This window comes from Eretmochelys imbricata, chromosome 15 (assembly GCF_965152235.1).
Source record: "Eretmochelys imbricata isolate rEreImb1 chromosome 15, rEreImb1.hap1, whole genome shotgun sequence".
Lineage (NCBI taxonomy): Eukaryota > Metazoa > Chordata > Testudines > Cheloniidae > Eretmochelys > Eretmochelys imbricata.
Window position 1 is genome coordinate 30551129 of NC_135586.1, and position 217090 is coordinate 30768218.

The window sequence follows — 217090 nt, forward strand, 5'->3', positions numbered from 1 at the left end:
ACACACAAAGCATGAAAAAATGGGTGTTTACCACTACAAAAGGTTTTCTCTCCCTCCCCACCCCACTCTCCTGCTGGTAATAGCTTATCTAAAGTGATCACTCTCCTTACAATGTGTATGATGATCAAGTTGGACCATTTCCAGCACAAATCCAGGGTTTAACAAGAACGTCGGGGGGGGGGGGTGGGTAGGAAAAAACAAGGGGAAATAGGTTACCTTGCATAATGACTTAGCCACTCCCAGTCTCTATTCAAGCCTAAATTAATTGTATCCAATTTGCAAATGAATTCCAATTCAACAGTCTCTTGCTGGAGTCTGGTTTTGAAGTTTTTTTGCTGTAATATCGCAACTTTCATGTCTGTAATCGCGTGACCAGAGAGATTGAAGTGTTCTTTGACTGGTTTGTGAATGTTATAATTCTTGACATCTGATTTGTGTCCATTTATTCTTTTACGTAGAGACTGTCCAGTTTGACCAATGTACATGGCAGAGGGGCATTGCTGGCACATGATGGCATATATCACATTGGTGGATGTGCAGGTGAACGAGTCTCTGATAGTGTGGCTGATGTTATTAGGCCCTGTGATGGTGTCCCCTGAATAGATATGTGGGCACAGTTGGCAACGGGCTTTGTTGCAAGGATAGGTTCCTGGGTTAGTGGTTCTGTTGTGTGGTATGTGGTTGCTGGTGAGTATTTGCTTCAGGTTGGGGGGCTGTCTGTAGGCAAGGACTGGCCTGTCTCCCAAGATTTGTGAGAGTGTTGGGTCATCCTTCAGGATAGGTTGTAGATCCTTAATAATGCGTTGGAGGGGTTTTTGGGGTTCGCAGAATGTTACAGGGGGTTGGCCAGAAAAATTTCACTCATGGCAGCCAGAGGACCCCGGGTGTTGGAGGCAGCAGGTGGAACCCGGTTGCAGGGCAGACAGCCCGAGCACCAGGGAGAGCGGGGTTAGGGTGGTTGGGGCTGGCAGCCCGAGCCCCAGCAGTCAGCGGGACCTGCAGCCCGAGCTCAGTTGACCGGGGTGGTCAACGGAGTCCAGCAGCCTCTATTCCTAGATGCCCTGAATATGATATTTGGACATTGGACTATAAACTATGAATTATTTCTGAAAGAACTCTTTACAACTACAAAGCTCACCATCTCTGCTATGACTCTGAACCTCAATAAATCGAGCTCATGTCTATATATATATATTGATCTTTTAACCATGCTCTCTTCTGTTTTTTAATAAAATTTAGTTTAGTTAATAAGAATTGGCTGTAGCATGTATTTGGGCAAGATCTGAAACATTAATTAACCTGGGAGGTAATGTGTCCGATCCTTTGGGATTGGTAGAACCTTTTCTTTTATATGATGAAATAAGATTTACAGAAATTTTCAGCATATTTGACATGGGTACCTGGATATAGGCCTGAGGCTGGGCCACTTTAAGGGAACTGTGTTGTTTGGACTTCTGAATAACCAGTAAGGTAATAAAGCTGTCTTAGTCTGGCTTGGTAAATCTAAGTATTGGAATATTCACCAGCATTTTGGGGATTATCTGCCCCATTCTTTGCAGTTCACCCTAATTGGGTGACCACAGCTGGCTCCCCACTAGGACCCCAGTCACACCTTCCTACTGCAGAGCTTTTCTGGGAAAATGTCAACCTTTTTATTTTGAATTTCTGACTAAGACTTCTGTTTAATAATGTGTCCATCTAACTCCCAGCAGTGTTCCAGGGCTGCATTTTATTTTTGGGAGCGTCTCCCCAAATTACTTCCCCTTTTGAGATGGCAGAAGGGACTCTGGCAGAAGGGAAAGGAAAGACCTGTTATCTCCTACTTCTCTATTTATCAAATGTCTCACTGGGGTGCTCAGTTGGCTCTGTAAGCAGAGTGCATTTGCCCCCTGAGCTCCCCTTTCCCAGACAGGAATAGAGGTAGGCAGTAGTGGAATAGCCATCTTTAGGAGCAAACCTTCCTTTTCCCATTTGCGTGGCAGATGAGACCAGAAGGGCAGATGGAAAATCATGCCTAAGGGCCTAGCGGAGGGTTGTGGGCTCAATTGCTTTCTCCCCTGAGGTTGTGGATGGAGGGTACTGGACATGGGATGAAAATGGCCAGTGCCAGAGAGTGGTGGTAAGGGGCCTTTGGGCCAAAACTCTCTCCCTCTGCTTCCATATCCAAACCAGAGGATAGATTCTTCCAGGCAGAGTACTGTGAAACTATGCTTAAGAGGGTCTGCAGTTGCCCTAGTCAAGCTATAGCTATTTGCCCCTTCTTATCTTCCCTGAGAAGATATCATAATAGAGAAATGGGGATTTTCCTCCCGTATAGAAAAGATTAGGAAAGTATTGGGTTTTTGTCCCTTGATGCCACCATGGGTCACCAGACCCTAATGCCCAGGCTGTTGTTCCCAGCTGCTGCAGGTTGTCATGCCTCACCCTGTCCCTCCATCTCCACCCTACAGCAGCTGTCCATAGAGGGGACTGCCCAGTTGTGGAAGAACAAGAAGAGAGTAAGGGGTCTCTTGGACCACCATTTACTAGTTTCTAGCCTGCCTGGCTTTCATTTTATAACAACAGAATTCAACTTTGTGTCACTACTGAAGGCAAAGTGGCTGTCTTCTCTAGTGGTCAGGGAGAGGGCTTATTTGGGTACAAGAAAGAGGAAACCACAGCATCCACTGGTTGGAACATAGTGATTTATTGAGGTCTCAGAGCACTCTTCCTTCCATGGATAACAGGCTCGTTCTGGCTCTGACAGTCACTGTCTTATGGTATTTTCAAAATAAACCTAGGAAGAACGCCAACAGCCTGATCCCAGAGAGAAAATCAATGTATCCTATCCTGGATGGAGCAAAGTTTCCTATTTCTATACACGCTGCCCTTCCAGGATATGATGAACACCAGGCAGAAGTTGGATTAAGCAGAATGAAACCTGCCCCCAGAAGTATCTTCATTCATGGTAAATCAGTTTGGTGGGCTGGTGATAGACCTCTTTGCATCTCTGCACCAAAGCACCTTTGGCCTCTCCATATGTCAGGCCTCTGGATATGAGGTGATGGATGCTCTCTTGCAAAGGTGGGCGAGATTTCTATTTGCCTTCCCACTTTTTCCACTGCTTCCCAGGAATAATAGAGAACAGGAAGGAGAGAGTGCCAGTGATATTACAGATGACTGTATGGCTGAGGAGGCTGTGGTTCTCGGGCTGGATTAACGTAGTCCTTTCAATGTGCCTACCTTACAGAGAAGGTCTGTTGTTGCAATTCTCTATCCAGCATGAGGCAAATTGAAAATGGATACTTGGATGAAGTGATTATCACTCTCATTTTCCTAGTAAGAAGTCAACAAATAGAAGTTACTGGCAGAAGCAAAATCCATATTTTAACTGCCACGTTAAACAAGTGAAATATAGCCTTGAATCCTTCAGGATGGCTCTAATGTGGGTGTAAGAGAGTGTCCAAGGAAAGTGGTCAAGTCTCTGTAATATAATGTTCTCAGAAAGTTCAAGAAAAGGACATTTTGTATAAGCCCCAACATTAAAAGTATTCCTTGGGTAGCTACTCTGATTCTAGCTTTCCAAGGTGGTATAGATTAGAATACAGACTGAGAACCTTATTCTGGTTGTATAGGGGAAAGGACTTTGGGTTCATAGAACACTATGTAATACCTTTGAGTATTGGAGATGTTAATCTGATCATTTAGGAAGACTGGGAGGTCTTGTTAGACAGGCTTTAAACTAGTTAGGGCGTGGCAGGGGGAGTATTCTGTGCCACAACAACAACATAAAAACCCTCACAAAAAAGACATGCTCTGTAAACTGAAAGTATAATATAAGGCAGCAGCTGGAATTATGCAACTCAGAAAGTAGACAAATAGTATATTAAAACCTGTATAAACAAATTGAAGGATTACAGGAAAGAAGAAGTAGACGTGAAACTAAATAATGGAGATCTGTAAAATCTGTTGGGATGATTTCTATAAATGGAATGTCAACATTGATGATGAAATCTACATGGGACAGACAGATACAGTGGGAGGAGACACATGCGTTTTTTTTATATTATGTCATAAATAATTTCCACCAACTTTCTAATCTTTTTTGTCTCTTCTCTTAACTCTCTCTTGATTTGTGGATGCCCTTTTACAAGCTGTCTAAAGTATGTATTGTTTAATTACCTGTTTTGCTCATATATGCCTTTTAAGGAAAAGAAAGCTTCTCTCTCTCTCACGTTGTTGGTCACCCACCTTTTCTCTCTAATATCCTGGGACCAACACGGCTACAGCAACATGGCATATTTGAAGGAAAGGGTTTGTTCTGCAGTTTAGTGTTTTTAAATTAACTACAAATGTTTTCTTCAATGAATATTTAGTAGCTGTGATAAGCCTGCTGTAGCACGGTGGTCTCCAGATTGTTATTAATTTTACAGGCTCTGTCAGATGTGCTGCACTACCAGTGTGTGTAAGATGGTCTATCAACCTTAATTTTAAATGTTGTTGCATTTCTGGGACTAAGTTGGGCATTTAATGTTGCTTAGCTGTAGTGCTTTGTAGTTTTAATGTTACCTATTTAGCTATTTTACCTTTATAACTGTGGGTTAGAACATTTAAATGATTAAAACCCTGGGTATTAATAAGTAAAGTGTGAGGTTTTATTTGGGTAAGACTAGAGGTCTTATAACCAGAGGTCTAGTTGAACATAATCACATTCTTGTGTGTGTTTCTGAGTGATAGTTAAACAATGTACCATAGTTATAGATTTGCGCAGGCAATAGCAAGGGCAGATTTACAAGTGCTTGTAAAAGCTACTATTAATAGAACTGGCATGCTGTTTAACAAGACAATAATCTTGTTCCCCAGTGAGGGGAAACCTGAAGGTGGAGTAGTTTATCCTCATAACGGAACCAGATTATTGTCTTGTAAAACAGTACACCACCCTTTTTTATTGCTAGTAGATTCCATGTAGACATATGAGAAAAATAGAAGAAAACTGAAGCTTTCAAATTGTAGAAATACTTGGAAAAATTATTAGCAAACAATATTTAGCTGGCTGCCAGTGTTCTGTGGGATTTGGAATGTGACTTTTTTATAACAACCAGTTGTTACATTTTTACATGTGTGGTTATATTGAACTTGGTGCTATACATCTGACCATTTGGGACAATCCAGATTTTATTTACTCATGACTCATTACTAGGTGCTACTACTTTGTGGGTAAAGATTTTTGGGAATGATTTAAAATTAAGGCCAGTGCAAGAGTGACTTCATTCGCCCAATTCTTACCATGGGAGAGATCAGAACAGTTGATAATGCCAATTTTAGTATAATTGATGTATACTATTTCAGTGAATGAGTAATGTAATAACATGATTCAGGCTCAAATCTAAGTAGAAAATGCTTATATGTTTACTGACTTTCTTTGAATTGCCTGATTTAAATTAATTTGTGGAATGTTTATTTTGTCTGATTGCACTAATAATTTAGGCCACATGCTATAATGGTTTCACATTTTTGGCTTTAAAACTGTCCACACATTCTTAGATTGTTCTAAGAAAAGGAGTACTTGTGGCACCTTAGAGACTAACCAATTTATTTGAGCATGAGCTTTCGTGAGCTACAGCTCACTTCATCGGATGCTGTGAGCTGTAGCTCACGAAAGCTCATGCTCAAATAAATTGGTTAGTCTCTAAGGTGCCACAAGTACTCCTTTTCTTTTTGCGAATACAGACTAACACGGCTGTTACTCTGAAACCTTAGATTGTTCTGTCTTTTGTGTCTTTCACACATCTGTGGTGATTGGGCTAAATGAGAATAAACTGACTGGATCCCGTCAGCAATTTGCAGGAAGTGATGTAGAAAGCAATAAAAGGATGAGTTGCCAAAATAAAATAAAGAGATCCTAGAGACAGTATTTTTAACATTTCTTGTCTTTAAAGTGCGTGAAAAAGAAAACAACTGCTACTTTAAGAATGCTTAAGGTTAATGTATATTTAATGGTGCAAATCTTTCATAGAAAGAATGAAGAAAGTAAATCTATTTCATGTTTTGCCTTGGCTCATTTGTTACATTTGTTTTCATCAGATTAGCTTTAATGGTTACTCGGTTTTGAGAAGATTTTTACTTTTGTCCCTTTTCATTTTGAAATATTTTCTATTATAGGAGTGACATCTCAGTGACATCATCATCTTTCTCTGGGATTGTTATTTGATCACTCTTTCCACTTCAGATCCTTACAAAAATGAGCAGGACTTATATCTGCCATGAAATGCAGAGGCAGAATAAACCTTTTACTGCTTAGTATTCATCATATTAAGGGCCTACTTATTCAGAAATAAGGCAGGCAGCTGGCAATAACCATATCATTCATGATGGAAAAATTCTTGTGTAGTCTTATATTCCTATTGCCCACCAGCTGTGCACAGTGTTCCCGCTAATGTAAATGGGAGTTGTGTGTGAACAATGGGTAGTATATGACATGACGAATGTACCTTGTGGCAGGTTCCTCATAATACTTCCTCTGGTGCAAGGCCTTGATATGGCCCAAGGGCAGAGCTTGTAGTGTGCCAGTACATAGGTTACAAAAACAGTGCTGTTGAGTGAATAACTGTATTTTTATTTCTAATGAGCTATGCCAAAGTGCATTTTTGAAGATAAGTTACTAATATGAAAATATCTTACAGACTGTTTATTAAATCACCTAAGAGCTAGATTTATTACAGTTGCATGTTAATCGTTTGTGTGCATTTTAATTTGTGCATCATAAAACAGTTTATAATCTGAACTCTGGCAGAATTCAGACTTCAGTTTCTCATGTGTTCACTGTTAGGAGTTTGCATTTCGTGGCTTTGTGTTTGCTTTGGACTGGTGCTTGATAGTTGTATCAAGGGGATTAAAAAGTCACCAGAAAAAGAAGTAGAAACTTGAATGTGGAAGTGGAGGGTACATATTCTGTAAAAGTTTCCTGCATCCCACGTCTCCCATTGGCTGGGAACGACGAACCATGGCCACTGGGAGCTGTGGGCGGTCGTGCAAATTTAAACAAATGGTCTGGTGGCACGCCAGTGGATTACCCTGACAGGCCGCAGGTTGCCCACCATTGAGCAAGATAGCTTGTGGAGAGCAGTATAGTTCATGGAGGGCAATAAAGCTTTGCAAACCAAGTAACTAATTTCAAAATTAAGAAATAAATGCCAGTAAGAATCTCCTGTTTACATGTACAGTAGTTTTTATTTTAAAAAATCACGTCTGATAAACAGCTGTTGATCATGTTGCTTCTAAGTATAGGTGCCTTTTTCAGCCGCTGTTTCTCATTTTTTTCTAAATTGTAATAAGCCAAGTATCCCATCTGAGTAATAAGAATGTCAAACCGTGGAAATTGACTTGGCTAGATTAGGTTTATGGGCTTACACAAAGATCATGTTCTTCAGCATAAAGAGAACAAAAATAATCAGAGGAGTGAAATCCCAGTGTAAGAATGTTGGCTAGGGAATAGACCTAAACAATAATCATGAGCAGTATATTCTGCATGTGTGTTCCCTGCCAATCCACCTCTCCATCTGTTCTGGCGAGGATAAAGTACTAGTCCTTTCAAGAAGCAGTAACCACCCTCACTCCCAAGTAAAATACCCCGTGTATTATATATGCAATTCAGCATACATCAAACTATCAAACTGAGAGACAGCACTGTAAAAAGACCTTTTAATGTCACACTTGGAATATTCTTTTTCAAGTTCACCCTTATTTAGGAAATTATTACCTCTAAATTGACTTTAAATAATTCTATCGCTCTTCACATAATTTTTTCAATATTTGCATGTTGGAGACATATTAGACTTGAACTGTGTTCCTTAGAAAAAAGAACATGAATGATTTCACTGAGATCTCTAAGATCCTGAAAGGAACAGATTGATTCTGATAAGCTGCTTGAGACAGTTACTATTTTGAAAGCAAGAGGTCATGGACTCCAACCTGAGGAAGGGACTAGCATAGCATATAAATAGTTTAGGCAGAATTTCCTCATACACAAGCTGGTTGGAATAGGAAACAAACTGCCAAAGTTAACGGAGTAAACTAACTTGGCTGAGAGCTGAAGACATGTTTGGAATAGTAGGAAGTGCTGGATCTAGATACTAACTGGATTTTTGGGACACAATTTAATACTGGGTATATTTTATTTCCTAGTTCTTTAAACTTTTTCCCCTTTCTGTGTGTCCTACTTACAGGTGTTACGTTGCACTTGATAAAAGAACCAAAGTATCAAAGTTGCCAAGTAGTGGCTGAATGTGCTGTCATTTTATACGAGAGAGATCAGGCTCTTAAAGGAGGAGATTATCTCAGAATCTCACTGATATCAATGTGAAGGATTGTTACAGATCAAGGGTAGAATGTGGACTTGATGTACTAACTAAACTTTGAGCTATCATTATTTATTACCTGTTCTGCACTTTGACATATTCAGCATCGCACAGTGAGAAAATGTTTTCTCCATTAGGACCAGTGCTATTTCAGCCCTATATTTCCCTTTTTTCACAACCCTGCTTTTTTTTTTCTTGTCCCTATCTCTTTGCATGTGCCCTCTTTTCTTCCTTCTGCCCTTTATCCCCTGCAGCAACTCCCTCCTTGGCTTTATTCCTGTCCCCCTTCATCATCCATTCACTCTACTGGTGAGAGATGAAATGAGTAATGTTGTCATTTCACGTATTGTTGTTGGATTTTTGAGTTAACACTCAAATGAAGTTAATGGGGATAGAAGAGTTCACAGCTCTCTGTGTCATTGTTTCAAATTGTCTGCAGACTCAGGAAGCCAATGTTGTTTTAGGTACACTTTTGTTTCTCATTTTGCTTACATAACATTTTCAAGTGTTGCTTTGCCAAAAAAAAAAAAAAAAAAAAAAATTGCATTCTGCAGAATCTAAAAATACCACATGGGTCACAAAAATATATAAAATGTGTTGGTGACTGACACCTTTGCTGTAGATACTGTCTGACGGTTGATGGAAGAGAAACAGAGACTTCTTCACTCATGCCACTTTTTGCAGCTGGCAGTAGTCACTTTTCAGACACCTTTTGAAGAGGCAGAATTTGATGGCCTTAAGAGGAACAAAGAATTTTGCAGGGACTAAGTATGAACCTGCAGCCTTTGATCTGCTAAGTGTGTTTAAATACACAGTTTACTTTAGCTTAAAATGTCTTTAATATAAATAGAAAATGTATAAGTTACATGTTGCTACTAAAAAAATTCCCATTTACTGCTGATGGCTATATGTGTCAGCTTTACTAGCTGTAGAGTTGCCTTGTTAGGAGGTAACTTGGAAATAATACTCAAGCCAGTGGTTCCCAGTCTGTGCTCCCGCCATGGGTTATGCAGGGTCTGACCCTTGAGCCAGGGCCGGAACACAGCAGATGGCACTTCTGCTGGATGGAGGATGCCATTTTTTCTCTCAAAATGGCGTCCTCCATACAGCGTGACTGCACATGCACTGTGTGTGAGAGGTGACGCTAGCAGGGACATTCCCATGCTGCACGGGCGGGGTGTTCTGGTAGCCCTGGAAATGAAAGGGTCCAGGGCACTTTGTAAGATGCCAAAGGGATCCTGGGGAAAGAAGTTTGGGAATCACTGGTTAGGTTGTGGTTACACCACAAGCGCTACAGCAGCAGAGCTGCAGGGCTGCAACTGTGCCACTGTAATGCTCGTATCTTAGGTGCTTCCTTTGCTGATGGAAGGTGCTTTACAATGAGGTAGTTAATCTACCGCTTCCATCGACCTAGTTGGGTCCATGGTGAGGGCTCGCTCTTCCCCACCCTCACTCACTTTCACAGGGCAGGGGGTTGGGGTGTGGGCTCTGGGCTGGGGGGTGAGGCTGAGGGGTTCGGAGTATAGGAGGGGGCTTCAGGCTGAGCCTGGGGCAGGGGGTTGGGGTTCAGGAGGGGGTGCAGGCTCTGGGATTTTGGGTGTGGCAGGGAGCTCAGGTCTGAGGCAGGGAGCTCAGGTCTGGGGCAGGGAGTTGGTGTGCAGGAGGGAGTGCGGGCTCTGTGGGGGAGTTTGGGTGTGGGAGGTGGCTTAGGCCTGGAGTTTAGGGTTCAGGGGGGTGAGGGCTCTGGCTGGGGGTGCAGGCTCTGGGTTGGGGATGGGGATAAGGGGTTTGGAGTGCAGGAGGGGGCTCGGGGCTGGGGCAGGGGGTTGGGGTGTGGGACGAGTGTGGGATCTGGGAGGGAGTTCGGGTGAGGGAGGCGGCTCGGGGCTGGGGAAGGAGGTTGGGATGCGGGAGGGGGTGAGGGGTGTGGGCTCCAGCCGGCAGCACTTACATCAGGCAGCTCCCGGAAGCGACCAGCATGTCCAGCTCCTAGGCTCAGGGTCAGCCAGGTGGCTCTCACACCGCCCCCGCAGCTCCCTTTGGCTGCTATACCTGGCCAAGGGGAGCTGCATAGTCGGCACTCGGGGAAGGGGTAGAGTACAGAGACCCTTGACCGCCCTTGCCCCTAGGAGCTGCTGCTGGACACGCCAGCCCCTTCCGGAAGCCACACAGAGCCAGGGCAGGTAGGGAGCCTGCCTTAGCCCTGCTGCACTGCCAACCGGACTTTGGCATATTTTAGAATCTCCCAGATGGCTTTCAGTAGCCACCGGGAGATTGAAACCGATTCCGGAAGACTCCCGGCCAATCTGGGAGGGTTGGCAACCATAACTACGGCTCTCAGGGAGCAAAATTTTTCACAGCCCTGAGCAATGTAGCTAGGTCGATATAATTATTTAGAGTAGTCCGGGCCTTAGTTAAAGTAAAAAGTCACATTTTGATAAAAAATTAGCCTTTTGAGGAAAAGCGCTCACCCTGCAGACACCTTTTTTTTCACAGAAATGAGATTTACGATAGAAAGTAAATTACTATAATTGAGATGAGTAATTGAGAACACAACACTGAGAATCTGCAAGCAACACTCATAAGAATTGGGTTTTGGTCTAGCTTTAACCCAATATTCATCCTTATGTGGTCACCACATTGTTTCTATTTGTTCTGTTTCATATACTTAAAGCTTTAAAATATTGATGATATAATAAAATATTCTTGCTTTTACCTTCTATGTTTACTGTAATTTAGAGGTGCAGCTATTGAAATCAACAAATTATTTTAAATAAATTGGAAAATTGAATCTTGTTGCTTTGTATATTTAACCAGAAGTCAGCTTGTTAAATTGGAAAGCTGAAGCTTTTGACTGAGGATATGTCTACGCTAGAAATGTAGGTCAACCTATATTAGCTGACTTACATCCACAGCAGTAATTACTGATGGTGCATGTCCACACTACCCTCCTTGTGTCAGTAGTACACGTCTTCACCCTGAGCGCTTCCACTGACCTAATAGGGGCAGTGTGGGAAGCTGAGAGCCTGGTCTCTCAGCTCTGCTGGCAGCTCCTTACAAGGAGACTGGCTGTGTCACAGGCTCCCCCTCCCTCTGCTCCCCATTCCCTACCAAGATGTGGGGAAGCCGCCCTGGGCTTCTCATCTCCCATTTCCCTGCCGGGAATTGGGGGGAAGCTGGTTGGGGCTTCTCACCTCCCCGTTCCCCACTGGGAGCCAGGCAGCCTTTTCAATTTAAGGGCTCAGGGAGTGCAGTGGGGGTGGGGTGGGGGGACCACCTGAGTGTCTCCCCTGACTTCCAGCTCAGAGTGGGGTCCAGCTGCCGGGCTTCTTGCCCTAGCTCCCAGCCGGGAGCAGGGTCCAGCTTCTCAGCTCTCCAGGAGAGTGGGGTGCAGCTGGGCTTGGCTTCCCAGCTTTCTTGTCAATTTCAGGGTAGGAGCCTGCATGAAATTGACAAGACAGGATGTAAGTAACAGTGTGGATGCAGACACTGCATCATCCTAACTACACCGACATAAGCCATATGCCTCTTGTGGAGGTGGAGTTATGCTGATATAGTAAGGCACTTACATCAACTGGAGGAAGGCTGTAGTATAGACACTAACATAATTAGGTTGACTTAAATTGACTTACGTGAACCTAACTGTGTAGTGTAGACCTTGCCCTGAATGTACAGTATGTGCTGTGCCACATTAGATTCTGAATGTCCACTCTTTATTCACAGGTCAGGTGTAGTACAGATCACTGAAGTGATTATATGTCCATGTACTTCATGAGATCTAAGGAAACTGCTCTTCAGAATGAAAAGTGTTTCAGTTTACATGCTTCTTCAGTTATATATCTATATGCAGACAATGCAAACTAGGGTAAGTGCTTTCAGAACTTGCGGGCTTTGATGCAGAAAACATTTACTTCCTATATTTTAATTGTCAGTTCTCTTAACTAGTAACAGCCAAATAAAATTTTAAGAATACCTTCACTCTTGTGCTCGCTATCTTTTCTTTATGTTAAATATTATTTCCATGCTAACCTGAGAAGACTTAAGAAAATAAGGGTTGAAGCTGTGATAGTGGAATGCAGTTCCTTTTCAATCAAGTTTCCTGATGTAAATTAATTTTTCAACATTTGAAGACATTTACTTAATTTACAGGAATCTGTAGTGCTGTCTGGCTGCCCTTTTAGGATTAGCACTATGTTCTCTGATTTTTAGGATATCAATCACTGCCGTTGTTGTTCAGTTAAGACAAAAATATTAAAATACAGTACATTCTCTGTGTGGAAGCAGTTCATTTGATTGTATGATGCATACTATAAACTAGATAGCTGAAGTGCCCAACTATTTAGAAATTAAAATTTAAAATTCAAACTTTTTTAATATTTAAAATTATTATTCTATTATTATTTATTATTATTATTATTATTCTATAGAATTTGAGTGAATTTCTACTTTGGTGTCCATGCTGACTGCGTATATTAACACTTACGTTTGCTTTTTTTTATAGTTTGTTCTTCCTAATTGGATTTTTTCAGTTCTGTTGGATGTTTAACTATAGCTATGGCAACAAGAGTAGAGATCAACTCTGCTCTAGCACCCTTACCAACAATACCTGATTTAAATGAAATTACAAGTGAGGATAAAACACAACGCACCTACATCAACCCTCTCTTGGATGCAAGTAATAAGGCTGGTCTACCTTCTAATCCTTCAACACCAATAATTCTTGAAGAAAAAAACAAATTTGGGAGCACTTGGAGACCAGCAACTGTGCCTACTCCTGGATCAAGGCCAAGGCTTTCTCCAAAGCCATTTTCTAAGGATAAACCTTCAGATACTTTTGCGAATGTGAAACCTCCTGTTACAGCTCTCAAACCAAATCATTTTGTCCCCAAGTTCTCTGTGTATGGACAGCCTACTGAAGAAATGACATCTGCTAAGGTGTTAAGTGGAGATGTCCCTCTATTAGTAGATCAAAAACTAATTGAAAATGAAAGTAAAGGCAACAATGAATTAGTCACAAATGTGACCTTTTATTCCAGTCCCAGCAGAAATACTGTGATTCTTTTTGAAACAGCTAGCACTGAGAAATCCAAGGTAAATTTAACACGAGGTAAAATATCTGTTGAGGAGCATAGAACACTTGGCACTGTACAGACAAAAGAGCGGCAATGTAACGTAAAGCCTGAGATGATCTCTCAGCTATCTGTGACTTCCAGAAAACCTGAAGGTGGTCTGCATAGGCAAATATCTTTTTCATCAGACCCCAGACCAGTCTCCTGGAATCCTCACCAATCTGATGAAAAAAACGACACACATGAAGATCCTATAGGTGAGAGAACCAAGGACGTTGCAAAATATGCCAACAGCGAGGTTGGCTTATTAACTGAAGTGCAACGAAAGCTAAACCATAGGCCAGTATCTGCTGTTTTTCTGGAATCATTAAAAGATCAAAAGTGTAGCAATTTGGAAGTCTCCAAAGAAAAATCTCCAACAGAGAAATCATGGGTTAGAAAACCAAGGCCTTTGTCCATGGATCTAACTGCCAAATTTGAAAATAAAGACGTTTCTCTGTGCAGGAAAACTTGTCCATCTGATGCGATTAAGGAGAATTTACCAGGAATTCACTTCACTGACATAGACTCCCAAGAACAGTCTGAAATGAGGCCTAAAGTTGAAGAAATAGAACTGAATAAAGGTGATCCCTCTAAATCAAATCTGAAATGTAACAATGAGGACATCGACTTTCTTGATGTTAAAAACAAATCTAGTGAGCAAAACCAGAAAGTCTTTCCAGAAGATTTAGACTCATCCAGCCCAAACTATTCAAAAGACTTGATACAGATCTCTGCAAAAGATAAAAAATACCCTTGGGAAACTAAACAGAAATCTAAAGATGAACAAAATGAGAAAAAAATTGACATTGTAACTAACTTACATGGATCAGAAAAAAAGAAGGAGATGGCTAATAACAAAAGCAAAACAATTAAAGAAGTGGAAATATTGGATCAAAAGGAAACTTCCAGAGTTTTAGTCAGTGCAAACTCTACAGATTCCTCAAAAAAAGAAAACAAGACCTTGAGGGGGAGCGTTAAAAAACACATCCGTTTGTTTGCTGGCTCAGAAAGTAGCATTACTCCAATGGATACCGAGCCTCTCCCAGCAGCCACTGAGAGGGAAAACAGAAATGTGAACATCCAACAGAGAATCAGAGAACTGACAACAGAAAATACAGATGTTAAGCCAGGAAATCTACGCAGATCACTCAAGTCACGACCACTTTCTGCAGACTTAACAAAGAAGTAAGTTACAGAAGAGACGTTTAATACTCTATTCTTTTCAAGTTTTCAATTAGTACAAATAAAAAAAATCAGATATCACAGTTCCTCACTTGTAATCTTCAAACATACTTTTTCTTAGAATTCTGCTTAATCCGTTGCTCATAATTTATCTTGATAGTGGCTGCAAAAATACGCTGTCAGTAATATTAATTCTTGCATGCTATCTTAGCAGTCTCTCACTACTGCTTGAGTTTTATTTACATGTTTTGAAATCCAGGTATGAATAATATAGCTCACGCTGTCATGTATTTTCAAAGGTTCAAAATATAACCTGAGTTTTCATTTGTTTAATGTGCTCTTTTCACTTCCATTGTGTTAGCCTTACTATTTGCTTTTATTTTATTTTCAAAATACTTACAAATAATTTTTTGCATTTGGCACAAATTAGGGTAGATCTTTATCAGTGTCACCTCAGTGACACTATCTACTGTCAGATTTTGCGCCAGATAGGAATTTTATTTCACCTTCATATCAGGGTCTACAGATCCGTGATTCTGCATCTTTTTCTGGAGGAAGCAGGGAAGCAGATGAGAGCTGTCACTTGCAGGGCAGGGCTTAAGTGCCCTCCAGCTGATGTTTTGCCTTTTTAGAACAGGCAGACACTGCAGAGATCTGTGGTGTAGAATGCTGCAATGATGAGTGTGGGATAAGAGCCTGAACCGAATAGAATTCAACGTAACAGTAAAGTTTATGCAAGAGACAGTGGGAACTTTCAACCCGTTTTTCAGTAGTCTACTAACTAAATTATGTCTTAAATTCTAGAACATTTTTTTCCAAGATAGAAAATAAAGTATATCTAGCTTGTTAACTGTAGAGAAGGTTTGGGCTTTGTCTGCTAATAGTTCAGGCATACATAAATCACTGAATCAAGATAAGATTTGTGCTCTGAAATAAAGTGATTTCTCCAATCACATTTATAAGAAATTAATTGGAGCATTTTAAAATTATATGAAAAGAAATAGTCATATTTTGCATTTGAAAAAATGCATATTGGGCAACTAACTAAAGTTGTTTAATGTCATCCATACTTAAAAGAAATAACAAATTTTTGCAAATAGGTTTTCAAGCCCAGCATCAACCAATGAAATTAAACCTGAGAAACCTACTGAATTGAATAGTGATGTTACTAATGAAACACAAGAAAATCAAAAGGTAAGAAAGTGGTACTTACAGACTTGGTCTTCCAAACAGAATTGTAGCTATAATTTATATAGTACTATGCTGTGTCACATATGGCTATAGAAAGCAACGAGTTAGAAACTGCCATTGTGAGTATTAAGAATAGCATAATCTTAATAAGTTTACCTGGGTAATTCCTTCTTTAGGCCACCCTGGTAATGTACAGAAATCATGTACATGTTTGTCTATAGTTTTGCACACATATATATTAACCAATGACAATAGCCTTACACATATTAACTTCTTATGAAACTTCCAAAGTGTCCTGAATTAATTCAAGCTTTTATAATATATCATTATATTAAACATGCTTTGTGTTTTTTACCAACCCCTCCTGTAACATTTAATTCTAATGGTCTATGACAACACAGGGCTACATAAAGAATCTGGAGTGTCTTATTTGGCCACTTTTAAAAATTGATGAATATATAGATAACTTAGTTTCTAAGCATAATACTTAAGTCGTGCAAAATATAACTTTTCTGCTTAAAACTATAAAATTGTTGTGTATATGAAGATTTAATATTGTTATTTTAGGCATATTTTTCCTGAGTCTCTTGATGTTTGGGCCTGGGTTTTTTTCTTCTTATCTTATTCGGTCCTGTTTACAACACAGTAGTACTTGAAAGAAAAATGCCAATTTGATATAAGAGTCTAATGAGTTAATTTTGAAGAAGAGTAATTGAACAATGAACAAAAATCCAAACTTTACTTTAACTCTTTTGGTTAATGGGAAGCTACTCTCTTCACAAGTTGACCTAAAGTAGGACTGAATAAATTTGCTTTGCCAATTAAAAAAACTCAGGAAATCAGAAAGTTTAAAAGATTTATAAATAAATTCCACAGTATTAATTTTTTTAGTTCATTGAACTAAAACCTTTAAAAAAAGTTTAACTGAAAATTTTAGAACTAATTTCAATGCTTTCATAGGGCAGAAAGACTTCTTCTATTTATCATCATGTACTCCCATAGTGAAAATTACTAAAATGTAGCCTTTATTGCGACAATAGATACAATCACTGAATGTAGATATTGGAAGTGTCAGACCTCCCTAAAATTGTTTTGAAAATACATGTGTGCACCCCCAAATCTGTTTAACTTAGTTTTTCTTTAACGCTACTCCTCTTAAGTTGTGAAATGTGCTCAGAATTGCTTGCCCGCCCCTCCCCACAGCCAACAGCAGCTGTTCTTCATTATTTCCACAAACTGCAATTCCTGATTATTTTTTATTCCTAGTCATTATTAAAGTGCTTTTTGCCATAGTCTCTGTGTCTCTTGAACAAGAATGAATGAATCCTTGCCACATCTTGATGAAAGAATTATTATTTCCCTTTTTAAAAAGAAAAATTAAGATACAGAAAGATTATGTGATTTGACCATGGTTACACAGGAAGTCAGTGGCAGAACGGGAGATGGAAGTCAGATCTCCTGAGACCTATGCCTGTGGCTCAGGCAGACCATCTATCTTTCTCCTTACTACTTTCTACTAGCAAGTTCTGACAATCATTCATGAGCCTTCCATCCCTTACTGGTTTATACCCAAGATTACTGAGGTCTCTTGCATGGCAGTATGGAGTACTAATCATTTATTCATTTAGCTAGCCAGTAATATCATTTATTTTGGGAAAAGCTGGCTTTTACAAAATATGGTATAAATATTCATATTCTACTGTATTTTGTGTGGCAGTACCTTTTCCGGAGTATAACTTGACTTGAAGTAATCACTGCAGATTAAAATATACAATGAAAGTCTGAACCCAGGAATTCTTCATGCATTTAATTTTAATTTGTTATATTAAAAACAATCAAATGGTAAGATATTCTGATGTAAAGAGGACTTATCCTAGGGTTTGCAAGTTTACCTTACACCAATATTTGAATCTGTTTGTTAATTTTCTTAAGGAATTTGTGTGTGTGTGTGTGTGTGTGTGTGTGTGTAAAATACATACTAGGTACATAAATACATACTAGGTAGTATAATGTTCTTTTTTTTTTTTAAATAAACTTCTAACTGTTGAATTTTTTTGTTTAAGATTAAGGAGATGACGCCTCCTCCTGGAACAGATTGTAGTGAGACCTGTGGTATTGGGAATCAGTGGAAACCACGACAAACAGTACAAATATCAGAGAAAGCTGATCAGATAGAAAGAAAAGGAAGTTTTCTGAGAGAGAGGCAAAATGTATCTTTGCAGAGTGAAAACTCTGTGTCAGCCAAAAATAACTTTGAAAAAAAATTGAAACCCACCACTCCTGCAGAAAATGTACATGTAAAAACTGTCCGAGCCACCATGTTTGACCACAATGTCCAGAGGCATAATGTTGCTGCTGGTCACCCTGTAATTGATCCTACACGAAAGCTGACTAATGAATTTGAAGGCAAATATGATGTTGTGACTTTGCTAGCCCATAACAGAAGATCTGGGATGGAAAAAAAATTACAGGAGAAAACTAGTTCAAAGAGAGAGTGTCACGGTCAGTCTGGTGTATCAGGATATGTAGCAGATGCAGAAAAATGTGGAAAAACAACTTATCTAAATGAAGACAAGAAAATTGCTCATGCAGTTCCAGTGGAAAAACATTCTTCATGTGAGAAATGTGAAAAACCCACTCCTAAGCATGTAGAGGACTCTCTAATTTACCAACGAATAGAGCCAAGATATGAAATCCTTCAGACTTTTGGTGAAAGAGCACTTAGTGAAGCTATTACAGTAGTACCTGAAGATAAAGCTGTGACACTCAAAACTAGAAAATCTTCTGTGAAAGAGAAGAGAAAACCTGATGGGAATGTCTTACATCCTGATCACCTGTGTGAGCTAGATAATAAAACTGACCCCTTGAAAGAAAGTAGTTTTATTTCAGAAACTAAAGACATGTTGGACACTTCTACAAAAAAGTTTACTTTTAGAGAACCTAAAGATGTCTTCCACAGCAAATGTACTTTCCATGAACAGATAACAGAGTCCAATAAAAATCAGAGTGAACAGGTATTTATAACTGAGAAATCATCTTATGCTACAAACAAAAGTAAGGATTTAGGGATAGCAAATGAAAAAATGACACAACTGCATCCTGAAATGCAAAGAGAAAAGAATGATCTCTCTTGCATAAATAAAACAGAGAGTTCTAATGTGACCAAATACTTTTCTGAGAGAGCTGGTATAAAACCAGTTAGGACAGATGGCTATGAATCCAGAGCTGATTTAGGTCAAGACGTTATTTCAACCAGTGCCAATAAACATGGGAGTCATATTTCAGTGCCTGGAAATAACCAATTGTATAAACCCTCCGTGGACCCACATCCTAGCACAGAAGTAATAACTGCTGATAAACAGAAATCCAGAGTCTTTGGATTAAGGAAATATGCAGACTCAATTTGTGTAAGAAAAGATTTAGGGTTAGATGTTGCAGCCCTTGAAAATGAAAGAGACAAACTCAGATTAGTAGAACCAGAAGAAAAAGTCAGAAAAACTAGTAGTAGTGTTTCTGACCTTAAAATTTCAGAAAGGTGGCGAAGGAAGACCTTGCCTCAGGACTCCAGCAAGCAAGAAGAAGTTATCCCACTAACTCAAGAAAGTATCAAAAGGCTGAGTAGAACAGATTCATTGCAATTTGATGAAGGTGCAATAAAGAAGAAAAGTAAAAGAAACAAAGATGGGATAGAATCAAAGGAAGTGAACCAAACAGTTTCAATCAGTCCTGATGATTATTTGAAGAAGCAGGTTTCTCCCTTTGAACCAAAGGCAACCTATTTTGCAGTTACGTATCAGATTCCTGATAAAACAGAAAAAAGCTCTGTAAGTACTGTTAATGCAAATGAAAATAACCAAATTCCTACAGAGGTTGAAAGTGCACCAGTTACTCTGAACTCTGGTTCTTCCAGAAGGTCCAATCCTACATCTCAGCAATTCTATAAAAATGTACGGAGTATACATTGTAAAGATAAGTCCCTAGAAGCATGTGTTAACAAGCATTGGGTTAAAGAGGAAGAACAAGATATTCTAAGTTTAAAAAATATATATCCAGTGCTTGGAGAGGATGATAATAGGAGGTCTTGTGAGAGAGGGCTGGATCATGCTAAAGAGAAAATTATAGATGTTGATGCTTTCCTCTTAAAACAGGGCCTGAAAAATACTATTCAACCTGACCTAAAAGGTAGTGGAGGAAAAGTCTCCTCATACCATGAGCCAAAATCCACGCTACACTTCAGGCATTTGCACAAAGACAGTGAACTATTTACACAAAATATGTTTGGGGAAAACAGTCATGATGAGTTCAGAGTAAAGACTGAAGATAGGTATAGATCTAGAGTTCTTGATATTGATGCTCTTATGGCAGAATATAAAGAGGAATCCATAAAGACCAGTAACATTCAAGAAGAAAAAGATAACCAGTTCTCTGAAGATCCGAATATGTTTTATTGGGAGAAGTCAAAGTACAAAAAGAATGTGGCTGATAAAATTCCACACAGCTATAACTGGAAAGATTGGAAGAACTTGGATCAATCTGCTAGTATCACTAAACAAGGTATCTGTGCAGAAGAACACCGCAGGCCGGAGAACTTAACTCTCCATGAAAACAGCAAAGAGAAACTGGAGTCCTGTAGCCAAGAATGGAGTAAGCAAAAGTCCAAAGATAGAAAATTCAGTCCTCCCCACTGGGGAAAGCCTAGTTCACTTTCAGATAAACTTATAAATTCACCTGCTGACACTACTGGTACCAGAAAAAAGACGTTTATTATTGATGAGGATCAAGGGAAGAATTTAACATCTAGGCTCCAAAGTGCAAAATACACAAATAACAAGGTACTGCCTGCAAATCCTATTAGTGTGGACCAAAAACTGGAAGTCAGTTTAGCTTCTAATTTCTCCCCCGATGGTGGTGGTAGCAGCGGTGGCTTATTACAGAAGAAAGTGTTCACAAAACAGCAGTTCACAGAGATGTCTGTGGATGATGACCGGCACAAAAATGTAACGAGGAGCTCTGTAAATAAGAGCAAAGAGAGTGCAAACAAAACGTCACATGAGAGTGACTTTTCCAATATGAAGAGCAAAGCTGAGTGGAATGACCGTACATCTGGTTTTGGAAATGCACTGCCAGATTTAAAACGATCATACTCAGAAAAGAACCATCCTGCTAAAGCAAGAGGCAGCATGCCTCTGAGGGAAGAAGCAAAGGAAAGGAGGGACCAGCCCCAATTCAGGCAAAGCTTCCCATTGGAAAGTGAAGAAAACAGACTGAAAAAGAGGAGTGCATATCAACAAGAATCTTTCTGCCATGAAAATAAAAAGGTATTTACAAGGCAGTATTTGTTAGAGCACCTCTTATAACTGTGAAAGTGATGAAGATATTTTGTCATGATTGCTTTCAGTCTTGCTGTTTCTGTGTTAGAGCCAGACGCTTAGCTGGTGTAAACAGGGCTGGCCTTACCATGAGGCGAACTGAGGTGGCAGCCTCAGGTGCCAGACTGTGGGGGGGGGGGGTGCCACTAGGACCCAGAGTTTCAAAGTTTTGGCCAAAGCGAGGGGGCATGACGGGGTCATTTGAGCTCTCCGCCTCAGGTGCCAAAAATGTTGTGGGCCATCCCTGGGTGTAAATCAGCTTTGCTCCATTGATATTGGTACCAGCATAAGTGTATGCCAGGTGAGGATTTGGCTCTTTGATTCTTCTTTCTTTCTCTTTAATTTAAAAAATCATAGTATTATTCCTTACAGGGAATATGTCCTTTAAGAGTCAATACTGTAGCAGATATGTAGTATCCTTTAAAAAGTGGCAAATTACTGACTGACAATATTAAACTACAGCTTTATTTTGATGTAGAAGTATTGTTTATAAGTTGTATTCTTAATGCTGTAGGCACTATTTGTTAAATCTTTATATTCACAGCTTTATAAGTCAATAAATATAATGTGTTTTGAATCGGCATCTCAACTGGGCTTGGGTTTTTGCTTCAGTGAAGGGAAAAACTTATTTTATAGATGTGTTGGTACTTTCCCTCCCCCAATCTCCCATCCAGCTACCACTTTTGTGGTCTGTTGCTCTCTAAGTGCTGGCAGAGGGAAACCTACTGAGGGTTCTCCTAACAAAAGAATTAATGGTAGGTTTCAGAGTAACAGCCGTGTTAGTCTGTATTCGCAAAAAGAAAAGGAGTGCCTTGATGAAGTGAGCTGTAGCTCACAAAAGCTTATGCTCAAATAAATTGGTTAGTCTCTAAGGTGCCACAAGTACTCCTTTTTTTAAAAAGAATTAATGTGCATCACCCGTGCAGGGGTGCTGGAACTAGGTGTGCTGGGGGTCTGGCAGCACCCGCTGGCTTGAAGTGGTTTACATCATATACAGGGTTTACAGTTTTGTTCAATAGCTTTCAGCATACCCACTATAAAAATTTGTTCCAATGTCTCTGTGCCCATGTAAATGTTGCATAAAGTTCTTCTGCTTCAGTTAGCCTTCTTTGTTTTGTCTGCTTTGTGAACCAACTTTGAGCTTTCTCTGTAGTTCTCATATTTGAAGTAAACAAACATTTTAAAGTGGTATTTTTATGTACTCCTTTGAAACAGGACTCTGAAAAAGAATGGACCAAGCAGAATTCTGACAGATCAGGTGGGAAAGACTTGACTGTAGTTCCTATCCAGAGAAGAAGCCATAGCTTTTATAAGGACCGAAGAGCACATCACTGGACGGTAGGCTATTATTTCTTTGCATATTCCACTCATAATCAGTTGTCTTTTTTTTGTGACATTGAATTACCAACTACTCAGTATATCAGAACTTCACAGAAGCAGGAGCAAATACACTTGTAACTTCATGAGCAAAATTTTACTTCAGGGTAATGTTATTTTTCCCATGGGGTATCTTACTGCTTTCAGGTTTGTGTTAAATCACGCAATATATGTAAAGTGCATAATTAATTCCTTTCTAGATTTTAAAGGGACACTTTGCACTTTTACACCAATGTTTCATAAAACCTTGGATTATTAAAAGTAAATTGGATTTTTAAATTTTTTTCACCAGTTACTCTTTGTCCCTGCTTGCCTTTATTTCTTAGCATGGACAATGAAAATCAGTTAAGTAACTTTCACTTCTGTTTGTAGTCTGTTTTAATTTCACATTTTCAGTGATACAGTATTGGTTTTTAAACACTACAGTGGTGTTTTTGTTCAAAACTGTTTTGTTGAAATTTTAAAAACAAAAGTTGTGGAAACATTTCTGTTCTTAAGTTTTTAAAACCTGTTTTTACAAAATTAAATATTGGGCCATGTTGAAGTTGTGTCCATTTAAAATAAAATGTTGTTTGATGCATATAATGCTATCAATCTAAAATTATTATAAAGTACATGTAATATAACACAAAGTATCTGTATTCGTTTGTCAACCAACTCAAGAGCATCTTTTTAAGGACTACAATGATGAGAGGAGTTTGAATTAAGAATAAAAATTAGAATACAGCAAGAAGAATGTACACAATGTAAAAATCCAGCTGACTGCTAAATTTCTATTTCTATTGCTTCATAAATTATTTTTTTTACCAGTAAGTGACTCCTGCATCATTTTTAACATGGGAACTATGTTAAACAACTAACCCTCTAATAGCACTGACAGTATTTTTTTTTTATTACAAATCTGCTTTTTCCAGAGGTTTGACACTTGACTATCTTTTTAAATAACTGGCTAAAAAAAGTTGAGATGTTCTGCCTAAGGACATCATTGTGCAGTGTTCTGTTTGGCAAATGGACAGCTGTGGGTTCCCATGCGGTCAGATGCATCTTGCACCTACTTTCTTTTCTTGAATCATTTTCTGCTACCTTGTTGTGGGGACTTATCTACCTGCAGAACTAAGTAAAATGCCAGTTGACATGCAAAAATGAGAAATTCTGTCTTGCTAAGTTGGTCAAAATAGTTTTTAATTTTGAAATTCCCCTACATGTATTTACTCTGAATTTTGCTTTTTAATCATACTAGATGTTTAGAATTATCCTTCATAGTTTCTTATTGTATATTAAGAATATGTTCTTTTACATCTTTCTCTCCATGTTTCTTTGATAAATGTAATAAAAATGTCATGTCAGTTAAAAATTCCCATGTTTAATAACTGGAACAAAAATAGGTTGATTTTTAAAATGAGACACTTTTTTGAAAGCTGGATTAAGAAAATTAGAAATTATATACTGTGACAGGCTCAGGCCAGATGGCTACAGGACAGTAATAGAAGGCAGATATATTAGCCCCAGGTTAAGTAGGTCCCTTTTCCCTGGGTAAGGTAACAGGGAAGGTTCCAGAACAATCAGGAACCTTCTGGAGACAATTAAGATGACAGGCTGATTAGAACACCTGCAGCCAATCAAGAAGCTGCTAGAATCAATTAAGGCAGGCTAATCAGGGCACCTGGGTTTAAAAAGGATCTCACTTCAGTTTGTGGTGCGCATGTAAGGAGCTGGGAGCAAGAGGCTCTAGGAGCTGAGAGTGAGAATGCATACTTTTGGAGGACTGAGGAGTACAAGCATTATCAGACACCAGGAGGAAGGTCCTATGATGAGGATAAAGAAGGTGGTGGGAGGAGGCCATGGGGAAGTAGCCCAGTCAGTTGTTGCTGTCGCACAGCTGTTCCAGGATGCACTCTAAATAGCTGCATTCCATAGGGCCCTGGGCGGGCCCAAGTTCCCCCCAAACCTCCCAACTCCTGGTCAGACACAGGAGGAGTTGACCTGGACTATGGGTTCATGAAAGCAGCCAAACTGAGGGCTGCTGTGAAGCTCCAAGGTTAGCAAATCCGCCAATAAGCGCAAGACCCACCAAGGTAGAGGAGGAACTTTGTCGCAATACATATGGGTACATGGTACTCAGATTCTCCATGTGGCTAGTATTTGATGTTCTCATTATTCCTGTTAAGCTTCCCAATGTACACCAGGCCACCCACTACCTCTTAGTGCAACAAATGCAGGATCCATCAAGAAGACTGTAAATCCATCTGATTCCACAATTTTAGGGAGCTTAACCCTCTAACTATTCTTGGTCCCTATTATATTCTCCAAGATCTCATCTGTATCATCATGATGCAGCCCTTAATCCTTTTGTATGCAGTGTTGAAACCTTTTTTATAAAATTTAAGGTCTTTACAGTTTTTCCTTTGACTTTGGAAGTCCCTGTGGCTTCGAGTTTAGTTTCCACCTGATCAAAATGGAATTCCAGGTTATTTACATATTGGTGCAATTCACCCCATGCAGGTGGCCAGCACAAGGCCAATATACTGTTCATATCCTATTTAAGGGAATACCAAGATCTGAGAACTTCAGTATCCCAGCCAGAGGTTCTAGCCTATTGCAGAAGTGGGTGGGTGAGATTCTGTGGCCTGCAGTGTGCAGGAAGTCAGACTAGATAACCATAATGGTCCCTTTCTGTCCTTAAAGTCTGTGAGTCCAAGTTTTCTATAGGCCTTGTGCTGGCCCTTTGCAGAGAGTTGAGTTTCATTCATATGATACCAGATTATAAACTTTTGAGCATAGGGTTGCAGTAGTGCTGTGAACTTTACCAAAACGTCAGTTTCAGAGAAAAGTTCCTGAAAAAACTTGCTGTGTCCTTGTCAGATTGCTTAATCAGTTTTCTGTGTTTCTTCTAATGAAGATTGTTGTCCTTACACCTTTGTGCTTGGCATCTTTGTTAATCTTTGTCTTAATTAAGCTGATTCACCTTTTTCCTTGTTTTTAACGTGGTATTCTTGTCATGATAAGATCTGTTTTAAGGGTGAAATTCTTCCTTCTGCCCCCACCAAGCTCAAGTAAAAAAGGTGTTTGTCAAGATCTAAGTGTAAGTTTGGGGAGTGAATCTCCTCCTCATCTCTCCAGCTCCCAACACCACCACTTCAGGGGCAGGCAACAGGCTAAAGCACTTCTCTGTGCACATGATGTTGAAGGTAATCAGCTACTGAATTCAGATAACCGTGGATCCAGCATCTTTCCTTTGCTCAGAAATTCAGTGCTGCTTTCTGTAGCCTACGTGCAGCTGGCACAGAAGCAACTGCTGTGGCATGTAGGAGTAGCAGAGACTTGTGTTGGGATTGTTCAAGTATCTGATATCTCCTAAAATGTCTGGCTTTGTGAGTCTCTCCAGGAGTGAGGTTTTTACTATTTGGCTGTTGGCTCCATCCAGAGAAGTGGTTTTAAGATCACTTTGTAGCATTGCATTCTTCCCAAGTGAGTAAAAGCAGCCTTTTGATACCAAGATTGCCCTTTAAACTAAGATTATAAAAGGTATAATAAAATGTAATTACTTAGTTTATGAACTGTGACCTTGTCTACATTTCTCTTTAATGAAAAGTTGCTAATTGCAATTAAAAGAGGGGAAATTTCTTGGTTAGACACACTTTGCAATTTCAGATGTCTTGGATTTTTCATTAATGAAAATCTTAGATTTTCAGCCAGTTTACTTTTCTTGAACCACATGTTATTTCTTTTTCTTCTAAGAAAGTGCTTTCACTCTGAGAAATGACTCAGTAAACATGGTATAATGAGTCCATGTTTGTTCTCAATTCCATGTTAAATGTGCTTAGTTTAGAAATCAGTTTGTGATCACCAGCCCTGCAAACTCAATGCGTGATCTGAAAATGAAGCAGAGTTATTCCCTACTTGTGCTTAATTGCCTATTAGTAAAGGTTGTGCAGGACAAATTCCACCCTAAATGACACCTGCAAAATCCCATTGTCCTCAGTAAACTTGCACAAGTGTAACCAATCAGAACTTAATAAAGAATTCTGATATACAACAAGCGAAAGTCTACACAGTCTTTTATCTGTCTTGGGTCTTCAGGGCTAACAGGATTAAAAACTAACCAATCTATTTGAGCATAAGCTTTCGTGAGCTACAGCTCACTTCATCGGATGCATACTGTGGAAAATACAGAAGATGCTTTTATACATACAAACCATGAAAAAATGGGTGTTTACCACTACAAAAGGTTTTCTCTCTCCCCACCCCACTCTCCTGCTGGTAATAGCTTATCTAAAGTGATCACTCCCCTTACATCACTTTAGATAAGCTACTACCAGCAGGAGAGTGGGGTGGGGAGAGAGAAAACCTTTTGTAGTGGTAAACACCCATTTTTTCATGGTTTGTATGTATAAAAGCATCTTCTGTATTTTCCACAGTATGCATCCGATGAAGTGAGCTGTAGCTCACGAAAGCTTATGCTCAAATAAATTGGTTAGTCTCTAAGGTGCCACAAATGCTCCTTTTCTTTTTGCGAATACAGACTAACACGGCTGTTACTCTGAAAGGAGTAAAAACTGATTTTGGTATTGAAGTAAGGTAGAATTCAACTCTCCAGAAGCGGATCTGTTGAGTAGAAGTTCTTTTTACATTTCAGAGCAGAACTCTGCTTTAAATAACCTTATTCAGAGAATTGTAAGGACAAACTACCACCACTTCTAAAATAGGGGCTGAATGTTTGGTTTAATTTTTTTTTTTTTGCATAAATCATCTAGACTACTAGTTGTGTCAGGAATCACAACTGACTTAAGAATGCTTCTCCATAGTCTTACAGGGCCAAATTGTAAGTTCCTTTCTCAAGTAACCTCCCATTTAAAGTCAGTAGGAGTCTGTCTGCTGGGCTGGTAAGGACTTCTGGGGGCGAAATCCCCAGAATATACTTTATCTGGAAATAGCATCTGAGGGTATGTTTATATTGCAGTTAGACACTTTTGGTCAGCCCATGCCAGCTGATGCGGGTTCTTGGGGCTCACGCTAAGAGGCTGTTTAACTGCGGTGTAGATGCTTGGCTGCTGGTGGGTGCAGAGCACTCACTAATTTTTCCCTGTGGGTGCTCCAGCCCTGGATTCGGCGCCGATGGCTTTGGGTTTTTAATTGCAATGTAAGCATACCCATAAGGATCCTGATTACATCGTGAGGAAGGAGAAAGGTACACTTGTTCACATCCATCAGGAGGGTATTTATTTATTCAGTATCTTAAACCAGCAGTGTGTTCGTAGTGATACTTGCCTTTTACAACACAAACACAAAAGCCCAAGGTTCCTCCCCCACTCTGAACTCTAGGGTACAGATGTGGGGACCTGCATGAAAAACCTCCTAAGCTTATCTTTACCAGCTTAGGTCAAAACTTCCCCAAGGTACAAAGTATTCCACCCGTGGTCCTTGGAATGGCCGCTACCACCACCAAACTAATACTGGTTACTGGGGAAGAGCTGTTTGGACGCGTCTTTCCCCCCAAAATACTTCCCAAAACCCTGCACCCCACTTCCTGGACAAGGTTTGGTAAAAAGCCTCACCAATTTGCCTAGGTGACTACAGACCCAGACCCTTGGATCTTAAGAACAATGAACAATCCTCCCAACACTTGCACCCCCCCCTTTCCTGGGAAATGTTGGATAAAAAGCCTCAGCAATTTGCATAGGTGACCACAGACCCAAACCCTTGGATCTGAGAACAATGAAAAAACATTCAGTTTTTTACAAGAAGACTTTTAATAGAAAATAGAAGTAAATAGAAATGAAGAAATCCCCCCTGTAAAATCAGGATGGTAGATATCTTACAGGGTAATTAGATTCAAAAACATAGAGAACCCCTCTAGGCAAAACCTTAAGTTACAAAAAAGATACACAGACAGAAATAGTTATTCTATTCAGCACAATTCTTTTCTCAGCCATTTAAAGAAATCATAATCTAACACATACCTAGCTAGATTACTTACTAAAAGTTCTAAGACTCCATTCCTGTTCTGTCCCTGGCAAAAGCAGCATACAGACAGACACAGACCCTTTGTTTCTCTCCCTCCTCCCAGCTTTTGAAAGTATCTTGTCCCCTCATTGGTCATTTTGGTCAGGTGCCAGCGAGGTTACCTTTAGCTTCTTAACCCTTTACAGGTGAGAGCAGCTTTCCCCTGGCCAGGAGGGATTTCAAAGGGGTTTACCCTTCCCTTTATATTTATGACAGTTTGGTTTAATTTTTTTTTTTTGCATAAATCATCTAGACTACTAGTTGTGTCAGGAATCACAACTGACTTAAGAATGCTTCTCCATAGTCTTACAGGGCCAAATTGTAAGTTCCTTTCTCAAGTAACCTCCCATTTAAAGTCAGTAGGAGTCTGTCTGCTGGGCTGGTAAGGACTTCTGGGGGCGAAATCCCCAGAATATACTTTATCTGGAAATAGCATCTGAGGGTATGTTTATATTGCAGTTAGACACCTTTGGTCAGCCCATGCCAGCTGATGCGGGTTCTTGGGGCTCACGCTAAGAGGCTGTTTAACTGCGGTGTAGATGCTTGGCTGCTGGTGGGTGCAGAGCACTCACTAATTTTTCCCTGTGGGTGCTCCAGCCCTGGATTCGGCGCCGATGGCTTTGGGTTTTTAATTGCAATGTAAGCATACCCATAAGGATCCTGATTACATCGTGAGGAAGGAGAAAGGTACACTTGTTCACATCCATCAGGAGGGTATTTATTTATTCAGTATCTTAAACCAGCAGTGTGTTCGTAGTGATACTTGCCTTTTACAACACAAACACAAAAGCCCTTGGAATGTTTTCCCCATAAATTTCAAGTGTTCCACTGTATTCTGTGATAACAAAGGATTGGAAAAGTTTATAAATAATAACGAACCCCTTGCTTGCTTTTTAAAAAAAGATAATTGAATACAACACCGGAGCTTGAAAAATAGTATTAGTTATTGAACTTTTATAGTGTCCCCTTACTGTGAAAACATTTGGTTGAGTAACTGCAAATGATGTATTGAAAAATGTAAATAGCTTTTAATTCATTAAGTCAATAGACACAGGCTCTCTTTTTCTCAAAAAGTCACATCTCATGATCCTCTTTCATAATCTCATGTTTGCATACCTACACTCTGTGGTAAAGATGTGGGGAGACCCAGGCTTTTAAAGTTATACCAAAGTTATACTCATTTGATACTGTGAACCATACTACCATCAGAAGATTAGAGCTCAGTATTCATTGGTCCTGTTTGTATAATACCCCCTCATGTGGTGACTAAATGCATCACATCCATTGTAAGATCCTTGTTTGTTTGTGTAATTATTGGCAAATGCAATGCATAGCTATGGATCACAGAGATCTGTTTGACTCTTTTTGACCACTAAGACAACTAAAAATCATTATCTGGATTCTTTTATGTTGTATTTTTATCAAGAAAAAAGCCAAATTAAATTACTTCTAATTATGTCTTTGAAAAGGAACTTTTTAATATGAACTCCAGAAAACTAAAAAGTCAAGTCTTAAATATTACAATGCGAGTCTCAAACTGAACTTTATAGAATGGACAAGGAAGCATCTTCCATAATTGCTTTAGGCATTGCTTTTGAGAAGGGGGTTGGAAGGATGGTAGCTGGTATCTTAAAATGCTGAGAGGTGTGGAAGGGATGGTTAGGAGTAATAACTATATTAGGGAGGTTTCAGAGTAGCAGCCGTGTTAGTCTGTATCCGCAAAAAGAAAAGGAGTACTTGTGGCACCTTAGAGACTAACAAATTTATTTGAGCATAAGCTTTTGTGAGCTATAGCTTACTTCATCGGATGCATTCAGTGGAAAATACAGTGGGGAGATTTAAATACATAGAGAACATGAAACAATGGGTGTTACCATACACACTGTAAGGAGAGTGATCACTTAAGGTGAGCTATTATTGGGGGGGGACCTTTCGTAGTGATAATCAAGATGGGCCATTTCCAGCAGTTGACAAGACCGTCTGAGGAACAGCTGGGGGGGGGGGGACGACGACGATGACACATGACGATGACGACCTTTTGTAGTAATAATCAAGGTGGGCCGTTTCCAGCAGTTGACAAGAACACTTCAATCTCTTCGATCACTCGATTACAGACCTAAAAGTTGCAATTCTTCAACAAAAAAACTTCAAAAACAGACTCCAATGAGAGACTGCTGAATTGGAATTAATTTGCAAACTGGATACAATTAACTTAGGCTTGAATAGAGACTGGGAGTGGATGGGTCATTACACAAAGTAAAACTATTTCCCCATGTTTATTCCCCCCCCCCCCCCCATTCCTCAGACGGTCTTGTCAACTGCTGGAAATGGCCCACCTTGATTATCACTACAAAAGGCCTCCCCCACCCCACCACCCCTGCTGGTAATAGCTCACCTTAAGTGATCACTCTCCTTACAGTGTGTATGGTAACACCCATTGTTTCATGTTCTCTATGTATGTAAATCTCCCCACTGTATTTTCCACTGCATGAATCCAATGAATTGAGCTGTAGCTCACGAAAGCTTATGCTCAAATAAATTTGTTAGTCTCTAAGGTGCCACAAGTACTCCTTTTCTTTTTATATTAGGGAGGAAAATTTGCCAGGATTTTGGAAATACATATATTTAAACAAAAAAAGTAGGGCAAATTTTGGGCCTGCTAACCTTGGTAGCATCCTAATAGCCTTCCCATTTAAACTCTTAAAACATTTGTTTTTCGGGGTAATTGGGTGAAATATAATGGTCTGTGTCGGACTAGATGGTGTAATGGTCTCTGTCATAAATATAAAGGGAAGGGTAAACCCCTTTAAAATCCCTCCTGGCCAGAAGAAAAATCCTCTCACCTGTAAAGGGTTAAGAAGCTAAAGGTAACCTCGCTGGCACCTGACCAAAATGACCAATGAGGAGACAAGATACTTTCAAAAGCTGGGAGGAGGGAGAGAAACAAAGGGTCTGTGTCTGTCTGTATGCTGCTTTTGCCAGGGATAGAACAGGAATGGAGTCTTAGAACTTTTAGTAAGTAATCTAGCTAGGTATGTGTTAGATTATGATTTCTTTAAATGGCTGAGAAAAGAACTGTGCTGAATAGAATGACTTTTCCTGTCTGTCTTTTTTGTAACTTATGGTTTTGTCTAGAGGGATTCTCTATGTTTTGAATCTAATTACCCTGTAAGGTATCTACCATTCTCATTTTACAGAGGTGATTCCTTTACTTCTGTTAAAAAGTACTTCTTGTAAGAAAACTGAATGCTTTTTCATTGTTCTCAGATCCAAGGGTTTGGGTCTGTGGTCACCTGTGCAAATTGGTGAGGATTTTTACCAAACCTTCCCCAGGAAGTGGGGTGCAAGGTTTGGGAGGATTTTGGGGGGAAAGACGTGTCCAAACTACGTTTCCCAGTAAACCCAGTTAAAGTTTGGTGGTGGCAGGAAATCCAGGGTCAAAGGATAAAATTAATTTGTACCTTGGGGAAGTTTCAACCTAAGCTGGTGAAAGTAAGCTTAGGAGGTTTTCATGCAGGTCCCCACATCTGTACCCTAGAGTTCAGAGTGGGGAAGGAACCTTGACAGTCTCGTTTAGCATTAAACTTTATGAATATATTGTACATGGTTTTCACAACATTCTGCTACTGCTGCTTGAACCTGAGGAGCTTGCACTTACCTATACTAATTCGACTTCTGGACTCTCCTAAAGTGAGAAACTGTGAAGGTTTTTTGTTGTGCATTAGTTTTGTAATAGCTTTGAACTGCAATGAATAAGTAAAACTATTTCCCCTTGTTTATTTCACCTCCTACTGTTCTTGTCAACTGCTGGAAATGGCCCACCTTGATTATCACTACAAAAGGCCCCCCCCCCCCGCTCTCCTGCTGGTAAGAAGAAAAGAAGTACTTGTGGCACCTTAGAGACTAACCAATTTATTTGAGCATAAGCTTTTGTGTGAGCTGTAGCTCATGAAAGCTTATGCTCAAATAAATTGGTTAGTCTCTAAGGTGCCATAAGTACTCCCTTTTCTTTTTGCAAATACAGACTAACACAGCTGTTACGCTGAAACCTGCTGGTAATAGCTCACCTTTCCTGATCACTCTTGTTATAGTCTGTCTGGTGAGACCCATTGTCTCATGTTCTCTGCGTATATAAAATCTCCCCAGTGTATTTTCCATTGTATGCATCTGATGAAGTGAGCTGTAGCTCACGAAAGCTTATGCTGTAATAAATTTGTTAGTCTCTAAGGTGCCACAAGTCCTCCTTTTCTTTTTACAAGCTCTCCAGGGTTTGTGTGTGATCTTTTTCATCATGTCACCTCTGGTTCAAGTGCTGAGGAAATACATGTTTGCTAACTTTGTTGATAGTAACTTCTTCCTTGTTTTACTTAGCATTTCCATGGAGCTTTTCTCTCTGTATTTTTTCAGATATTTCTCTAAAATTATAGTTTGCATAATCTTTTATCTAAATCAGCTCTAGCGTCTACCTGTATAGTTAGAAAGGTATGGAACTTTGATTTGTTGATACATAAAATATAAAAATTATTTTGATAAAGATGTTGCTGGTTACTTTTGTCTTCATTTTTCTTTGATTTTTATTAGAATATATTGCTCAAATCAAGGGTGAATCTGAAGCAAAGTAATCTAATTTACGGGCCCTCTTCTTATCTGTAGTGTAAGAGGAGTAGTTTGTCTGTATTTAGTTTTTAATTTCAGCTTTGCATGTAACTTAATCATTGGCAAAACAGTTAATTGTAATCAGTGTAAGTTTTGCATCTGCCTATGAAATAAGGAAAGTGATTCATGCAGCAAATTATTACTTTTTAAAGAAGATTTAGTTTGTTAGAACTTCCATACTAGAGAATTACAGCAGTGGTCTGAGATCTACTGTTTTAATTTAGAAACTCCAGAGCAGAGTGTTTGTACCACTTTTGATTATCTGTATGGATTTCTAACCTCTGTTTTCTAGCATGACATCCTCTTGACATCCTCTTCTGAGCAAGGGTCAACTGTAAACAGCAGCAATTTACTGCAGTGAGAGTCACTTAGCTTGCAGAAAATTCAGTTTCTGATGAGATGTATATGTTGTATTGAGATGTATATGTTGTTTTATAGGGATTCCTCCAAGTTGCTTTATTTCTGGTAATTTAGTGTGTACAGTGCATAAACTACAAGGATTGAGATATGAAACAAAGCAAAATGTTTCCTTACAACTCTTGTACAGAATACTCTGAACCCTTGTCTTTTCATATTCTTTTGATGTCAGTATAGGTTTGTGATCCTTGCTGTAGAGCAACTTGTTGTTTTTGGGAAACAACTGTTACATACACAATCAGATCTTAAATACAGCCACTTACTGCAGTTTTCTTCGCACTAAAACTCCCATCTGTATTCTAACATAGAATGTTTTTTTCTTCCTTTTCCTCTTGAATCTATCTTGTAATTGGTAAATACAGAACAAATTTATTATATTGGAACAAATTAAATAATTTTAGGATTAAGAAAATTTCTACTAAGGGGATAAGGGAAAAGGTCTAATTTTAGTGGATAAACTAGTTTCCCATCTGTATTTCATTAGCAACTTCCCCCGCCCCGTTTTAAAGATTAAAAGAGCAGTTTGGATCAGTCTTGCAAAATCAGAACAATTTCCCAGCTCTGCCACAAAAATGCACTTGTTTGTTCTTATGGTGGTAATGCAAAAACTGGTGATATTTTACTCACCCATCCAAAATCCAAGTGTCTCAAGCAAAGAAGTAGATGTGAGTAGACGTTTGCAAGGCTGTCTCATGCCATGCTCAGTGATCCCTCTACTCCACCTCTCTGAATAATGGAGCATCAGTAACTCTTCCTGAAGAGGGCTTTGAAGGAAGTGTAAAGTAGAGCTGGGAATCCCCTCTTGTGCAGGCTCCTGTCTATTGGTTCCCCTCCCTACTTTAAAAAAGGGCATAAGACAGATATGTAGAAAATTGTTGGGAATTAATCGTTCCTGCTCTAGCTGTTCCTTGACTTAACTCAGCTTTAGTGAGGAGAAATGTGCTTACCATTTACGTTTGCATTTCTAGAACTACTGACTGAAAATGCTAATTAATAACTTCCAGTAGCCAATCTTTTTTTCCTTTTTTGGTAGCGTTGGCTTGCTGATGCTGGCAGTGATCCAGTAGTATGCAAAAAGATACATTGTGGAATCTGAGTGCCCATTTTCTCACTCAAAGGAGCATTTTTTATCTTAAAAGCATGGTCTTCTCTTACCTGCATTTCATACAGCACAGGGAAAATAAGGTCAGCTAGCAATCCAAACCACTACTGTGGCATTAATAGAATTATAGAACCTGAGCCTCTTAAACAGCATGCTTTTAGGTTTTTTCCCCCTTCAAAATGAAGTTTTTATTCTTGTGAGGAGAAATCCAAACTACTGTTACTAATTCTAGGCTAACACTTGTGCTGTGAGTTAACTATATCAGAAAAGTTCCAGCAGTTAGATGCTAATAACAAGTGATGAGTCATCTATCTGACTTCAGTAGCTCAGCTGCTGCTTAAAAGTAGCTGCTATGCTGGTTAAAGGCACAGTGCTCCATATGTACTTCATATCCTATTAAGCAGATCTTGTAAATTATTCATGTGGCCTTTAATGTGTTTGGTCTACTTTTAAGTTCTGTTGGAGGAAGGGGAAGCCTCACTCTCAGAGGAAAACAGAAACCAACAAAGATGGTGTTGCAGTAACTATGTGCTTTGAAAGAATGGAGTATTATTACTGTCCGAGTTTGTTAAAGTCACTTCGGTATCTGTGGGTGAGTGGATTCTTTAGTTTAATCATTTGGTGCTTAGTTTTGACAATTTAATTTCCAAAAACTTCCCCATCAAATACTAATTTGTAGAGAACAGTTACTCTCCAGTCTATCTGAAAAGTAACATTTCATGTTCTGGGGGAGATCTCTGTTTATTTTATTTGAAAATTTGGTTTCTTAATTGGAAATTAAAGGATAAAATAAGACATTATATGCATTAAATGCATTATATGCAGAATCATTACAATAAGACATTTTAATGCTTTAGTAATAGAATTTACCTCTTGTTTGTCTAAGATTGAAACTATCAATGAATATAGTTTTGCATATTGAATATAGTTTTGCATATTGAATATTCATAAACATTCCTCCCTACTTACTCAAAAGCTATACCTAAACACCTAAAATATTGCTTTCAAAAGTATTTTTTTCTAGCTGCCAAGCATGGCTACTGCCCAATATTTAAACATTATGGTATGGCGAGTGCTGCTGGGTGTAGAATTGCACGTGACCATTGTATTTTAACAGGTTTCTTCCCTATGAAGTCATTAAGGCCTAAATTCACTTTCTTTCTCCCATTAAACACCTATTCAATCAAATTTTAACGAGCTGTTTTTACTCTGGTATTCTACTTGCCTTAAATGGCTGCTTTTGCTCTTTGAATCTAACTGTTAATTGTTTTACCCTTTTACAAGTTTGACAGTTTTTGAATAAAAGGAGTTAATTATTGAGATACGTCTGGGTTACTCAATTTCAAAGGAATGCAAATTATAACATAACATTGAGGCGGTTTTTTAACTTATACCAATGTATTCTCAAACAGAATGGTACGTTTAATCAGAGAGCTAGTCCCTTAGAGCATCACCTTTCTCATTTATTTTTATAGATTGGTATACATGGCATTGTCTTTATTAACCTAATGATGTTAATAAAGATGCCGATTTGTTAAACCTCTGAATGTTTGTTGCTTATTGAGTTAAACTTTGTTTAGAAATTGGCAGCAGAGAATTTGTTTCCCTCATTTAAGGTTTAATTCAGCAATCCCTCTTATATATGCTGAGTAGTAGTTGCCCACATGAGTAGCTGAGTGGGGACTACCTTTTGTAAGGAAGCGCTTTGCAACTGAATAAACAAGTAAGGATGGCAAAAGTGGCCTTTTCTGTGTGAAGCACTAATTGCAAGCTTGTTTCTGGTAGGCATTGCTACACAATACAGCATGCAGACCTTCAAATATTTCTTTGGTTGTATAATTATAGATTCTTAAAAATCAAACATTCTTTAAATTGCATACTGCAAAATGTTGGAAGCCTATAATAGCCTTTTGTAAGTAGGAGGATATCCTTTATAATTATAATTTCTGGCAAGTTAACGGATTGTGTGAATGGCTTTGCTTTTTCAAATGTGTGGTGCGTCTCAAAATAGGCTAATAAATCTGATTTTTGGATAATCCAAAAATTGGGCGAGAGCTTTCAAAATATGTAACTTCAGTTTGCAGTAAAACAGACCTCCATTATATTTTCAGGGGATGTCTGTGTTACCATAGATATGAATTACTACTACTGATATGTGTTATAAAGACTGACTAAGCTGCTTTTTCATTATAGGAGGTCCAATCCCATAAAACAAACTTAGTTCTGTCACCTACATCCCTAGATGTCTGTTCTCTATTCTGCTGATCTACCATGTATCTGTCTCTCTCCTATCCGTCTTTTCTTTCACGTCACCCTGTCTCTTCACCTGATTGGGAAACCATTTTATCCAATGGGCATGCTTAAGAAAATATCAGCTCAGCTTTATGGCAAATCCATGACTTAGCAACAGCTGTGGTATACATATCCACAATGAGCCTCCCAAAGTGTGCAACTCATCCCTTCCCCCACTAAATTAGAAGAGAAGGCTTCTCATTCCCATAGGAATATGTGTATATGTGTATGTATATGTTCATATATTTACTGGCCCGACTTTGTACATGTTCTGATATTTAGATCACTCTTCAAAATTAAGGTGTTCATTTGGGCTGCCTACCGAATTTGTGGATCATTCTCCCTGTATTTGTGGCTGGTACAGTATAGAGCATATTGCCTCTGCTTAAACCTCAGTAACCTTGGATTCTCCTACAAGGGAGACAGTGTCTCTCCCTGTGCACAGCTGCTGCACTCGGGAGCAGAAGTCTTCATCTGGAGCTTTCTTGGTACATAAAAGGGAGTTGTTGGCAGAGTGTTCTCTGAGAGCCCCTTGACTTTGGAATTCATAGAATATCAGGGTTGGAAGGGACCTCAGGAGGTCATCTAGTCCAACCCCCTACTCAAAGTGGGACCAATCCCCAACTAAATCATCCCAGCCAGGGCTTTGTCAAGCCCAACCTTAAAACCTCTAAGGAGGAGATTCCACCACTGCCCTAGTTAACCCATTCCAGTGCTTCACCACCCTCCTAGTGAAAAAGTTTTTCCTAACTTCCAATTCACTCTCTTGTCCCTGTCCCCCACTTGTACAGAATAGTACAGATTTGTTGACCTTCTGGGCACACTGCCTAGCTCATCTCCTTAAAAAGCTGGGGCGGGGGATTGTGGGGGAGAAGCTACTGTAAGACTCTTAAGGGTGGGGGAGATTTTATTTTGCAGTTTTTTTTCTTGCTGGCTTATTGTTTCCTCTGGGTGTAGTTTTATTATTGTTAGCTGTACTTTTGATGGCAGGGTGACTGAAGGCTGAGATAGGAGACTCGCGTTTAAGTCTAATATAAAATTATCAATATCCATATAGCAAGGCAGTATCATTGGCATTAGTAAGATAATAGTGCCAACAGAGGTAAGCTTCCCCTCACATAAATATGATTAAATGAAGCACTGTCATGCAAACTAAATTTTAGGAGCTGTTTAATGGCAGCTGACTTTAATTTAAAATCCCTCTTCCAACACTTAGCTAGTGATTTAAATGGTGGCATGGAAGGAAGTGCAATCCTTGTAAAACATCCAAGTCACTGCTAAAAATAAAAATAGCCTTTTGTTTAGAACTTCTAATTATTAAGCAAAACCGTTTTCTGATTAGAACACAAGAGAGCGCTGTTACGCTACAGTAACTAATGTAATTTCTGGCAGGGTTTCACTCATTGCCTATTTTAATTGGAGAATTTGCATAAGTAAAAAAACTTTTTGCTATAATTGGGAACAATATTAAGTATAATTTCCTGTACACTTTTTAATAAAAGCAAATGTGAGAGTTTTGTGTAACTCAGTGACTGTATTTACATTAAAAAGAAAAGGAGGACTTGTGGCACATTAGAGACTAACAAATTTATTAGAGCATAAGCTTTCGTGATGAAGTGAGCTTTAGCTCACGAAAGCTTATGCTCTAATAAATTTGTTAGTCTCTAATGTGCCACAAGTCCTCCTTTTCTTTTTACGGATACAGACTAACACGGCTGCTACTCTGAAACTAGTTTTTACATTGAATAAGATAAATGTTTGTAAACTAGAAAGCTTAACAGAATGACCAAGAGGGGGCCAGAAAGTATGTGTGTCCTTGGTTTTTTTTTTTTTTTTCTCTTTTTTCAATGTTCTAGGATTGGAAAACAAAAAAATTAAGACCACACTTCTTATCCTGAAACAAATTTTTTAAAAATCAATTATTTAACCTGATTTCTATATTCAAAGTACAAAGGTAACTTAACTGTCTTCCTCAACTAAGACTTTGATCAAAACTTGTTTTGACTCTGTTTCTGCTTTCCCAGGCTGCTGTCTGTGCCATTAATGCTGGGAGACAGCCAAGTTCCCACTATTGTTTCTATTCTCTCAGCAGATTTGTGACTTGTTAATACAGCCAGTACATGTTTACTGTATGAAAGGAAATGGCATTTTAGAGAACTACTTGAGCATGGTGAAAGTAGTTCTTTGTATTAGACTTTCCTCAAAATATGACAAAAAAAGTCGTGCAAAGTTGCCATGAAAATGTACCTTCAGCCAGATCCTGGAACCTTGAGTGAAGTTTGCAAAAACAGGCTGGTTTATAAATAAATGAAACTGCACTTTTCATGAAGCATGGCAGAAGTTAATAAATATAAGCTATATTCCTGTAGAGATGGTATAGCTTGCTTGTAGAAAATTACAGTTCATAATAGGTAACCAAGTACTTAAGAAATTTCGTAAATATGGAATAGACATTAATGCAGCTGCATCTGAAGTAGCACATGGTATCTGTTTCGTAGTGCTTAACATGGCTGCCTTAGAGTTGAGGAAAGGAAATAAAACCTATTAAATTGAAAATGCTGGAAGAATTTCAGTAAGCAGAATAGCCTTCTAAACTGATATTGGGCCCAGACATCAGAGCAAACTATGTACTTATCCTAAAAGACATAAACTTTGATAACATTTTCAAAAGTGCCGATCTACCCCAGCTGGACTTTATTTCATATAATGAGTCTTTCTTTAAAATGTCTGTAATTATAAAACTTTTCCCCAGCAATGTTGGGCATTCCCTGGGCAGAGGCCGTATACGTGTATGAGAGAGTGATACCAAATTCTTCAGCCAGTTGGCAATAAAAAGTCCCACTACTTGTCTTGATAACAAGGAAGGTTTAATGCTTCTTAAGGAATGCAGTTTAAAAGTTTGGTGGTTTTTTTGGCTGACTGGTTTTCAGTAATTTACGTCCAAACCATCATATAACATATCTTGTGCCAATAAAATGTGCAAGATTATCTGTTATCCTTCACTGCTTGAGGTTAAGCCATGATTGTGTCATAGAAATAAACATGAATTGTCAATATTTCTTGAGGAAAACGGTAGGTAGGCTGTTTTCCAATACATTTGCTGTATGCACACTGGTACAGATTTGCAATATGATAAACAACTAGTAGTTAAAGCTGGGCAATAAATTGTATGAAACTTCACATTGAAGCTGTACATCCTATTGCTCCATGGAAAACAATTATTTGAAATAGATGGGAGGATTATGCAGGTTGCATGAGTTGTATTGGCTTTTTTTGTTCATTATTCAAGCTATAACTCTATCTGTTCAAAGGCCTGTTTAATACTTTTACATATGCATGTGTAGGCCAGGTCCTGGTCTCAACATCTGCTTATCTGTCTACAGTAAGGAATCCCCTTGGCATAGGGGAATTTCTAGTTGTTGTAGGGTGACTCTCAAATCACCTGCTCGCTACTTGTATTGACTGTTTCTGTGGTGAAATGCAGCAGTAGTTTAACAGTGCATACTAACACTACAAAACACTTCAGGTCAGGAAGTGATAACCTAGATACATCAAAACTGCATGATGGAATTTTAGGGAGACAGAGTGTAATAGTCCAAACTGGAATTTTCCCTGGATGCCAGATTTAATATCCCTTCAATTGCAAAAAATTGTCAAGGGATTTTTAATGACTGTTACTACATGGGCCTGAATTAGCAAATAATACTTGACTCATATCAATCAATTTGAGAATATGCTACTGTAATTTGAATTCCTGTCCTTCTTTTGCTAATTGAGGTGATTTGACCTTGAGCCTCTATGTATAGCAAATCATTTTAGTATTTTCTACGTTGTCTCCTGTTGTAGTTTTAAACAGAAGTAATTTATACTGCTGTTTCGTCTTTTCATTCATCATTAGCCTTCTTGAGATGGAGGAGGAAGAGGATTCTTTAATCTTAGTTCCACGTTCCGCCCTCCAAAAACATGCTCAGCCCCTGTTGTAATCCATGAGAATACTTTCATGTAGCTGAGGGCAGAATTTGGCCTTCAGCACTCCTTTGTATAGGTTCCTTATGTAAACCGCTCTTTCAATGCCTGTAAATCTTGTATTGTATTTCTTGTTGACGTGTGTTGATGTATATCAACCTGTGAGTTATTTATAATTTCCAGCGTAGTCTCTTTATGCTGAATCAAGATGAATTAATGCTGTGTGCATTTTCTGAATAATACAAAAGGGAGACCTTGAAAATGTTCAAATCTGATTGTTTTTTCTCCTTGCAGCTTCCATCCCACTATTGTGGGGAGAGATTGGATTTACCAAAGCAAAGTACTAATATAAAAAACTCCTACCTACGCAAACAGCAATAAAAACACTTGTAGATCTCTTTGAAAGTGTATTTCAAAATGTGTATCTAACGCTAGATCTCTTAAATATAAATGTTTCTGAAATTGTCCTATATTGCATTTACAGGTATGACATGTAAAGGAAATAAGGCCCAAAGTACCTGTTCACTAGCCTTTCTTTTGGTAATTTGAAGTGGATGCCATGCAATGATCTCACCAAGCAGGGCAATAATAAAACTGGAGTGGAACTCCTTCTATGAAATTAGGATAACTCTAACTTAATGGAAATCTGAAAGCAAATGTAAACCCTGCTCTTCTACAGACTCTCTATATGAGTTTGGGCAAGTTACTTAGTATCTCTGTCCCTCAGTTCCCATCTGTAACATCTGGGGATAAACAGCACTTTCCAAACTTGTAGGATTTTGTAACAATAAATAAATATTGCGAGGAGCTCAGATACTATGGTGATGGAGGCTTTTATTCTGTCTTAACTGAAATATTGTCATTTTCTTCAGATAACAAATTTATTGACATAAGCTGTCCATGTATATGCAATTTTCCTTGTTCTCCCTCCCCCTTTTTGATATTTGGATTTTCTTTTTTTTAAAGAATGCTTATTCTTAGAATGTCTAGTTCACCTTCTTGTCAGTTCAGATCATTCTTCCTTATTATATTTGATTATTATTACTATGTTATTTTAGATCATTATAAACAGTAATAAGTCACCAGGTCCAGATGGTATTCACCCAAGAGTTCTGAAGGAACTCAAATGTGAAATTTCAGGACTACTAATTGTAGTGTGTAACCTGTCATTTAAATCAGCTTCTGCACCAAATGACTGGAAGATAGCTAATGTGACACCAATTTTAAAAAAGGGCTCCAGAGGTGACTCCGGCAATTACAGGATGGTAAGCCTGACTTCTGTACCGTGCAAACTGGTTGAAACTATAGCAAAGAACAAAATTGTCAGACACATAGATGAATATAATTTGTTGGAGAATAGTCAACATGGTTTTTGTAAAGGGAAATCGTGCCTCACCAATCTACTAGAATTCTTTGAGGGGGTCAACAAGCATGTGGAGAATCCAATGGATATAGTGTATTTAGCTTTTCAGAAAGCCTTTGATGAGGTCCCTCACCAAAGGCTCTTAAGCAAAGTAAGTAGTCAGGGGATAAGAGGAAAGGTTCTCTCATGGATTGGTACTTGGTTAAAACATAGGAAATAAAGGGTAGGAATAAATGGTCAATTTTCAAAATGGAGAGAGGTGAACAGTGGTGTCCCCAAGGGGCCTGTACTGGGACCAGTACTGGTCAACATATTCATAAATGATCTGGAAAAAGGGGTAAACAGTGAGGTGGCAAAATGTGCAGATGATACAAAACTACTCAAGATAGTTAAGTCCCAGGCAGACTGCAAAGAGCTACAAAAGGATCTCTCAAAACTGGGTGACTGGGCAAGAAAATGGCAGATGAAATCCAATGTTGATAAATGCAAAGTAATGCACATTGGAAAACATAATCCCAACTATACATATAAAATGATGGGGTCTAAATTAGCTGTTACCACTCAAGAAAGAGATGTTGGAGTCATTGTGGATAGTTCTCTGAAAATATCCACTCAATGTGCAGCAGCAGTCAAAAAAGTGAACAGAATGTTAGGAATCATTAAGGAAGGGATAGATAATAAGACAGAAAATCTCATATTGCCTCTGTATAAATCCATGGTACGCCCACATCTTGAATACTGTGTGCAGATGTGGTCGCCCCATCTCAGAAAAGTTAAATTGGACTTGGAAAAGGTTCAGAAAAGGGCAACAAAAATGATTAGGGGTATGAAACGGCTTCCGTATGAGGAGAGATTAATAACACTGGGACTTTTCATCTTGGAAAAGAGACTTGTAAGGGGGAATATGATAGAGGTCTATAAACTCATGACTGGTGTGGAGAAAGTAAATAAGGAAGTGTTATTTACTCCTTCTCATAACACATGAACTAGGGGCCACCAAATGAAATTAAGAGGCAGCAGGTTTAAAACAAACCAAAGGAAGTATTTTTTCACACAATGCACAGTCAACCTGTGGAACTCCTTGCCAGAGGCTGTTGTGAAGGCCAAGACTATAACAGGGTTCAAAAAAGAACTAGATACATTCATGGAGGATAGGTCCATCAATGGCTATTAGCCAGGATGGGCAGGGATGGTGTCTCTAGCCTCTGTTTGCCAGAAGCTGGGAATGTGTGACAAGGGATGGATCACTTGATGATCACCTGCTCTGTTCATTTCCTCTGGGGCACCTGGCATTGGCTGCTGTCAGAAGACAGGATGCTAGGCTAGATGGACTTTTGGTCTGACCCAGTATGGCAATTCGTATGTTCTTATTATTACTATTGCATTGAAAATTTTGTGAGGTTCCCCAATATACAAATAAGGTACTTTGTGCCTGCCTCAGAGCTTACTTTTGAAATGAAGGCAGGATGTAACAAAGTGGCAACAAAACAGTAGAGTGTTTGAAGAGGGACAGATTGACGGTGATAAGATTATGTTGATCCTGAGCAAAGACTTAAGCATGGTATGGTCAAGCAGAAATTTGAAAAGCTAACTTTTTTTTTTAAGTGCAAGTAGAAATAAATAAATGCCATTCTCTCCTTTTTTTATTTTCTCTCTACCAGTTTGTGGTTAGTTTTCTTTTGCACTTTTTTAAACATAGTGATTCGAGGAGAAGTGGGGCTTTTTTTCCTGTTCAAAAAGATCAAAGAAATGTTTTGACAGATTCTTCAGGGGCATTGCTGAACACACACATCTTCTTTTGGTTGCTTGAGATTTGGCCAGTCTGAGAGATAATGTGTTATAATGTTAGTCTGCAGTCTGGCTAGACTAATAAACCTGTATTTGGTTAGAGATCTTTACTGCAGTTTACAGATTTTGATGTAAATATATTTATCATATGGTCAAAAAAAATCAACATTTTTGCTGCAGACTTTACTGATGTTCCCCTGCCAGCTGAGGTGGAAGGGTAGTATTGAATGTTCATGAACATAATCATTCAAAGTACTATTGTATATTTTTAGCATGTCCTCAAGTTTACACACTCATACAGTGTTTACATGGAAACAATTTAGTGTGCATAAAGAGGTGTAGGGTGTGTGTGGGTGCGCATGCATGCAGAGGGATGTTTTCCTGGACATTTTAAATAGTTTTACCTTTTGGAAAAATATATTTTTCTTGAAATTCATATTTTGGGGATTATATCTATGGTACTGTGGCTCATTGACTCATAGACTTTGAGCAAGAAGGGACCACCATGATCATCGACTCTGATCTGCGCACTGCAGGCCACAGAACCTCAGCGTCCTACTCCTGTAATAGACCCATAACCTCTGATTGAGTTACTGAAGTCTTCAAATCATGATTTAAAGACATCGAGTCACAGAGAAGCCACCAATTAAATGCTTTAGAGAAGAATCACTAATCTTACATTTTCTAAAACTTGGATTCACGCTTCTTACTCTTAAGATTAATTAAGATTTCAGTTTGTAAGAAAGGCAGTAAAACCAGGTAAAAATATCAATACTTTTATAAATCATTTTAAAAATCGGAGTGAAATAGATGGCAAGAGTTTAATAGTAACTTATGGCAAAAGTAATACATTTCAGTAATATGGCAGTGCGCTCTCTCGTTGACCCTATGTCACAGGGTGTCTCTTCAGCTACCGAGTGAGCAGTGCTGCTTAGCCCATTTTCATGGTCTCCTAGTCACAAACATACACAGTCTGTTTATTTTACACCACCTGTACCTTTTAATCCTCAGTTTCCACACATGGTGGACATAGGACAGATATACAACAGAAGGAGCCTTTCAACCTGCTTTTTCCCTTCTCTGTTCACCCTCTAAGCTCCTCCCCTTGGTTCCTGTTTCTCCCAGTTATATATCCTCCCCATTACTAAGCCCATTAGCCCAACAATTGCCACCAAATGTCAGTAATTTCCCCCCCACACACACCAGGGGTCTGGTGAAAAAAATAGTATGGGATCATGTAATTGAAGACTCTATGATCATGCATATGCACAAAGAGGCTGAATTGTGATTGCACAGGTAAGCTTAACTGTGGCATTCCCTAACTTTTGAGTGCCCCCCCCGCCCCCTCTGCTATCTTGCCCCATCACTAAGGTATTTAAGTATTTTGGGGACGTTGGATATATGTACAAGGGAAGTGTAGATGTGTACCACACAATCAAAGCTTATGTCGAGAGCATGTTCCTGTGGATTGGAAGTTCTCAGTTAAGATGTGTGATCACTGCACTCTGTGCAAAACATTTGTTCATTTATTGAAGGATGGTTTGTGTGCTTACTCTTTGTTTGTTTGTTTATCTGTATTACGGAAGCTCCCAAAAGCCCCAGACAAGTTCAAGACCCCTATGTATATGGTCCCTGCCCTAAGAACTTAAAACAAATTTGAAACAAGATTGAGCAAGTGAGTGTAACGAACCACTGAAGGGAAGCTTGGAAGGAAGATTGCGAGGGGTAGTAAGGCCACTTGGTTGCATTGTTTGGCTGTTGCACATCTCTCTAGTTCCAGATCACACTCCTGTTCATTCTCACTTGTATGTACACTCTTGGACAAAACAATGGTGGGTGAGCTGACTAAATATGAGATACAGTTGAAATATTTACAGTTAAAATAGTTTCTGACAATCCAAAGAAGCCTGGAGAATTCATAAAGAATGTTTGTTCTGAGTACATTTTGTTAAACAAGTTTTGGACCAGTGGAAAAAATGCATAACTAAATTTGTCTGGACACCTTATCCTCTTATAAACAAACTTCAATACATTCATCTTAATAGCTAAATGAATACAGACAGTTAAGCAATAAGAATGCTTTACACTGACAACAAAACTTGTTAAACATTTTTGGCAAGCGTAGACATGTTAAAGACTATTCAGCTTTGAAAGCAACAGGTGTTACTTCATTACAAATATATTCCTGTAATTAAAATGAGGAATGACATTTAATATTACCTTTTTTTCTGAGTCATGTCAACCACACTTCTGTTGGGATGTTCCATCTTATATTGATCAAGTCAGAGTAAACTTAGACTTCTAGTACATTCAGAATTTCTTATTTAACAAAACACCCCAATTTCCAATTCTGGGATTTAAATATCAGCATTATAGCAATTGAAGTACTTAACTTAAAATCCAGTGTGGCTTTCTTCAAAATTCTGTGTTCTAGAATGTTCTCCTGACATAAGGTTTGTATTTAATTTCCTTGACTTGTGGTGGTGATTGGTTGTCTTTGTATTTTGTAGTTCACAAGTGTGCCAGAGATGCTTCAGAAAAACACTAAGACAAGTCTTGCCCTCAAAGATCTCATAATTTAAACAATGGATTTAACAGGCAAATGAGGTCACAACATACATCAGGAAGGGTGGTGGTTGCTGGGTGGGGGTGGAGCAGAAGGCAGAGTTGCAGATCATAAAACACAGAGCAAAGTGTGTGACAGCCAGAGACAGAGTATTCTCAGTTGAGGTAATCCTGCTATGGAATGAACTTTCAGAGAAGATTAGATGAATCCAGAGTCTGACTGTCTTTAGGAAATGCTACAAAACTTTCCTTTTTGATAATGCTTTTCCACCGTGACCCAAATGACATTCACATTATTAGCTTTCATTTTTTCATTAGCTTTTATTTGTTTTTGCCAAAACAAACAAACCATACTTAGAGTTAAGATAGAAATATGTTTTCCAAAATTTCTCTATTTTTGACTAAGTAGCCTTCTTTTATAAATGTTTACTGAAAGACACAACCGTGAGTGTTTTATCAAATAATACTTCATCTGACAACAGCTTCCCCTTAGAATATAACATGCACAGAAATGAAAGAAACTTGGTTGGAAAACTGTTTCAGAAGTTTTGAAAAGAAAGTAGAAAAATGCTCAGGCAACAGGTTTTTTAAAAGAAAAGTTTCACATCTGTTTACAGAAATTCAATATGTAACTAAACAAGAAGAAATCTTCTCTGATTTTTTCCCAGCCCGTTGTCAAACATCTTTGATTTTGTTTGTGCCACCCCTTCAGTCAGGAGACCATATAACTGGTTGTGCTTTCAGGCTAGGAAATACTTTACAACTAGGTGTTTTTGCTTCCTGTTCCCAGATACTGAGTCTAAAAATTCTTAAGTGAATTTAGTGCTGGGGTGAAGTGTTGAATTGCCAGCCATGGACACTGAAATAATGTAATATTGATGTACTTTGGCAACAGTTTGCCAATTATTGTTGGTGATGGTGGATTGTTTTGTGATGTGGACAACTTCCTGCTAAGCATTAGACTCAGATGATCCCATTTCATGTATGCTGACATGCATTTCTTTAGCAAATTGGGGTGGGGGGCGGGGTGGGAAGGGGAGGAGATGATTGCAGGGCCCATTGTCTGACCTTTGTTTTCTTGGCTAGTCCCTTTGGGGGTGCGTAACTGTAGAGTTGCTCTCGTAAAATAGGAAGATGGTGATGCACTCTGGCCGCGCATTGTTGGATCATTTTATTTTTATTTTTTGGAAAGGTGGGGAAGGCAAGGAAGAGAAATGTAGAAGTTCTTCAAATGTAGAAGGAGTTCTGGTTCTTGTGCATTCAAGGTCCTCATCAGTTTTAACATTTTAACTCTTAATATTCTTAACCGTTAATCCTACTGTGACTGATAGTGATTCTCATTGTGAGCTGTGGAGTGTTGCTGTTCTTTTCTTTCCTTAATTACTGTTGTCTTGCCACCCCTTGTTCCTTCTATTGTCCTCTGATAACCCTGAAAATATGCCTAATCACAGTGAGATATGGCAGCCAAACCTGAGTGGTGAGCACAGGAACACAGTCTGTATGTAAAGTCACCAGTGTCTTCCTTTCAATTGCTCCCTATAGTGAGGAGTTTGCTTGATGCTCTTCTATGCCTCTAGCAGGAAGCTTTCCCCCCCCCCCCCCCCGGGCTTTCTTTACACATAAATGGAACAGTCTCAACCCACATTAAGGAGACTTCTTTGGAACTCTGTCTTTTCTCCCAAAAGTAGCAATATAGTGGCACTAGTGCAAAGGATAAAACCCTCCTTCCCCTTTCACTGTACTTGAGGAATTGTGTTGATTTTGGGCATTCTCCATTTCTGCATAGCCTGGGAGCAAATGATACTTGGGATTCAAATGACCTTTCCCATATACAGGGCCAGCTTTACGGGTGGGTAACCACCCAGGGCACTATGGTCTCGACTCCACCTGCTTGCTGTTCCATCTGTTGGGCGGCCACCCGGTGCTTGGGGAGCAGTACTTAAAGGGTGCCAAAGAAAGTTCTCCCAGAGCGCCATTTTCCCTAAGGCAGGCCCCGTCCATGTACTATATTGTGCTACAGAATGATAGCTAGAAATGCCCAGTGATGGCTACGGCTAATGGCTCTAAAGTTTGGTTAATGACTGCTCCAGTCCTTATCCCATCTCCTGATGCTGCTAACAAGGGTGCCAGGTCTGAGGTGGTATTTTGTATGGGGATGGGTATCTTGTCTAATAAGAACTGGACCACGTCAGATGAACACTTAACAGTCTTTTGGCCACTGATGTCCTGGTTTGGGTTTGAATTGATGGTTATGAAAAGAAATATTGTGTAAGCTATTACAAATCATGTGAGCCATCAGATCCCAAATCAGTGTTTCTCCACTACGATAATTCCATTATATAGGATTTTATTGCTATTACGGTACATTTTCCCTCAAGTGTTAGAGGAAAATGCATTCTGGTAATCTGGGTAAATATTTTAAAGTATTTGACTGTAAGCTACTGCTGTTTACATGTTTAAATATAAGCCATTTCCTGTACCTTCTGAAAAGCCATAACCTGTTGCCAACACACTCACTTCTCATCCACTGGTCACTTAGATGCTGGCTGTAGAATAGAATAATAAAAAAAACCACATGGGGGAGGAAAACCAAAGCCATCAGTGGAAACTGCTGCTCCCCTTTTGTAATTGAGTGCAAAAAATAAATAAATTGTAGGTGCAGTAAGTGCAGTGTATTCAGCCCCTGCCCCCTCCCCCAATTTTAAGGACAGTAAACTGGATTTAAAATGTCCCAAATGGGCACCGTTGAAAACTAAAACCACAAATCTAAAATCTTCAATAGGAAACTAAACAGAAATCAGAAACAAGCATTCTGTTTAAACATTACCAGAGATAACCATTGTTTCAGTTTACACAAGAGATTCCATTGCAGGCAGGTGCTGAACATCGTCCTTGCACTCAAATTCTGACCTGAAAACACCACTGCTGTTCCACTCCTCAGCCTTTCTTGAGCAGGCATTGTCACTTGTTTTATGTGGAAATTGGATGTGTGTCCTATGTTGTTGTGTATATTTAGTGTTTGTTGCATTACAGGAAAGATCTCCTAGCTTTTGGCTGTGCTGAACTCTGTGGATTCCTTCTTGGGGTCTGAATGAGCAAGGTAGTGTAAACAACAGAAGATATGACAAACACAGGGACCACGCTGATGATTAGTCTAGATAGGAGGATAAGTGAAACTGCTCTTGTTTTACCTCAGTATAATCTGGGACGCTGCAAAGGAGTCAGAATTCTGTCTGGACAAAGAAAATAGACAAATACAGAGTCCTGAAAGTGCAGGATCACAATCAGTATTTCCAGTATGTTTTAATTCCCTGGGCCTTCGTGTAGCTCTTGGGCTAACTTTAACAGCAAACCAACTCAGTCTTGAAAATTTTAACAGAGCAGCTACTTGCAGAGAGTATTGCTACATGGACAGTTGAAGGGAAAACTTTTGTTTATTTGATCAGTGAGTCATATTAAAAAAAAAAAAATCGTGAAAGCACATCAAACATTACATTGTTAGCCCTGGAGAGAACTTCCGTAATTCTACAGAGCGCCTAGTTCCCCATGAATGACATGGGATTAGACCCAACATTTGGAGACATTTATATTACTGGCACCTGTAGCCTGGTAAAACATGGTGTACTTACTTAGCTTGGCCAAAACAGCTTCCCCTAACCTAGAGGTTTCTGAGACTTCTTCTCAGTGGTCCTGATTTTTGTAGCCTGTCAGGTTGAGGAAGAAACAGAGCATTAGAATTAGCAAGAGAGTGTAATAATTCTAAAGAAACTGAATAATACATCCGATGTAGAAGAAAAACGATCATATGTTGGCTATAGGCCCTCATTATCTTATATTAACCTAGTTTTGTTCAGATTTTTTTTAAAAGCAATTTAGGCCTTTTCGTGTGGACTGAAAAACAGAACTCTTGAACTACGTTTCTCCAACAGTTCTTGCAGTTTTCCAGGTTTCACTGTTGTGAAAGGATATGTGCACATGTGGGGCAAGCAGTAGTGGTCAGACAGGTATGAGGAATAACAAATAAAAATGAGTCTGTGAAAGGGAAAGGAGATGTATTCACAAATAGCAGACCATTTGAAAGTTTCTAAAATACTTGGAGTCTTATTTCATTTGTCAGAATATTGCAGCAATTTTTAATTCATATAACAACTTAAAAAAGAGTGACAAATATTAACATTATGGGATTTTATATGTTGTTGTTTAAATCTAACCTGGGACAACTGTCTACAGTATTGACAGTTCCTTTGTAAATGCTGAGTGCAAAGTATCTTTTAGACGTGGAAGAGCAGAGAGCCAAAAATAAGGGGCATCTCAAAATATCTGTTGACTTAGGGATTTGTTGCATATGTAACAAACTGGCTATAGTGTGCGCCAAATGCAAAGTGAACCAGGAGCTGTGCTGCAAAGTTGGCACAGTGTTCTAATTGTTTTTAAATAGTCTGCAGTGTCAAAAGCAGCTGGTTAACCTAAGTACCATTACTAATTAAAGAGAACCAGAATCAGTGCGGAATGCAAGATCACTGCAGCCTTACAAGGGCAGATTTAGGTCTTTAACAGTTCCTGGAGCCAGAATGTAATGTAGTCAAAGAAATAATCAGAGCCAAGATGGAAGTGGTCTCTGCCAATATTTCAGCACAAAATTAAAGTTTGGAGACACGCTGATACCTTGGAAAATGCTTAAACTGTAGATAGATTATTAATAATAAATTAATTGTTTAGCCACTGCTGTTTACCTAATTTAGAGAGCTGATGGTGAAATTCTGGGTCATGACTGGGGAAACAGCAGGGGACTGGTTTTAGTTCTGGCTTTACCCTTACACATGCTACAAAAGCTGAGTATCTAAGTTTCACCAGCCACTGAGGTTTTATATTTTTGGTATGTTTCATGGCCTGCTGTGCTGTACACAAGCCTATTCTAATCTGACCTTCCAACTTTCTGTGAACATTAATTAATTAATTAATATAATTGCCCATATTTGAAGGTGTGCAAGAACTGAGAGTTGAAAGCAGCTTTTGGGAAAATTTAATTTAAATATCTAGAATTTTGTTTGCACTGTGGGCAGAAAAAGTGGGGATTGTTATTTCTTTGCACACAGTTGCGAATTTGTTAGTTGTAGGTGGAATAAATGTTAATAAAAGAAAAATGGGTATCCAACAATGTCTGAATAATATAGTCACTTGCTCTACTGTGCTAATTAGTCATACTGTACCATTTAGAAATGCGTGTTCGTGGAAAGTGTGTTCTGGAATTGCAGACCCTTGACAAATCCAGGGTGACTTCAGCATGAGATAATCACCTTGTGCAGTACTACTTGTTGTGTGGAATAATTCCTTACTTAGCTAAAGAGACTTCTGTACTGAAATGTTTGGAGCCTGGAAACTTGACATTTTCGAGATTTATAGAGTGGCAAGCATTGTACTTCAGAGAAAAAGCTTTAGAGAAAGCTTGTGTAGATTGACCAAAGGGAAAGTAAACAAATCATGCATGTAACCAAAACAATGTCTTTAATTGAATTGAGAAGCACATATAAGAAGTTGCTAGCACAATGTATTTTGGTAGGCCCTGAATCAGTAAAAACAAGTTAACATTTCTCTTCTGTGTTTGGAAGATCCCTTCAGTATCAACACACTTTTATGGTACGCCATTCTCATAATTAATTCCATATATTATTAGCTTTACTGTGAAGGTGTTTTCCATCTTCTTTCTTAAATTCTATTTTTAATAATTGTGTGCTTCTTGCACATACGATGTATTTGCTTGGATCAGTGTTTTTCGTAACTTAAAAACATAAATGACAGGTTTCAGAGTAACAGCCGTGTTAGTCTGTATTCGCAAAAAGAAAAGGAGTACTTGTGGCACCTTAGAGCATGCTCAAATAAATTGGTTAGTCTCTAAGGTGCCACAAGTACTCCTTTTCTTTTTGCAAAAACATAAATGGTTACCCCATGTCTCTTCCAGGACGGAAAATCACAGCTTTCAAAATCCTCTTCATTTATATCTTTGAAGCTTTGTTGCATTTTGGTTGGCTGTTGTAATGGAGTCCTTTCAAGATCAGTTACATCTTTTTGCTAACTGGAATGGGAGGGGAAAGCAATCCATGTAGGAAGGTAGACACTGCCAGGATCAGTCCTGTCGCTGGCAGTGGCAAGTGGCGGATGTTTCTGAGGAAGGCGTTATGCTTCCAGTCCATATAGTGCAGTATAGGTTAGAATGCCCTAACCAGGGTCATATTTACTCAGATACTGAAATACTCCTGCATCTGATCTGCCTGCATTAGTCGTCGTTCATTATTTTTACTGGTAAAGATGAACTTGCTGCTGGGAAGGAGACTGAGACCATGAATTAAAGTCCACATCATGCATTTAATTTTAAATTTAAACACAAGCATGGAGTACACTTTGTGCTTCATCTGCTGCTTGAGATTGAATTCATTTCCCTCCCTCATCTTTGAAGTAGCAATAAGATACTGCTTCTACTCTAGTTCTACAGACTAGTTCCACAGTTTGAGAGCACCACTCTGTTAAAAGATTGCCGTTTCATTCTCACTATATGTGTTTGCTTATAGACAGGAATAGATTCTCTTGTACACCAACTATTTTTAACTAATAAACTAGTTAACATTCTCATATGTAATGATGATAGCATGAGTTACGGAGGTGTCCTGAAATAGATAAATATGACTCTGTTGTGCATAAAACAGTGATGAAGATAATACATTTTCCTATAAAACAGAGCAAAAGAGGTTCTCTAATTTCTGTTTCTAGAGAGAGAATTTTGTAAAATTTGTGCTACCATAATAAAGCAGTGGAAACACCTGATAGAGGAAATATGTTGAGCTTTTTATGAGCCTGTAAAGTATTTTCAGTTAGTTACTGAGGTACAAGCGCTAACATGGATGTCTCTTCCCCACCAGTGAGGATGTCCTCCTGAGAATGCCAAAGGAAATTAAAGTATATGACAAATGGACAGTTAACAACACGTTTTAATTACTTGAGTGAGGTAATTCACTGCAATAATTTTAATTTACCCCTGTTTATTTCAGTTTGGTGTATCTTGATCTGTTTAAAGCTTATTTAATAGTAATTATACAGACCTAAACAGTACCAGCTGTGCAGCTAAAAGACAAAATGAATTAGAGTCTTGGAAACAGTTACATATATGCTTTAAAACAGGGGTTCACAACCTTTTTCATTCTGAGGCCCCCCCAACATGCTATAAAAACTCCAAGGCTCACCTGTGCCATAACAACTGGTTTTCTGCATATAAAAGCCAGGGCTGGCGTTACAGGGTAGCAAGCAAGGCAGTTGCCTGGGTCCCCATTCCACAAGGGCCCCTGCGAAGCTAAGTTGTTCAGGCTTTGGCTTCAGCACTGGGTGGCAGGGCTCAGGGCCACAGGCTTCAGCTCCATGCAGTGGGGCTTCAGCTTTCTGCCATGGGCCCCGGTGAATCTAACACTGGCCATGCTTGGTGGACCCCCTGGAACCTGCCTGTGGCCCCTCCAGGGGCCCCTGGATCCTTGGTTAAAAACCACTGCTTTAAAGGACTTTTTATAGACAACCTATAGAAGCTTCAGTTGCTTGTTCTGGGACTACTTCCTTTCAACACCTAATTGTTTAAGACATTTTACTTAGTTTTGTTTCCATTAATTACATTCTGGTAATAATTAGTTCTTGCATATGTGGGAGTAGTACACTATTATGTCTAGTTATGTGTTCATGTGTGTGAAATTCCCCAGTGTGCAATGTGGGCTGCTGTGTCTCCCTCCAGGCTCTGCTCACACAGCCACTAGCATGTAAAATCACTCTGGGCTGAATAAAATGAATCCAACCATGAATTACATACAGGGCAACACCCGCATATCCCCAGTCCGAGTGTCGCTGCCCCAGAAAAGTGCAATTTACACTGTTCATTTCCCTCCTGGACAGTGTAAGCTCGTAGTCATGTCATTGCAACAATGGATAATGATTGTTTTAAAGAAAAAGCTATGTAAATATAGGAACGCTCTTTCTCTATAGGTTGAGTTGTTTTTCAAAGCTCAGAAACAGTATTAGACCTCTATGATGAGAACATACTTAAACAAACCTCCCAATATTTGCTGTGTTAAGGGATGGTCTCCATGTTCTGGGGACTTACATTTGCTAATACAATTTCATTTTGGTTGCAGCCTAAAAGTAATTAGTGTTTATGACCAGCTTTGGGAAATCTGGGATGTAAAATACTTTAAGTGCAATAACCATATGTAAGTTACTAATTATATCAGTATTACAGATCAGTAATAATTCTCAGTTTATACTAAGCAATGACCCTCAGACATAGAACTTTTCACTGCTCTTGTGAAGCCTGTACACTTACAAATATAAACTAATGCCTTCAGGAGGAATTTAAGGAGATTAGTCACACGGTAATCATAACTTTATTACTCTTTCATGCAAACAGTTGTAGGAATAGCCTTGGCATCCACACAACCATGCAATTCTAGGCTCGATTAGGGTGGTTAAATGACCCAGAGTAGTGAAGTTTTGTCTCTAAAATACATGGTTTTAAAAAAAATTAAAAGCAAGGCTGAAAGGGAAGAGAACAAGGTAAGCATAATAAAAAGAATGAAGAATCAGCTTTTCCTGGTAGACAGAAACACTTTATTTGTAAAAGGCACCAATCACATCGTGCTGATGCTGTCTTTATTTGCCTTTCACATTTATGATCTAAAGTTTAATATTAGGTCTTTTATCTAATATTAAAGTCATAATCTAAAATCTTAACTGATTCCTGGCAAGATACATACTATTGTATTACCTTATTGTATGCAAGAGAGAAGCATTGTTAATTAACATGATATAGTTAGAATAATTCTTCAGACATTACTGGCCCTATTGTCTGTTGGGACTGAGCATATGAAGAAGACGGAAATCCACATGGCAATACCCACTTTTCCTTTTCTGAAATTTAAAATGAGCTCTAATTCTTAATGTGTTCTGAAGCTTGCTTTTACAAGTATTTTTTTCAATTGTTCTTAAAATGACTAAGATCATGTTAAGATTTTCAAAGATCTTACTTGTTAGTTAATGAAGCTCTTTCACAGAGTGATACTAGTTCAGAATATGGAAATGAAATAAAAATTCAACCCCCAAATAAGGCTGTATTATTAAGTCATGCTTCCTAGTTAACTAGGAGAGGCAGGTAAAAGAATGCTTTTTGTAGTACTGATTGTCACAAAGTCATGCATAACTAAATTGAACTAGACAGGGTGGATTTGATTTAAATCATGATTTAAATCTGTGACAGGGTCAGGCCTGATGGCTACAGGAGAGTGAGAGAAGGCAGATATATTAGCCCCAGGTTAACTAGGTCCCTTTTCCCTGGGTAAGGTAACAGGGAAGGTTCCAGAACAATCAAGAATCTTCTGGAGACAATTAAGAGAGGCTGATTAGAACACCTGCAGCCAATCAAGAAGCTGCTAGAATCAATTAAGACAGGATAATTAGGGCACCTGGCTTTAAAAAGGAGCTCACTTCAATTTGTGGTGCATGTGTGAGGAGCTGGGAGCAAGAGGCACTAGGAGCTGAGAGTGAGAATGCGTACTGTTGGAGGACTGAGGTGTACAAGCATTATCAGACACCAGGAGGAAGGTCCTATGGTGAGGATAAAGAAGGTGTTGGGAGGAGGCCATGGGGAAGTAGCCCAGGGAGTTGTAGCTGTCATACAGCTGTTCCAGGAAGCACTCTAGACAGCTGCATTCCACAGGGCCCTGGGCTGGAACCCGTAGTAGAGGGCTGGCCCGGGTTCCCCCCAAACCTCCCAACTCCTGGTCAGACACAAGAGGAGTTGACCTGGACTGTGGGTTCACGAAAACGGCCAAACTGAGGGCTGCCGTGAAGCTCCAAGGTGAGCAAAACTGCCAATAAGCGCAAGACCCACCAAGATAGAGAAGGAACTTTGTCACAAATCAAATTGATTTAAATCATGATTTAAATCACTAGCCAGGAAGACTCTATTTAATCATGGTTTTCTACATAGAAGTGCATTCTTGTTGGTTGTTATAACCTTAATATATATTCTTCACAACTCAGAGATAGATGTAGGTTTCATTTTTAGAAGGTACACATTATACATTTTTAAACAGCAATTTATTTTGAAAACTTTTCAGATTAGTTTTACAGCTATATCAGAAAATGAATGATTGTTTGGTTATTTCATTTACTAAAGGTAATTGAAGCAGATATTTCTGAAGTAATTGGGAGGTGAATGATCTCCAATTCAAGAGATTAATCATTAATATTTGGAGGATTTTCTTGTCATGCTGTATTAGGAGGAGAACATCACCAGACAGACATTTAAATTGTTATATTTAACTAAAACAACAACATTAAGTATTCTGGATTTTTTTTTCAACAGAAAACCTATAATATTTTAACAAAAATCATATGTCCTTCACTTCTCACATTTATCTTCAGACTTCTTCTTTTCCGGATCTATTCTGCCCCCAACAATCTTCTATTCATTGAACCTTTTGAAACTTTGCACTTTTAGAGAGAGGTAAGGGATTGACTATGTGTACACACATTTGCACAGGGACAACAGAGTTGAGGTCTGTTATTTCTCACCTCTCTATATTATTTATTTAAAAACATTTTTGCTGTTAGCAAGCATGTTACCTCTGGAGAGACAAATCCAGTTTGAGAACTGCAAAACTAAGCGTGTCTGATGGTATCTTCTAGACTGAGCACTGAGCCCCATTGGGTCGATAGAAAGATTAACCTAAATAATCTATACAGAAGCCCCTGGAACCGCATATGATTGGGTCCCTAATCCATGAACTATTGGAATTCATTTACAAAATTTTTCTTAAACATTACATGAATATATTGTCTCATACCATAGAATTTATAATCTGTATTCCATGATGAGATATCTTCGAGTTATAATATATCTTAATTAAAACTATCTTTAGATATTATTTTTTCTCAAAAAGCATTTTATCAAAAAAATCCAATTTAAACCAAAAAAATCTGTTTTTTTTTTTTAAATCATTGATTTTTATCCACTCTGGAACTAGAAGTGGCAAGTCATGTTTAATGTTCCAGTGTGCTAAGTCTCTATTTACCTATTTATTAAAGAACTTCACAAAAATAGTCAGAATTTCAAATAATGTTTAATATGATTTTAGTTATTCTCAGTCATACTCATTACAATCGATGATGTCACGTATTTCTTTTTTTTACTGTAATAGTTGTGCGCTTGATTAACATTACAGAAATCTAAAATCCACAGAGTATCTTGCTCTAGAAGATTTTGCTATTCATTTGTTTTGTTGTTCTGTATAGATTTACTAATTCAAACCTAAAATACTGCTATTGCCCTACAAGTAAATATTCCATACAAAATGCTTTACCTCACCCTTATTCTGACACCTTCTCCCCCCCCCCCCCGCAAAAAAAATATAATAAAAGCATGAGGAAGGTAAAATAAAAGGAGTACTTGTGGCACCTTAGAGACTAACCAATTTATTTGAGCATGAGCTTTCGTGAGCTACAGCTCACTTCATCAGATGCATACCGTGGAAACTGCAGCAGACTTTATATATACACAGAGGATATGAAACAATACCTCCTCCCACCCCACTGTCCTGCACTTCATCAGATGCATACCGTGGAAACTGCAGCAGACTTTATATATACACAGAGGATATGAAACAATACCTCCTCCCACCCCACTGTCCTGCAGGACAGTGGGGTGGGAGGAGGTATTGTTTCATATCCTCTGTGTATATATAAAGTCTGCTGCAGTTTCCACGGTATGCATCTGATGAAGTGAGCTGTAGCTCACGAAAGCTCATGCTCAAATAAATTGGTTAGTCTCTAAGGTGCCACAAGTACTCCTTTTCTTTTTGCGAATACAGACTAACACGGCTGTTACTCTGAAACCTGAAGGTAAAATAGTCACAGTAGGACATAAAGTAAAGAGACAAGATATTCTTTCTCTTGTGTCCACCATTTTGTTGCTGCTCTGATGAATGTTTATTTGTGAAGCTCTGGTTAGTGTGGTCTCAGTGCTTCTGGTGTAAATTTTTTTGTCTGATGTTTACATCTGTCACATACGCACATTGTATGCATTGTTGTTGTAGCCATGTTGGTCCCATGACGTTAGAGAGACAAGTTCGATGAGGTAGTATCTGTTGTTGTACCAATTTCTGTTGCTGAGACAGGCAAACTTTCAAGCTTTCACAGAGCTCGTCTTTGGTCTAGGAAATGTACTCTGAATGTCAGAGCTAAATCCAAAGTAGCATAAGTAGTTAACAAATACTTCAAGAGACCATTCAGTGAGAAGTGGCCCATTAACACTTGAACAGTCATGGGGTGGGGGAAAGCTGGGGTATTGTGGGTTACAGATTGCTGCAATAAACTATAAATCCAGTGTCTTTATGCAGTCAATTGTTAGTATCTAGCAGAGTTATGAATTTAAGTTCCCAGGCTCATCTTTTGAAAGTGTTGTGCAGGTTTCCTTTGAGGATGAGGACTGAGAGGTCAGATATGGAGTGATCACTTTGTGAAAAGTGTTTACCCACCGGTGATAGGGTCTTTTCGTCTTTTGTCACGTTTCTTTTGAGAGCGCAGTAATTGTCTTTTTTTCACCCACATAGTTGTTGGGGCATTTAGTTATTATTTTTTTAGGCCTTGTCTACACTATGAAGTTTTGTCCGCAAAAGTTATGCCACTTTAATTAAAACCACTGTTGCATGTCCACACTAGCTTCTTGTGTCGTCCCGGTGCATCCACACTAACAGCTCTTGCATCGACACAGAGAGCAGTGCACTGTGGTAGCTATTCCACTGTGCAACTGGCCACAGGGTGCTTTGGGAAGGGTTTGCAGTGCCTCATGGGACAGGAACAGCATCACATGACACAGGTTTCTCAATCCCATCCTTGCAGGGGCATCCAAGTAGATTGTCAGCTGCTTTTCACCCCACTGAAGGGGTGGGGGGAGAGAAGAGTGGTGTGTCTGCGGCAGGGGAGACAGCAGGCTGACTGATCTATTCTGAGGTGGGGGAGGGGGTCACCTTCCCACCCCCACATCAGCCCCTGGCTCTGCTCGGCACACCGGTCTCTCCTGAAGCAGCCCGCTCTGCCTGCCTGCTTATGGCTCTGTGATTCCCTCCGAGTTCTCCCACAGCCTCCTCATCTGTGGGGAGCAGCATCCCGAGCTGCTCTGGGAGCTCTCCCTGCTGAGGCTTGTCAAAGCAGCGCAGCAGTCCCGTCCCTGCAGCAGCAGTCTGCCTGCCGCTGTGCTCCAGTGCAGGGCAGAACAGGAGCCTTCCACATTAACGATTTGCTCTTTGTTCCCCCAACGGAGCCGCACGCTCAGCTGTCAGATACTTCCCGGAACTTTGAAAAGGGAGGGGCGCATGTCTGCAGGGCAGCAGAGATCAAACCGGTGAGCAGAGCGGTCCCAGCAGGCATTGTGGGATACTGGGGGACGCCAGTTCTGTCGACAGAACAAACAGCAGAGTCTGCACTGATGCTTTGTTGCTTTAACTTTGACGCAAAAAGCTTTATGCCTCTTGTTGAGGTGGTTTTGTTTTGTCGACAAAACAGCAGTTTTGCCACCAAAAGTAGCGTTGTAGTGTGGACACCTCCCCTGTTTCGTCGGCAAAAGGCAATTTTTCCCGACAAAACTTTGTAGTGTGGACAAAGCCTTAGTTTAGTTGTTATTGGGCCATAAATGTATTGTGAAAATCCCTGTGACTGGACAGGTTTAAGACTAGAAACATGTTGTCGTGGCTCAATCCAAGTGACATGATGAAATGCAGTGTCAATAATATGTATTTTGAAGAAGGAGAAATCCTATTTCCCCCAATAAGTCAAATTGGTTCCTTTTGTGGCATTGTGTTGTGCTTTGTTTGTTTGTTACACATTCTTCTTACCAAGGTCTAAATAGTATTTTTCTGTCATTGTGAAACAGCCCGCTGGAAGCTATGTCAGGAAAATATACAGAAGCTGCTCGTTTGTCAGTTAAATATGCATTTCATAATCTTCCTGGAAGGACTGCACCAGAGAGAGAGACATTAACTAAAATGCTAGCTTGTGATAGAAACAAAAAACAAGGAAACTTTAAAGTGAACATCCATTCCTTGTCTCCATACTTGCACCTTTCCTTTTCATGGTGAATTACAGTTATGATCTTAACTTTGAAGCCCTTGGACATGTAGTTTGTTAGTTTGATAGAACCTTAGTATTCCTTATACATACTTATTTCTGCTGTTCTTTTGAATTGATTATTCCAGAATTTCCATCTTGAGCAATGGACATTTGACTTCCATATGTTACATGCTGTCATTGTTGATTGTGAAAATCTGACACAGTTAAACCATTACGCGGACAAATTTGGGATATTTCACATACATTTGGCATGGTCAGCAAAACTTGTCCCATGTACTGGTCTTCCAGTTTTTTTCTAGAAATAGAGTGGGAATTAGTATACACATGACACCCTACGTCAAACATCTGAAGGCTCTGCTGTCCTAAAACATCACTCGATTTTTGTTTTGGTAGTTCTTGTTTTGTTTGAAAGTAGAATCTAGAATTTCCTTGAAATGCATTTTCTAACATCTTGGAATTGATGACCTTTAAATCCTATTATCAGTCATAGTGTGTCTCCTTTGATGTCAGGATTTTTGAGAATCTTCAAAAGTATATATGGGAATGTCAAATGTGGAAACTTACTTTGTTTTTGTCTAAGAATAGAAACTTGTATAACAGTTAAAATAACTAAAACTAACCTTAAAACATTATTTCTCATGTAATTCATGTAGAAAACTATAGACGGATGAATAGATCTTTGAAGCTTTTCTTTGATACTCTGGGTTAATCATTATCTGTTATGAATGTTTCATAATGTAAGAAAGGTCACTGAGCAAAAAGTAGTTTTTTAAAATTTGTGAACAAAAATAGCACATGGCAAATACTCTAGAGGTCTTAAGATTTATAGCGCCTGCATTTATAATGTCATCTCTGTTCACAGCTTTCTGCTGCTCAGCTGCTGCATTTTAATGTACGGTAGTGTCTCTGGCGGTTTGCTAAAATGTCCATTCACTGAAATGTTTCTATCGCAGTTCTAGGGAAGGGTTAAAATCAGTAAGTACACGTGATATATGCAAACTATGAATCATTCCAATAGATCTGTTCAACTCTCCTGCCTGCCCAGGCAGCAGGCAGATGCTGTTCCCTTGGTTGCCATGGCAATCCTGCCTGTACTATAATAAAGCCCAGCCCAGATCCTTCCTTAGGCAGACCTCTGCGGCTGTTTCACCTAGCTCATTGTTTTTCCTCTAGAGGAGGAGGAGAGAAAGGGAAGGAACTGACTGAACAGATTAGGATACCAAAGGCGGCAGCAGTTTTTCATCTGCTTATAGCCTCTCGAGCCTTATTCAGGGAGAATTCAGAGCATGGCAGGCTCTTGATTTGTAAGATTCAGATGGGCTTGCAGGCTGCTGTGCTAGCCAACAACATCCTCAAGAGTGTATTTCCTAGTGGTATAGAGAGAGGAGCGAAAGTGTGTAGCGACTTGTAATGGGGTGGAGAAAGTCTCTCTGCTGACTACTTGTACAGCAGTTTATCATTCCCTGCTACATTCCTCCGTTCCGAAGCCCCCTTCCAAGAAGAGAGCTGATGTCATCCAGAAGATCTTTTGGCAGGCTCTGAGCAGCTGGCAAGTCCAGTCTTGAAGGCAGCAGACTTAACACAGTTCCCCTTCAGCTTCATTTTGCCTGACTATCTTGGGATTTGTGTGCCTCCGGAAATGAAAATCTCCTAACATGGTTCTGAGGATTAAGTGTGACCTGTGAGAAGGGGATTCTGTGATCACGGATACCTGGCTCCGTAGTAAAAGACTTGGATTTATTGGTCAGAAGACCGTATCACTTTGTCCAGTGAATGGATTGTATGAAAGCATCAGAAATCTGTGAAACATACTGTTGCCTGAAAGCCTGCCAGGCAAGAAGAATAAGATTTCTTCTAGAATTCTAATATTAAAAATATACATATATCTTGGCTTTAAAAGGAGCTGTGTTTTTTCCTGTTCTGCAATGAGAAAGTAAGAGAACAATTCTATGCTTGTAAATAGACAAACTGTTTTCAAGTAACTATTTTCAGAAGTTAAACCTTAATTTTTCTTTTGTTTACATGGCTGATAAAAAATTAAATTTATTTTGATGAGGTTCTTTGGTAATTGGAAATCTGATTTGTAAGTAAGAAGATATGCCTTTTTATTTCTTTATTTGAGAAATACCAACCTCCACCACATATACCTTCTGTTATTTAAAAATACTGACGTCAATGTTTTAGTCTAGTGCTATTTATTTACACTAGACTGTCAAAAATATTTTATAGACTATTTTTCTGCAAAACAAACAGCGCTGTGAGGAGTATAGAGAATTAAAAAGAATAAATTGACATTGAATATTGATCCCCTCTTTTTTTTTTCCCCCCCCTGGAACAATGGATTACCTTGGAGACAAACTGACAGTGGCACAAACTCACATGACCCAGTGGATGGGGACAGTGCGTAGATCCTTACAGGAGGCACTAAATTTAGTCACAACTGCAGTTGCTCATGAACGGACTAGCGGGGAGGGTGGAAGCAGAACTCCCTTCAAGCGAACCTCCTCCTTCAGGCATTTTGCATCCCGGAGCAGAGAATCATTTCGAAGGTTTTCAGTGCGGAGTCAGCAGAGGTTCTCCTCCCTGAGGAAGAGGCAAGCCAGTTCAGAGCCACCAGACCTTGTAAGCAATGCCCCCTTTTTAGTTCTCTAAAGGTAGATAACTTTTATGATAAAAATTAAGGAAGTTTTTCACAGCAGCATCTTGGCCAGGAACAGTGATCTGTGTCATGTCAGCTTTTCAGTTTAAAAATATTTTCCAAAACACTGGTAATGTTGCCTGTTTGTAAATGAGCTGGGCTTTTTCTGTAGTGTAAATAGAAATTTCCATTAACTCTCATTGGTCAAAGATAATTTATACAAGTTTTTGACAAAAAACTAACTTTGGTGTTCTCTTAAAACTAAGATAGGACAAAGATCTAGTCTGTAATTGGCAAAAGTTAGTCCGAAGCTGCTTTGTATTTGGTATGCAGATGGGGAACACATTTGCCCAATGTAGCTTCTTACTTGATGTGTACATCTGTTCTTTTCATTTTTAATGACAGTGTTTTAGGTGAAATAATTAATGTAGACTGGTAAAAAGAATCAAGATGCTATCACCTTGCAGCTAATAGTAAACCAATAATATTGGCCAATAAGGGACTAAAAGCTTGTTTGTTCTTACATAATAATTTAATTTTTTAGTATTATGAAATACAGAATTTATGGCCCACACTGGAATCTTCAGGGCATAATTTAATGAGAGCATGTGAGGATGATCTGGCTTGCTCTCCATACACTATGACTTTGGGTCAGGTGGAACCATTTTTTGATTAAATGTCTTTTTCTTTTGTGGGGTTATCTTCAGAAAATGCACACTTTCTTGTTAAATAACCAACAAGACAAGGTGATAAGAGAAATGCATACTGCATAGGGAAGAGTTTTTTATGCATATGAGGGGATAAGAATTCTCCAGGCCCCATAAAAGGTCAAATTGAGACTCTGAAGCGGTATGGCGATTGGGGATCCTGCTCTTGTTCCTACCTAGCAGATTTCTGCCAGGCTTAGTTGACAAATCACCATAAAATGTTTGGGCAAAAGGTAAACCTCTGTAGTTCATAATCTGTATCTATGCATTGTAAAGCCACAAGGTTTCAGGTACTTCCAACTGCTCTTTTCCTAGTGAACTAAAAGAAAAGGTAGAACACCCAGCTCATTCTAATGGTTAAATGAGCCAAGTCACTTTTAAACATATGTTTTTATTGGGAAGGAATTTAATAAATGGCTACAAACATTTAAAGAATAGTTCAACAAATTGTAAAGCAGACTTCTGATTTAGGGCTTGCTTTTGCACCATTGAAAGAAGGGAGTTTTACCTTGATTTCAATGGGAGCAGGATCAAGCCCTTCATTTCTAGTGTCTAGATAAACCATGAATGGCCCTATCATGTGAACTTAAAGCCTAGAGGCATGGATAGAGTTGATGGGGGCTAATTAGGATTTGTTCATCATGTGCTTTATGTAAAGCATGCATTCCTCAGAAAGGTGTGGCATCTGCACACACAAATCCTGCTAATATTTCATCAGCAATAAAACTAAAAAACTTTATTGGTCTGACTTGTTATTCATTTACTGTTTGGCAGCTCAGGTAAAGAAACTGAAAAAGATGTGTTGTCAAAGAAGCACAAAAGCAGGAAAGAGGCAAGTTTAGTTGGAAACAAATGTAATGGGCCGGGGGGGATGCACCTCATGGGAAATTGTGACAATACACAATTAGAGTTGTCAAAATGAAAAACAATGTAAAATTATCATGAGAAAGTGATACAAATATATGGTTTCAGAAATAGAAAGGAATGGAGTCTGCCTCTTGCTTAACAGGTCATTTAGAAGTAACACAGCAAAACTTCCCACTGCTTACAGCGTAGAAAATCTTCCTGAAAGGTAGGGTGGCCTTTGAACTTACTGCTCATGCAGGTAGGCACCAGAGCCACTTTAGGTCTGAATCCTGCAAACATTTATGTATGTGTTTAACTTTAAGTATGTGAGTAGTTTAACTGAAATAATATCAATATTTTCAAAGTTAAGCATTTGCATGATTCAGTTTAACCAAAATAGCCTAGGGATATAGGGACTTAGAATTACAAGCTTCGTTTTGATTGTTGTCATCCTAAAACAATTCTTAAAAATAAAAGTCCCTACATAATAGAGTTTATATTCAGTATGATTCAGTATCTGGCTGGACTTTCACAGCAATTTTACCTTTCTGACTAGGGCTGAATATTGCTCGGGCATGCAGGAGTGAAATTAGGAAGGCCAAATCACACCTGGAGGTGCAGCTAGAAAGAGATGTTAAGAGTAACAAGAAGGGTTGCTTCAGGTATGTTAGCAATAAGAAGAAAGTCAAGGAAAGTGTGGCCCCCTTACTGAATGAGGGAGGCAACCTAGTGACAGAGGATGTGGAAAAAGCTAATGTACTCAATGCTTTTTATTGCCTCTGTCTTCATGAACAAGGTCAGCTCCCAGACTGCTGCACTGGGCAGCACAGCATGGGGAGGAGGTGACCAGTTCTCTGTGAAGAAAGAAGTAGTTCGGGACTATTTAGGAAAGCTGGACAAGCACAAGTCCATGGGGCCGGATGCGCTGCATACGAGAGTGCTAAAGGAGTTGGCGGATGTGATTGCAAAGCCATTGACCATTATCTTTGAAAACCCATGGCGAGCGGAGGAGGTCCCGGACGACTGGAAAAAGGCTAATGTAGTGCCCATCTTTAAAAAAGGGAAGGAGGAGGATGCTGGGAACTACAGGCCAGTCAGCCTCATCTCAGTCCCCGGAAAAATAATGGAGCAGGTCCTCAAGGAATCAATTTTGAAGCACTTAGAGGAGAGGAAAGTGATCAGGAACAGTCAGCATGGTTTCACCAAGGGCAAGTCATGCCTGACTAATCTAATTGCCTTCTATGATGAGATAACTGGCTCTGTGGATGAGGGAAAAGCAGTGGACATGTTGTTCCTTGACTTTAGCAAAGCTTTTGACATGGTCTCCCACAGTACTCTTGCCAGTAAGTTAAAGAAGTATGGGCTGGATGAATGGACAATAAGGTGGATAGAAAGCTGGCTAGATTTTCGGGCTGAACGGGTAGTGATCAATGGCTCCATGTCTAGTTGGCAGCCGGTATCAAGTGGAGTGCCCCAAGGGTCGGTCGTGGGGCTGGTTTTGTTCAATATCTTCATTAACGATCTAGAGGATGGTGTGGATTGCACCCTCAGCAAGTTTGCAGATGAAAACTAAACTGGGAGGAGAGATAGATACGCTGGAGGGTAGGGATAGGATACAGAGGGCCCTAGACAAATGAGAGGATTGGGCCAAAAGAAATCTGATGAGGTTCAACAAGGACAAGTGCAGAGTCCTGCACTTAGGACGGAAGAATCCCATGCACCGCTACAGACTAGCGACCGAATGGCTAGGCAGCAGTTCTGCAGAAAAGGACCTAGGAGTTACAGTGGACAAGAAGCTGGATATGAGTCAACAGTGTGCCCTTGTTGCCAAGAAGACCAATGGCATTTTGGGATGTATAAGTAGGGGCATTGCCAGCAGATTGAGGGACGTGATCGTTCCCCTCTAGTTGACACTGGTGAGGCCTCATCTGGAGAACTGTGTTCAGTTTTGGGCCCCACACTACAAGAAGGATGTGGAAAAATTGGAAAGCGTCCAGCGGAGGGCAACAAAATTGATTAGGGGACTGGAACACATGACTTATAAGGAGAGGCTGAGGGAACTGGGATTGTTTAGTCTGCGGAAGAGAAGAATGAGGGGGGATTTGATAGCTGCTTTCAACTACCTGAAAGGGGGTTCCAAAGAGGATGGCTCTAGACTGTTCTCAGTGGTAGCGGATGACAAAACGAGGAGTAATGGTCTCAAGTTGCAGTGGGGGAGGTTTAGGTTGGATATTAGGAAAAACTTTTTCACTAGGAGGGTGGTGAAACACTGGAATGCATTACCTTGGGAGGTGGTGGAATCTCCTTCCTTAGAAGTTTTTAAGGTCAGGCTTGACAAAGCCCTGGCTGGGATGATTTAATAGGGGATTGGTCCTGCTTTGAGCAGGGGGTTGGACTAGATGACCTCCTGAGGTCCCTTCCAATCCTGATATTTTATGATTCTATGAAATTGGAATTTATTTTAGTAACTCCATGAAATCACTTACAAATTTTTATTAAATACCAATGTAGTTAAAACTGTGTGTAATCCAACATAAATGGATTAGTTGTTAATCATTTTTACAGTGGTTGTGTAAGTTTGCTGTTGATACTTTTTGTGGTGTACTTTCAAATGACAATGAAGATAAGCTTTTGCTTACTAGTTTGGGAGCTAGCTGTCCACAGACTGGCACCCAATTCTTTCTAGGTGGAGTTGAATTCTTGTGTTCCATTGCAGTATAATGCTGATTGAATGCTCAGTGTTGTACAAGACACCAAGGAACTTGCAAAACTGAAGGTGAACTACATAGCTGAAATTACAGTTTATCTAAGAATACCAATGCCCCCAAAAGTAGTTTGGGTGAAGTGGAAGACTGTGCAGTAATAATTTTTATCTTAAAAAAAAATGTATCCACTCCTTCCCTTTGTGCCAATCCCTTCCATGAAAATCTCTGGACCTTCCTCATAGAATACCTATTAAAATATATTACAGTGCATTAGGAGATGACAGGCTGATCTGTGAAATGATCACGTGTGTGTTTTCTTGCTATGTGAGTTGCCTCATGGTACCATTTTGAAGAATTTTAATAATTTTTCAAGTACATCATACTTAAAGGATTAGACTGGATGCTTCTTTTCCATAGTTTTATTTTTCCATATTTGCTAATTATTTTATACTGAAATCAGTGATTTCTCTTTTATCTCCTGTGGAACCCTGCAGACATGTTTTCATGCAGAGTTTGTAATTCAATTTCCATGGCCACAGACTGATGTAACAAACACTGCATGATGGGCCAGGTCCTCCCCAGCCACCAGGAAGCTTCACAATGCTCTAATGATTTAATTTAGGCTTACTTGTCTCTTAAAAGATTTTCTAGCCTAGGGCAATCCACAGGTGACAGTCTCAGTATTTCCTATACTTCCCCCTTCATGCAGCTAGAGCACACATGTATCATTGCAGTAGTGCTAAATTGCACTAGAGGTCTAACCTAGCACAGAGAAGTCTCAGAATCAGGGAGTGGAAAGGTGACTTAAAATAACCTTCACCTCCTTGGACCACACACTTCAGTTCTTAGCTTCAGCTGAGGATCAGGGGCAGTAACTTCTGTCTGGATCTTGCAGAAGCAGATACTGGGCTATGAGGGAGAATAACTAGAGAAACAGCTCAGGGAATAGACACACCATGATAGATCAACAAAATTGTTTTTGGTGTAAATGTTAGATTCTTCTATTGTGAAATCTCCTTTCCTCTCTTTGGTGCTTTTCTTTTCTGGTCCTTCCCTTTTCTTTGTTTACATCTCTTCAAAATTTCAGATTTAGTAATTTTGGCAGCACTAACTTCCTGACATCAGTCAAAATCTTGACATTCTTTGCTGTCTCTAGCTGCCCGGTGAAGAGGTTCTACTACAGATTTCTCAGGAAGGAAGTCTGGAAGGAAATGCCTAATTCAAAATCTAGTTTTTTAGTTTACATGAGGGTACAAGACCTTAAACAGAGCACATTGTGAGTCCAATTTTCAGTTTACAGCAATCATTTCTAATTTCAAAATATTATCATTTCAAACCTTTATTTCTAAAATAAAAACCAGCGGAATAGATGGCCTTGTGTGAGACCACTATTGGATAGCATGAACTTGAATCAACAGAATCTATATATAGATTGATTTATTTATTTTATTTGTTTTGTATTTTTTTGTGTGTGAACTGTTGTTTGTGCCAGGTCAGTCAAGTGATATAAGGACCCCAAATATGTTTTTAATTTATTATTTATATTACCATAGGTGCCCCAGGCATGGACCCCAGGACCCCATTGGGTTAGACACTGTTCAATCACAGAACAAAAAGATGGCCCCTAAATTCCAATCTAAGAATCCTTAAATCGCTATACATTTGTCATACCAAAGAGCCAGTTTCTACTAAGCTATAAACAATGCAAACAGCAATGCAAGATTATGATTGTAAATGTACAGTTTTGGCTTTATTCAGCAGAAAGCATTTCTAAGATGTTTGAGAGACTTTTTTCCTGTAGTACTTTTACTATTCCACGTTTAATTTGTCCGCTAAGAGTTTACATTATCCTGTGATTTGCCATGGTTTAATCCAAAGCCAAAAGTATATTGGCTATGCCATATTTTCTACCTCCATTATTCCTTTCCCATAAAACCTGCTGCTTCTGCTACATCTATAATTTGGTCTCTGGTTATAACAAAAGCAGCAGTCACAGGTGTATTGTTTCCTTTCTTTCCAAGCCTCTCCCGCTTTTGGGAGAACACATTGGGTTGCCCCATTCTTAAAAATCTTGGAGGAAATACTGAGGATGTTCCTGGGCCTAAACTATGTTGCTTATGAAATGTTCCTGGGAATGTCAAAAGACACATCCCCTTTTGGGGGGATAAACAAAGCTGAGCTCCCAAAATGCAGTGTAAACAAGTAGTATCTTGATTGGATCTCTCTTCTTGAAGAACTGCATTGTCTTAATTTTCTGTGAGATAATTTTCAAACAAAAAACAGAAGCTGCAAAACTTGGCTATAGTCACTTGGATCTCAAATCATTGTTTTGTTAATTAAGTGGTTTTTATCTGTAGACATAAAATTACCCACAAGTTAGCAATAATCAGCTAGTTAATTTCCTACAAGCATCATGATAATAAAATGACAACATTTTGTGCATGTAAGTAAAATTTTATGTATATATGTTTTGTTGGCTTGGCTGCAGATCCTCTCAAAAGTGAATAGAATTGCACTTCAGTGGCTACCTTTCCTCCCTGAGAGGTTCTGAAGATAGGTGTTGGTCTTACCTGCTCCACTGGCTCTCTCATATAGTGTGCCATCTTCTCGCTCAATGGGTACGTGAAGTCAAAAGGGGAGACTGAGGGTGATTTAGCTTCCATTGAGAGATGTGGTGTTACTCAGTTCTTAATTTTTTTTAACATACATTGCAGTTTCTCTACTTTTCCCAGTACTTGGCTCAAAGTGAGACTCAAATGACAGCAAGTTTGGCTGCTGCTATGTTTGTACTAATGTGTGGAAAACATCTTGAGGTTGTTGCAAGGATTATACTCACTCAGGTTAACAGTCTACAGATGCTTGTTCAACACCAACTGCTCTTAGATTTGTAGACTGTTGTGGAGACTAAGAAGCACTTTTAGTTAACTGTGTGCCTCTAAGCAGTCCCTGGGTGCATTCAAGATATTTGTGGTCTGTGTGGTTTGTATCTAGACAGTCTTTACAACGCCTGATCAGTATCCCTACGTGCCACCTCAGAATCTGATTTACTGTTGGGCTTGAGCCAGCAGTTCTTAGACATGGAGGTCAGGGTATACTTCTTGGAAGTGACACTTCTCTGGAATTTGCTCTTCTCCTTGATATGTCTAAGACAGATTTTGTTGACCTTTCAGGACCCTATATAAAGCGCATCTTTTTACCTTTGCCTCCTGCCTTAGGAAAGGATAATGGTGGGATATATTAAGATGTTTTGGAAGAAGTTCAGTTTATTTGACAGTGGCCTATATGTTTTGTTAAATGTGTACATGTTACCTTAGCCTTAGTTATATTTGAGCTGTATCTCTTTTTTGTCCCTTCATGTAGTTCTTCTGTTCTGCTCCTGTGATTGTTCCTTTTTACTCAAAGTTGATGTGGTCACATGGCAGCTTTTTTGTTTGGCTTTAATGCTAATGAAGTTCATTCAGGACAGTTCTGGAAATGGAAGCCTTCATTCATACACACAAATAGGGTTCAGAGTAGCAGCCGTGTTAGTCCGTATTCACAAAAAGAAAAGGAGGACTTGTGGCACCCTAGAGACTAATCAATTTATTTGAGCATAAGCTTTCGTGAGCTACAGCTCACTTCATCGGATGTGAAGTGAGCTGTAGCTCACGAAAGCTTATGCTCAAATAAATTTGTTAGTCTCTAAGGTGCCACAAGTCCTCCTTTTCTTTTTACAAATAGGGTTGTTTCAAGACTTCCCCAAACACCCACTGTTAGTTAATCTCAACCCTGCCTTCTAAGAACTGCCAGTAAGGATTAATGTGGCTCAGTTTCTGTCATCTGAGAATGTCTACATGGAGATCTGTTACGTACTAGGAACTAGGTTGAGGCCAAAAATAATTTTCACATATACCAGTGAACATTCATAGATTTTTAAGGCCAGAAGGGACCAGTGTGATCATCTCGTCTGACCTCCTGTGTAACATAGGCCATGAAACTTCTCCAAAATAATTCCTAGAGCAGATCTTGTACAAAAACATCCGATCTTCAAATTAAAAATTATGAGTGATGGCGAATCCACACTTTGGATAGTATCTGGTTTCATTTGTTACTGATCTGAGCAGGATTTGTATGGGTGACTTAAAAGTAAAGGCTCATACTGCAATACAAAACTCATGAGCAATCCAGTCACCCTGTGATGCATTTTGTTCAAAAATGGGTGCTAGATATGTAAACATGTATATGCTCTTGAATGAATGGTCATATTCTGGCCATGGTCGGTCATTGGGCCAAGAGAAAACTGACATCTGTTATGTTCTTCAATTGGATTTTTTTTTTTCAGGAAGCCCTTTAGTTACAAAATGGATACCATTATACTTCTATTTGTTGTTCCCCTACTCTTCTCATGTATTATAAAACTCCATTGATTTTTAACTTCTGAGTTGTATTCCAGTTAACGTTTTCAAAATGTAGTGCTTCCAGTTGTTTTTTCCCCCTGATTTATAATTGAAGTACTCCAGGCAACACAGATGCAGTTGAGTGCTCACCATGAGCACCTGGATTTAGTATATTAATTTTATAATTTTTATACAGAGGTACTGTGGAAAAATTAGGTCTTAGAGCAAACACTACTAAAGAGTTATTTTTGGTTGGGGTTACTTCATGAAAATGTAGTTAAGAAAATAATAGATTTTAAAAATAAAACAGAGGTAAGTATGGAGTCAAGGTGTGTGTAACTAGAAGTATTTCTAGGCTACTAACTTCATAAGATGCAACTGTGGCCCGTGTCATCTTCTGGTTACTGCAGTATCTTTCCTAGCTACGTACTCTCTCAAACTTTTTAAGATAGACGCATTAGAAGTAAATGTATTTATCAAATGTTAAATACATTATTTGCCAAATCTTGATAGAATATGTGTTTAGAGACACTTCATACATTTGTTTACAATGTGAAAAAGCCTGTTACACCACAAAGTGCTTAAATTTTATATAATTAACAGGTTGATTTATACATTTGTGAAAATGGCAAGCTCAACTATTAAAAACATTCCCAAAATATTGCTGAGTGGGAGTGGCTGAGTTACAGATGTTTGCTGTAGTGGTGCAGTTTAAGTTGATTCTATTTACATAAGTATTTATCATGGCCATAAAGCCACCCTTTAGTCAAACATGGGCTCCTTTTGAAACCTCAGAGTGGCAAAGAGAACATTTGTATGTATTCTGTTTGGCTGAGAAGAATCAAATGCCTAACTAATTTTTCTTATTTTTTTATTAGTAGTTCAAAACATGCTAAACTTGTAAGATGCATGTGTGACAGGATCCTCGGGGTGCAGCCTGGGACCGTGGGACAGCTGTGCCCCCTTAACTCTTCAGCGTGGGCTGTCTCTCTATGCTGTGCTAGTGACAAGCAGCAAGCCCCTCCAGGTGCTGTTAGCACTCAGCACAACCACATGTGGATCCCCACCCCCAGCCAGATTGCATGAATGCTTCCAGAGTCACTCACGAACCACACAGAGAAAGGCACCAGCCGAATCCCCCCAGCTTCCAGCACTGTACCTCAGGAATATACCATCTTGCACTGCTCAATTTATTAATTGGTTCACCACTTCATCAATGGAAAGTGGATATGCACCAGCCTTTGCAAACCTGAGCAAGCACCTTTACCAAACACTTCAGGCAAACTTACTGGTAAAGGGATAAACAGTTAAACAAATTTATTGACTACAAAAGATAGATTCCAAATGATTATAAGTGAGCAATATCTAGATTAAGCAGTTTTTCTCACTTTACTGGATATTGCAGTTCATAGTACACAGATTTCACCCTTGAAACCTGAGCCTGTCTCCTCTGTTAGTCGTAAGTCTTCTCAGTTTCCTTGTTGCTTGCAGCATAGGTGGGGACAGGAGAAAGGTGAAGCATGGGCCATGTGTCCTGTTTTATACCCTTAGTCCATGTGCTTGGAGAATACAAATCCAGGTATGTCTGGTGGGCATTGCTGAGTCCCCAGGCAAGACTGAGCAATTCCCCCGGTGTGGTCTCAAGCAGGTGAGTCATTGAATTGTAGCTCCCTTGCTGGACAGTGACAGTTGATAGTTGCTTGACACCCCGCCCAGGCATTGGTGACTTTCCTTGCTGTTGTCTCTGGGGAGCCAAAAACTGGCTGATTCCCCAACGTACAGCATGTTTTAGTGACAACCATACAACACAATCTCGTAACTTCACATGCACTGAAGATATACATATTTAGATAGAACAGTGACTTTCAGCTGATCATAACCTTTTCCCTGATACCTCAGATGGCATGCTTTTTATGCAATATCACAATTATATACAGATGAGGAAATAGGGGTTACAAGATGCTTCCCCAAAGTTTAGTATGTCACAGCATGTATCTGACCTCATGCAGTGGAATATGAAATGAAAAGGGAAACTTCAGACCACTGCATACTAGAAAAAGATTCAAATTGTGTATTTTAAGTCTGGCCCAGAAGTGACACAGGTGTACTGGGCATGCTCCCAGCCCTGGAAAAGTCCCTCATTGTGCCCCAGCGCCTGCTGATTAGCACATGGTGATAATGGAGACAGTAAGAAGAGAGGTGGAAATTTCAACCTCCATGTCTTGGAAAAAAATCAGCTCAGCCAGTGGAGGTTTATGCTTCCCTCTCCCCCACTTGGAAAAAAAAACGTAAGTGGAGCACCCTCTCCTCCTCTTTCTGTATCAAGTCTGTCTGGCTCCATGGCGATCCTGGTGCTGAGCTAGTGGATAGGTAGGAACATCTCTGTTATGGCAGCAACCCTCGGGAAGATGCATGACATAGGTCTCAGCAGTGCACTGTGACGCCAGTGATGTGCACTGTGGAGTTTGGAGCATGTATGAAACATGCATGCTCTATTCCCTTTGAGTAGGCAATGCTCATTAAATACACGGTTTGTTTTTAAAGGGACATTAGCCCAGTGTTCTGTACTGGGAGATTAAAACGAGGTACATCAACTTGCTATGCTTTAACGCAAGGGAGAACTGAATTACTTGGACACTTTTATGTCCTCTACAGTGAAACTCTGTTTCATTTGCTGATTTAGCTTTTTTGGGGGGGAAAGATGCGAACGGTCTAATAAATAAAAACAAATTATCCTAAATTATTTATTCTGCGTATAGTTACTTTTACAGAATTATTGCTCATCTATAGTAAATGTATCTACTTACAATATTGTATTTAATGAATTTTTATATACCAATAATCACCCAAAGAACAGTAATGAATCATTCTTGAGTTTAAAATATTTTTTCACTTTTGTCAATGATGGCAACTGAATCTCTAAATTTGCGGAGAAACGTTGCAAAGCGCAGAGTATTGCACTGCTGTAGAAAGTGTGCTTTTTAGAATGAGTCAGTTGTGTGTCTTTTCTATGAAAATAAATGGACCTTTACAATGACAAAGTAAATGTTGTCGAGTTTAATTAATGGGTGCACAAGAGCCAATACACAAGCAGTTCATGGTTTTTCATTCTTAATAACGTCTTTCTTCTGTTTATCAGGCCATGAACATAGCTGGCAGTGTAAAGTAGGACCAAAAGAAAAGGAGTACCCAGGATTTCTTTTTATAGTCTTTCTAGCGCTGTTGATGGGAAGAATCAATTGGAAGACGTTTGATTCTGGTTTTTTTGAGAGCAAGCAAGCCTAGGATAGTGGCAAATAGACTTAGTAATTTTAGTAGGTTCTTATTACAACATAAACATCTAATGACACTCGAACAAGGAAATGTCTTTAGACTTAGTTATCTAGCACTTATTTCTCTCATATTTTGGAGAAAAGCAGACAATTATATACAGTTAGCTGCGACACCTAAGCAAGGTGCATTAAATAGAAATATTAGTTGAAATACGTTTTATTCTGACTGTAGTAATATTTTTGTACTGAAAATATCTTTTTCTTCTTAGTTTCATTGAATATTTGTGCATATTTCGTCTGCTTATATCCTCTGCATTACTTTTGAAATTTCTTCTATTTCGTCAACTTAGTGTACTTTTAGAATTTCTTTCAAGATGTTGGATTTTTATGTGCGTGTAATTCTGAAAGGAAGAACATACAGTTTATGGAGTCTAAGTATTTGCTAATTAGTGTCAGGAACTTTCACTTATCACACACTTGTCAAACTTAATCCTGTTTTAAGAATAAAGAGATGTCTGTCAGGAAAAAAGTGTGATCACTTAGTGTGTCTAGCTTTGTATTTGAATCTTTAAGGGAAAATACCATAACTTGAAGGTGTTGCTCCCAAACATATGGATCTTTAATGCAAGTAAACATATTTCCTTCCTAATGTAACAGTATAAAATAAGCCTGCTTAATCCAGTTAAGAGAGTGAGGGGAGTCTTCTCTCCTCTTTATGCCAGCTCCCATTAGTGTTAATGAGAGCTACACGTGGACATTGCAGGGAGAATAGACCTCTGAGTCTTTTGTGAAGGAATAATACAGTGCTATTTTGTTTAAGTTCTTTGAGATGGACACTGTGGTGCCCGCCCAATGCCACACAGCTCTAATCCTGCTGGGCTTCTGCTTTACCTTCACATATGTATTTCTCTCATCTTCTACCCAATAATGAGAGTTTGGAACTTCTGGGAGGCTCTTACTATAACTTCTAGGGTAAATTCTTTGGGTAAGTGATAAGGGTTTTTTTCAATTGAGGAGTGCTCACCTTTGGAATTCACTCCTTTTTAGAGTTTGGTATAATACTAGTGCATTAATAATACTATCACTTGTATTGTGGTAGCACATAAAGGCCCCAACTGGGGATCAAAGCCTGTTGTGCTAGGCATTACACAAATTGAGTGACCCATTTTTGTTTTTTCCCTAGTTTTTTGTAATTAATGTACTTCAACTTTGTAAATAAGTTGAGTTGTAATGACAGTAGTGGCTACAGAAATCAATAAAATCTTATTAAAAAAGTAGTCTTCCTGCAAAACTGCCCAGTAATTGCAATCTGCCTTCCACTGCTGATGGTTCTCTGCCCTATGTCTGTTTGAACTAGTCACTTCAGTTTATTGGCAAAGTCTGCTTGCTAGTGATGTCTTTGTGGTGTTTGTGTACAAGAATTGACATCCAGCTCCTAAACTGCGTACAGTGGAAGCGCTGGCTCCATTCTTTAAAATATTAAAAGCTGATCGCTCAAAATATAATGCATCCAACTTCATCCTTACTGAAAAGGGCCAGACTCTGCCACTCTACTCATTTTGAGGCTTGCCTTACTCTGTGACTTTGACAGGGCTTCTTGCTATCTAAGCTACCAGTCAACATGAATAAAAGTGACAGAATCTGTTGCAAAGAATGTATCTTTGCACTAGCACTTACATACTGAAATTGTTTTTATCATTCCATTCAGAACTTCCTTTAATGTTTCTTCTTCTGATGATGATGATGTGGCATCTCCATTAGTGGAGGTTTGTAGCCATGGTGGCCCATTCTGTTCAACCCTCTGCTAATCTTTGTGGATGAGCAGTCCTTTTGATCCACCCAGGATATCGCGTTGTCCATCCAGTGTCTTCTTTTTCTGCCTCATGTTCTGCCATCAGTTTTCCTTTCCAGTGCCCGTAAACTGGCATCACCCACTGAAACTCTTAAAATGTGCCCTGCAAGCTGAATCTTTCATTTCATAAGGTCTCTGACTAGCGTTTGCTGAGTTCCAGTCATCACCAGTACATTTCATTAGTTATGTAGTCTATCCATGATATTTTCAGAATTATTCTGTAACACCATAATTTGAGGGACTGTAGTTTCTTTATTATCAGTTTGTTTGAATGTCCATGTTTCACAGCTGTAATTTAACAGAGACCAAATATATGTTTTTAAAAGTCAAAATTTAACCTTCAGATTTATGTCCCTTCTCATCAAGTGTTTATTCTTCCACTTGCTGTATGGCTGTGGTATTTGTTGGAATTTTGCATGTTTTCCTAGTATCCTTGCATAGGACCATAGCTTTTATCTTGTTGATATTTTTTGCCATATTCATATATAATTTCCACTAACTTCATCAGGCCTTCTGAATTAGCCAGCAGCACTGTGTCCGCTGCATAGTAAATGTTGTTAATTCATTTTCCGTTCATCTTTAATGTTTAAAACTAGTAAAACATTAATGTTTTGAAATGCAGGTGAGCTCATGGCCTCTTCAGAGAATGAACAAATGTACCAAATTAGTAAAGCTACATATAGTGCATAAATTTAATCTAAACTCCATGCAACAGCCACCCTAAAAATATCCAGTGTAGACTTCTTGAAATTGTAAGAGAGAATGCTGCCTAGAAGATCAGACTAATGCACACGAGCCACATTATGGGAAAGTTAAGTAACAGAATGAGTTATTTAGAAAGAATATAACTGTTGATAAAACAAACTCAATTCTATACTGAAGCAGTTACCAAAGTTTGCTCTTGCTTTGTGTGTTCAGCCTTTTATTTATGGTGTCTTAAGAAATCCCAGTAATTCTGTGCTATTTAAAGTGATAGCTACCCCAGGAATAGCTACTTACTCCCATTGCAAAGAGTTGTGCTAAATTGTAGAGGAATGTTCTTCAGAAGTATTGAAGATGCAGTTAATGGGGGATGATACATTTGTCTTAGTTTGTGTTGTTTAAATAAGAATAAGACCCCACCCTCCCCAATGTACATGCTGTGTCTATATTTAATAAAGGTGTTTACTGCACTAGGGTGAAAAGGAAAACTGATTTCTAGCACTGGACTATTAATTTCTCTCGTGTCAAACATTTCCTACTGTTCCCGATACTCTGCTCTATTTTCCTATCCATAATTGATTTGGGGATGTATTCTAATACTATGCTCCTTTGGTTTAGATAGGTTGTTTTGTTTTATTTATTTATTTAAAGGAATTGGTTTCTATTTCCTCATCACTGTCAGTGTCATACTCTACTTCTGTCTCCAGCGCTGCACTAAAATCACTCGATTTTTCTATTAAATTACAGGGAATTTTCTCTGCAGGTCTGAGCAACTCCTTTTTCAGGATATGCCTGTTGAAGATAGTCGATATGAAGCCTTTGAAAGGTATACTGCTGTGGAAAGGTTGATAATATAAGCAAATTAATACAAAAAAAAAAAGTTGACTGCACATGCATATAAGCATAATTGCAAAGGTTTTAATTGGGTCCCATTCCACTGAGTTAACTAGATTCTTGATTAAACCTGAGTTCCCATGGATTCATTTGGCCAGATCCTCTGCTGTAGCCAAGATAAGCTTGGCACAGTAGCCAACTCCCTGATTCTCTTCTTGGCCCTGATGCAGGATAGAGTAGCAGACTCCCAAGGAGCTCTCTGACAGCTGTGCTTATTCCAGACCTGGGAGGAACATGGCATAGAAAAAACAGGGCTACACCGACTAGGGATTCCCCAGCACATGGGAATGCTCAGCAAAGGAAGTGCAGGTTGTTTCCATTCTGTCCATTGTAAAAGGAGTGGGTGGTGGTGGGTGGAGTGAGAAATCTGCCTCCCTGTTCCTAAAAGGTTCAACAGTGCTGAGCACCTTGCAGGATCAAGCCCAAATTAGAAAGGCAGTGTGTTCTAGTGGAGAAAGCACAGAACTGGGAATCAGAAAATCTGGATTCTTTGATAGCCCTTCTATTAACTGCTGTTTGAACTTGGGCAAATCACTTCACTTCTCCGTCTGTCATCTCTGTTTGGATTGTAAGCTCTTTGGGGCAGGGACTGTCTCTCCCTTATGTATTTAAACTAAGTGGGGCATTGATCGCAGCTGGGGCCTCTAGGCACTGCTTTAATACAAATAAATAATACAATGAAGTTTGTTAACAAAGGTATTGTTTAGGGCTGTGCCACAGCCCTAAACTTCAGTTAAGGTATAAATATTCCTACCTTGGCAACACAGTATTTATAGGTTCCCTTGTACACAGTGATTTCAATGGGACTTGCCTTTGTGTAACAGTAACAAGTAGAAAGTTAAATCAAAGCAAAAAACTGGAACTACATTTGATTGAACCTTTCAGTATTGATAAGAGCCAGTACACTGTGCCGGACTGGACCGGCTTCCCCAGGCTGGCGCTTTAAAGGGACCTGGGCTCCATGCAGTGGCCGGAGCCCCGGGCCCTTTAAAGCACCACCTGAGTCCCGCTGCTGGAGCCCTTGGGGTAGCGGTGGCAGGGCTCCAGCCGTGCTTTAAAGGGCCCTGGGCTCCAGCTGCTGTGGGGAGCCCTGGGCCCTTTAAAGCACCCCCTGAGCCTCACTGCCAGACCCCCGGGGTAGCAGAGGCAGGGCTCCGGCTGTGCTTCAAAGAGCCCGGGGCTCTGGCCGCTGCGGGGAGCCCCAGGCCCTTTAAAGCACCCTTGGGGCTCCCTGCAGCGGCCAGAGCCCCCAGGCCCTTTAAAGTGCCCCCCCCGAGCCCCGCTGCTGGAGCCCTGGGGTAGCAGCGGCAGGGCTCGGGCACTGATTTAAAGGGCCTGGGGCTCCAGCCGCTGTGAGGAGCCCTGCGGCTTTTAAAGCATCCCCCCCGAACCCCCGGGGCTGCCCACAGCAGCCCGAGCTCCCGGGCCCTTTAAAGCACAGCCGGAGCCCTGGAGTAGCGGCGGCAGGGCTACGGCGGTGATTTTAAGGGTCCGGAGCTCTGCTGCCAGAGCCTGGGGCCCTTTAAATCGCCCCTGAGCTCCCAGCTGCACAGGCAGCTGGGAGCCTTGGGGCCCCTTGGGGCCTTTAAATCTTGATTTAAAGGGCCAGGGTATTTAAAGGCTATGCCTCTTCCGGTTGAGGCCACGCCCCCTGCACAGGACTCCAGAGTACTGGTAAGTCCTTTAAGTTACTTTCACCCCTGGCTACAGCATATGTCCATTGTCTAGCTTTTGCATCTCGGCCGTTTCCCCTGAATTCAGTTAATTGGCTGGCAGACCCCAGAAGGTTTTGCTAAGTAGTCAGACTTCTCTGTCTGACCAAGCTTCTTTCTGATCAACTCTGGGTCATCCAATGGTTGCATGTCATCTCTTCAGGAGGTAGCCTTCTCCCTCCCTCTTTATAACCTGTTCTACCTTCCCTCCCTCCTCCCCGCTTCTTCTCAGAAGAGGGGATCTAGCAACCCCAGGGGCCCATTGTTTTTAGTAATTTAAAGTTTCAGTAACACTGAGATCACTTCTTCCTGACTGAAATATTTCAGATTGTGTTTTGTGGTTGGGGGAAGGTTTAGGGTTCTTTACTTAGGCCAGCTAGTCCCAACTCTCAACATTTCATTTTACAATCATGTCTTTCTGACCAAGTGGCAGAGACAAAAACTGTGACACTGTGGTCATTTTGTCTGTAAATATATGTGACAAGGTTCCTCCTCTACCTTGGTGGGTCCTGCACTTATTGGTGGATTTGCTTGCCTCAGAGATTCACAGAGCCCTCAGTTTGGCCACTCTTGCTAGTGGCTCAAACCTGCCGTCCACTCAGCTAACCTCATCACAGGCCAGCAGAGGGGAAACAGAGAACAATCTCCGCAGTCTCTGTGTCCCACCTAGTGGGTCGGGGACAGGGCAGATCCCTTTCCAATTTAGACCTTCCCTTCTGGTGTTTCTCACAGACCAGGTCAACTCCTCCTGTGTCCGATCAGGAATTGGGAGGATGGGGGGGGACCCGGGCCCACCCTCTACACTGGGTTCCAGCACAGGGCCCTGTGGATAGCAGCTGTCCACAATGTTCCCTGTATCAGCTGCGTGACAGCTACAGCTCCCTGGGCTACTTCCCCATGGCCTTCCCCCCAGCACCTTCTTTATCCTCACTGCAGGATCTTCCTCCGGAAGCCTGATCACACTTGAACTCTTCACTCCTCCCACAGCACGCTTTCTCACTCCCTGTTCCTGGCGTGCCCCCCTACTAACTGTTGGGAGGTCCTTTTTAAACTAGGTGTCTTGATTGGCCTGCCTGCCATAATTGAATCTAGAAAGTTCTTAATTGGCTCCAGGTGTCTTGATTAGCTTGCCTGCCTTAATTGGTTCTAGCAAGTTCCTGATTGCTCTAGGGCAGCCCCTGCTCTGGTCACTGAGGGAACAAAAAAAACTGTTCATCTAGTGGCCAATATATTTGCCTTCTACCAGACTCCTGTACCCCACTGGTCTGGGTCTGTCACATATAGGACCACTGTACTTTGATTTTACTATACCTTCTTTGTGAAAAAATATTAGAATTCAGGTTCACGCCTGAATCTGTGCTATAACTCAGCACAGTATGACTTGAAAAGACTGAGATGCTAAACCAGTTACCCCTAAAAATAACTTCCATGGTTTAGAAAGGAAATGTTGGCAGATCTTTAACACTAGCGACTCTACTGGTTATCATATGCCAGTGGGTGGAGAGAAAAAATGTGTATGGCTCTGACAGTCTTTTGGTTGCATAGCAACAATGGAACTGTAGTGGTTAATATTATAATTTATCAGAATACTTTACACCATGGGACTTGGCGGATGTTCAGTTGCATGTGGAAAAATTAACTGTTTACAGTTTTAGGGGTACTTAAATATAATAGCATATCTCTTTAGGGTTTGCAATAGTTCTCCACAAATATATAAAAATAAATAAAACCATAAATCTTTATATTCTAAGACAGAGGCCTGGGAAATTTTAATAAGCCAATATTTTCACATGTTCATATCCTGAATGTGCTCCTGAAATGGCAGTTCCCATTTACCACTTTAAAACTGCTAGTTCTCTGAAGTTTAACTACCTCTCAGTAGGGGACTGAGATGGGTGGAAAATTTTACAGTATTAAACCAATCTGTGTTTATTTCAGTCTGTTTCAGTGGTGGTGGTGGAGAGGGTCTGCAAACAGCAGGTCTTTAAGTTGTTATAGGGGTGTGATTTAAATTGTTTTTGTCATTGGTCTTAGTGTTGCAGTTTTGTTTAAAATTACATTATTGTACCAGCCTACTAAATCTGTAACCGGTGTCAGATTTTAATCATACCTAATGTTTTGTCTTCAGTCAACCTCCTCTTGAAGATGAATAATGTGTTGTAGGAATGAAAAGGACACTGCAGTTTTTTAAATATAGTTTCCCGATTGATTTGTTTTTCCTGGTTTGTAAAATGCTTATAGGACTTGAAAAGTTACTGTGCAAATAGAAGAGGTCAGCCTGGCCGGAAAAATGCTGACTCTTCCTGAGTAGCTAGTGCTGGGGGAGCCGATATGGAAGCCTTTTAACCTTTGTCATCAGTGAGGTCAGCAAGACTATGCACAGTTCTCGGAATTATTTATCTGTTGCTGCAGTGTTGGGGGTGTGGTGGAGAGTGTGGATGTGCGCACGCGCAGGGTGTGAGGGGATCTTGCATACAAGTGGGATGTTGCCCTACACTAGCCACTATTTTTCAAATTAAATTTTAACACTGGATTGATGGATTTTCTTGCCAGATCTCTAGGAAACAATAGAAACGGTGGTGTTAAATTATGATAAATTCCTTGTGCACAGTACTTGCCCATCAAATTGTGAGTATATTTAAGATTCCTAGATTTTCTGATTCCTTGAAGGTTTGACCTTCAGCCTGCTGCATATATCTTTAGTGTGTATGTACAAAATTATCTGGATTTCAATGTCTAATATGGATAGTAAGGCCCTTCTCTTTTACACAGCTGTATTCTTGTCATTTCAACTAATAGTTTCGCTACTGATCCAAAAATACAATTACATTTCAGTACTAAATAACTCATTGGCCCACTCTGTGTCCCCTTCTTTCCCGTCCTCCTCCCAACTCCAGAGGTAAATTAACAAAAAGAGATTCAATCCTTAATGGACCACCATGGAAAATTCATGGGTGTTCGTGTACATAGGGTGGCCCGCAAAAGTGTGTGCTAGAATGTTTAAAAACTCTGGACTTTTCAAGAGATGGTAAAGGGAAATGAACTCTGCTCCCACTGAACACCTGTGTTACTGTTCTGTGATTCTCAAGGATCCTGCAATACCTACTTCTGTATGGCTAATGAAACGTCTTCCTGAACACACATTGAACAAGACAGATTCAACTATGCACTCAACTGATGTAAGATTGTGGTGGAGTTTGCCTTTGGAAAAATGAAAGTGACATTGACTCATGTGACAAGTATCATATCTTGTCTACTGCATTTTGCTTAAGAAAGTTAAGAGGAAGCTTTCCGTGAACAGTGGCATATGCGAGCTGTGCACAACCAAACAGACGTTGCTTGTTATCAGACACATACATGAAAATGGTTTGTTCAGGAAGAAGCAGCACCAATCTATTAGAGGGGGTCAACAAGCATGTGGACAAGGGGGATCCAGTGGATTAGTATATTTAGACTTTCAGAAAGCCTTTGATAAGGTCCCTCACCAAAGGCCCTTAAGCAAAGTAAGCAGTCATGGGATAAGAGGGAAGGTCCTCTCATGGATTGGTAACTGGTTAAAAGATAGGAAACAAAGGGTAGGAATAAAAGGTCAGTTTTCAGAATAGAGAGATGAATAGTGGTGTCCCCCAGGGGTCTGTACTGGGACCAGTCCTGTTCAACATATTCCTAAATGATCTGGAAAAACGGGTAAACAGTGAGATGGCAAAATTTGTAGGTGATACAAAACTACTCAAGATGGTTAAGTCCAAAGCGTGAAGAGTTACAAAGGGATCTCACAAAACTGGGTGGCTGGGCAACAATGTGACTGATGTAATTCAGTGTTGATAAATGCAAAGTAATGCACATTGGAAAACATCATCCCCACTATAGTTCTCTGAAAACATCCACTCAATGTGCAGCAGCAGTCAAAAAAACAAACAAATGTGGGGAACCATTAAGAAAGGGATAGATAATAAGACAGAAAATATCATAATGCCTCTATATAAATCCATGATACATCCACATCTTGAATACTGCTTGCAGATATATTGGAATTGGAAAAGGTACAGAAAAGGGCAACAAAAATGATTGGGGTGTGGAACAGCTTCCATATGAGGAGAGATTAATAAGACTGAGACTTTTCAGCTTGGAAAAGAGACTTCTAAGGGGGAATATGATACAGGTCTATAAAATCATGACTGGTGTGGAGAAAGTAAATAAGGAAGTGTTATTTACTCCTTCAGATAACACAAGAGCTAGGGGTCATCCAATGAAATTAAGAGGCAGCAGGTTTAAAACAAACAAACAAAAAGACAGTATTTCACAAAATGCACAGTCAACCTGTGAAACTCTTTGGCAGAAGATGTTGTGAAGGCAAAGACTATAAGAAGGTTCAAAAAAGAACTGGATAAATTCATGGAGGATAGGTCCATTAATGGCTATTAGCCTCTGTTTGCCAGAAGCTGAGAATGAGTGAGTGGGGATGGATCACTTGATGATCACCTGTTCTGTTCATTCCCTCTGAAGCACCTGGAATTGGCCACTGTCGGAAGACAGGATACTGGGCTAGACGGACCATTCGTCTGACCCAGTGGGCCGCTCTTATGTGATGTTTTTAAGTGGTGTGCTGCACAAATTAGAGGTGTTGTACATGCAGACTTTGAACTGTTGGTGGGGTACTGAATCTGAGGCAGTAAAGGGAATGATATTGTAATTTTCAGTTTGTCACTGAATGTTGTGATGCTGGGTTTTTTATGTATTAAAATATCCTTTAGTAATTATACAATTATCTTTGTATGGTGAGTAAGTTTATGGGGGACTGAATTATTGTGGTATTAGGCTTTTCAAAAGATGCATTTGTACTCTGGATAGTTTTACAGTGCCCTAATGCTCGTGGAGAGGGAGTTTATGCTGGATAGTATCTCTGATGTGCAGAATATACAAAGTCTTTGTTTTCAAGAATAAATGTTACACGTACAAAGATAGCAGCAGAAGTGGTCATGGTTTGTGTTTTCCCATTCTATCCGCCCTTTGAGGCATTTACATAAATTTCGCCAGAAAGTAGAACATTAAATACTAAGGAAAACTATGTACATAAATAACACTGGTAAAATGATTGTATGCAGTGTTGTTGTAGTGTTGGTCCTAGGATATTAGAGAGATGAGGTGAATGAGAACCAAATTCTGTTGGTGAGAGGGACAAGCTTCTGAGCTCACACAGAGCTCTTCTTCGGGTCACTGGTAAAATGATGATACATAAATATCCTTTGAGAGTACAATAAATATACGCTGTTGCATCTAGTTTGATATTATGCTTGGCAGAACTTTTTCATTTGGGCCAGGATTTCTGTTCTGGGATTAATTTTTCTTCCAGATCTGAACCTCAGTTGCAGTACTGTAATTGTGTGTTGGAGAGACAGCCAACTCTCCATTTTCACTGTAACTTTTCAGATGGACAAAGAATGTATATGCATCCTACATTATAAAATGAATTCCTTTGGTTTATGCTTTATGCTAATAGCCTGATTTAAAGGTGGAGAATCCACTCTAATGAAACTGTCACTAAATAGTAGATTTACTTCTCCATCTAGAATCTTGGGTTCTTGAACAGTACTTTAATATATTATAGGATACTTTCCCACTTTCTCCATCTCTTCGATGTTTTGCAGGCCTGTAAATCAAAGGGGTCAAATGTGCAATTGGTGCACCACTTCTGATTTGTAAATAAGACACATCAAGTTGCCTGCACTAAATCAGGATTTTCCAGCCTTTTACAGTACCACCCGCAGCATTACATACTGCACATGGTTCTTCTGAACAGAATGCTGGCTAGCAGAACTTTGGCCAGAGTATGCAACAGCTAGCTTCTGATTTCTGGGTACATTAAAAAGGCTTTCCAAGGACTCATTGAGATTTCATTCTACAACTCCAGTAATAAGAAGGCAGACTGAGTAGCTCCTGTCTTGGCTGATGACAAAGAGCCCATGCTGTATATATATTTAATTGCTCCCATTAATTTTATGCTTTTGTTTTTAATTTTTACTGGTATTGCATGCTGTGGGTGTCATGTTGGCTGTTTGTTGTGTGTCAGTCCCTTCTGCAGTCAGATATTTTTGCCACTAACTGTGCAGATTCTGACTCATGAGATCCATCTCAATCAATATTTCATTTATGCCATGTCCTTATTCTACATCAGTGCAACAAGGTGTTTTAGATATTCTGTGCTTGTTTATAATGCTGTCTCTTTTTCCTTCAGATACTGTCTGCTTTAGTGACTATAGAAGAAAATTTCTTTCTGTTCTAGATTGGCAGGATATACAGTCTGTACATCACTTTCAGGGATTGAAAATTATAATGATGATGACTCCTGGACTAGTGCCAAAAACAAGATTTCTAGATGGAAGTAATAAGAGGCCCAATATTATTATAAGGTCTGATATATTGAGAAACATCAGAATTAGAAACAAATGAAAGTCTTCTTTTTAGCATCTTGCTTTATTTCACTTGAATTTTGAAATGATTTTCATGATTACTGTCATGAAAATATGTGGAGCTATAAACCAAAGCTTGGAGAATTCCATAATCTAAAAGCTGTGTAAAGCATTTTGTGAAACTCCACTGGTTAGATGGAGACCGTTAAAATCATATGGAGAAAAAAAGATTGTTACTTAGGTGTTTTATTGGAGAGACTTTTCTTGTCCAGCAAGCTTTTAAAGGCACTGATTTTGGACTGTCAGTCAGAAAATCCTTAATCCCTGTTCATTTCTCTTATGCATGGAAGAGAAGTTAGACTCTTCTATTGTGGTTTTCTTTTAAATTTCAGTTTTCTCTCCATCATGAGCACCCTGTGTAGGGAATGACTATACCTGAGGTCTCTCTACATGTGTTATCTGCAGCCCTTTAGTTTTCCTTTCTGAAATGTAGACCGGGATTCTTTAGTACTGGGATTATAGGAAGGAAGGTGGACCTTAGCTTTGGTATTGCAATTCATCAGGTTGATAAATCCTAACATACTCTTCAGCACGGAGCTTTCTGAAGGTGGTTTCTAATGTCAGTAGATACATTGCAGCTGCAAAAGTTGTAAGCCGGGGGAGGGTGTTCTGAGTGTCACAGGAAGCCCTTTTGGTCAGTAGTTTATATACAAAAAGAAATATAATGGTTATTTCTCTCATTTGGAGCAAGCATTTATATTATATCCCATATTGGGAGGAGATTTACACACCTTTTGGCAGGGGATAAGAAAGTGAGAGATACTTTCAGTTAGGCTTATCAGGAATAGAGGATGAAAAGAGGGCTTACTGCCTTTATTAGTCTGTAACTGCTACAAACGTGCAGTATTCATGTATTCTGTGATTCTATAGAATACATGAATACTGCACGTTTGTAGCAGTTACAGACTATCAGAGTTGGAAGGGAGCTCAGGAGGTCATATAGTGTCCAACCCCCTGATCAAAGCAGGACCAATCCCCAATTAAATCATCCCAGCCAGGCCTTAAAAACTTCTAAGGAAGGAGATTCCACCACCTCCCAAGGTAACGCATTCCAGTGTTTCACCACCCTCCTAGTGAAAAAGTTTTTCCTAATATCCAACCTAAACCTCCCACACGGCAACTTGAGACCATTACTCCTCGTTCTGTCATCCACTACCACTGAGAACAGTCTAGAGCCATCCTCCTTGGAACCCCCTTTCAGGTAGTTGAAAGCAGCTATCAAATCCCCCCTCATTCTTCTCTTCCATAGACTAAACAATCCCAATTCCCTCAGCCTCTCTTCATAAGTCATGTGTTCCAGTCCCTTAATCATTTTTGTTGCCCTCCGCTGGACGCTTTCCAATTTTTCCACATCCTTCTTGTAGTGTGGGGCCCAAAATTGAACACAGTACTCCAGATGAGGCCTCACCAGTGTCGAATAGAGGGGAACAATCACGTCCCTCAATCTGCTGGCAGTGCCACTACATATACATCCCAAAATGCCATTGGCCTTCTTGGCAACAAGGGCACACTGTTGACTCATATCCAGCTTCTCATCCACTGTAACCCCTAGGTCCTTTTCTGCAGAACTGCTGCCTAGCTGTTCGGTCCCTAGTTTGTAGCTGTGTATGGGATTCTTCCGTCCTAAGTGCAGGACTCTGCACTTGTCCTTGTTGAACCTCATCAGATTTCTTTTGGCCCAATCCTCTAATTTGTCTAGGTCCCTCTGTATCCTATCCCTACCCTCCAGCGTATCTACCTCTCCTCCCAGTTTAGCGTCATCTGCAAACTTGCTCAGGGTGCAATCCAGACCATCCTCTAGATCATTAATGAAGATATTGAACAAAACTGGCCCCAGGACCAACCCCTGGAGCACTCCACTTGATACCGGCTGCCAACTAGACATGGAGCCATTGATCACTACCCGTTGAGCCCAACAATCTAGCCAGTTTTCTATCTACCTTATCGTCCATTCATCCAGCCCATACTTCTTTAACTTACTGGCAAGAGTACTGTGGGAGATGGTGTCAAAAGCCTTGCTAAAGTCAAGGAACATATAGACTATTTACATTCTCTTTCTCCCCATGCATGATGTAAGGCAGCTTGCTTGTGAGTAGGAGAGCTTTTCCAGTATGCCTTCCTTTTGCATTGTGGGTATAGTTCAAGTATTACTTATGCAATAGTTAACAGTTGTTTGGTTTATTGATATGTCTTGTATGGTTCTTTCCCCAAAAAAGATTATTTATGCAGAAAGTTATAATGCTGAAATATGTATGTTTGATATATTAGAATACTGTGTGATTTGATGCCTTAAGATGTCAGAGGTGAAAGTTTGCATTCTAGCACAGTTAATAATTTGTAACCAACTTATTTTCTCTACTCTGTCTCTTTAAAATGTTCAGTGAGTGACCTGAGGTTCTTTCTGTAGCTCATATTCTTGGTCCACAATAATAAGTAATTCCAAGAAAAGTGTTAGTCAAGAAAAATACATAATTAAGTGTATAGTCTATTCATTTTATATAGTATTCATGCCTGAGGGCCTCTGAGCAATTAATTGAAATGTATGCATCTGTAGTTTTAAGAGAATTAATATGATGTCTGGCTAGTATTAGAATGATTGTTATTAAAGTCAGCAGATGCTATACAGAGTGGAAGTTGAGAGAACATAGTGTTTAACTTAACTCCACACTGGTAGCTGAGAATAATGGCATTTTCTCCTAAATTTATAATAAGGAGAGATCTTTCATAACTGTTAGCAAATATTGAATTTTTAATGGCTTCTTGTATGTGTCATTTACTGTCTGTAAACAAAACTGGGTGAAGTCAGAAAAATGAAACAGAAACAAATGTTGGGATTCTGAAAGGTCCCTAAGGACTCAGATGTCCAACTCTGAGTGGAGGCCTAACTACCTCAGTCTCCCTTGGCAAATCTGAGGCAAAGTTGGATCTTTCAAGGGAGATGGATGAGAGTGATAAAGATTGTGTGCACGGTAAAATAGTCACCTAGTAAATTACTTTCTCTCAGTATTTTGGTACTTCGTGCTTCCAGACCTGCTTAGAATCTGCATGTGCTAGAGACTCATAAAAATGAATTATAATTACACTGAGCTTTATCAAACATCAAAAAATGAAGTTTATTGGTTTTTGTTTATCCATGTTAGTTTTCAGAGCATTATAATATTCTGTGTACCCTCCTCTATATATGAACTCTGATTGTTTTTTTTAGGGAAATGTCTTTATTTGTAATCTTTTCTGTCAGGAATTTACTGCACAGTAATTGACACACATGGTTTCAATGGGGATGACTCATGAGTCAGCGTTCACCAAATAAGGGCTCCGCAATCTGGCCCTAAACCTGTGTATAATGTGTAACTTTATTCTGAGATGTTAGTCAATTTGAATTCTTACCTTTTTCCTATAGAAAAGGTGTAGAAATGTTTCAGGATTTAGCTACTGTAGGACCCTTTACTATTACCTAGCTTGAATACAGTATTAGAAATCCACTACCATTTCACTTATTTATACATCAAATTTTCAGATCTTAGGTGGATGTTATACCAAAAAAAAAAAAAAATCAACAAAACCATTAAAATTTTTTTCCATGTAATCTATGTTAAAAGCAAGCATTATCTTCTGTGTTATCATGGGAAAGTCTATAAAACTGCAGGAACATGAAAGAGCAGTTAAATTTTAAACCAAACTGGTGAATATGTCTGTCAGTCAGTGTTCGAGTTAGAAACCTACTAAGAAATACTGAACCTTTAGCAGGGCAACAAATTTAGTCGACAGACCTTATAATATGTTGCCATTTAAATGTTTGGTTGTCTTTAACTGTTCTGAACAAATATCTTCTGCTTCCAACAATTTTTCTCAGAAGTACCTCGTTAATATTAGATATACTTACTTGCTATTCCCTTTCTCCTTTGCAGTTTCCCATTTTGTTTCCTGAGCTTCTCAATGTATGCCGTTCTGTTAAGGGCACACAGGAGCCTAGAAGAAGCTTGAAACATGAGGGCAGTAAGGGAAGAAAAAACACATGCAATATAATTCACCCAAGTATATAGAGAATTACTCCTGAGGGTGTTCTGCACCAAAAAGATTAAAAATTCTGAGCACAATATTTTAAAATTCTGCAAAATCCTGCAAGTTTTATTTATCAATAAGTAAATGCAGAGGCTCCAGCACAGCAGTGGGGAGCACAGGCCACTGGCAGCACGAAGATGGGAGATCACCTTTCAGCACCCCTGGCCCTGGGAAATGGTCTCAGGGGGGAGGCTGTACTTGACCCTGACACAGCACAAGGCCTGGGACTGGCCGAGAAACACCTGGGGCCCTGCCCTTCTGTGCCAGGTGCACCAGTTGTAGGGCAAGCAGGCTCAACTAGGCAAATTCCAAGTGTGAAGGGGCTTAGTGTGTGTGTGTGGGGGGGGGCGGCGGAGATCCAGGTGTGGGTTGAGAGGATTCTGTGTGGGACAATGTGGGTGCAGGCAGCTCGGGGGGGGATCTATTTGTGGGGGGATCTGGATGCACAGAGGCTTGTGGGGTGGGGTTCCAGGTGCAGGAGCAATAGGACTCTGCAGGGGCTTCCAGGTGAAGGTGGTTGGGGCTCAGTGGGAGGGGTCTGGGTGTGGGGGTCTCAGCGGGGGAATATAGATGCTGGGGGAGTGTGGTTTGTTGGGGTGGGGGTCTGGATGCAACTAGTTGGGGGTCAGTGGTGTGGGGGTCTGGATGTGGGGACTCAGTGGGGTTTAGGGGGTGGGGGTTTGAGTGCAGGGAGCTCAATGGGGGGTGGTCTTCGTGCAGGGATGGGCAGTCTGGAGGCAGGGGGTCTGGGTGCAGGGGGCTCCAGATGCAGGTTGAGGTTCAGTGGGGTAGGGTTCGGGTATGGAGTGCTAAGGGGGTTCTGGATGTACGGGGTGAGGTTTGGCAGGAGTGTCTGGGTATGGGATGTCCAGATGCATGGGGGCTGGGGGGGGGATGGAGGAGCAACTCCCCGTACAGTGACCCCTCCACCCGCAGCTGAGGAGTGATGGGGGCAGGAATTAGGGTAGGATACTGAGCTTCCTATAACTGAGGGAGGTTTCTGGGAATGGGTCTGACGCAGCCCCAGCCACTCTTTGTAGGGAAAGAGGGAAGTCCCATACTCTCCTGCCTCCGGCCCACCCGGGACTAGCAGTTGATCTTGGCTCAGGGTAGGAGCCACTGGCTGGAGTGTCCCCAGCCCCACAGTGATTTACCTTTCTGTCAGCTGCTCCGGGTTCCTGAAATGATGTACCTGTGCTACCAGGGAGTGGTGTGCGATTGTTCTTGCAGCTTTCCTTTGCTTCTCTGTCAAAAAGTCATTTTTCTGTGGGGAAGCAAAGAAATATGTGGGGGATGTGAATTCTGCACATGCTCAGTGGCGCAGATTTCCCCCAGGAGTAAAGAACATACCTTTTAGCCTTACTGAATGGAAAACAACACTACCTGCTTCATCACAAATAGGCTCCAACTTACCGGTGTTTAGCTGACCATTTTCTGTGATACTTTTCTGGCTGTACATGGGTGCATTTTGAAATCAACATATATCAGCTATATATTCTTGAAAAAGGTTAGGGTCCTGTAAAATGAAAAATCACTCAGTCATGTAGTTCAAAAAAGTACTTATTTGACACATGCTTAATATTTGTAAGTTAATGCACACACTAGAAATACAATGCTTTCTAGACTTGTCTCTTTAACTGAGAACTGCTTGCTGAAAAAGGAAAATATTAGAGTACCTCAGGGGTTCTGAGTATTGATTCACAAATAAGTTTGCCAGAAAGAAATTATAGGCATGTGAAAGAAATGGCATATATAGAATGGTTTTGTTCATTTCTCCAGCCCTAACACTTTCTCTCTATTTGCTGTGGAAACTTTATTATCAAAGATTATCCTTGTTTTTCTGTCAGGGAGGTTTGTTTAGAGTATTGTGATGCAAAAGATCTCCTCCTAGTGCATCCCATGACATTTTTACTACTGGGCTATCACGTAAATATCTGTGGAACTACATGGTGTGCTGGTAAGATTGCCATATACTGTAGTTATAGCTCCATAGTGCTTGCTCTTAATACAACTGCAACAATCCTCATGAACTCTACATAGTCTTGTGCAGAAAATGGTACAAGGTGATAGACAGTCTCTGTACACTGATTACATAAGTGTTTTATTTTAACATGCAATATGAGAACATGATTAGATTTATATAGCAAACACCAAGCGGAAAAACAATTGAGCTAGCAGAAGTGGGGAGAAAAGCAAGAAGAGTACTTTGTACTTGTAAACTGCTTTGAAAGAACTACCCTAAAGGTGGTGATATCATTTTACAGCTGGTCAAACGCAGGAAAAGAGAGGAGAATTGACTTGCCCAAGGTTACAGAGCTAGTGAGTGGTGGCAGAGAACAGAACCCAGAAGTTTTAATTCAGCCCCCAAGAACGTGAAGCTACAAATATGGTATTATAGTAACTAAAACACATGGTTAGCCGGGTTAAGAGGAAATACCCTGGGCTTGTATGAAATTGCTGCAGAAGTGTCCGACGTAGGACAGGAGAAGAACATTCCATATTACTACATTTGAAAAATTAATACATTCTTCATGACTGTAGACTTACCCACAGCGTGGGCTGAAGGTGTAACAACTCATGACCTTAATCTACTGCATACAGCAAGGAAAGTAATTGCTATCATAATGTTATTGGATAGGCTGTGGAGACACTTGAACAAAGTGGAGCAGGAAGCTGTTCGGTTTCGTACTACCTATGTGCTGAGCTGTGTGTGTTTACTGGAGACTAAAAACAGACATTTCACTCGGTATCTAGGAATGGTGCATTGAAATATTTGAAAATTTAGAGCAACTGTACAGCCTTTTTCAAACTCCTATCACGAGGTAAAAGCGATTGTATCTCATATTACTTTGTTCAGCATTATCGCAGACCACTTCACAGGTCACAGTTTATGAAATTGAGACACTGGTGCATGTGAGCATGAAGTCCTAAGGAGCTGGGCTATGCAGGTCTTGCTGCTGTTCTTGCGATGATGTTGATATTAATGTAAACAGATGTGGCTGGCTGAAGTAAAGCTCTGAAGCTGGCTCAGCAATGACCCCTCCCCCCCAAGGTTAGATGGGAGTGACAGTTTGTTGTGACTAGGAATAAAGAAAAGGCGAACTATTTGCCTCTGGAAGTCTAGGAAGAGATTGATGGCTTTGGTGGAAAGTGTCTGACAAATTATGGAAACCTTGTTTGGTAGGAGTTATGGGATATTAGAATGTGGTATGACACTAGTTTGTAGATGCTGCGGCTTTATGGCGAGAGAGCTGGTTGTTAACATGTATGAGTGATTTGGGGGTGTTCTGTGCAAGGGCAGCAGCTGTAGGGAAACCAACTTCAATATGGAAGTAGAGAGAGTGGTTATTGTGCAGCCTCATTTTGTAGAGCGAAAACAGTCCTATGTAATATGTAGGTGGGGGATTCTCCTCAGCAGAGGAAAAACAGACCAATATAGAACCAAATCCATGCTCCCTCCACAAAATAGAAAATAGCAGACAGCAGGTGAATGCTTGGGTGATGAAACAGAAGATTAGAAGATGAAGTACGACAGTGGCATTTATCTGAAGAAATCTGAATGCTGTGGAGTGGAGATTCCTAAACTGAAGTCCATGGAACATTTGCTGGTAGTCTTTAGAGAGCCAGCTGGTCACATGCTGCTCGCTCTCCCCTTCTTATTTCTGGCTGCTAAATTGTGTTCAGATAGATCAAAGTATGTAGGAATTTTTTGTAGCAGGGGAATTAAGCAATCTCAATCAGCAGGCTCATGAGAGGAGGGGAAGTGTCCATAATGCAGTGTAAGGTGAGGCTCACATTCTGGGAAAAGTATGGGAAGCCCTGTCCTAATGTCCTGTGAATCGTTCTCTCAAGAGTTTAATAACGGGTTGGAACTAAGAGCTGGGGACAGTGCTGACCTCCTCTGAACTAGCTGCAGTTGGGTTTTTGATTAGAATTGTTAACAGCTGGGTTTTTTAAATAAATAAGACCTATATAAATAAGATACATTCCTCTGGGTATCCCATTTTGTCTAGTCTCATCTCTGTCTGGTTCTTTGATCTAAATTCCCAGGGGAGAGAGGTTTTTTATTTGTCTTGTACAGTACTAAGCACACTGTCAGTGCCAAGCAAATAATAAATAACTTACTGTCCTCTGTTTAGTGCAGCTGCTCTCCATTTCCCTGCCCGTTTTGCATTTTAGCAGTTTGTATATTCTGTGGAAGGAGAAAGATAGCTAAGTCGAGCATGAAATAGTACGCTTCCCACTCAGCTACTCACTTTTGCTTAGCTTGTCCATTGTTTCCCCCATACTGATGTCTTCCATTCTGTGTGTTGTGACTGACTCCATACCCCACCCTTCCTTGGGACATGGGGCTTACCCACACTAGATGCTGAAATTGGTGTCTGAGATTCCCCATCCCCACCAGTCACTTATACACGTGTCACTAGAGATCTCCAGGCTTCTGCTTTTACCCCTTTAAAGACAATGTAGCAGGACCGCAAACAGCACAGGCTTAACACAGGAATTTTTTTAGCCACAGAAACTTTATTCTTAAAGCACTGAGAGTTACAGATCTATGAAAATAAAAGTATTGAGATGTACTTTCCCCTTGCACACTTGGATGACCCTCTGCAGATTTTTAACACCAAACTGCTTGCCCATGGAAGGATAGCGATCTGGAGTTACAAGGTTCCAGAAAGTGATTGTCACCCATCTCTCAGTTGTCCAAGCAGCTCCCGTTTGTGTCTGCACTGCAAAACGGGGGTGAGCTTGGCACAGTGGCTTTCCACATCTGAATGTTCTGCAGTCACTGCTGGTGATCCCTGATTTGCATCATGATCTGGTCCCACCATTTGCTGCTTTTTTTCATCGACCCAGGACCACCACTCAGCTGTGCACAGCTAGTCAGTAAATACATGAAGAAGCTGATCAGTTTCATTCACTGTCTGTATCATCCCCCAACCTCTGTATTCCCAGTGCATGACTGGCCACTGTGGGGTAGTTGTGGCTCTGCAAACACGCAAGAGTCAGATGCCTTGTCCTCAAAATAGACAAGAGAGCTCCATTGGTCTGTGTGGCATCCATGTCTTTCATGATCAGATGGCAGAGAGAGTAAAACTAGTGCAGAAAGAGTAGTTTATGGGATGGAGCAGAGAGAATTGAGAGAGTTTGGGGTCAAATTCTCACAGTCCCTCAAGAGTGGTTGTATCCCACAGTACACTGCAAAAATTTCCTACAAGGTTGTGTGACATCTGATGGTTCTGGTGTACACTGGGATACCTACCCCTGGCGCAACACATCTTGTGTGTTGATACAGCCTGATGCTGTGAGGACATACAGCACTAGCAAAGGCAGCCAAATGTGAACACACTCTGCCAAAGTAGCTATGTTGGCAGCAATATACCAGCAGAACTTTTGCTGGTAAAATTTTCCAGTATAGACAAGTCCTAACAGGCAGAAAATCATACAGGTATCCTCCTCAAGGATTATATACTGAAGCAAATGGCATGAAACTGAACACTACCCTAGATAGAAAATGTGATTGTTTGTTGGTCGTTTGGGATAATGAATGCAAGAAGGAGCCAACATGTCTGTACATGATACATAATTTCTGGCTTCAGTGGATGACTCAGTGCCACTGGGAAACAGAAGGCACCAGAGTGCTTTACTTTGGAGTAGGATGTTATAGCTGTGATTTTTACATCTGTCTGCTGCAAATTCAGGATATCAGCAACATCAGATATGACCCATTTCTCTTCCCCCCCCCCAAAAAAGAGGATTGATTCCTTCATATTTGTCACTTATATCTATTAGTAATACAACCTGCTAGCTTCACTAGACAGTTATTTGAAAATGAAAGGTGAGAGATACAATGCAGAAAGCCAAGGTTATTTAGTTATGTCTATTACTGCCCTTCGAGTGCATTCCATTGTAGCTACGCTTTAATCTGATTTGCTTTTTATCAAACACCTTCTAATATCTGGTGTTATGCAACTACTGCTGGGAAAGTGTTCCACCCTTAAATCTGCTGGGGGAATTCTCAGCTGCCTAGATTATATCCCCATTATGTCGCTCGGGTGGTGCAAAGGGACAAAACTGGAGCTGAGAATCTAGCCTAGTGTATTTATCAAATGCACAGTTTGCTGAATAATGAGGAGTCGTGACTGCCATATGACTGAACAAATGATAGGCACAGTTAAGGTTAAGATTCTGATTCCCGCCTCCACCTTGGAGAAAATGTTTGTTTGTGTTTGCTTGTTTTTACCATCCAAGAAAAAGAGATGGGAGGCAGTGAAGTAGGAAGCTTCAGTTATGAATGTGTCTGCTTTTTCCATCCCAAATATTGTTTTATTACCTTGGGTGTTTTTTTTTACAGCATTACCAAATACATAGTCCTAGCAAATTGAGGAAATGTAAAAACAAAGCAAATATTTAAATGTACTAAATCCAGTGTTGTGACTTCAGCTGAAAAATAACCAAGATATCTGGTAGTTTTATACAAATGTTTATAGGAACTCAGAGAAGTGCTTACATTCATTTTCAGTAAGACTTTTTTTACGCTCCTTCTGCTTTCCATAAAACACCATTCAGAGTACCTCACAACACTAACTTTAAGGTGGGTACCTGTAGCAAGCCAATCAAATGTTAAAAGAATCCTTTGGTGTCCTTTAGTATCCAGAATAACATTCAGTTTATACTGTATAGCTTATATAGTCTTGGGCAAGTTACTTCACCTCCCTGTGCCTTAGTTTTCCACATCCAAAAATTGGGATAATTATACTTTTTTATAAAGCGCTTTGAGAACTATGGATGAAAAATGTTTTATAAGAGATTATTATTATTATTTATTATTTACTACAAGCACAAACTGTTAAAATACATTATTAAGGTTGCAAAGTCAAGCTCTCAGAAGTTAGGAAATGCCAGAGTTAAGGTTGCCCATGCAACCATAATTCAGCCCTCTTGTGTGCATGCATTGTGCTTTATGATAGCCTTTAATTGCATGATCACATACTATTTTTCCTGCCTTATTCAGTGCACTGGATGGACGGTGCTTGCTTAATGAGCAGCTAGTCAATATTCGATTGTTCAATGTGTGACCCTAGGTCTTAATTACTGCGCGCTATTCAAACCCTGTTCGGAACACAGAATTATTCATTTCCTCACGGGCTTTACTATGAGGCTCAGCACTAGAATATCTGAATGCTTCCCCAAACACTGATGAATTTATTTTCACAACATTCCTGAGACAGACACACAGCATAAAAAACTGCAGCCTGAAGGGTTAAAGTTTGGCAAAGTTATAAGCAACTGAAAACAGAGCCATATAAAGGGAATTTTCAGGCAACCTTAATAATGGGTGGGGCCGCCAGCCCTGCCTGTTATATTGCATTCATTGTATAGCACAGCTTCCAAGGATGTCCATGAGAATCTTCTGCCACAAAAAGGGCACAAACCAATTTCTGTGCACGGCTCTGAGTGTATGGCTCACACGCAAGTGCATCTTGGGATGTGTTAATTTTTACAGTTTTTATTACGGCCATTGGCTAGTTCTATATTGATTTCTGTAATGCAAACATGAGACGTGTGGACATTATTCTTTTAATGAGAGTGATCCAAAGGCACACAGTTGGGTTTGCATTTCTACTGCTGCTTTTCTCTTCATGGTGACTGTGTTCTTGACTGTTCTGCAAACAGTTATAAAACTCCTTTCCCCTCTTGTCTAATTACTTATACGTAGTACATTTTAAAATTTTCTGCGGGGACAGTTGACTACACTACAACTCCTATAGAAGTGAACCAATGTACCATTCATCTTCATAAAAGTTTTGTCCTATAAAACTGTTTTCCCTGCTTTTGTCAGTGCACTGTACTATTTTTATATTGGTATTTGCTGAGCATGCTCAAAAAGTAATCTGCATGCTTATTGGTTTTTTGTTCAGCAGCTAATTGTCCAAGTGACAGAATTCAATTGTCTGGGTATTGATAATGGCAGGGAGAGCCTTTTACTTCTACTTGCTGGTTCAAATCCTACACAGACTTTTGGTAACTGACAATCATAACCATCATCTGGCTTTTGGTTGGCCCATGTGAAATGAGTTAGGTGGCCTTAATCCAGCTCCTACCGGAGAAGTGTCCACAACGCCGCCGCCACCCCCAGAACACTCAGTGTTAGATGCGGATTGGCAACTTTGGCAGTCCCTTGAGAGAGGTCAAGTACTAAATGGTCACGGAGACTGAATTATCCTTCTACTCCAAGGGATGGCCCCTCCACATCAGTTGGTGTCATCTCAGTGAAGCGATGGCAAGAAACTGTTCCTGCTGCTCGCTGTGCTCACAGTTCTGTGGCTAGATAGAGCTTGGGGCTCCAGAGCTGTCACTCGACACCTTTCACTGACTTGATAGTATGCTGCTGAATAATTTCTCACTCTAAGGAGCATCCATATCACTTTCCTCCTAAGGCACCTGCTCCCCTCCCTCACTTTAACAAGACAAAACACTCATCTATGCTTTAGGGCACTTTCTGCACTGATAGAGGGAGAAACAAGATGAGTCTCTAAGTCTCTTGTTTCTAATTTCTGTGATCAAATGTTGTAGGAACAATAAATGACACACATGACTAAGAAACGGTATTCTCACTACTTTTATGGCTTCCAATTGAGAATTAACCACATGTGACATTCTCTTCCAATGCACTTGGAGGTTAGACATAATGTCACAATGCAGATGTAAATGTCAGTGTGTAATGACTTCTGACACTGTGAGTTCGTGCAGAAATGAGAAGAAGAAAAAGTGGTTGAAATGACTTGTTGAGGATCACTTGGAAATGTCATTTTACATCAGACTCTATTGCTATGTTTCACACAGTTACAAATGACACTTCAAAAGAAAATGACAGTTTGTTTTTAATGACATATGGAACTAGAGTCTAAAGGCTGAAGAAAACTCACTGCTGTGTGATGCTGTGTACTGTTCCTTTTCTCTCCCTCAGAGGATTGTTAGCTTTACATGTTCTTGTGGATTTATAACAAAAAAGTTAAACGCTAATAAAATAGCAATCCAGTGTTTAAAAGGAACACTGGCAAGTAAATTAGACTCCAAATATAACCTATTTAAATAGTTATGATCATATGGAGCGAAGGCTATGGATTCAGAATATATTCCAAAAAATGTAGTCTGTAAAAACAATAGGTTCTTTTGGGGACTTGCACTGCAAGCTTTCTGCTTCCTCCTTTGACTTTGTGCAGCAGTTAATTAACAAACATCAGTTTCTAAGCTATGCGCATTCCTACTGACCCAATCATGATGCTACTGCACAAACAAGGAGGTGGATCAAATGGAGCTCCATCAAATGATTCTGCAGCATTGTAAACAAAAGTGAGGAAGTAGTGAGCAAGAGAGGAATGTTTGCCAAACGTGTGCAATTGTCTGGCAAGATAATTTTATTTCGAGGAGCTTCCATAATACTTCCATGCTGCCAAAATACTCCTATAGAAAAAGCTAGAAGTGAGGATAAACTACACAATTTCTGTTATTCCCTCAGTAGAGTTATGTGTGTTTACATGATGCCCTCCAAAAATTACTTGGTAACTACTGTTAAATAGAGGAGGGATTAACTGTAGTCATCTATCTTTAAGTTAATGAAACAAAATAATCATTTCCTGCTTCAGGCCCTAATGATTTGCCCATGAAAATAAAGCATCTCTTTTATAAAGACCCTACTAGCCTTTGTGTGTTTATAGATTGAAGACATTTTACTAGTTAAACTGTGTTTCTGTGCATAAGTTTACTCTTGTTCAGCTTTAGACTTATGGATTTGAAAGCTATTGCCGTAAATTAACTCAGTAAATTGTTTAACCAAACTGTTAAAGGAATCATGTTAAACTTCTATTATATTGTGTTGCAGGATCAACTGAGGCAGTGCTTTGCCAGACAACCCCCAGAGGCCAAGGATACAGACACACTTGTGCAAGAGGCTGACAGTCAATATGGTACCTGGAGTGAGCAGCGCCACAGTGGGGACAGGTAGGACTGAGGAAGGCTGACTGTGTTGTCCCCAGTGGTTTGGCTGGGTATTGCATGTTGTATTTTCCTTTTTGATGTGTTTTCTCTAGCTTGTAATGCAGTAGATTTTTTGAGGATATGCCTCAAGTAGCCATACCTGTGCTAGGTCTGATTGAGATGGCACACTAAAAATAAAAGTATAGCCACAGTAGGAAAGACTAACCATCTGAGTGCCTACCCATGGTCTCACATGGGATCGTACTTGGTGGCTGGTCCATCCTGCTGTTCATGCCACTGCAGATATGCTTCTGCTTTTAGAAGTGATTGAGCTAGCATGGGAATATCTACTTGAGCTGGAAATTACACTTTGTAGCTCCAGTGTAGACATTTCCTGAGAGATTTTGAGAAATCCAATTACTTTTTTTCCTTAAAATGTGAACAGTCACTGTAAAAATAACATTATGAAGTTCCATGTTTGTGTCTGAATGACATATCTATCAAATGTGCTTGGTTTATAAGTGGGAAAACCTCTTTTTAAAAACTATCACAGCAAGCTGCAGCTGGGGTCAGAAATTTGAGCTGTGTTCCCTCTGCTCATGCAGGATCACCAGTTATATAATTAATGAATAGTAAAGATCCCGCCACTGGAACTCCATTAACAATTCTGTTCGAGTATGAGCCAGAATAGAATCTAGTTTACACTCTTTGGTGACTGCAGAAGGAAAAAGCAGTAAAAATATGGCCTCATTTAGTAGATCAGGCTGTTATGATTGAATTCATGTAGGGAGCGGGTCTGTTGAACAATATAGTGCCATTTTTATGTACTTGCTTTTCAGACCAAAACCAGACTTCAGTGTTGCAAATTAGATGAGTGATGACCTAGTTGTGTGGTGCTCGTGCTTCTGTCACAGATTTTGGGGAGGTTTCGTGTACCATGAAATATATCCATAGATTTCATAGTGTTTAAGGCCAGAAGGGGAATCATTATCCTATAGTCTGACCTCCTACATGTCACAGGCCATTAAACTTTGCCCAGATATGCCTATACTGAGCCCAGTTACAAACATTTCGGTCCTCAGGAGACCAAACTGTTGTGTGCCACACACAGAGGACAGGAAAGGTTGAGGTGCCACCAGTGCCCATGGGCCCTGCAGTGGCAGGGAATTGATTAATGAGATATGTCCAGATATTCCTAGCAGGTGGTCCATGCCTCTGCTGCAGAGAGAGGTGTAACACCTCCAGTTTGACCAGCAGGCAAATTCCTTCCCACCTGCAAAGATGATACACAAACTGGGGGAGTGATAAATACTGAAGAGGACAGATCACTGCTTCAGAGCAAACTGGATCACTTGGTAAACTGGGCACAAGCAAACAATATTGGTTTTAATATGGCTAAATGTAAATGTATATATGATAGGCCATACTGTGTGATGGAGGACTCTACCCAAGGAAACAGTGATACTTAAAAAGATCAGGAGCTAATCAGTTGAAATGAACTCCCAACATGACTCTGGCCGAAAGAACGAATGCGATCTGGGATGTATAAGCCAGGGAATCTCAAGTAGTAGAGAAGTTATTTTACTTCTATATTTGAATCTGGTATGGCTGCTGCTGGAATATTGTGTCCAGTTCTGGCGTCCACAATTCAAGATGGACGTTGATAAATCAGGCAGGGTTCAGAGAAGAGCCACAAGAATGATTAAAGAATTGGAAAACCTGCCTTACAGTGATAGATTCAAAGAGCTCAATCTATTAAGCTTAACAAAGAGATGGTTAAGGAGTCACTTGATCATAGTCTATAAGCGTCTGTAAGGGGAACAAATGTTTAATAATGAGCTCTTTAGTCTAGCAGAGAAAGACGTAACACAATCCAGTGGCTGGAAGTTGCACCTATACAAATTCAGACTGGAAATAAGGCGCAAATTTTTATACCAGTGAGAGTAATTAACCATTGGCACAATTTACTAAGAATTGTGGTAGATTCTCCATCACTGACCATTTTAAAATGAAGATTGGATTTTTTTTTTTAAAGATCTGCTCTAGAAATTATTTTGGGGGAGGTCTCTGGCCTGTGTTACACAGGAGGTCAGACTAGATTATCCCAGTGGTCCCTTCTGGCCTTGGAATCTATGAAACTATGAAATTTGGTGATTAGTTTGAACTTGAGCATGGGAGCAAGAATCTAAGAAAGAGGATTCTGTGTCCTACCTCAGAGCACTGGACTACCCCATCTGGTGTCCCATCTCCATATGTGACCTATCTCTGATGCTTCAGAAGAAAATGAAATAACCAAACCCTAAAATACGTATGGCTAATTGTGCATTGGGAGGATAGCTGGGGGAAATCTTTCTGACTTGGAAGGCAATGGGCTAAAGACCTGATGCATGATATCTGATTATCTTTGTCTTAAGGCAGAGCTTCAAGTGGTATGAGCATATTGCGGGCAGTGTATGCACTCCTGTTCCCCCCCCGGCCCATGAAAGAAGAGAATGAACAGGGGGATTCACAGGTTCCAAGGCCAGAGGGAACTGCCACAACTGCTCAGTCTGAGCCCACACACACAAAAGCTGTAGAAAATCTCCCAGGTGCTGGATTAAAACATAGGATTTTAGAAAGACATCTAATTTCACTTTACAGACTCCAAGCGATAGTGAGTCCACTGGTCAGTTGGACTGATGTTTAATTACCCTCACTGTTAGGAAATTGCATCTTATTTTGAGGTTGAATTTAACTTCCAGGCATTGTACCTTGTTATGTCTTGTCAGCAAGATTGAAAAGCCCTGCCACTACCAGATATCTTATCCATGTTTAAGTACTTATACACAGCGGTTGTTACGTCAATAAACTGAATAAATTGAGCTCACATAAGGATTGCTTTCCAGTCCCTGGATTTTGTCTGTGGTCCTCCTTTTAAATCTCCAGCATTTCCACATCCTTCTTGAACTGGACACAGTATTCTAGAAGTGTTCTTAGTAATGCTATGTACAGAGGCAAGATCACTTTGCTACATGCATTTGATATTGTCCTTTTGATACCGCCGAGGTTCACGTTAACCCTTTTGCCGTGGTATTGCACTGTGCTGTGGCAATGATCTGTGATGACCCTAAGTCCTTCTCTGAGTCACTGCTTTGCAAAATAAACTCTCATCTTTTAGGTATAACCTGCATTCTTGGTTCCAGGTGTATTATCTTGCAATTGGTTTTAGCAAAACACATTTATTTAGATAGTGACCATTTAACATAGGGTGACCAGACATCCCGTTTTAAAAGGGACAGTCTCATATTTAAGCTCTCCTGCAGGTGTCCCGACGTTTTCTTAAAAACAGGCAAATTGTCCCGTATTTTCTTTCTCCCCCACATCAGTACTGGCTGCTGGCTGCATCCCTGCTCGCCAGCTGCCCGCTCAACAGCGGTGAGTGGGGAGGGTCCAGTGGCCGATGATGGGGGTGGGTGTGCAAGGCTGGTGGCAGGGCAAAGCTGCAGCATGCAGGGCCGGCCACTCGCCCTGCTGGTCCATCAGCACAGCCCCTGCTGTGTGCTGGTTCTTAGCCAGCAGGACCCCATCCCCCAAGTCCCATTCCTGGCTGGCACTGGGCTGGGCTTTGCGAGTTGCGGTGGCTGGTGAGTGCAGGGAGGCGGCAGGCAGCAGCCAGTTATGTGTCGTCTCTGCTGCCCACCCCTCAACCCTTTACATGCTCCCCTTCCTACTGTCCTCTCCCTGCTTTGCCCCTTCACCCCCTCCCCGAAAGCGGGCCGTGTCCCACTCCTAGCACTGTGCAGAGAGCAAGCCCCTGGTCAGAGCGCTCAGCTCACCAACAGCCTGGCTGGCAGCTCCTTCCTTCCCCCTCTGGCTGGGCCAACACCCCGAGAAAGCCCAAGACTGTGGGGCGCTGGCCAGGAGGAGCCGAGCCCTGGATGTGCCAAAGCCCCGCACGACGCTGGCACGGGGCAGCTTCTTCACCCCACAGCTAAACTCTGGAGTGGCGGGGGAGGGAAGCGGGGGAAGCAAGTTCCAGCCTGTTTGCGTCCTGACCCTGCAGGCTCCACAGCAGCCCCGCCGGGCATGAGCTTAGCTCCCTCTTCACTCTCCAGCCCCCTGCCCTAGGTCCTGCCTCAGGGAGCTCGGGGCTGCTCCGTCCTCTAGGCACCCTCACCTGCTCAGCCACTGTGGTGGGGTTTGCTGAAGCCCCGGCAGTCAGGTTCCCTGGGTCTGGTGCACAGTGCATCCTAAGGGCTTAACCCCTTCCTGTCCGTGCTGCAGCTGGGGCACAGGAGGCCGCTGGGTTATGTCAGTGGCCTGCAGCAGCCTGAAGGGACAAGCTGCTTCCAGCCACAGGGGAGTGGCGGGGGGGAGGGAGGGAAGAGATGAGCTCTGCAAAGACACAGGATAAGTCATCCCTCCCCTCCCCCCTCCGCCGCCCATGGCTGGAAACAGCTCCCATCCCATCCCTCCCGCACAGCGCCAAAAGGTTGCTGTTGGCCACATTCTGGTGTGAACCCTGGCAGAAATCTGGGGAGGGGTACATGTGACCCTGTGTGCCCCCTGTGTTGCCTCGGGAAGACACAGTGCCAGGTACCAGGAGAGGCGGGTCCATCCCAGGGGCCCAGCCAGGCATGGAGGGCAGAGAGTGCTGGGCAGGGAGGGTTGGGTCAGTCGGTCCCCTTCCCCCCCCCCCGCCCGCCCAGGTGAGAGAGGGGTACAGGAGTGTGTGTCCCCTCTCCCCATGTGAACCCTAAAGCCTTAAAGATAAGAAGGTAAATTAAAAGAATCCAACTACGCAGTATTTCTTTTTAACGGGGGCTCAGTCAACTCGATGTTAATTTGAATGTTTGTCCGGCATTGTTCTGATTGGTTGCTGTTGGACTTGCTTGAATATGAGTAATTTTACCAGGTGTCCCGTAGTCAGCATAGGGAAATATGGTTGACCTAATTTAACAAGACGATTCAAATTACTCTAACACAAGGCATTTGCATAATAGCTGTTTTACTTGCCCTCTTTGATATAAATACTGGTGTCTATCCATACCAGTTAATGATATCTAAATAAACATTCTGCAGAATAAGGTGGTGATAGCTTATAACAGCCCTTTAAATCCCAAACACTCTACAGTGGTAAATGCAGTGTGTCCATTAATTGATGCTTTCAAGCACTCTGTTCCAGTCAAAGTGGTGGTGTTATGCTGTATTAAGGTGTACCCAACCTTGGCTTATCTTGAATTTTAGTACCATAGTATGGTTATAACTGAGGTGCCCAGCAGCAAAGTGGGTGAGTTATCAAAGTCAACTTTTCATTTTTAATACCATTTAAAGCCAGGACTCCATGGAGTGAAAATTGTAAGCTTGCTCACTCCCCTATTTGTGTTTAGGTATTGTCGTGGTCTCAGATCAGTCTGTCAGTTTTTGTGCAATATCTTAAATGCTAAACACAATGTAGAAATGACAGCTTTAACTCTGAGTCTTACTGCAGTTCTAACGTCACTTGTGTTCAGAATATGTTTTGCATCTGGGAGATGGTGCAATATAAATATTTTATGCTTGCTAAGGCTGGGTAGTTTTATGGTTGAGAAGGCCTGATGGGCTGACAAAATGATATGCCAACATCTAAATCTCTCCAGTAAGTTAAACTTTAATTAAGTATTTTGCAGCTGCCTTCTCTGTGAAATCAGTTTCCAACAACAAAGGTGTCTTCCTTTCAAATTCAAAAGCAAGACCATTTGAACATTTATTTCAAAGCTGGATTGTGGCTGTGGTTAACCCATGATAGAAAAGGAGGCCACCTTAAAAATGCTAATTTATTTGGGCATTGAATTGTAAAGCCTTGAATGCTGGGGTGTTTTTTCTCTGCAGCAAATGTTGAGATCACCCCTAAAGGAGAGCAGGAAATGCCTTGATAAGATCCTAGGCACTTGGCTGCCCTCCCTGCTCTCCTGTAGGGTGATTCCATCATTCATTGCAGGGGGAATGCTGAGGAATGTCCGAATGCCCGAACTCAGGACTCAGCACGTAAATGGAGGAGTTGATTTTTCAATTACTGGATTTGCATAGAAGACATAAAGCTACCTGTATATTCTGTTCATGATTTAGATCTTCTTAGTATGTAGTGGAGCTAGAGGGGAGGTATGTGATGGGGAGGGAATGGTGGAAACTTTTGCTGTTTATCTTTTAATAGAAACGTTCAGTACTATGGAGCCTGAGAGTTAAAAATACTCTAACCATACATATGTAATAAAGAAATGAGGTTTCCTAGTCTTGTGGTGGCAGTCTGCTTCACACTTAATAAAAAAGCTTGTGTATCTTAAATATGAACCTTCTCTGCTCTCAAGGGGAATGTGTTTCAGCTTTAAACCATTAGCTTGCCTCACATTGTTCACTGTTTTCTCTCAAACCACGCTCAACTAGCTGATTTGGGCCTTGGCCTGTTTACAGCCATCTTTGCATGTTTAATTCCATATTGTCTGTGTTCCTGATTGAGACCTGCTCTCTTGGGGCTTGTTCTGTCAATTTTTCTTGGTTGTGTTTTATTTTGAATGTACTTTGCATGCACTTCCAAATGTTCAGGCTGTATTTGTATAAACCCTAACTTTACACCTTACTTCGTGTTGAAAAAACATATTGAGCTAACTTGCTCTTCTCTGTTTGGGATTGAATGGCTTTATTTATTTCTTGGCCAGATCCCTGCCCTGCTATGCCTCTTTTAGACAGCTCCTTTGGCAGATAGGGAAAGAATGTCCAGGGGGAATTGTGTGGTGCAGGGGCAGACAATGCTGCTGGGAGCAGGAAGATTGGCCTGAGAGCTCTGCACTCCAGCAATCCTGAGCTGCAAAGTAGCCCTTTGATGGCTGTGGGCAAGGTGGTGTAAACCAAAGCAACCTCCAAAGCTGCTCCAGTGTACGCTGGAGACTGGCCTACGGAGTGGCCCAGGGGATGGGAAACACAAAGAGTAAAGGCCATCTGTGTGCATCCCCCACCCTGGTGCCTCTGTGCTGCACCTCCTTCTGTGCTTGGATACCCAGTGCTGCTGCAAGGAGCACTGAGTGTAAAAAGTGATTCCCGAGGAGAAAAAGATGCTTAAAACATAGCCATTGTGAGACTGAGGGGTGGAGAACTATGGAGTGCTTGTTAAATGGCATCAGATTTTATTGGGTTGTATGTAAATGTTGTATTTGTTCATGGAACGGGATGAAGAATGGTGCTAGAAGGCTTACCCAGTTTCCTCCTCATAGTTAGAAGGTCTCTGTCTGAGGGGTGGGGTTTTTAAATGTGACTCCTAACCTAGCCTTAAGGTGTTATGGGACATGTAGTTCAGTAACTTGCTGGGTGTTTTGTTGCAGGCTTGTTTACTTTTTATGGTTGAGTACGTTTTTAAGACTTGAGGGTTTAAGAACAGTTGTTGTACAAAAGCATGGTGATGAGCTACCTGAGTAGTTGCATTGTATATCAATCATTTAACTGTAGAAAGCAGTTATAGTTATTTGGGGTGCGGAATTATGGCCAGGGCAGGGGCTGTATTCCATGGCACAATGGCACCAAATTCTGCTGCAAGAAACCTAAATTCCTCAGCAGTTAACTTAGTCTCACCCAGTGACATATCATATCTTTCATTCCCAGGACTGACCTCAAATATATACTGGCACCTATGAGAGACAGTTTAAAATACTCATTCGTGTTCAAACAATGATGATTTTTGAAAATGGGGTTTCCAGTATGTTCTCCAGGCAGCCTGGGCCATGGCTACCACAATGTTGTCTAGGTGGTCCAGCTTGGAACTTCTTGGACAGCTCATCTCCCCGGACCTCAACTGCAGTGCTAATTCTCCAGGCAGACCAGCTTGACAGCTTACACTTCCGGCTCCCCCCACATCCTGTCTGCTGCAGCCGCCTGGCTTAAAGAAACTGTGCAGGAAGCATGCACGGTAATCTGATGCCCCCCTCCTGGTTGGGAAAGCTGGAGAGCAAGAGGCTGCTGCTTCAGGTTGGTCCTGGCAAAAGGCAGACAGAAAATAAAATGTTGGATGCCTGGCAGCAGCAACATGGTGGATTCTGAGTCCGTAATGCTGGCATGTTTGGTATCTCAAGGAAAAGGTCGTTTTTGTGGCCAGTGAATAACAACACAAGAGTGGCCACACTGGGCTAGACGGACCATTGGTAGCCTGTCTTCCAACAGTGACCAGTGCCAGATGCTTCAGAGGGAATGAACAGAACAGGTAGTCATCAAGTGATCCATCCCGTCACCTATTCCCAGCTTCTGACAAACAGAGGCTAGGGACACTGCAGAGCATGGTTTTGCATCCCTGCCCATGGAGTCCGTAGGTATGTCTACGCTGCAATATAACACGCACAGCTTGCCCATGTCAGCTGACTAAGGCTTGTGGAGCTTGGGTTGCGGGGCTATGAAAATTACAGTGTCGATGTTCTGGCTTGGACCTGCAATTTTATAGCCAGCCCCTCCACGCCCCCAGCCCAAGTCAGCAGACATAGGCCAGCTGCGGGTGTTTCATTGCAGTCTAGACATACCCCATGGGGCCCTGATTCAGATGAACAAGACAGCTCTGTAAGAGCCATTGTTTTAGTCCTTTTCAGGAGTGTCTCGGGGATATCCCTGCATTGATTTATGTTCTGTTGCTGGTTTTAAGGTTATCTCCCCAAATTTAAGGACTAGGAACATAATTTTTTTTAATGACAGTGAAGATTCTGAAGCACAATTCTGAGGCAAGAGGGGAATTCCAAGGCAAAATCAGTAATTGTGAAATCGCAGATTGTTTATGGGTACCTTTCACTGAGAGAGAAACTAGAGATCCTCTCCCAGTGGAGCTAGGCACTGCTGGAGCCAGCACAAGAGTCTCATTTGTAATGCAGTTTAGCAGATAGTTCAGTAAAGTGGGTAGTGACGGTTCAATTATTCAGATTTTCTCTTTTTAAATAAAGAGAAATTTTTGTATAAACCTTCTCAAGTTCTTCAGTGAGCTATCCCAATCTTTCTTTGCAGTAATTCTTTAAAAATGATCATAGTCTTCAGAGAGGCAAATTCAGTCTCTTCTATGAGAGAGAGACATATTAGTTACATAATGGAATTGTAATAATCTGATTTTATAGCAGGTGACATTTTAGCCATTTCCTTGGACTACTGGAAAGTTTTAGAAAAGAAACTGAATGTAATCCAATATCAGTAAGCTACAATGGGCATGAATTTGCCTTTTATATCCTGTAACTGAAAACTTTAAGTGGAAATTATTTTGCATCATATGTGGCTATTTATTTGCAGTGTGTAGATACAGAGAGTTGACTCTGACTCTTTAATATATTACAAAGGTATTCAAGTTAAAACAGGATGTCCCCTGTATTATACTTCCAGACTCTGGTATTGCACAATCTCTCGCACTGAGTAAAGCAGCATATTCTTTACAGCAATTTAGGGCTGCCTTGCTAGGACCGTTTACATGAACAATGAAAATAAAATATTGTATTGTTTACATTTGTATGGTACCTGTTGTGTTTGTTTGGGTGCACTTTGTGTGACAATGTTTGGTTTACTTTTTAGAAGATCAGACAATCTTTGTGAAAGGCATATACAGTATTGAGCACTGATATGGTATTTTAATAATTGTGTGATATACAGAATATGCAAGCATAACAGGTTTTTAGCCCAAAGAAGTTGCAATCTATTCTAAATGATACTGTAGACCAGATGCACTGGGGACTTCAAGGGGCTGGACTGAGGGGGTGGCTTATATTTTAATTTCTGATTTGGCTCCTTTACTTAATGTGGTGTTGGGGTAGAAAAAAATCTACTCTGCATAATATATTCTTATGCTCCGGTTATCTTTGTCATTTACGTATCGATTAGCTGTGTCACAGTACACCTCTACCCCAATATAACGTGACCCGATATAACACGAATTCGGATATAACACGGTAAAGCAGCACTCTGTGGGGGGGCTGCGTGCTCCAGCCTAAGCTTTGATCAAAGCAAGTTCGATATAACGCGGTTTCACCTATAATGCGGTAAGATTTTTTTGGCTCCCAAGGACAGCGTTATATTGGGGTAGAGATGTGTTTAGAATGTAATGATGTTGTAATTGTGCAGGAACTCCAAAAGGGAATCTGTTCAAAAGTTTGTGATGAGGAAGCCACTAATTAGTTTAAATCAAATGAAAGCAACTGTGTTTTCTAATACTGTTGACACAAAACATTTTCACTTTTCAAGGCTGCCCACACCTACATCACTTTCAGTCCAAAGGCGTGGTCTGGGAGAACTTTTCCAGAGACTTACAAATCAGAAAATAGTTTTAAATGTAAAAAGAAAAGGAGTACTTGTGACACCTTAAATTCCACCAAAGGTGCTATGTCCCAAAATTCTCTTAGCACATTTCTGCATTCTTTCACACTCCGAATGAATCTAGAAGGCTTAAAGTTGCAGATACCAACCATCTTTCCCAATAAAGAATACTAGACAAGGTTCCCTCTGGAGCTCATTAGCACCACTTCTTAATTGGCTGGGAGCAGGGCCACTGTTGAGGGAAGCAAGAGACATTTCTTCTGCTTCTCTGCTGGAAACGCTACCTGTGCAGTGCTACCAGGCCCTGCCAATCTGGAAATTAACACATTTGCTGTTGCTTGATTTTTTTTCTCTTTTTACTCTCTCTATCTACACACTGCAAATAAATAGCCACATATGATGCAAAATAATTTCCACTTAAAGATTTCAGTTACAGGATATAAAAGGCAAATTCATGCCCATTGTAGCTTACTGATATTGGATTACATTCAGTTTCTTTTCTAAAACTGTTTTTCCCAGCTGTACATTCTTGAATGTTTTCCTTTCAAGATTGTTATCATTGTCAATCACACAAAGCTGCTCTTCAAAAATGTGCACATATCTATATTTAACACACATGAGCACACAGTTTGATTTTTGTTTCTTAAAATAGCTTAGCTAGAAACTTCTCAAAAGCAGGTATTTAATTATGAAGGACGCTTAGCAGAAATGAGTCTGAGCCATGAGTGCTTCATTTAAAAAAATAAAAATAGAACCACATCAGCTTTGCCATGCCATAAAACTGCTTTAATTCCACTTCTCTCCTCCCCCCATCAAATGCTGCTCCAACCCTGCGTCCCACAATGGTTATTATGCAAGATAACTGACCAGTATAATGACAGGTTTCAGAGTAACAGCCGTGTTAGTCTGTATTCGCAAAAAGAAAAGGAGTACTTGTGGCACCTTAGAGACTAACCAATTTATCTGAGCATGAGCTTTCGTGAGCTACAGCTCACTTCATCGGATGCAAGTGAGCTGTAGCTCACGAAAGCTCATGCTCAAATAAATTGGTTAGTCTCTAAGGTGCCACAAGTACTCCTTTTCTTTTTGACCAGTATAAGTCTTTGTCTGGATGTAGAGTGATTCCTTTGATAACTAAGTTTGGGGTGGGAGTGGGGGGAGGTTTTCCAGGACTGAATGACTGCTGCTAATGATCACCTACAGGTCTTCAAAACCTTGGTATTTGTTTTATTAAAGTGTCTTTTTTAAAAAGATCTGCCTTTAAAGACCTTCCTATTCCAATTCTAGGTTCTGATGCCATCTGCTGCTCAACATGAGTAACTTCATATCATTTGTTTTAAAAAATAATTGCTCTTCGGGGTGTAGCAAGGTGTGTGACTCACTGAAATGGCTCCAGAATAAAGAGGAGAGATTTTTCTTTATTAGAATGATTGGAGAGGAAAAATGCTTCTAATGTTAAACTGGAGTGAAAACCATTTGAAAACCCAGTGGCAGCAAAGTAAATCGAAACTCTGTAACTAGCATGGTATTCCACAGCATGTGATGGTAGCACATTGCCACAGTGAATCATAGAATCAGAGGACTGGAAGGGACCTCAAGAGGTCATCTACTCTAGTCCCCTGCACTCATGGTAGGACTAAGTATTATCTAGACCAGGGGAGGGCAAACTGCAGCCCGCAGATCCTGCCCATCCTGGCTTTCAATCTGGCCTGCAGCATTGCCAGCCCCGTGGCGCAGTGGGGCTAGAGTGGGCTCCCTGTCTGCCCTGGCCCTGCGCCACACCTGGAAGCAGCCAGCACCACGTCCCTGCGGCCCCAGGGATGGGGGCAGAGGGCTCCGTGTGCTGCCCTGATCTACAGGCATCGCCCCCTCCAGCTCCCATTGGCCAGGAATGGGGAACTGCAGCCAACGGGAGCTTTGGGTGTGGACTCCACAGATGAGGGCAGCATGCAGCGGAGCCAACTACCCCACCCCACCCCCAGGAGCGACTTCCAGACATGCTGGCCACTTCCAGGAGTGGCACGGGGCCTGGGCATTAGCCCCCGCTGTGTGCTGCTGCCACCCTAGAGCCGCTTGAGGTAAGTAGTGCCAGGCCGGAGCTCTCACCCGCACCCCAGCCTCCTGCCCTGAGCCCCCTGCCGCACCCCTTCTGCACCAGAGCTGCCCACCCTGAGCCCCCTTCTGCACCCCAATCCCTTGCCCTGAGCCCCTTCCTGCACACTGCACGCCCTCCCACACCCCGTACTCCCTCCTCCACCCCAACCCCCTTCCCCAGCCCTACATTCATGGCCCTGCACACAATTTCTCCACCCAGATGTGGCCCTCTGGCCAAAAAGTTTGCCCACCCTTGATCTAGACCATCCCTGACAGGTGTTTGTTTAACCTGCTCTTAAAAATCTCCAGTGATGGAGATTCCACAACCTCCCTTGACAATTTATTCCAGTGCTTAACCACTCTGACAGTTAGGAAGTTTTTCCTAATGTCCAACCTAAACTGCCCTTGCTGCAATTTAAGCCCAATGCTTCTTGTCCTATCTTCAGAGGTTAAGGAGAACAATTTTTCTTCCTCTTCCTTGTTACAATCTTTTATGTACTTGAAAGCTGTTATCATGTCCCCTCTGTCTTCTCTTCCCCAAATTAAACAAACCCAGTTTTTTCAATCTTTCCTCATAGGTCACATTCTCTAGACCTTTAATAATTTTTGTTGCACTTCTCTGGACTTCCTCCAATTTGTCCACATCTTTCCTGAAGTGTGACGCCCAGAACTGGACACAATACTCCAACTGAGGCCTAATCACTGCAGAGTAGAGCAGAAGAATTACTTCTTGTGTCTTGTTTACAACACTCCTGCTAATACATCCCAGAATTATGTTTGCTTTTTTTGCAACAGTGTTACACTGTTGATTCATATTTAGCTTGTGGTCCACTATGACCCCCAGATCCCTTTCTGCAGTACTCCTTGATGTCTGTGGCCCTTCCTCTCTGGCACAGACCTTACATTAGTGATCCACACCTTTTTAATCTTGAGGCTAGTTGTTTGTGTGCTGTATTTAGGGGCTAATCTTTAAAAGAACCCAGAATCTTGAGCTAGCGCAGAATATGTCAGCTCATATCTTGAGTGGGGCGCACTGTGATAAGTATATTTAACACTGGCATGCTGTGCCCTGCCCTGCTTATCTGCTACTCCCAGGTGTAGTTCAGATTGTTTCTTACGACTGCTAAATTCCACAATAGTTTAGGATTTATTTAATCTAGTGATCCCCTCTGTTTCACCACAAGAACTATGGTTCATCAGGCCAATTTTGGTTTCATTTTCTTGAGTGTTTAAACTCTTGATGTGTGCCAATCGAGGGATCAACCCTTCAGTATTTCTCTGACTAGATCGAACCTTAAGTAACAAATATAATTGCAGATAGGAAAGACAAAATATAAATCATCATGCTGTTTAAGCTTAATGCCTCCCAATCACAGGATAGCATCTTCCCACCTGCGCTGACATGGGAGTGTCATGGAAGTGCTGACCTTTGGTCAGGCCAGTGACTTAAGCAGCTTGGGCCTTGGGGGAAATAGAGGGTAGGTGGGAGGGGGCAGTGGGGTGAGAAGAGGGGGTGGGGGGAATTTGGGATGTGCAGGGCTGCGGCGGCCAGAGAAAGAGGTGACTTTCCCCAGCTCCAGGGCCGTGGCTGCTGGGGAGAGACGGTCCTCCTTCCCAGCCCCAGCTCTGTGGCTGCTGTGGCGGGGGAGAGACCCCCCCCTTCTTCCCAGCTTGAGGGCTGCTGCAGCGAGGAAGAGAGGGCACATCCATTGCAATAGCGCTTTTATCCAAAACATTTTACAGTAGTTAGTTAATGGTACAAACAACATTTGGAACGATGATTAAGTGGTCTGCTGAGACCCTCAGCAATTTTCAAGTGGTCTGCAGAAAAAAAAAGTTTGAGAACCACTGATTTAGAGGATAGATCTACACAGCACCAAAAAAAAAAAAAAAAAAAGGTGTTCTTAACTGGGAGTAGCCTACCTCCATTAGCTGGCTCAGGTTAAAATAGCAGACAAGACATGGCAACTTGCCTTGTAACTCTGATTAGCAGCTCAAGTGTAACAGGGCAGCCTGGGATTGAACCCAAGTTAAAGTTGTTGGGTCTTTACTGCTATTTTAAGTTAACGCACATTTTTGTGCATAGACCAGTGATTCTCAACCTTTCTAGACTAGTATACCCCTTTCAGGAGTCAGATTGTCGTTGCATACCCCAAGTTTCACCTCACTTAAAAGCTACTTGCTTACAAAATCAGACATACAAATATAAAAGTGTCACAGCACCCTATCACTGAAAAATTGCTTACTTTCTTAGTTTGTACTGACTTTGCTCATGCTTTTTATGTAGGCTGTTGAAAAACTAAGCAAACATGTAGATGAGTTGATGTGCCCCCTGGAACACCTCTGGGTACTCCTGGTGTAAGTGAATCCTAAGTGAAGCCATTGGTAGTGAAAAAGTTATTACAGTGAAAATGATTCACCCCTCTCTGCTGGCCTGTAGTGTCTCCAAATGATACATTTCTTGCCTCTAGATGTGGTTTCAGCTTTCACTCTGAATGATGAAGGGCCACATCCTGTCTGTCATCTGTGGCAGTGCAAAGACCTGGACTGGTGCTGCTCCTTTGCAGAAAGCATGGCTGGATTTGGAGGTCCACAACTACTGTTTACTGTGAAGCTTTGCAAATTTTGATTACAGTGCAGCACTCCAGGGAGTTGTGGGGCTGAGGTGGGATCAGGGCCGATGGATCTGTGGTTTATGGATCCGTCTGCCATTCTCCTCCTCCGCCATGGGGACTGGTACAAATTTGCAGTTGCAGTTGTGGCCACAGTAGTTGCCCTGGGGCTTATGGAAGAGGCCTCCTCACTTCAGCCTCAATCCATTATCCCTATGACTCAAGCCGCACACTAGTTCTAGGACTATATAGTCTGTCCCTCTCATGGATGGCTGCATACATGTTCCTGAACACGCGATACAGCATGATTGCATTCTGAGTATGCATGGTATAAAATATACTTGCACATATGTTCACTCATGTATCCTTCTGCCTCAGAGTTCATTCTCTTGTGTTGCAGCTTTGTGCCTGAGTCTCCTTCCTCAGAAAGCAATGTTGTTTCAACAAGGAAGCAGCCACCAAATAGCCGGCTGTCTTCTCTCTCTTCTCAAACGGAACCTGCCTCCATGATCGATCAGCACCATTCCTTAAAAGACCAAAGGAGCACAAGTTTGGACCGTTCCAGCACTGATATGGATTCAACTGATGGTATTGAGGGACCCCTTCCAGCAGATACCTACCCTGAGGAGAAAACCATTGACTTCTCCTTCATTGATGTAAGTCTCCATAAAGGGAAAGAGTTGTTCATTTTTAAGTACGTTACCTATATTGTTAGCAAAATGCTATGCCATGTCTTCTCCCAACTTTATGTTCAACCTTGTGCTATGCTTCTTTATCCATTAAGGCTTCTTTATTGACTTCTTGTGTGAAAAGTTCAAGATAAATTGCAATGAAAGTTCTTGTGACTGCCCTTCCTATTAAGTCTGTGTGAATTCTATTAGGAGTCCAAAGGGACAATGGTTTGCACTTCAGTTGGTCATTTTTCAGTCTGCTCCTAGGAGACGTGCTGTGTAAAAGAGTTTAATGGCTCTAGGAAATGGAAGCCATACATTTCTGAGACAACATAGTTAAGTGATACAAATTGCTAGTGCTCACCATGCTGTGAGAAATGCAGATTAAGCTACAGATATTGGATTTGAATACTATTTTTCTAATTGACAATGGGACCATCTTTCTGCAGTCTTTTAAAAATCATATTCCTAAAATGATTTTAGTTTAAAGAGGATCTTTTGAGAAATTGAGAATCCTGAATTACACAGGAATGTTGGTAATATAGTGCCTAGTCATGCAGACTGTACTCTGCTTTAGTGCTATACGAGAGCATACCTAGAGATAATGTGGATTTCTCCTTTCAGGTACAGTCTCTGTGAATTAAGAATTTATCTTGAATAAGAGTTACTCATCTTTTATTATATGTTAGCTAGTGGCAGATACTGTAGAAAGCTTCCTATGAATTGTTACGTTCTCTCCACACAGACACACACACACCTTGTTTTGTAGTACAGCTCTGGGGAAGGTGGAATGTAGAGTGTTGGCAGAAGCCGCTACAATGCATCTATTTACGTATTAGTGTGGCTGTCCTAAATAGCAGTAGTATAGCTCAACGGCAGGCTGCACTGAAGACTGTCTGAAGGAGGTTAACACTTTCTCTTCCCGTAACTAAAGATAATTGTCCACATCCTGGGCAGTGCAGCACAGCGGTTTCACACCTTACTGCCAGGGGATTCTGGGTGTAGGGTACCTTGCAGTGGGCTCTGCTATAGGACCATAGATCCCATCCTCCCAGCAGCTGCAAGTGCCATTTCAAAACAGTGATGACTTCAAGCAGAACTGTTGAAGTCTAGAAGGCCCCTGTGCTGTTTGTGTGAATGGCTAGTTTCTGAACTGAGAACTTTTAAAATATTTATTTTAAAATAGAAGTTTTCACAGGGGAGGATGGAGGGCCCAGGGCCTCTGGGAAAAGACTCAGTCATAATCAGCAATGAATTATATCACTAAATACAACTGCAGCGGCCTTTGATCTACTGTAATCCATTCAGTTTTCCTTTGTGTATGGAGATGGCATTGTTTTAAATAACTGATTATCTCCTTTTTACCAAAGGCCATGGTATTTAACTTCCAGTCTTTTTGTTGCTGGCAAACAGCTTGACATTTCTGAGGATGGGGACCAATCAGAGCTGGGAAAATATAGCAGAGGGAGAGAGAGAGTTGCATAATCACTTTACGGTTTTGCAAATCCCTGCCTTCTGATTGGCTGATGGCCATTGTTACCTAGTAAGAGCACACAGATTATCATAGTTTGGTTATTGAAAAACAACTCTGCAGTTTCTATACAGATCAGACATCCAGAACCAAGCAGAGTTCAGGGAACTGTCCAAATGGGAAACCACTGTAGTTCCATATCGGTTATTGTACAGCATCTTAGCACTCTGAGTAAATTCGATTTTAATTGGAGTTTAAAATAACAGTGATAATAATTAAAACAAAAGTAGTCCTAATTAAGCTGAAATATGGTTATGCTTAAAAATAAGACCTGAAGTAGTTATGGAATGAACTGCTCTATTTTCAGACTAATTGAAATTGCCACATTTGAGGGTAACCTTTTTCTCTTTAAAAGCAAACTTCTATACTGGATTCCAGTGTCCTGAAAACCCGTGTGCAGCTCAGCAAAAGGATTCGCCACCGGCCACCTAGCTCCCATTCGCTCAGGAGAAGCAGACAGATAGAATCTGAAAACAAACTCTCTGCGATGCAGGAGACAGACAGCACTTGGATGTTTAAAGACTCCACAGGTATCCCTCTCAGTCCTGTGAAATAATTAGTCATGGTGCTGCGGGGTTGGAGATATATTATGTCCTCCATAGAATCTTCTCTCTCCTTTGAGCTAATGTCCCTGTGGGTACTCCGCTTTAGTTGTGTGTGCACCTTCAGAGATTTTTGTCAGCAGTGTGTGCAGGTCCACGTGTCTTTGTGCTTCAGCCTGAGGATATACAGTGCGGGGTGGACTCCAGTTCCTTCTCAACCACCTGTGACTAGAGATGTTCACTAACTTAGCATACCTACCTTGTTTTTTTCCTTGTTGTTCCTATTATTTTATTAATGTTAGTCCCTTATTTTAGTTTGTTGTTTTACATTTTCTTTCCCCACCAAAAGTTCTGTGGTTTAGCGGGTCCCCCCTTTTGTTCCATGGTCAGGGCCTCTTGCCCTTGGCCCCTGTTCATTTGCTGCCTTTCTTCCTTGGGTGTGCCTAAAATCCTGGGCTTCAAACCCTGACAGACCTGACACAGGTCCTTTCCCCTCAACAATGGGCATTCCAGCTGTCGTGGAGAGTCTCAAATCCTGTCAAAGTGCAAGTCTGCTTTAGCTTCAAGAGCAGATCCAGGAACCTGAGAGAGGCTGAAGTTGCTCCTTATTGAGCATTCACTTTGAGACCCACCACCACTTCAGAGTCCAAATCTTCCCCTGCACCTTTCCACCCTCTCACCCATACACTGGGGTCAGCCTCTGAGGCCTTCCAGTGATTTCTTCAGCTTCAGTGAGCAGAGATGAAGGGACACATTTGAAGACTTCAAAATCTACTAAAGAGAAAATACCTTGATCCCCGGATGGGAGAAATTGGCCCAGAGACCAGGAAATAGGGAGACCTTGCCTCACAGTATGGGTAGTGCCGAGGCTTATGGTTCCTCTGGTACCAAGAGGTGGGTACCTGCAAAAAAGGCTTCTAGCTCTCTGTGTACCAAGAAGTCTCTCAGCGAACAAGTGGTAGCCTCATTGGAGCCCTCCAAGCAGAGGGAGGGACTCTTTGAAGAAAGCATCTTTGACCTCTTCCTTGAGCCATGGCCATAAAGGGCATAGGACCATACCATCCATACCCTCTCCAGTGCCACTCGGCGGATCTCAGCCTGGGGATCCGTGTCTAAGAGCTCTGATACTGGTTGGATTTCTTTCTCAGAGGCTCTCCAAGTGTCAGTAGAGCCCAAATTCCCTCTCCTGAGTACCACCAAGAAGGATTTTTGCCAGTACTGATGCACCCTCTGGTACTGGCATACCCTCCAGTACTGCTTAGCTCCTCCGCTGAATACAAGGGATGACACTTCTTCAGACTCAGACATTTCCCTACAGGATTCTACCACCTTTCCTGTGCTGTATCCTAAGGATGAGACCACAGGAACCAGATGACGTCTGACCCGTCAGCCTTGGCAATAGCAACCTGGAGGTCCCTCTCCCTTTCCTTATGCCCTGCCACTTTGGGCTTTCTGGAACCCTTGGATCCTGTCTGGTGGTTAGTTCTATAGAGTGTCACGACTGGTACCCCAGAACCCTCTTCCCAAGGAAGATCCTTTAGAATAACAAGAGCTAAGGGCAGAGGAGAAGACACTACCATCTAATAAATCCTCTTCCTTACGAGTCAAGGCAATTATGTTCCCTCCCCCATCCTACGCGGGTGACTTCAAAGACTTCCAAGAATGGAGGAAAAGGGTGGCGGAGGCTTTAACAATCCCTTGGAGGAGATACAAGAACCGCAGCACTCCTGGTGCATGTTGTACATACCTCTCCTCAAGGTGAGGTAGCCTTGCCTATTAATGATGCCCTATAGCCTCCAGCCCGTACACTATGGCAAACAATAGCTACTGCCTTGCCTCCATGCAAGCAGGCTGACAAGAAGCACTATGTACCAGCTAAAGGGTCAGAGTGCCTTTTCTCCCATCTCATCCCAAACTCTCTGGTAATCAATGCCATTAATGAGAGAAGCAGGCAACGTTGGTCTAGATCAGAGGAGGGCAAACTATGTCCTGTCAAGGCTTTCAATCCGGCCCATGGGATTGCCAGCCCCATGGTGCACGGGGCTAAGGCAGACTCCCTGCCTGCCCTGGCCCTGCACCACGTCCCTGTGGCCCCTGGGGGAGGGAGGAGCAGATGGCTCCACGTGCTGTCCTTGCCTGAAGGCACCGCCCCCTGCAGCTCCCATTGGCCGGGAATGGGGAACTGCGGCCAATGGGAGCTTCGGGGGTGGTACCCGCAGGTGAGGGCAACGCGCGGCGGAGCTGCCTGCCCCACCCCCAGGAGCCACTGCCGGACATGCTGGCCATCCTAGAGCTGCTTGGGGTAAGCGGCACTGGGCTGGAGCCCGCACGCCAAACCCCTCCTGCACCCCACACTCCAACCCTGTGCCCTGAGCTCCCTGCCACACCCCGCAGCCCTCCTGCGCTCCAACCCCTTGCCCTGAGCCCCCTCCTGCATACCGCAGACCCTTCTGCACCCTACATTCCCTCCTACACCCCAGCCCCCTGCTGCACCCCTCCTACAGCTCAACCCCTTGCCTTGAGCCCCTTCCTGCATACTGCACACACTCCCTACCACATCCCAACCCCATGCCCAAGCCCTACATTCATGGCCCTGCATACAATTTCCCCACCCAGATGTGGCCCTCGGGCCAAAAACTTTACCCTCTCTGGTCTAGATCAACACCTTACAACAATACACCTTACAACAACCTTAAGCTCCTGCACCTTTTTGGCCACAAAAGCTACTCTTTGGTTGCCCTGGGTAGCCAGCTATCATGCCTTGATGGCAAAGTACAACGGTATGAACTATAGCAAATGTTCTCACTTTTGCCACAAGAGCAGAAGGACCAGTTTCAAGCCCTCATCACCAAAGGCGATTGTCAAAGCGTGTTTACGGTCTTCTCTCAATCAGCTGACACAGCCTCTGGTTCTATGGTAACCATCATAGTTATGCATCAACCTTATAGCTGCAGTCCTCTGGACTCCCCAGGGAAGTACAGAATACAGTGGAGGATCTTAAGGCTCAATGGATGGGAGAAAAGAGTGTACGATCAAACTAGCCCCTTCTGCTGGTTTCTGTTTCAGGGACATGAAGAGCAAGTTATCCCAGCTATTGCATGGTTGAGTGTGCCGACTGCTCTGTTCTCATGTTGCTAGTAACTAGCTGCACTTGCGTGTGTGATTAGTGATCTGACTCAATACAAAATGCAGTGTTCATTTTAAGACATTGAATCAGAAATGTTAATATTACAAAGCCACAGCTGTTTTTGGTTCAAGCTGTGACCTCTGATGATCATTGTGCAAAGCCAAAATGTAGTAATTTCCAAGTAAGAGGCCAGTGAATGTGAGTGAACTGAGCTATTGTAAACTTAACTGTAACATACACACATGTGCTTTGATGCTTTAATGTATAAATGGAGCAATTCAGAAGCAATAGCTGAATTAATTTAAGTATGCAATTCTGCCCTTTTACAGCCCTAATAAACAGAGTCTCTCTACCATTAGGTATTTACAATGTGCCCAGCGCCATGGTATGAGTGCTTAATCATGTCAAATAACTTCCACTGAGTCTTCATGATTCTACTATGTTACATTGTTACATAGGAAGAGGGTTATGAGGTCAAGGCATAGACAGGAAGTTTGCTGACCAACTTGCTTTGTTTCTATTTAAATGCGTCTGGGGTGAAATAACATCTGGTCATTGTAATTTTTGTTAGAAGAGAAATCTACAAAACAGGAAGAGTCTGATGAGGAAGAAAAAATACACCGAACTGAGAGATCCTCAGCTGTTCAACCTCAGAGGCTTCCTGTTTTTCCAGGCATGGACCACTCTGTTCTCAAGGTGAAGATAGACAGATCATACTAGATTAGGTCAGGGGTCCATCTAGTCCAGTATCCCATGATTGACAGCGGCTACCATCAGATGCTCTCCAGCAGAAGGTGCAAGAATCCCCGAAAGGGCAATTTATATATTAACCCAGCGGTTCTCAAACTGTGGGTCGGGACCCCAAGTGGGTCACGATCCCATTTTAATGGGGTCACCAGAGCTGGTTTAGACTTGCTGGAGCCAAAGCCTGAGCCCCACCTCTCGGGGCCGAAGCCTGAGGACTTCAGCCCTGGGCGCCAGGACTCAGGTTACAGGCCCTCTGCCTGGGGTGAAGCCCTTGAGCTTTGGCTTTGGTCCCCACACCGGGGGCAGTGGGGCTTGGGTGGGCTCAGGCTTTGGTCCCCGCTCCTGGGGTTGTACAGTAATTTTTGTTGTCAGAAGGACATTGTGGTGCAATGAAGTTTGAGAACCCCAAACAGTTCAGAGGAGAAAACTTGATGATCTGTTAGATGGCCTAAGAAACTTATAGCAATGTTGTAAATAGCTTTTTCACTCATTTTTTTTTTCACCTGTATTATTGATAGAAATATTGGCAGTGGTTTAGAAGGAAATTTAACTTCATAATACTTTGTGTATGTTTTCACAACAGCTTAGATTTATGGTAAATTCCATTATAAATGTATGCAGTTTATGGATTTCAGGCTTGTGCTTTCTGCTGCTTCATACGCCAGTGAAATGATTTGAGTGATCAGATTGTCCTCCAAGGAAATCTAAAAGCAGTTTTTTTTAAAAATAAACCTTTCTTCTAGGCTCAGCTTCGGAAAAGACAAGAGCCCGAGAGTCCCAGTGAAATAAATTCTGCACAGCTATTTAAATCCCAGTTCCAGCAAGGAGCTCCTGGTGGCAGGGTACTGCCCTCTAGTGCTGAGAAGGAGAACAGGTGAGAGAGCTGTTTAAATCCCAGCAAGCGGTAAATTCAGAAATAGCTGGTCATTTCATTGCTAGGATCCTAGAAGGATATGGCTTATTTTGTTTTTTGTTTCTGTAATGAGGTATTGTCATTGTAGGATAAAGTTTATTTTGCTGTGTCCTTAGATCAGAAGAAATGTCTCCTCAATGGCTGAAAGAGCTGAAATCGAAGAAGAGGCAGAGCCAGCACGAGAATCAGGTTTGAGAAGGTACAGTACAGCAAAATTAGAGGTGTTACTCTGTAGAATTTGCATCTGACTGCTTTGCTGTGAAGTCTCCTGTCTTTTCAGCCAAAAGAGATTCTTAGATGATGGAAAAGTAACATGCAGTTACCTTTAGCCCTTGCAGTCTGGCAGAAACAATGTTTGTTCAAGTATTCTCACCCTATTTCCACAGGGTCTGGGTAAGCTCTTGCTGTGACTGGTACAGCCATGTGGCTGGACATGCAGCAGACATCTTTGCAATGCTCAAGCCCCTTAAAGCTGATGCTAATGATCCTAAGCTTTGAGTGGAAAATCTGTTCTGAACCTGCCTGTACACTGACTATGCAAGCAAAGAGTATACACATGTTGTCTGTAACTGTGCACTCCATGTCCAAGACAGAAAAATATTTCCATAATGAAGCAGATCCGATTTCATTGGAATTTACTGTACAGATTATGCTGTTTTCCCCTTTCTCTTATTGTTGTTTAGCCTTATTTACTACCCCAGATGAAGGCGCTATTAACTTCTCAGCAGGCAATTCTATGATGATAACATTCATCATTCTGCTAATTTTATAACAATATGTAGAGTCCTACTACTAAGTGTTGTCATTGTTTAATGGGCAGGTTCTGCAGATAGCTATTTAAAGCATTGGAGCACTTGGTTTCAGTGATGCTCTTAATAGTTCATATGCAATTTAATAACACAAAATAGCTTGCAACTGCTGCTGCTGCACCAGCAACATGCAAAGAGCATCATCGATGGTGTACACGTGTCACAGAGACTTGAGAGTCCCGAGGGTGATGGGGTTGGTTACATTTATGAACAATGTCATACAGCAGCTATTCAAACAGCTTCTGTGTTTTATTTTCTTTTCAGACACCGATTATGACTAGGAAAAGACCGAGAAGTATAACAGAAGCCTTAACTCATCTGAACCTAACATTCACACATCATGCTGCTGCTGTTTGCTTCCTGCCTCGACTGCTATGTGCATGGTGCCTTCCTGCTTTGTGGAGAAAGCTGCTTAATATTCATAGACAAATACAAAGCTGTATCTTCTCAGATAGGGAAGGATATAGTCACTTTAGAACTACCTGAAGTAAGAGATGGTGCAGTATAGTTAGTACTTCAGAAGGTTTTGCCAGAGGGTAACATTTGTTCTAGGAAATACGGCGTATCAGAAGAAGTCCCCTTGCCTTCAAACAAAGATGACATCTCTGCAGAAGTAAGCTATGTTCAGTAACTCAAGCATGTGAATGCTAGTAGGCATGTCAAGTGTAAAGGCTGGGGTTTGTATTTGTTTATGAAAATAACAAAATTTTAAATTATATTCATCTTTCTTGTGAACTAATAGTGGTTCCTATTCAGAATGAAGTTTGTGGAAGAGAGAGTGAAAGAACAAATCCTGTTTACTGCCATATTAAAAAATGAAACTTGACTGATATTTTTTTAAAGATATTTTTCATTGGCTGATGCTTGCACATGATCTGCTGATCAGGCAGATCAAGTTGATTTTTAGATTGAGCATAAAGTTAATTTTTCATTCTTTAACTGAGATTGTCTGGTCTGTCAGCATGTAGTATAACTGCATCATTAGAATGTCATATTCTTAGGATGATAAAGCAATAATGTCAACCAATTCTCTTTAAAAATAGATGTAAATATTGTTTTTATTACTCAAAAAGAGACGAGGAAGGATGTATAGTCTTGTCAATATGAGGGTTCCAGGTAATTGCTGAATGTCATTCTAGAAGCACCTCAGATTGTCCCACTGGATATTTTTATTAGTTACCTTTGTAAATATCAGTTTTAAGTGTTTATTTTTATGCTGATTTTGTAGGATCACCTAAATGCAATCTCTCACTTCTCAACTGTTCATTGAAATGATCTATACATTTTACTTTGGTAAGACCAAATGCTGGTATGTTAGCAATGTAGATAATACTAACATCACAACACAGATGTGTCAGTCACATCAGAAGAATTTTGATGTCTTTGGATCCAGATTCTGAAATTGGCAAGATTTTTTTTAACCAAAAAGTTCATTTATAAGTAAATTATAAATGGATACTGTATTTAAAATATATATTAGTTACTTACTTTTCCCCAAGTGCTCTTTCCAGAAAATCTTTAAAAATATACGCTAATGGGAAAGCTCATTCCGTAAGGTAGGCCCCGCCAGGACTCCGATAAGGAGAGCAAGTGTAATGGAAAGGAGAATTGAATCAAAGCAGACGAGCTCTTTCTATTCTGCTATTCTCATAACCTTCTGTGGCAAACTGTTCGGGCCTGAACAGTCAGATATGATGAAGCTGCACACAGTTGCATTCTGGAAGCAAAACACAGTGTTCGCTGTCTACTGCACTGCAGTTCTTGTCTCCTGCTGAAAGGTTATTATATAAATTAAATGTTAAAAACCGGGCACCCGCACTTGCACGCATTTTCCCTTTTCCTGCTCAGTGTTTCAGAAGGCTTGTCTTATGTGTTACTACCACAACAGTGCACCTGCTAGCCAAAGGGTAACCTTTGTCTGCCATCCGTCAAGTTTTTAGCTGCCATAAACCATGTGCCAACTTTTGTCCTAAAGAAATCACAAATGAGGTGAGTTCACTCCCAGCCTGTATTTCAGTAAATAACTGCAGTATGTCAAGAGATATGACCAGTATGCTCTTCTCCCTTTTACTATCAGAATTCTAACAGTAGCACCCCTTATTTTATAGAAATACAAATGAATATTTTTTCACTTCAAAATAAAAATGTCTTTGTTCAGTTCTTTGCCCTGCTCCATGTAAGAGAGGTGACAATGCCAGATACACTGTTTTACAGTTTCTTCTGCCACAGCTCAGTGAATTCTCAAATATTACTGCCAAACGGAGTCACGCTTCTGCCCTCTTTCATGTGGATAACCTCCCCTTTCCCCTCCCCACGCCCATAAGGGGAAGGGGGAGAAGCTTTCAGAGGAGCGCAGTTGTCCAAACTATTAGAGACACTGTTGACTGCTTTTTAAAACTAGTTGTATATATTTTCTGCCCATTGTTTATGTGGCGTGGGACCTGTTTTTATTTTGGAAACATAACTTTTAGGCAAGCTTTGTATTTTTCTGTGCTTGTAATGCATCAGCCAACTTGTTTTGTCAGTTGTGTACCAGATGTTCTTGATGGTGTTGGTGTGTACAATTTGAACAGTATTAGCTGCAGGGTTTTTAGGTGTGACAGAAGAATGTTGGTCACTTTTAATTTCTCTTGCTAAGCGTGAGTGGCTTTCTTTTTTTTTTACGGTATTCAAAACCCAAATAAATTTATTTGTGAGCATAAAAATGCTGAGGGAGGTTTAATTTTAGGATTGAGCAACTTGATAGTGTCTCTTTAATGACAAAAAGAAAAGGAATACTTGTGGAAAAGTACTCCTTTTCTTTTTGTGAATACAGACTAACACGGCTGCTACTCTGAAACCCGTCTTTAATGACGGAGCATTTTGTCTAACACTTCCTGATGCAACAAAATGAAAGCCACAAACTCTTTAGATTGTCAGCTGCAGTGTTTTTGCTGTGCATTCTGATATACTGAGGGGATTGGTTTTGCATACTGGCAAAGCCCTTTGAATGAGTATGTGTTTCCATTTCTCTATGGACAATGCACTGAAATTTACTGTAATTTTACTGCTAGTGAGAAATGTTTAATCTTATATATGTCTGACAGAAAAAAATCTTTAGGATAAGGTTGAATGGGATAGTGTTTTTTTTTCTGATCTTTTATTTCTTCATATTGTATGTGAATTAAATATCTATTTTCTCTTGTGACTCCAGGTTCCCATCATGTAATTATTGAAATCATAAATATTTATTACACATAGGATAACATGCTGTAAAACTCCTTTCTTTAGATTAAGTCCATTTTAATTGCAAATAATGCTTATGAAACTTTTTACTATTTTACTTTAACAATCACAGATTATAACTTGCTGTTAATATGAGCCAGGAATGAGCTCCTACCTGCAGCATGTTCTTCATGTATGATATATATTTTTTTGTATTAATAACTATTGGAAGCTATTTTAAGAGTAAGTTTTAACTCTTAACTCACTTTTACCTGAACTCTCTTTGTAAGTGTGATAGATGGAGATAGCTGGTGTTTGGCATTCACCATTGAATACAGGGTGCTTTTGCAGAAGTATTTTGTTCTTTTTATTTAAGACCATCACGGTTTTCTCTGTGTACTTCATCCCACAGCTGTATTAGTAGAGCAATAGTTTCAAAAAGTAAATGTAAATCAGTCTGGTGTATGGAACTTAGAAATACGTCGTTAGTGCCCCTTTTTTCACTGAAATTAGGAGAGTCCGCCCCTAGAATTTTAATCCACTTATGTTTTAGGATCAGTACAAGCATGTACATTTCATATTCACTGGAATCGCCAATTGGCCTTTTCTTCTCCTTTATTTGTTTTTGCAAATTCACCTTGTTTATGGCTGTGTATCTTGAGGTTAGTATATGCTAAGTCAGTGTTTTTACTGGTTTTGTATTACCTGCTGTACACAAAGATGCTAAATTTCTGCTTTCCATTTTAACATTTTTAACGTGGTTGTGTAGGATTAAAAAACTTGCTTCTTGCTTGCACAGAGATTTAGCTTCCCACCCTCTGGTATTTTGTTTTGATCACCTAGTTATTGCTGGCAAACTACCAGAAGCATTGTATATCAGAAACTGCCCGCTACTAATTCACAAATCATAGAATCAGAGAATTGTAGGGACCTTGAGAGGTCATCTAGTCCAGTCCCTTGTCCTCAAGACAGGCCTAAGTATTATCTAGACCATCTCTGACAGATGATTGTCTAACCTACTCTTAAAAAACTTCCAGTGAGGGAGATTTCACAACCTCCCTAGGCAATTTGTTTCAGTGCTTAACTACCCTGACAGTTAGGAAGTTTTTCCTAATGTCCAACCTAAACCTCCCTTGCTGCTATTTAAGCCCATAGCTTTTTGTCCTAGCCTCAGAGGTTAACGAGAATAATTTTTCTCCTTCCTTGTAACAACCTTTTATGTACTTGAAAACTGTTATCATGTCCCCTCTCAGTCTTCTGTTCTCCAGACTAAACAAATCTAATTCTTTCAGTCTTTCCTCATAGGTCATGTTTCCTAAACCTTTCATCATTTTTATTGCTCTCCTCTGGACTTTCTCCAGTTTGTCCACATCTGTTTGCAAACTTTTGCTCAACCATACTATCCAGAGCAGCATTATCAATTAGTTTGTAATTAATTTTACATGTTTGTACATGTACTTAATATGCCTGCAATGTGTAAGGTAGTAAACCGTGGATGTGGTTTAATGTAAAGTTGCTACATGGAGAGCCCTGCTGTACCAAAATATCACAATAGAGATCCGAACAATTCTAGGGTAAGTTTAATATAAATAGTTCGGAATCCTTTAAAAATCTAGGCACCCAGTGACATTAGCTGCCTTCTTTACACTTTGCATCCTGACTCTGCACACGGCTATGCCCAATACCATCAAAAGTATGTAGTGTAAACTGAGTGTAATTGGCTTTTGGAGGGTCTGTGTCACACATTTTATTTGAAACTTTGGAACCAAAAGAGTTGATCAGTCCAAACTCCCATTGCACCAAATGTCCAAAATGTTACAATTCTGTGATGATAGAAATGTGTTCTAGAAATAAACAAGCAATGTGTTCTATACTGGATAAGAGAAGGAGTTCGATGAAGGTGTCCTGTGTAGAATAATTGGCATGAATTAGGCATGGTCTGTTTTGTAAAATATCATGGAAATCACTGAAATGTAATTATTTGGGAGATGCAAATATGTTCAATAGGGCTGTTCTGTGAGTGGTAAAGGATTACTGCTAATTTACTGAAATTTGGTTTTCTTGGACTAGACCAAATGGGTCAGTTCCATAGAATGTTAAACCTCTGTCAATCTAGTTGGGCCCGGTGTCTCTCATTACCATACAAATACCTTTCCGTGTCAGTGAAGTTTAAAACCTCTTCAGTCAGGCTAATCTGTAACCGAAGAGTTGATCCAGACTTCTGCAATTGGACAGTTCAGGCAGGTTAAACCGTAAGAGAGAGCACCTGCTATCTCAGGAGGAAAAGAATGTAGTTGACAATGCTGACAATCTTTAAATTCTTTTGCACAGGTTCATATTTAAAACATGAAACAATTTCAGTCTGGAGGTAAATGTTCTTTTCTAATGTTCTTGAATTTAAGTAATAAAATAAACAGTATAAAGCAAGCCAACGTGTCCTTGTGGGGCAGGGTGTATTTATATGCTAACATGGCCACTCGGGAACCATCTATGAATGTGGAACTCTGCACTATCTTGAAAACTCCTTTCTCTCCTATTTGCCCTTCATACGAACCAATCCATGCTGGTTTGCCATTACAGCATCTGTTTAACTGACGAGACCATATTGTTCACACGTACTCACCTCATACAAAGTGTTAGGAGCTCAGCTCCTTAAACCCGTGTCAGAGGGACTCAGATACTACAGTGATGAGGATCATCTAAGTCCCTGGTTGGGTAAGGCAAATTCTGTCCTGTGGCACATGTGTGATGCTCTCACTGGGTTCGATGAGATCTACACCAATATCCAAAGGCAGCGTTTGGCCTTTAAACATTAGATTAGAAAGGGTCTCCGCTGTTTCTGTATGTTAACTCTGGGCCCCTATTTTTTTGCAAAATATGTCCTCTCTTCTTAGAGCTCACAGCCCACCTCTGCAGCTAAGCTTGCAAGATGCTAACATTGCATTGCTAATTAACCCAACCCATGGACGAAGGGCCAAATCCAGATTTGGTGTAAGGTCTGGTCTTCACTAGGAAAAAAGTGTGTTCTGAACTCAAGTTAGCTAACTTGAGGTACAGTCCTAGTAAAGGCAAGGCAGTTTGTTTGTTGAATCGACTTGCTAGCAGTAAACTGCCTTTTCTTCACTAGGATTCTACTTTTAGTTACCTAGAATTTTCACTGGAGCCAAGAACACACCTTTTCCCCCCCCGAGTGAAGACCAGGCTTCACTGGTTGGCTACAACCACATTAACATCTGTGGAGTGCTGCCTTTTACAGCAGGTTTGAATATGAACCAATGAGCACAATATTTCGAGTCCTCTGTCATCCAGGATACCAGAGTCTAAGGATATTTGGTCAATGCAGGCTCTTGATTACAATGATACAGGGCAGGGAGAATGTGTGATGAGCCGTATGCGAAATACGTCGGTTCCAGGGTGTGATTGGAAATCCTTTCTCATATCAATGTGCTTTCCCTGAGGCACTTCAAACCACTGTTTAGTCTGTCCCATCCCATGCCATCCCTCAGTTGAAAATATTTTTACCAAAATATGTGTTGACGTGATTTTTTCATCCTATTGAAGGGATTTGGAGAGAAGGGGAGGGTCGTGTGGCTTATGGATTTTCTTCTTACCATATTGAACATGCTGACTGTATCAAGCCTGTTAAAGAAGCTATTGTATAGATAAAAACTTTTATATCATTCTGCATAGCCTTATAGAACATGTAAATATGGATCACACAAGGAATAAATGTTGTGCTATAGAAAATATTTTGTACTACATAGTTTCCTAAGTAATACAGATATTCTGTCTATTGTGTATATACTTGTATGACTATGATTCCAAGTTTAGCGTTGCCAGATATTTACAAAAGATGTTGTTTTCTAATAGTGCTGTGAGCATTTCTCAAAGGGATTAAAGAAGCTGACAGCAAGAGGAAATGGAGTTCTATTAGGAAAGAAAACTCAGTACAATATATTATCCCTACCCTCTGTGATGTTTTGCAACTGCCTTATCTATGTGCATCTTCCATGAACTTGGCAAACGAAGCAGGATTTTGGGGCACTTTAGTCATTGCAAAAATAAATGTAAGTGAAGATGTTACCAAGAAAATGAACATATGGGAAAATACCTTTATTTTTAAAGTAAAAAAGAGAAAATTACAGTATCTTGTTTGGTAAAAGATACAAATGAATACCGTTCCAGTCCCTCCCCTGAGGATTTGTTCTGTACAGAAGTAATTTTATATTTTACAACTAAGAGTTTTCATATCAATAGAAAAGCAGATGAAAATGTGAAAAGGAACTGCAATAAAAGTGAACTACAGTAAACTGCTGTCTATGGTGGATCTTTGCATGTACAAAATGTGTTGCATTCAAACAATGACAATAAATTAGAGTACAAAGCTTGGATGCCAGTTGTATTTAATGGATGCTTTTGCTTTGCTAAGACATTTTAATTATCCCAGCATACCACAATTCCCAGCATAGCTATTCTCCCATTTAAATCTGGTCATTGTGTAATCTCTCTCACAACCCAGTTTTACCCTTGCGTGTGATTGCCTGTTGCCTGATATGAAGTGATACTGAAAATAGAAAGGGGCAGAAGTACCTTTGAAATGGGAACTTCCCCTGCCCCATTTAGATATTACAGTGTCGTGCAGGCATATAAAATTCTAAGATTTATCAGTTCTTATTAACCATCATGTGGAGTATATTGCCATACAAATTCTTCATATCCTGTGTTTAGCCAGCTTGCTTCATGACCACTATCCCAGTCTCCCTGCCTCGACCATGCTTCTTGCCATGAGATCTTGGTCTCGGACAGAAAGTTTACCAGTTCTGAGGTACATTAGCGATATTGTCGTTACCACGATGCTTCCCATTAACACAATGGAAACACTTGGGAGAAATGCTGCCGTAGGTGTCTTATTCCCATGCTTTTCTGTTCCCCTCTCCTACCTGACACCCTACTTCCCACGCAGGCTGGCGTGACAAGGGAGTGCCCAGCTTTGACGCCAACTCTTCAAATAACAAACAAAAATTAAAGCAAAAGCCCACCGCGCAAGATCAGGGCAAAGAATGGAGTGACTTTAGTGATTTGTTTCATTACGTTTGTCTCATAAGTTGTTTTGCTGTGAATAGTTTGCCCAGCTCTAAGGCCAATAACCATGCGTGCCCCACCAGCACCTGTCAAAAGTCCTGGCAGCTCCACAGACCCCCAAAGAGATGGATGGTCGGGAAGGGTGTAAGGAACAGCCTATTAACGTTGGGTACTTGGGGAAATGGGTCTCTTTGGCACCCTGAAGGCCTGTGTCCTTACAGCCATGCCGGCTTTGCTCTCCAATCTAACTGGGCCCGGGCCAACCAGAGTGATATGCAGTATTAGCCTGTGAATAGGAATGTGAACCGCAGCCGCTGAGATGGAGCATACTGGTCACGTGGAGCCATCGGGCTCCAGGCACCAAAAAGCGGCTGGTCTAGGTCTGTAGCAGCATTTCGTGTAATGCAATAGCTGTGCTCTGCACATAGGCTCCAGATCACTTCCATGCCTGCTGGTAGTGCCTTGAGCCCCCTAATGAGAGTGGGGGGGGGGGCATTGTACAGGCCCATAGATAGAGAGAGCCTCTGCCCTGAAGAGCTTACTATCTATTAGACAAGACGGACAGGGCAGGAAAGAACAGGCATAGAGAAGGAAAGTGACTGACCCAAGGCCACCCAGCAGATCAATGTCAGAGCTGGGAACAGAAACAAGGTCTCCTGAGTCCCAGTCTTGTGCCCTATCCACTGGGCAACACTACCTCAAAATACCCTCCAATACTTTGGGATAAAGAGCCTGCACATCACCAGAGCTACAACAGAGCCAGCATAGGCTGGAGACCCCAGGCCTTGCCTTGCTCTGTAGCCTGAAACATACTGTAACTATTTTGCATGAGCTTTGCCTTGCTCTGTCCTTGGTTTTAGAGTAAACACATCAATAAACTCCAGAGGAGGAGTTTTCCGGAGAATCTGGCAAGGAGCAATGGGAACATGCTGATGCGAAGTTCAATATTAATCTTTTGCAAAATGAGTGGGATATTTTTAAGGGAAAGCCGGAAGAAATTTGAATAATGTTTCCATAGTCCACTGCAAGCCCTCGCTCTTGCAGTGAAATCTAATGGCTGGAATTCAGTAGACCTACCTGCTGCATCAGCATCAAAATGTGCTGCCCTGTTCAGAAACAACTCATAAATAGGGCTCTCCCTGATCCCGCTCCGTCACAGCAGAAACACACTAGAAGAGGTAGTGGCAGCATCCCTGCTTGAATTTGAAGGGTTTTTAGCAGTTAGCACAGGAGTTTTAGAAAAGGTCTTTTATTGTACAGGATATTTTGTTAAAATCTGGGAGAAATGATACCAGGGGGTTTTAATTAACCAGGACAGTAGCTGAACTCAGTGTGTTTATTCTCCCTGCCCACTGGCTCCTCCAAGCCCTGTTAAATTCAAACTACTTTAAAAAGCGGGCAGTTGGGGGAGGTAGGTGGGAGGAAAAGTTCGTCAGCTTTGGCACATTCCAATCAGGGAGCTCTGACTTAAGATGCTCAGAAAAGACAATGGATGTGTCTGTCCTAGTTCTCGTCCTGGCGCTCATCACTGAAACATCTGCGTGCCTACAAGGGGCCCGGCAGTCTTACCCCTCAGGTGGGATTGTGCTGTGTTGGGATTACAGTTGGGATTGCTTTTTGCACAAGAAGAGAGAGAAGCATTAACCTGAGACAACGGCTGCAGGCTGAAACTAGACAAATTCTAACGGGAAATAAGAGGCGGATTTGTAACAGTGAGTTGAATTACCCACCAGAATAGCTTCCCAGGGGTTTGTGGTGACAGCCTCCATCATTTTCAGTCTTTGTCGAGGCTCTTTCTAATGCAGTCACAGGTTATTGGGCGCCATGCAGGGATCATGGGTTGAGGGTCTGTGGCCCGTGTTATGCAGGAGGCCAGATGGGATGTTCAGAAGGGATCAGCGGGTTTACGAATACAGTGCACAGATATGCTCCAGTCAAACTTCTTTACCCAACCTCATGCTTGTTCTCCCAAGGAAAGCCAGAAGGAGAAGCAGCTGCTGTAACTTTTCATAAAATAGTTTTAAAACTTTTGTTCGGGTGACAGTGTTAACGCTTTTCCATTTCGGATTTTCAGGCGCAATGACTGAACCGCAGAGTCCCCCCGAGCCAACGGCTGCTGGGGAGAGCCTTGGCGAAATAGGTGGCAATTACAAGGTACAAAAGCGATGGCCCGTAACAGACTAACACTGTGTGTTGCTCCAGCTCACCCTTGAAACATACCTGGCGCCTGAGTGGACTCGCGCTTACTAACGTGAAACGTTGTAGCTTGTGTGGGTAAAAAGCGAGCAGCCTGGAGCCTTAACAGCACGGCAGTGTTTTAGCATGACCCAGTGCGGTGATAAATCTGTTCCTTGTGTGCCAGAGCTGATCTTTCCAGCCTCCGAGCGTCAGAGTGAGGCTTTGTTCTGATGCGTTACTACTAGTACCTCTGCCAGACACGCTGCTGGAAAGGGGAGATGCTTTCCGCAGGGTCTGTCAATGCCCAAGCCTCTCCCGGTAATCTGTTTACTGTTGCAGCTGCTTAGCTTTTATTATCTGGCTGGCAAAGAACGCAGGTTCTGTAGCCCCGCCGAGTTTTGCTATATTTGTCCGAAGCGTATTTCTGTTGAACTGGAGTGGTGGTAAAGTCCCTGATGATAAATGCAAATGCTACCTCGCAGGTCAGGGTTTCTGCTGTGTGGCGTCAGAGGGCTGTGAATAAGGAACATCAGCTCAGCCCTTCAGCTCCTGTGTGGTGCTGCATTTCCTTTCTCCATCTTGCACCGTGCGGAGGAATCGGGCAGTGTCCGGTCACCGTGGGCTCCGCTGGGTGCGAGCGCAATGGGTCAGTCGGTGTGGGGGTGTTGCACCGGGGGAAACATACAGGGTCTCCACAGGGAGTGCAGGAGAAAGCGGCACGTTGTGATGTGCTCGCAGCGTTAGAGTGATAGCCCCCAGCGTAATGTCAGAAGCAGTCGTTACCCATCCTCTGAGACAAAGACCCCACTTGCCACAGGGAATCGCCCGCTTACTAGCAGTCCGCACTTTCCCTCCGTCCTGCAGTGGCAAGCGCGCGCCCCTCAGCTGGAGGACACGGGGGACCAGCACAATGCTCTGCTGCTGTTCTCGGCCAGGGAAGCTGGGAGAGAGGAATGGACCCACGAGACTGTTTGGGCCCTTGAGCCCACCTTCACTGCAACAGAGTTCGGGAGACTGACTCATTTCTGGAAGGCTTGGAAGGCTGAATGGCTTTCCCTGGGCTCACACTGCCCCTGGGCCTAGATTTCTGCTAATTGCTGGCAGCTTGGGCTGGAAAGAGGCTCCTGGGGATGGCTCCTGGAAAGGAATGAGCCAGCACATTTGGGGTGAGCTGTGTTGGGTTCTCAGGCCGTGGGCCCTTATCCTGCAGTGACTCCTTTCCCAAAGGTCTGTCCGATCTTTCGCACCAAGGATTGAGTGATGCCCAAAGTGAAACTCCCTGGCAACTGCCAGTTTGCCATGTAGAAAGTGTACGGACCCACGTGTTCGTGAATGGTTCCATTGCAGAACCCTCTAACTCGCCCTACGACTCTGAAATTCAGGGTTCCCGAAGGCTCCATCTGAATTTGTTAACAAATCCCAACCCTGTTGAGTTTTGTTCGGTTTGAGGTTTGGCTGCTGCTCAGCCCTGCAGGCTCCAGGTGAAAATTAAACCCATTCCAAGCTAGTCAGGGTTAATGACTCAGGTAATAAGCTCATGGATCAAGAGAGAGTGATGAGTAGGAAACTATTTATGATGAACCCACCCCTGGGGCAGGAAACCACAGACCAGAGCAGAGTCCCAGGTGAATTGTTAGAGTGAGCGGAGTGGATCTTGGGTCTTGCACTTGAATTGATGATCCTGAAGACAGGCATTCACTTTGTGGTCAGTTTTTCAGCCAAGTACAGATGAGATATCACGCCTTGTTGTATTCAACAGATGCTCTGTGGTCAGTGCTTGGCTATCAAGCTAAAACCAGAGCCATCCATCTCGCCAGAACCTGCAAGTCAGAAATCCGTGATGACGGCACTCGCCATCAGGGGAGGTGAAGTGCAAAGCACATCCCACCCTGCATATGCAGTTGGTGAATTGGAACAAGTTGTTGATGAGGGTGGAAGGAATTCAGACCGGTCGTAGAGCTGCCCAGCTACCATGGAGTGCGACTCCTATGGCTCAAACCTACTGGGCGAACGGGAGTGGCTGGATAGGCCGCTGGGATACTGAACGGTTTGCTGCAGAACTAGGAACGCCAGGTTCAGTTGTAAGGAGACTGGCTAGCAAGCAAAGGCAGAAATAGGCGATTTAGTCACTCAGCCTGCTTTGCTGCTGTTTGTGTTTGAAGTGTGTGTGTGTCCAGCTGAGTTATCACCAGTGCCAGGCCTGGCTTTCTGGAAGGGAAATGCCGAGGGTTCCCCCATGGGCGACAGAGCAGGAGGAGCAGACTTGCTGAGCAACGGCCTGAAGTGCCCACGCTCTGACTCCACCTGCACATCGGAGCTTGTCTCTGCCAGCATGGCCGGTGTCCAGCTCCCCTTCCCGGCTCTGGCCAGGCCGTGGCCGTGGAGGTGCGAGAGCGTCCCCTCTCCTTTCAGATCACCATCTTCGAGCTGGAGAATTTCCAGGGCAAGAAGCGTGAATTGACAGAGGAAACTCCGAATGTGACAGAGGAAGCTCTGGAGAAAGTGGGATCGATCCAGGTGGAATCAGGCCCGTAAGTACAGAGAGCAGACGGATGAGCCCCACAGAGGTGGGGGGCAGTGCCCTTCAAATGCAGGAGGGGAGAGGGCAAGGCCCCCCACAGCAAAGGAGGAGGATGAGATTCTTGCTAACAGGGCCCTTGTTCTGCACCCTTGAGACGAGTCTGGGAAACACAAGCCAGGTGCTGGGAGTGAAGGGACCATGCAGCCCCAGGCAGCAGGAGGCTCGGCTGGGCTGCGAAGACCCTCCCCCAGACCTGTGCGAGGGGCTGACCCTAGGAGGCAGGGATCCCGTGCAGTTGTGGGGTGCTCGGCTTGTTAAATTCCATCCCGCTCTGAGGCTGCCCGCAGCAGCTGCTGCCAGGGGAACCCCCCGCCCCAGTGTGGGGGATGTGCTACACACCCCCTGAAAAACCCGGCCCCGTCCTGGCCAGCAGCCGGGAGGGGAGGCGGGGGGGAGCCCCGAAGTGGGAGTCCCCACGCCCTGTGTCTGCGTACCGCCCCAGCGCTGACCGGCCTCTCCCTGCAGGTGGCTCGGGTTCGAACGCCAGGCCTTCTGTGGGGAGCAGTTCGTGCTGGAGAAGGGAGCCTACCCGCGCTGGGACTCCTGGTCCAACAGCCACAGCAGCGACAGCCTGATGTCCCTCCGCCCCCTGCTGATTGTGAGTGGGGCCGGCGCGGAGCTGGGAGGGGGGACAGCCCCAGAGAACCCCTTTGAGGCGAGCCAGAGGCGTGGGACCCCCTTGCTGGGAGTGGGCAGCGAGGGTGCACAGCAGAGGCTCAGGATGGGAGTTAACAGCCCCCAGGGGTTGTCCTGAGCCTGGGGCCCCACGTTGCTCAGTGAGATGCTTCTCCTGTGAGCCCTGCCCTCGAGGGGATGTGCTCCCCAGGGCTATTTCGTGTCAACTTAAACCCCCTCCCTTCTCGGCCCCCACCACGGAGCCTGGGAAAGGAGCCCCCATTTCCTGACTCCATTCCCCGACATAGCTCCGCCATGAGCAAGCTCAGGGGGCTGGGGCCTGCCTCTCACCCGTGTCTCGCACAGATGCGTACATCAGCTGGAAGGGTGGGGGCCCTTTGCTCCTCTGCGTTTCTTTGGCCTTCGGCAGCTTTGTTCCCAGCTCCTGTCGGCCAGCGGAGCCTGGGATCTCTTGAGGTAGCACCAGGCTGGTCTGGATCGCACCGTGACGCTCCCACGCGCTGCGGCGTGTGCGATTCTCAGCCCAGAAACAAGCCCTGGCATCTGCCAGGCCACCCATGCCTCCTGCTCCGTCCAGTCGGCGCTGGCTGGGTGTGGAGGCTCTTCCCGCCCTCGACAGCCGGGGCATGCAGGGCCACTTGGGCATTCAGCCCCCGGTGATCTCTCCACAAAGTGGGCAAGCGGGGGTGGCTTGGCCAGCTTCTCCCCAGCAGGCAGGGCAGTGGGAGAGCAGCTTGCTGGATGTCTCCACTGCAGGACAGCAACGAGCACAAAATCCACCTGTTTGAAAACGCCGGTTACAGCGGGAGGAAGATGGAGATTGTAGATGACGACGTGCCAAGCCTCTGGGCTCACGGGTTCCAGGACCGGGTGGCCAGCGTCAAAGCACTGAAGGGAACGTAAGGGCAGAGACCCCCTGGGCCAGCCCCCAGCTCCAGGGCAGCCGGTGTGAGACGCTAGCAGCCAAAGCACCGCTGTTACTCTCCCGCTGAGCTGGGCGCTGGATGTACACACACTAGGAGACACACACTGCCCCAGAGAAGTGACGTGCCAATTACAGACATGATGCAGCGGGTGGGTGGAGCGCAGGGTGCGGGTTCAGGGCCGGGGCCGGGGACACGTGGTTACATAGATTAGCGCAGGTTTCAATCAATAGCTAAATAAAGACCTGCCACCCCTGTCTGAGGGGCTTGTGGTGCATGATACAAACTGTATCCAACTCAGTGAGCAGGGGTGAAAACTCTTCCCTAACCCCTAGCAAGCCATCAATCAAACCACCTGCACCAAAGAGAGACAGGACCAGAATGTGCCCCCTTTGCCCAGGTCTGGCAGCCTTCAGGGCCTGGAGCTGGCCGGTCAGTGATGACCCGGAGGCTGGACAGAGCACCTCCTTGGGGGCATGGGCTACACCCAGGCTTTGCACGGCAGTAACTGCCTGGGGGAGCTCTACGGTGGGCACAGAGATACAGATCCCAGGTGCCTAGAGCTCTTTTCCCGGCCCTGGGCGAGGGATCACACAGCTTTGTCTTTGTTTCTGAGTCGGCTGTGGGTGCCCCAGCTACGGGGCTAAGAGCCCGAACAAACCGATGGAAGAAGGAAAGCAGGGCCGCGTGCCTCGGGCAGGGGACTTTCCTGGCTGGGTTTGCCCTGGAGGCTAGGATCATGGTTCAGTGCTGGTCTGTTCTCAGACTTCGGCTGCAGCATCTCAGTCCTTCCCCATCCCCAGCCTCCTGGCCCTGCCTGACCGAAGTCAGGGCGAGTGAGAACTCCTCACTTTGGGGGGGTACATTCCACTGGTGTCCCTGGGCTGTTGGGGGGTGGGGGGTGTCACTTCCTGACCTGCTGATGCCTGCCCTGGGAAAGGGAAGTCCCTATGGTTCTGGTCCATGTGGGTAGGTAGGGGCTGGGGGCTGCTGCCCATTCTCTGCTCCCTGCTGGTTCCTGGGGCATAACACACACACCTGACCTCCCCCAGACCTCCTGCCCCTTCCTTGCTGGGCATGCCACCATTCCCTCCTGGAGCTTTGGGCATCTGCCATTCTGTGCTTGCTGTGGCCTTATTTAGCAGCTGCATCGTGACACCCTCCCCCCCAAGCAGGGGTGCACAGGACAGCAGGAGGCCTGAGCAGAGCCGGGCTGATGGGGGAATGGCCTTTGGCCTCCAGCTCTGCTGGGGCAGCAGCAGGTCGACATGGCCTTTCTGTGGATGCAAAGAGCAGCTTCCCCGCCCGAGGCGGGGGAGAGAAGGACCTGGACTTGTATTGCAGGTCCCTGCATGAGTTCGGGGGCAGCCTCCCCCTGGGCCTGATCTCTCTCCCTGTCGTCACCGCTGGAATGGGAAATGGCTCCAGCCCATCTGGGAATGTTGCTTATGCCTTTAATTATCCCCTGGCATGAGCCACGGACAGGTTCCCCGGGACGACAACTCTTGGTGTTGAGCACCAGGTCCATGCAGCTTTGTTGTCCCCTGGGGTGCCAGGCTGGCTCCGGGTGGCTCGGGCAGCCAGGGAAAGGCCCGAGCTCCGCAGGAAAGCAGCCGGTGCGGAGGCAAGGCATGTGCTGCCAGGACCTGGGTGTGCAGTACGGTGTCTCGGGGGGCAAGGCCGGGGAATGGTGCTGAGCTGTTCCCCCCCACCCCCCCCGCACTTTGCGACGTGGGGTGAAATAGAGGGCTGGCCCGACGGGCACCCAGGGTCCAGCGGCAGTGCGGGAGGGAGGCGACATCATCTATCCCTGCGACTGCTTCCCCCGTCGCCACCGCTGAGCCTGTTCCAGCCCCCGTTAGCCTGGCTCAGCCGGGCCAGGCAGGTCCCACGCTGCCCAGAAACTGTGTTCATGTAGCCAGCTAGGCCCTTGGCGTCCTGGGGCCCACGCTGGGGGCTGGAGCCAGCACCTGCTCCGTGGCCGGGGCCAGCACAGCCCCGGGGGAGGCACCGGGCGCGTACGTGACGCTGTGGCTGGGAGCCAGGGCTGCCCCCGCTGTGCCCGCCGGCCCCCGCTGGGGAGCTTGCCTGGAGCTCCCGTCTGCCGTGCTGAGGGTTGTCTCCCTCTCCCGCAGGTGGGTGGGCTACGAATACCCCGGCTATCGAGGCCGCCAGTACGTCTTCGAGCGGGGCGAGTACCAGCACTGGAACGAGTGGGACGCCAGCCAGCCCCAGATCCAGGCTGTGCGCCGCGTCCGGGACCAGCAGTGGCACCAACAGGGCTGCTTTGAGGCCAGCTGAAGGGGACGCCGGCGCCTTGCAACCACGGCCGAGGAAGAGGAGGACGCCGTGATTTATAACCCGCCGTGTTTGCGCCAAACCTTCTCAATAAAGCTCAGAGCTGGAGGCTGCTGTGGCCTGGCTTGTCCCGCTGCTGTGTTCGCAAGTCGGCCGCTGGGCCAGGGCTGTGTCCTGGGGGCAGGCGCCAACCCTGCGGCTCTGAGAGCTGCCCTCCTTGCCTCCTGGCATCGCACAGGGGTTCCCAGCCTGGGGGGGGCATGACCACCCTGCCCGAGCGGGCTGGGGGCCTGGCTAGATGTGAGGGAAGCCCAGGATGGGAAAGGCTGAGAACTGCTGAGCGCTGCCTTCTCCCCACGCGGGCGGGCCCCACAGCACAGGCTAACGGAGCTCTCACCTCGGTGGCGAGCTTGGCCTACGTGGGCTGCCATGTGCAGCCGGCCCGACATGTCCTCCTGGTGCTAGGGCGTGTGGGAGGTACCAGACACATCCCTGGGGCGTGTTCCCCATCGCGCCACAGCGTGAACCCCGACCAGCGTTGGCCCTGATGCCAACTCAGCTGAGGCCTCCGTGATGCCCGGAGGGGGGGCAGAGCAGCTGTCTGGGCGGCTAGACTCTCCAGCAGCAGATTGTGCCCAGCAAGAAGCTATGGAACAAAAGGGAGAAAAGAACAATCGTGCACGTCGTTACATAAAGGCTGCAGTGTTCCAAAAATAACACCCCTTCCGCCGCCGCTTCGCAGAGCTCACGCTGCCTGCCTGCAGAACGAGATGGCGACCCGAGCTCCTGCTCCGGGGGATGCATCGTGGGCACCTCCTCGCAGCTCCTGGCACACTGCTTTGCATGTGATATCCGAGAGCGGGGTCTCTGCAAAGCGCAGCTGAAAGGGTTGCAAAGGTCATAGCAGACACGCTGGCGTTTGCCTTTCGGTCTCGCCCTCGGGGAAGGCCAGCTGCGTCTGCACAGCCCCTGAGTACAGAGCGATGCTGAATTATCTGAGTGACTATAAATCAGGGTGCCGTCGCTGTGGCAGCTCACAGAGCGACCACGCTGGGGAGGCGGCAGCTGCAGCGGGGGAGATGGGAACGCGGGCGGTTTGCAGAGCTCGGTTACTGACGGTCAGCCGAGGTACCTGGCTGCGGAGAAGGGGGCGGTGCAAGAACTGCAATTTCCCCACATTTCGGTCACAGCTACTTGCATTACAAATGATCCCAGGCTGTTTTAGGATCGGACTGCCTCTCTCAAGCCGCTTGGCTTGCGTGGATTGCATGGGGAACTCTAAGTGGGTCAGTTGACCAGTGTCGAGATGTTACTCTGAGCACCGTGTGGCATTACACCCCATATTCTTCCCAGAGCTAGTGTTATAATATGATTATGGCATAACTAAGATGTATTTTACGCAAGATGGGTCATGTGAGGTGTCCTTGGAAAGATTCATCTACTGACTACGATTATCCTATGTGTATGCATGTATCCTTTTTGTATCTGAAGTTAGAAATATTGTCCTTGTAACTACTACAAATGCGTTTACACTTGGGGAAGGCCCACTAGACCGAGTGCAATCAGTCTAGATTGCTGGTTGGAAGGGCCATTAGGGAAAACAACAGGTCTTTGACGATGCTAATCTCCCACCTTCCTGGAAAGCCTCCTTGGGGGCGCTGCAAACGGCCCTTGCGTTATGGCTGCAAGATCACGTGAGCAAGTCACCTGATACTGGACTCTATGAATAATGCTAGTACTTTCCCACTGACCAGTGCTGGGAACCACACTGGAAGACAAAGGATTCCCGCCATATGTAAAACCTATTTAAGGCAGGGGAGTGATATAATCAGAGTTTGCTCTTCACTGAATCCTCGACCAAGATGAATGCTGTAAACATCTAAGAAACAAAAACTTGTTTTTTTCCTCTAAAACCAGTTTGTGGAATTCATAACTAGAGGGGGAGGGGGGGATCTGTGCATATCTTCCTCCACATTGAGGGAGGGGGCGAACGTCATGAGCTTACACAGTATCGTTCTCTGCGCAGTGCAAGACGATACAATTTTGGATTTACACCCAGAGGGGGGTGTGCTCTTGAGTGCTGGGCAATTTCTTAGCTGAGGCTTTCCATGCAGAGCTGATTTCAGAGTCTGTGTGTTTCTGCAGCTGGGTGTGTTCCTGTGTGCTGGAAAGTGCAGTCTGAAGCCTGAGGGAGGGCTTGGCTGGCCTGCTTCACCCTGGGGGGAACCCGTCACACACAGGCTGCCAACACCTGTAGGGAGAGCCCGCAGAAGGAATTCGCAGCAGGGTCGTGCCCCCACCCATCAGAGCAGGGAGCATCCTTTGGCAAGACATGTGTCCAGCTGGCTGGCGGCAGAGTCCCTCAGAAGGAGAGAGGGGATGGCGGAGTGGGTACTTTGGCGCAGGCCCGAGATTCATCTCTTTTCTAGCAGCTGGGCAGCTCAGTGCACTGGTAGTGGGAGGAGGAGCCTTTCACCCGAGTCTGCCCAAGGCAGAGCCACCCGAAATGGTAACGTATCGAGGCCTGTTCTGGTTCCTCCGAAATGGGCAATTTCACCGGCACTAGAGGTTGCCAGGCAACAGCCTCACCTGGCAGGGTTCTTCACCCCACGGTTCCTGCCTGACAAGAGGGTGGGGAAAGCCCGAGAGGTGCTGAGCAACCTCGATGCCCACTGAGTGCAACGTGGCACCTTGCAGCATCGCATCCACGACTACCCTAGCATGGAAACGGCAAGCGCCACGCGGGACGCCATGCGGTACCGTCACTAATTCACCCAGGCTTGGTTTAACAACAGCGGCCCCTCTCTAGCAGGAGGGCACGTCTCCTCTGCCTGCCAGGAGACCCATGGGTCCTGTGCAAAGCAGATTCTCTCTGGGGGCCCCAGATTGCGTTGACCAGACCCAGGCTACAGCAATGTTACTTGCTCGGGGGCTGGGGGAAGCTGCATTCATGTCAGAGACCCAAAGGAGGAAGGGGTTTCATACAGAGCCGGTAACAATTCCACTGGTCACCTGCCTTCACTGCTTAGCTTGTTCCCAAGTTCTTAGCCCTGAGTTGGCATGAGGACCTACTATACTAAATGGGCAGATTGATCTCCTGCACCTGAGAGAAACAGGAAAGCAAATTACCGTCTTGCGCTCTTGTGGAGATGAAGGGAGACCACGCGGCAAAAAGAGGAGAGAATGAGACTGTGTACAAAACGTGCTGCAGCGCACAACTCTGCTACAATATCAGTGCCTTTATCCTGCATTTCCTTCCTCCTTGTGCTTAATTTGCACCAGGGCTGAGCCCCAGTGCCCCTGGGCCTGGCAGTTCAGGGCCCTGGCGCCTCTGGGCTTGCTACACCAGTTACAAAAGCAAAAGAATTGCTTGATCCCTGGCACCTTTCTTTACAAATTAAGCCCAGCTTCTTCCCCACATATTTGCCTGTCAGTGGCAGTAGCCATTAAAAAGATGGTCAGAAACGACCTGCCTATGCCGGGGAGCGTCTTGCTAGCCCAGGCAGTTCATAAGGTACCAGATATTTAAACCACACCACTCTGGTTCCCTCCACCATCACCCCCCACCTGAGTTTCGTGGCAATCCCCCTGAGAATATTGGCTGCTGTGCAAACCCTCCGAGAGCCTTCCCGCCCACTTCTCACGTGGCACAAAGGGCGGCACTGAGCTCCTACGATAGGAATTTTTCTCACTGCGTGGCTATAGCACATGGGCAGGGACCGGACTCTCTTCTTGCTCATAACAGTCTTAGCTGGCATAACGCCATCAACTTCAACTCAGTCACATTGGTGGCAGAGAGGGGATTTAGGTTGTTGGTTTCTTGATGGAATTCCTGAGAAGTTTCTGGTCCCAGCACGGACACTTCTTTGTTTGCTCACTAGTGACTTGTATCCAAACAAAGGTCAACATCGGAAAGGCGGCTTTCCTGCCAGCCCTTCCAGGATGACATGTCCATGCAATTGCTGGCCTCTGGCTTTGTTCAGAGGCGCTCGCATGGATGTGTTTCAGGTTTATTTCCACTGACCCATCACCTTGGCTCCACGCAGAGGTGCTGAGCTTTGGGAGTTGCTAGGCTGTAGTGAGAGGCTCAAAAAGGAGTTGACAGAGAAAAAGATCACGTTACCCAGCATGAGGCATAGTTACGATGCTTGCTAGGCCGGTTAGTTAAAAGAAGTGTTTGGGTTTTTAAGAGAAATCATCTCTAATTTTGCATCCACTGCCCCTCTGGCGGGGCATGCTGTCCAGTGGCATTCCAAGGAGCAGCTGTTAGAATATACTTTGCTATAAGGCCTTCAATCCTGAAGAATCCAACATTGGGTTTTACCAACTGTATGTCTCTAGCGCTGCTGAAATGCAGCCACCTCTGAGGCAGAAGGGAAAGCCACCTGTGTTCTGCAGACCTGATTCTAATCTTCCTTAAGTAGTAATCTGGAGTAGCGCCAGTGTGACCCAATGGCGCTACTCCAGATTTACACCTGTGTCACTTGAGATTAGAATCTGGTCTGTTGCTTTGTTTTGCATCCTGGCACAGAAAGCACTGGAAAGTACTACTTTTACACGTCCGTCTCCTCCTTGTCCTAACACACAGCACACCACAGCCATCTCTGCCCCACTTTGCGCTCTCGGCGCTATGTTTAAAGCATTACATCCACAGCTTTCTCTTTCTGCCGAAAGTAATGACTTTGGCAACAGTAGACATTTACTGTTTGTTTGAAAGGCCCAGTTATTTACTGTGCACGCAGCCAGCCGACTTCAGCAATTTTTGTACTTCTAACCATGGGGCGGGGATGTCAGTTTGTTACAGGGATAAAGTCTCTGGCTCCAAAAATCCTGAAGCAGGGCTGGCGGTCGCATTCTTTGAAAGCGAGGGTCTAGGGCCTGGCCTGCGTTCGGCTGATGCGTGCAAACTCTAAATCTCCTGGCCAACCCGCCCAACAAAGCAGGCTGCTCCGAATGTGAAAGCTAATGAAATAATTCTGCAGCTAGGGGTTTAGCGAGACAATGGCTGCTGGGGATCAGCTGACCTTGGTTTTCGTTGAGCTTTTATCCAGCATTCTCCCTTTGTAGCATGCTTTAACTGTTTTGTAAATAGTTTTGGCACCATTCTGCTGAGGCGCAGTATAAATTCTGCTGCTCGGCTGCAGCCCCTTCACTGGCTCAAGCGGGTACTGGTGTAACTGGTAAGAATTTTCTATTTATTGTCCTTCTTTTGGTTTTGGTTTGGTTTCCACTGCAATCCAAAGCCGCATGTCTGAAGACTAACCTACTATCCATAGCATTAATACAATAAAGAGATGCCCAGCACTGTGCGGGGGTGTATGTCCAGGAGGGTGAATAAGAGAGGATACCAATGTTTTGGTCCCATACAGCAACAATGATTTCATGACTGGTCAGGAGCCTGACCCTTATTGAATTAAATTTTAGCAGGTATCACTTGTTTCACATAACTTCGAGCCTACTCAGATGTGGTGGCTTTGAAAATTCCTTGTGTTTGACCATTACCGGGCACGAGCTCCTTTCAGGGGAGACTGTCCGGGGCAGGGCAGAGAAGGACGTGCTGCCACTCCATCCTGCTCAACGATGCTGTGTGTCACACACCGTCGGCAGCTCCGTTGGTGCCAACCAGGGAAGCTGGGATTTGTCTTTCCTGGACACACAGTCCCGGCTACCCTGCGGGTTGGGATCTCCCTGGGGTTTAAATTGCTGAGGTGGGTGGTGGAGAAAGCTTCACAAACTTGAACTGCTTCAGCCAAGCCCTTAAATGTTTAGGCAAAGCCCATGTGGTTCACCCCTCCTGCATTGTTGTTAATATTGTTTGGGACAAAATTCGGAGGGTCTCATGCAAGCTTTCCTCAGGCCAACTGCAAGTCAATTCCCCTTGATTTCACTGGGAGTTTGCCTGCGTAAGGACTGGCCAGCAGCTGAAGGGGCTCTGAGCTGAACTCCCAACTGAAACCAATGGAGACTTTGTAATGCTTGATGGCGCAAGATGGGCCTGGACTGGGCTTTGGCCCCAAACCAAAGCAAGTCAGTGCACAGGTTGTCACCTTCCTTACTCTGCCATGGAGCCAGAGACTCATGTCTGAAGAATACAGGACTCTGACTGATGGGGTACGAAGGCTGGAGAGTCCTACAGGGCGAAGCCAGTCCACTCCCACCCCCGCACCAGGGTCCTGCTGCACTGCCCTTGTGACTCTAAGGTGGCGTGTGTTAGCACACTCGCTTTTGTTGGGCAAGCACTAATTATGTATATACAGAACCAATACTATAAAAGGCACCTGCCTCCAGCCTTTCCATAGCACCCAGGGAGCTGCAGTTTGTAGATTTTGCTCCCACCACGATCACTTTGCAGCTGGTTTGTAAGGTCTCTCTCCCCACTTCGGATGAATCATTGTATTCTATGCAAGCCCAGAGCTTTAGCACAAATTCCAGCACCAGGGAATTCTTCCCATCACAGAGATACAGTTCAGATGGGTGAAGGAGGCCCTCCCCCACCGCTGGGCCTGCTCCACCTGGATTCAAGGGAAACCGTGCTTAGAAACCCCCAGTGTTGGTAATTCCAGTGGGTTCCTCGGGCGTTTATTGGCCAATCAAGTGAAGGGGGAGGATAGCCGCAGAGCACTGGGCTGGGGGGGGATGGGTGCGGGTGTATGAACCCTAACAGGATTCCGGTTATAATGATCAAGACCAACGTTTAACCATTTGAGTTTCCCTCCCAGGTGCTCAGTTTCACAATGGCGTCAGACCATCAGATGCCAGCCTCTAAGCAACAGCAAACCAGCTCCAAGGTCAGTATGCGTTTCTCTTAGCTCTGTGCAGCAGCTGAGTCTGTGCCGTGATATGGTCCCAAGAGACATAAACGAGTGTATGTGTAAAAATGTGTGTGCACCTATCCATTGCCCCAATTCCGTGCATGCCGGGAGGTGCTCTCCCCTCTTCGAGGGAGCAGGCTGGAATACGAACGGCTGAGCTGCTTAGAACGCCTTCCCCTAAGCAGCAGCTGCTTGCCCTTGTACCTAAAAATCCCCTCTGCCTTTCATATAGCAGCTAGGAATGTTGTCGTGACCATGCAGCCGGGTGGCTAGGCAGTGAGCTCTTAGCCCCAGTGCCATCCCGTAAGCAGCTGCTTAGCATTCATGGCAGCACCAAATGCCCTCACCTCCTCCCCACCCAAAGGCTCTCCTCCAGGAGGCAAGATCCAGAGCTGTGGGACAAAATAAAGAGGCTTCCCCACTCCAGCTGCTCCCAGTTCAGTAGTAAGCAGCTTTCCAAGCCTTCCCCGTGGTGTTGGGGCCTCTTAGGAAAGCGTGAGAGCAAGTGACCTATTGACCAGCCATTCCTAAGGGGGGGCCGCCCCAGGGAAAATATATAAATCCTGCAAATTTAGAGCCAAAGCCTCTGCAGGGACTACAGCGCACTTTGCAGAAAGTAATTCCTAAACCTGCCTGTATATAGGGAAATGAGACAGTGCCCCAAGATTAGCTTCTTTGAGCCCGGTACTGTGTCAAACATTTCCTTTGATCTGCATACTGATGGATCTGACTTGTCAGAGCCAGGAGAAATACCAGGAAGGGGGATTTTCAGGAGGCTTGGGTGCGGGTGGGGGTAAGGTGGTGTCAGAACTATTCAGTGTTGCTAATTCTTGTGATTTTATCGTAAGTCTCCCAGGGGTATTTGGTATTTACCTTTAAGGCCCCAGCTCCTGGAGTCTGGGCTCTGGGACGCTCCCACCTCACAGGGTCCTAGAGACCGGGCTCCAGCATGAGCCCAAATGTCTGCACCACCATTATACAGTCCCTTAGCCCGAGTCAGCTGGCGCAGGCCAACCGCCAGTGTCTCATTGCAGCATAGTAAAAGGTGTTAGAAAAGGGATTGAGTCCTGTATGTGGGAGGGGGAAAGCCACGACCTCACATTACCCTCATCTTGGGACCCAGGGACTCTGTGAACTCTGACTTCGGGGTGACAATCCTGCTCAAGTCGGCAGGTACTTTTCCCTCATTCGGGGCCTGATCCACCCCCTACAGAAGTGGCTGGAACGGCTGCCATTGGCTTCAGTGGAGCTGGCTCAGCCCTCATCCTGTTTCGGGTGCAGACACCACACATTGTCCTCTCTCTGCTCCACTGACCCACAAACGTGTGCTGACCGGACACAGCCCGGCTCACCGGACAACGTGTTAGTACGTAACGCCCACCCCGAAGCCCCGGGCTCTGTCGCTGGGGCTTGAATTGCATTGGCAAGGAAAGGTTGCCATAGCCGGAGTATATCTGTGACTTGAAAGCCAATTGTTGAGGACGCTCAGACAAATTTGAAAACCCAGCCATAGCCGATAATTTCATTGCGAACTGTGGGCTCAGCACGGGGCACCTGGGTGCTGGGAGGACGTGGCTGAGTTGGGGAATTCAGAGAAGAGCTACAAAAATGACTGAGGTCCATGGTAAATGGGCTAAGTGATGCCTGCTCTGAGTTCACGAAAGATAATGGAGTTGGACCGGGGCTGAATTTGGCCCAACTTTTATAATTTGGGGCAAATAACCACCAAAGAGACATAGAACACACTGCAGGGACCAAGACCAAAGAGTGGGTTCTTTGGGGTAGTTTGTAACTCAGAGAAATGGAAGAAACCAACGTTCAGGAAGGGTATCCAGAGCCCTCCCCCAGGGCCATGCTGGGAGTCACTTGGCACTTTTAAAGGAGACTGGGCCAAACACTTGAAGATGCAGCAAAGACTCTTGCCCTGGCTGAGGGATGTGGGCCGAATGGACTGGTGTAAATGGTGCTTTTCCAGCTCTAACCTCCACCATCCCAGGTGCGAACAGAATCGATGGGGCTGCCAGAGTGTCTCCTCCCTACACTGGCGAAGAGAAATCACAAGGGAACGTGCTGTAGGGAACAGTCCTGCACCGACCCCTGTGCTCGCGGGCAGGATGGACGGCAGGGCTTCAACCCCCCTTTTCTAAGCTGCTGTTCTCTCTCTCTCTCTCTGGGTGTCAGATTGTCGTCTTTGAGCAAGAGAATTTCCAAGGTCGCTGCCATGAACTTAACGCAGCTTGTTCCAATTTGAAGGAGGCGGGAATGGAGAAAGTTGGCTCCATCCTAGTACACTCTGGACCGTACGTATCTTGCACTTGGGATGGTGGGAATGGAAGCACTTGTGTGAGTCTGGGCCAGTAGATGTGTCAGACGGGGGGAGGGGAGGTTGTGATAGTGGCTTAGAAACAACTGTTCAGCGTAAAACAAGATCAACTGAAGAAGTAAGTTACTTAATGGACGTCCCATCCCCCTCCCCCTGCCCCCGCCCGGGCTTCCCCAGCAGGGAGAGGTCCCAGCAGTTGAACCTCTGGGTGGAGTTATGGAAAGAGACCCCCTGAAAACCTCCTAGGCTGACAGATGCTGGGCCAGACTCAGCCCTCATTGATGCCCTCGTGACTGTATTTACTCCAATGACCTCACACGGGTGGAGCTCTGCACCCAGTTGGCTGGCAGTTCTCTCTCTCGCTCTCTCTCTGTGTGGGTCAGGAACAGGATCTCTCTAAATCTGTATAACACCCCTGTTCCGTAGATCCCTGGGACAGCTCCTGTTGTGGGGGGTGGGGTGGGGCTGCTGGGCAGGCTTTGTGTTATTTGGGGAGCTAGGATACAGTGGGCTGGCTGCCAACACATGCTCCATGCTGGTGGTGCTGGTTCTGATGAATGCCTATGCACTGTGTCTGCCAGAATTTGGCCCATAAAGTCAAAGTAACAATATGGAATGAGCTGGACCAATCGGCAGAGTCACAGGTGCCTGGCATGCTTAAAAGGAGAGATTTGCAGGCTGTACCGTACCTAGACTTATCCCTCACTAGCATTTTAACATAGAGAACAAGTGCACTTCAGTTTCTTGATAACATCATAACGTGTTAGGTCTTTCAAGTTAATTATTTCTACACAGCTGGAATAATAGTTCACAATGACCAGGAAATGATGTCCTCTGAACTTGGCTATATCTGCAGCTAGTCTCTTCCATGGTCTCTCTGGAAGAGGTGTTTGTATGCTGTATGGCTCAGTATTGTCTCTGAAGTTGATTTGTATTCGATCTTCTTCCCAAAGTCCAGTATCGCCAAATATTCCATTGACTTCTACCTTTCTCACTAGGCTTGTTACGGCTGCCACCGAGAAAGTTGTTGGTCTTGGATCCAATACACTCTGAATGCAAAGTTTTTGTCTTTGTATGTTGTTTCCATGGTGAACTGGCCCATGTAGATCAGAATCTCTCCAGGGCTAGTCAGAGCTGAGCCAGGTGACTTCAGCTTGGGGGGGGAGGGGGGCTTGAAGGTGATTGTAAGTCCCTTTCGAGATGACTGTGATGTCCGCTCCTGAGTCAATAGTCTTGCCATGAATATTCAGTTTAATCTCCAGGCAGGTTCTGTGTCATCACAAGTGACAGATCCCAGAAACAATGACTCTGGATTGTGTGTAATATGAGCCAACTCCCTGACGGCTTTGGTGTGGCAAATAGCTGCAAAATGTCCATATTTCATGCATTTATTACACCGTGTGCCTCTGGCTGGACATGCATCATATCTTGGGATGTGACTTTTTCCACATCTTATGCATGTAGACAGGAATTTGTTCCTTTTCGCCTGGGAGTTCTCTGCTCACCTCAGGAGTCTTATAGTAATGGCTTTTAGCACTCAGGCTGCATCTCATAGAATCATAGAATATCAGGGTTGGAAGGGACCTCAGGAGCTCACCTAGTCCAACCCCCTGCTCAAAGCAGGACCAATTCCCAACTAAATCATCCCAGCCAGGGCTTTGTCAAGCCTGACCTTAAAAATTTCTAAGGAAGGAGATTCTACCACCTCCCTAGGTAACGCATTCCATCTGTTAAAAGCTTCTAAGGTAGCTTCTTGTTTTTCAGGTTTGGCAAGTTGCTCTTGGCTTTGCTGTCTCACCAGCTCAGGCAGCTTTGCTTTCAATATAGCTGGGACTATGGTTAAAACTCTCTTCAGTTGTAGCTGCTGTGAAAGGTTTTTGTCTGTTAACCCAATAACCAGCCTGTTTCTGACATTTTCATGTTTTGCATTCTCCCAAATCACAGTTTTCAGCCAATGTATGCAGAGCTCTTACAAAATATTCAACATTTTCCACCGGTTCTTGAATTATCTGGTAAAAACATGCTTTCATAAACCACATATAACGTATGCATCAAACATAGACAGAACCCTTTCATAGTCATCTTTGTGACTGTCTATAGCAAAGTCAAAATATTTAAATATGTGCTCTGTCTACTTCCCCATAGTATAAATTAAAGAAGATACCTCTATATCTCGAGTTTCTTTGTGGAGGTTGATAGCAATGCAAAATCTTGCAAAACATTGTTTCATCTGTCTTTTATGAAGGTTTGTCAAAGCTGAAGTTCTCTGGGGCACTGAAGAGTGAGTGGCAGGTTGATGAGATCCTGCAACTTTTGTTGCTTTGTTCCTTAGGTTTGCAACTGTTGTAGCTGTTTTACTTCTGTTTCTGTTCTTAGTTTACTTCTGACACCATGTCATGCTTCCGTACCAGATACGGACTGGTTACAGAGCTTGCTTATACATACCAGATGTGTTCATCATATGATCCTTTAATGTCCTGTTGGGTGTAGTTAAGGTTAGCTTAAATAAGGTATTTTACACACTTTGCCACATTGTGGCAGAACAGTATAATACCATTTAGCATTTAATTTAGAGACACACCCAGTATAATAAATAAATAACCAGGAAGCCAACTGATTCCTCCAGGCAAACAGCAAAAGGGATGTTTCTCTGGCCACCTGCTGAGGAGTTTGGGGATGGTTCAGAAATGGAGGTTTCTGGTGCGTTGCCCATCTATCTCCAATGTTTGTACCTTGTTCTTTTCCAGCTGGGTTGGCTACGAACAGGCAAATGGCAAAGGGGAGCAGTTTGTGTTTGAAAAGGGCGAGTATCCCCGCTGGGATTCCTGGACCAACAGCCGGAGGAGCGACACCATTGGCACCCTGAGACCCATCAAAGTGGTGAGAGTGCTTATGTCAGACTCCAGTCAGTATAATCTGGCCAGGCAAAGACCTAATCATGAGCCTTTTCTGGGGTCCCCTCAGACTGAGAGCTGGAGCCAAAATCCTGGACAAAACCAGCTGTTCTGAACTTTTCAAAAAGGCAAGTCACTGTGTCCTCAAATGCCTGCAGCTCCTGCAGTCGCCATATTTGTGAATATACCTGTGCACAGATCTCCACTGAAAAGTTGTATGTCTGCAGGAAAATAAGAAATGTCCTACTAGGTCGGACCATGGGCCATCTAGGCCAGTGTCATGTCTCTGACAGTGGCCAATCCCAGATGTTTCAGAGGAAGGTCTGAGGGAACCCTAGAATAAACAGTTATGGGGTAACCTGCCACTTCCGAAGTTTGTTGGTGAACGGCTAAGGATGATCACTATACAGGTCTGCTCACACTCAGCATTCCACCTCCTGTGAGCAGGCAAAGCTCCTCCTGACTAGGGTGACCTGGGCCCACTCTCTGTGCACTTGAGTTTTGTTTGGAGGCTTGAGCCATCTTCTCCGACTCCCTGATAACTTCCCTGGAAGGTGCCTGGCCTCGTTGCTAACACTGACCCCGCATCTCTCCTCTCTTCAGGACAGCCAGGAACACAAGATCGTCCTCTATGAAAACCCCAGCTTCACTGGCAAGAAGATTGAGATAATAGATGATGATGTGCCCAGCTTCCATGCTCATGGCTACCAGGAGAAAGTGTCATCTGTGCGGGTGCAAAGTGGCACGTAAGTACCTGGGGCAATGGGTCCACGTGACCCTGTTAGGATCTGGGCACTGGAGTCTTCTTTGCCCTGTACTTGGAATCTAGGAACTGAGGGACAGAATCATTGATTGCATCAACTTCTGTCCTTAGAGCCCGGATTGTCTCCAGTTTCGGGCATCGCCATAACAACACCCTAACCCAGGTGGTTAGACTCCAGGCACAACTGCTGTCCTGCAGTCAGCATCTCTGCTGCTCAGCCCTCTGCCCTGGGCCTGGAGCTGAGCAGGAGAACACATATTGCTAGATGGGGCTTGAGAATAAATAACCTTTTACCCTGATGCACGGAGCCTCCTGAGGCCAGTGAGGTGTGTGAGGAGGCCAAGGATCAAGTGCCCTAGTCGGGTGGAGCAGGGCAGGAGGGAAGCTCCCAAACTGGGTCAGCCCCAAGGTGGTGGCTCCTCTGGGTTCAGGAAGCCCTTTCACTCAGAGGCTTTGAAGAGAGCTTTAATTGGTCTACAGCAGAGGGCAGTGCTGGCTGACGCCATCGTGCTACTGAGAGCCCTCGGGCCACATCCCCTTGCCCCGGCCAGGCCAGGGACAGAGTTCGATTCACTACCCACAGGGGCGGGGTTGCCTGGGTGGGAGGAGACACCGGGTGCTGTCCCGGCTGGGTTTCCCTGACACCTGGGTTCTCCCAGTCTCTGACTTGGCTGGGCTTTCCCTTTGCAGCTGGGTCGGATACCAGTACCCCGGCTACAGAGGCTACCAGTACCTGTTTGAAAAGGGGGACTATAAGGACAGCTCAGAGTTTGGTGCCCAGCACCCCCAGATTCAATCCGTCAGGCGCATCCGCGATATGCAATGGCACCAGCGAGGGGCCTTTCACCCCACCAACTGAAGCCCCTGCCCCTCCTGAGTGCCCAGAGGAGAAGGAAACTGGAACCAGTTTTGTGTGACCTGCTGCTGTTCCCCAGTGGCCTCGCTCTCCCACATGCCGCTGCGTGAGGAATGCCGCTCTGCTGCTGAATAAAGCTTTGAGTTTCAAACGCTCGATCGAGTCGGGCACCTCTTTTCTCGGGGCGGCGAGACACTTGAAATCATTCTCTGAGTTTGCACTGGGGGACGTGGGGGGCTGCTAGCTCTGAGCTCCTCAGAGCCCATGTGCGCCTCGGAGACCCCAGGGTGTGGAGTGGAGGCCCAGCATGAACACAGGGCAAAGGCACTTGTCATTACCCACCTCTCCCCCACAGCCCCACACTGAGAGTCGGGTCAGTCACCCCCCCTCCCCCAACCCCTGGGCAGCAGTGACTGAAAATTAAGAATTAAAGGCATGGAGCCCAAACGCACACCTCAGCCAGCAGGGATAAGACAGGAAACCAAGAGCTTACAGCAATTCCCTCTGGGGTCTGAGCTCCTGAATTCAACAGGAACTGCAGTTTGTCCAGGACTCTGCAGACTGACCGGCCTGTGCAATGCCCTCAGACCGTTCTGGTGTTTGGCCTGCCCCGGTGTGGGCCCGAACGCCCTGCCATGGGGCGCAGAGTGGTACAGCAGCTTGGTTGCTGCTGCGTTTTTGTGCATTTCAGTAGGAAGAGGGTCAGCCACCCCTAGAATGACCCTGGAGCATCTTCCTGCTAGCTAGTGCCATAGATCAGCAAGCTGGGGTTGGAAGACAGGCCAGATTCACCTGGGCCATTGATGTCAGGGGCTGCACAAGGGAGGAATTTTGCCCTGTCAGTCAGTTACCCTAGTAACGAAATCCCATTGCATTAACGAATACTATGAAGTCGAGAATACTATGAACCCCTTTAGTGGCTCCCTCAGGAAGTGTGGCCAAGCATGGAATAATGTAGAATCACTCCTTGCTTGTGTTCCACGGAGGTTTTGAACATCCTGGATGCGGTCTCAGCTCATTCTGTGTCTCACTTTCTCTCTCTGTGTATTCGTTATTGCATGGCTGTTATCAAATGCAACAGAGCTTCTAAACAAACCGGGGGCAGGGAGGCCTTTTTTCAGACCAAACCGTTTGTCCAGTTAAAGTGTAGGGATCTGTCTTTCACAGCAGAGTTAAGAGCCACAGTAGATTCAGGAACCAGGCAGTTCTCGGCAGCTGTGTTATCTAAAGCAAGGAGTCTGGCATCAGGACTCCTGGGTTCTCGTTCTGAGTCTGCCACTGGCCTTAGACAACTGACTTAATCTCTTTGGGCCTTTCGCATCTGCCATTGGTCACAGGACCAAAATAATAATTACCTGCTTCACTGGGGTGCTGTGAGACTTAACTGAAGCTTGTGCAGGCATCTGTAGAAGTGCAGAGGAGTGTTGTTAATAGCAAGAGCTATAAAAGCTCTCTGGAGTTCCTCCTGGACATAGTACCAGCCCAGGATGTTCTGAACTAACCCACATGCCCTGGGTGCTGTGTGGGGCAAGGCGTCCGGAGAGTCAGCCCCCTGCTCCCTGGCTTTTAGTCTGATGCTTTACAAGCTCTTTGTAGACTAACTGTTCCACGCAGTCTTTGCTCAGGAAGCCAGATTCTCTGGGTGGCCACTGTGTGTCACCACAGCCTCACCCAAAGCTGCTTAATGTGACATTACCATTTAGATGTTATTGAGAGCCTGGCCCCGTTCAGCACAGTATCCCACCTCCCGTCACCAGCGACCGAGGGTGGTGTTTGGGTTTTACTTGCTGCCTTCCCCCAGCTGAAGGGAAAACCCGCAGAGCTGATTGAAGCTGGCTGTAAAGCTGGGCTCCCAGCAGCAGTGTAAACACTCAGTGATTCCACTGGCTCCTTGCTGTCCCTGCAGACTGGGGGGCTGGGGCCGAAGGGGGTGAAGTGCTGTGTATGAGATCGCACCATGTGGGTGAGAATGGAGAACGTGGTCTGTGGGAGATGACTGGGTGGGTGGGGATGAGGCAGGGGAAGGGAAGGGAGCTGCTTCAGATTGTTGCTGCATTTTCACGTGACCACGTGGCAACTTCCAGAAGAGAGCTGCACTCTGGTAGAGGGGGAATCGGGACCACAGCAAGAAAGCCCCATAGTCTAAAAAGAATTAAGGCAGCACATTCCTATAGCTTGAATTGCTCTTAAAATGCCAGCATATTCTTCCGGTAACTGGAACACAGACAGCCCCATTCAGAGGTTGTGTAAAACCCTCCCCACTTCCAGCTACTCACACCCACGGTGCTGATGTCTAAATTGGTGTAATTTATGCACTGCGCAGCCAGAAGAAGGGGCTAAATTGAAACCAATTCTATCCAGCAATAAAATTCACCTCCTAACACTTGCAACTACTGCCTTGGCATGCAAACTTCACCCACTCACGCTGCCTTAGCCATCAGCCATATGGGTGTAAGTAGCACAAAGGGGATTTAACTTACATTACCTCTGAATGTGGCCCTCCGTCCCTTGAGGTGGGGGTAAGGGGGGTGGAGGCTGCTGAGCAGACTGTCACAGCATCTCAGAGATCAGGTGCCATCTCTGCATACATCCTGCACCATTGGATCTCTCACTGTCTGAGTTCCTGGTATCGGCAGCAGGAGTTAAGAACTCACTCACTGCTGTGCTTGGATCTGAATTCTGAACACATGTAGTAGTCGGATTCCGGCGTTTGCCCTGAGAGTTAGGTACGTTCATGGCATGTGGGTGTTTTTAACCAATGACAATCTGGTCAGTTGTCCTCAAACCCAAAATGGCCAGGAATTTGTCTCCACCACTGAGGCGAAAATGACCAATGAAACCTTGTGGAAGGTCCATCCCAGTGTCCTGAGTGTTGGTGCAAATGTCAGATTGGTGCTTGGAGCGTTGAAACAACTCAAGCCGTCCTTGCAACAAGCAGTTGAAAATCGATGTTTGAGCTCTCTCTGAGTGTGCTGGCCAGGAAGCCGGGAATAGAAATGCAACATGTCTTTGTTCTGAGCCCCCGAAGGGGTTGCTCTGGCAAGGTGTGGCCATTGAACCTGTACTTTATGCCTGATGGACATTGCAGGGTTGGCGGGTGATTACTGAGTGACTTAGCCTCTGATTCTGTACCGGCTGTGGAGGTCTTACCATGACCATTGGTACAGTCCCACCAACACCACGGCCAATGATGAAGCTGCAGATAATCCTTAATGAAACCCTGCTTTTAGTGAGGGGTTAGGAAAGGGTATAGCACCTGGGCAAGTACACTTGGGAAGTTTTGGTAGCTGGCAGAAGAACAGGAATAGGTAGTGACTGCTTGAATTTGTGTCTGCCAATGACATGCTGACGGCTGTCTCACTGTTCCCTCACCCAAAGGAGTCACAAGCACATCTGATACGGCCCAGACGGTTTCACAAGGACGGTTACCAATTATCTCTTTGTTAACAACCGTTGGTGGTCAGCAGGCATGGATGTACAAGTTCGTAGACGTGCCGAACTTCGCACTGACCATTGGTGCCTGTTGACAAAACTGCACTTCTGACTTCAACAGCCAGTTAATGGGCCAAAGTTAGACTCATTCAACCAAAAGCTCCTATTAGAGATGAGTTACAAGACAGCTTTCCTCTTCAAATGGCTCATGGCCACTGCAGCATTAGAGACTGAAGTCTTGTTTTCTCTGTCATCCGATGAGGAATGGCATTGTGTCCAAGTCATTGTTGCTAACCACTGCCAACTCAGTGCTGGAGCCAAAGCCCTTCAAATGTCAGCCATCTCCTCAGTGAGGAGATGCTCACAGCAGTTTGAGGACTCAAACTGTAGCCTCACTTTTTTCTTAGCTCCAGCATGTTGTTCAAGAGCATAAGCAAAGGCCGAATGCTCAGTGTTGGAACGGCATCAAGTTGTTGTGGAAGAAGCTGCAGAACTCCACAGTCTTGGTTTTAACAGATCCATTGCACAGCAGTGAAACCTGCACAGTGAAGAAGCAGTGGACTGACATTTTTGATTCTCATCTTTATTAGCTGCTTCACATTAAGTGGCAGGAGAAGATCAGCACTGAGGACACTGTCTCCACCAGAACTGGGTAGGTGTTCATGGCTTTCTCGGTATGGGCCTATTATCAGGAGGGAAGCTCAATGAATGATGAAGCACAATTACCAAGGAATGCCACGACTTTGTCAAAGATTTCGTGAGCCACGGAAGCTCTGGAGGTGCAATAAGATCACCAACGACAGGCACAGATTGAATGTCCAACTAGACCATCTTAAGGAGCTGGACAGAGATTGATCAGGGTGGCGTTTGATCGGCAAGGGGAGGTTATGTCCTGCTGGGATTTGCCAGGACAACAGTGATATACTGTGCACAGTCTTGTAGGAAAAGCCAATATACATCGCCTAGTAATTGGGTGTACCAAGAGTATTATTGCTAGAACTGGCCCCAGTCCTGCTGCCCTTCTCCGTGAGAGAGAGGTTGGTTCTTGCGAGAGAACTGAGGCCGGAATTCCCCCGTTACAGCTCTTACCAGCTTGCTGTCTGTTTATTGTCACATTGCTGAAGGGAGAGTCAGTTTATGGGTTACTGCTGCCCTGCCAGGCACACAGACGAATCTGATGCGGGCGCCAGACAACTGCAAGCAATAACATTGGCTGGTTGAGATTTCTCACCTCCATTCCTGATTGTTTTCAGTTGTCTGACTGCAGCTGATAACCGGCGCTTGCTGGGAGCTGTCGTTGACTTGCTCAGGAAAAGCTGGCTTCTACTGACCTCCGGGCCAATGGACAACGGAAGGGGTTTCTACATCCGTCCCAGACAGCAACTTCGGGTAAGGGACAAGGAAACAGCTTAGACAAGGCTCACCCCTTTTTTCTTTTGTTCTCGCACTCTGCTTTCCATGGCGTCTCCCGGCAGCGGCCTTCCACGCCCAGACCCTGCCCTTCTCTTACTCACCCCGTGAAACCAATATGCACTAACCCGCCTCAGCCTGGTGCCCTGCCTGGCCCAGCTTTTAGAAGGGGTAACACATGAAAGCTGTGAAAGGGTCTGTGCCGTCTTTCAGGCTGTGAGCCCCTCGGGGCAGGGACTGCCCCAATACCCATGCCCTGTGTAGCACCCAGTCAAAGTTCAGTGCCGTGCAATGGCCAGCCAAGGAAGACACCGGTGCAGCTGGGGCGATAGGGCAGGCCGAGTCGACAGCCTGGCTCTCGCCTCTCCTGGGCCGAACTTGGCTGTTGTAAAACGAGATCAACTCAGCTCTTGTCGCAGTTCTTCAAATACCTCGTCCCCAAGGCGAAATGGCCCATTCTTGCCATGTGGCTCCGCAGGTGATTGGCTTCCCCAGCTGGACTTAATGCTCCCAGCGTGTGACAGCAGATGGCAAGCGCTACAGAAACGCTGCTGTGGCCCTCAGCTGTTCGCTCCGTTAAGATATTTTTAAGCCACGTTCTTTACTGGCAGGCTGTGCCCCTGGGGCGGGAGCTGGATCTGTGCACTTGTGCGTGTGCGAGGGATGGGGCCGCTGAGAGCGCAGGGGACTCAGGGGCTAAAGGAATGAAGGTGCGTTCCTGCTGGGGTAGGAGGTGATAACAGGTATGGGACCCGGAGCAAGGGGGAGGCGGGAGCCAAGGGACTGTACAATGCTCTGCGTCAAGGGATAGCAGGAAATTAGCATCATTGGCGTGGGGAAGGATCTTGAGGGAGGAGAGTCTCACTTGGCTCATTCTGCTGACTCCGGTTTCCCTGCCTGCTGGGATGTCTCCCTGTATGTGCATACTCACTCTTCCCCTTCCAGCTGGAATGCAAAGTGCTGGAGGATTCACAAGGTGGCACCTAACAAAGGGGACAGGACAGTTGCTGATCAGTCCTGTTGTTGCCCTGTTGTTGGCAAATCCACTGTTTCGTACTCAGCGGTGCCTTTGCTTTTCACTTGCTTGTGTTTCTCCCTTCGCACTGTTGTGCTTGGCCTCTCTGGCCTGTCATCGCTGGCAGCATAAGTGTAGTTTTACGTTTACATTTGGGGTGTGGGGGGAAAGTGCAGCTCCAGTCAGGCCAATGGGGACATGGAGGGGGGTGCAAATTCTGCACCTGCCCAAAGCTTGCACTTTGGGGGGGAGGGTGATGCCTCCCCTCTGCCTTCCCCCCCAAACTATGCCCATAGGTGAGTAACAACAGAGGTGAGTAACAACCACTGGCATAGTAAGCAAAAAATGACAATCATTGGAAGGGAAAAGATCACTTTAGTCCCATCTGGCTGGTTCCCAGGGGCTGGTCCTGGCTTGTTAGCCACTATGTGCCCTGTAGTACTTTGACTGGGAGAGATTTAAAGGGCAGCTCCACCCCAGCCATCGGGAGGCGATTCCGTAATAAATGCTGCTGGTCTTTGTCCGACCCACTCAGAGTGTGAAGCACACAGGTTAGTGGCAGGGCTCACGCCCCCTGCAGCAGTTCCCCCTATGCTCTACTCTGGTGGATGAAAGCTCAGGGAACAGTGGGACCGGCTTTGATTACATGTTTGTCTGTGACATTTTGGCACAAATGACAGTAAAACAGGGAAATCCTGGCACATGATCTTCTCCACCTCCTGTTGTTCCTTGCGTAGAATGGTCGTGGGTTCCTGGGTTTTGCCCCATGAACTCATGCAGCTGTTATGTCTTGGAGCTGGTCCCCTGGGCCTCAGAACCATTCTGCCCCGTGCAAACAAGCAGCTTTGGAAATGCCCAAAGGAAGAGGGCAATGTCGTGAATGAATCATTGGCCAAATGTTGCTTTGAAACGTCAGCTGTTCTTTCGGTCAGTTGTACGTTGGCACTTCCCTGTCTTGCTCTGGGCTTCACATGAAAATTTGTGAATTTCTCTAAAAAGGAAGAACCAAAATGATTTCAGAGCTGAAACTTTCTGCTGGAAGCAAACGCTGTGAAGTGGAGTTTTGAATGGAACTAGTGGGGCAAGCTCCGTTGTAGTGAGGGTGGGAGCTGGTTGCCCCAGCTTGTCCCTGTGGATATGAGTTGGAGGTGCCTTTCTCACCTCAACTGGTAGAAAACAACCTTTTCCTTGAACACAATAGAAGCAGGCTGAGCTACAGAAATCTGCTGCGACTGCATCTCCTCTGTGTGTGAGAACAACCACAATGACAGGAAAATAAAGAGCTGCCCCCTAAATAAGTCGAATACGCTGTGTCTGAGGAAGACGGGGAGGGAGTGGGCGGACTCATTCAGAGGGGATGGTGTGAACCAGCCCTCCTTGTTTTCAGAGTCCCTTCCCTTCAGATGGACTTTCTTCGACCTGCCTGCAGCCGAGTCCCAGCTGAGGGTGTTTGCACGCTGAGGGGCTGTTCTCCACTGCCGGTGTCCCCATCTACCCTGCGTGACAACAGTCCTGTTCTCATTTGGCAGCCTTTGCTTACGCTGTCCCCATTCTGCTCTGTGCTGCGATGCCTTCTGCCCTCAGAGGTGCACTGTGCTGCAGGGCCGCGCACTCGAGCAGCTCGTCTCCCAGCTGCAGGTGGGCTCTTCTCCAGCCTCTTGAATTATTTAACGGACGGAGGTGGTGCAGCAGAGCTAATTAGCTGCTGGCTCCTCTGCAGCCGAGTGGACCCAGAAGTCGCTCGTGCACACAGCATGTGTTCTTGTTTTTTGTTTTTTGTGCTAGCAGAAGCTCTCTGGGTGGCATGTGTCTCCCTCCGTGGGGCTGATCCCAGCTTGCCTGCACACCAGAGCATTCTTGTATCTGTCTGCAGCGAAACAAGGACCTGGGCAGGGGCAGCAGGGGGTTTCACAGGGGATGTGATGGACTATGCACCAACCCCCAGGGATTCCAATTGCTCAGGCTTCGATCTCACTGGGTCCCTTCTGACCTCCCTGCTTGGGTCAGATAACATCAATGAGATGGAAACAAAGGCCCTGGCAAAGCTGCATGGTACAGTGCTCTGTTGGAGCAGGGCTAGCAGCTCGCAGGCCACTGCTGCCTGCCCCAGCCCAGAGTAGAGCAGGAATGGAAGGACCTGCAGATGTGGCCAGTTTTCTGGAGCCTCTGAAGCATGCTCTCGAAGCATCAGGCCTGATCGCTCTCGAAGCCTGGGACCGACTGGGAGGGAGTTACTCCTGGGTCATGCCAGTAAGAAGGGAGAATGGGGTCCATCTGGTCTACCAATGGGAGTCCGGAGCCGGAGGGGGGATGGTTACACTGCATTCTGAGCTGCCCTCTTGCAGCTTGAGAAAAGAAAGCAAATGCAATAAACTCCCCTTTGACGCACAAGTCTCGGGGTGGGGAGGGCTCCCTGGGGCAGCCTTGGGCAGACCCCCCCTCTGTTTGTGTAGCTCTTTCAATGCTCCCTGAGAGCAATGCGTCTCCTCTCCTGGGGTTACCACACCGCCTCAGGCTCCCGGGGGCCAGGCCTGCTTTCACAGCATCGTGGTCCTCAGTGGGGCAGCGCCCCCTCCAGCTGTGGGGCACCACATGGTTCGCAGCTCCCGCTGGCTGTCGCTGGGTGACCTTGGCCGCGGTGGCAACGGCCGAGATGCTCCGTCCAGGGTTCTGGTTGTCCACTTAAGAGTTTCCTGGCCCAGGACAATCACACCCACTGGAAAGAGGCAGGAACCAACCTCTACTGTGTCTCCAACAAGGAAGGTACCTGGCCGGGCTAGGACTGACGGCAGAGCAGGGCTAGGCCAGGGCGAGACGCCCCCGCTGTCCTCCTCATCCCCCAGCCGGTGCTGACCCTGGGTGAGCTCCGTGCTCCAGGTGAGGAGCGAGGGCACAGGCTCCGAGATCATCCGCCCCATCCTTCCCCCTTCAGAGCCAGCACAAAGTGCTGTGAGATTTCCCAGCTCACTCCTGTGTCCCTGCCCTGGCGAGAGAGCACTCTGGCCATGTGCCACGTTCACTGGGAATAAGGAGAGGCCAGGTCACTGCTACGTTAACTATGGTATTTGCAGGGGCTGTTGGAGGAGCAAAGACTGACTGTTCTGGGATTGCAGCTTCACTGACTCGAACTGTAACATGCTGAGCCTGGTTGGTTTTGCTCTGCATTTGTGCCTCCTTCGCACGTTCAACCGTGTGCCTGTGAAGGGGAATTAAACCAGATCTCAAGGCACTTCTTGTTTTCTTGTAGATCCTTGGCGAGCCCCAGCAGCTGTGTCTTGCCATGTCCCCTGTGGACGGGGCACCCCCCTCTCCTACAGCTTGGAAAATGCTTAATCTGCTTCTGAGTCCTAGCACTGCAACTTTCCCTGGGGGCTGCTGCACGGTACAGCTACGGCTGCATACCTGAGATGCAGACACATTATTTCCATGCTTTCCTCCTTTATGTTTTCAGCTCAGAGAATTCAAGCAAATTGACCCCATGACCCTCTTTGTGACTCCTCAGCGACCCGGCTTTGCTCCATGCTGTGGGCTGTCACCTTTGTGCTATGTCCCAGGCCCCCAAGTCAGCAGATCAAGTCTGTCATTCCTGGCCATTCCCTCCGGGCTCCCTGTCAGTATTGAATAGCTGCTGGATAGCATTACTCCTGGCCCTGGGCAGCTCTCACAAATCCTCTCTGCAAATAAATAAAAGAACGTTCAGTAAGGAAATCCAGCCTGCTCGGATCTAGGCAAAGAACAATAGCCACTGACATCAGTTTTACAGGTTATAATCCAGAGGCAGGTTTGTGTCAGACAGAGAAGGGTGTCACCTGCCTTTCCACAGACTCCACAATGTTTAACCCTCTACTGCTGTGTCAGCGAGGCTACAACCATAAGTAGCCAAACAGAGCCTGGCTCTTTGGGGAGCATAGAACAGAAATATTTATTGAATACTTCCTCCTTGTCTACATCACAATTGACAAGTTTACCATCCTTACCTAATATTGGATATATACCACTGCTAGGATTTCATTTGTTCCTGATATATTTAAAGAATCCCTTCTTATTGTCCTTAACTTTACTGGCCATAGATATTCCAGTGATACCTTTAGCTTTCCTTATCAATTGTCTGCATAACCTAGCTGCTGATTTGTACTCATTGCTATCAGCTTCCCCATTTTTCCATTTGTTATATGTATTGTTGTCACTTTCACCTCCCAGATGTTGTTTACACAAAAAACCTGCCTGTCATGACTGTAGAATTGGTGTTTCTTAGGCATCTATTCAAAATATCCTCCAACCATAAAACAAACAAACAAACAAACAAAAAACTCAGCGAGGCTGCACTGAGTCAGCAGAGGAACAGCGATTTACAGCAGAGAGAATCTGGCCCTCTGTCTTGGCTTTCTTCATGTCTTATTTACACTGATCTCGCTGCTCCCTTTTGTCCCATTCCCCTTGCCCTTCAGAATGTACTTTTAGACACAGTTTTTAAGACCAGATTTTGTGTAAAATAAATAAATAAATAAAATAAAAAATGCAGGAGTATATTTGATGCTCACAAAAGTGAGTGTGGTTAATAAGTTTGATCTGATGCTGATAGGCATCGTACAAGGATTCCTCACACAACTTTGCCAGTGCAACTCAGGCCTGACATGCAACCCACCCTGCTAGTCCAGCCTTAGACCCTAGCTCAGCCCCAGGGCTGGTCTGCACCACTTCCGCTATTCCAGACTGCTGCTGAGACACCTTGATCCTGCCCTGCAGCACCTATTCCAGGGCTGGGACCCTGGCACAGCTGTGCCTATGCACCTGTGTTCTGTCCTGCAGTCACCTCTGCTCGTCCTATGTCCTGCAGACATAGACACAAGCTAAAAGCTGGGAAAGTTATTCAGACCTGTTCAGCCCTCATGAAAGGATTTGCTTGAGTTTTCACTGAAGGCTTGAGTTGGTTCTTATTTAATCCAAGCTGATTCATTCACGCCTATGATTTACGCCTGTTGCTGCTGCAAACTAGTGACAGAACTGAGACATAAATGTGCATTAGGGCCTTAACATTTTCGCTGTGTCTCTCTAATAAACAGGCACCTTGGGGTGGTGGTTCAATGTGCTTTGCTGAAAAGGAGCGTCACCGTAGCTTTAGGCCAAGCTGTAGCCCTCCCACCCCCCAATGTCATTGAGAAAACACAAGCGCAGGCATGCTTTACCCCAGAACGTGTTCCACCAGTCGCAATGCTGCTGCCGAGTTCGCTTTCCCCTCCCTTGCTGCTCTGGCCTTTCCGCAAGCGTCACCAAGCACGTCTGCAGGGAGACGCCCAGTAGCTGCCCACGTCCTCTGTGAAGAGGGGTTTGTTCATCCAGTTTAAGGCTCAGCGAGGCCCATGTGCGACAGAGAGCTTGTCACATTGGTCGTCAATGGGCAGAAGGACAGATGGGGCTTTAAGAAGCCTGAAGTTCAGCTGTGATGCCTGGGTCGCTGGTTCCCCAGGACAACGTATCTGGGGCATGTCACACCAGTGAGCAAAGTGAGGTGTATTCACTATATGCCCAGGCCTGCCCCTGTTGAAATCAGTTGGCTTCTAGGATCTAAACGAATGTCGTCTTCCAGCTCTTTCAGGAAGCGGCATTGGCTTCGGCCTCCAAGGATGCTGTTGCCCACTCTCCCCACTGAAAGAAAAGGGGGAATTAGGGCCCCACTGACGAAAGATGTGCCAGGATTAAGGCTGTTGTAGCAAAGGAATCTCACCTTTAGCTGCTGACAGCAAGCACCTACACCACCTGCCTCTCCTGCATCCGTTCACCGTTGCAGGGTAAACAATGCTGCATGAGGGCTTGTATCATGTTGTTGTCCAAGTAGCTGAGTTTCCCAAAGCTGTGGCCTGTTCTGGGCTAGGCACGTGAACATAGGAGTCCTGTTGGCTCAGGAGGGAACTGGCACATGCCCATAAAAAAATCCTTGATGTTTGGCAAAGCCTGGGTTTAATTTAATTTGGATGCCCCTGGTTTATACACTATTCCTATCAGTGTCTCAGATTCCCTGTTCTGCCTGACATCCCCCTCTCACTTTGCAAAGAAGGCTCAAGCCGCATGCATTGTAACAACCCCACTTACATGTTTGTCACTTGCCCAGCAACAGTGACTTCCCAGTGATCCATATTGGCTCCAATGAGTTCCATCTGGCTTTTGATGCACCAGTCAAGGAACAAAGCCAAAACATGTTGCACCTACTGACACATGTCACTGAGTCTTTGATCAGCAGATGGGGTTTTGTATATTTCCCTGGCATGCCTTGTGGTATCACCGCTACTCTTCTATTACTGGGAGTGAAACCCACTCAGAAGAGTCCCCTCACCCAGATGGCTGGGTTTTTAAACAGGCATGGATAACAAATTTTGTGCCATCTGCCCTTACCTCAGGGAATCCATTAGTTAGGGCAAGCCCACGAAAGGTGGGCATAGCTTCAAGGCTTGCTAGCTACAGAAAAGCTCCTCAAGGAGGCAAATTCAAGTCTGATTCACACCAAGAAAGATCAGAAAAGAACCAAGCTCTGTGACACTTGTAACTCCCCAAAAGCCTCCAGGATGCCAGGTAATACACCCCAGAGGCGATACTGGACAGGGAGTACCATCCTGCTCTGCACGCTGAAGGCTGTCTCACGGATGTTATGATGATGTTATTTGCATTGGGGTGGTAGCCAGAATCCTCAGTCAGGGTCAGAGCCCCATTACCCCAAGCATTGTGTAAACCTAGTTAGGCCTGGGATTCTCTCTACCGTGCTAACAACCTGAACAGAGCCAGTGAAAAGAGAAAACACTCTTGGTTATCCACTATTATTCAAGCATGCGTCTCCCAGTGTCCAGCACTTTACATCCTACTTGCTGTCTCCATAATGTATTTCACCCAGGGCTCTTGGGTTACTGTTGCTTGTTTCATGCCCACTGCACCTCAAAGCACACTTGCGTGTGCCAGCTTCATTATTTACAGGCAAATGAAAGGGCTGGTCGGCCTGAGATTATCAGCAGTTGTTGCTTGGCTCATCCCTTGAGTGGCATCCTCAGAAGGTCTCAGGGTGGATCACAGGTTTGTCTTCTGGCTCTGCTGAGCAAGTGTCTGATCCAGACACCAGCTCACACCGATTTCCCCTTTACAGCTCTGTCAAGCCCTTTGTGTTGGCCAAAGAATCTTGATTCTAGAGCAGGTTTAAGTCATGTGATGGTACAAACGGCAGCAGCTGGAATGGCCCTGCCAGGATCCCTGCTCGGTACACGGTGTAATTGGTATGCAGGCTGGGTCTGAGCTGTCTGCCTGGAGTCGGAAAACAGAAAATGATCTTGTATCATCATTCATCATATCCGGCTCCACGCCAGAGAATTTCAAACCAGACGTCTACTGAAGGTGCCTCCTGCATCTCCCAGGGCAGGTGTGGGCACGTGGGGCCGTTCTGCATCTTCCCTGGTGACCGGCTTAGAGACTGGCTGAAGGGGCAGGAGCTGTGGCATGCAATGGCTAGTTTGCTCTGTGCATTCTCCTGTTTGCTTACCACGACGCAGACATCTAGTTTGCATCAACGTGCAGCCAGGAGTCACCTTCCTCAAAGGCACGGGCCAAGTATGGCAGGTTCTCTGAGGTAGGAAAATGTCCCAGTACACCACTTTGAGACTAGGAGGATTTGTGGCACCTTAGAGACTAACCAATTTATTTGAGCATGAGCTTTCGTGAGCTACAGCTCACTGCATCGGGTGCATACTGTGGAAACTGCAGAAGACATTATATACGCAGAGACCATGAAACAATACCTCCCCCCACCCCACTCTCCTGCTGGGTAATAGCTTATCTAAAGTGATCACTCTCCTTACAATGTGTATGATAATCAAGGTGGGAAAATTATCATACACGTTGTAAAGAGAGTGGTCACTTTGGATGGGCTATTACCAGCAGGAGAGTGAGTTTGTGTGTGGGGGGGGTAGAGGGTGAGAAAACCTGGATTTGTGCTGGAAATGGCCCAACTTGATTATCATACACATTGTAGGGAGAGTGATCGCTTTGGATAAGCTATTACCAGCAGGAGAGTGGGGTGGGAGGAGGTATTGTTTCATGGTCTCTGCGTATATGATGTCTTCTGCAGTTTCCACAGTATGCATCTGATGAAGTGAGCTGTAGCTCACGAAAGCTCATGCTCAAATAAATTGGTTAGTCTCTAAGGTGCCACAAGTATCCTTTTCTTTTTGCGAATACAGACTAACATGGCTGTTACTCTGAAACCTGTCACTTTGAGACTGTGATGCTGCTTCCTGGGACTTGCTCATTGCTGCCTGGGGTTTGGCATGTGCTGAGTATCTCTAGACCTGCAGCTAGTGAGCGAGAAATCCGGGGGCCTTTGGCTGACAGAGGTGGAAAAGAATGGCTTCCACCGGTCAGTTAATTTGTCTCACCAGTTCCATGGGACGAGCTCAGCTGTACCCCTCTGCCCTCGCCCCCAGAAGGAACGCCCTTCCCTGCCCACCACAGCAGCCCTGTGGGGTGTTGGTTGGCACCATGTGCATCCCGGAGCTCCTACAAAGGGATGGCTTCTTGACGGGAGTCTCTCTGGTGAGGTGCTTTCAATTATTTTCATTCTAAGGGCTTCTCTGTAGATCGTTTCTTAACTTTGCTCCCCCCCGCCCAGATGGTTCAAGACTCTTGTGATGCTGGCAAACCAAAGCCCCAGGCCAATTTCCTTGCGTATTAAGGTGGATCAAAGGGATTGTTAAATGTATAAGAGTGTATTTGGTGTTTGAACTTCATGAAAACTAGTGGGCTGAAACAGGCATTGTTTTCACTTCTCTGTCTCTCATTATAACGTAGTAGCAAACACTCACAGTGTATGAACCCCGCTAACTGAATAGCCCATCCAAGGAGAAAGAAGTCAGGAGGAATGCAAATGAAGAACTTTCACAGAAAAGTCCTAATTTCAAAGCAAGTGGTCTGTGTGTGATGATCAATGGTCAAAGACTCTAACTGCATTCCTCACTCTCCGTCACCAAAGTAAAAGCCCCCGAGGGTAGTGGTCTGTCCTCTTGTTTGCTGTGAGAAGAAGCTGTAAGTATGGATTCGGGGAAAGAGCCTTCATCTCTGGACTGTTTGGGTTCTAACAGGGCGGAATAACTCAACGAGAAGACAGAGCTCCCCAGAGTTATTCTGGGTAGCCCTGTGGTGGGGCAGTGCCCCACCCCCAGGCCAGATTGGGCTACAGCAGGCCAGAGCGGCTGTGCAGACAGGCAGCCAATCAGAGAGGGCCTGCAGGGAGCCAATCAGGGCGGAGCAAGAGGCCGCCAATCAGGGCCAGGCTAGGCCCTATATAAAGGCTGCCCAGGTGAGAGGCAGGTAGTCTCTCCCAAACCTTCAAGGGAGAAGGTCTGTCTCCTGAGCAAAGGAGACCTGCACCCAGTGCAGTGCTGGGCAGGCTTGGGGGAGCTGAGGAGAGCTCAGCCCAATACCTGCCAGGCTGCAGGCCCTAATAGAAGGGCCCACAAGGTGTAAGAGGGCCGAAGGGGAAGTGGCCCAGGGAGGAGAGGCAGACAACAGGAGCGAAGGAGGGCAGGGAGGCTGCCACCAGAGGGTCCCTGGGCCGGGACCCAGAGTAGAGGGCAGGCCTGGGTCCCTCCCTTCCCTCTTGTGCTACACCTGGATGTTAGAAGTGGCCACAGCGGACTGCACCCGACCCCTGATAGAAGGGGTTAGTCTTTGGGGATGTAGTTGGCCACTGCGGCTGGGGTGAAGAGAAAAGACAGCTGTTAATACCCCCCCTCCAAAAGGGGGTAAGGATGGACTAGGGGGCACTGCTGGAGGGCAGTGTCCTGAAGAGGATGCTGTGAGAAGGGAGCAACGCGGGTCCGGACGCCCACAGAGGGCGAGAGACAGATGGGACACCACCAGCGGAGGGCGCTCCACATGGACTGAGCTAATTCCCAGAGTTACCAACAGGAGGCACCATGGTGGTGAGTCCCAACCCCATCAAAAGCCCTGAGAGACTTTTGGGAAACTGGCAGATAATTACATCTCTGCTACCATCTGGGATCATAGACTGACTCACCTGCACATATATTTTACCTGCTTCAACCTCTCAACAATGCTCATTCCTTTTTCTTAGCTAATAAACCTTTAGTGAGTTTCCTGCAGAACTGGCTACCAGCGTTCTCTTTGGTGTCAGACCTGGGATACCAACTGATCTGCGGTAAGTGACTGGTCTCTTGGTACTGGGAGCAAAGTGAAGGTGGTATGATTTTTTGATGTAATTGACCTTTTATCACAAAGTCCAGTTTGTCTGGGTGGCGAGATGGATTGGAGAGTCTGAGGGGACTATCTGTGACTCCATGGTGAGACTGGTTTAGTGACCAAGGAGTTCGCATTTGTGGTTGGCTTGGTGAAGCACACCACCAGCTTGGGATGTCTGCCTGTTGTCTGATAGTCTGCCCTGAGGTTGGCAGTCACAGTCATGACAACTCTCCGTATTGCAGCTGCAGGGTTGGCCTCTTTAGCTCTGGGCTTTAACCCAGGCCACAGCCTGGTCATCTATGGGTGTAACTGGAACTTCGCCTCCCAGAAGGCACTCACAGGGTGGACGCCACATAAATGAGGTGTCCAGTGACTAATCCCTGCTTTGAGGATTGGATGTGAATCAGGCTGCCTATGTGACAGCATGGGTAATGGGACAGGTGCAGCATTTGAGTCAGCCAGTCTATTAGGCCCAGATCCTCAGAAGTATTTAGGAGCCAAACTCCAGCTGATGGGGCCAGGCACTGTGGCTGAAAGAGAAACAAAGAACATTGTCAGGAGGGGGCCAGATAAAGGGCGGATGCAGTTAACAAGGTGCAGCCTGGGTCTGTGAGCTTTCCCCCTCCCTAGCCACACGCAGCATGGTTAGCAGGCCCAGCCTAGGAGCATCCTCCACCTGAGTTACAGGCTGAAGAGCCTGTAGACCTCTCTAGTGTAGATCAGTTTGCCAGGAGCCCCCACTCCTTTGGCTCACTGGTGTAATGGGCCTTTGTTAGCCAATGTCTGTAACTGACCTGGGTGGAAGCTGCTAGAGAAACCTCCATAGTCTGTGCATTGATGGTGGCACTTTTCCTGTTGCTGTAGCATCTTGCCTTGTGTGGCACCATCACTCTCTGTGAATACTCCCCGGGCTTCAGCTCTCCATCCCCATCCCCACCCACGGGGAACGAGGGGTGGTTACCTTACCTGTCATTGGCTTGGAGGGCTCAGATCAGCTCACTAGCCTCACCCGTTGCTTATAACTTGTGGATGCACAGTATAGAGAGACTGGGGCTGAAACAGACCTTTGGGTCATTTGCTGTGGACTTTTCCTTACCTTGCTCCTGCAAACTCCATTGTTTTCTCTTTACAGATGAAGCTTCAGAGGCTTTGGAACGTACCTGAGGAACAGAAATTTGACAATAGAGGACGTTTCATTCTAGCAGACAAAGGTGTAACAAGATCCAAGGGCTGGAAGTTGAAGCTGGACAAATTCAGACTAGAAATAAGGTGCAAAATGTTAACATTGAGGGTAATTAACCACTGGAACAATTTCCCAAGGGTCGTGGTGGATTCTCCATCACTGACCATCTTTAAATCAAAATCGGATGTTTCTCTAAAAGATCTGCCTTTGATCAACCAGGAACTAATTGAGGGAGGTCTTATTGCCAGTGCTATGAATGAAGTCAGACGAGATGATCACAACAGTCCCTTCTGGCCTTAGAATCGATGACCGTTGAAGGATTCATGTACAGTGTGTGTGGCTAAGCTGGAACCTTCCGTACAACAGGTCCATGTACAACACTGGGCTAGCTGCAAGTAAGACTTGGACAGGCGGTGGATGTGACATCTTCCAAATCAGTGAGTTCCATCCTTACTTCCCCACAACTCGCTGCATGTTAGAACTGATAGCTTCAGGGGGAGCAACAGGACAAATCGTGCTGTCTTTCTCCAGGTTTCAGTCATCTACTGGAGGGATTTTCTTTTGATTGTAGTTGGGAAGTTCCATAGCTGAGGGAGGTGGGGAGTCCCAAAGGTCAGGTAGCTGCAGAATTTGCTGCAGACACCCAAAGAGCACTTTCTGCATTTGCTTTGCTATGATACATGAAATGCCACTAGCCCTATGCATGGGATGTTATGTTTAAGAGCATGTTTTGGGGAGATGTCTCTGTTTTAAAGGTGCAGCCTCTCAGAGCCAGGCTCACCAGAAACCATCACTGGGTTCCAGAGAAATGCGCATTTCAGCAACTTTTCGCTCAAAATCACAAGATCTCACTCCCATGCTTATTGTTATGATGCCATCTGCCACTCCCTGCTCCCTCCAGCTGGCGTCCTGCCTTTCCTACCTCATGTGATGGTGCCTAGCTTGGTCACAAAGTTGGTTAAAACCCTGCCTCTCGTACCCAGCCTACGTCTCTTTGACTTTACTCCCATTCAGTAGCCTTCTCCACCCCCCACCTCCCTAAAACCCATTCATGCTGCACTGTCCGCCTGATCGGGGAGTGGTTGCCAATAGAGCAATGGCCTGTTCTCAGTATCAGCAGATACCGATGTCACTCCACTTGTCTATATTTCAGAAGACACACACCTCTCGCCTGTGGTGGGTGACTTCACTATTAGGCCAATAGGCTCAAGTGGTAAAGCTGTTCCCCAGACCCTCACGTCTATTTCATTCTTTTCACCTGGCAGTCAGGACAAGAAGTGACTCTGTAACTTTCACATACCATTATCTCCACCTTCCAGGGGGAAGTTTTCCAAGGTTACCGTTTTTCTTTTCATCACATCCTGGAAGGCTCTGTTGTACTTTCAGGCCTGTCAGGTATTCAGGTGAGCTGCAAGTACTTGTGGCATTGTCATTGGGTGATCCCTCCCGCTGTGAACTGTTTGGCCACTGCAAATTAATCCTGAGCAACTGATAAAATCCCAGATTTGCCAACTGAAGATGGGCAGGAATGGATGTTGTCAGATAGCAAGAAACCTGCAAGAACTGCCTGTGTAATAATTATGCAAAGATAGGCTCCAGAGGTCATTCTAAAGCAGTGCCACGTTCACTTACCTTTAGATTCACACATCTGATCAGCAGCATGAACAGCAAGATGATGCAACAGAATCAAGTGCATCAAGGTGAAACAGATATTAGCCATGTGTATTTGGACTAAATCTGTGCTTCAGATTGTTTCCATTTGCCTGGTTACTTTTTTTAATAGTTTCAGTCAAAAGCACTGGCCTTTCCTTTAACCTGAAAGGTGCACTAGTGTGAGATTGCATTAGCTGGAGGATGGATTGTCTAATTAAAGGTTTAATTAAAAGAAAAGTGACAATACAAATGTATTCACATAGGCTTCTATTGTCTTTAGCAAAGCAGTGTCTCTTGAGTCTAAACTTACCGCATTTGTATGAGTGTTGCTTTGTGCCATATCATGTTAAGAATCTGGGATAAATACCAAGCCGCGGGCAGAAAAATAATTGGATGAAAGCAATAATCTTTAAAATATGAAAAGCTTACTTCCAACCATCCTGGGGATAGTTTCTCTGGTGTTCAGCCTAGGCATTTTAGACATGAAATGCAGCAGGAAACAGACCTTTTCACCAAAATGCTGCCAACTCTCATCATTTTATTGAAAGTCTCACAATATTTGGTGTTTGTCTTAAAGCTCTAGACGGGGATCATGGGGTTACATCAGAAGCTCTGCTTTTTTTAAAGCAAGTTTCTAGCCCTACAGGTTTCAGAGAAAAGCTTGAAAATGTGACCTCTAATGGTTCCAAACCAGAAGACAGTAAAAGAAACCCAATATTTATTGGTATTTTAAAAAAACTAATGATTTTTAAGCACTTGGACTGGGCAATACTTCTCTCATCTGCCTGGAACAGTGATCATTGCCTTTCACATCTGCAGAACTAGAATCCTGAGTCAAAAGTGAACAAATTTGGTCTCATCCCAGTGCCCATTCCTCCACCACATAAGTAACTCTAATTGAATACCTGCTTCAGAGAGGCTCAGGGCTTGAGAGAGCAGAGAGGTTCATTAGCCGAGCTCTGTGTGGCTGGGGAAACTGCTCATTGCCTGCCTGTGTTATGTTACCGCTATGAGATTCATGCCCACGTTTTGGGGTTGAATAGGAGGTGTTCAGTGCAGGTTGCCATCTTGATGGTGAAATAAGGGATCCTTTCTCTGGGTTTGCTGCCCGTTCTCAGGAAGTCCTAATTTTTTCTCTCTTTAAGGATAGTGATTCGAGAAAACGAGGTGGGGAACTCCATAGAAATATGAGCAAGGGTTTGCACAGTACGACTCCATGCACGTTAGGGATTCTGAGACAGTAGATAGACGACAGCTTTGGTTCTTATGGAGCAATGGGAAGGCTCAGCAAAGAATATTTGACCATTATTAGAAACAATCTCAAAAAGCCACACTGCCCTGGAGAGTGTCCATTCACAGCTCAGTTTATTTTTCATAAAATCACCTCTTTTTATGGTCTGGGTTCGTGTGAAAACTGTTTTTCAAAGACAGTAATTTTCCATTTCATGCTTTGAATGCTGCAGCCCAAACATAGGATTAAAAATGAAAAGGAAATGAGCCATGACTAATCGCTGCCACAGCTTGGGTAGAGGACCCATTACCTTCTTTGGAGCTAGTGACACACTGAAGTACAATGTCTCCTATCCTTTGGGTCACTGGCCAGGGCCTCAGAGCATGCTGTTAATATTTATAGCTTGGTGTATTGTTAAATTCTGGCCAGAATCAGACCTAATGCCTCAGTGAGCCAAAGGCACTTGAACCCGCCTCTTTGCCGACAGTTTTGCTGCAGTAACAGGAGCAGAGATTAATAGATTTGGTGCAGGGTTTAGACTGGTGTGTCAGGCTTCATTGGTTTTCTCTCTTTCCCTCTTCACTTTTAATATTAGTATTAAGGGGGAGAAAAGAGAGAGAGCCTTACAACTGCCTGGCCTTATGCTAACAAATAAACGCCCAGGCAGGAGAAATGCTAATTAAAAAACATCTCCTCTTCAAAGACCAGAATTGGAAATAGCCACATGGAGACTTAATGGGATTAAAATGTATGAGAGGATTAGAACAGTAGCGTATGGGTTTAGTGAAGCTGCTCCTGCCCCATACACGATAGTCAGTTTTTGAGGGGGGTGGTTCCACCCCCACTCCCCAGGACTTGATTCTGAAACAGTGAGTAGAAAACCAAAATACTTTATTAATCTGAAAAACCAATGGTATGTATAGGGAAACAGTGAACTGACTGTACTCCAGGACTCGGCGTTCAAGAGCCCTCCAGCACATATGACTTTCAGAGAGCTCTGATGAATCTATTTGCCGGAAAATAAACGATTAGTCCGGCAACACTAGCAGCCAGCCTGCACCTTCCTCTCTCTCAGGGAAGATCTGGCAGGGAAACACTAGGGCTGGATAAAAGGAAATGATTTCAATAAAATTCATGAGTTCAGTTGATGTTTCTAACCAAACACCAATGTACGATTGGACTCCAACTCCCGGACTCTGTGCTAAGCAATGACTATTGTGGGCTGTAAGCTGCAATTAGTAATAGCATATGAAGAGTCAGTGGTCCTGCCTAGAGAGAGCTGGGGTATGAGCCAAGCCTGTTTCACTCTTGGCTACACAGTGCTACAGCTGGGAAGAGGATGACAAGCAGCAATATGGCAATTTAACAGGACAAAGGCATAACGCTATCCGGTGGCTGGGAGCTCACGCTGGAAAAATACACACTGGGAATCAGGTGCAGCCTTGTAACAGCGAAATCCGTTAACTACAGGATCAGCTTCCTGATGGACGTGGCCGTGTCCCCATTGCATGCAGGCAATGAGCCCGATCTCCACCTGGGGTGCATCAAACGCTACCCAAAGCCCTCTTTATCGTCCGTGAGGCCAGCTGAGGCCTGGGCCCATTCTTACTATTTATTGTGTTTACTGGGGAAGTGCCGGCCAAACCTAGGGCCCTGTTGCACTGGGCACTGCAGAGACACCCAGACAGAGCCTTCCTCCCCAGAGAGCCTCCAGGCTAGACAGACCGAATAGACACGGCGTGGGGGATGGGGCAGAAGAGCAAGCAGAGTGAATAACGGGATGGCAGACAATGGTGGCTTTTTTGGGTAGGGGTTGGGAGGGGATTAGCTAGAGGAGCGCAGAGATCTGTGAAGGGCTGAGAGTATGTAGGGTCTGCTGCTGAAGGCCTGTTTATACTAGCCTCCTAATTCTAACATTTCCCACTGATGTGGCTCCGGTGGGGGTGGGGGGTTAACCATTGTGCCATCTAACTCTGCTCAGGGCCGATCACAATAACTTCGGTTGAATCATTGGTGCCCCGTCTATACTGACACTCTCACTGTTTGTTCCTGCCAGGAGAGACCCTGGAGGGGGGATTCTGGATCCCAGAGTGGCCAGTGGAGAACGAGCCATGGTGTTTACTGTCCTCTGTGGCGTGGGTTTGTATAGGGGATGGTTTATCTGGCTCTGGGTTATGTACTTGAATTGATCTATTTTGGCTTTCAGATTGTTGGCTATGCCTGACCTAGGCCTCTGGGCCTGATTCTGATCTCACTCACAGCAAATTTACACCAGTATCACTCCTTGGGGAGTCACTCCTGATTTACAGGGAGGGAGGTGTGTTCAGAATCTGACCCATTACTCTTAGGGAGTGTGTGCTTTGGTGGTAGCTACCATCTTTTAGGTGGGATAAGAAGGTTTGTAACCACCCGAGGAGCAAGGTTCTGGACCAGCCTCCCAAAAGACGCAACCCACTTGACTCATTTTGTGATGGAGCTTGACAGGATCTGATGGGGCTGCCTGCGCTAGCAGGGACTGAATGCCAGGACCCAGGAGGTCCCTCGCAGTGCTATGCCATGTCTAAATCCAAGTTATAGCTATATGTGGTCACAAAGATTCCCCCAGCTCTTCTCATGGCTGTTGTGAAGCTGATCGCGGTGTCCTGTTTGGAGTAACATTGCTTGAGCAAGTAATTGTGCTTTTAAAGCCTCTTACAGTCCTGCTTCCACCACAGGCAGCTGTATCTCATGGGGGGCGGGAGGGGTGCATTGAGATGTATTTATTACATGGGATGGTCATGAGACAGTCCTGTAGTCCTTGCACATGTGAAATTCCTACTGATTTCAAAGTGAGTTTTACACACATGAGGGCTGCAGGATCAAGGTCAAGGTAGGGTTCAAAGCCTTTGACTGGGATTTTCAAAGGAGCCTGAAGTAGTTAGATGCCCAAATCCCATTGAATTGGATGCCAAATTCCCCTAGGCCCCAGTTTCTGCAATCTGATCAACCTTCAGATCTCACATCTTAATCCAAACTGACCTCAAGCAAGAAAATGCCTCCTTTCCCCTGGGCAAGGAGCCAGCTCCTCCTGGATTTGCTCCCCCGACACTTCTACAGCTGGCCATTAAATCCTAACCAGAGACTGCAGACTCCAAATGACCTACGCGTTGTGCTAAAACATTCTGACCTAATATTAGTGCCACTGGCTTGGTAGACAAAATAGCAGGTGTGGTGGAGAATTGGAGTAAGGGCGGCCAATACCATTATATAATTTTAGGCTGTAAAAATAAACTGCAGGATCTTGCACTGCACGTCAACAGAACGTCTTTCAGCAATGTAAACTCCTGGGCAGCAGAAATGCCAATTAAGGAACATCTGTTCCTCATAGTCCAGGAGGACTAGAAGTAACCACATGGCAACCTAATGGGATTAAAGTATAGCACCGGATTATATTAGCACAGCAAAGATCAGCTGCTGTGGATGTTCTTATGAAATCAGTGCAAAAGTGAAAAACAAATTTCCCTCCTCGGGATAGAGGCAGGGCATTTTTTTTTTAAATTGTTTTAGCAGCTGGATTTCATGTCATAGGTGGGGGCTGGAGCCATGTGTGTTTCAATATGCTGGTAAATGTTCAATTAAAAGATAGTTTGTGCTGAGTAGATTAAATCATTTTTTGGAAGAAAGGTTGGTATGGGCACAGCTTGTGGGTTCCAGCATCACCAATTGGCCGTAACTGGATTTCTAGAGACCAGTAAAATGGGTCACGCAGCCTCCTTCTGCCATAGCTGTGGTGCCTGAGTGAAGTCCCCAGGAAGAGAAGGTCTGTAACAGCACATGGCCCATTCACTCGAGGCTTTAATAACCCTTCAGGTGAGGTAAATACATGGAGCTGTTTGGGACATCCCAGGGCTGGTCCTTGCCTAGCATCCCCTCTGAGGTGCTGCTGCTGTGTCTAGGGAACTGAGCGTGCTCACCACCACTCACTCTGCTCTCATTTGCTTCAGCAAAGGTTAACCCTGGGCACAGCAGAAAGTGTTGGGAGAGCCATTAACGGAGAGGAAATGCAGGGGAAAATCAGGGTGAAAATCAGGGCGAAGTCAGCCCCCCGTGGCATTTGATTCCGGTCTCTCATGAGTCCTTTCGGTGGCGCTTGGAAAATGACCCAACCCTGCCAGCTGGCACTCAGGGCCACCAAAATCGAGGCGAGTGCTGCTTTGAGGAGGAACCAGGAGTCAGGGCTGAGTGAGGGTTTGCATGCCTGGGCCCAAGGTGCTGGTTCCCACCACTGCACAGCGATGAACAAACGGATCCAGTCATCACAGACCTAGAGTTGAATAGAAAACAGGAGCATTCTTTACAAATCATTAATAATAACTGCATACTATTTTGGGATGCTCATATATCCCAAGGCAGATGTCATTTATATGTAACCTCTATTTAAGGAGTCTAGTAACAAAGCTGTACATCATAAGAACAGAACTGTTATCATAGCAACCTCCCCATCCCATGATGCATTCCATCTGAAGGTCAGAATTCCTTCTTAGACAGGCATGAAAATGGAACTCTGCTCATTACTGTCTTGTTGAAATATCTTGATTTAAAGGCAAATACATTCAAATTAAAATCAAATTATTGATATACATTCTGCTTTGAATTAGACCCCAGGCAACTCCAATGATGTAAGAGCCAATTAGGGTCCCCATGACTTCTGGTTTACACCAGAGAATTTAGACTTTGCATATTTAACCACTTCCTTTTTGCTTTTTTACACATTACAGGTGTATAGAAATGCCAGATAGGAGTCTCTTTTGGTGAGAGAGAGAGAGAGAGAGAGGGCGATGCAAATCCAGAACCAGAATACAGAACAATTAGGCAAGAATTTTTCTTTACATTTGTGTCAAAAAAAGCCCCACAAACTTGCTGGCTTTTGTTTTCCAGTTTAGTTAGAGAACTCAAAAAGTTCATAATAAACTAGATACGGGAAATGTATTATCGGAAATCCTCTCCCCCCTCACCCGCCTTCACCCAGACGTGATTTGCCTTGTCTTTACTTTTTGCGTATTTTCAGCATAGTTTGGATGTCTCACCCTTGCACCCATTTCAAAATGTAATTGTTAGCGGGGAAGCATGAGTGGGAGTGGTTCTAGTGGGATCCTGCAGGGATCAGTTCTTGGTCCTGTGCTATTTAACATTTTTAATCAATGACCTGGAAGAAAACAGAATATCATCACTGATAAAGTTTGCAGATGATACAAAAATTAGGGGAGTGATAAATAAGGAAGAGGCCAGGTGACGGATAGAGTCTCCCATCCTGTAAGCATGACTGTCTTGAGAAGCAGGGTCTCTGAATAAGAGAGAGATTCAAGCTTCATCTCTCTAGTTTAACAGACACTTAAGGAGTGACTCGATTACAGGCTATAAGTACCTACGTAGGGAACAAGTACTTGATAATGGGCTCTTCAATCTAGCACAAAAAGGTCTAACATGGTCCAATGGCTGGAAGTTGAAGCTAGACAAATTCAGACTGGAGATGCGGAGTAAATTTGTAACAGTGAAAGTACTGAACCATTGAAATAATTTACCAAGGGTCATGGTTCTATCACTGGCAATTTTAAAATCAAGATTGGATGTTTTTCTAAAAGTTCTGCTCTAGGAATGACTTTGGGGAAGTTCTCTGGCCAGTGTTACACAGGAGGTCAGACTAGATGGTCACCATGGTCCTTTCTGGCCCTGGCATCTAGGACTGTATGACTATATTGCAGTTCCCCCCAACATTTCCGGTTCCTCCTCCACCCAGTCGAAGGCCCAAGGTTGGAATACCAGGGGCTGCAAGTCAGAATTCAGGCACGATGTCAGAGCTGTGGCCGTGGCCCAACGCTGGAATAGCACAAGGTGCTTTAGGTCAGGATTTAGGTGCCATAGCAGAGCTGTGTCTGTTTGTGTGATGTGAAGCCTGAAATAGCAGGGCCAGTGCAGATCATACTTGAGATTCAGTGACAGGGCTATGTGGGGTCCAGGACTGGAATAGTTCGGGTTGAGTGCTGCAAGGTCATTGGGTGAGCTGTGTGGAAACTTGTACGATCCATATCCGGACTCTGCTTGGGACAGGCCTTTGCTGCTGTCGGGTTAGAGTTACCGTTTATTAATTGTATTGATGATTTGTTTGGGCGATGTGCTATTTTCTGTACAAACACAGAAGGGGTTCCAGTCCCAGCCCCTCACTTTCATTAGCTTTGCATTCACGTGCTGTTTAGAAAGCTAGGCTGTGAATAAAAAAAATGCATGGTAGGGAATTGTTCTCAGCTCTATTTCCTACCTGGCATGTTTTTGAAAGGTTACTGCGATCTACTTGTAAGTAAGTGGACAGGCAACAATTTTGAAAGGCTATTTGAAAAATAATGCCATGGTGTCAGGTGGTGCTCCTAAGAGAGGCATTCAGCGATTTCTGGGAAGGAACATTAATGAAATGACTCAATTTGCTCCAGAATAATTTAGTTTTGGGGATGCTGAGGCACTTACACTGAACTCCTGCATTTCAATTTAGGCTGAGAATCTCTGGGACCTTAGTGGAGCTGCCTGCCTGCCCTGAAACAGCTAATGGCCAACTCAGGGGCACCATCTGGAAATGTATCTATAGAAATCTTTGTGACACTTTGTGCATGAAAGACTCGCCAGAGCAATGGTTTGAGCCCCTACCCTTGTTTACTGGTGTTTCTGCATCTGCATCATCCAGTGTCGAGCACCCTCACCGCTCATTGACTTCTGTCTTCCACAGGTGATATTGAGTTCGAGGACTGCTTTTACTCCTGCCTAGAGCATATGATGATTCCTAAAGCCTTTGTGTATATGTGAGTGTGTGCATGCTGGCTGCAGGATCAGGCCACACACGAATGCGGAGAGGTTGTACTGTGTGTTTCTCCTGACCAGCCCTGAGGTTTCAGGGCAGAGAGATGATAAGCAGCTAAGACAGGGAGATTTCCAGAAGATTATGTGAGAAGGCAAAGTCCATCATCTGACTAGACAAGCTCCAAATGAGAAGGCTTATTGCAGTACCAAACGGGGGGAGGCGAGAGAGCGCTTTAACTGCTTAACTCCTTTTTAAAAATAGACTGTTCTGTCTGCTGAAGGACAGCACACTCCTCCCCATCTGAAATGACACCGTATGCCGTTGCTTTGGCACAAAGGCTGCAGGAATCTCTCTCTGACCTCTCTGCTCTCCCTTGTCCCCACTCTATTTAGACTCCATGCTACCAATGGCACAAAGCTGGTGTTTGGCTTTTGGATAATGATGCTTTGAATGTCAGGGTTCTGACAGTTTCACAGTGTTTGCCCAGGTGAAAGGGGGTGCAGATACAGCTCTCATGGTCCTTGTTCAGCCTTGTTTATATGTATTGCCCAGAGCTGGTAGAGAGCTCTGGAGATGGCATAACTAGATAGCTGTTTCTTAGTTGTTTAATTCACTTACTGGCGTGCTTTTTGTTTTAAACACAGAGGGCCATTTCAGCTCTCGATAGATAGCTATCATGTTTGTTCAGCAAATGCCATCCATAACATCTGACCATAAGCTTGATGGTTGGCCAAACCTTTCCCACAGCAGGATAACAGAAACAAAAGTCATGCCCTCTGTTATGGTCAGTCACAGATTGTGCAATCCCTGCTTACTTGGGAAGGAGATTGATTTGCAAAAGTTGCTGCAGTGCATCTACCATATGTGGGGACAGCTTAGATCCCTAATAGACCTCTCCCCATTAAGAGCCACGTACTAGTTCCAGCAGTTTGAACAGGGCAATTAGGCAGAGTTTGCAGAGCTGATGAAATATCTGGAAGATATTAGAGGGAAAGAAAACAAGGGGACATGGGAATAGTTATAGTAAGGCTGCAGTGCAGCAAACCACTTAAGCACAAACTCTGAGCTAATTATTATTGTGCAGGCATATACAATGTAAACTAAACACATCATGAAATGTCATACTGCCTTATCTGTGAGACAGATTTTTAATGGTTTCAATCTCCACTATGAAAGTTTTTCCCAGCCCAAATTTGTGCTGAATTTCCCCCTCATTGCATCCAGGGCATTGCATAGTACCAGTGTATACAGTAGCTTATTTCGGTCTGATTCAGCAAAGTACTTAAAACGTGCTTTGCTGAATTGGGATGTGTTTACGTACTTTGTTAAATCAGGGCCTAAATGAGGCCCAATGCATAGGAGTAATGTGACATGCAAGCCAAATACTATTACAAAAATCTCACAAACAAAAGGCAGTATGAAAGTGCATTATGTTTAGTTTGTATAGTATAAGCCTACGCAACAATGGTAATAAATACCTTGCACTCCTCTGCATGGTTCCAGACCATTCAATTCCCCTCCATTGCCACCTAAGCAGATAGGTGCACACTCTCTCCCTCTCATATGCAACATCAGAGCTCACTGTCCAGGTTCCATAACCAGAGGATGGTGTCTGGGTCCAGGGAGGCAAGGCGTTGTACACCGCCCTCCAGATGTCAAGCTGGATGCTCTTCTGACATGAGTTATTGTCTGCAACGCGGCCCCACAGTCACAGCGTGCAGAGGAAACCAGGCCAAGCTGGGGCATAGTTGTGCAAACTCTGCATGAAACAGAGAGTAGGCTATTGAGCTTGGTCCAGGATCTGTGATCAAGTGGACAAGGAAGCAAGTGCAGTGATGGACTCCTGAATTTACTCAGTGTGTTAGACTTGCCATCCCAGCAATGCCTCCACTCTGTAAGGATGTGGCTTCCAGCTCCGTGGCCATGTTGATCGTCTGTGTATGGTAATAGGCCAGTAGTGCTCTTGTCCAAGACTGGGTGAGCTGCCGTAGCAAAGGGGTGTCAAGCGATCAACCGCTGTGTCACACCCCGGTCTGCACCAGGGTGATGTGAGGATACATTAATTAATCTTTGTTTAGCTCATTTGAGAGTCTTGGATGGAAAGTGATATATAAGTGCAAAAATTACTGTTGTTGTTATTAATATTAGCCAAATGACAATACTAGCCTTGCTACAGGAGAAGGAGGAGCGATTACTTGACCATTGAGGTAAGACCATTGATTGCAGAGCCATTGGCCATTATCTTTGAAAACTCGTGGCAAACTGGGGAAGTCCCAGATGACTGGAAAAAGGCTAATGTAGTGCCAATCTTTAAAAAAGGGAAGAAGGAGGATCCTGGGAACTACAGGCCAGTCAGCCTCACCTCAGTCCCCGGAAAAATCATGGAGCAGGTCCTCAAAGAATCAATCCTGAAGCACTTACATAAGAGGAAAGTGATCAGGAACAGTCAGCATGGATTCACCAAGGGAAGGTCATGCCTGACTAATCTAATAGCCTTCTGTGATGAGATTACTGGTTCTGTGGATGAAGGGAAAGCAGTGGATGTATTGTTTCTTGACTTTAGCAAAGCTTTTGACACGGTCTCCACAGTATTCTTGTCAGCAAGTTAAAGAAGTATGGGCTGGATGAATACACTATAAAGTGGACAGAAAGCTGGCTAGATTGTCGGGCTCAACGGGTAGTGATCAATGGCTCCATGTCTAGTTGGCAGCCGGTGTCAAGTGGAGTGCCCCAGGGGTCGGTCCTGGGGCCGGTTTTGTTCAATATCTTCATAAATGATCTGGAGGATGGTGTAGATTGCACTCTCAGCAAATTTGCAGATGATAATAAACAAGGAGGAGTGGTAGATACGCTGGAGGGCAGGGATAGGATACAGAGGGACCTAGACAAATTGGAGGATTGGGCCAAAAGAAATCTGATGAGGTTCAATAAGGATAAGTGCAGGGTCCTGCACTTAGGACGGAAGAATCCAATGCACCGCTACAGACTAGGGACTGAATGGCTCGGCAGCAGTTCTGCGGAAAAGGACCTAGGGGTGACAGTGGACGAGAAGCTGGATATGAGTCAGCAGTGTGCCCTTGTTGCCAAGAAGGCCAATGGCATTTTGGAATGTATAAGTAGGGGCATAGCCAGCAGATCGAGGAACGTGATCGTTCCCCTCTATTCGACATTGGTGAGGCCTCATCTGGAGTACTGTGTCCAGTTTTGGGCCCCACACTACAAGAAGGAAGTGGATAAATTGGAGAGAGTCCAGCGAAGGGCAACAAAAATGATTAGGGGTCTGGAACACATGACTTATGAGGAGAGGCTGAGGGAACTGGGATTGTTTAGTCTGCAGAAGAGAAGAATGAGGGGGGATTTGATAGCTGCTTTCAACTACCTGAGAGGTGGTTCCAGAGAGGATGGCTCTAGACTATTCTCAGTGGTAGAAGATGACAGGACAAGGAGTAATGGTTTCAAGTTGCAGTGGGGGAGGTTTAGGTTGGATATTAGGAAAAACTTTTTCACTAGGAGGGCGTGAAACACTGGAATGCGTTACCTAGGGAGGTGGTAGAATCTCCTTCCTTAGAAGTTTTTAAGGTCAGGCTTGACAAAGCCCTGGCTGGGATGATTTAATTGGGGATTGGTCCTGCTTTGAGCAGGGGGTTGGACTAGATGACCCCCTGAGGTCCCTTCCAACCCTGATATTCTATGATTCTATGAAGTTTGTTGTCTGTTGTGTGTATGTTTGTGTTTGTTGTGGTGTGCTTGCTGCTGGACTGAAATATACCATGTGGTCTATTTGTTTGGAGCACCATGTGCTGACCATGTGGGTGCCGAGCCCTAGCGGGCTGACAGCTTCTTAACGAGGCTTTGATCCTTAAGCCCATTAACACCCATCGCCCTGGCCCCTGAGCAAGGGTTTACACAGGAAGACCAGGGCTTTAAAAAGCCCTGTCCTAAGCGACCAGAGGAGCTAGTGAACAGGAGCAGCTAACAGGGGAGTTTTCTGAGGAAGTTCTCCAGGAGGAGCATGAGGAGGGCTATATACACTTACCATTCCTTAAACTTCTTTAAACTTAAGCCAAAAACACCCCCTGATAAAAACAGAACAACAACAAAGGAACCAGCGGCAGGAGTAAAAAGAGAATGCATGCAGAAGTCCAGCAACAGAGTGGGGGCTACCCAGTTTATTGCACCCAAGGGAGCGTGTATGGTTACCTGCTTTCTGCACAGGTGGCGTGTGTGTGCATTCGGTGCAAGGAGCTCCTGACTCTCAGAGACTCTGTACAGGTTTGGAGACCAGAGTGGCTGAGCTGGAGGAGCTAAGGGAGACAGAGAGGTACATAGATGAGACTTTCCAGGACACAGTAGAGAGGTCCCATGCCTTGTCTCACAGCCTCTGTGCTGTTGAGGAGGATGAAAGCCTCAGGGAAGGAGAACATCCATCTGGAGCAGAGGGAAACAATCCCATAGTTGGGACCCTCCTTCCAGATGATGATGTGGTATCCTTTCGCACTGAGGACACCTCTCTGCAGGAGGGCACTCCAGTTATCAGGAAGAGACAAGTATTATTAATCAGTGATTGGATCATTAGAAACATAAATAGCTGGGTTTGTGATGACTGGGAGAACTGCATGGTGACTTGCCTGCCTGGTGCAAAGGTTGCAGATCTCTCGGGACATCTAGATAGACTTGTGTGTAGTGCTGGGAAGGAGCAGGTGGTTGTGGTACATGTAGGTACCAATGACATAGGGAAGGATAGGAGAGAGTTCCTGGAGGCCATATTTTAGGCTGTTAGGCAAGAGATTGAAGTCCAGGAGCTCCATGGTAGCATTCTCTGAAATGCTCCCAGTTCCGCACGCAGGGCCCGTTAGACAGGCAGAACTGCAGGGTTTCAATGCATGGATGAGATGATGGTATAGGGAGGAGGGGTTTAGATTTATTAGGAACTGGGGGAACTTTGGGGAAAGGGGGAACCTGTACAGGAAGGATGGACTCCACCTAAACCAAAATGGAACCAGATTGCTGGCACTTAAAATTAAAAAGGTTGTTGAGCAGTTTTTAAAGTAAGGACTGGAGGAAAGCCGACAGGTATGGAGGAGCACGTGGTTCGAACAGAGACTTCCCTTAGGGGAGGATCTATTAATGGAGATTCTCCATGTTCTAGTAAGGAGGAGAGGATGGAAGATAAAATACAGGTAGGATCTAATGGGAAACAGTCAAATGAAAAAAGTCTCATTCAATTACACCATGTAATGGGAGATAGATAGAAAGTGACAAGTTTTTAAAGTGCTTATATACCAGTGCTAGAAGTCTAAATGATAAAATGGGTGAACTAGAGTGCCTCGTATTAAAGGAGGATATTGCTATAATAGGCATCACAGAAACTTGGTGGAATGAGGATAATCAATGGGACACAGTAATACCAGGATACGAAATATACTGGAAGGACAGAACAGGTTGTCCTGGTGGGGGAGGGGCACTATATGTGAAAGAAAGTGAAGAATCAAATGAAGTAAAAATCTTAAATGAACACATCTATACCACAGAATCTCGATGGATAGTAATTCCATGCTCTAATAATAAGAATACAGCAGTAGGGATACATTACCGACCAGCTGACCAGGATGGTGATAGTGGCGGTGAAATGCTCAGGGAGATTAGAGAAGCTATTAAAATAAAAAACTCGATATTAGTGGGGGATTTCAACTATCCCCATATTGACTGGGTACATATCACTTTAGGAAGGGATGCAGAGATAGTTTCTTGACACCTTAAGTGACTGCTTCTTGGAGTAGCTAGTCTTGGAACCCACAAGAGGGGAGACAATTCTTGATTTAGTCCTAAGTGGAACACAGGATCTGGACCAAGAGATGAATATAGCTGAAAGAAATCTTGGAGTCATTGTGGATAGTTCTCTGAAAACATCCACTCAATGAGGAGTGACAGTCAAAAAAGCGAACAGAATGTTGGGAATCATTAAGGAAGGGATAGATAATAAGTCAGAAAATATCATCTTGCCTCTAGATAAATCCATGTTATGCCCACATCTTGAATACCGTGTGCAGATGTGGTAGCCCCATCTCAAAAAAGATATATTGGAATTAGAAAATGTTCAGAAAAGGGCAACAAAAATGATTAGGGGTATGGCACAGCAGCTGTATGAGGAGAGATTAATAAGACTGGGACTTTTCAGCTTGGAAAAGAGACGACTACGGGGCGATATGATAGAGCTCCATAAAATCATGACTGGTGTGGAGAAAGTAAATAAAGAAGTGTTATTTACTCCTTCTCATAACACAAGAACTAAGGGCCACCAAATGAAATTAGGTTTCAGAGTAGCAGCTGTGTTAGTCTGTATTCACAAAAAGAAAAGGAGGACTTGTGGCACCTTAGAGACTAACCAATTTATTTGAGCATGAGCTTTCGTGAGCTACAGCTCACTTCATCGGATGCATTCAGTGGAAAATACAGTGAGGAGATTTATATACACACAGAACATGAAAAAATGGGTGTTTATCATGCACACTGTAAGGAGAGTGATCACTTAAGATGAGCTATTACCAGCAGGAGAGTGGCGGGGGCGGGGGTGGGGGCGGGGGAGAAGAAAATCTTTTGTAGTGATAATCAAGGTGGGCCATTTCCAGCAGTTAACAAGAACATCTGAGGAACAGTGTGGGGGCGGGGAATAAACAAGGGGAAATAGTTTTACTTTGTGTAATGACTCAACCACTCCCAGTCTCTATTCAACCCTAAGTTAATTGTATCCAATTTGCAAATTAATTCCAATTCAGCAGTCTCTCGTTGGAGTCTATTTCTGAAGTCTTTTTGTTGAAGAATAGCCAGTTTTAGGTCAGAAATTGAGTGACCAGAGAGATTGAAGTGTTCTCCGACTGGTTTATGATTTATGATTCTTGACATCTGATTTGTGTCCATTTATTCTTCTACGTAGAGATTGTCCAGTTTGACCAATGTACATGGCAGAGGGGCATTGCTGGCACATGATGGCATATATCACATTGGTAGATGAATTTAATGAATTTAAACTGGTAGATGAATTTAATGAAATTAATAAGGAGCAGGTTTAAAACAAACCAAAGGCAGTATTTTTTCACACAACACACAATCAACCTGTGGAACTCTTTTCCAGAGTTTGTTGTGAAGGCCAAGACTATAACAGGGTTCAAAAAAGAACTAGATAAATTCATGGAGGATAGATTCCCCAATGGCTGTTCGCCAGGATGGGCAGGGATGGTGTTCCTAGCCTCTGTTTGCCAGAGGTTGGGAATGGGCAACAGGGGATGGATCACTTGATGATTCCCTGTTCTGTTCATTCCCTCTAGAAGACAGGTCACTGGGCTAGATGGACCTTTGGTCTGACCCAGTATAGCCGTTTTTATGTTCTTATGTTGAGTGGTACTTTACTCGACCATTAGTGTAACTGGAATCAATGGAGAAAGAGACTACTCCATGAGCCAATGTGTGTCTAGACAATGCTTTGCTAACTTGAGCTGTTACTGAAGCGTTGTGAGCATTTGGGGCTGGGGGGAGGTCAGCTTCAAAGCAGAGGATGCAATCCTGTTGATTTGGGTGTTCATCAGTTACTGAAGAGATGAGAGACCACCCAGCCATTGTAAAGGAAGGAACCCCTCCTTCAAGAACCAGCCCCCGAGTCTCCTTTGACGCTGATGCAATTTCATGGGAGTTTCTCCTCATTTCTATGGCTGTATGTGCGAAGTAGCTCAGCACCTGTTCTGTTCTATTGCTATAAATGAATGGTCACCAAAGGGCTGGAGGATGCAGCTATGTATTTAACAGACAGAATCCTCTTAGCTGGAAGCTAGTTTAGCTAAAGCTACTGAGTCTTTTCTTTAAAGAGATAAGCCCAGTATTTAACCTTCCTCGCTATATGGAAATACCATAAACGGAAACAGCATCTCAGGGAGAGCAGGTGGAACAGATCTATCCATTTGACACCTTCCTGACAAGGAAGAGTTAACCTCCCCCCATCAATACTTTGAGTTGTGAAGCAATTAACATTGGCTCACAAGTGCTCCTTTCAAATACATCCTCAGCATCTGGGCGATCTGACACCCAGTGACTGAACTCTGTTTAAGGGAAATCTGGCACAATTCTGAATGGACACAGAACACGCTCCCTGGAAGGTTTCAGAGTAGCAGCCATTGTTAGTCTGTATCCGCAAAAAGAAAAGGAGGACTTGTGGCACCTTAGAGACTAACAAATTTATTAGAGCATAAGCTTTCGTGAGCTGGAAGGAATTCAAATCACTTAACATTCGTTTTGTGCTCTTGGAAACTCAAACCAAATTAATGTGTCAAAGAATAGTTTACCAGAGAGTTTTTGTGTTAGTACTTTTAGGTTTTGTACTTAGGAGAGTACTGTTTGCAGAGACTTGTAGGACAGTGTGATGAGGGACGCTCACGTCTTGAACGCCTCCTGCTGCTGTGTGTGGTACTACAGTCCTTTCCCCACTCCTGGCACCCCGTAGGTTATCGACCTCACTTGGTGGGTCTTTGGTGGCTTAAAACAAAGGATTAAAACAAAGACCGCTTTGATCCAGTGAGTCCTCTCCAAAGTGCAAATACACAAGCCAGTTTTTTTCCACGCTGTTGGTGAAGTCCTTATTCTGGATTCCAGGGGAGTTTTTTGCCTGCATGAGGACTCGGATCCTTGGCCCTCTGGATGTCCTAGGAAATGGCAACGAAGGGAGAGAAGCAGATCTGTGTAGCTACCGCACAGTAGCAGACAATAACTTTTTGTAATGAAAAGGGAGGCACCAGCTTCCATTTTACAGACAGAATTTTTTCCTCCACTGAAATGAAGAAAAATACAGACAGGTAGAAAGATGAGCAACATAGTGCATGGCTGCTGGGGCAGGCAGTGAGGTTCAGCTTTCCTTCCCATTCTGTACATGCTCACTCAGGGGAAGGGGGTTTCCCATCTCAATTAAAAATGCATGCACTCTGCTAAATGGCAAAGAGGGCAGTGAAGAGAGTATTGCAGAGCAGACTGCAGTCTCCCTCCATCTTTAATCTGCCAGAGGCCAGGATTCTTCTCTCTCTTCTTCTCCACTGCAGTGTGTAGGTTGGAGATGGAGAAGGTGGCGAGAGAGACAGCCTTTCTAGACACCCCATTCACTTGGATTTCCACAGGAGGCGCTTTTCTCTTGCAAGTTGTCGGCAGTAAAGTAGGGAGCCCAGATGTCTGACGAGGGCCACATAGCTGTGATACAGCAGCAGCATCCACAGCCTGCTTGCACTTACAGAAACACCTGGGGATTTTGATCTATTATTAATGTTCACTGTCTTCCCAGTCAGTGGCCTCATCCCAAGGCTGAGCTATCAGGATATGAAAGTGATGACTTTGGAGGTGAACAAACCTTGGCGCTCAGCGCCATTGTCACTGTGGGGTTCAAACCCCTAGCATTGCCTCCCATGTGGCTGGCAGCAAGGCAAATATAAGCAGTAGACCTCTCTGCAAACAACAACCACCCATGATAGCCAAATATGACACGACACGCACTGGTTGCAAATCTCTCTCAGGCTATTGGTGATGATTTGAGCCACGATTTAGCAGTAGCTGGCCACTTGCCATTGTCCATTTTGGGGAGCAGACACAGTGTGCTTGGTTGTGGTTGTTATAATTTATTACTTGTATTATTGTAGTGCATAGGAGCCCAATCAAGGGTGTGTGACAAAGTCGGAATGTTTTCTCTGAATAGTCCGTGTGTGCCTCAGTTTCCCCTATGTATTACTGAAGTATCCAGGTTGTGGGCTAAGAGTGTGTGATCATTGTAGAGACCCCTAGAGGGCAGGTGTGACTTCCCACTGGCAGCCTGGGCACAGAGAATGTCCGACACTGTATCCTGGCAACTGATGTCCGGGCCCCCTGTTCTGCAAGGAGCCAGCTCAAGGTGTTGGAGAACAAAGAGACCAGGTGACCTGTTTGCCTGGGAAGAAGGCAAAACCCAGACATGGGCCAGCTGGGCTGGTGGAAACTGGTCACTCTCCTGGTTGGGGACTCAGCGGAGAGAGCTCTGGGCTCTGTATCCCTCCAAGGTGGACTTTACTGAACGTCCCTGATTTCTGTGCTAAGCTCTGTTCTATGCTATGTTCTCATTGACTAATAAACCTTCTGTGTTACAATGCTGGTTGAGAGTCACTGCTGACTGCGAACTTGGGCTGTGTGGCCCCTTTGGGGGCATGTGAGGCTTCCCCAGGTGTACCATCCGGTGGACTCACTGTGAAAAGCTCATGGTGTGAACAGGAGATGCTGGACGCTCCGAGGTCAGACCCAGGAAGCACTGAAGCCGGGCAGGCTCCTTGCCCTGGTGACAGGTGCTCTGAGGGGAGACACTGCCCCAGAGTCCTGCCTGGCTTCATTCAGAGGTTCTAGAGCCCTGAGCCTGTGACTCTGTGACAGGGGAACCCTGTTGTTCTGTGGTTGTGGGTTCTGTGGGACCTGGGTTGTGTGTGAGCAGTGCTGCTCATGCCCAACATCCTGAAAACCATTTCTTGTAGAGACAGTCCTGCCCCCTGCATATCAGTAGATTAGCAGAGTATTTCTCTGCATCTCCCTTCCCTTCCGTTTTTGCTACAAGCTACATTTGGCTTCTCCTGCTGTTTATTTCCTTGTTAATATCATCATCTGCTTGTGACATTCCTTGCTAATTCTGAGGTCATGTCTAGAGTATTGACTTCAGGTAAGTAAGCAGCTGGAACAGAGAAAATCTTTGAGATCGAGCTGTGTATGCAAATAGATGTAGCATGTAAAAAGCAAGGGAAGAAAAATAACTAGAAAGCATTTCACATGTAAAGGCACCAGAATTGTTGCCAAGGAGAATATTTTAAAAGTTTCCTAGAGGCAATCGATGGTGAGTGTCAGATGTGATGCACCAGTCACAGAGCCTGTGGTATTTACTCTTGGAGAGCAGACATCGGTGCAAAATGTCAAGTGCCCTTCCTCCAATTTGTCTTTCAGCTTAATTCATCAATCTTGGGTATATGCTGTAAATTTTCAGAAACTCCAATGCTTATAAAATGAAAAGGAGTACTTGTGGCACCTTAGAGACTAACCAATTTATTTGAGCATAAGCTTTCGTGAGCTACAGCTCACTTCATCGGATGCATTCCATGTAGTGAGCTGTAGCTCACGAAAGCTTATGCTCAAATAAATTGGTTAGTCTCTAAGGTGCCACAAGTCCTCCTTTTCTTTTTGCAAATACAGACTAACACGGCTGTTACTCTGAAACCTCCGCTTATAAAATGTCCCATGTCCCAGGGCTCGTCTCTCTCCAGGGCGGCAGGGAACCACACCGCCTCACTAAATTGGGGAATAGGTCTCGTGGGGGATTAGTCCAGCCGCAGGAGTCTTCCTCCGCAGCCTTTGTGAAGGTGGAAATACCACAGAGAGCCCAGGCCCTGGGTCGGGGGGAGCAATGGTGAGTCAGGTGCTCAGGCCCTCAGGCAGGGGCTGAGCAGTCACAGTATAGAAACAGTAGGCCCAGGCCCTAGGTTCCAAAGGGCCTGGGGGAGGGGGAGACGGCCATCTGCAAGTTGGGCGGCGGGGGGACGCAGGCCCTCCCACTCCACTGCGTCCCAGCCCGAGGCCCTAGCAGCGGCACAAGACCCACTGCTGAGTCGGCGGGGATCCTGGCCGCGACACACTGACATGGGTTCTGGTTGCGCTGCAGCCAGACTATGGTTGGCTGCCCCCGGGCTACTTCAAGGCTCCCCATCTTGAGGGACCTGGGTCAGGGTGGTGTCCTCACGGGGGTCCAGCACCATGGGTTCGCTGGGGTAGCTGGCGCGGGGCAGGCCAGGCCACTCCTCGGGGTAGCTGGCGCGGGGCAGGCCAGGCCAGGCCACTCCTCGGGGTAGCTGGTGCGGGGCAGGCCAGGCCAGGCCACTCCTCGGGGTAGCTGGCGCGGGGCAGGCCAGGCCAGGCCACTCCTCGGGTTTTCCGCAGACCGCTGGGCTTTCCCGCTCACAAGCTAGGCAGGAGGCGTCTGGCCTCCCTGGCGGCTGCTTCCCCAGTGAGCCCTGAGGTTGGGCCTTTATCCTTCCAAGGCAGTGCCTGACCCTCTGGGGGGCGGGCTCAGAGCTCCCTGGCTCCGCCCACTCTGGTGGCCGGAGGGGCTCTTCTCTCTCCGGGGTGGCAGGGAACCACACCGCCTCCCTAGTCACACATATTTGTGATGTGATCTTGCAAGGTGCCATAAACTCCTTTTGGAGATAAATTCTAGTACTACATCATTTACCCTTCAGAAGATGATGTGACAGGAACTGAATTAACTCATGTCATTTCAATAACGGCACAAGTCCCAGTTTTTCATATGTCCATGAAAAGTTATCAATGAATTAGTCAGTTATGGATTTTCTCCCTTTATTAAGTTGCATGCAAGCCAGACTGTAGAACATTGTATGGTCTATAATTCCCTCTTGACTTCTGTTTGTCTAATCAGTATATACAGTGAAAGAGCTTCTTCAATGCCAGCTGAGATTAGCTCCCTGATGTAATACTTAGTTTTTATTGTGGTGCCTCTAATTGTTTTTATTTGCTTTATTATGCAATTAGATTTCTGCTACTTTTCCATTATTTATGTCTTTAATACAGATCCAGCAGGTTAGTATGAACCGAATGGTTGGATGGTACATGAGTTTTAATATTATGCTGGTTACATTTAAAACAACTACACAATTTTGAGAAAGGTTGGAGGTGAGACCCTTGCCCCTGCTCTGGCCCCTTTATGCCAAGTCAAAAGGGATGGCGCAGCATAAATGGGCCCTAAAAAAGCCACACTTCCCCTTGTGCGGGCATGGAGGAGAACAGCTATAAGACTGTCTTTCGAGGATCTCCTTGCAAGCTGTGGTGTAGGGGTCAGGCCAGGAGTGGGTCTGGGAGGGCTGTGCTGGAGTAGGGCAGCTTGGGGGGCTGCTGTAAGATGTTCCTTCCCCGGTCTCTCTAAGGTACCCTGCTGGGGTCCACTTCAGCCCCCAGAGCAGCGCAAGAACAGGAAGGTGCAAAGGTGGCTTAAATCTGCCATCACCTTCCTGTCCTGGACTGCTAGTTCTGGGATGAGCCTCTTAAATTTCACCCCGAGTATCTTACACTGCCAGAAAGCACACCTACCTCTGCAAAAGATTTGTGGGCCATATTCTTTGGTGTGGCCAAACTGCAGAGAATGCAGCTCAGGCGTGTGTGTGTGTGTGTGTGTGTGTGTGTGTAAAGGTGGCTAAGCTCTCCCTGATCCTGCTGCTGCTCTGTGTAGGCCAGTCCCGCTATTCAGCGTCAGAGTGGCCCGAGGGTGGCTCTCATCTATGCCAGGCGACAGTGATTACATGGCTGAAAATGCAGCTGAGGATCAGACTAGCATAGGGAGGCCCCTGCCACATCTGTTTCCACCAGCCGCTTTCCCTTTTCCCAGCTACCCCACCAGTGGGGAGGGTGAGGGTGAGCTGCATCAGCTCTGTGCTACCAGAAGGTCACCCTGACACAAGGCTGATCAGCCATGGCACGGTTAGGCTGGCTCAGTAGCTGGAGTGCATGCCGTAAGTTGCTCTGCATTAGAGTATCTGTCTTTACGGGTCTGCTAGCCAGGTCCTAGGCATGTCCTTTCTTAGAGCTGTATATCACAGGCAGCAAGCTGACTCATCCCCAGTGTCAATTTTAGTGATAACGCTGTGCGCGTTGCTAAAAGTTTAAATTCCGCTCAGACTACACTCAGTAAAGAGCCTGGAGGCCTTGGATTAGGGACTGCGAAGGGCCAAAAGAAAAGTATAACTTATGGGTAAAGAAAAGATTACTCTAAACCCCAATGACCGCATGTCACAACTCAGGCTGTGGAGCTGTGCGCCTGCCCTGCACTCTTTTCTCAGGGAAAATTTCTATTTTACAAGCCTCTAGAAGCATAGGACAGTGATGGTTCTTCAAGATGCCAGGATATTTTTTGCTGTAGAATGGGAAAGCACTGGGAATGAATAACTTTGAACTCCATCTTCACTGTGTTGCAAGACCCCAGGAGCGTGTGTTTTTCAGCACTCAGCTGTCCTTAATTCCCATTTTACAGCCCAGTGTTTTTTAATTAATTGCATTTAATCAATGCTTTTTACATTCAGTTATTTTGCTCGTTGCACGTTACTTGACTTAAAGTTCAACTCCTAAAAACTCTGTCAAAAAGCACTTCTGAGAGCTTGAAGCTGGGTTCAAAATAGGGGCTAGCAATAGAGCTGTCTGGAGGATGTCAATTCCTTCTGGTGGTAACTTGCGAGGTTTTGAACTTTATTTCATTTCCACACCGGGATGAGGAGTGGTAGATATGGTGGCAGGTAGGGATAGGATACAGAGGGACCTATACAAATTGGAGGATTGGGCCAAAAGAAATCTGATGACGTTCAACAAGGATAAGTGCAGGGTCCTGCACTTAGGACAGAAGAATCCAATGCACCGCTACAGACTAGGGACTGAATGGCTAGGTAGCAGTTCTGTGGAAAAGGACCTAGGGGTGACAGTGGATGAGAAGCTGGATATAAGTCAACAGTGTGCCCTTGTTGCCTAGAAGGCCAATGGCATTTTGGGATGTATAAGTAGGGGCATAGCCAGCAGATCGAGGGATGTGATCGTTCCCCTCTATTCGACATTGGTGAGGCCTCATCTGGAGTACTGTGTCCAGTTTTGGGCCCCACAGTACAAGAAGGATGTGGATAAATTGGAGAGAGTCCAGCGAAGGGCAACAAAAATGATTAGGTGTCTGGAACACATGACTTATGAGGAGAGGCTGAGGGAACTGGGATTGTTTAGTCTGCAGAAGAGAAGAATGAGGGGGGATTTGATAGCTGCTTTCAACTGCCTGAGAGGTGGTTCCAAAGAGGATGGTTCTAAACTATTCTCAGTGGTAGAAGATGACAGGACAAGGAGTAATGGTCTCAAGTTGCAGTGGGGGAGGTTTAGGTTGGATATTAGGAAAAACTTTTTCACTAAGAGGGTGGTGAAACACTGGAATGCGTTACCTAGGGAGGTGGTAGAATCTCCTTCCTTAGAAGTTTTTAAGGTCAGGCTTGACAAAGCCCTGGCTGGGATAATTTAATTGGGGATTGGTCGTGCTTTGAGCAGGGGGTTGGACTAGATGACCTCCTGAGGTCCCTTCCAACCCTGATATTCTATGATTCTATGACTCTATGAAAATTGAACCTTTCGAATGTGTTCACGAAAGCAGAATTGTGTTGAAACATCTCCTTTTGGATCAGAACCCGAGCTCGTCAATCCAGGAAGGAAAGGGAGAGTGTGAGAGTGATTGTATGCCGGCAGGGCAGGTTCACTCACTGCTCCAGAGTAACCGGGGTGAAGAACTGTGTTCTGAGTCAGGGAATCATAGAATATCAGGGTTGGAAGGGACCCCAGAAGGTCATCTAGTCCAACCCCCTGCTCGAAGCAGGACCAATTCCCAGTTAAATCATCCCAGCCAGGGCTTTGTCAAGCCTGATCTTAAAAACCTCTAAGGAAGGAGATTCTACCACCTCCCTAGGTAACGCATTCCAGTGTTTCACCACCCTCTTAGTGAAAAAGTTTTTCCTAATATCCAATCTAAACCTCCCCCACTGCAACTTGAGACCATTACTCCTCGTTCTGTCATCTGCTACCATTGAGAACAGTCTAGAGCCATCCTCTTTGGAACCCCCTTTCAGGTAGTTGAAAGCAGCTATCAAATCCCCCCTCATTCTTCTCTTCTACAGACTAAACAATCCCAGCTCCCTCAGCCTCTCCTCATAAGTCATGTGTTCTAGACCCCTAATCATTTTTGTTGCCCTTCGCTGGACTCTCTCCAATTTATCCACATCCTTCTTGTAGTGTGGGGCCCAAAACTGGACACAGTACTCCAGATGAGGCCTCACCAATGTCGAATAGAGGGAAACGATCACGTCCCTCGATCTGCTCGCTATACCCCTACTTATACATCCCAAAATGCCATGTCGAATAGAGGGGAACGATCACGTCCCTCGATCTGCTCGCTATACCCCTACTTATACATCCCAAAATGCCATTGGCCTTCTTGGCAACAAGGGCACACTGCTGACTCATATCCAGCTTCTCATCCACTGTTACCCCTAGGTCCTTATCCGCAGAACTGCTGCCTAGTCATTCGGTCCCTAGTCTGTAGCGGTGCATTGGATTCTTCTGTCCTAAGTACAGGACCCTGCACTTATCCTTATTGAACCTCATCAGATTTCTTTTGGCCCAATCCTCCAATTTGTCTAGGTCCTTCTGTATCCTATCCCTCCCCTCCAGCGTATCTACCACTCCTCCTAGTTTAGTATCATCCGCAAATTTGCTGAGAGTGCAATCCACACCATCCTCCAGATCATTTATGAAGATATTGAACAAAACCGGCCCCAGGACCGACCCTTGGGGCACTCCACTTGACACCGGCTGCCAACTAGACATGGAGCCATTAATCACTACCCGTTGAGCCCGACAATCTAGCCAGCTTTCTACCCACCTTATAGTGCATTCATCCAGTCCATACTTCCTTAACTTGCTGACAAGAATACTGTGGGAGACCGTGTCAAAAGCTTTGCTAAAGTCAAGAAACAATACATCCACTGCTTTCCCTTCATCCACAGAACCAGTAATCTCATCATAAAAGGCGATTAGATTAGTCAGGGACTTGAACCCAGCTCCCCCACATCCCCTGATTGTGCCCTAACCACCAGCCTATGGAGCGTGATAGCTTTGGTGCTCTTTCCTTGCCTGTTGAAAACTTCAGCAAAACTGAAAGATCTCAGCAAAATTTCATGTAGCTGAAAATGTTCTGACTATGTTTAGCAAGCAATTGGGATCTGCTGCTGAGGGGAAACCTAGTGCACGGAACTGTTGTGGTTTAAAAGTGACAGCCATTGCTGCTAGTGTGGATTAATTAGATTTGTGGCTCAAATTACAGAGATTCCTTTTGATATCAGGTTTCTGCTGCCCTAGATCACAAACAATATAAAATTCCTTGACAGTGGATAAAGTGCAGGATTTCTCTCTCCCCACCCCCAGCATGATGAATATGTTTACATTTCTCTGTGTAAATAACTTGCAACTGTGTGCGCAAAAGGAAATCAAGGGAAATAAATAGTGGAGTCTGTCTTAAAAAGTCTAGATGCAGTGTTGTTGTAGCCGTATCAGCTCTGTGTAAGCTCAAAGCGTCTCTCTCCACATGGGTGACCATAACTGTTAGAAAAAGTTTCCAGTATGAATAATTTGAGATAAACATTTGCTGTCTGCAAATATTCCTTAAAGTGTGTTGTTTCTCTGAACACTCCAGGCAAGGAAATCCATCTCTAGCAAAAGGGACATTTACATAGTCTAAGCAAATTCTCTGTTTTCACTTTTTCATTTGAGTAAATATTTGCAGAAAATGCTTTCAGGCTCCAGTTGTGACATTTCCCCCCAATGTCTGCTCCTTATGCTCTCTTCCTTATTAGCTCTGCCTTTGCCCTCTCCCCTCCTCAGAAGTGTTCATGGGCCAGCAAAGCATGTGTTAAAGTACAGAGGACAGAATGATCTTCTTATATTCCTAACCAAGAAGAAGAGATTAGAAAACTGGGAACAAAACCAGTGGGGATTCTTTGAGATGTTTTGATTGTTATTTAAGAACTTTTTCATCACTTGGCAAGAACATTCAGGTTAGAATCGTTTCCACCTCAAGCAGAGGAGCAAGGAACCCCAGCCTGAGACAGCTGATGTGACATATTTGAAACATTAACTGTCATCATGCTGCCCCCATTGTCTCTTGTGCATGTAAATACTTGACTTCAGCAGGGCATTTGGGTGCTCCCATAACATAGATATTTACTACAGCTACTAATTACTCATCTAAGAAAGGGCTGCAGGATTAAATGGGTAGTTTTATATATATCTTAATACTGAATCTAGGAGGAGAAATTATTAGAATGAAGGATGAAAGAGAAGATGAGGAAACTGAGAAACAACTTCCGGGTGGAAAGGTTTGTTTACTTTCAAAAAAGTACCTCACAAAACACTGCCCCATCTTTTTATGTTAGAATTCCTAACACCTATTTGTCTTTAATTAAACACATGAGACATTTGTTAATCGGAGGAAGAATGGCCAGAGAGGAAGAGGCTTTTGGACAACAGAAGGAGGGGTACTGAAAAATCAAATATCAGAGGGGTAGCCGCGTTAGTCTGTATCTGCAAAAACAACGAGGAGTCTGGACTCCTCGTTGTTTTTGAAAAATCAAGGCACTCAGGAGTAGTTTTAATTTGTAATGACAGTGTTAATGTCCTGAAGTTAGACTTTGCCTGGAATCACTGAACCCAAAGAATTTAAGCCTGCCTTGTGTGAAATCCTGATCTTTGAAGCACCACTGCATTGCAAGTGAAGCAAGAAATAACCCATGAACAGGTTAAGGGTTTACAGAGCATTATCAAGACTTCTTGCAAAATTTATGACTCCCTGCAGGGCATAAGAAGGCTTGTAGATATGCAGTAACTGTGACATAAGGCTTTCTAGTAGATGCTAGAAATCTGTTCTGATACAGTAATAAGGCTCATGTTAGAAAATAGTTTCAAGCATTAGAGCTTTTAACCCATATGTTCTCAAAAAATAAAACTGATGAGTAATAATAGGCACTAAGGTACTACAGTAATGGGCCTGGCATAAAAACTCCATAGATTCAACACATGAAGGTTCTTGCAAAAATGCTTGAAGTTTCCAAGTGCCAATTTTAGTCATTTTATTAGTTGGTCTGGTCAGGGTGGATGGGGTCAATAGATAATTCAGTCCTTGTACGTCTGACAAGAAATGTTGCCATTTTCCCCAGTAATTAAATAAGGCATTGAAAAATTGTTCCTTACAAATTACGGTTAAAGATTGTATTACCTCCCAGAGCTCAGCGTGAGAGGAGGTAACAACCTTGTTACTTTGCATATTCCACACAAAAGAAAGCATCAGTTATCCCTAGTTTCCTGGGCTGGTTACTTCTCGAGAAATTTAAATGTTTTTATGCTCATTTAAACAATAGAATTAATTGTCGTCAGAGCTATGCTTATATAGACTACAGTATATTATATAGAGTACAGTATGTTCAACAGTTTGAAATCATTTGGCTTTAGGAAAAAAAAATACATGTATTGGAAACCCGTATATAGTAATGATCTCAGTCAGTTGTGTTAAATAACATTTTCCATCATAAATTGCAAAATATAAAAACAATGGTTTAGGAGCCAGCTGCTCAGTTTTATAATGAAGTATGATAATTAGAAAGAAATATCTCCCTGCCCACTCCCATTCTCCCCCGGGGCTAATTGTATAAATTGACCAATCTGTAATCTGAAATTATGTACGCAGGGTGAATGGAACTAATATGTATCGCTTAACAGGGAATTGCTGAGTTTGTGCGGAGTGTCATGTTATTAATTTCCTTAGCATGCACAGAAGAGAAAATCTTCAGTACAGGAAGAAATAGGCAGGCAATGTCTTTGAGGAAGGTGGCACGCTTTAAACACAGTGATTCAAGTCCATGCAACCCCAGGAGTGAGAACCTGGGTTGTTGTCAATAATCTTGGAGGATGATTTTGGAGGAACTCTGCCTTTGAGGCTGGCTGGAAAGGCTCCCATTGACTTCACTGAGGGTCGGATCGGGATCAGGGAGTAAAAATTTCAAAAGGACCTAAATCCTATCTTCAAAAGTGAAAAGTGACATAGGCCCTTAGGAGCCCAAGTCGTATTGCAAGTGAATGGGATTTAGATGCCTGAGTGCCTAAGTCACTGTTGAAAACGTGACATAGGCTCCAAAGTCACTTGAGTGTCTTTAACATGTTACTTGTATTGCCTGGCTATATCCTTCTCCCTCAATGAGTCATCTCAGCCACAGAGGCCCAGAAAGCCTGGTCTGAGTGATGCCGCCAAACACAAGCTAAAAGAGAAGAAGGACTTGTGGCACCTTAGAGACTAACAAATTTATTTGAGTATAAGCTTTCGTGAGCTACAGCTCACTTCATCGGATGCATGCAGTGGAAAATACATGGTCCATGAGGAGGGCTCCTAGATGCTACAATAATACAAATAAATAATAATAATAATTAATAATACATTGGTCTCACTCCACTGACTTCAATAAAATGATTCTCGATTCACACTCGTGTAAGTGAGAGGGGTATCAGGTCTAGCACACATAGTATTTAAGAATGGAAACATCTTTCTTTTAGAAGTGTTGATATCAGCAAAGTCACAGTGTTAATCATTTAATGCTACTCTTTGCCGCCTGCTAGCAGAGTCTAGATTGCTCCATTTCATATACTTATTTCTATTATAGTCCAAAAGCCTTGCTAGTCAGTCATAGGGGATGTAGAATGTGATCGTGTCCCAGAGTCCAATCAGTCAATGACATTAGTAGCTGTTTGCCTGTTACAGAAGAGCATTGTTACTATAATGAGTGCTGATGGGCATGGACAGTTCTTTGTGGGGAAAAACTGTAGGTGATTCTCTCCTATTCCTTCCCGTTCCTCGGCAAACACACGGCACAAAACATCTGAGTGCTAGATACATCTGAATGCTAGTGGTATCTAGCTAAGCATTTGTACATATACAATGCTGATCCACCTGCCGAACACTTCCTGTGCTAGCTGCTTGGAGGAGGGCGCGCTGGGTTTGGCAGAGGAGGAGCCAACCTGTTGAACAGGGAAATACTTTTTCTCTGTTGCCGCCTCTCAAAAATTGGAAAGACATAACGATTCACATCTTTTGTCAAGTGTTGCACAGAAAATGCATGCAAGAAATGATACCCCACTGATGATGATTTGGTTAGGAATTATGTTTGTTTTGATTCGCTTGAACAAAATCAAGACGTTTCTGAAGTAATGGTATACAATGCATCCTAAACAGGAGATATAGTTCCTGATGCAAAGTCCATTGAAGTCCACAGAAAGACACGTATTGATTTCAAGGGGCTGTGGCTCAGGCCTCTAGTAAATATAATGTAATAAATAAAGTACCAGACAAAAAAAAAATGAGTGAATGAGGATACATATAGGAAGGCAGAAATGACTGTACCATAATGTTATATGCCCCAGTAAAACGACTACAGCCAGCTCCCCAGCTGGAGTAAATCGGTGTCGCTCCACTAACATAAGTGGGGCTATGCCTTGTTACATTAGGGTCTGAAGATCTGGGCCCAATGCTTTATAAGGTGATTAGCACTGAAGAATACTTTGTGTGCTTGACAATCTCTGCAGGAGGGCAGAGTAACCCATTTTAATATTGCCATCAGCTGAATTAGATTAATTATTTCTTTACAACTTCTTTTAATGAAAATGCCGCTTAAGTCATTTCACTCAATTTCAGAAGAGTGCCTATTTCCTCAGGGTGCCTGAGGTCATTTACCAGCCACTGGGTGGAACATAAAAGGCTTGATTCTCTGCTGAACCCACCACTGGCTCCTTGATCCTCTATCCTTGCAATAGCCTCTGGGCCCCTTTAATGTAAACCAGGTGGCTGTAATCCCTATGGTGCCACATCTGTCCCTGCCCATGTTGTTCCTCCTGTACCAATCATAGCAGGAAGGGAGACGAAGGAGCTGGCTCTGTTGGCTCCAAGTCTGCTGGTGACTCCACCACACATGGGGTATCTCCAGCCCAGGACTCACTCACAGGGAGTCTCTGCTCCATTTTCACGATTTACCTGGCTAAAAGGGAGCAAAGTGAACCAGAAAATCTGGCCCATAACACTGAGAAAGTGTAAAATGACCTACAGTGGCTATTGAAAGTTGGAATTCAGCCGCTCCCTTGTTGGAGAAAATGATGCACCTGTGCTATGAATCTGGCAGCTTTAGAGAGAACTATAGTGTATTCTTGAGATTTGATTTCAGGCTCTTGAGCTTTCCAAACATAAGAACGGCCATACTGGGTCAGACCAAAGGTCCATCTAGCCCAGTGAACTGTCTTCTGACAGATGCCAGTGCCAGGTGCCCCAGAGGGAAAGAACAGAACAGGTCATCATCAAGTGATCCATCCCCTGTCGCCCATCCCCAGCTTCTGGCAAACAGAGGCTAGGGACGCCATCCCTGCCCATCCTGGTGAACAGCCATTGGTGGATCTATTCTCCATGAATGTATCGAATTCTTTTTGGAACCCTGTTATAGTCTTAGCCTTCACAACAAACTCTGGCAAAGAGTTCCACAGGTTGACTGTGCATTGTGTGAAGAAATACTTCCTTTTGTTTGTTTTAAACCTGCTGCTTATTAATTTCATTTGGTGACCCCTAGTTCTTGTGTTATGAGAAGGAGTAAATAACACTTCCTTATTTACTTTCTCCACACCAGTCATGATTTTATAGACCTCAATCATATCACCCCTTATTTGTCTCTATTCCAAACTGAAAAGTTCCAGTCTTATTAATCTCTCCTCATATGGCTGCCATTTCATATCCCTAATCAATGTTGTTGCTCTTTTCTGAACCTTTTCCAATTCCAATATATCTTTTTTGAGATGGGGCAAACATATCTGCATGCAGTATTCAAGATGCAGGCGAATCATGGATTTATACAGAGGCAATATGAGATTTTCTGTCTGATTATCTATCCCTTCCTTAATGATTCCCAACATTCTGTTCGCTTTTTTGACCATTGCTGCACATTGAGTGGATGTGTTCAGAGAACTATCCACAATGACTCCAACATCACTTTCTTGAGTGGTAACAGCTAATTTAGACCCCATCATTCTATATGTATAGTGGGGATTATGTTTTCCAATATGCATTACTTTGCATGTATCAGCAAAAAGAAAAGGAGGACTTATGGCACCTTAGAGACTAACAAATTTATTTGCATGTATCAACACTGAATTTCATCTGCCATTTTGTTGCCCAGTCACCCAGTTATAAGAGATACTTTTATAGCTCTTTGCAGTCTGCCTGGGAGGGACTTAACTATCTTGAGTAGTTTTGTATTATCTGCAAATTTTGCCATCTCACTGTTTACCCCTTTTTCCAGATCATTTATTAATATGTTGAAATATCTGGTCCCAGTACAGACCCCTGGGGGACACCACTATTTACCTCTCTCCATTCTGAAAACTGACCATTTATTCCTACCTTTTGTTTCCTATCTTTTAACCAGCTACCAATCCATGAGAGGACCTTCCCTCTTATCCCATGACAGCTTACTTTGCTTAAGAGCCTTTGGTGAAGGACCTTGTCAAAGGCTTTCTGAAAAATCGCAGTACACTATATCCACTGGATCCCCCTTGTCCACATGCTTGTTGACCCCCTAAAAGAATTCTAGTAGATTGGTGAGGCACAATTTCCTTTACAAAAACCATGTTGACTCTTCCCCCAACAAATTATGTTCATCTATGTGTCTGACAAGTTTGTTCTTTACTATCGTTTCAACCAGTTTGCCTGGTACAGAAGTCAGGCTTACCGGCCTGTAATTGCCGGGATCACCTCTGGATCCCTTTTTAAAAGTTGGTGTCACATTAGCTGTCCTCCTGTCATCTGATACAGATGCTGATTTAAATGATAAGTTGCAGACTACAATTAGCAGTCCTGCAATTTCACATTTGAGTTCCTTCAGACCTTTTGGGTGAATCCCATCTGGTCCTGGTGACTTATTACTGTTTTGTTCATCATTTTTTTTCCAAAACCTCCTCTAATGACACCTCAATTTGTGACAGTTCCTCAGATTTGTCACCTAAAAAGAATGGCTCAGGGTTGGGAATCTCCCTCATATCCTCGGCTGTGAAGATCAATGCAAAGAATTCATTTAGTTTCTCTGCAATGGTCTTATCATCCTTGAGTGCTCCTTTAGCACCTCAATTGTACAGTGGCCCCACGAGTTGTTTATCAGGCTTCCTGCTTCTGATGTACTTAAACATTTTTTTGCTATTACTTTTTGAGTCTTTGTCTAACTGTTCTTCAAATTCTTTTTTGGCCTTCCTAATAATATTTTTACACTTCATTTGCCAGAGTTTATGCTCTCTTCTATTTTCCTCACTAGGATTTAACTTCCACTTTTTAAAGGATGCCTTTTTGCCTCTCACTGCTTCTTTTACTTTGTTGTTTTGCCACGTTGGCACTTTTTTTGGTTCTCTTATTATGTTTTTTAATTTGGGGTATACCTTTAAGTTGAGCCTCTATTATGGTGTTTTTTAAAAGTTTCTATGCAACTTGCAGGGATTTTACTTTTGGTGTTGTACCTTTTTAATTTCTGTTTCACTAACCTCCTCATTTTTGTGTAGTTCCCCTTTCTGAAATTAAATGCTACAGTGTTGGGCCTCTGTGGTGTTTTCCCTGCCACACGGATGTAAAATTTAATTATATTATGGTCACTATTACCAAGCGGTCCAGCTATATTCACCTCTTGGACCTGATCCTGTGCTCCACTTAGGACTAAATCAAGAATTGCCTCTGCTCTTGTGGGTTCCAGGACTAGTTGCTCCAAGAAGCAGTCACTTAAGGTGTCAAGAAACTTTATCTCTGCATCCCTTCCTGAGGTGATATGTACCCAGTCAGTATGGGGATAGTTGAAATCCTCAATTATTATTCAGTTTTTTATTTTAATAGCCTCTTTAATCTCCCTCAGCATTTCTCAGTCACTATCACCATCGTGGTCAGGGTGGTCAGTAATATATCCCTAATGCTATATTTGTATTATTCAAGCATGGAATTACTATCCATCGAGATTCTGTGGTATAGATGGGTTCATTTAAGATTTTTACTTCATTTGATTCTTCTCTTTCTTTCACATATAGTATCACTCCACCACCAGCACGACCTGTTGTGTCCTTCTGATATATTTCGTACCCTGGTATTACTGTGTCCCATTGATTATCCTCATTCAACCAAGTTTCTGTGATGCCTATTGTCAAGGTTCCTTCCCCACTCTGAACTCTAGGGTACAGATGTGGGGACCTGCATGAAAGACCCCCTAAGCTTATTCTTACCAGCTTAGGTTAAAAACTTCCCCAAGGTACAAACTTTGCCTTGTCCTTGAACAGCATGCTGCCACCACCAAGCGTTTTAAACAAAGGACAGGGAAAGAGCCCACTTGGAGATGTCTTCTCACAAAATGCCCACCCCTACACCCCCTTTCCTGTGGAAGGTTTGATAATAATCCTCACCAATTGGTACAGGTGAACACAGACCCAAACCCTTGGATCTTAAGAACAATGAAAAATCAATCAGGTTCTTAAAAGAAGAATTTTAATTAAAGAAAAGGTAAAAGAATCACCTCTGTAAAATCAGGATGGTAAATACCTTACAGGGTAATCAGATTCAAAACATAGAGAATCCCTCTAGACAAACACTTAAGTTACAAAAAGACACAAAAACAGGAATATACATTCCCTCCAGCACAGCTTATTTTACCAGCCATTAAACAAAAGAAAATCTAACACATTTTCTAGCTAGATTACTTACTAACTTAACAGGAATTGGAAGGCTTGCATTTCTGATCTGTTCCCGGAAAAAGCATCACACAGACAGACAGAATCCTTTGTTCCCCCCGCCTCGGCTCCAGATTTGAAAGTATCTTGTCCACTCATTGGCCATTTTGGGTCAGGTGCCAGCGAGGTTACCTTAGCTTCTTAACCCTTTACAGGTGAATGGGTTTTGCCTCTGGCCAGGAGGGATTTTATAGCACTATATCTAGAAAGGGGGTTACCCTTCCCTTTATATTTATGACACCTATTATAGCAATATTCTCCTTTAATACGAGGCACTCTAGTTCACCCATTTTATCATTTAGACTTCTAGCGCTGGTATATAAGCCCTTTAAAAACTTGTCACTTTTTAGCTGTCTCCCATTACATGGTGTAATTGAATGAGACTTTTTTTCATTTGACTGTTTCCCATCAGATCCTACCTGTATTTTATCTTCCATCCTCTCCTCCTTACTAGAACATGGAGAATCTCCATTAATAGATCCTCCCCTAAGGGAAGTCTCTGTTTGAACCACGTGCTCCTCCATACCTGTCGGCTTTCCCCCAGTCCTTAGTTTAAAAAAACCCTTTTTAATTTTAAGTGCCAGCAATCTGGTTCCATTTTGGTTTAGGTGGAGTCCATCCTTCCTGTACAGGTTCCCCCTTTCCCAAAAGTTTCTCCAGTTCCTTATAAATCTAAACCCCTCCTTCCTACACCATCATCTCATCCATGCATTGAAACCCTGCAGTTCTGCCTGTCTAACGGGCCCTGAGCGTGGAACTGGGAACATTTCAGAGAATGCTACCATGGTGCTCCTGGACTTCATCCTCTTGCCTAGGATCCTAAATTTGGCCTCCAGGAACTCTCTCCTATCCTTCCCTATGTCATTGGTACCTACATGTACCACGACCACCTGCTCCTTCCCAGCACTACACACAAGTCTATCTAGATGTCTCGAGAGATCTGCAACCTTTGCACCAGGCAGGCAAGTCACCATGCAGTTCTCCCAGTCATCACAAACCCAGCTATTTATGTTTCTAATGATCCAATCACTGATTAATAATACTTGTCTCTTCCTGATAACTGGAGTGCCCTCCCACAGAGAGGTGTCCTCAGTGCAAGAGGATACCACAACGTCATATGGAAGGAGGGTCCCAACTATGGGATTGTTTCCCTCTGCTCCAGTTGGATGTTCTCCTTCCCTGAGACTTTCATCCTCCTTAACAACATGGAGGCTGTCAGACTGGGGGTGGGACTATTCTACTGTGTCCTGAAAAGTCTCATCTCTGTACCTCTTTGCCTCCCTTAGCTTCCCCAGCTCAGTCACTCTGGTCTCCAGACCTGTACACGGTCTCTGAGGGCCAGGGGCTCCTTGCACTGAATGCACACACACGCCACCTGTCCAGAAGGCAGGTAATCATACATGCTGCATTGGGTGCAATAAACTGGGTAGTCCCCACTCTGTTGCTGGACTTCTGCCTGCATTCTCTTTTTACTCCTGCCGCTGGTTCCTTTGTTGTTGTTTTATTTTTTATCACGGGGTGGTTTTGGCTTTCAGTTTAAAGAATGTTAAGTTTATCTAGCCCTTCCTAACACTCGCCCCTCCCTCGCAATGCTCCCCTGTTAGCTGCTCCTGTTTATTAGCTCCTCTGGTCGCTTAGGAGCGGGCTTTTTAAAGTCCTGTCTTCCTGAGTAGCCATAAGGTAAAAGCTGAGGGTCAAACTTTTTAACTATTATTGTACTTAACAGTACAACTAGTGGCATTTATAGAAAATCACTGGTATGCTTTTAATGAGATTTTACGTTTGCTTAATAATTTTTGCTGTATTATTTAATTAATTTTTTTTTCATTAGACAGGAAGAGTGGAATTTAGCAACCAGAGAACCCAAACCCTCAGAGAATCCTTGGCACACTGCTGGTGTACTCCTGCCTAGCTACGGACATGCTGGATAGCCTCCGGGTTTAGGTACTTTGTATTTGGCATTGTACAACCTTGGAGAGAATGCCACATAGTTAGGGAAACAAAGCTGAAACTTGACAATAAATCTAATAAGGAAAGATAAAGACAGTTGGGGAAAAACTGGGTATTTTGAGGTGACATCAGAATTTCACAAAATTATAGAAAGGAAAATGTCTGTAGAAATGGCTTTATTAATAAGGCAATTAAAAGACGTAGCCTACAATTGAAGGGCCACACTCTCATACCTATGATTTTCCTTATGCAAGGGACAGGAAATTGCATGAGTTTCAACTCTCTTCTTAAGCTCTGTCCCTACGGGACGGCATTTCTAGTTAACCTGTTACACCACCAACGTTTCATGGTGAATGACACTTTTGGATGACACCCAGCTATGTTTTCTAAGAAAAAATATGGACTCATAATGGTGGCAAATTGCCACAAAAAGGCACTTGTAATAGTCCCTCATGGTACAAAGATAAAGAACATGAAATAGCCTTCCTAGAAGAGTCCTTGAGACTCCTTCACGAAGTGATTCAGAAAGAAAATTGTGTTAATACTTAGGGAGGCAAAGTAGGGGAATTCTGTGATTTCTTCACAAGCCCGGATTTGGTGGCCACTAATATCCTATCTATCCTAATATCTGTGTTGCATAATTCAATGGGACTGAGAGCGCTACCTCCCATTTTCCAATGGGTGTACATCAGCACTATTCTATTAAGATAATTTTTTGGGGGGAAAAGTCTAACGGGGTGCTAAATTTTGTAAAGAACCAATTAATTTTAACTCATAAGCTAATTAAAAAATAACTTCTCAAAATGATCATTCTATATTCTTTACTGTGCTAAAATGTTGAGGATACATGATAGTTTTCATACATAATAAGGAGGTTGAATCCCTACTTTGTTTTCCCTTAAAGAAGTATCAATCAGACAGACAGACACAAGAATCATGCAACTAAAAAGACATACTAAACTTCATCACTCACACACTTTCACTCATTTGTACATTGCCTCTTTAGATTGTAAGCTTTTTGGGGAAAGGATCTTGTCTTCTTCTGTGTCTCTAATCAACTGTTCTATTCGGTTCAGGTTATTATAAACTTTCCCCCACCCAGTCACCAGATTATCTGAGTGGCTTCCAGAAATGCATTAACAGGTGTGATGAGCATTTGTGATGTCTGGTACTCTTTTCTCCTTTTTTCTCTCCAAGGGGAAAATGATGCGAAGCTTTTTTTTTTTTTTTTGTTTACATTTTTTATTTGATATCTGTTCGCACACTATTTATGTTATGTAAATAATAATAATAATAATAATTAATAAATTGATACCAATAATAATACTGAGCTTTTCATCTATAAAACTTGTTCCAGGAAGAATGCACTAAACAAACAGAACAGTCATTTCTGTCATATCATGTACAAAGCTTAATGCATAAGATTTGAGTCCTCCTGCCCTCTCATCTTTTGTACCTTGAGAGATGGCTAATTGGTTAGGCTCATGTGGGCATATCCCATCCTATCAATTTCCAACGATTATAAGGGTAAGTGGGGATGTGTGTTGCTGGAGCTTGTTCTTTCCTGTCTTTTATATTTCTGATTTTTATTAATTATTATAAATAATAATCATTAGTATTTACTTAGCTCTTTACTTCCTCAGAGCATTTTACGGACATTCATTGATGTATGCTCACAAACACTCAGTATGTGAGGTAGGTAAATATTGTTTTCACTCTGTTGGGTTTGATCCATGTTTTGTGACCAAATAGGATTTTTCCTCTCAGCTTTCAATCATATCATTATTTTCAATGCAGAAGGTAGAGAAGGTGGCAAGATGTAACTTCTCTGTTTGGCAGCTTACGCAGATAAAAGACCAATAATCAGAGCCCTTCTATTCAAGAGCCAAATGAAGTAATGAAGGAGGGTATCGTTCTAGAAACAATCTTCATGACACTCCAGCAGAGGGAGGTCTTTCATGCAGCTATCAGCTATAATCAAGTTGTTCTCTAACAGCATTTCCCACAAAGGTATCTCGATGAAGAAGACTCCCAGTCATTTGCTTGCTGTCTATACAGTTGGCAGCAAAGTTACAGTTATAATTAAAGGTAAATACTGTTTACTATCCTTTAGATCAAAAGTCTGATTCATTTCTGTGCGTTAATGCCACTCATAACTATTAGAGATGTTTTCAGAGTAACATTCAGCAATAATTTCTCTAATATAAACACTCCAAAATTTTGAGTTATTTTTAAATTTTATTGTACATAGAAGTGGTGAGTGTGTACATATTATCTGAATGTCTAGAAGCCTAATAAGAATACAATAAACAATCTGTTGATTCTGTGCACAGTTAATGATTCCTTTGATGTAATGAATATCCAACTGAGAATATTACCCGAAAAGTCATCTTTTGCCTTGGTGATCTGTGCAAATGCCATTCTCTGAGGTAGAGAGTTTCCAATACAAAATTAAAATTGCAAACACTATTAATTTGGTAGTGGGGAGAATACCAGATGGCAGTTAGGATTTCTTGGCTCGTGCAGATACCTGCAAAATCCTATACTCAGTCCCAGTGAGGCTGTGAGCCACTTTTAAAATGATTGAATTGTATATCTCTATTCTGGCATTCAGACAAGTGCACTGACATACTTTAATACAGGTGCATCAACAATGCACAAATTTATCTTCATGCCTAGCCACAGCTAACAATCGCACACAGACATTTGTGCGTGTATGTATATACTCACACACGCTTACTCTTATGCAAATCCATACTCCTTTGCAGTACATTTGGTTTCTATATAGGTATACAGTAAGGAATATGAAAAAAGAAGGCTTTACAGAGTCAGGTATAGTGAATCTAACTCCACCATGGTGTATGTTAGGCCTCCATGTTCTATTTTATTTATTTATTTCAATTTCCGTTGGTCCAATAAAGAGCATCCCCCTGAGCTCTCAGGGTATTTGTCAGTCTGTTAAAAATACATGCTTAAAATAAACTGACTCTATCAATTACCTCCAGATCACTGCACCCCAGAAACCACCATAAATATAACAAAAAATTAATAATCCCTCTAAGAGAATCTAAACAAGAGGATTCCTATCACCACTACATAAGAACAGCCAGACTGGGTCAGACCAATGGTCCATCTAGCCCAGTATCCTGTCTTCTGACAGTGACCAGTGCCAGATGCTCCAATGTGAATGAACAGAACAGGGCAGTTATTGAGTGATCCATCCCCTGCCGTTCATTCCCAGCTTCTGACAGTCTGAGGCTTAGGGACAGCCAAAGCATGGGATTGTATCCCTGACCATCATGGCTAATAGCCATTGACTGACCTTTCCTTCATGAATTTATCTAATTCTTTTTTGAACCCAGTTATACTTTTGGCCTTCACAACATCCCCTGGCAATGAGTTCCACAGGTTGACCGTGTGTTGTGTGAAGAAATACTTTGTTTGTTTTAAACCTGCTGCCTATTAATTTTATTAAGGTTGACCCATTTCTTGTGTTTATGTTAAGGGACAAATAACACTTCCCTGTTCAATTTCTCTACACCATTCATGATTTTATAGACCTCTATTATATCCCCCCTTTGTCTTCACTTTTCTAAACTGAACTGCCCCAGCCTTTTAATCTTTCCTCGTATGGAAGCTATTCCATATCCCTAATAATTTTTGTTGCCCTTTCTGTACCTTTTCCAACTCTAATACATCTTTTTTGAGATGACCAAAACTGTGGGCAGTATTTGAGGTGTAGGTGTACCATGAATTTATACAATCGTGTTATGCTATTTTCTGTCTTATTATCTATCCATTTTCTAATGGTTCCCAACTTTTTTAGCTTTTTTGACTGCTGCTGCACACTGAGCAGATGTTTTCAGAGAACTATGCATGATGACTCCAAAATCTTTCTTGAGTGGCAATAGCTAATTTAGAACTCATCATTTTGAATGTATAGCTGGGATTATGTTTTCTTTGCACTTACCAACATTGAATTTCATCAGGCATTTTGTTGCCCAGTCACCCAGTCTTGTGAGATCCCTTTGTAACTCTTCTGAGTCAGCTTCAGACTTAAGTTTCTTGAGTAATTTAGTATCATCTGCAAACTTTACCACACATTGTTTACCCCCTTTCCATATAATTTATGAACCTGTTGAACAGTACAGGTCCCAGTACAGATCCAAGGGGAACCCCATTATTTACCACTTTCCATTGTGAAAAGTGACCATTTATTCCTACTCTTTGTTTCCTATCCTTTAACCAGTTACTGATTCATGAGAGGACCTTCCGTTTTATCCCATGACTGCTTACTTTGCTTAAGAAGGCTTTCTGAAAGTCCAGCTACACTGTATCAGCTGGATCACCCTTGTCCACATGCTTGTTGACACCCTCAAAGAATTCTAACATTGTTGAGGCATGATTTCCCTTTACAAAGCCATGTTGATTCTCCCTAGCAGCACCTATCCTTTGTTAGTTTCAGAAAGTATAATCTGAGTTTATTTGGCTGAAATCTGCATTTACTTCCGCTAATTTATTCAAGAGACATGGTGGGTGAGGTAATATCTTTTATTGGACCAACCTCCCTCACCAACAGATGTTTTCCCAAAATGATGCAGAAACTAGAGTTGAATGTATTCTTAACATCTAAATTAGGCCTTGCCCTTTATAGTGATTATGGCTATTTACTTGTAACCTGTAGATGCACTAACTCATATTCTGGCAAGCTGAATTCTAAGCCATTTCCATTCAGATCTCAGACTGTATCAGTATATTTTAAGAGATCAGAAGGTTCTCTAAAAACCAGGGTGACTAGGAGCAGTTTGTCTAACTGATCAGTCACCCCAAATATACCGTTCTGTGGTGCTGTGTTTCTTATATGCTATTTCTATTTTTAACATATGTTTTCTGAACAACAGTTTGGAGTACTTTGGACAAAAAGGTAGAAAAGTTATTTTTATTAATTGTTGTAATCGCCATAATTTCACCATGTTTGCCCTTTAGCCACAGGGCTAGTCTACTTCTTTTAACTAGAGTCATTCATTTCCATTCATACACTTCTATTCAGATCTTGTTAACCTGGTCTTGGTGAACCTATATGAATATCCAAGAGGTTCATGCAGCAACTAGTCAAATTACAGCATAGTATATACAGAATGTACACTACCTTGCCACAATTAAAAATACACAAAAAAGTTTTGTATTGCCAAGATCTGACTGAATAACAAATATATATATTCAATATAAATTGTGAAAAGAACAGCATTTCTTACAACCAAATTTATTGTTTTATGTTCTGTTTATTGGTATAGTGAAAGAAAGCATCAATAAAACCTGAAAGCATTCAAAAGAAAACAAGTTTAACTGGTTTTTAGCATGAGCTATTATCAAAAGTGACTTCACACAAATTTTCACAAAGAGCCTTTTAAAGTGTACATTTCAATGAAATCTAGATAATAATGGCAAAAAACAACACTGAGAATAAAAAGGAACTTTGAGCCCTAAGTGGTATTGTCTTAGCCATTATCATAATCAACATAATTTTAAGTATTTTTTCCTTTTAAAAAAAACCTTTGAAAAGGACTTATTAGGCAGATGTTAATGGATTGCTATTCGTTTTTTTTCCTATTTGATTACAAGGGGGATTTAATGTTTAGCAACAGTATCAAGCCAGGTCAGTTATGAAAAATTCATTGCTGCCAGTAACTTCCCTTGCTCAGTGCATTTCAGAAGAAGAGAACAAACTCTCTGAGTATCTGCATGTCTTGTGGTAATGATGAATGGGGAAAGGGGGTTGGTGGTGAAGTAGTCAGGACTTAAATACCTGTCCTAAAAGAATCAGGATAATACCCATGGATAATCAAATATTCTCGCTAAAATTGTGGATAGGGTTGAATCCTCCCACATGATGACTGATAAATTGGAATATGTCTTCCTATTTTACTAACTTTACCTAATTAGGCCTTGTAGGGGCTCAACTTCATGCAGGTAAGTAGTCTAACTGATGACAATGGTTAAGCACGTTTAGGCTGTTTGCTGGATTGGGGTAAGACTAGAGTGGTCAGCAGTTTTCGCGAGTGAGCCTGAGAAGCACATTTTTGTGTTACACAGAACTGCTGGTATCCAGGTTAATGGTTTTGTTTTTTACCTTGGTATGCGGGTATCCAGGTTTCATGGCTTTTTACCCTGCAACCACAAAAATGTTAAGTCACTGACATAGAGTTTAGAATACAAGAGATGGGCTTGGTTTGAATCTGAGGATTTATGGAAAACAAATTACAGTACTCACCAGATTCAGCTTTCAGTGCCAGCTCAACGGACATATGGAAATTAAAACACTACTTTTAAAATTGTATCTAGATTAAATAGGTCATTTAAATCATCTGATGTATAGTTGACATAGCTTTAATCAGATCACTAACTTTTATATAGAAGTAGTGGGCAAAGGGGCACCTATAAAGAACTCAAAACCAGCTTAATTTAAAACTTCAGAAACTTGTAGCCTTTCATTTGCCTGTTGGCCAACATGTTTGAAGAAATGTCCCTTAAAAGGAACAAAGTTATACTATAGTTGAAGCACAAAAGGTGAGCTGTAAAGCAAAACCAACCAAAGGACACTGTGTTTGTACCCATTATTGCTTCTTTATGATGTGTAAAGACAGTCTCAAAGAATTTTTTCTGCCTTTTAAAAAAAACTAACTTTATAAATAGCTGGTCTTGATGTTTTTGGTAGAGGACTACAGAACTAATGGATATTGACATCACAATACACTGAAACTTGAGCTGCGAGCTTCCTAGCCCTCAATTGCAGGAAAAGGAGATGTTTAATCTGAGTGTGTGTTAAACCCCAGTCCTGGAATCTGATGCATGGGGGTGAATTCTGCACCCACTGCAGAGCCCCCGTGAAATCCATCTATTGTGATGTTAGCATTCCCTCCCTTTTTATGACTTTCAGCAAAATCCTGGGTGGTCAAGACTTGATACTCCTGCTACTTCGAAGGAAAAACAAAACAAAAATCATTTGTGAGGGATGGAAAACGTTATAAATCACTCCTTACTCTTTATAAACGAAGGAGCAGGAAAGAACCCACTTTAAATGTTTCCTTTTGGCATTTGCATAATACCTCTTAACTTATGGCCCCCATCATTTACATTTCTTGCCTTGTGTTAAAATCTTAAGCCGAATGTAGGAGTCCAGCCCCCCCCCCCCCATATTTCATAGTAAATTTCACTGCAGTCGCTTTAGCTGTCAGCAGATGAAGTAATCACCCAGGAGCCCCCCCCGCTCCACCCCCCGCCCCGAGCGGCACTCCCGCAGGAGGAGTCTCTGCCGCCGGCACGCAGGAAACGGAGCCGCGCGGGGAGCGAGTCCAGCTCCGGGTCTTGGCGCGAGCTCCGGCCCCGGCCCCGCCGCCGCGCTGTCAGCCAGGAGGAGGGGAGGGGGAAACCAGGGCTCCCCAAGCAGCCGATTAAAAGACCCCCCCCGACTCCCCCCCCCCGCGGCCGCAGAAGGACCCACTGGCACGAGGCCGCGGCGGGGAAGGGGGTCTCGGCGGGGGGACGGGGACACGCGCGGCGGCTCCGCCTCGGGCGCTGCCCCACGCGGGGGCTGCTGGTCGGGGGGCAGCGCTGCTGCCCGGCAAGCCCCGGGGCCAGGGCTCCCCGTCCCGCTGCGGCTGGGTCGAGCGGCGACGGGAGCGTCCCGGGGGGCTGCGTCCCGGGGGCGCCCGCCGGGCTCCGAGCCGCGCCGCCCGCCCGGGCCGGGG

The 217090-nt window shown here is 43.5% G+C and overlaps 3 protein-coding genes across 5 annotated transcripts; all 3 read left to right on the top strand.

Annotated features, from left to right (window-relative positions):
- The first annotated feature begins 12890 nt into the window (after positions 1-12890).
- On the top strand, positions 12891-132006 carry KIAA1671 (KIAA1671 ortholog). Of its 3 annotated transcripts, XM_077835439.1 has the most exons (12): positions 12891-14632; positions 15730-15823; positions 17884-21138; positions 22405-22527; positions 78718-78774; positions 100995-101113; positions 116474-116729; positions 118631-118805; positions 122516-122640; positions 123435-123565; positions 123721-123803; positions 124678-132006. In XM_077835439.1, the coding sequence occupies exons 1-11, from the start codon at positions 12891-12893 to the stop codon at positions 123797-123799; spliced, it is 6156 nt and encodes a 2051-aa protein (XP_077691565.1). In that variant the 3' UTR covers positions 123800-123803; positions 124678-132006. The 3 variants fall into 3 exon arrangements, with proteins under 3 accessions (XP_077691565.1, XP_077691566.1, XP_077691568.1); XM_077835440.1 differs by lacking the exons at positions 12891-14632; positions 15730-15823; positions 17884-21138; positions 22405-22527; positions 78718-78774 and adding an exon at positions 35114-35336; XM_077835442.1 differs by lacking the exons at positions 12891-14632; positions 15730-15823; positions 17884-21138; positions 22405-22527; positions 78718-78774 and adding an exon at positions 83020-83204.
- Positions 132007-134778: 2772 nt separating this feature from the next.
- On the top strand, positions 134779-141434 carry CRYBB3 (crystallin beta B3). The gene is made up of 5 exons (XM_077835443.1): positions 134779-134853; positions 137290-137408; positions 137924-138056; positions 138851-138993; positions 141153-141434. Exons 1-5 carry the CDS (start codon positions 134779-134781, stop codon positions 141316-141318), a joined length of 636 nt encoding a protein of 211 aa, XP_077691569.1. The 3' UTR covers positions 141319-141434.
- Positions 141435-148023: 6589 nt separating this feature from the next.
- On the top strand, positions 148024-155076 carry CRYBB2 (crystallin beta B2). The gene is made up of 5 exons (XM_077834961.1): positions 148024-148103; positions 150309-150427; positions 153198-153330; positions 153948-154090; positions 154798-155076. Exons 1-5 carry the CDS (start codon positions 148050-148052, stop codon positions 154964-154966), a joined length of 618 nt encoding a protein of 205 aa, XP_077691087.1. The 5' UTR covers positions 148024-148049; the 3' UTR covers positions 154967-155076.
- The last annotated feature ends 62014 nt before the right edge of the window (positions 155077-217090 follow it).

Excerpts from the sequence above, each read along its gene's own strand:
- KIAA1671 (XM_077835439.1), top strand. The coding sequence starts at position 12,891 with ATGGCAACAAGAGTAGAGATCAACTCTGCTCTAGCACCCTTACCAACA. Across the intron at positions 15,824-17,883 it reads AAACACAAGAAAATCAAAAG|ATTAAGGAGATGACGCCTCC; the intron begins GTAAGAAAGTGG and ends TTTTTGTTTAAG. Across the intron at positions 22,528-78,717 it reads GAAGAGCACATCACTGGACG|GGAATTTTCTCTGCAGGTCT; the intron begins GTAGGCTATTAT and ends ATTAAATTACAG.
- CRYBB3 (XM_077835443.1), top strand. The coding sequence starts at position 134,779 with ATGACTGAACCGCAGAGTCCCCCCGAGCCAACGGCTGCTGGGGAGAGC. Across the intron at positions 134,854-137,289 it reads AAATAGGTGGCAATTACAAG|ATCACCATCTTCGAGCTGGA; the intron begins GTACAAAAGCGA and ends CTCTCCTTTCAG. Across the intron at positions 138,057-138,850 it reads CCCTCCGCCCCCTGCTGATT|GACAGCAACGAGCACAAAAT; the intron begins GTGAGTGGGGCC and ends TCTCCACTGCAG.
- CRYBB2 (XM_077834961.1), top strand. The coding sequence starts at position 148,050 with ATGGCGTCAGACCATCAGATGCCAGCCTCTAAGCAACAGCAAACCAGC. Across the intron at positions 153,331-153,947 it reads CCCTGAGACCCATCAAAGTG|GACAGCCAGGAACACAAGAT; the intron begins GTGAGAGTGCTT and ends TCCTCTCTTCAG. Across the intron at positions 154,091-154,797 it reads GTGCGGGTGCAAAGTGGCAC|CTGGGTCGGATACCAGTACC; the intron begins GTAAGTACCTGG and ends TTCCCTTTGCAG.